Here is a 243793-nt window from a genome sequence, read left to right as displayed (position 1 = left end):
AATGAGATGACAGGCCCAAAACGCAGTTATCTGTGCCAAGCCCCACATCAGGAAACCAAGAGTCCATACCCAACCTAACTGCAGTCTCAGCCTCTTCTAGGAATATAATCTTAACCAGGAGTCTGGAATTTCCTAGCTGTACTAGTGAGGTAGTCTGATAGACCCCAGCCTTCCCTCAAAGGACAGTGAATTTTTCTGAAATAATCCTTTCGTTTATGACTTCATGCCCCACCTCCTTTCTGCCTTGAGAAGCTTCTTTCTGCATTTCTTCGGATCTCCTTTCTATTTGCCAAATGGAATGCTGCCCCAACGTTGAATAAAGCCAATGAGATCTTCCAAAACAGTCAGCTATATTTTAATGCCACGCTCGACTGTTTTGTATTCTTAATGCTTAGTAAAGTCCCGGTACACAGGATGCATCTACTAAACTAAACTAATAAATCACTGTGCCCACTCAAAGATCCGATGTACCTCTCCAAATGGATCCTCTGGATCATAGATCATTCTTTAGTTAACCTCAGAGTTAATTTAAATGAATCTTGTAAATTAAGTCCACCACTCAAAGACACAAAAAATGAAAAGCTTGCTACCGTAAAGATGTTATTTGCAATTCAAAGTGAGAAAAATATTTTATCCTTAGGTGGATTATCCTAGCAACTTTGGATGAGTATCTTTGTCAATCATTCATAAGGGGGACAAAATACTTTATCACGTCGATGTTTTCAATGGGGAAAAAAATCTCTAGAACTTGGAAAACAAATGTTTTTTGGCCAGTTACTTAAAAAAATTTTTTTCCGGGGCGCCTGAGTGGCTCAGTCGGTTAAGCGTCAGACTTCGGCTCATGATCTCACAGTTTGTGAGTTAAGTCCCTCCCCAGGTCTGTGCTGATAGCTCAGAGCCTGGAGCCCGATTTAGATTGTGTCTCCCTCTGTCTGCCCGCCCCCCCCCCCCCCCAGCTTGCACTCAGTCTCTCGCATTGTCTCAAAAATAAATAAACATTAAACAAAATTTTTTTCCTATCTTTAAACAATACTTAATACCATACAACTCTGAATTATGTTTGATTGGCTCGTTCACATGCGTTAAACGAAATCAAAGTTACACAGGCACGAAAGGCCGGCATCGCGTTCCGGCCCGCTCAGGTCTGGGCGGGAGGGGGCGCTGTTTTTCCTAGAAGGCCCAGGGCGGGCCCTTGCGCGCTCTGGACGAGGGAGGAGGCCCCACGCGGCGTTCACCCCCCCTTAAGCGCCTCAGCTTCTCTTCCAGGGCGAGCTCCCGCGCTCCGGTGTTCCCCGGCCACCCCTTCCCGACCCGGGAAGCACCGGGGAGCCCGCCTCCGCCGCCCGCTCCAGCTCCACGCCGGAGCCCCCCCTCCCGAGGTACCCCGTCAGCCTCCGTCCTTCCTCCTCACGCGCCCTGACAAGCCCCTCCCCCGAGCCGTTCCCACCCCTCCCCTCAGGGGCTCCCAAGCAGCCCTCCGGTACCCCTCGCCTGCGCCAGAGGTGCCCGGCGCGCTCGTCTCTCACGGCCCGAGCCGCCCCGCCCTTCCGCCGGAGCGCCCCTCCGCCCGCCCACCCGCTTCCCGTAGGCTCCGCGGGGCCCCGGCGCGCCCGCCTCCATCTGATTGGCTTAAGCGCCTGCCGCTCCAGGGTCCCGAGCCCGCCATTGGCGGGTTCCCCTCTCAGTCGCGTCACGCTGCCCGAGTGGATTACAGCCGAGTGCGGAGCGCGAGGAACCGCCAGGGTGTGTGTCGCAGCCGCTCGTCTTCGGCGGTTTGCTAGGCTCCTATTATGGCGGCGGCGGCTGCGGCGGTTGCGGAGGAGGCGAGCGTGACCGCAGCTGTTTCAGGTGCCGACAGCAATGGTGAGTCTCCTGAAGTCGAAGGAGAAGGTGTTGGAGCAGTGGGCCGAGAGAAGGACGCAGCCACGAAAGGAGCGGAGGCCGTTGGAGACAGCGAGGAGGACGGGGAGGATGTGTTCGAGGTGGAAAAGATACTGGACATGAAGACGGAGGGGGTACGTGGGCGCCGGGGGAGGCGAGGCTGGGCGTGCAGGGCTTGAAGTGCAGAAGCGGGGAGCGGTGGGAGTTGTGCAGAGGGTTGCCGCGCGGAAACGCGAAGCCCTCCCCGAATTCACAAGGTGGAAAAGCTTGTGCAGACCCACGACGTAGGCGGGGGAGAGGAACGTGACATCCAGAGCCGACGCAAGCGCGCGCACGTTGGGAGCCCTGCGCTGACGATCCTGGACGGACTCTTGGGCTGTCTGTGGCGGTGAGGGTACGTGGCAAGAAGTTTGGAAGGGTTGTGTGGCCAGAAGAGAGGAAGCAGTGTAGGGTGCGGTGTGTGAGTATCGAGGGGGCCGACCGTCGGATTTGTCACGGTCATCGGCGTTGAGGTAGCTGGTTGGGGCCACTGCTCGGTGCTGGAGAGGAGTGGCGCTGACATCGTGCCGCTTCTCACGGTCCGTTGTCCACGCCGTCGTTTCAGTGTTTTCCAAGGCCGTGATCGATTTTCCGCTCTCAGATCGTTCAGACCTTCTCGTGCTCAGAATCGCGTCCAGGAGGTGGCATTTAAAGGTCGCCAAAACCTGACCATTGTCTTTCCTCTCTTCTTGCATATTATGTGATTGCAGCCACACAGTAATACGTGAAATTCTTGATCACACTTGGCGCTTACTGTTCTCTTTCTCCTCAGTCTCTCAGGTCTTCCTCTCTCTCCCGGAGTCGGTTTGTCTGTGAAATCCTGGTTTGACCCTGGTCCCTGCAGAGTGAGGTGCTTCTTCATTTACGCCCTCGTAACACTTTGTTTAGACCTCTGTTTTAGCACTTAAAGCACCAATCTTTATGTATGTCTGCCTCTCCTGCTAGGTTTAGGCTCCTTCAATACAGGAAATACGGTTATTATTACTTTTTGTATCACTGGTACTCAATCCACTGCCTGTGGTGCGGTAAGTGCTTTGTGTATGTCACATTATTGAATGAGTGAATGAATCATGGACTGCAGGCTGGGGTGAAGGAGAGAGGGTGGAAGGATGCACAATAAGGAAACTAATAACTGATTTGTTTCAGTAGGTAAGTGGGAGATGACCAAAGGTCCCATATCGTAGTCGGATCGGTGCGTTCTTTTTATTGTCTGTTATTTTCTATTTGTCACGTGCTACTTTGTGTTAATTTTTTTGTCCATTCATTCAGCAAACTTTTTTTTTTTTTTTTTTTAAATCACATATTTTGTGCTAGGTGCAGTGTTAAGTTCTGAGGATATAGAGATGAATTGTAGCGTACACGGTTGCTTACACTGAAAAGTTCTGGCTATTGAGGATAAATAATTGAAGTCTAATGCCATTAATATTACTGTTAGTTGCAATACAGTAAACGTAGGAACTTTGTTTTGTATAGTTTTCCCAAATATGTTACAAAAGCGCCTTGATGAGAGTAGAGCCGGTCTTTTTAAAAATTTTTTAATGTTCATTTATATTGAGAGAGAGAGAGCGTGAACAGGGGAGGAGCAGAGAGACAGGGAGACACAGAATCTGAAGCAGGCTCCAGGCTCTGAGCTGTCAGCACAGCGCCTGTCGCAGGGTTCGAACCCACAAACCACAAGATTATGATCTGAGCTGAAGTCGGATGCTTAACCAACTGAGCCACCCAGATGCCCCAAGAGAATAGAGCCAGTCTTAAACTGTTTTTGTATCACCTTCATTTAATACAAGTGCTTGGCACATATAAGATATTTAGAAAAATCCGGGCACCTGGGTGGCTCAGTTGGTTAAGCATCCGACTCTTGATTTCAGTTCAGGTTGTCATCTCCTGTTTCCTGAGCCCTATGTAGGGCTCTGCACTGACAGTGGAGAGCCAGCTCTGGATTCTCTCTCTCCCTCTCTCTCTCTCTGCCCCTCCCCCCGCCTTAAACCAATTAAATAAACATTTAAAAAAAGATATTTAGAAAAATATTTGGTTAGGAGAGTAAAAGCTTTAGAATTAAGGTGATTCACCTATTTGGTGTAATATTTTTTAATGTATTTTATTTTAATTCCAGTATAGTTAAGTTCATACAGTATTTAATATATCTGGTCCCAAAGAATTGTAGGCACTATACCCAAAGTCTCATATTCTAGTCAAAAGTGGATGAAACTAAGAAGCTTAAGTGTTTAAGACATTAAGGGTACAATTGGGTGAGAATTCTAGTTTTCAGGGCCTTGTATTTTTAGATGCTCTTGCAAGTGAGTGATTTGTAAGATGAAAAGTATTAACTCAGCAGAACAGGACTGTGGCAGTTACTTTAGAAGTACTGCTGAGTGAGCCAGCCAGTTGAAAAACCAAAGGGTCCTGGTAGCAGTTTGTTTGGCCTTCTTATAATCTTGTCGTCTATGGTATTTCTGTTGTTCGTAAGCCACCAGACTGTGCTATCCTGATAGATAGACTAAGACCATCATTATGATGAGGGTTGGCTTGGAGGAACAGCATCAATGCTAAATTTATATATAAATTTATATATTGGCGTTTATATATTCTTTCAGTTTATTGCTAACTAATTTTTTGTATGTTTTCAGAAGAATTAAATGAATCTGACAACTCTTGGGTTTTACCTTCAATTTTGAATTGGAGTCATTTTTACATAATAAAAAACTGGCATTTTTTTAGTGCCAGTTTATGGGCATTTGATTTGATTTTGTAGTGTATAAGTAAATACTTTAGTTATACAATTTAGTGAATTATCACAAAGCCAACACCTGTGTAACCTCCACCCAAATGAGGAAATATTAGAGTGCCATCCCTAAAAACCTCTTTTGAATCCCCTTTTCGATCAGTACCCCCATCCTCACCCAGAATCATTGTCCTGAATTATTATATGATAATAGGTTTCGTGCTTTGCTTCGTAATTTTTCCATCTAAGGATGCATTCCTTGACACTGGAGTGTCATTTTACCTGTTTTTTTCTTTCTCTCTTTCTTTCTTTCTTTCCTTCTTTCTTTCTTTTCATACTTTCTTTTCATTTATTTATTGATTTATTAGTTTATTTATTTATTTTGAGAGAGAGTGTGTGCTGGAGGGGGAGAGAGAGAGAGAGAGAGAGAGAGAGAGAGAGAGAATCCCAAGCAGCTTCTGCACTGTCAGCACGTGGAGCCCAGTGCGGTGCTCGAACTCACCAACTGTGAGATCACGACCTGAGCCGAAATCAGTAGTCAGACACTGAACCAACTGAGCCACCCAGGTGCCCCTTTTTCTTTCATTTAAATGGAATCTCACAATATTTATTTTGTGTGTCTGGGTCTTTCCCTCAACAGTATCTTTGTGAGATTTAATCCATGTTGTGTGGAGCTGTATTTTATTTCATTTTCATTGCTGCACATTATTCGGGTGCATGTATATATTACAGCCTATCTTTTCTCCTACTGTTAAGGGGCATTTGGGTTGTTTCCAGGTTTTGGCTGTTATGAATAATGCTTCTGTGATGAACATGTCTCCTGATACATTGTGTACATGTTTCCCTTGGTTATAAACACTAAATGGAATTGTTCAGACTTAAGGGACACAGGTATCTTCAACGTTCAGTGGAAACTATTTTTGAAAGCGGTTGTACCAATTTACACTATTACTAATGGTTTATGAGATTCCCTTTTGTTTTGCATCCTATCAGCACTTGATATGGTCAGACTTTTTATTTCTAGCCAGTTCTGATGGGTTCATGGTGGTATTTCCTACTTTTAATTTGTGTTTTTCTGATCCTACATTAGTAATCAGTGTTGAAATCATTGAGCATCTTTTCATATACTTAATGGAGATTTAGTTATCCTTTTATGAAATCTCTTTCTACTGGGTTGTCTGTCTTTATTGATTTGTTGATACGTATTTTGATTCATACCTTTTGTTGGTGATGTGAGCAGATCTCTTTCCCTGCTATCTTTTGATGAACAGCTTATATAGTTAATGTAAGGAAACTTTGTCGTGATGTTGAGTGCTTTTTATGTTTGGTTTGAGAAATCTTTCTCTACCCTAGATATTCTCTATAATTTTTTTTCTAGGTGCTCTTTTGTTTTCCCTTTCAGATTTTATGTTTAACACTTCACTTAGAATTGATTTTGTGCATAGTGTAATGTGGGGGTCATGTTTCATTGAGCAGATCTTTCTTATTTTTCCTCTAACAATGCTTTATAGATTTTAGAATCAACTTGCCAATTTCCTTACATAAAAACTTGGGATTTTTATTGGAATCTGCATTGAATCTGTGGATAAATTTAGGATCAGTTTAATTTCTTTCAGTAATGTCTTATAGTTTTCTGTGTTGAGGTCTTAAACATCTTTTATTAAATATATTTTTAGGTAGGGGCACCTGGGTGGTTCAGTCGGTTAAGCATCCAACTTCGGCTCAGGTTGTGATCTCGTGGTCCGTGAGTTTGAGCCCCACATTGGGCTGTGTGCTGACAGCTCAGAGCCTGGAACCTGCTTCAGATTCTGTGTCTCCCTCTCTCTCTGGCCCTCCCCTGCTCATGCTGTGTCTCACTCTCTCTCTCAAAAATAAATAAACATTAAAAAAAATTTTTTTTAATATATTTTTAGGTATATTTGATATTTTTGATGCAATAATAGTCTTTTCAAAAATTCCATTGTGTTTGTTGCTCATATACAGAAATACATTTAATTTATGCATATGTGCCCTCAGTTGGTTAAAGAAATTCCCTTCTATTTTTAGTTACTAAATAATTTTATGAATGGGTGTTGAATTTCATTAAAATTTTTTTTCTGCATCTGTCAAGGTGATCACATAATTTTTCTCTTTTAAGTTTACTTATTTATTTTGAGAAAGAGACTGTGAGCAGGGGAGGGGCAGTGAGAGAGAGAGGGAGAGGGAGAGGGAGAGAATCCCAAGCAGGCTCCATGCTGTCAGTGCAGAGCCCAATGTGGGGCCTGAACCCACAAACTGAGATCATGACCTGAGCCCAAACCATGAGTCAGATGCTTAACCGACTAAGCCACCCAGGCTCCTCTCTAACATCTTGAGGTGGATACATAGCTAACTGTTTTTCAGCCTTTGTTTTTTTTCAAATTATATGCCTTTAGTACTATAAATTATCCTCTGATCTTAGTTTAGGTGCAACTCATAAATTATGTTTGTATACTATGTTTTCATTCAGGTAAAAATATTTTCCAATAGCTATAACTTATGTGTAAATACATTGCTTAATTTCTAAACATTTGAGAGTATTACTAATATTCCATGTGCTTAAAAAAATTTTAATTTTAACTGACATATATCTATATATTGTTTAACATTGAATATTTGCTTGATTAATTGGGTTATTTAAAATCTATAATATTGTTGCCAGCAAGCAAGGAAGCCATTACTTAGGAAGTTGAAGCTAGAAATATGGGAAACTAATTTGAGAATAATTTACATGCATGAGCTGTTCTCAGTTTCATATTCCTAATATTATTGATTATTGTAACATTTTTTATGACGTGTTCCTTGTCGACATTAAAGCAACACTAAAACAGACTAGATATTTTTACTTCTAATATTAACACATTTGGAATCCATTGAAATGCTTAATTACAGTTGCACTTTTTTTTTTTTTTTTTTTTTTTTTTTTAACATTTCATGCTTATAATACCCTGGGACCCATTGGCCTTGAGACTTTTTCTAAAAAAATTTTAACTAATTATCTAATGTATGCACTTTTGGAGGATAGGAGGACTGTCTTCTCCCTTTTTGGTTTGGCTCACTGAGTAAGCTAAAAGAAAACTTGGCTACCAAGAAAATAGGCTGTTTCGGGTGGGTGATGGGTATTGAGGAGGGCACCTTTTGGGATGAGCACTGGGTGTTGTATGGAAACCAATTTGACAGTAAATTTCATATATTAAAAAATAAATTAAAAAAAAAAGAAAATAGACTGTTTCTGGCATTTTGAAGATAAATTTATCATGAAATTTAATATATGGCAAAGCCCTGGGCAATATTTGGATCTACGGGATTTCTGTAAAAGAACATCTAGTTCATGGATTTAATCTGTTTTCTATACTGTTGTATCTCTAAGACTCAAAGTTCCTAACATATAGTGACTTTCAATAAATATTTGTTCAATGAACGAATGAAACAAAACTGCTGAAATAAAGATCAATAACAGTTATTAACAAATGAAATCTGGAGCTAGAATTGAGATGTGCTACTTAATACTTGAGAATGGTTGTTCATGCACTTACTCTCATTGACCAGGTTGAGCTTAATTGACAGCTAGCACTAAATTTATAACTGTGTTCAATGTAGAAGTAACTGTTTACTAGTTTTTTTACTGTTTTTTTTTTGTTTTTTTTTTTAGTCATCAGAAAAGTTGTAAGAATTATATGCAGCCTCACATATACCTTCGTGCATATCCCCCAGTTGTTAATACTGATTTTGTCATTTTCCTCTATTTATATACATTTTTTTCTGTCCCATTTGAAGGTAAATAAGGGTTTAAAAGCTACATTGAGTAGCAGATACTACTGTTTCTATGTACACATAAAAATAATGGGGCACAAGCATCGGTCCCTTCATCCTGTTATGTAACTGACCCATCAAACTATCAGTTTAGACTTAGTTATTATTTTAAGATTATGAGGCTTATCTTTAAAAGTTAAGTTGCACTTTTTTCCCATTATTTCTTAGTTTTCAATTCTACTAGTTTCCAATCCAAGACCGATGTTGGTCTTTCTACAGGTGGCAGAATGATTGAAAGGCAGTGTAGGTATGTTGAAGGGTAAAAGGAGAGGGACCAGCACTTGGCCTTCGGTTTGGAAAGTTTATTGCCTCGGTGGTTGTGTGAATAACATCAGGCAGGTGTTAAGTGTAAGATAGAATAGTGCTCTGCAGGTCAAGTGGAAAACTATTTCATCTTTTCTTGCTTCTCAGTGAGATTGGATATTGAGCAGAAAAGATAACCCAGAAATCTGGAGGAGCAAAAATTTGGAATATATGTGATAAAGACTTTTTTTAATGTTTACTTATTTTTGAGAGAGTGAGCATGAACGGGGGAGGGGCAGAAAGAGAAGGAGACAGAGGATCTGAAGCAGGCTCTCCACTGACAGCTGAAACCACAAACAGTATTCAAACTCACGAGCCCGTGAGATCGTAACCTGAGCTGAAATCAAGAGTCAGACCCTTACCCAGCTGACCCACCCAGGCACCCCAATGTATGATAAAGATTTGATAGCCATAAAACATTAAAAAGAAAAATTATTATAAATGAGTGAGAAAATGGGCAAACGACAATAGGTAATTTTTAAGTCTTGTTTATTGTAGTTTCACATACATGTTTCTCTATTTATGTATCTTAAAATTTGCCATCTTAATGTTTTTAAGGGCAAATGCATAGAGACAGAAGAGTCGTTAAGTACATTTGGGTAGATATGCAGCCATCACCACTGTCCATCTCTAGAACTTTCCAAATGAAACTGTCCCTGTTAAACAATAATCCTCCTCCCCTGAACCCCTGGTATCCACCATTCTGCTTTCTGTCTCGGTGAATCTGCTAATTCAGGTGCTTAATGTAAGTGGAACCATGCAATATTTGTCCTTCTGTTTCTGGCTTATTTCACCGACCATAGTATTTTCAGGGTTCATCCATCTTATAGAATGTGTCAGAATTTCCTTCGCTTTTAAGACTGCATAATGTTTCATTGTATGTGTATACCACGTTTTGTTTATCCATTTATCTGTTGAAGTACACTTGGGTTATTTCCATTTTTTGGCTGTTGTGGACCGTACACTACTGGACATGGTTGAATGAATACTTGTTTGAATTCCTGTTTTCAGTTCTTTTGGGTATATACCCAGCAGTGGAATTATCGGGCCATAAGGTAATTCTGTTTAACTTTTTGAAGAATTGCCAACTGTTTTCCACAGCAGCTGTAACACACAGCAGCTGTAACACTCCTACCACTAATGTCAGAAGGTTCTAATTTCTCCCCATTCTCACACACATTTGTTTTACATGTTTTTGCTTCTTTTAATATACCCATCTAGTAACTGCTGTGAAATAGTGTCTCATGGGTTTTATTTGCATTTCCCTAAGGACTAATGGTGATAAGCATCTTTTCATATGCTTATTGGCCATTTGTATATCTTGTTTAGAAAAATGTTTGGTCAAGTCCTTTCCCCTTTTTAAGTGGGTTGTTTGCCTTATTTTTCTGTTTCGTTTCTTAGTTTTTTGTTTGTCTTATTTTTGAATTATAGGAATTGTTTACATATTGTGGATATTAATCCTTTATCAGATGCGACTTGTAAATATTTTCTTCAGTTCTATAGGTTGCCTTTTCACTATGTTGATAATGTCCTTTGATGCACAAAAGTTTTTAATTTTGATGAACTCCTCTCACCTATTTTTGTTTTTGTTTTTGGAGTTAAATTCAAGAATGCATTGTCAAATCCAAGGTCCTGAAGATTTACCCCTGTGTTTTCTTCTAAAAATTTTATGGTTTCATTTCTTAAATTTAGGTCTGATTCATTTTGAGTTAATTTTTGTATATGGTATGAGGTAGGGTCCAGCTTCCTTTTTGGGGGGGGAAATCCAGTTGTTTCAGCACAATTTGTTTCCATATTGGACTTGACACCCTTATCAAAAATCAATAGGCCAGGGAGCCTAGGCGGCTCAGTTGGTTGGGCGTCCGACTTTGGCTCAGGTGATGATCTCACCGTCTGTGGGTTTGAGCCCCGCATTGGGCTCTGTGCTGACAGCTCAGAACCTGGAGTCTGCTTCGGATTCTATGTCTCCCTCTCTCTCTCTGCCCCTCCCCCGCTCAAGCTCTGTCTCTGTCTCTCTCAAAAATAAATAAACATTAAAAAATTTTTTTTTAGAAATCAATAGGCCATAAATGTATGGGTTCATTCTTGGATTTTTCTGTGTCTGTCCTGATGCCAGTACCATACTGTTTCGATCACTGCAGCTTCGTAGTAAGTTTGTAAGTCTTCTTACCTTGTTGGTTAAATTTATTCCTAAGTGTTTTATTCTTTTAGGTGCTGTTATAAATGGAATTGTTTTCTTAATTTCCTTTTTGGGAGGAGTTTGGGAAGATGGTGGAGTAGGAGGACCCAGAGCTCACCCCATCCCATATTTACAACTAGATAACGTCTACATCCGAGTTAGTAAACTGGAGAGCAATCTGAAGACTGGTGGAAGAAATTCCACAACTAAATATAGAGAAGAAGCTGCATCTGAAAGGTTAGGAAGGTCAAAAAGGCAGAGGGAGGCTGCCTGCAGGAGAGAGGGAGCCGCATTGCATGGAGAGAGCAGAGAAAGGGGCCCTCACACCAGGGACCTCACACGGGGGGAAACTAATCCCCATAACATTAAAAACCAGAGGAGCCGAGTTCTGTGAGTTTATAAAACCAGTGGGGCTTGGAACCTGGAACTTTAAAAGTCACCTGACTCGGCACTGCACTGGCCACTAGGGTGAGTGATAGCTAGGTGGCCACCCTTAAATAAGAGACAGCAACTTTTATGGAGAGGCAACATAAAAACAGCATGCATACAACACTGGGGGCATAGAGGAGACAGATCTGTTCATACTGATTTTGGACCATGTTGGGGGACTTCTTTGAAAACAAAGGAGCTGGCAGGTGCTGTTTTCTTCTCCACTCCCACCAGCATAAACTCAGAGCCACCTATAGGAGGCAGAGCTGCACAAACACTTGCTACCTAATGTGCTAGCAGTATGCCATGCCCATGATTTCTCCTGAGAACTCGCCCGCTCCAGGCCTGCTAACCTTGGTCCTGGACTCAGGATGAATTTTGTAAAAGCCACGCACGCTCACTCCAATACCCAGCATATTGCACCCAGCCACATGCTCCCACCCACTCTCGTGCACCAGGCCCACCCATACCCAGCTATCATCATGCACCATGCCAGCCTTTTAGCCCCTGCCACCTCCATGCACAGCTCCCAGCTGCTATAGCACTTCAAGGAATCCAGCATTGGACTAGTGGTCCAACCCAAAATTTGCTAACAACATCATCCTGCTCCCAAGCTCCCTGATGGGCATGCCCCCCTCAGAGCTGTCTTGCCTGGGTCCCACTAACACCAGAGAGCGGGCACAGCCCACAAAGGTAGAGAGTCAGTGCAGACAATTGCACTGAAAGGAAATGTGACTAAGATACAACAGCCAAGTATAAGCAACATACGATACTCTCTAAGTGCCAGGTTCTGGTGAACAGGGGACACTGCACTGCAGGGCACACCAGGACATCCTCTTCATAAAGTTACTACTTTCAAGAGTAGAAGGCATAGCTGACTTTCTTTTGTGTGTGTGTGTGTGTGTGTGTATGTATATATATAATGTAATTTATTGTCAAATTGGTTTCCTTATAACACCCAGTGCTCATCCCAACAGGTGCCCTCCTCAATGCCCATCACCCGCTTTCCCCTCTCCCCGACCCCCCATCAACCGTCAGTTTGTTCTCAGTATTTGAGTCTCTTATGGTTTTCCTCCTTACCTCTCTCTAACTTTTTTTCCCCTCTTCCCCTCCCCCATGGTCTTCTCTTAAGTTTCTCAGGATCCACATATGAGTGAAAATATATGGTATCTGTCTTTCTCTGACTGACTTATTTCACTTAGCATAATACTCTCCAGTTCCATCCATGTTGCTACAAATAGCCAGATTTCATTCTTTCTCATTGCCAAGTAGTATTTCATTGTATATATAAAATTGCTGACTTTCTTAACAGAAACAGAGAGGCAGACAAAATGAGGACATAGAAATTTATCCAAAATGAAAAAAACAGGACAAGGCTATGGTCAGAGATCTAAGCAAAACATATATGACATGCCTAATAGAGAATTTAAAGCAGTGATCATAAGTATACTCACTTGACTTGAGAAAAGAGTAGAAGACATGAGTGATACCCTTAACACAGAGATAAGGAATAACATAGCAAAGATAAAGGGCTTAAATAAACAAGTGAGAAACACACTTGATGAAATGAATAGCAGTATGGAAGAAGCAGAGAAACAAATTCATGACCTAGAAGACCGTAATGGAAAGTAACTAAGTTGAACAAAAGACAGAAGGAGAATTACACAAAACAAGAATAGACTTAGGGAGGCTCCTGTGTGGCTCATGTGGTTGAGTATCTGACTCGATTTTGGCTCAGATCATGATCCCAGGATTGTGGTATCAAGCCCCACATTGGGCTCTGTGCTGACCATGGATTCTCTCTCTCCTTCTGCTATTCTCCCCTGTTTACAATCTCTCTCTAAAAACATAATAAAATTAAATTTAAGAAAGAACAGCTTAATGGAGCACCTGGGTGGCTCAGTCAGTTAAGCGTCCGACTTTGGGTCAGGTCATGATCTTGCAGTTTGTGAGTTTGAGCCCCACATTGGGCTCTGTACTGGGAGCTCGGAGCCTGGAGCCTGTTTCAGATTCTGTGTCTCCCTCTCTTTCTGTTCCTCCCTCGCTCACACTCTGTCTCTGTCTCTCTCTCTCTCTCTCAAAAATAGGTAAAGACAAAAAAAAAAAAAAAAAAGAATAGCTTAGGGAACTCAGTGACACCATCAATCAATATTAATGTTATAGGAGTCTCAGAAGAAGAAGGGAGAGAAAAGGGGGCAGAGATTTTATTTAATGAAATAAAAGCTGAAAACTTCCCTAATCTGGGAAAAGAAACCGATATCCATATCCAGGAGGCACAGAGGACTTCCATCAAAATCAACAAAGCAGATTCATGCCAAGACATACTGTAATTAAATTTGCAAAATACAGTGATAAAGAAAAAATTTTTAAAGCAGCAACACACAAGTCAGTAACTTACAAAGGAAAGCCCATAAGGCTAGTGGGAGATTTTTCAGCAGAAACTTGGCAAGATGGTAGGGAGTGGCATGATGTATTCATTGTGGTGAATGGGAAAAATCTGCAGCCAAGAATACCCTGTCCAGCAAGGGTATCATTCAGAATAGAAGGAGAGTTTCCTGGGCAATAAATAAATAAATAAATAAATAATCACTAAACCAGCCCTGGAAGAACTGTTAAAGAGGACTCTTTGAAAAGATAGACCAAAAGTGACAGTATAGAGGTATGAAATACAGTAAAAATGAATATTTCTATAAAAAATCAGTCAAGGAACTCATACACAAAAGAAAGGATGTAAGATATACTAATATATACTTAACCTACAATGTGGGGAGTAGAGGAGAGAAAATGAGCTCAAACTTAAATGACCATCAATTTAATATAGACTGCTATATGTAAAAGAGGTTATATACAAATCTAATGGGAACCATGTCAAAAACCACTAATAAACATACAAAAGAGAAAGAAATCTAAATATATCAGTGAAGAAAATCAACAAAACATGAAAGAAAGAAAAGATCAGAGAAAATCTTCAGAAACAACCACAAAATTAGCAATAAAATGTCAATAAATACATATTTACCAATAGTTACTTTGAATGTAAATAGACCAAACACTCCAATCAAAAGACATGGGATGACAGAATAGATAAAAGACCAAGAGTCATCTATATGTTGCCTACAAGAGACTTGTTTTAAACCTAAAGACATCTGCAGATTGGAAGTGAGGGAATGAGGAAACATCTGTCATGCAAGGGGATATCAAGAGAAAGCTGGAGTAATGGTACTTAGGTTGGAAAAAATAGACTCGGGAATAAAGACTGTAACAAGAAACAAAGACACTATATAATGGGACAATTCAACAAGAAGATACAACAGTTGTAAATATTTATGCACCCAGCTTGGAAGCGCCCATACATAAAACAGTAACAAACATAAAGGAACGAACCAATAATAATAGAGTAATCGTAGTGGACTTTAACATCCCACATACATCAGTAGATCATCTAAACAGAAAATCAACAAGGAAACAATGGCTTTGATTGACACACTGGATCAGATGGATTTAACAGATAATTTCAGAATATTCCATCCTAAAAGAACAGAACACACATTCTTTTCAAGTGCACACAGAACATTCTCCAGAATAGATCACATCAGCTCACAAAACCAGGCTCAACAAATTCTAGATCGAAGTTATACCGTGAATCTTTTTGACCACAACACTATGAAACTGGAAGTCAGCCAGAAGAAAAAATCTAGAAAGACTACAAATACATGGAGGTTAAGTAACATACTACTAAACAATGAATAGGTGAACCAGGAAATAAAAAAAAAAAAAATTAAAAAGTACATGGAAACAAATGAAAATTGAAACATAACAGTCCAAAACCTCTGGGATGATGCAAAAGTAGTCCTAAGAGGGAAGTTTATAGCAATATGGGCCTACCTCAAGAAGCAAGAAAAATCTCAAATAAACAATTTAACCTTACGTCTAAAGAAGCTAGAAGAATAACAAAAAAGAAAGAAAGAAGAAAAAAAAACAGGAAGGAAATGATAAAGATTAGAGCAGAAATAAATGATACAGAAACTAAAAAGTAAAACCCAAAAGAACAGATCAATAAAACGAGGAGCTGGTTCTTTGGAAAAAGTAAAATTGATAAACTTCTAGCCAGAGATATCAAGAAAAAAAGAGAAAGGACTGAAATAAAAATCACAAATGAGATCAGAGAAGTAACAACTAACATGATAGTAATATAAATAATCATAAGAGAATATTAAGAAAAACTGTATGCCAACAAAATGGACACCCTAGAAAAAAATGGATAAATTCCTAGAAACATATAAACCACTAAAAAAGAAAGAAATAGAAATTTGAACAGTCCAATAGCCAGCAAAGAAATTGAGTTACTATTAAAAGTTTCCCAACAAATGAAAGTCTAGGACCTGGTGGCTTCATAGGAAAATTCTACTAAACATTTAAAGAGGAGTTAATACCTGTTCTTCTCAAAACTATTCCACAAAATTAAAAAGGAAGGAAAACCTCCAAATTCATTCTGTGAGGCCAGCATTACCCTGATCCCAAAACCAGATAGACACCACTAAAAAAGAGAACTACAGGCCTATATCCCTGATGAACACAGATACAAAAATTCTCAACAAAATACTAGGAAACCAGATCTAACAATACATTAAACAAATCATTCACTGTGGTCAAGTGGGATTTATTCCTGCGTTGCAAGGGTTGTTCCGTATTTGCAAATCAATCAACATGGTACATCACTTCAGTAAGAGAAAGGATAATGGGGCATCCAGGTGACTCAGTCAGTTGAGCATCTGACTCTTGATTTCAGCTCAGGTCATAATCTCATGATTTGTGGGATGAAGCCCCACAAAACTGTGCAGACAGCATGGAGCCTGCTTGAGATTCTTTCTCTCTCTCTCTCTTTCTCTCTCTCTCTGTCTCTCCCCCCCCCTCTCTCCCCCTTGCACATGCATGCATACTCTCTCTCAAAATAAACTTAAAAAAAAAAAAGAAAAGAACCTATAGGATCATTTTAATAGATGTAGAAAAAGCATTTGACAAAGTATAACATCTGTTCATGATAAAAACCCTCAACAAAGTAGGTTTAGAGGGAACATACTTCAATATGATAAAGGCCATATTTGGAAAACCCACAACTAACATTATCCTTAATGGGGAAAAACAGAGCTTCTTCCTAAGGTCATGAATAAGACAAGGATGTCCACTCTCACCACTTTTATTCAACATAGTACTGGAAGTCCTAGCCACAGCAATCAGACAATAAAAAGAAATGAAAGCCATCCAAATTGGTAAGGAAGTAGTAAAATTTCCACTATTTGCAGATAACATGATATTCTATACAGAAAACCCCCGAAGACTCCACCAAAAAACTGCTAGAACTGATAAACGAATTTGGTAAAGTCACAGGATACAAAATCAATGTACAGAAATCTGTTGCATTTCTGTACACCAGTAGTGAAGTGGCAGAAAGAGAAATTAAGAAAATGATCCCATTTACAGTTGCACCAAAAATGATAAAATTCCTTGGAATAAACCTAACCAAAGAGGTGAAAGACCTGTACTCTGAAAACTATAAAACTCTGATGAAAGAAATTGAAGACGACACAAAGAAGTGGAAAGACATTCCTGCTCATAGATTGGAAGAATAAATATTGTTAAAATGTCTGTACTACCCAAAGCAGTCTACACATTTAATGTAATCTCTGTCAAAATACCAATAGCATTTTTCATGGAACCTAGGACAGAAAATCCTAAAGTTTGTATGGAACCATAGAAGACCCCAAATAACCAAAGGAGTCTTGGGGGGAAAAAAAGGACGAAAAAAAGCAAGGCTAAAGGCCTCACAATTCTGGACTTCAAGTTATATTACAAAGCTGTAGTAGTCAGCAGTATGGTACTGGGACAAAAATAGACACATAGATCAATGGAATAGAAAACCCAGAAGTAAACCTACAATTATATGGTGATTAATCTTTGACAAAGCAGGAAAGAACCTCCAATGGGAAAAGGACAGTCTCTTAACTGTTACATGGTCAATTAATCTTTGACAAAGCAGGAAAGAATATCCATTGGGAAAAGGACAGTCTCTTCAACAAATGGGAAAATGGGGGGGGGGGGCGGCGGGGGAGAGGAAAACTGGAACACTTTCTTACACCATACAGGAAAAAAAAAAATCAAAATGAATTGAAGACCTAAATGTGATACCTGAAACCATAAAAATCTTAGAAGAGAGCACAGGTAGTAATTTCTCTGACATCGGCCATAGCAACTTTTTTCTAGATCTATCCCCTAAGGCAAGGGAAACAAAAGCAAAAAACTATTGGGACTACATCAAAATAAAAAGCTTCTGCACAGTGAAGGAACAATCAACAAAACTAAAAGGTAACCTACAGAATGGGAGAAGATATTTGCAAATGACATATCTAATAAAGGGTTACTATCCAAAATATATAAAGAACTTCTAAAACTCAACACCCAAAAACAATCCAGTTAAGAAATAAACAGAAGACACGAACAGACATTTTTGCAAAGAAGATACACAGATAGCCACAGACACATGAAAAGATGCCCGTCATCACTTATCATCAGGGAAATGAAAATCCAAACTACAATGAGATATCACATTACATCTATCAGAATGGCTAAAATCAATAACCCAAGAAACAACAGGTGTTGGCGAGGATGTAGAGAAAAAGGAACCCTCTTGTGTTGTTATCGGGAATGTAAACTGGTGTGACCACCATGGAAGACGGTATGGAGGTTCCTCAAAAAGTTAAAAATAGAACTACCTTATGGTCTAGTATACTACAGGGTGTTTATCCAAAGAGTACAAGAACACTAATTCAAAGGGATACATGCACCCTGTGTTTATAGCAGCATTGGATATAATAATCAAGAATGGAAGCAGCCCAGGTGTCCATCGATTGATGAATGAATAAAAATGTGATATATATATATACAATGGCATATTATTCAGCCATCGAAAAGAATGAGATCTTGCCATTTGCAATGACATAGATGGAGCTAGAGAGGATAATGCTAAGTGAAATAAGTCAGAGTCAAATACCGTATGATTTCGTTCGTGTGGAATTTAAGAAACAAAGCAAACAAGCAAAGGGCAAAAAGAGAGAGACTGAGACAAATCAAGAAACAGACAATTATAGAGAACAAACTGAAGGTTACCAGAGAGGTGGTAGGTGGGGGGACGGGTTAAATAGGTGAGGGGCATTAAGGAATGCCCTTGTCATGATGAACACAGGGTGATTATGGAAGTGTTGAACTACTGTATTGTATACCTGAAACTAATATTACACTGTATGTTTACTAACTGGAATTAAAATAAAAATTGAAGGCAAAAACAATTCCCTTTTTGGACTGTGCATTACATGTGTATAGAAACACAGCTGATGATTGTGTGTTATTCTTGTACTCTTCAAGCTGAATTCATTCATTAGATCTAGTCATTTTCTTGTGATTCTTTGGGAGTTTCTATATAGAGTGAATGTAGTTGTATTTCTTCCTTTCTAACTTGAATGCCTTTTACATCTTTTTATCTAATTGCTCTGGCTAGAACTTATGGTACAGTGTTAAATAACAGTGGTTAAAGTGGGCATATTGCAGGTAATTCTTGAAAGAAAAAATGTGAATGGGTTAATAGTAATTATGTAAGTGATCATAAAGCTGAAGTCAGCAGACTTTGGTAAATTGCCATATAGTAAATATTATACTTTGTAGGTTGAGAGGCAAAATTAGCTTTTAAAGTTAATGTTCATGGGGAAGGCATGACCTCATTATCCTAAAAATCCTTCCTTCTCTCAAAGACAGTGATCTTCTCTCTTGGGACCTCACTAGGATATGTTAACTGCATCCACCTTTGGATACTTATACATACTATCCTCACAGAGTTGGATAACTTTTCATATGCAGAAGCTGGTTAAGTGCCGTTGGGTGTTAATTTCAGCCGAATTACTTTTTAGCTGTGTAATCTTTACTAGTTACTTTTTCTAGAAGCTTCAGTTTCCTCCTCTATAAAGTGAGTAATAGTACTTCACAGTGTTGTTGTAAAGATTAAATGAGCTAATAAATGCCAAGATTTAGGCCATGCATGACAGATTGTAAAGCACTTGATTTGTATGTAATTATTCTTTTGTTTTCAACCATTTAAAAATGTAAAAACCATTCTTAGCTCACAGAATGACCAAACTAAAATAGGAGATAGGCCCTGCTATAGTTTGCAGAGATACACAGAGATGAGCTCTTTTATCTTGTGGAAATGTAAATTGGAACATCTTTTCTAGAAATATTTTTTTCTGGCAGTGTGTTTTAACAGTGTTAAATTTTTTTTTTTTTAATGTTTATTTATTTTTGGGAGAGAGAGACAATGTGAATGGGGGTAGGGCAGAGAGAGAGGGAGACACAGAATCTGAAGCAGGCTCCAGGCTCTGAGCTGTCAGCACAGAGTCTGACCTAAGGCTCAAACCCACAAACTGCAAGATCATGACCTGAGCCAAAGTTGCAGGCTCAACCAACTGAGCCACCCAGGTACCCCTCAACAGTGTTTAAATGGCTTTATTATTTGACCCAATTGATCTGTCTTTGGGGACTTCATTCTAGCAACCTGAGAGATGCACAAGCATGTAACAGCTTTGTTTAAAAAGAAATTGGAAACAAAACAACCTTTGGTTTCCAAAGGGAGAGGTTTTTTGTATTTTTTATTGTATTTAAAACAATCAGTAAAAATCATGCTTTTGAAAAATATTAAAACAAGAAGTGTTCCATATCTAAGTGAAAAAAGAAAGTAAAATCATAGTATTAGATAAGTATCTAAATGATACACTTAGTGTTCTAAGCAATATGTGTTTAATACGTAGTTATAATTACATACTTGTAAATACATTTGTAAATGTAAAGAGTGGGAAATAGGTCAAATCGTTATCAATACTCTATGGGTGGTTTTTGGGTTTTTTCCTGCTTTTTATTGATTTTCAAAGATTACACGTTGCTTATATAATCAGAGAAGGACCTCAATCTTCAATTTATGAAAAGTAGATCAGTAATGCTGTTTATGTATTTTAATTTTTAAAAATTGAGGTATAATTGACATATACCAGTAGTATTAGTGTTAGTTTCAGGTGTACAACATAATGATCCAATATTTTTATGCCCTGCAAAATCATCACAGTCTAGTTAACATCTGTTACCTTACATAGTTACAAACGTTTTCTTACGATGAGAACTTTTAAGATCTGCTTTCTTAGCAACTTTTAAGTATGTAGTACAGTATTAACTATGGTCACCATGCTGCACATTACATCCCCATGACTTGTTTTATGACTGGAAGTGCCTTTTGCCCCCTTCATCTGTATCTTCTACTCTTAACCCCTGCCTCTGGCAATCTCGTCTGTTGTCTTTATCTGTGAGCTTGGGTTTTCATTTTGTTTTGTTACCTTCCATACATAAGTGAGATTATGCAGTTTTGTCTTTCTCTGTCTGACTTATTTTATTTAGTATAATGTCCTTGAAGTCCAGACATGTTGCCAGGCGCAAGATTCCATTCTTTTTTTATGGCCGAATAATATTCCGTGTGTGTGTGTGTGTGTGTGCGCGCGCGCGCGTGTGCGCACGCACACATGTGCGTATACATAAGTGTGTGTATACACACACACACATGCACCACATTTTCTTCATTCATCTGTTGAGGACACTTGGGCTATTTCCACTTTTTGGCTGTTGAAGTGATGCTGCAGTGGACATGGGGGTACATATATCTTTTTAAGTTAGCGTTTTTGTTTTCTTCAGATAAATACCCAGAAATGGAATTGCTAGGTCATATGGTAGTTTGTGTTTTTTAAATTTTTTGAGGAACCTTTATACTGTTTTTGCATGGCGGCTAACCTAGTTTCCATTCTCACCAACATTGCACAGGGGGTTTCCTTTTTTCCTCATCCTTCCTAATACTTGTTATTTCTTTTTTATAATGAGATCTCATGGTGTTTTTGATTTGCATTTCTCTAATGATTAGTGGTGTTGAGCATCTTTTCATGTATTTGTTGGCCATCTGTACTCCACACACCCCCCCCCCCCTTGGCCATCTATATGTCTTCTTTGGAAAGATCTGCTGCCCAATTTTTAATCAGATTGTTTGAGGGTTTTTTGTTATTGAGTTGTTTGAGTTCTGTATATATTTTGGATATTAACCCTTTATCAGACATGTGATTTGCAAATATTTTCCGATTCAGTAGGTTGCTTTTTCATTTTATTAGTGGTTTCCTTTGTAGTGTAGAAGCTTTTTAGTTTGATATAGTCCCATTTGTTTATTTTTAGTTTTGGTGTGGCACTGTTTTTTCATTCTTTTTTTTTAAATTTCTTTAACATTTATTTATTTTTGAGAGAGAGAGAGAGACTGTGTGGGGGAGGAGCAGAGAGAGAGGGAGACACAGAATCCAAAGCAGGATCCAGGCTCTGAGCTGTCAGCACAGAGCCTGACACGGGGCCCAAACTCAGGAATGGCAAGATCATGACCTAGGTCAAAGTTGGACACGTAACCAGCTGAACCACCCAGGCGTCCCTGGTGTGGCACTGTTTTTTCTTAAACCCACTTGCTTCAAGAGATGAACATACTTTATGATGATGTTAATCTCCATTTCAAGTTCATTCATGCATTCTCAGGGTTTTATGTTTTTGGAAATTTAATCACTTATATTATCAAATTTAATGTCCTTTATTTGCCTGTTTTTAATTCTGTAACAGGGTAAAATCCTTTACAAAGTTCGATGGAAAGGGTACACATCAGATGATGATACTTGGGAGCCTGAGATTCATCTTGAGGACTGTAAAGAAGTTCTTCTCGAATTTAGGAAGAAAGTTGTGGAGAACAAAGCTAAGCCAGTCAAGAAGGATATTCAGGTATCAAATGTTAGTTCATATTTCTTTTTTTAGTATAATAAACTTATTACAAATTTTACTGGTATAAGGAATGTGCAGTAAAAATTTACAAATGGTAATAAAATATATAGTATTCCTATTATAAATTCTGTATAGCCACTTGATTCTCATAGAATGCTTATATTGATTTTTGCCAGACTCTTCTTTCTGTCGTCAACCTATGATCACCTTTGATGAACAAGTATAGTTTGTATGTGTTGATTAATATTTTCCTTCCAGTCAACAGTAAGGTGAAAGTGCGGGGTTAAAAACATGTCAGAACTTTATTTGTCCATGATTTGAGCATCTTGTTTTTATGTACCTTAAGAATATATTCTGTACTATTCATGTTAACTACTATACAGTGCATACTTTATATTTTGTCTGCATTATTAACACATTTCTTATGTCTGATTTTTATGCTAATTAAAATAAAATAAATCTTAGATCATTTTATAAAGCTATAAATTTTAATCTATTACAGATTATGCACAGAGCTGATTATCCAGGTCTTTTGTTTTTCTCTTCTATTCCCACTTTAGTTTTTAGCTACTTTATTGCTTTTTAGTGAGCTTTTTCTGATAGTAAGGATAAAGAGATCAGAGGAGCTTAGATAAATTAAAGTTCTGTAATCAGTTTGGAAAAAGATTTGTTGGTGGGCTAGAGTGGGATAATATTAAAACCGATGCAAAAGTTAGGGTAAGGGTTTTCTTCTGTGAATTTGTCCATTGTTTTATCCTTGGTCCTCTTTTTCCACAAATAATTGGCTTTATTTATGAATCTTACAAGACTTTCCCATTTTTCTTTCCCATGTAAATTTCATTCCAAGCTTCTATTTTATAAATTGAACCAACTCTTTCTCAACTTGCTTTTGCTTTTTTTCTTTTCCATTAGAAATTATTTTTTTTTAGAATATTGGCAGAGGTTCTCAAACTTAGAACTATATGGTGAAAAATTTTCACAAGAAATAGATTCTTACCTAGTTGAAGTCTTTATTTTAAGGACTGAATGTTGATCTTTTTTCCCTACAATTTGAGTTTCAACCACATTTTAAAAAAATACTTGCAGGGGTTCCTGGGTGGCTCAGATCATGATCTCACAGCTCGTGAGTTTGAGTCCTATATCAGTGCAGAGCCTGCTTTGAATCCTCTGTCCCCTTCTCTCTCAGCCCCTTCCCCCCTCTCAAAAATAAACATTTTAAAAAATTCTTAAAAAAAAGAAGAGTCACATGTTCTACTGACTGAGACAGCCAGGCACCCTAGTCTTGTCTTTTTATGAAGTGCTTCTGGGAAATTGAAAAACTTACGCCAATTCCACCATATTCTCACTGTCTCTGTAACCTTAGTGGCATTCATTTCTTACACACTGTAGGGAAAACATTTTGTAAATGTACCTATCTTTTCCCTCCCTTTCTACCCCCAAGTCATTTAGAAGAAAAGAATTTGGGGAAATGGGAGCTGAAAATACTGCATAGTGTTTGCATAGTGTTTTTGTGTCTATACATACAATCTTTTTTATTTTATTTTTTAACATTTATTTATTAGTGAGAGACAGAGTGTGAACAGGGGAGGGCCAGAGAGAGAGGGGGAGACACAGAATCTGAAGCAGGCTCCAGGCTTTGAGCTGTCAGCACAGAGCCTGACGCGGGGCTCAAACTCACACACCACAAGATCATGACCTGAGCCGAAGTCGGACGCTAAACCGACTGAGCCACCCAGGCGCCCCTATACATATTATATTTTTAAGGTGTGGTTTTGTTTGCTTATTCAGGGTTTTTGTTTGTTTTGTTTTTTTAGAATAGGAAACTTTATTTTCCATAGGAGGTATTTCAGATTATACAACACAAATCAAATCAGTTGGGGAAGTAAGATTTGTGTACAGTCTTGCTTATTCCGTATGTAACTGTGAAATATAACAGCAAATTTAAGGACACCTAGGATTCAGTCTTAAAAAAACTTTGCTTTTGGATTGATAACTACTTTTTTGACAGCCAATTCTGTACAGATAACTTTTTTGGTGTTTTTGGAAAATTTGAACTTCAGATCATGTAAAACATACCATTCATAAGGCTGTTATTACTCACTTCTGCTTTAGTTTAGGACCTTCAGTGGCACTAACGTTTTTTTCACTGTGTTTATCTGCTTTCATTTTAAAATGATGCTCAGTATCACAACCAAGACCTATTTGCTAAATCAGAGACATAAGTAATATACAACTTCAATTAATAATTTTAAGAAGTTGAGAAACTTGGGAAAAAAAAAAAATTACTACTAGATTTCATTCGTACTACTTTTCCAGTTACTATGTTAATGAGTATTTAAGTGTTTTTTATATCTTATAGAAACTGTCCTTAAATAATGACATATTTGAGGCAAATTCTGATAGTGATCAGCAAAGTGAGACAAAAGAAGATACTTCTCCAAAGAAGAAAAAGAAAAAATTGAGGCATAGAGAAGAGAAAAGCCCAGATGATCTGAAAAAGAAAAAAGCAAAGACTGGGAAACTAAAAGATAAATCCAAACCAGACCTGGAGAGCTCTTCTGAAAGTTTAGTTTTTGATCTAAGGACAAAGAAAAGAATTTCGGAAGCCAAAGAAGAAATAAAGGAATCCAAAAAGCCCAAAAAAGAGGACACAAAAGAAACTAAGGAATTAAAGAAAGTTAAAAAGGGTGAAGGAAGAGATTGCAAGGCTAAAATAAGAGAAGATTCCAAAGAAAACAGAAAAACAAAAAAAGAGAAATGTGTTGAATCTCAGTTGGAATCTGAATCAAGTGTACTTAATGACTCCCCTTCTCAAGAAGATGACAATGAAGATTTTCATTCTGACAACAGAGAAGAGAAACAGAAGATTAAAAGTGCGAAAGACAAAGCAGGGCAAGATGCAATTCAGGATGTTTTTGATAAACAGCCAGATGGCTCCGTGAGTGCCGATGAAGATGCTGATGTCAAAGCAAAGAGAAAAAGGAAAAAACTGAGAAAGACTGAGGAACTCAGAGAGAGCAAAACACTAGAAAACAGGAACCTTTTCCTAGAGAAGAAACCTATACATAAGAAGCAAAGGAGTCAGGACAGAGCCAGAAGCACCACAGAGTTAGATAAGCTGATACCTGCACCTGCCCAGACACAGAAGAGTTCAAGAGCAGGTGTGGAAGAGAGAGGCCTCAGGTCTACTGACTCAGCTGGGGAGGTAAGTACTTGGGGGGATCAGTTGAAGGGCAGTAAAAATCTTACAGAGTACAGAAATGCTCCTGTCAAGCTGGCACTTTTTTGAGTGTTCAAGAAACTTTACAAAAACAAAGTGGAAACGGTGTAACCAACCATAAGAATAGTTTTTCTGTGGTTAGGGAGTTCCTTAATGTGTGATTAGAATAAGTAGTTATAAATGATGAAGATCATCCAGCTTTTGGACCTCCCACACTGATCTCTTAGTCTTAAAATTTGCTTTCTTTTAGACTACGACTAGAAAATTGAGGACTAATTTGTGAACAAAACAAGGATTTTTTCAGGGCTACTCAGATGATGTGTCACATTGTGTAGTAAAACTGAAAATAAGCTTCATCAGCTCAGCTTTTCACACCTTACTTGGTATTTTTCCTATTGTCTTAAAAATATACTACTTTTTTACTTAAATAATAAGCACTAACATGATGAATTTTTTTTAATCTTACAAAAATATGTTTAATAGGAGTTTATCCCATTATTATAAAAATTATTTTCATATGGCTTTTCAAAATGGAAATATTTTCCACATTATTAAGGTATACATATATACAGTTCATGGGCTATGAAAAAGATCTTTTTTTTTTCCATCCATTATTCTGTGTTTGTGGATTTATCTTAAGGCAGTCATTTTAAAGGAAGAAAAAGCTAGGTATACAAAGATACTTATGGCAGTGTTAGCCTCAGTAAAACTCATACCAGTCTGTCTACCATACCATTTCCGTGAGGGAAATGATTAGGAAAATATTGCTGTATCAGCTTTGGGACTATTACCTATCCATGGAAATACTAATTATGAGGTCAATGTAGCAAAAATAGAAAAGGTTCAAAAAATGTTACAGTGAGGAAAGTTGTAAATATGAAACCAGTCATGTAAAAATATCTATGAGATGTAAATAAAGGAAAATGAACTTTAAACCACAAAATTATGCAAATTTACAATGATCAGAGGGGAGAATGTGGAGAAATAAAAATAGTCATGTTTGGTTAGTAGGAGTGTAGGAAGATTTTTTGGAATTTTCTTTATTTTTAATAATTAAAAAAAATAAGAGTGAGGTGTTGAGTTTTGAATTTGATATTTTTATAAATCATCAGAGTTGAGGGATAATCTTGATTGAAGAAGCAGTTGACATTCAAAAGGATATAATAATCCGTGGTCATGTGCCATAGCACCCAAAAGACAGTCACTGATGCCAGGAACCTGCGTTTTCCAATTTTCAGATATATAGTATCAGTTCCTTCTCTGTCCTTGTTTTGGATCTTACATATGTCTCTTTTAGGAGAAAGAGATTAAAAAAAATGAACCCAAAGAAAAATACCAGAAAAGGCAGGATTTGGACAAGGAAGAAAAAGGTCGTAAAGAGCCAAAGGGATTAAAGAGTGAGTGTGAATACTAACATTTTACCTTTTACCATTGCAGTCTTTTATACAAAAATTTAATTTACTGTGAAGACAGTCTCTCTTTTCTAACCTGCAGTGTCACAGAACTAGAAAATTTCATTCACTGGAGAATTTAGAACTTTATGCTACTTTTGTTTAAACAGTTACTTTATTATATGACAGTTCATATTTCTGTAATTTTTTTCTCTTCTGTTCACTTTTGTTTCTCCTTTTGATGGAGTACACTAGTACTTGATCTAGTACATTGTAAATCCGTTGTGGTGGAAAAGTAAAGGTCTCTTACAATGGATGCTAAATGAGACACTGTTAATACGTTAATTGTATTTAAGCGCTGAGTCATTTATATAAATATGATACTGAATATAAATTTTGTATCACATCAAGATACACCATAATTGAGAATCCATGACATGTCAGTACTAGAAGCAGGTACTTTATAAAGCATTCACCAAGCATTCACCATTATAGTATTTAAATAAACCCCACTGGATATTTTAGTTCATGTACCAAAAGTACTTGGAACACATGTTCTCATGAAGCAGTGATTTTCTAAAAGATGGGTAATTTCTTGTCCTCCCCCCCCCCCCCCCAAGTCTGTATATGGCTGAGGTAATACTCAAATTAGATTTTGGTTACAGCTTGGGTTGGGACTTAGCAGTAAGTTAGAGTATTATAGGAAGCTGGGAAGGACTACTTGTTTTGATGGATTTTGCATAAAGTAGTTATAACTTAGGGGTATCTATTCAAAGTACCATAGTTTTAAGCATGTATCATTCTTCAGAGTCGAGATTAGAGATTCAAAATATAGTACAGTTGGAACTAATTTTTTTCTTCCTCAGATACACTTGGAATATGTACTCTTAAACTGCTGTTCATTCCTTTTATAATGGTACTCACTAGGAGGCCAGTTTTCAACATCCCTGCTGATAAAATCTATCTGTCTCGTACCCTGAGTTTATAATGGAATTCTTCCTAGTTTTTTTCTATTCTGCCCTTTTTGGGGGTTATTGTCACATCTGTTGTTTTGCCACTCTTCTTTCCACTTTGTTTTTTTAATTTTTTTATGTTTCTTTGTTGTTGAGAGAGAGAGAGAGAGACAGAGTGCAAGCAGGGGAGGGGCAGACAGAGAGGCAGACACAGAATCCAAAGCAGGCTCCAGGCTCTGAGCTGTCAGCATAGAGCCCGATGTGGGGCTTGAAACGATGAACCGTGAGATCATGACCTGAGCCGAAGCCGGGGGCTTAGCTGACTGAGCCACACAGGCACCCCATCTTCTTTCCACTTTTATGTTTAGTTAAAAGCTAAGTAGATTTTTACAGACATCAGGTATAATTTTACCAGGTGCATGGTCAGTGTGCTGGCACCCTTCTGTTTCCCCCACTCTCCACCAAGAGCCATTTTTGTGCAAGGTTAGCTTTGGGATACAGTTGTAGGCAGTTGTTTTAGCAGAAGGACAGTGGTGTCCTGAGACTAGGATTATTCTGAGGCTCACTATCTTTAGTAGGCCTTTATCAAAACAGGCAGTAGTTCCGAACACCTAGTTTCACAGCCATTCACTTTAGACACCTTTCTAAATATTGAGCAGGCAATAGAAAGGCCAGTTGAAACAAGTTCACAGCTTTGATAGTAAATCTGATCATGCTTTATAACCAAGACAGATACTAGTAAAAATTTCAAATTCTTACTATTTCTTTAATACCTAGATTTTCTTTTGATTACAACAGAAATTTGTGAGTCCTATTTATTCTCAATTTTATTTTTTCACTAGCATTTAAGGAAATCAGAAATGCATTTGATTTATTTAAATTAACTCCAGAAGAAAAAAATGATTTTCCTGAGACTAATCGGAAAAGAGAAGAAATACCACTAGATTATAAAATCACAGAAGATCACAAAACCAAGGAAAACAAGCAGTTACTTAAAGAAAGGAGAAATACAAGAGATGAAACTGATACTTGGGCATATATAGCTGCAGAAGGTGATCAAGAGGTTCTGGATAGTATGAGCCAAGCAGATGAGAACTCTGGTAAGTATGTTTGTAATTATTTTGCAGTATTTTTTCAGGATAATGTACCATACTTCACTTTTCTAACTCCTCTCTCCCAGTATAATTCTGATCAGGAAGTAATGAAGTAGATTTTATTGACCCTTCCAAAGAAACACATTTTTATCTTGAAGACTTAAGTCATTCTGTGACTTCTGAATTGATTAAACAAGTATTTTCTGAGTTCCTATGCTTTGCTTTTAGCACATTTAGAAATTACAAAGATTTTTGGTTTTCTACATTACCTACTCTTGCCAAGCAGTCTGATTGTATATCTCATTAGATTTCTTTCAGAAAATTATCAAATACAGACTTATTTGTATTCTCCCCTTTTAACTTTGCAATAACACTTGCTAAAATAAAATTATATTATAAATGCTATCCTGGGGATGTTGGAATTGGCTGCCAAGGAGGGAGAATCATGGATAGAATTCAGAGTACAGTAGCTGTGGGGAAGAGCACAGCTCACACAGACACACACAGACACACACACATACGTATATAAAACTAGGACACAATAAACAAAAGAGATTAACCTGGTAAAACTCTATTATTTGTAAATCTTGAGAAACAATTGAAGAGAATTAAAAAAAAATTGTTTTTTAATGTTTCTTTGTTTTTGAGAGAGAGAAAGAATGCAAGGGGGGGAGGGGCAGAGAGAATCAAAGCAGGTTCCAGCTCCAAGCTGTTAGCACAGAGCCCAACACAAGGCTCGAACTCATGAACCAGGAGATCATTACCTGAGCTGAAGTCAGCTGCTTATCCAACTGAGCCACCCAGGCACCCCAAAGAGAATTTTTTAAGTATTTCAGCAGGCACCTGGGTGGCTCAGTCATATGAGCCACCAACTCTTGATCTCAGCCTCAGGTCGTGATCCCAGGGTCATGGGATTGAGCCTTACGTCAGGCTCCACGGTTAGCATGGATCTTGCTTAAGATTCTCTCTCTTCTTCTGCCCTTTGCATGTTCTTGCTCTTTCTCTCAAATAAAAATAAAAATAAAATATTTCCAGATGTATGGCAGGCTAGATAGTCTGGGTGACTCTCATAGTGCAATACAGCTGGATTCTGCATACTGTGTAAAACATACTTTGTGATACATTGCTGAGCTTGCAGGAAATTGGGACACCTTCTAGGAGGAGTAGACAAAGGGGACGAAAGAGGTTGCCCACAGGGCACATGCCAAATAGTGGCTTTGCTGTTGGGATATTAAACAATAAAGAACAGATAGTAGGTGTTGGTTTGCAAACTCCAGACTTCCCTGGGTGAAATCTGAATCCAGCCTGTCTGGGGAGTACAGGAAGTAACCAAAGAAAGAGGCCGGCCACTCCAGATTGATAGGTGGCAGATTTAATAAGCAAGGGACTTTACATATGAGACTTGCCTTCGTTTGCCACAAGTCGAGCAGATCAGTCTGTGCATGTGCACACACACAACACACACACATGCACCCCTCCCTGTGAATCTTAAAAGTTTACATAGAGGCTTTAACTGGATTCAGTCACATACTTAGTCCAGATAGTCTCAACAACACCTTAAACTCTCAAGGCTGTGTCCTTGAAATAGCTCCTAGTATGAAAATGGTGGGTGGAACCTTCTGAAGAAAAGCCTCTCGTTGCTTGTGTCAACCCAAAGTCATATCCTCTCAATGACCTCCTTCCAACAGTAGGGAACATCAGTAAAGCCATAGGTTGGTTCACTGAAAAGACTAATAGAATAGACAAGCTTCTACCAATGTTGACTAAAGAACGAAAATTGAAAAGAGAATGCATAAACAAACAATATTTCCAGTGAGAAAAGAGACATGATTGTAGATTGTGTACAGATTAAAAAGATAATTCTGTGAGCAGTTTTTTACCAATAGATTTGAAAATAGAGTGAAATGGGAAAATTCCTGGGAGAATATAGTTTAACAAAACTGACCCAAAAAGAAATACAAAAATTGAGTAGTTTTACAGCTATTAAAGAATGTGAGGGGCATGTGGGTGGCTCAGTCGGTTAGGCATCTGACTTCAGCTTAGGCCATGATCTTGTGGTTTGTGAGTTGAAGCCCCACGTGGGGCTCTGTGCTGACAGCTTCAGAGCCTGGACCCTGCTTTGAAGTCTGTCTGAATGTCTCTCTCTCTCTCTCTCTCTCTGCCCCACCCTTGCTTGTGTTCTGTCTCTGTCTCTCAAAAATGAATAAATGTTAAAAAAAAAAAAAAGAGTGTGAAATAGTAATTTAAAATAGCCTTAAAAATTTAACACTACAGGGCGCCTGGGTGGCTCAGTTGGTTGAGCGTCCGACTTTGGCTCAGGTCCTGGTCTCATGGTTCGTGGATTCAAGCCCAGCATCGGGCTCTGTGCTGACAGCTTGCTTGGAGCCTGGAGCAGGCTTCGGATTGTGTCTCCTGCCCCTCCCCCACTTGCTCTCTGTCTCTCAAAAGTAAATAAATGTAAAAAAAAAAAAAATTTTTTTTTTTAAAATTTAACACCAGGCACAGATAGTTTCAATACAAGAGCTTACCAAAATTATAAAAAAGTCTTCCTAAAATAAAGAATGCTAACTTGTTCCTTGGGCTCATTATACTTTCAGAACCATAACGAGAAAGAAACTTTGTAAGAAAGGAAAGTGACAGGTCAAGCTTACTCATGAACTCAGATGAAAGTATCCCAAACAAAACGTTAGGCAATTGAATCTAGCTGTATGTAAGAACATAACCTATTATAATATAACGTAACCTAATAGTTAGCAGTCCTTAGGAATTCAGTGAGTAAAGGAAAATTGATTCAGAAACATCCTCAATTTCTAAAAAACAAAACCTAACAAATTAATAAAAGGGAGCTTTCTCGGGGAACGGTCAAGATAGTGGAGCAGCATGGAAGTTTTTTGCATCTCTCGTCCCTGAAATGCAGCCAGATCAACACTAAACCCTCTTTCACGCCTAGAAAATTGATCTGAGGATTAACACAACAATCTGCACAACTTGAACCACAGAACTCAGCAGGTACACGGTGCAGAGAGGTGAACTGGGGTAGAGAGAAGCCGCAGAGGGGTAGGGATCTGTTTTTGCTTGCAGAGAGAGGACAGAGAAAGTAGGGAGAGTACGGGAAAAGCACTCCCCTTGAAAGAAGCTGGAGAGAAAAAGAGAGTAGAAATACCCATAAGGGAATTCCCAAGAAAGGAAGAAAAGAGAAAGGAAGCGAGTTTGGATAGCATTAAGACGCTATGAACAGGGGAGTATAGAGTCTGAAACTCCACAGCTCAATACCTGGCAGAGTTCTGGTGGGAAGGGTGCATCCTCAGGAGCAGAGAGCAAGGTCCTCAGGGTCCTTAGGGCACACAGGGAGAGACAGTGGTTCCCCTGCCGAGAGGACATTTGGTAGAGGCTGTGTGGCCTCCCCCCAGCAGGCAAAGGTCTCAGCAAACCCTGGAGAACAGCCACGTTTGCTGGTGTTGGAACAAGGATGTTAAGAGGGGGGTGAAGCCTGGTGCCAGATGTGTGTTGTTATAGACCCTAATCCCTGAAACACTGGTGCTACGCGATCATGTGAACTTTTTCTGGGGCAGGCTGGCACCTGGCCACAGTCTCCAGGCCTCTGCAACAGTGTGGTTGCATGAACATTCCTGGGGCTGGGCTGGCATTTATAATAATAATAATGTATTACAAACCTGTAATCATCAAAACAGTATGGTACTGGCACAAAAACACTCAGATCGATGGAACAGAATGGAGAACCCAGAAATGGACCCACAAACATATGGCCAACTAATCTTTGACAAAGCAGGAAAGAATATCCAGTGGAATAAAGACAGTCTCTTCAGCAATTGGTGTCAGGAAAACTGGACAGCGACATGCAGAAAAATGAACCTGGACCACTTTCTTACACCATACACAAAAATAAGCTCAAAATGGATGAAAGACCTAAACGTTAAGACAGAAATCCATCAAAATCCTCTAGGATTTTCGGCCACAGCAAGTTCTTTTTCAACACGTCTCCAGAGGCAAGGGAAACAAAAGCAAAAATGAACAATTGGGACCTCATCAAGATAAAAAGCTTCTGCACAGTGAAGATAACAATCAGTAAAACTAAAAGGCAACTGATGGAATGGAGAAGATATTTGCAAATGACATATCAGATAAAGGGTTAGTATCCAGAATCTATAAAGGACGTATTAAACTCAGCATCCAAAAAACAAATAATCCAGTCAAGAAATGAACCAAAGACATGAATGAACACTTTTCCAAAGAAGACATCCAGATGGCTAACAGACACATGAAAAAAATGCTCAACACCACTCATCATCAGGGAAATACAAATCAAAACCACGATGAGATACCACCTCAGCCCTCTCAGAATGGCTAACATTAACAACTCCGGCAACAAAAGATGTTGGCAAGGATGCGGAGAAAGAGGATCTCTTTTGCACTGCTGGTGGGAATGCAAACTGGTGCAGCCACTATGGAAAACAGTATGAAGCTTCCTTAAAAAGTTAAAACTACCCTACGACTCAGCAATTGCACTACTAGGTGTATATCCAAGGGATACAGGTGTGCTGTTCCATAGGGGCACATGCACCCCAGTGTTTATAGCAGCACTATCAACAATAGCCAAAGTATGGACAGAGCCTAAATGTCCATCGACAGATGAACGGATAAAGATGTGACGTATATATGTGGGGAGGGGGTGTATACATGTTTATACACGTGTGTATACATGTATATATGTGTGTGTGTATATATGTATACACACATACATATATACATACAATGGAGTATTACTCAGCAATCAAAAAGAATGAAATCTTGCCATCTGCAACTATGTGGATAGAACTAGAGGGTATTATGCTAAGCGAAATAAGTCAGAATAAGACAAATATCATATGACTTCACTCATATGAGGACTTTTAAGATATAAACCAGATGAACATAAGGAAAGGGAAGCAAAAATAATATAAAAACAAGGAGGAGGACAAAACATAAAAGACTCTTAAACACAGAGAACAACTAAGTGTTGCTGGAGGGGCTATGAGGGGGGATGGGCTAAATGGGGGAGGGGCATTAAGGAAGACACTTGTTGGGATGAGCACAGGGTATTACATGTAGGGGATGAATCACTGGTATCTACTTCTGAAATAATTACACTATATGCTAACTAACTTGGATGTAAATTAAAAATTAAAAGGGAGCTTTCTCAAGAACGTTAAACTTTTGGCAAACATCTGTCACTGCTTTTATTCCACATTATTCTAAGGTCTACCCAGTACAGTAAGAGAGTGAAAAACAAAAGATACAAGCCTTTGGGAAGGAGGCCTCCCCTCTCCCTTCCCCCAAAAAGCTGTTCATTATCAGATGTTATCATATATGTAGAAAACTCAAAAGAATCCACAAATTTCTAGAAATGTTAAATGTTTAACAGGTGATTGGATATAAGGCCAATATATAAAAATTACCTACAGTTCTGCATATATTTATTTCTTTAAATTTTTTTTTTACATTCATTCTTTTTTGAGAGACATAGTGAGACAGAGTGTGAGCAGGGGAGGGGCAGAGAGAGGAGACAGAATCCAAAGTAGGCTCCCAGCTCGAGCTGTCAGCACAGAGCCCAACGCCAGACTCGAACCCATGAACAGTGAGATCATGACCCGAGCTAAAGTCAGACACTCAACTGACAGAGCCACGCAGGCGCCCCGATGGCAAAACCATTTTTAAAAGAATGAAAGAGAATGACATTCAAATTATGGATCCTTAACATCACTGATGGTGGGGGGGGGGTACCAGGTGGGAGTGTTTAGGTCCTGGCATGGTTCTGTGCTCAAGGTAGTGCTGTGTTCACTGATGTTCACCTCCTAACACATTCTTTAGCGTTATTAAAAATAAATTTTTAAATTAAAACTAATAAAGTTTATTAAAAATAAAGAGAAAAAGTTAAAATTACCAGATGCTGAATCAAGATCCAGTACTTGGTAGGAATGAACATAGGATTTTGAACCAGTTTGCTACGTGAGAGACCAAAATCTGAGCTGAAGCATAACCTTTTCTTGTTACTTTGTAAGAGTCCTGTAAATTAGGCCATATTCTCTCAGCTGATATAAACCCTCCTGTGTCCTGCTTCCCAGATCTTTTTCGTGGTACCAGGGTGCTGTGCTAGAGTGAGGAGGTCCAGCTGTGGGCTCAGATACGTCACAGTACGAATATGGCTCTTGGCTTACTGATGTGTGTCTGAGCAGATCCAGAACCTCTTCAGCTTACCTGTAACATGTATCCCCTTACAGGTTATTGTGTATGGATTAAATGTGCTAATTCTTACTGAACGGTAGCTGCTTTTACTATTACTACTGCCATTCAGAAAGTGAGGTAAGGCAACTTTATGTGACTTACTCAGAGCCGTGCAGCTGACATGTGGAGCTGGGATGTAGAAAATCCAGGATGCGCAGCTCCTAAGGTGCTGTTGCTACAGTGGAATGCTCTTGGAGGTGCAGAGAGAAGTGTTGGCTTGAATCGAGAGCTTTGGAAGAATTTCCTTCATTTACTTGCATGTCTTTTACAAACTTCATCTCGATGGCAAGATTAACTGCCTAACGTTTGTAAAATTTGAGGAATTGGTTTTAGGTGAAAATACTTTAACTCTGACCATAAAATATTTATGCTTTTTACTTTCTAAAATAGCACAGTTGTTTTTTGGAGCCCTGAGTGGCTCAGTTGGTTAAGCATTTGACTTCGGCTCAGGTCATGATCTCGTAGTTCATGAGTTCGAGCCCAGCGTTGGGCTCTGTGCTGACAGCTCGGAGCCTGGAACATGGTGCCTGCTTCCGATTCTGTGTCTCCCTCTCTCTCTACCTCTCCCCCGCTCGCACTCTCTCTCTCAAAAATAAATATTAAAAATTCTTTTAATAAAAAACTTTAAAAAATAGCACAGTTGTTTTGAATTACTCCCTAATGGGTGATGTTCAAATCTTATTTGTTGCACGGCTGATAGTGGATCAACACGTCCTTTCCTAATGTTAATGAGCCCCTGGGTCAGACAGATGAGGGAGGAAACTAGCACTTGCTTTATGGGTAGGAGGGAGCACAGAGGGCTTTCAGGAGGAGAGTTTGGAGCTGAGCCTGAAGGATCAGTGGCTTTTATTTACATACAAGTTTGGTTTACACATTTAGAATGGCTTTACCTACATAAATGATTGGAGGAAATACATATCCAAGAAGAATGGCCAAAGATAGAAATGTTAAGAGATTTGGGATTCCTGGATGGCTCAGTTGGTTAAGAATCTGACTTCGGCTCAGGTCATGATCTCACACGTGTCTCGTGAGTTCGAGTCCTGCATCAGGCTCCATGCTGACAGCGCAGAGCCTGGAGCCTCCTTCAGATTCTGTGTCTCCCTCTCTCTGCCCCTCCCCTGCTCACACTCTGTCTGTCTCCAAAATAAAACGTTAAAAAATTTTTCAAAAGACACTACAAACTTAAGAAAATGGCATTGTTACAGGGAAAAAAAGTGTATTAATAAGCCTCTTCTGTGTTCCAGATGGCAGACAACAGATTTTGAGTTTGGGCATGGACTTGAAGTTGGAGTGGATGAAATTAGAAGACTTTCAAAAGCATCTTGATGGGGAAGATGAGAGTTTTACTACAGCAGATGCAATTCCGAGTAGTGAGTAGTGTGGGAATTTTGGAGATTCTTTTCATGAATCTAGATGTGTGAAGCCTAATTTATCTTAATTCTTTCATTGTAGATTTATTGAGGGATGCTGTGAAAAATGGGGATTACATTGCTGTGAAGGTTGCACTTAATTCAAATGAAGACTATAACCTGGACCAAGAGGTAATACATCTTAGTAAAATCTCATGAAATAAAGACGGAAAGTAGCGCTTTTCACATAATTCAGTTTTACTTCTCATATTTTAAAAATTATAAAAGTAAGGGGGCGCCTGGGTGGCCCAGTGGTTAAGCACCAACTTCGGCTCAGGTTGTGATCTCGCGGTTCATAAATTCAGGCCCCCGCTTTGAGCTCTGCTGACAGCTCAGAGCCTGGAGCCTGCTTCAGATTCTGTGTGTGTCTGTCTCTTTGCCCCTCCCCTGCTTGTTCGCTCGCTCGCTCTCTCTCTCAAAAACATTTAAAAAAATTTTTTTTTAAATTATAAAAGTAGGGGTGCCTGGGTGACTCAGTCAGTTGAGCATCTGACTCTTGTTCGGCTCCAGGTCATGAGATCGAGCCCTGAGTCGGGCTCTGCATGGGGCATAGAGCTTGCTTAAGATTCTCTCTCCCGGGGCGCCTGGGTGGCTCAGTCGGTTAAGCGTCCGACTTCGGCTCAGGTCACGATCTCACGGTCCGTGAGTTCGAGCCCCGCGTCGGGCTCTGGGCTGATGGCTCAGAGCCTGGAGCCTGCTTCCGATTCTGTGTCTCCCTCTCTCTCTGCCCCTCCCCCGTTCATGCTCTGTCTCTCTCTGTCTCAAAAATAAATAAACGTTTAAAAAAAATTAAAAAAAAAAAAAAGATTTTCTCTCCCTATATCATTCGTGCTCACTCTGTTTCTGTCTCTCTGTCTCTGTCTCTCTCTCTCAAAAAATAGAAAGATGCTCTCTTCCCCCTCCCCACCCCATATCCCTCTCCCTGGCTCGTGCTCTCTCTCTCTAAAATAAAATGTTATAAAAGTAATGTTCACTTTATAAACTGAAAGCACAGTAGAAATGTATAATGTAGAAAATTATAGACCTTGTAATTCCAACCCCTACAGTGACCATTTGGTTCAGCTGTGACCTGTCTGGTTTTGTTTGTGGTTCTGTCTGTGGTTGAACCTCTGCTGCTTGAGGGGCATACAATGACTCCTTGTGTCTGAGTCTTTTAAGCTTGGAGGATTTTTATTTTTATTTATTTATTCTTTTATTATTATTATTTTTTAATGTTTATTCATTTGAGAGAGAGACAGAGCATGAGCAGGGGAGGGGCAGAGAGAGGGAGACACAGAATCCAAAGCAGGCTCCAGGCTCTGAGCTGTCAGCACAGAGCCCGACATGGGGCTCGAACTCAAAAACTGTGAGGTCATGACCTGAGCTGAAGTCGGACGCTTAACCGACTGAGCCACCCAGGCTCCCCAGAGGATTTTTATTTTTAGATAGTCACATCTGTCAGTCCTTTCCTTTATGGCTTTTGTCTTACTTACAAGAGATTTTTATATTTTCTTCTTTAGTTTTCATGCTCTCATGGTGGATTTTTAGGTTTAATCTTTAGAGATTATGGTTCAAAAAAATTACTGGGATTTTGATTAAAATTGCATGAAATCTGGGGCACCTGGGTGGTGCAGTCAGTTAGGGATCCAACTCTTGATCTCAGCTCAGGTCATGATGTGGTTTGTGAGGTTGAGCCCCGCATTGGGCTCTGCTCTGATGGTGCCAAGCATGCTTGGGATTCTGTCTCTCCTTCTCTGTGCCCCTCCCTTGCTTGTGTGTGTGCGTTCTCTCTCAAAATGAATAATTAAACATTAAAAGCATTTTTTTAATTGTATGAACTCTATAGATAAACTTGGCTGAGAATTGACATTTTTTACATTTGAGTCCTCCAAATAAGAACGTGATAACTCTACATTCATCCAGCTCTTCATTTATTCCTAAAGCGGTTTTATGAGTTTTTTCCTTCATACGTTCTTGCACATTTAGTTTAGATGCTTTCCTACATATTTGATAATTTTTAAATTATCTTAGTGTGATCATTAGGATCTTTTTCCTCCCATATTTTGTCTTCTAACACGTTATTACAGGTGTTCGGTGAGGCTATTGATCTCTGTGTGTGTGTGGTCTCTGGTCACTTTGAAATTCTCTTACTTTAATAACTTTTAAATTATTCTCTGGGTAGAGAATATGATCATCTGCTGAAAAGTAACTGTTTTGTTTCCTTCGTGCACAGTAATATTTCTTTTTCTGGTCTTGTAAACTTGGTGACATTTTGCAGAAGAGTTCTGATGGAGGCCATCCTGTTCTGTCTCTCGTCTGAGGGTGGCTTTCCCCTGAGGCTGTGTGAAGATCCTTTTTCTGTTGTGCTGTTGTTGGTTTCTAGTGGACAGTAGACTTCCTTTTGTCTATCTGTTGAAGTTCTTATCAGGGATGGATGTTGGGTTTTATCTGGTGCTTTTTTCCCTACTTTCATTCTTATGTAGCTTGGTCTTCATTAATAAAAAGCCTAGCAGCTACAGGGAGCTTTACTAAGTTAGAAAAAAGGTTTTTTCCCTCTAATATGTTTTGTGGTAATAAGGTAATTTGCAGATGAGAGGAAGTGCACTACCTTATTTCAGGTAATTTTTCTTACATTTGTGTTCAGATTGCTTATGCAGGTGAATTCTGCTAAACTTTCAGATTGTAGCCAAATTAACTCACCTTGTTAGAACTTGGTTTTATCGAATGGCATTTAATAAATGGCTTGATTTTCCCATGTGTTTGTTTCAAATGATTGGAAATGTTTTGGCTTTTTATTTTTTGTCAACTTTATGTAATTTTATCTCTTTTTAAAGTATTTTAGGGGTGCCTTGGTGGCTCAGTCAGTTAAGCATCCAACTTCGGCTCAGGTCGTGATCTCGCGTTTGTGGGTTTGAGGCCCGTGTCAGTCTCTGTGCTGACAGCTTAGAGCCTGGAGCCTGCTTCGGATTCTGTGTCTCCCTCTCTCTCTTCCCCTCCCCAACTTGTGCTCTGTCTCCCCTCTCTGTCTCTCTCTCTCTGCCAAAAATAAACAAACATTAAAATTTTTTATAAAGTATTTTAATTTGTCTAGATTGTCATAGCCTCTTAGAAACCAATCATATCAGTGTCCTGTTTCCTGCTTCTGAATTTTCTTCTTCATCCCTTGAGCAATCAAACTGTCATTTCCCAACAGTTAGCTTTTGTAGAGGCCATTTGTCTAATCCAGACAGCATTCAGTTACCCTTGGACTTAGGTCACTTCTAGTGGTCATTTCTAGCCTCAGATCTTTGGCCAGCTAAGCAACTATCACGAATGTGAGTTTCACCTGTTTTACCTAGAACACAAGGAGGCTTTCGGACCTGAAATGTGCGATAAATAAATAAGTACCTTTGCCATTTTTATAGCATCAAGATGCACTATTCATCAGTATGTCGTGCAGAATGTTGACGGGCCTTTAGAACGTTAATACCTGGAAGTTGTAAAATTTTTTTGACATTTAAAGAAATTGTGAAGGTTATTAGTTTCTGATTATAATAAGGATATTTTAGTGAGGGGTGCCTGCCTGGCTCAGTCAGAAGACGGTGCGGTGCAACTCTTGATCTCAGTGTTGTGAGTTCAAGCCCCACATTGGGTGTAGAGATTAATTATTAAAAATAAATAAATAAACTTAAATAAAAATAAGGATATTTTAGTGAAAGACTTAGGTAGATGCTTAAATCAGTATACTTCAGCGATTTCACGTTGAAACATCCTAGGTGAAGAGACTTAGTTCTGGAATTTTTCTGATAGACATTGACATGTCTTTTCCTCAACAAAACCAATGAAGGATTCAAGCGGGATGACACTGGTGATGCTCGCCGCAGCCGGAGGGCAAGACGACCTGCTGAGGCTCCTCATCAGGAAAGGGGCTAAGGTGAATGGCAGACAGAAGAATGGGACCACCGCCCTCATTCACGCAGCCGAGAAGGTTGGGAACTCAAGAGCCCTCAGTTTCTTAGTCTGTAGGAATTCCTACCTGTGGACTAGGACGGTCTGTTTCTGTCCTGTCCTGAAATGTAACTCTCATATAGTCACAAAGCTTTAGAGTCTCATATTTCAGTTCATCTCAGACTTGTCGTGAATAGATTTTTGTTAATTAGTAGCTGTACTTTGTAATTGAATTTTCAAAATGTGATTTATGTAGTGGGAAGTGATTTATATTGAAAAAGGACCCTGGGGGCTCCTGGCTGGCTCAGTTGGTAGAGCATGCGAGTCTTGATCTCGGGGTCATGAGTTCAAGCCCCATGTTGGGCACAGAGTTTACTATAAAAAAAGAAAAAGTAAAAGGACCTCTGGTTAAGGTACTAATACTGGTTTCAATCTTAGATCTTTTAAAAATCTTTTCCGGTTGAGGGGCACCTGGGTGGCTGAGTCAGTTAAGTGTCCCACGTCAGGCTCTGTGCTGACAGCTCGGAGCCTGGAGCCTGCTTCAGATTCTGTGTCTCCCTCTCTCTCTGCCCCTCCCCCACTCACGGTGTCTGTCTGTCTCAGAGATAAATAAACATTTAAAAAAATTAAAAATCTTTTCCAGTTGAAATTAAATGTTCCTTTTGGTTCAGAATTTAATTAAAATATTGCCACATATTATCTTTTTAAAAGATTAATACACAGAGATTCATAGGTTGAAACCAGTGGTTCCGCTTGAGATTGAAGTTGCTGGCAAAGGGCGTGTGGCTCTGTGGAGCCTGAGCAGGAGGGCACAGTGAAGAACCGTGTTCACCAACCTGCTTGGGATAGAATCTGAGTATTTTTCCTGATGGCTAAAAATTTCAAATCATCAAAAAATATCTTCTAAAGAATTTTGGGAATTAAATTTGTGTTGTTTTTTTTTTTTAATAGAATTTCCTAACTACAGTGGCTATTCTTTTGGAAGCAGGAGCTTTTGTAAATGTCCAGCAGAGTAACGGTGAGACTGCTCTAATGAAGGTAAATACTTCACACGGGTCACCTACTCCCTCGCTCTTCACAGATGCCTCTGCCAGGCAGTCTGCTGGGGGCCAAGAATAGGATGGGGAACAGGACACAGGTGTGTAAGAGAAACCGTTTAGCAAAGAAGCAGTTAAAAGCTGGTGTGAACAATAATGTAATAGGAATAAGCACAGAGAGCTCTGGAATTACATGAAAGTTGGTACCAGGCCTAGCAGTGTGGATTCAAGGCCGGACAGGGCAGGGCTCAGTCAGTAGAGCATATGACTCTTGATCTCAGGGGTCATCAGTTTGACCCCCACGTTGGGTTTAGATTACTTTAAAAAAAGGAGGTAAGGAGCACCTGAGTGGCTCAGTCGGTTAAGCGTCTGACTTCAGGTCAGGTCATGAACTCATGTTTTGTGAGTTTGAGCCCCGTGTTGGGCTCTGTGCTGACAGCTCGGAGCCCGGAGCCTGCCTCAGATTCTGTGTCTCCCTCTCTCCCTGTTCCTCCCAGCTCCTGTTCTGTCCCTCTCCCTCTCCCTCTCCCTCTCTCTCAAAAATAAAGATTAGGGGTACCTGGGTGGCTCAGTCGGTTGAGCCTCCAACTTCGGCTCAGGTCATGATCTCACAGTTCATGAGTTCAAGCCCCACATTGGGCTCTGTGCTGACAGCTCAGAGCCTGGAGCCTGCTTCGGATTCTGTGTCTCCCTCTTTCTGTCTCTCAAAGATGAATAAATGTTTAAAAAAATTTTTTTTAAATAAATACATAAATAAAGATTTAAAAAAAAATTTTTTTTTTCTTTTTAAAAGAGGTGAGACACGGTGGATGTGATGGGTGGCTGAGCTGCATCCCACAGAATGATACATAAGCTGACAGGGATGAGCTGTGTGAGCGGAAACTGGAGTAAGATGTGTACTGACACCTGGGAGTGGGAAAGAGTACGATGTGCTTACATTATGGTTTTACGTGAGTGGAATCAGGTTTCTTCGTGTGTGTTTGCAGTTGTGGTTTGATGACTGTTTTGAATGGAAGGTTGCTGAAGCTTCCTGCATATCTCCCCCTTTAATTGCCCCTCTCTGTTTACAACAGTTTTGTATTTGCCTCTCCTGGGGCCTAGCCCAGTCTAGAATGTTCCTGTGGCAGTTCTGAGTTCCTGGCCTAAGATGCCGTTAGGACGTAACAGGTCCTGACATCACACCTCGTGTTAGTTCCCTGCACGGAGGGAGGCTCTGTCTTACTGCCCCCTTCCTAGATACAGGTTGATGCAAGCTCTTAATCCAAGTAGGTGTTTCTTGGCCGTACTGAGTTTCAGCTGCATTTCCTGAGTCGGTGAGAGCACAGGTACAGGCTCAAGTTACCACTGGGCCTGGGCCTCAGTGTGGTCTTGAATCTTTATACTCTCAAGGCCAGCATCACCTGTCCCCTCGGCCGAACTCCTTGTGCTGCTGTTTCACTTCTGGTTCGCGGAAATGCTTATTTTGTTCAGGAGCCCTACTTTTGAATTTTAATTTTCCTTTATGTGTTCCTGTTGCCATGTGTTTAGAGCAGAGGTGGCACCCCAAAGCATGAATTAAAACTTTGTCTTACCGCGAAATCACCGGATACATGCCGCACAGCAGATACTCGAGTAGTCAGGCGTGTGGAGGTGCGCACAGGGCAGTGAGCGCAGACACAGGAATTAGGATGACCTAATCCTGAGAGCGTTCAGGAGCCACTAAGCTGGAGAAACATAATCGGAAGAAAGGTGATTGTTTTTAATGTCCCCCTAGGTCAGTAGGGGGAAGGAATTGGATAAAAGACCAGGAGTTAGCAGACATATAGGGGACATTTTTTAAAGTAAGTGAAATAATAGTCTGTACCCAGGTAGTGACAGTGGAGATAGAAGTGGGTAGACCAGTGTTTTAAAGAGGTAGAATTCATGGGACTTGGTAATTGACGGCTATGCTTGTAATCCTGTTTGCTAATTTAGGGAACACAGACAGTATACAATGGGAGTGGGGTTGCATTTGAGCTGAAAATGCTCAGATGTTTCACATTGTGATCTTTTGCTCAGGAGAAGGGTGTGGGCTGTATATTCAGATTTGGGTTCATCTGTGTAGACAACATGATTGCAGCCCTAGGCTGAGAGTTGGGTCACCACTGAGATTTGGAAGGGAAAGAAGGGTCAGAGAAGGCAGCCACATAGGAAAGACCAGAGGAAGAGGAAGATCAGGAGGGAGAGGTATCCTGAGTGAGCCGGCCCGGAGCATCTGTGGGTCAGAGATGCCAAAGAACAATGGGCTGAGAAATTGGGAGAAAGGGAGAAATTGCCCTTGGGGGTTAGCACTGCAGAGGGTGTTGGCGCCCTCATCTGGGCAGAGTTTGTATTGGGTTTGAGGGATGTGGGATTGCAGGGGCTGGGAAGGTGGATGCTGGATGTAGCTGGCACTGAGGAGTTGGTCTGAAAAGGAGGAAGGCAGTGCCCAGAGGGGAAGAGGTCGAGGGATGGTTTCTTGTTTCTTCCCAGAGAGGAACTTAAGCATACGTAATAAACTGTTGTCTAAATTAGACTGCCTATAAATGTATTTAATTTTGTTTTTTATTTTTTTGGTTTGCTTTGGTTTTTGTTTGTGTTGGGTTTTGGGGGGCACCTATTGTTTAAGCTTTACTTAGATTTAGTATATTAAATTGGTTTTATTGAATTTGAGAATTAGAAGAAATGAACCTGGGGAAAGATTTTCAGAAATGTTTAAAACAAAATAAAAAACCTTTCATCTCAGAAATAATGTATAAACTTGATCATTACCAGAATGTGAGGGTGTGGAGAAACCACATTCTCACCCCCTAATGTTGGGCATATAACTGGTCCCAGCAGGGGCCTCTCACCCTTCCTGCTACTGACATTGTGGGCCAGATCACTTGTAGGATGTGTCACAGCATCCCTGACCTCTGCACCCACCCTCAGGTGTAACAACCAGAAATGTCTCCATACATTGCCTGAATTCCCCTGGGGGCAAAACCACCCCAGTGAGAACCACAGGGTTACATGCTTTTGAAGGGCGTTTGTCAGATCTGTCACTAGATGCATGCCCTTGGACCTAGCGATTACACGGCTTAGACACCTGCTCTGTAGAAATGCTGTCCCGCATGCTCAGTAGCATACGAGATGGCATTGTTCTTGTGGGAAAGCTTACCGGCTTGGCCCTGTTCCATGTACAATATATATTATATAGATTTTAATATTGAAACATATTGTCAAATTGGTGTCCGTACAACAGCCAGTGCTCATCCCAACAGGTGCCCTCCTCAGTGCCCATCAGCCCCGTTCCCCTCCCCCATCTGCATCAACCCTCAGTTTATTCTCAGTTTTTAAGAGTCTCTTATGGTTTGCCTCCTTCCCTCTCTGTAACTTTTTTTTTTACCCTTCCCCTTCCACATAAGAGTGAAAACATACGGTATCTTTCTCTGTATGACTTACTTCACTTAGCATAACACTCTCCAGTTCCATCCACGTTGCTACAAAAGGCCGTATTTCATTCTTTCTCATTGCCAAGTAGGATTCCATTGTATATCTGTGTACAATATATTATTTTAATTTCAGCCTCAGTGTCGTGAGGCAGAAGTACCGTTATCCCCTCTTGACAAGTGGAAACAGTGAGACTCAGAATTAAGGGATATACTTGAAGTCACAAAGCCGGTAAGTAAACAGAGACAGGAGAGAGCCTGGATGTAGGTCTTTTTACTCTAGAAATGGTCTTTGAACTGCATCCAGCTCCATCTTAGATTTGCTGGATTCAGATTTGTATCTGCGCTTAATTAGTCTCCTTTAAAGCAGCTTCTAGGAAAATCTTGAAATTACTTTGTGATGCTAAGAGAGCTCCCTTAGAGATTCCCAAGAGGATCTCACTTGTCTGGGTGCTAAGGTATCAGCTGCCAGGGCACAGGACTTGGTCTGAAGAGTGGAGCACACCAGAGCTTAGAAAGGCCTGCTGTTTGTTCTGTCTTGGGACAGAAGTACCTTTCTCAGACTTGCCCGTTTCCCCAGGAGTCAGGGAGGAGATTGAATGTAGCACAGATTTCGGTACTGTTCGCGGAGTAAAAGGAGCATATGCCACCTGTCGACGTCACAGTGTGTAACCGTGGGTGAGACCTGATAACCGTGTTCTCCCCGCCCCCCTCTGGCCTTCTGTCCTCTTCTTGAAGAACACCTGGGCTCACGTGTGGAGAAGGGGACAAACACTGATGGGTAGTTCTCTTATTTTGCAGTTAAGTGATTACGACTCCTTTTCTCCTGTCATAGGCCTGTAAAAGAGGAAATTCTGATATCGTACGACTTGTAATTGAATGTGGAGCTGACTGCAATATTTTGTCAAAGCACCAAAATAGCGCCCTGCATTTTGCGAAGCAGTGTAACAACGTGTTGGTGTACGACTTGCTGAAGAGTCACTTAGAGACGTAAGTGTGCGTGAATGTGCCGTGGCTCAGTCACAGAGTCGTCTTGGACACGTCGTCATTAGAGGTGTGGAACGGGAAAAGATTGTCGAGTGGAAGTCCTGCCAGGTTTCTGTTCTCAAAAGCTCATACGTTTAGTAAGTGCCATATGAGTTGTTTTTCCGCAAGTCCTTGAGGTCCTCAGACTTTTAAACTTAACGCAGTCTTACCTAGGAGTAACTCCTTAAAACCTTAATTATGCTTGTAATTTGGCTTACGGACCTTTTCTCAAAACTACGTAAGCTGTAGTGGTTGCTTTTTTAATAGACATAATTTTTAGAGCAGTTTTAAGTCACGGTGAAGTTGAGCCGAAAGCCCAGAGGTTCCTAAATACCCTCTGTTTCCACACATGCACAGCTTCCCCGCCAACTTCTGTCGCCAGAGTGGCGAATCCACTGAACCCAGTGAACCTGCATGGACTGTTCCCGTCCAAACTGCCTGGTTTACCTGAGGGTTCACCTTGGTGTTGTGCAGCTTGGGGTTTTAACACATTGTAATGACATGTACCCACCATTGGTGCCATTCAGAGTGCCACTGCCCTGAACATCCTGTGTCCTGCTTATCCCTTCCTACCCCCTGACCCCTGGCAACCACTCGTCTTTTTACTTTCTCTCTAGTTTTGCTTTTTCCAGAATGTCACGCAGTTGTAATCCTGGTGCTTGCCTTCTTCAGATGGCTTCTTTCTCATAGTAGTAGGCATCGAAGATCCTTCCACGCCTTTTTTTTAATGTTCGCTCGTTTGTTTGAACTCCGGGGTAGTTGACATACAGGGTCACACTGGCTTCGGGTGGACGGTGTAGTGACCCGGCAAACCCGGTGCTCCTCCGTGACGAGTGTACGCTTTTTCCCGGTCACCTGTTTCAGCCTTCCCCCTACCAGCCTCCCCTCTGGCCACCACACTTCGTTCTCTGTAGTTAAGAATGTGTTTTTTGGTTTGTGTCTTCATTTCTCCTTGGTTTTGTTTCTTCAGTTCCACACGAGTGAAATCGTATGGTATTTGTCTTTTTCTCTGACTGACTTCACTTAGCGTAATGCTCTCTAGCTCCACCCATGTGGCTGCAAGGGACAAGACATCGTTCTTTTTTAGGACTGAATAACGTTCCATTGTATATGTATTCCACATCTTTATTCTTCAGTCGATGGACCAAGAGTTGGGCCGCTTCCAAAATCTGACTGTTGTAAATAATGCTGTAAAAACATAGCCGCCTCCGTCCTCCGTGTCTGACGTCTCGATAGCACATTTCTTGTTTTACTGAATAGTGTCGCATTGTCTGGATATACCCCAGTTTATCCTTTCAAGATCATTCTTTTTCAAGCGAATTATTAGTATTATTTTTCTTTGTCAGAGAGAGGACAAGTGGGGAAGAGAGAGAGAATCTTAAGCAGGCTCCATGCTCAGCACGGAGCCCAACCCTGGGCTTGATTCCACAAGCCTGGTATTGTGACCCGAGCCAGAATCGAGAGTTAGATGCTCATCCAGCTGAGCCACCTAGACACCTCTTTTTAAGTGAATTCTAAATCATTTTATTCTAATTAAAAGTTCATGCAAGTCATTCGGTAGCTTTTTCACTTAACGATTATTTTGGCAACACGTAACAGAAACTTCACAAACAGTAGGTAACACGAGTAAGGTGTTTATTGTTCCTGTAACAGGAAGTCCGGGGGTAGGCAGCCTTCGGCGGGAATGGCCACTCTTCCCCTCTCTTCCTCCTCCACCGCCAGCCACGCTCAGGGTGTGCCTCGGATCTTCGTGCCTGCACGATAGTTACTCCAATTCCAGTATCAATATCCTAAGCAGCAAGTAGGTAAATTTCAGATGAGAGACAAAAAACAGAACGAAAGGGCGTGTGCGTGGTGAGTCTGCCGACATCGGCGGCCTCTGCCGGAAGCCTCCCCCAGCCGGTAACTTTTGTGTGTCTGTGATCCAGCACACCGGACTTCTCCTAAAACCAGAATGTCCTGGGCAAGCCAAATGAGTCGTTTAAAAATATTTTCTGAATTAGCACTTCTCAGTTCATTCGACTGCTTTCTAAACTAAGTACTATAACAAGGTGTGTGTGTGTGTGTGGCAGTTTTTGAATTTATTAATAGAATTCTCATTTTCATAGACAAATAAGTCCTGAGTGCTGTCCGTGTACCAGGAACTATTCAGAAGACTGGGAAGATGGAGACAGCAGTGAGAGAGAAAGATTTGCTCTCTTACGGCCTGAGTTTCCATGTGACAGCACAGACAGTAAGACACATACATAGTGTGTCAGGTGCCGAGTGCTAAAGAAAAGTGCAGGGAGGGAACGATGAGTAGGAAGTTAACGTTTTTTTTTTAAGTTGATTTGGGAAGGCCTCGCCGGTATTGAACAGTTTGATGATAAAGTGACTCATGGTTATTTTCTCCATCAATATTAACAAGTCTATTCTTTTTTGTTAGACTTTCAAGAGTAGCAGAAGAAACAATAAGGGACTACTTTGAGGCACGTCTTGCTCTGTTAGAACCAATCTTCCCAATAGCATGTCACCGTCTCTGTGAGGGGCCAGATTTTTCAACGGATTTCAATTATAAACCCCCACAGAACATACCAGAAGGTAAGCCTATGTTTTCTCTCCGTTTGAAAAGGGACACTTTAACTAATTTTTAAACAGTGTAGACCTCTTTCTGTGAACATAACTTGAACAGAGTCCCAATGTGTGTAATAATTCTGCAAAATGGTTAACAGCAGGGCTACTCTGGCAGAGAGAAACCCAGTTGGTACCTCCCATCCTAGGTGACCTGGAGGGACCCACAGAGCACTGTGTTAGCACTTGTTTAAAAAGTACGGAAGTTGGGGCAGCTCTTTCTGCCCACAGGTCCTGTCCCCGTACTTGAATAAAACCATTTCTCTCACACACACACACACACACACACACACACACACACACACAGTATGGAAGTTGGGTCTTAATAATTGTACTTGTTTGGTTTTTTCTTTTTTTAATGTTTATTTATTTTGAGAGAGAGTGCGTGCGTGCACAAGCAGGGGAGGGGCAGAGAGAGAGGGCGAGAGAATCCCAAGCAGGCCCCCTGCTGGCAGTGCAGAGCCCAGTGTGGGGCTTGAACCCATGAACTATGAGATCATAACCTGAGCCGAAATCAAGTCAGCACTTAACCAACTGAACCACCCACGCACCCCTAGTTATACGTTTGGTTTTTTTTAATTGAGTTTTATTAAAATTTAGTTAGCTTCAGGATTCTAAGCCCAGAGTGAATGTTTCTCCTGAATAAGCCAGTGTCTTGGCTCATCGTAAAGTTGAGTACCGAGGGATAGAAATTTCAGTTCTGCTTCCTAGGCTCTGCTTAACAGCTGCTTTGCAGGCAAGACCATGACCATGGCATGGCCTTCTCTGGGACACTGGGACACCACATATTTAGACGGAGATAACACTGTCTCTGCCTGAAAGTAGGAAGCTGGGCTTTTCCTTTTCTGTTAAAAAAATAAAAACATCCATTTAAAAAATATGTACTCAGGGGCACCTGCGTGGCTCAATCAGTTAAGCGTCCAACTCTGGTTTTGGCTTAGGTCATATCTTGTGGTTTCATGACTTAGAGCATTACGCCGGGCTCTGTGCTGACAGCACGGAGCCTGCTTAGGATTCTTTCTCACTCTCTCTCTGCCCCTCCCCCACTCATGCTAGGTCTCTCTCTCTCTCAAGATGAATAACTTAAAATTTTTTTAAATTAATAAAATAAATCGTAGGGATTCCTTAATGGAAATTTAATTAAAATATAGCCAGGAAAATTTCATACCACGAAAAGACATCTATTCATAACACCTGTGTTTAGTGACCTGGACGCTGAAGAATCATTCGTGGTTTCCACTGTCCAGACGGTTAGTTCGCATTGCTGGGTGGCGAGCACCAGGTCGGGGGTTGGGGTGCAGGGATGGGTGAGTTGAGCCCGGCGTCTCCCAGCATGCGTAACTCATGGGCTCCAGAGCACCAGGACTGCCTTAGGGTTACTGAGGGCTCTTTTCTGCACATGCACAACATCTGCAGCCAACAGAAATTTTCTGTTTCCAAAATCTCAAAGATGCCTTGATCTCAAAGATCTCAGACGGAAGATCCTGATAGGTTTTCCTGCCCCTCGCTAGCTCGTGAGAGATGCAGACTCTCAGGCCCCGCCCAGACCTGACCCTCAGTCAACACCCTGGTGAAGTCTCCATTTAGGAGCACACTCAGCCCTGAGAAACACTGACCTTGGGCTCTTGAGGAGACTGTAATTGTTCAGCACCTAGTTTGGCTGGAGAAAATGTTTATATCGATACCACAAAACAACTGCTGGCAAACTGATTAGAGTCCCCTGTGTCATTTTCTTCTGTGAAATTCAAGTATCTGTCAGAGGAGAGCAAATAAACACACCCCCCTTAGATCTCCTTTTGGTCAGAATAAACAGCACCTGAATGAAAGATTTTCGGATAGGATTTTCACTATTGACCACGTGTCCCCATTCGGGCCATTTTGAAGAGTTACACCACCCTCCTTTTCAGTGCAGACAGTAATAAATACTCAACTCTTTGATAGTGGGGCTGACGGGAAAAAGACTGTAGGCCTTCTCTTCTTTTGAACCTCAGCACTCAGGTGCGTGGGGGGTTGCATTTTAAAGCTAGAGAGCAAAACCAGGATGTCAGACCTTAAACACCTTGAAAGGAAAGGTAAGAGGGCCAGGGGCTCTGTGTGTTCTTCTTTCCCTGGGATCAGGACAGATGGTTCCTTTGGGTCTCTATTATGAAGTTTATAATTGTTCTGGACCATTGTTTTTTTGTCCTGAAAGTGGCTTACCAGAAGGGTCATGGAGTTCATACGCCTATTTTCTGTTATACTGGAAAGTATGGCTTAATGTTCAAAGAAATGAGTCATGCGGTACAGTTCGGATATTCAGTGAAAGCTTCAAACCTCATGTTCCTCCCCCTGCCTAGAATAAGTTTGGGTATTAACCGAAAAATTTGTAAAGGGCCAAATACCATGTGGAAGAAAATGGACAATCATTCAAACCCACACCCAGAAACAGCCACCACAGAAGTTTGCTTCCATGGACATTTGCATTCCATGGACATGAATATGTATTCAGCTGCAAATTATAAATACCGCTACTTTTTTAGACCAAAAACTGTTATGTAGAAAAGCATATTTTTAAAATTTTGATTCATGAGTTCTCAGTAGGGATTAGACAGAAAATCAAAGGGATCTGTGGTTTGAAAAGTGCTGGGAGGGACACCTGGGTGGCTCAGTTAAGCATCTGACTCTTGCTTTCGGTTCAGGTCATGAGCTCATGGTTCATGAGTTTGAGCCCCAGGTTGGGCACAGAGCCTTTGGAATTCTCTCTCCCCCTCTGTCTCTGCTCCTCCCCTGCTCACTCTGTCTCTCTCTCAAAATAAATAAACTTTTAAAAAATTTTTTCTAATGCCAAGTTTTGAAATCGGAGGGCTGATGATTTGGTGTGAATGGGCACTGGGTGGGGTGCTGCTCCACCCAGGTGCATTCCGGGGACCGCTTCCAACTTGTACGGGGTGCGTCTCCCTCTGAGCTGAAAGGTGGCCATGTTAGGAGTGGTATTAAAATCTGTGTTTACATCTCCCTTATTCAGGCTCTGGCATCCTGCTGTTTATTTTCCATGCAAACTTCTTGGGTAAAGAAGTAATTGCTCGGCTCTGTGGACCGTGTAGTGTGCAAGCTGTAGTGTTAAATGATAAATTTCAACTTCCGGTTTTTCTGGTAAGATTTTCTGTAGTTCGTTACTGAAAAACACATTCTTCTGATCCAGAAGCACAGATGACGTATAAATTGCTGTTTTGATAAAGTACGTTAATTGTAATTTAGTAAACCACTTGGAAATGAGGCAATAACCCATAATCACGAAGTAAAATTGTCCCACATTTTGTCAATAAAGTGTGGATTTCTAAATGTTTGATATATATGCCTTAAGTTACATTTACCACGTCTTAGAAATTCTTAAGGTAGAAGAAACATACTGATTTTAAAATACTCTGCCTTTTCCCACCGTTATAATTACAGACATTCGCTTAAAGAAAAATTTGGAAATCTTAAAAGTATTCTGTTCTTCAAATACCCAGAAACACAACCACTAGTATAACATGGGTGTACTTAGGCTGAGCTTTAGGCAACCATCATACTGTAATTTTGCTTTATAATAACAAATCTATTAGTGGCTATATACATTTTTTAACATAAAAAAATGGTCTTGAAGAATCTTTGTGTATGTTTCCTTTTCCACAGGTAGAATTCTTTCCTTAGGCTGAAGTCAGCAAAATTAACTGGTTATGAAGATTTTTAACACTCAGGCTCTATATGGCTGGATACATGCTAATCCTAAAGATTTATCTGAGTATTGTTTTTTTGCAGATAAATCTTAAGCTTTTTTGTCATTTGTATCTTTTTAATAAATCAAGGGGAAAGTAGTCACAGGAAATTGCTTTATATAAATTAAAATACAAAACTGGTATTCTCGTCTGGAAGGTTTTTGTTCTCTTAAGCTACAGTGATACTCTTAGATGTAGAAGTTTGAGGAAACACTGACTGTGGTCTTTCTCTCTAGGATAGCCATTTTGTTTACTCGTTCAGCCCTGCTACAGGCCTCAATAAACTCTTCATAAGGTTGACGGAAGCGCCTTCTGCCAAGGTGACAATCCTTTCCTCACATTTAGTGCAACTACTCACATTGCTATTCCAGCAGCAAGCCCAATGTGGGGCTCGGTCCCACGAACCGTGAGATCACGACCTGAGACGAAGTAGGTGCCCAACCAACAAAGCTACCCAGGTGTCCCTAAGCATCCAATGGTCGTGAGTTCACAAGCCCCACGTTGGGCTCCATGCTGGTTGTGAAGCCTACTTAAAGGGAAAAAAAAAAAAGAACATACAATGTGTTAGACATAATTGTGTGTCATAAATTGTGTGGAAAGATGAGAAGAATGCATCTCTCCAGTACGGAGCAGCCTGAGTTGTATTCTAGGCTGTTATTTAATGGCCATATGTATGTCTCATAGGCTGCTCACTACACATTTCTTTGTAAAATGAAGATGAACCAAAAAAGTCTATGTAATAAATGGTAGTTGTTTACTATAACTTTAAGCACTTGGGTTTATTACAAGTGATAACCTAACACTTGAATTGATAATTTGAGAACATTGCCAAATAAGAACTCTCAGCCGTGCGCGCACGCGCGCGCGCGTGTGTGTTTTCCCTCCTCTAAGAAAGGGGGACTCGGCAGAGGTGTTGGTGCTGCTACGTATGCCTCTGTTCTTTCGACAGGTGAAGTTGCTGATAGGCGCATACAGAGTGCAGCTGCAGTGACGGAACAGAGTCGGGACGGAGTCCTTTCCAGACCTGTTTTAGGACCCTGGCACAGCTAACACCTCCAGATTTGAAGTTTCATCTGTAAACCTCTTGCAGTTTTGGGCTGGGTATCTGTTACGGGCTGTGAGATGGGACGTGGCGGTTCTAATATATTCTGAAATAGAGATGTATTTGTGCCAGTGTTCTCAAATCTTGATGTTGTCTCCAGACTGCATACTTCGGTTTTTCCACAATGTGGAATGGTATATAGAATTATTTAAGAAAATTAAAAGTCTCTTTTCTAACTTGAAATTTTCTACTAGCCCTGGTGAATTTCTGCATTAAAAACAAGTCTGTGTATGCCAAGCAGTAAATAAGGGGCGAATTTGCTGGCCTCGAAGGATGACTTCTCTGACTTGGTAGGCAGGTTCGAGGGAGGCGGTGTGATGTCTAATCTGCAGTTGCCACAGGTCCTGAATTGGAGGTGACAACTTTGTATTTGCAGTTACCCTTTATTCCGGGAAAAGATAAAAGAAGATACAACTCATGAACTAACTTTTATCCTTGTTCTTAGAATCCATCAAGTAATTTTTAAAAAGCAGATCCTGTGCCCTCGTTACGAACGCTGGGAAGGCAGCCAAGGTTTGTCCGCCACACTGGGCCTCATGTGAAGAGCTGTCGTCTCTACAGATTCCCCACAGGTCTTAAATTCTTTTAAGAAATATTTGGCAAACTAGTAAGTCAAACCCCATCTGGACTACAGAGATGGATAAAATTATTTAGTTCCTGATTGGTTTTGTAATTGTTTGAATTACAATTTTAATGAAAATTTTTCAAAAGGTCACATATTTGACCACATTGTACAGATATTTGAGAGAGCCGTTTTTACTTTACAGTACTAAAACGGCCTTTTCCTACAGTTTTCTCAATAAAATACCACAATGTTGGTCTATTTTCTTTGTATCTCAAGTCTCAAGACTTCAAGGTGGATACTAATGTGTAATATTTTTAACTAAATGACAGCTGGGATTGGAATTTTTTCAGCTATATTGAATCATGCACTAGTACTGTATCTAGTACTTTCTAGAAAAATCACAAGACTGAGCAGCAGTGGATAGGTCAGGAACAGCAAGGGAGACAGTACCTTAATCTAATACACCCTAAGAGAAGTGGGTTTTTAAAGAAAATCTGTTCTCTCAAAATCATGCTGAAGATCTCCATCATCATCTTTATAAGCACACGTTATTACAAGGTGATGTACTGTTGATCCAAGAGGTAAGGCCAGGCTAGAAACCCAAGTAGAACGACGAGTAATTCCTTCAGTAGGAGTTTAGGCTCAGAAGGATGAAAGCTGTTAGAAGTCAGCAAGGAGAAAAAAAAAAAAAATCTTTAACAGATGAAACTTAATTATAGGGAAAGTGGCAAGTTATTTTGACAGAAGCAGGGTCAGGGAAGGAAGACAAAAGTTTGAGCTTACTTGGAGTAACCCCACCTTTGAGTTGTCCATCTCAGCTTTGTGCCAGATGTGCTAGTAAATTCTGTAAACAGTTGTGTCTACCAGGAATGGAAGGTACAGCCACACAACTTAGTACATTTTGCTCTAAATTACAGCTTTGTTGTTGTTCTTTTGAGAGAGAGGGAGGGGCCGAGAGATGGAGGGACACTCCCAAGCAGACACGGGGCTCAGACTCCCGAACGGTGAGATCATGACCTGAGCCGAGATCAAGAGCACATGCTTCACTGACTGAGTCCCCCCGGCGCCTCAGCCATAGCTTCTCTGGAGCCAAATGAAAAGCACACTTGTCCACTTTGGTTTCTTAAGGATGAAGGAGACTTGAATTGTCTTGAGACTCGCACTTGAGAGAGTGGTTTCTTGCTGGTTCTGTGATGAGGCAGCTAATAATTCCGTCAGATATTAATAATGCTGCTACTTTGATTATTCAAATAAAGTATGTACAAAGTGTGAGCCTTGGTTTCTCTGGAAAACAAAGCAATTCTCAAACGGCAGCTTAACCAAAAGGTTTACAGACCTGCTTAGGTACCGCAGGTCAAAACCAAAGCAATCTTCAAGTATATACAACACAGAATATATAACTAAACTTCATCATCTCGGCCGTGGGTGATATCACTAAGTACATCATCACTGAAAAGCACAGAGTCCACATTTTTACTTCAATTTTATCTTAGAAAAAATCACCCCTCAGCCTTTACTCTTTTCTGGTGCATATGGCAGTGAGGACATCCTAATTGGATGACTCAGTGAACTTTTCTATATCATTCGTATCTGGCCCACTCTAATAAGCATGGCTGTAGTGGAAAACACGTTATACGGGCTTTTCTCCGCAACGGTTAGTACCAAAGAGAAACCTCTAATACCTAATACTACGCAAATGTTGAACCACAGTTAGATAGTTTGCTTTCACTCCGAGAATAGGTCATTTTCGTACTTTTTCCAAGTCATTCCCAACTTAGTGAAATGTCAGGAGGTTGCAATTTGAAGCTCAGCTTTCCAAGTAAGAATGTTTTAGTGCTGGCAAGGCTTAGCACCAGGATGTTAACAGTGAAAGGACCTGATAAAGCATTTACTGTGCAAGACTATGGTCTTTTTAAAGCAAGGAGGATAATTGATTAGCAAAGACCAAGGAAAAGGAGGATACATACGCCAGAATTGTCAAAAAGTGACTTGTGAAATAATTCTGAAAATGTTAACATTTCATGCAGTTCATGTTTCATAGCCTAAATACTATATAAACTCCTAAAACTGTTGTAAACTTTTTAAACTTTATTGGCTAAGTAAACGCAGAGAACCACTCACAGGATCCATACGGCTTTCCTCTTTTCTGTGCAGACTTGCAGATAAATCTCCTTTCAGACCAAACTGGGATTTCTAGGCCTCACATCTACTTCCAAGTAAAGAAAAGTGTTACTAGTAAGCTAAATCTAATTACAGTGAGGAGGCACAAATAAGGACCAAATTAAAATCCAGAAATAGTCCTCTGCCGACATCCAGAGCCCCCAAGAACCCCAGCTGGAATCTAACCCTAACACTGCATATCAGTTTAACTTGGAAGAAATTAATTTTTCATTATTCTACAACACACTATTTCCCTCATACTCTCTACTTTCTTTGGGCTTAAATATATATATACATGGCTTTAGTAAAACATAATTTTTCTAACAGTGCCAAATTTCATGAGGAGCCCCTTATCTTGGGGACTGACCCCAAATTGCAGGCTAGAGGGGATGCCAAAAAAAATCCCTCTAACAGTTCCCATTTATAGCGAATTGAAAGGAGAGTTTGTCTGTCATTCTGTATTTGTAGGCTACTCCCACACTACTTTGCAACATCAGCCAGCAAGAACTCTTAAAACACCTGAATGAAAGTGGAAGTTTGCACCATTCCAGATATTTTAACCACGGAAAATTTGTCCACGAGGCATAATGTCAAGTGTTAACGATTATTCGTAAGTTGTTTATATGGAGTAATAAATTCACAAATGAAGTATCTGTTTTCTGGCTGTTTCTCCTCTGTCTTTAAAAGCATTTCTCCCACAAGATGACCTGGAAAAAAACACAAATTCTTTATTAGCAAACAGGAATTAATATCTATAGTGTATTTTCTATTAGAAAAAACAAAGAAAATGTAGTCCTCATGCCAGAGCAACACCAGCTGTTAGAAATGAAAATTCTCAGGCCTTATAAATCACAAACAGTGGGGTTTGTATTCTAATAAGCCTCCAGAGGGTTCTGCTATATACCTTGAAAACATGAGAACCACTGTTTCAAAGGATAACCTGAAGATAATCCAATTTTTAATAAAATTCCTGCATTTTGTTAACTTCCAAAACTTTAATAAAAGTTAATTATCTTCCTGAAATGAATCACTCCGTTTTTGCTGACTATAAAATCTGTAATAAAAAGCAGTTACTTCAAATAAAAACACTATTCATCTCTTACCAAAATTAACTTCAAAATCCTCCAGTTCCAATGACCAATCCACTTGACAAGCCTGTAAGATCCCTCTCCGCTGGCCACATAATGCCACAGCTTTGACCTGTGCCACAGTCGGCCTATGTATCTTAAGTTTTTTCCCCTTACCCATACATTCTGAGGTTATTTCGTCAAATTTTATTTAAGTAAAGGATTCACAAAGAAGTCTGAAAATTTAATACCAACAAAAGGTCTAAAGGATATTTACAAAGTAATTCTCTAATTTCAAAAGGGATTCTAATTTTGTAAATAGTAGAAACCACAATTTACCTGGATGGCTTTTATCATTCCCTCCCCACCCCCTGGATTCTCTACACTCAATGTGGGGCTGGAACTCACAACCCCAGAGATCAAGAGTCGCACGCTCTACTGACTGAGCAAGCCAGGCACCCCTACCTACAGAGCTCTTAAAGAATCTTGCTTTGCTGGATCCCAACCCTCAAGTTTACATTCAGTAGGTGGACCTGAGAATGTGCATTCTTGATCCCAGAGGAGAACGACACTGGTCTAAAGGGCCAGCTTTGAGAATTACTAACCAAAGTTAATTTCCTAGAGCTGAGTAAAAGAACACAAACCAGAGCTCTCACATTTTTGTATTCATGGGCATCAGATACTTTAAAAGGGGGAAGTTTCTCCAGGTTTCCTTATATGCCAGAGCCTCTGACACAATGTGTGCTCAGATCTCCTGGGATCTCGTTTCAATGGGTAGTCTGGTTGATGTGGTCAGCTGTGCGTTGAGATTCTGCACTGCCAAGAGAAGCCCTTAAGGCTGGTGCTGCTGGTCCCCGGGACAACCCTTGTAGCAAAAACAGAAGAGCTCCTTTATCGCCACCAGATAAAGTGGTTGGAAAAGAAATAACCTTAAAACAATACTTTCTGGAGGTATTAGGATGACATTTTACCGTCAACGGAATTCTGTCATAATAAGTCACAATGTAGGGGTGCCTGGGTGGCTCAGTCAGTTGAACGTCCAACTCTCGATCTCAGCTCGGGTCACGACCTCGCAGTCTGTGGGATCGAGCCCTGCATCGGGCTCTGCGTGGGTAGCATGGCCCCTGCTTGGGATTGTCTCTCAAATAAATAAATAAACTTAAAAAAATAATGCTTTTTTAAGTCACAATGTAAATGTTGCTATAAAATAGAAAATTTGCTACCTTTTAAAAGGGTAGAAAGAGCAGCAAGGGAGAAATGGAGCTGGTATCCCTAGTACTGATCTGAATTTATGATATTAAACCATTTCTGAGGGGCACCTGGGTGGCTCAGTCAGTTAAGCGTCCGACTTCAGCTCAGGTCACGATCTCACAGTTTGTGAGTTGGAGCCCTGCATCAGGCTCTGTGCTGACAGCTCAGAGCCTGGAGCCTGCTTTGGATTCTGTGTCTCCCTCTCTCTCTGCCTCTCCCCTGCTTGTGCTTTCTCTCTCAAAAATAAATAAACATTAAAAAAAATTTTTTTTTTTTTTTTTTTTTTTTTTTTAATAAAAAAATCCACCATTTCTGAGATTGCACACTTTCCGGGGCGCCTGAGTTGCTCAGTTAGTTGAGCGTCTGATTCTTGATTTTGGCTCAGGTCATGATCAGGATCAGGTCATGGGGTTCAGCCCTGAGACCCGCTCCACGCTCAGCATGCCTGATCTATTCTTTCTCTTTCTCTTTCTTTCTTTCTTTCTTTCTCTCTCTCTCTCTCCCCCCCCACCCCTGCCTCCTCCCCCACTTGTGCTCGCTCTCTAAAATAAAAATAAATAAGATTTTTAACAAAGATTTACACACTTTACAAGGAACATAAGACTAAAATTCTAGACTTAGGATCACTAAAACCCAGGAGGGAACTTTTTTCTTAGCAAATAAGACCTGTTTAATATTTTATCTCTACTCTTAGTTCAGTTTTACCTAAGGACAAGTCAGTATACCAACCAGTGAGGAAAGACGAGGGCAAATGTGGAGTTAAAAATAGCCTCTGACTGCTCAGATAAAAGGGCGGTGCCCCTGCAGATCCCGTAGGACCGCGGAGGAGCAGAGGGTTCAGCTTCTACTACAAACTACCCTTCACATCCGTTCCGGAGGTCCGCAGGCAGCACCAGGAAGTAGGACTAAGGAAACTAAGAAGCAAGGAACGTTGTTTTAACGGACATTGACTGACCTGAAAGGAAATCTGACACCAGCATTTCCTAGTCTCTGAACTTGATTCATGCCAGAAGCCGATATTCAGGCAGCTTCATCCATGTTTTCTTTCACCCTCCTAGAAATAAAAATCAAATTTGGCCAGTTTCAATGATCAATAAAAAGAAGTGTTAAATCATTTTCTTAAAGTTCTTAACCGTAATCGGTTCCCACTCAGTAAAGATCTTCCTTTGAATTAATTCACTTCCTCAAAGAACATCAACAGACTTAAAATTCAACTCAATTTTATGTTTTGGCATTAATCACTACTAAATCCTACACCTTGAGTTTCCAAGCCTGCTAATAATTTTAAAATATCGAGAGCCTATTTTGCTAAATCCTTCCTTTTTATTTCGGTAGGCAGGCCCTCTTGTTTGCATGGTTCATCCCTCAGCATACCACTGCCTGAAATTTTATAATCCAGAATCCTACACAGGATACTGATTCCTACTCTAATTTGCAACATTTTATTCTACTTGTACTTGGGCAAGGCACACAAATATACCTCTTGTGCTCCATCAGAAAAAGACTCAACCTACCCTAATAATCCCTTGAACCAACATTCTCCAAACACAGAGCATTAACCCCAGATTTTTCATTGGAATACAGTTTTAGATATATTATCTCATCCTTATAAAATGTATTTTATAACATACCTGAAATGTTATACACAATACTACACTATTACAGCTTAGAAATACACAAATTGGCACTCAATTTTTTTCAACTGTTAGGGTACATGACCCCAAAACACTGGAAATAACTACCCTAAATTAATATTGTTTTCAAAACCCATCTGGGTCTCAATTTCACCTGAAAACTGGATGGAATATGAAACTGCTCCCAAAATCTGCATGTAAAAAAATATGTACACAAAATTCTGCATATAAATTTAAGGGGATTCCAAATGATCCAGCAGGACCCCATGGTCCAAGTTATAAAACCTTAAATATTTTTTCAAACAACACATGCCACAAATCAACAAGAAATTATCTTTTATATATATTTCCACCTGCAAGTAGCATTCTACACATAATCTTAGGTAACTGTGAAGTCATTAAAGCATTCTTAAATTGGTTATATATATATATATATATATATATATATATATATATATATGCACTTCTATCATTGTATTTCCTTTAGTAAAATTAAGGCTGACAAGAAGAATGGAACCATAAACCAAACTGCACAACTGGGTTACTAATTTTTTTTTAATGCTCATTTATTTTTTAAAAAGAATCAGAGCACGAGCGGCGGAGGGGCAGAGAAAGAGAGGGAGACCCAGAATCTGAAGCAGGCTCCAGGCTCTGAGCTGTCAACACAGAGCCTGACATGGGGCTCGAACTCTTGAACCGTAAGACCATGACCTGAGCCGACGTTGGACGCTTAACCAACTGAGCCACTCCAGCTCTCCTGGATTACTAATTCTTAATGACACAAGGACTGCTAAAAATAACTGTCTCCTCAACTTCTCAAAAATGTGAACCTGCAATTTACAAAGCATTCATCACATATATTGAAACCTGGAAAGATAATCTCTAGAATGATCCAAGTTTAGTTGCCAATATCTAGTCTTTAAAAAGGTGGCTTAAGGGAGCCTGGGTGGCTCAATCAGTGGAGCATCCAATTCTTGGTTCTGGCTCAGGTCATGATCTCACAATTCATGGGTCTGAGTCCCACTGTCAGGCTCTGTGCTGACAGTGCAGACCCTGGCTTCTCAAGCCTTCTCTCTCTCTCTGCCCCTCCCCTGCTCACACTATCTCAAAATAAATAAAATAAAATTAATTAAGTTAAACTAAAAATAAAATAAATAAAATATAGAATTAATTCAATTAAAATAAAAAAATAAATAAAATGGTGGCTTAATATCTGAATTCAATATTCAAAATCACTAGCATTCTGTTTAAAGACGTGGTCTTACAAAGAAGTGACCAGGTTTATTGTACACTGGATTATAATCAACATCAATGAAAGAATCACAGTGAGCCAATGCACGTGTACATCCATTCCATGATACAGATACTTTGGATTTAAAATCTGCAAAGTCCTAGAAAGGTGACACACATAATTCCAATGCTGAAGAACAGTGTCTCTGTCAAAGCGATACTGTCAAATACTGGGGGGAGGAGAAGCAGCCAACAATCACATTAAAAGAAAAGGTCTCCTATAACTGAAATCTTAAGCATCACTGTAACAAGACACCGCTTTGGACGAAAGTGGTCTGTTTTTATTTAGGATAAAACTGGGTAAGAACTACATAGAAGTTCATGTTTGACTTGCCAAAACATGGATTAAGAGTGAAACATGGCTCTTCTGACCACACCCTAATACCTTTCATAGTCAGAAATGTAAGCATCCAATAATATCATGTATGCTTTTCTGATGATTTTTCTTAAAGAATAAAACATTAAAGATCTACAGAAGGCCCATTCTTAACAGTCAACTAGGTAACAATGACTCTCCCCTCTTTGAGTGAAAGAAGGTATCCTTTCCCACTGAGTACTCAACCCTACTCTCATCCACACATTACATGTAGTTTGCATTATTTAATATATAAGCTACAATAGAAGTAACGTTCTAAGAAAGGGATGTTTAAAATATAGGTTATACTTCAGCAAGCATGGATGCTGAGCGAGACTATTCAAATTACAACAAACTGTAAATACCCAAGACAGGACTTTAATGGCTCGTGTTGAAAACACCTTGCCAGAAATCAACCTAAAATTAGGTAATGATTTCCTCTGAAGTAGATTCCCATGGTATCAAACCCTAAAGGAGCCTGTGTTCCGAAGTGTGCAGGTACGGGGGAGAGGGAGACAGCCACGTTATCGAACATCACCATCAGAGACAGCTTGGATGGCATAGTGCTCACAACTGAATCTGACCCTTGGCCTTCATGACAAAGACACAGACCACAATACCAGTCACTGAAGCAATAAATAAGCCAAATGCTATTATTACAGGCAATTCACAACAGTGAAAATATGTAGCATATTCTTTACTAAGTAATTTTATTTGAATGTTAATAGATTCTCTTTAAGCAACAAAGAATATAACTTCAAAGAGTATAGGGAAATAGTGTGTGATTAAGTGAATAATCTACCAGAAAGATTAGGCCAAAAATCCAAAAGCCATCTCCCAAAGAAACTTGAGAAAATGCCCATGAAAACAGCAAATCTCTAAAATAATACTACTTACACAAATTCACTCTTTCTGATGGAATACAATTTCGACTGATGAACAAATGATGTAACTGAATAGTTTCAGTTAACTGAATTAATTGGAAGTCACAATGACAAAAAGTTTCTTAGCATTTTAGGGGCGCCTGGGCGTCCAACTCTTGATCTCAGCTCAGGTCATGATCTCACGATTCATGAGACTGAGCCCCACAACAAACTCTGTACTGTCGGCATGGAGCCTGCTTGGGATTCTCTCTGTGCCTCTCTCTCTCTCTCTCTCTCTCTCAAGATAAGTAAATAAACTTTTTAAGAAGTTTCTCAACATTTTAAATTCTCACCTCTTTTTGAGTTGAAAATTGGCAATAAAACATAGCAAACTGAGGGCTTTGATTTTTTTCATCAAACCCTGTTTCTTCTACCCAAATTAGCAGTGAGATATCATGATAAAAGCTCAATTATATAATTTCTATCTTCCAGCCAATATTTTACAAAAAGCAAAAATCCATAATATGAACATTCAATTCTGGATTCCCAACATCATCTGGCTTTCCAGAATTCTAATAAAGATCCCTATGGTTTTTTTACACAGATAGTGATGAAACCACACAACCTAGTTACAACAGTCCCCCCTTACCCACGGTTTCGCTTTTACCAGTTTTGGTTACCTACAGTCAGTGGTTGTCCGGAAGCAGACGGTCCTTTCCTAATGTTTTGTCAGGTCAACAGTAGCCTAATACTACTTCACCACACTTCATCTCATCACATAGGCACGTCACATCAGCAAGAGAAAGGTGACAGTACAGTAAGACATTTTGACAATTACTTAAGTTGTTCTATTTTATTAGTTATTGTTCTTAATCTCCCACTGTGCCTAACTTATAAATTAAGCCTTATCATAGTTACGTATATTAGGAAAAAACAGTTATCTGTAAGGTTTGGTAGTATCCACAGCTCCAGGCATCCACCTGGGTTCTTCAAAGTGTCTCCCTTATGCTCTGGTTTCTCTTCAGATCGCGTAAATCTTTCGCTTTTTACGAAGTGTCTCCCTTAGATAAAGTGGGGGGAAGGGCTACTGTACAAACAGTAATAAGGGTATGACACACAAAAACATACCCAAATGACCAAAAAGTGTGAAAAGTTACTCAACATCCGAAGTTACTAGGAAAGTGTAAATTAAAACTACACGGATATACCTCTACACATTCACTCTATGGCTAACACTAACACAACTTGACAATACTGAATGTTGGCAAGGATGCAATACGGAACAGGAATCACGCGCACTGACGTAAGACAGACACTTTGGAAAATTAGCAGTTTCTAAGAAACATACATATCCACGATACTCCGCAATCCCACTCCCAGATATTTCCTCCCAGAAAAATGAGAAGTCTGAATGACTTGAACAGGAATGTTCACAGCAGCTTTATTCATTACAACCCAAACTGGAATCTAACCCAAGAATATATCGGTAGCAGACTGGACAAACAAAATGTGGCATAGTCACTTCATGGTACGCTATGCAGCAATAAGATAGAACCAACTGCTGACACCTGCAACAACACAGATGAATCTCAAAAGCACTATGTTGAATGAAAGAAGCCAGAGGCAAAGGGTATACATTCTATGATTCCATTTACATGAAGTTCAAAAACAAGCAAAACTAATCTACTGTGATCAAAACAAAACAGTGGTTGCCCGTGATGCAGGATGTACCGACTGGAAAGGAGCTCCTAAGATACAGTTTATGAAAATTAAGGCTGTCAGGCCAAATAAAATTCACAAATTTAAATGACAGGCTATTCCAAATTTTTAAAAAGCATGATTTTAAGGTTTTTTTCCCCCAAAGATTTTATTTTTATAAGTAATCTCTACACCCAACGTGGGGTGCAAAATCATAACCCTGAGATCAACAGCCACACACTTCACCAACTGATCCAGCCAGGCACCACAGGATTTTAAATTTTTTTAAATTAATGAATCAGAAAAAAAACTATTTTAAAGTTCATATAGCAACTCAAAATTAATAAATAAGGGTATCTGGGTGGCTCACTTGGTTAAATGTCTGACTCTTGATTTCGGCTCAGGTCAGGGCTCATGGGTTCGAGCCCTGCATCAGGCTCTGCTGACAGTGTGGAGCCTGCTTGGGATTCTCTTTCTCCCTCTATCTGCCCCTTCTCCACTCACATTTGCTCTTGCTCTCAAAATCAAAAACAAAAACAAAAAAACAAAATACAGTAAGGTCTTGAGTAGATAAGAATCATCATTTAAATAATATTGAATCATATTAAATAATCATATTAAAGAATTAAGAATCATCATATTAAATAATATTGAAATCTAGAAAACATTTACAAAATAAAGATTTTTTTTCAGCTTTATTGAGGACAACTAGATATTTCAGGAAAATAATTTATTGATACACAGTCTTTTTCTCCAACAGTCATAACATTTACTGTAGTTATCAAAGAAATGTAAAATTCAGCAAAGACTCATATGAAATCTAATAAAGTACTTGATGATGACTTTTAGGGGTGCCTGGGTGGCTTAGTCGGTTAAGTGGCAGATTCTTGATTTCAGCTCAGGTCATGACCTCATGGTTCCTGGATTCCAGCCCCATGATGGGCTCTGCACAGACAGCAGGGAGCCTGCTTGGGATTCTGTCTCCCTCTCTCTCTGCCCCTCCCCAGCTCACATATGCACTCTCCCTGTCTCAAAAATTTATTTTTTTTTAACGTTTATTTACTTTTGAGACAGAGAGAGACAGAGCATGAATGGAGGAGGGTCAGAGGGAGGGAGACACAGAATCTGAAACAGGCTCCAGGCTCCGAGCTGTCAGCACAGAGCCCGACGCGGGGCTCGAACTCACAGACCGCGAGATCATGACCTGAGCCGAAGTTGGCCACTCAACCGACTGAGCCACCCAGGCGCCCCTCCCTGTCTCAAAAATTTTTTTTAAAAAAGTGAAAAATGTGATGACTTTTATCATACGTAATTAATGACTTCTAAGAAAAGTTACAACTCAGTTTCAAGGTCCCAGACCCATATATATTTTCAAGGCAATTGTCATGAGGTCAACAATGGCTTGTGACTGAAAGATACCACTGAAAATTTCCAAACTTAATTTTGTCCACAAATTCCTACAAAGGCGTTTCAATCAAAACAAAGGGGGGAGGGGCAGACGGAGGACGGTCCCTGGGCAGCTCAGTCCGTTAAGAGACCAACGTCAACTCAGGTCATCATCTTGTGGTTTGTGGGTTCAAGCCCCACATCAGGTTCTGCTGCTGACAGGTCACAGCTTGGACCTGCTTCAGATCTGTCTCCCTCTCTCTCTCTGCCCCTCCTCTACTCTGTCTCTCAAAAATAAACATTAAAATAATAAAAAAAATTTAAAAAGCATTATCCTCTTGTGATGACCTGAGATTTCTCAAGCACCTCTCCCCTAAAAAAGCCAAAGAAAACATATCCTTGATCATTGCATAATCAAGGTTAAGTTTTTTATGGTTTTTTTTTTTGTTTTTTTTTTTTTAAGTAATCTCTACACCCAACCTGGGGCTTGATCTCAAAACTCTGAGATCAAGAGTTGTATGCTCCACAGAGAAAGACAGATACCATATGGTTTCACTCTTATGTGGATCCTGAGAAACTTAACAGAAACCCATGGGGGAGGGGGAGGGGGAAAAAAAAAAAAAAGAGGTTAGAGTGGAAGAGAGCCAAAGCATAAGAGACTCTTAAAAACTGAGAACTGGGGCGCCTGGGTGGCTCAGTCGGTTGGGCTTCCGACTTCGGCTCAGGTCACGATCTCACGGTCCGTGGGTTCGAGCCCCGCGTCAGGCTCTGGGCTGATGGCTCAGAGCCTGGAGCCTGCTTCCGATTCTGTGTCTCCCTCTCTCTCTGCCCCTCCCCAGTTCATGCTGTGTCTCTCTCTGTCTCAAAAATAAATAAAACGTTAAAAAAAAAATTAAAAAAAAAAAACAAAAAACAAAACTGAGAACTGAGGGTTGATGGGGGGTGGGAGGGAGGGGAGGGTGGGTGATGGGTATTGAGGAGGGCACCTTTTGGGATGAGCACTGGGTGTTGTATGGAAACCAATTTGACAATAAACTTCACATATTGGGAAAAAAAAAAAAAAAAAAAAGAGTCATATGCTCTATAGACTGAGCCAGCCAGGCAAACCCAGGGTTAAGTTTTTAAAAACAAGTGGGAGTACAGTAATAAATTGCATTTTTAGTTCAAGATAGTTGTTACGAACTTACCCATATAGTTTCTTAGTTCTTTAAAAGTTGAATATTTCACATACATTACTGCACAAAGAACCTCAGTTTATTTAATGTATGAACCACATTCATTTATAACGAAATGGCACTGGAAATGAATTACCAAATGACATTCAACAGTTTTTATTTTTCACCATATACTTACATCCACATAAAATAACAATGTTACCTGCTTTGAAGATAACATGTGAGGGACACCTGGGTAGCTCAGTTGGTTAAGAACCCAACTTCAGGTCACTATCTTGCAGTTCCAAAGGTCAAGCCCCACATCAGGCTCTGCGCTGACAGCACACGGCCTGCTTGGATGGATCCGTCTCCCTCTCTCTCTGCCCCTCCCCAACTCATGTATGCACATGCACACTCTCTCTCTCAAAAATAAAATGGTATTGGGGCACCTGGGTGGCTCAGTCGGTTAAGCGTCCGACTTCAGCTCAGGTCACGTTCTCACGGTTTGTGGGTTCAAGCCCCCGCACTGGGCTCTGTGCTGACAGCTGGGAGCCTGGAGCCCGTTTCAGATTCTGTGTCTCCCTCTCTCTCTGCCCCTCCCCTGCTCCTGCTCTGTCTCTGTCTCTCAAAAATGAATAAATGTTAAAAAAAACTTTTTTTTTTTTTAGTAAAAAATAAAGTGGTATGTTCACATGCAGTGAATAGTATCACAATGTTATACTGGAGAGAAACTACTTAAACATCAAGTAAGTGTAATCTGCACTGTAATGTTTTATCTACTTAAATTCATCTAAATATAGGGTAGAGAACGGGTGCTAAACTAAACCAGTGGTGCCCCAAGATGAGGAACATCAGTCAGGTTTCTACTTTCATGTCAGTGCTCCAGCCAGCAACTCCTCCTCGTGGGAACACGATGCTGGTATCGTCAAAACCGCGTTTATACGAAAATACATTAAGGTGGTCACATGTTTTAATACCTTGTCTTGGACACAAGATAACCAACACATGTTCTAAAAAAGAGACTGTAAAGTCTAAAAACAGATGAGAGATATAAAAAAAATTTGGCGGGGGGGGGGGGTCACATTTTAAAAATGCACAAAATTTCCTGTTTGATTACCACTAGGTTTGAGAAATTGGGCTGCAGAAACACAACAGAAAACACAAAAAGCATAAAAACACATAATAGTCATAAATCTCACTTCTCATACTTTTTGTGTCTCTGCATCATTTGTAAATGCAACATACTCCCATCGATCAGCAAAAGCTCCAGATGCACACGGTCTTTCATCAGAGCCCACAAGGACTTCATGCCTCCCCTTGGCAAGGAGAAACAGGATCCGAATGGTGTGCGAAGCTCAGAACTCCCTGCAGTCCCTTTTTAAGACCATCTATGCTACGTTATTTCCCATTTTCAGTCACCATCAGGGCTTATTAAAACATTCCCAGGGGTGCCTGGATGGCTCAGTTTGTTAAGTGTCAGATTTGGGCTCAAGTCATCTCATGGTTGAGGAGTTTGAGTCCTCCATGGCTTTGTGCTGGTGGTGGGATCCTGTTTGACATTGATTCTCTTTCTGTTCCTCCCACTTGCACACACTCTCTCTAAATAAACTCTAAGAAGTGAAAAAAAAAAAAAAATTCCCAGTAATTTTGCATTCATTACACTCAATTATGAGACAAACCCTCTGTGGTATAAAATCTCATTTGGGTTCTGCCAATACCTTCCAGTATGATCTTGGAAATATTGCCGGTTCACTGATTCAACAAATTGCAATAAGCACCTACATATGAGAGTGCTTCTGCCTCAGGGAATTCACAATAGGTCCCCCTCAGGATCTTGGAGGGTCCAAGAATTGTCTATTAGATTAGAACCATTTACTTCTAACAAACAATGAGAATTTAACTGAAAATAGCCACGTACGAATAACCACCAGTACTCAGAACATGGAAGAACAGGCAGGCTTTTAAGCTGATTTCCCAGTAAAAAGTCTGGAATGGAAGGTACACAATATGGGGGGCACATTCCTACCGAGAAAAAAATAGAAAGTTGAAATAAATCTGTGGAGGTTTGCCCATTCTAAACTGCGTGTGTGATCATCTACTTATACACAAATGACTAAGAAACTCCAAATGATAACAAGGTTAAAAATCAGACAAGTTTTGGGGCACCTGGGTGGCTCAGTTGGTTCAGCGTCCAACTTCACCTCAGGTCATGATCTTGCGACCCGTGAATTTGAGCCCTGCGTCGGGCTCTGTGCTGACACCTCAGAGCCTGGAGCCTGCTTTAGATTCTGTCTCCCTCTCTCTCTCTCTCTCTCTCTCTCTCTCTCTGCCCCTCCCCTGCTCTCTCTCAAAAATAAAATAAACATTAAATTTTTTTTTCATTTTTTTTTTAACGTTTATTTTTGAGACAGAGCATGAACGGGGGAAGGTCAGAGAGAAAGGGAGACGCAGAATCTGAAACAGGCTCCAGGCTCTGAGCTGTCACCACAGAGCCAGACACGGGGCTTGAACTCACGGACTGTGAGAACATGACCTGAGCCGAAGTAAGACACTTAACCGACTGAGCCACCCAGGAGCCCCTAAATTTTTTTTTAAATCAGACAAGTTTCTCATTTCCCAAGAGCCATTTTCTTCCTTCATTTCAGTGGGTTCTATAGGCAACCTCCCTTTGTCTCAGAGGGCGTTGTTCGCCAAGCTTTGATCAACATATACCTTATGACCACTAATGCTACATCCATTTATTCTCTCTCTCTCCGTTTGCTCTCCCTCCTCTTCCTTATCTCTATATAATAATAATCTTTGGGGCACCTGGGTGGCTTGGTCAGTTAGGTGTTCAACTCTTTGATTTCAGCTCAGAACATGATCTCACGGTTCATAGGTTCAACCCCTGCATCTGGCTCCACGCTGACAGTGCAGAGCCTGCTTGGGATTCTCTCTCTCCCTCTCTCTCTCTCTGCCCCCGTCCCGGCTATCTCTCTCTCAAAATAAACTTAAAAAAAAAAAATCTTCGTAGACCAAGCCATTACTTTTCACCTCTCCTTACTGGTTTAATTCACTTGCCTGCTTTTATTCTGGCTCTCCTTCAGTTAAGTCTTCATGAGTAGCAAAATTCTTTTCTAAAACATAAACTAGATCATGTCACTGCCTGATCCAAGCCTTCATAATTATCTCGTCAAGAAAAAAAACCCCAAGGGGCACTTGGTTAGTTCAGTCAGCGGAGCACGCAACTCTTGATCTCAGGATTTTGAGTTTAAGCCCCATGATGAGTGTAGAGATTACTTAAAAATAAAATCTTTATGAAAGAAAAGGAGAGGAGAGAAAAGAAAAGAAAAGAAAAAAGAAAAGACCTCAACTATTTACTATGGCATACCCTGGTCTACATCCTGCCTACTCAGTGGGGCAGTATTATCCCCAGGGGGAGAAAATTAGTTGAAGGTGGGAGTAGGGGAAGGCAAAAATCCCTTTTCATGTGTAAAAGCATGGACAGAACATATATTTACAGGACATGAACAGCTGTGTTAAAATTTCATGGGGGCGGGGGGGAGAGAAAAAAGGGTTAAGAATCACCTTTGTCTTGTTCACTTAATTCGAGCCACATTCTCCTCTTCCTTGCCATAAATGATAATCCTCTCAGCTTGAACTGGATTCACCTTCAACACCTCCAACTTTGCAAGTCCCCTCTTCTGATCATTCAGGTATCAGCTATCTCCTTAGAGAAGCCTCCTCTGACCATCCTAAAATGGACAGGTCAGTTTCCCCAGACCAGCTGTATCCCCAGTGTTTATTAGGAGTCAGTCAGAAACTCTCTAGTATTGCCATAGTATCTGCTCAATGTATTTAGGAAATCTAATAACTACATGAGGTGGTGAAACAAAACAATGTTTATTTTCTAGTCATACCTTGGAGATAGAATACTTCAAATTTATGATGGATATTGAAGAATAAAGTGGAATAAATGATCTCTGACCAAGATTAGTTTTGGAAATGGCAAATTGCTCATTCAAGTCCTTGGGTAAACAATATATATACATAATTGTTTACAGTTACTATCTGAAGATACAATTTTTTTTAATTAAAAAAATTACTTTGGGGTCTGAGCTGGCTCAGTTGGTTAGAGCATGCGACTCTTGATCTTGGGATGGTGAGTTCAAGCCCATGTTTGGCTACAGAACTTACTTTAAAAAAGTAAATAAAGCACACAAAACAATCATTTCATTTTGCTATGAGTCTTCAAACTTATATAATCCACTGAATAACAAACCACAATTCTTTAGAAATGTACACAGATGTCTTTTTATTAATTCCAAGCAGAGCTAATCTAAAATACAGCTTACAGCCTCCATCCTTTTTGGTTTGTAAATGAAATACCTACTTCCCTCCAGTATTTCCAAATTAATGTAAGATTCGAAATTCAAAGTGAAATCATAATATGAATACCACAGATGGGAATTCTTCTAGAAGAGTTATGGTTCTTCCTATAACTGATTATTTAAGAAATGAAATTCAAGTTAGCTATCTGGGCACAGTAATGCCCATTTCCCCATCACTGGAGAACTGTAGAAATTTTTTAAATTAAAGACTTCAATTTGAATTGGAGTCAAATGCCCTTCTTTTCTCTATCACAATAAAATAACCCATTATTAAATTGTGTCAACTGTTCACCAAGTTTGATGTTCACCAAGTCCTTTAAAAATCTTACATATTGATAACTCTCTCGAAGATATTAATAGTTCATTTAATTAAACAGGCATCTACTTAATGTAATCTAATTTTTAAAGCACAAGACTTTAGGTCTCTAATTCCTGGAATTCTTATAAGCCAACTTGAGACTTTAAAGCTCTTCCAATTTCAATTACATAATTTCTATTCCAAAACGTCCACTATTACCTACAATAATCCCATCAGGTTATATTAACATGTGATCTTTACTGACTTTATGCATTTGGTTGGGGGCTGCAGGGAATAAAGCTAAGTTCTGTCTATAGTGAGGCAGGCAACATCTAAAAAAAACTCTATAAAAACATACATACACCACGACCGATTTAACTGGTAGAAATTTTATCCTGTATATACATTCACACGCATGCTTCATAACACATATCCTAAGACATATGTTAGGGCATATAAGGGAGAGGAGAAGGAAACATCCCTGGCCAAGAAAGATCTGGTATACACCTGACAATGACCTACCAACAGGTATAGGAACAAGGGATCTTTCTCTCTCACTTATGCATTTGGAACAATCCCCAAAACAGAATATTGTGAGGAAATAAGTAAATGGCAAATGTGTACAGTGTGCTTGCCTATGTACTAAGAATGTACACAAATATGCCTGAGTGCACAGAAACTTCTAGAAGGATACACAAGAAATTTATAACAATGATTATGCCTGGACAGAGAAGTCAGGTGACTTGCAAACACAGCATAGAAAAATTTACTTTTACTACAGACCAGTTTATACCTCCTCGTTTGTACAACAGATGGATATCATTCAAATAATTCAAAAATACATTAAGTAGTTTACGTGTCAATAGTATTTGAAGGTAAGTTCATGTATATTGGCTGTTAATGCTTTCTAAAGTACAATAGTGTGACAAGGATTATTTCCAGATCTCAAGTATTTAGATGATGGCTATAATACAGGGTTTACTTAAGTAACTTTCAACTTTGAGGAGTAAGACAACAGGCGTTAATCCCCCTCTGGTTTCCACATTTCCTTGTGCTGACCACTAACCAAATATGAAAAAATTAGGTAAATGTCCATTTCTGTAACAGACTGTTTTTGTAACTAATGAACACAACTGCAGTATTTATGGATTAAATGTAATCCAGTATGAGACTCCGTTCACCAAGCCCTTCCAAGTCTACCTAAGCAGCTCCATCTACATAGATGGTTAGAAGGTATCCCAGCCCCCAACCTATATAAATTTTGTACTGGTGAACTATTTGTCTCATACTTTATGAACTATTAACTTTTTTTGGTGACAATCAAAACTCATGAGCCAAGACCTTTTCCTAAGCATAATTTTTCATGCTGAAACCCTTACAAGGTGTCACAAGTACCTGAAGCCTTCCATCCTGACCTTGCTGCCCTATTCTTGGAAGCTGGCAGCACCAAAACTACCCACCATTTGGTTAAAATCAGTCATCCTTGCGTTCCTTCACATAACTGGCCCCCACATCCACTTAATCACCAAGCCCTGACGGTTTCATAATTAATTGAAGTCCTGACTTCTACTCTTCCTCTCCAATCCAAATACCATATAAAAACTCGTTTCCCTGCCTGCAGTCTATGTTACTACAAATACACCCTTCCTACAATAAAGTTAACTTTTTGGACAATATTAATCGTACCACCATCATTCTCTGACCAAAAGACTCCCAATATCTGATTAGTTTTCTACTCTCATTTTGGACTACCAGCTTCACGCACAGTTATCAGCTCCCAATCTTTGTTCATAATGGGCCTTCTCTGATAGCACCTGCTCCCAAAGACATGATGTAACTCATCTTGAAGATGATACTCAGGAGCTTGTACCTCCTCAAATCCTTGGACACACACATTAAGAATTCTCCCCCTTTTGTTGTGAACGGTCCTTTAAATCTCACACTCCTAAGCAACAACATTCTCTCATCCTATGCAAATCTTTCCCAGTTAGTTTTTATCTTCTACTCATTTCTCTTCTCCAAACTCTCTGTAACACTTCATTTTGGACAACAGGTCTCAAGTGTAGTATGTGAAGTCACCCAAATATACCCAGTACCACCACGGAGCTGAACACACAGCAAGCTATTTTTTTAAAATGGGTAATGAGATACGAGATAACCTACTGCATGTGATGCTCTAGGTCAATCACAACAAAATGCATTCTTTACTCACAACAAGAGACCAAGACTTATTTTATATTCCTGTGTGCTTTCTTGAATTTTTGTTTACTTTGGCCTGCCACCAACATCATGCAAATATAATGCAAGTCTCAAAGATGCTACCCCCTACTGATGTTTACCATCGTTTTGTTTTCCCTTAGGACTTTTCTTCAGTGTATTGTAATTCTCGCGCTGTATTCCAACCTCTGCCACTACTAGAGTTTGGAACTGGTCAACAAGAGGAGCACCTGCACCTACCCAGTCTTAAAAAAAGGTCCCCCACATTAAGGTTCTTAGTCTAAAATGTAGCGAATACTTAACAAATGGGGCTACCTACTGTAGAATCAGTCATCCATGATCTGTGACTTCTGTATACTAACCTAGGCTCTTTGCAGATATAACAATGACAGTAATCCTTTACAATGCATGCATGGGTCGTATCCACTTAAAATCATTCACTTCACTGCCGAAATACATGTTAGCATATATCCAAGTATGACAGCAACAACACATGTAAATTAAATTAGCATTTTAATACCTAAGTTATTTTTAACGATGTGATAAAATTCTAAAAAACTCATGGTAGTACTAGCACCTATGCTATTGTGTGTGCATATGCAAGCGCGATCTAAAAGAAAAAAACTAGCAAGGAACAAACAGAGAAAGAACAGTTACTGCCAAATTCTCAAGCGTTCGCTTAATGGTGATCCAGCCAAGAGCACATACAATCCACTGAAGTTCTAACGGGTACGGTTTTGCTACAGCTGTTCGCAACAGCAACAGCTCAGTTTGGAGCAGAAAAAAGCAGGACTGTACAGGGAAGTCTGGGATGAGGAGGAGAGCTAAATAAAGGCAGGATGATGGACATGGGAAATTAATGAAACGGTAAAGATACTGAATGCTGAGGAAAAAAATGTCTGAAAAAGTTATACAAATTAGTTCAAACAGCTAACTAATGGTCTTAAAAACCCATTCTCTTTTCACACTATTGAGCATAAGGATAGAAAACTTAACTATGGCTCAAGTAAATATTAAAATAGACTTCTATTTCACATAGAACATATTAGCTATATAGAAAAAAAAAACACATTACAACTCTGGCTACCTCAAGTTGACTCAACTTATTTGTCCTCCTTGTAGATGTTAGATAATATGTACCAGTGTAACATACTGATTTAAAGTCGTACCATAATGCAAACTGGAAAATTTTTAAATCATTCCTAAATATAGCACTTAGACATTTATTTCCCAACTTTTCATCAGTTCTGAGGTCAAAAAGAAATGGCAAAACAGGAAACTATTTTCTTCAGGTTCCCAGACTCAGTGGCATTCCCATTCTTCCTAACTTATACTAATTTGCATTTACTATAAAATATATGAAGGATAAAAACCCAAATGCAGGAACTCGGTAATGTCTACTATGTAACTACGAAAAATGTTAATTTATCTCCTCAGAAATAGTTCAAATCGCTGTAAAGGCAACTCAGAAAAGCAAGCAATGCCTCTTTTATAAATAATTTTAAAAATCCATACAATCCATCCAATTGAACAGTAATGGGGTGTTAAACTCCAAGAACATGATAAAGGAAGCAAGCACATGAAACAGGATGAGGCAGAAGGGAATTGGTAGCCTATAAGAAACCCTTTAGAGAACTGGAAACATTACCATTCTTAAATAGGATTAATAAAAGACCAAGTGAGAAAGTTTCTTCAAACTGTGTATCACATGCCTTTTCTCTCCCAACACTTGTACAAAAGCTTCTCATGCTCTTTTTGATGCAATACCCAGGTTATGTATCAAAGCCCCCAAGAGTCCTAGATGTTCCTCTCGTAACATCCAAGTTTTTTTACTGAAAGATTTCTCCTGGAAATCTTAACCACTCTGTCATTTTAAAGTCAATTACTAGAAAATACCACAGTAAGACCTTCAGTGTCTGTAGAAGTGTATCTGATGATTACATATACGAAGTGTATGTGGATAATCCCAACAACAGTAAGTTCAAGTTGCTGCACTTTAATAGGAGCCCTTCTATGTCCTGACAAGTTGCTCTTCACAGCCAACCTGTCCCCCTTTTGCTGCTTCTAATCTTCTCAACATACACTAAATGTAAGAAAAGATGCAAGACAAATATGTAAATTCTTAAAACCAGTCGCCTTCATTTTACATTCAATTAGGAAGAAAATGTTCTTTTTCTGGAGAGAAATATCAATAATATTTGGACATTTCAGGAAGGCTTTTATATTGACTTCCAGTTCCTCTGGTCTCCTTAATGCTTAGGATTTCACCACCCACAAAACACCATGTATTTGGTGTACCCGATATACAAAACTGTGGCATTTTTTAATTGAAAAAATTTTAAGAACCCTTGTTTCAATTTTTAAAAAATTTAAAATTTGCCTTCTTGCAAGTTTGCCTCATCCACTCACCAGCTTCAGAGTAAGAGGTCATTTCCATCCATCCATTTCAAATTACTCTCTTCACATTTCCTGTCTCCCTCCCTCACTTGGCTCTTAGTACTTTCTTTTTAGATATATTTTTATTTAGACATTTTTATTTAGGAAATATGTACATATTTTCCTAAATTCTATTAAACACTGGGCAATTCACTCACATTCTCTACTGGCTCTTCTTGCTCTGACCCTCAATACAATGATGGAATTGTCTAAGAATTTATCATTTCTTCTGATGATTTCTCTTGCCACCCACTAACTTCAAGCTCCAAGAAGGCGAGGGCCCGTTCTATTTTTTCACTATTGTAAGTCCAGGCTGAGACACAAATGCCCAGTAACTGTTTAGGGAATGAATAAGCAATCTGGGATTCTCATGCACACACTTTAACTAGTACTGAAAACTCCACATTACTCCCAGTCTTTCTTCTGGATTTTGCCTCAGACTGGTTCAAGATATACTGAGTGTCAAATGTTATGCTAGCTGGGAACCCTGATAAAAGATGAAAATGTAGGCACAACAAGCAAATAAGTAAATAGCATATACTGACAAAGTGACAGGAATGTAAATTCTGAGGAAAGGCTCTTTCTTAAGAGACCTATAAAAATATCTGGGGAGACAGAGGATCAACTTTAGTATTTAGTACACAAAGGGTGCAAGAGGGAAAACAGATCTTAGAGCCCTGTGGCCTCAGGGCGCCTGGCTGGCTCAGTTGGCAAAACGTGTGACTGTTGATCTTGGGGTTGTGGGTTTGAGCCTCATGTTGGGTGCAGAGACTGCTCAAAAAAATAAAAAATAAAAAAAAAAAATCTTAAAAAACAAACAAACCCAATGGCCTACAATATAGCTGGGTTTTAATTCAAATGGAAAGCTATTGCATTTGAAAAAGGAGACGACCATTATCTAACTCACATTTTAAAAGAATGCACTAGATACTATGTGGAAAATAAATTACAAGAGCAAAAGTAGAAGCAGGACAAGTTAGAGGGTAATGTAGTCACCTTCAGGAACAAATGATAGTGCCTTGAGAGAGAATACATTTACTGTAGAGTTTTAAAATCCCAACAATCCACCAAGGTACTCAAACCAAAATGTTATACAATCCAATACCTACCTCTCCCTCAAGCAGCTACACCTCCCCCACGCCCAATCCTAAACACACTTACCTTCTGTGTTTCAGTTAATGGTTTCACCACCATCACCTTATCATTCAAATTAGAAACTCCTAGATCACTCTTCGTCTCCCCGTCTCCCACTAACAGTCTGTTAAATTCACTCTACTTCTGAATTACTCCTGTCTGGAATCTGAACAATCATCACTAACATTAAAGATCCCTTCAAATATCATGTGAGGGGTAGGGACTGTGGGAGTAAACCAAGAATCTATGTGGTCTCTGCTTTGTTTCTGATCCGTAATTTTGTACCGAAAGTAACTGTTCTGACACCCAGTCACACAAAAGGCAAAGATCCAAACTCCTTAACTTGGGCCAATCAGTTTTATCTAATCTTTACTTCTTCCCTTCTCTATACTTACCTCCCTCCCCTAGACAACTCCTTGTAACTGCCCAGGATCTGTTTACTTATTAGCCCTTCCGACCACACCATTCCATCATCCCACAGCCCTCCCCGCCCTCTCCTTCCCCTCCAAAACCCCAAAACTGGCAAGTACTTACTCACCTTTATGACCTGCTCAAAAGTTATCATCTTAGTGAACTCCTCCCCGTCTTCCCAGCCTTGTTTCTAGATTATCAGAACATTTCCTATTCCCTTCCTTCCTACCAAGTGGTCTTACACTTTGCTTACCTATAACCATTAAACTCTAAATCCCAAGAGAGCAAGAACCATTCTTTTATTCATTTTTTTATATTCTCATGTAAACACCAGCTGGTGTCATTCATTCACTAAACAAACATTTAATAAGGACATACTATGAGGATAAAACACTAAATAATAAGGTCCTTACTCTGCTACAGCTGACTGACATCCTGGACAGAATGAAGTAAACAAATAACACAAAAACTTCACACAAAGATTTAAAGAGAAATCTTGTATGACAATAAAAACTTTTTTAGGGCTGAAAATTTCATGGAAAGAGTAGCCAATAGGCAAGTCCAAAAGAAAAGTAACAAAAGTGAAAGGAGTAAATGTAAACTTAATGTGTACAATTTATTTCTTGAAAACTGGTACTCAAAACTCCTTTCTTGCATTCCTGCATAAACACCAAGCAATTAGACTACAGGAAATCAATCTCATTAACATCTAATCAACTCACTAACACCTAATGTCTAATACATAAACTCTGAAGTTCAACTTCAAATTTTTCATTTTAAAAAGAAAAAAATAAGTGAACTGCATAATTACACCATGTAGGGAGATTCTGGGATTATATCCATATAAGGAAAAGAAAAATTTGACAAAGTTACTATTCTAGACCAGAACTGTCCAGAAGAAAAGTAATGCACACATTGTAAGAAATTTTAAGTTTCTAAGAAACACATTAAAGAGAAAAAAGCAACAGATGAAATTAGCTAAACAGTGTATTTTATTTAACTTAACATATCCAAAATATATTTCAACATATGGCCATATTAAATATTGATACTTTACATTTTCTTCATACCAAGTCGTTGCAATTCTGTACTTTACACATCTGTTTAAGTGGTAAATTTTCTCCAATGTTTATGTGTATTTAGATTTCATTATATTAAAGATGAAAAAATAGATTTGCTTACCCAAGGTGTTCCAAATATGCTAAACACTGTATTGATAAACTGAATTTAATTACAATAAAATTAGAAATCTTACAGTCTTACTAGTCCCATTCTAAAGATTCAGTAGTCCACATATGGCCACCACACTGAATAGCACAGCTCCAATAGAATTATGGCATCCACTTCATCCATCACAATGTTGTCTTTTACCAGCACAGACTAAATCAAACAGAATGTTGTCCCTTTGTCTCCTGAGACACACATTTTCTAGTCCTTTTATCTAAAATAGCTGTCACTTTCTCTACCCTTATGACTACACAAATTATTTCAACTCTATTTGGTCTCCCTGGAACACCAGTGCCACGGGAGCCGAGGGCCGCTCTCCTCTGTGCAGTTATCTGCAGTGCCCAGACTGCAAGAAACTGCCAACACAGCAATTGTACAAAACCAGTATAGAATGTTTTAAATGTTGCTATATTCTTTAACATGTACATATTTATATAATCTACTGGACAGAATGACTAGAAATTGCTTATGACAAGTCGTCTTCCACACTGTTTAAGTAACTGCACAATTCAAATTATGAGATCTATAATTTCAATCAACAAAAGAGCTCATCCATTTACAGATCTAAAAGATCATAATACGAACCTAACTACACCTTAGTTTACCTCAGCTCTATCAACTGTAGCACAAATACTGGGACATAAACTAAACTTACTCTTCCTAAAATATAAGCGTATTATATAGAAAGGTAGACATTAAGAATCCGAATACTTGTGCTTTCTCTATTATACTTCCTACCCCCCAAATTTGGAGCATGTCATCTTCCAAAAACTTGTGATCTCTTCTAACATTTTAAAGATTTAATGGCTCCAGATAAAGGTGAACGTACCTAAAGAAAGAAAAAAATTAGGTCTTTCGAATCTTCCTAATTAATCATGTGTAATTCTGAACAGCTGCAGCAACAGATCAAGCACAAAACTAAAGTTCTTATACCTGCCTACTAGGATAATAGGGGCTCTTAAATACAAGGTCATGTGTGCAGGGAGTTATAGGAGTTCTCCTTATCTGTGGTTTTGCTCTCCACAGTTTGTTACCCACAATCTGGAAGTAGATGACACTCCCGAGTATATGGTCAGAAGGTCACTAGTAGTTTAATGCTGCATCACAATGCCTAAACATTCGCCTCATTTTGTCTCATCACATAGGCATTTTATCATCTCACATCACCACAGACATGACTACAATATTCTGGGAGGCCACATTCACATAACTTTAATTACAGTATATTATTATAATTGTAGTTTTCATTAGTCATCACTGTTAATCTCTTACTGTACCTAACGTATAAATTAAACTTTGTCACAGATACGTATGTAAACAGGAAAAACCTTATTATTTATATAGGGTTTGGTACTATCTGTGCTCTCAGGCTTTCACTGGGGGTCTTGGAATAATCCCTCCATAGATAAGGGGACACTACCATATAGGGAAACTATAGTCTGAATCAGAAAACTTGAGTAATGCATAGATTAACAGTTTCCTTTTTCAAATTTTACTGTATTTTTCTGCATTTGTGTACCTAAAAATAAAGTTAAGCGTTGACTTCTGTAGAAACAGAATTCGCTGTAGTGTCCAAGTACTGCCACAGAAGTAAAAAAAATCACTTTCTGACTGGAGAAAATGAGTAATAAATAACAGGAAAACCAAATGTATAAGAAATCTATTCACATAAGTTTGTTTAGAAGTAAACAACGAAACAAAGTTTCACTCATTAGACTGCATGAAAATTCCTCATTTGGAAAACAGATTAAATAAGCCACCTTGGGGAAGAAACCTTGTAGTCTCTTAAGTCCTGGGTTTCCACAGAGCAAGAAATCTGACTTTTTAATAAAAAAGTGAGGGAGATGTGGGTTGGTGCAAAGTTGAAAGGGTAGCTAAGTTGTCTTCCTTGATGACAGATAATGTAACCTCTCAGAGTCACATTGCTTGGTCAATGTGGATTTCCTGGTAAAACTGAGAGGACATTATGCTAGGGCAGTATTTGGGAAGAACAGAGAGGCACCCAGGTGACATCTGAATTACAACTAGAAACAAGTCGCTATCCTTGTTTTCTACACACAGATATTCTTAGCAGACATACACCACAATGTTTTAGAAACTACCTGCTGAGACTTTTACAAGGCTACAAACCAGGTGATTGTTTCTTTGCACTAATATATTCAAAAAACTTTTTGAAGAAACTATAGTCAACAAGAGCAACTATATATGCTCTCATTATGGACTGATTTGATTGTTTTAACGTACTGCATAATTCTGAATAGACTTTGAATCATACATATACGTAGCGTAAGTCTTTGTAAGGTCTCACAATCCAGGCTGTAACTTTTTACCATAAAACTACTTAACAATTTCCATTTATTGAACTCCTTGTTCAGCATTATGTTCTAAAACGACTAATGAAAATTGAAGCTGCAAAGCAAGAGGGAATTACATTTAATAAATATACTCATGGTCTTAGAAAATACATTTATGACATCTTTATCTTTAATCTACAAAAGCAAAAAACCAGTTCACACAAGAGAAAGGTCAAACCATCATTTTAATCCATCAAAACGGTGTAATTCTATTCATATTTACCAAGATGGTAAGCAAAGACCCGGACAGTTCTAGAACTTTCACCTGTCAGGCACACCCATCTTCAAATACACTGGTACAAAACAGATTATTACATTGTTTCATTTCTCATACTGGTGTAAGTAACTTAAAGTCACTTGAGTAAAAAACTTTTACAAAATTTTCAAACTATACTTTTCTGCATTCCCTCTTCACTTGAATTAACTAGGCTTGTGACACAAAAATTAAATCCTAGTTCAAAAAAGGATAAATACATATCACGTGTTAGGATTTAGCAATCAATAGCCATGACCGTGCCTGCTTTTAAAAAATGGATTTGGGGGGCACCTGGGTGGCTCAGTAGGTTGAGTGTCCGACTTCGACTCAGGTCATGATCTCACAGTTCGTGAGTTCAAGCCCAGCGTTGGGCTCTGTGCTGACAGCTCAGAGCCTGGAGCCTGCTTCAGATTTTGTGTCTCCCTCTCTCTGCCCCTTCCCCACTCATGCTCTGTCTCTGTCTCTCAAAGATGAATAAATGTTAAAAAAAAAAAAAAAAAAAATTTTTTTTTTTAATGGCTTTTGTGTGGTACTCGTCAATTGGCAGAGAAAAGTTTGGGAGTGTTTGGATGGTCTCAATGACTGGCCAGGGATCCTAAACAGCAGGATAATGACCTACACCACCACCAACAAAAATCAACCAACCAAAAATGGTACAGTGATTCTTCTGAGTGATACTTGAACAGAGACTCTCAAAGTGGGGTCCCCAAACCCGACATCACTACCAGGGAACTTGTTAGAAATGTACATTACTTAGTCCTACCTGAGACCTGCTGAATGAGAAAACTGTGGGGTGGGCCCCAGAAAGCTGTTTTAATGAGCCGTCCAGACGACTCTAATGCACACTTAAGTGTGAGAACCACTACTCTGCAGGATGTGCATGACTTCTGTCCTTTAATGTAGAACAGGGACTTTGTTTCTCTACAGTTGTATCTCTCAGCCTTGGGAGCAGGTACAGCAAACAATAGGACCCCTCAATACATACTGGTAAAATAAACATATGGGTATAGTACAATTCTGAATGACATGGCTCCCCCATAAATTCCTTATGACTGAGAAAGTATCACTTTGTAGACACTCTGATTTTTATGTTCACTTTGCTTAACTGTGGACCCCTAATGTTTAAAATATTCTAACCATTTACATGTCCATGAACATGTAAATATTCTAACCAATTCTAAGAATGTGCATTATAAACTAAGCAATAACCACTGAGCGAGTTACTACTACCTCCAACACTTCTAAAAAGATCACAAATTAAAAGAGAATCACTATGTGTTAAATTGTTTGCTTTTTCTCATTACATAAGAACACCAGACATTTGTAAATCTAAGCAATGCATCATATTTGATACTGATTAATGTTATCTAATAATCTGAAAATACCCTGAGGAAAAACTTATTCTGGCAAAATGTACAATAAAACAATATAAATAACCTGTGGAAGATAAATTGTTCCAACAAGAATACAAAAATTAAAATGTATGTAATTCGTAGGCCAAACATGGCAAATAGCAATAGGATTGTATTTATATAGTTTCCTAAACCCCAAAACATACACAAACTCTCATTTGCATTCACCAAAGTCTGCTAAGTTGACATTTTGCATAATGAAGATGGAACAAGGAAGAGTATGTCTTAGAGATCCAGGCAGGGATGTAACACAAAACGTAACGGATTACTGTGGCTACTCCTTTAAGCTTTGACAGTACCTCATATACATACATATCCTACGTTAAATATCTGAAATGATGATTTCAGAACTAGAAACAAATTACAGATATCACTATCAGTTCCAAAGTCTTGAACATTACCAAAAACACACTTACACAGAGCATTTAAGAAACACAAGGTCCATTACATTACTACTCAATTAACGTCTATACGTTACTGTTCATGCAATGCAGGGCCCTCATTTTTAATGAATAAAAACCATTTCTTATTAACTATACTTAAAAAAAAAGTTGAAAATTCAAAAATCATATATTCAAACTAAATACACTTCTTAATTGTATCTAATCCTACTAACTAGTCTTAACTTTAAGACGGACGTACCTTACATGAAATTTGAATTATACTGTATAAGACAGAAGTGAAATTTTATGTACATGTACAAGCACAATACCATCTTTTAAAATCAACTTCTTTAATTCAGAAAGCAAACAGTAATTCTACCTTAGGGTTTTTATATAAACATAGTCAACGAACCCTAGTATTTGTTGCAAAGGAAGGAAGAGTTGGTCCTGGTAACAGTGATTCAAGCCATAAAACAATATCCTTGAAAGGTAACTTTTTTAACGTGCACTATGAATTCTGGCTAGCTCACTTTAAGAAATGCAGTATTCTCCATCTAGAAAATCTAGAAAATTCTCCATCTAGAAAATAAAATCCTCTTATTGAAAAGGAAAACTATACATCATAAAACAAAGTACATACCACTGATTCTACCAAGTAAATAAAAAAATAATCAAAGAATAAGTTTCAACCAAAAGGAAACCTTGGGAGATATTTATAACCTAAACGTGATTTTATAGAAAAAGGCAAGAAGTCAAGAAATATTCCCAAGATAACAGTGTTCTGGTTGGGCCTTTAAATATTCAGTCATGTAAGATTCAAACTTCAATCACCAATACTGCTATTCAGTAATCCAGTAAACAAAAGAAACTTCCAAATTGTTTTTTCTACACTTAGAAGTGCTTTTGACAAAAAAAAAAAAAAAAAAAAAAAAAAACCCACCTAATACAACATACAATGCAAAATACAGATCTTAATCAGATACTGTTTTTTTAAAAACTTAAGATTAGATACTATAAAAATAATGAAATTCTTTGCGATTTCCCCAGAGCGACATTCTATGAATTACCTGTCCACATTCACTCAGGAAGCTATGCATGCTTTATTTTACACAATTGTGAAAAACAATTATGTAAAGTAAGCATACTAAAATTGTTTCCTATTTTGAGAAACTTAGTTCTGAAGGATGCAGGAAAGGATGTAATGCTCTTGTGAAATATAAAACTACTCTCAGGGTGCCTGGGTGGCTCCATCAGTTAAGCGACTGGCTCTTGGTTTTGGCTCAAGTCATGATCTCAAGGTTCGTGAGTTCGAGCCCTGTGCTGGGCTCTGCATTGACGGCGCGAAGCCTACTTGGGATTCTCTCTCCCTCTCTCTCTGCCCCTGCTGCGTCTCTCTCAAAATAAATTAATAAACTTTAAAATAAACAAAATAAAACTACTCTCAATTTATTTGATCATGCTTTCTTTAGGATGAAATAAACCCACATGGGTCTATACAACTTTGATGGACTTGTTACTTACTTTGAAGTAGTTCCCACCTCTCCCCACTAAATAAAAGTTCATGTCTACAACTATCTATGAAGCAAGCACAGAAAAATACAACTGTCTAATCTAGGAGTTAGATATGTGGGTGTTCACCATCTTATTCTTGAAAGTATTAAGTCTGAGTTTTTACATCATTACTACCCTTTCATATTTCAGGAATTTATTTTAACATATTATTAGACATTATAACACAACAGCACACACAGAACATTTAAATACCACAACATTCCCCAGAAATTTTCCTTTACTTCTGCAAAATAACGTATTCCTTTGATTTTTGACTAGTTCCATTTCAAACCTTTTTTAAAAAGCTTAAACATAAATTTGATCACATTCTCTCACAAGGCATTTTCTTTCAATCACACCATGTATCTTTTTCTCATTCAGAATCTAGGTTGTAATTATCAACCAAATCCCCAAATAGTACTTAGTGACTATTAATCACTCACGCTGATATTCAGCAAATTACTACAGACTTCAAATATAAACACCAAGTTACTGAAATGTTCAAAGTATGTGTTTGCATAAAATGTAAAGATGTAATTTCAATTAGTATTTGAGAAACAAGATCAACATTTCATTACTGTCCTTATTGATATTTCTATTTCTATTAAATGGCAATTCTGGTGAAACCAGGTTACTTTTTCCCCAATATTACTGATACTATAGGGTTAAAAAGAAATATTTAATCTCTTTCATTGAATGATCGGTACTCATTTTAAATAGAAAAACTCAAAAATTCAAGGAATAACAAATTGAGCTTTATGAAATATGGGTGAACCGAAAGTTCTTTAAAAACTAGATCTGTCCAAGTTTGTTTATTTTAAAAACAAAAATGGGGAAATTCTGACAAAATAATTAGGAAAATGGGTATTCCTTTATTTTGTGCAAATTACATATTAATTGCCATGAGATCTAAATCCTACAGACTTCAAACTGAGTGTTTCAAATCATGACACAAAAAGAAACACAATATTGTGATATTATTATAATTCTAAGATGTTTCAAATTACCTTTTTATGCACAGAATTATGGTAACATGACAAATTCACACTTATTTTAAAAAGCTAATACTATTATTTATTTTTATATCTACTGCTTTTAAGAAAATGACATTTAAATATCTTTCCTGGTATGTATGCTAATTGACCAGAAAAAAATATTGACTGAACCAGCCACAAAGTTGTTTATACAAAAACACTAAAAACTGAATAACTAGAAGTTCCCAGATGCTCCACTTGACTGTCACTCAGAGGCTGACTGTTCCCAGGGTAAACTTGGTAAGCACTGGAACAAAGATTTTCTTGATGCAAGGAAAAAGCTGTGTAGAACTCAATTCTTGGAGCCAGAGTTGAGCCGGACACTAGAATGTTCAGAAGATTAGGACATCTCCTTGTGCACTGGCTTTCAAATGTTCTTGAATCAATGTTACAGAATTTCACAACCTTGGCCAAAAACAGCTTGGTATTAACATCAAAGGATCAAGCTTTTTCCACTCTTAATTAAGCTTTGAAGCAAAATACAGTGCTAGAAATTACCTAAAAATTGTATGAATAAAAATACAGGTGACTGGAAAAGTGTATTTAGGTGCTATAGATATCATTTAAAAATTATAATGTTAAAACGCCCTACACTGTACTGAATTAATAAAATAATTCCACTCCCTGCCAACTCATGTACATGGAAAATGTGATGAGAACAGTCTTTGACTATTATTTTATAATCTCCAAATCATGTTTTTAAAGATTTGCCAAAAACAAAAGCCTATGAATACCACAAATTTTAGAAAATTCCATCCATACTGCTGTGTCTAAAAAATAGAACGTGAAATAGTACACAAGAAAATTTTCACTGTTACAAAGGAATGCATCTCAGTTTTGCTTTATACCTAACTGCTTCTGTGCATGATTTTAAATTAACCAAATTTATTTCTTTCCAAAGTATGCCTTCCAGCATAAACATACACCATGCAAAAATGAATTAATATTTACATACTATTCATTTCAAAATAGCACATTATTCTTCATGAAAATGCTAAAAGTATGATACAGTAACACACTGAAATGTTATATGAGAAATAACTATGTTATGATCAATGGCTGATGCATTCGATTTGTGGTTTAAGGTGAATATAAAATTCCGTAAATGTAATTTTAAATTAGACATGGCTAACATACAAAATTTTAAATATAGCAAGGACTTTGTTTTAGAATAACAATTATAATGTGATTAAATCAGTTTTTCCCTAATACTGAAAATCAAACTTCAGGGATCTAACCCGATTCCAATGACCTTATTAGCCACATTCTCAATTTCCTGTTTTCCTTTTCGTTTTTTTGTTTTTTTCCCCAATCACCACTTGAACTGTTTCCCTTGGAAACAAACACAACTAGCCTGTCAGACAAGTTTTACTGGAGAGACTTACCCAACTATGGGAAGATATTTACAACACTGCAGAGTTAATCCACCTTTAGTACTTCTATAAAACAACATTCTCAAGAAATGCCTAATTTCTTCTAAATCACACCAAATCTTCATGGAACATCCAACCTAACATGATTGTAAGGAAATTTAAAGGGTAAGATCTAGATACTGACACCAAATAATAGCAGATTAGATGAAAAACAGACATTATTTTATAAGCAAAAGAGATTTGCCTCCAAACAGTGGTTTTTTTTCCAAGATTCAAAAGATTTATTTGAAAAAAATCAGCACAGGACAAAGATATCCTTAATATTCCTTCTCAGAATATTTGAATATTTAGAATCTATATGAAATGTAGACAGCAACTCTGATTTCACAGAAAGAACATCAATGGTTTATACAAATGTGAACTCCCATCCCCACCCCTCCCCGATATACTATTCTATCCACCCCTTATTGACATTAGCTTTCACTAAGCTTCTACCTTCAGTGCTACTTGCACAAACTAAAAAGCAGAAAATCATTTTCATTTTTAAGTGGCTGGAATTAATTAAAGCAACCAAAGTACTATTGTTACAGCAAAGTTTAGTAAAACTATGAGAGAATACTAATAACATTTGTAAATTATCCAAAATGATTTCTTTATTGAGATTAAGTAACTACATAGACTTCACAGTTCTATGGCATATTTATATTTAGCTAAAGTCACAAACACATTTTAACATTCACAATGATGAGCATCATCATCACCATTCTAATCTACAAAGCTTATGTATGAATAAAGAAAAATACAAAAACCTCAAGTTTTACAAAAGAAAAACTTTAAAGTCTACATACATTAACAATAAAACCATTTCTTCCAGGTAACAGGTAAAAGTGTAAAGGCATACCACGGAGGTTTTTTTTTCTCTAAGTAGCCAGGAATGAAAGAACGTTTAATATCTACGACGCTTATTAGGGCCTTCAAAGTTGCCCCCTTGGCTTCCTCTACCAAAACCACCAGGACCACCACTAACAGGACCTACACCACTCATTGGTGCTTGAGGGGTTTCAGAACCTGTTCTACTCCCCATAGGTGATCCCATCTGAGATGGCGGTCCTTGCGGAAATCTATCATTATGCTATAATACCACATAATAAACATGAAGTCCATTTGGAACACGCCAAATATTAAGTGACAAGAAAAATTGGCAAAATCCCAAGTGGTGGTGTCATGAAGTTCAGCAGAAAGTCCAGCAGAATCAGGATCACACATAGAAGGAAGAAAGGAGCAATTTAATTAGTTACTACGTCAAAAAAAAAGAAAAAAAAAATTAAATAAAGCATCTGAAGAGTTACATATTGCTAATGCTATGCCCCAATTTCATGAAAAAAGAATTGATTTTAAGAAGGGAATGCCATTTTAAACCTAATCAGTATTACAATATTGTTCTGATCTTTTTAATAAAAAAATAAGTTTATACTGCATACAACTGTGCTGTGCAAAAAAAATACTTTTTTTGAAAATCAAAGGAATAAAACTGGGGAGCAGCATCACACTGAAAAGGTATAAACATCCTAAAAATTTCAACAGCAGTGCTTTGAACATAGAAAGTACTAGTACAAACACACACAGAATTATTATTTCAATATTAAAACTTTTGATGTGTTTTTCTGGAAAGACTATCAATGGGAAAATATGGTTTTCTTAAAAACTGACAACTTATTAACATGTACTACTAATAGCACAATTAAATATCTGAATTCTTTGCTTTGGAAAACTTTACAAGAATAACCACATATGTTAATCTCAAAGATTGAACAGAACTCCCTACATGCAGTAGTAAAATGTCACTGTGAAAAAAATCAAGGGTGATATTTAAATAACAGTTACAATTTCAGAGGGAAGGGTGGAAAAACGGGCCAGTTAATACTACTTTAAGTTACTACTGATGATTATAAGCCACACAAAAACTTAACCGAAGCAAAGTTTTTACTAGCTTTCAGACATTTTACTGTAAAATAAAGCCTCCAGAGAAGGAAACAAATATACTAATTATGCGCCATCTGATCTCAGTAGATATTATGGCACTGCTTTTCTATCTCTCTATACACTCATTAAAATAAAAAACTGTTACCATGTCCAATTTTTCCAAAATGTTTAAAGATTTGCATTTAAAGTAAATAAATTTAAAAATGATGAAACACTGTATCCGTCAATCCTAAGACACACATTCACTTTTAATATCTCTGAAATCAGTATGGATTTACAGTCAATGGCATTTCTGAATTTAACTGGCAGTGCTTTTTCTTTCTTAGCAGCAATGGCGCCTTAACACATGTTGTGGTAGTTCCAAAATAAAACTGCCTTTCAAAGTATACACTCATTACCAATTTTCCTCTAAATGCTATTTAGAACAACCATGAACAAAAACCAAATGAAAAAATGTTTTGCCAATAGAAAACCTCATTTAAATAGTGACAGACTTTAAAGGAAATGAGAAGTTATTAGTCTTGCTACTGATACTCAAAATAAGAACTATTATTGAAAAATTTTGCTTTTATAATTACTTAACCCACACAAAGATATCTTCACACTCTCAAACCAACACATAAAACTGTATACTTTAAGTTTTATAACAAATATAATTAGTAATCCTGTAAGACTGCAAAATGTAATTTAAAATATATTTTACAACCTTAAAGTACCTTATTTTACAGTTAAATTCTCTGAAATGAATCATAAGTAATCTTGTTATTAAAAAATATTTACAGAAAACTGTGTTTTCACACATACTGGAGTTTTATTCCCCACCAAAGGTAAGGAGTCTACACACAGGAAAAAGAACACAATCTTAAAATCTTGACCTTTACATTGAATACTGGTAAGAGGTGGATACAAACTAAAAGCAATATAAAAATAACTATAATTAAAATGTATATTGGCCATATACTTAAGTACAAAAGCATACCATGATTGGTAATCCTAATTCTTGTGATACTTAAAAATTGCCTTTCACGTAAGTCAACATGTAACTGCACAAAATTACTTTTTCTTCAGTGGATATTGATCTTTACCGCCAAAATAAATGATGCCAAATTATGTTAAGTGTGAAGTTACCTTTGGGGCAGAAAAGTATATATTACTGAATATAATCAAAATAATGTTTATGATACATTACCACTGCTCCATTATCTGGCATCATTGGAGTTCCCATATTTGCAGCTCCTTCTGGTCCCATGGCAGGACCAGGACCCATTGGTGGGCCAGGTATAGTTCCTCTGTTGTTCATATTCATACCCATCATTGGAGGAGGACCTTGGTTACCAGCAGGTGCTGGGCTAAATGCATCTACGCAAAACAATCTATACTTAGAGCTGTCCTATCTTAGTTTAGTAAACATTAAAAATTTAACAATACTTATGCAAACTATATAGCAAGACTATTACCAAAATCATTTTCCTTCTTCGAGAATGGATGCTCAATTATCTACTCTGTAACAGTGCATTACCTACACTATAGAATTTTCATCCCCAAATCAAATGTACACAAAACAAGTGAAACAACTATTAATTATTTCAGGATATCTGCGACTGTCAAAGCTTGAAAGATTTTTTTAAAATGTGAGTATTACTTGCTATAGTCTGCTTTTTAACCAACTACTCCCTTACAATGGTGACTATACTCTACCAGTTTACATTAACAGCAAAGGATTAGCACTTTGGAAACTACGAATAAATATATAAAGTTCACTAAAACTAACCTCTTGACTTTTATGTAAGTTACTGAATATATCCCAAAACTATAGGAGGTACTGTTTTTTAACTTTATGTAGAAATAGGCAATCTAAACCAAAAAAAAAAAAAAAAAAAAAAGGCTCATCATGACAAAGCTTATTTTTAAAAAGCAACTGTAACCAAATATAAATATTAACAGCTATTTGAAATTTTTTTGACATGCTAAAATTCTGGAAATGGGGACAACTAGATATACTTCAAATTTTTTCATCAAAAAGATATCCACCTGGCCTCATGTTAATTGCAATAGTGGTGTAACACTATATTTATAATGGTTTCAAATACAACATTTTTAGGTATCTACTTTGAATTTTGTTATTTTTAAAGTACTCATACGTTTTTTCATCAAAAATTCGTAACAAAGACTGACTCTAACTTAAGAGTTTTCTTCTAGTACTTCGTTTGATAGGTCAATTTTATGACACTCAGAATTCAATTTCTCAAAAACACAATGTAACCAGAGTTGACATTTTCATTCAACCCACAACTCTACACAGTATCTTAATGCAGCTGAATTCTACAGATGACTGAGCCTAGGGAGCAGCTGTGAGAAAAAATTCTTACTCCCTACCAGTCCCTGGCAATATATGCTACTGACTCTTTCTCAACTCAATCCCCAGGAACCCAGCCACTGCATAGGGAAGATTATTTCCTTAATCCCAAAATGTTCCTGATGATAAATCTACACTACCTATCCAAGAATATTTCTATTCCCTCAGCAGAGCAATAAATAAAAATTTTTACGAGAATCCCACATCTTGGGCCACCTGGGTGGCTCAGTCAGTTAAGCATCCACTTCAGCTCAGGTCATGATCTCACAGTATGAGTTTGAGCCCCGCGTTGGGCTCTGTGCTGACAGCTCAGAGCCTGGAGCCTGCTTCGGATTCTGTGTCCCCCTCTCTCTCTGCCCCTCTCCCCCACTCTCTGTCTCTGAAAAATGAATAAACCTTAAAAATTTTTTTAATAAAATAAAATTTAATTTAAAAAAATATTTCCACAACATCTCTCACATGGAAATGAGGAAGAATGGAGACATTATCTGTAAGGAATCTTAACTTTCCCTAAAAGAACACATCAAGGGTTAGGTTTACTTCTCTTTTTAATAAAATGTTAACTGTTGTAAGATTCAAATATAGCTATACAACTATGGGCACAATAAAAAAATCAAAAATAACATTTTCAACTATCAATAATTAGAGTATTATTTCTAGTAATTAAGCTTTCTATCACACAGCTATATTAAACTAAATTTAAAGATCTAAGAAATGTTAGAATTATCTGGTCCCCTGAAAAGCAGTTTTATAATCTGTGATTTCCTTGGTAGATAAACTGGTGATACACCAGAAAGTCTATTTCCACATTCCATCAACGTAACTTGGTAGATTTGACAGTGACATTCAACTGAATGATAATGACTCATAAGTCAACCATTAGGATAAAGCCTCAGATTGAATAAAATGTAAAAAGGAGGAAATTAAATGGACTGGATTTTAGGAGAGTTGAGAAAGTGATCAATTGTAATATGGTTCTCTGGTAAAATAAAATGCCCTAAAAATTTTTAATTCTCTCAAATTCTTAATAAGGAATCTAAAAGTATATTCTCATTATTCTTCTGATAAAGTTGCTAATCAAGCAGTCAGAATGTTTTCAAGGCCTCTGCACATCAGAAATAATTCATTCGTTTCTGATGTTCACGGCAACCTAATAATTACAATGGTATTTCAAGGTACCTACAGTCCATAACCTCACACTTACAACTCTTAAAAGCACCTGGATTGTATTACACACCTTCTATGGTTTACTTTGAAAAAGACTTAAAATTGAACTTCTTGTACATTACTATATATTCAACTGTGCCTCTAGAATTTATGTACTAGAACGAAGCCTGAAGAACTTCTGTATTCTTTGTTCACTAATTATTTCATGTTTCCATCGCAACTAACATCACAATTAAGATCTTTATGAGTAAGGGCCATGTTTCATGCTTCCTTTGTATACCAGAAATGCTAAGTAACTTTTTACTGGCAGGTAAGAAAAGTGACCAAGTAAACAGCAATATACAATTTTAGATGATCTGACTACAAGCAGCAAAGAAACAGGCATGAGAAGTAGGGGGAAAAGGTTGATCACAGAAAAAGCTAATTCCAGATATTAGATGCTTTAAGGTTTTTTTACTCTCTACACCACATATTCTAAGTACAATCAGGATTTTCTCAGTGGGTGTATATATTATGCATATTAGAACATAACCTTCACATTATGTTAAGACTTTAATTTCATGACAGCTTCTATGGGACAATATGAAATGAATATATAAAAAGTTTATCTAACTTTTAAGCGTATAACATTTCAAACTTAAAAAGACCTACAAAAACATCCCACACTTACTTTCCCTTCACCTTGTTCACTTGATACAGTATCCCTCACTAGGAGAGATGTTAATGTAGGCACTTTCATAAAACCTTTACATCAACTCTAAAGTTATGCATTAGCCTAGATGTGTAAGACACATCTCATTTCCTTGACATGTCACAGATGCCTCCAAACAATGTACTTCTGTGCACAATACGTTAGGTTACGGCAAAATAAGTTAAACATTCAGTAAAATGAATAAAAAATAACTCCAAAGTTACACAAAAGGTTACCTTACCAATAGAAATTTATAAAATAGTCTCAAAAAGTTTAAAGAAACTACAAAGTCAGGAACTATCAATTTCTAAGGTAAAAAAGCCAATTTGAAAGCATGAAGTTTGATTTTTAAAAAATGCAACAACATAGCTGCATTACACCATGCAATGACTGAACAAGTTTCAGGTTGTATCAAAACCTGGTTACAGGTTTCTTTCATTAAATCTATTAAATATAATATACCCTTAGCCGTCAAGTAAACAAAATGAAAATGGTGTTTTTAGGCACACTGTTTTTAATGTACTTCTATTTTTTTCAACTTACTAAATATATGAGATTTCACTGTTACAAATGTTGGTTCCAAATTTTAGACTGTTACTGATATGTAGATACCACAAACAGCATGTACAGTTCCCCAAAGAATTACAAGTTACAGAAGACTTTTGCTTCAGATCCCTACCTCCCATGTTTATTGCTCCACGGGGACCCATATCACCCATTCTCATTTCCTGTTCTCTCTGTAAGTAAGCATAGTTGTCACAGTCAACCTATCGATCTTATGACTTTACATTTCCCATCTAAAATCAGAAAGAAAAGAATAAATTGGGACATCACTTTCCATTAAAAAAAAATTTAAAATTTTCCAACATCACTTACTTAATAAACCTGAAAAGAACTTCGGTCTCCCAGGTTCGATATGCCACAGTGCTTAGAGCATTCAGTTTATACTGCTAGATTATACTGTCAGATTACATAAAATCTACCACAGATGTTTTTAATGTTCTTAGTTCAACAGATCAATGGCTAGATTCCAAAAAAGAAAAATCTAGCATTAATAACCACCAGGACCCACTATTTCACTGAAGTCTTAAAACAGAAATGACCGTTAATCCTTTTATATGCAAATGTTTTCAAACATCCAACACAAACAGCTGTGGGCACTAAGCTTAAAGTTATAGACAATTTTCATTTTAGAAATACTGTAATACACACTTGCGTTTTTATTCAAATATCCAAGCATCGTTTTACCCAAGATATGACCTATACAGGCCATGAAAGTCTCCCAGCACACAATTATTAAAAATTCAACATAGCACTGCTTCCTTTATTTGGAAATCTAAATAAAAGTGTTCTTACACAGTTGCCAAATTCTGAAACAAAATGCTAAGGTTAATAGTGATACAAAGGTCATGCAAATTACAAAATGTTTTAAATTTCAGTAAAATTCAACTGCTTCTAAGAAACTTCATTTACTACCAGTAGTTACATAGAAGTAACTTCAATGAAATCTCTAGGTGAAATTACTCAACATACTGTGATGGAAATTTGCACTATTATTTAATGATCTTTTCAATTATCAAATCAGTGTTAAATGTAGCAATCATAAAACACATTCTGAGACAACTGTAGCAATGTCTAAATCTTTAAAAAGCACCCTTTTTATACTTTTAAAAGCAATTTTATTAAAATGTGCTTAAAATTCCACTTAGTAATACAAAATACCAGTGAAAGCACCTATAAAAGCTAGAAATAAAGAAAAGCTTACGGTAGACAAATGCCATTAAGCAGCAAATCAACTGCCCAGATGTAACCTAATAGATATGTCTCAAAACGTAACTTTGAATGAAACTGTTACAAGAAAAACATCACACAGCATCATAAAGAAATGTTTAGCATCATAAAGAAATGTTTTATCACCTTATTTAGAAAATGTAAATCCCAAATCTTTCTTTAGACTGTTTTTTTTTTTAAACTTTACAAAAAACAAATTTGTCTCTTCTCATAAAACTTCCGGCTAGTGATGGACACTACTGACTAGCAAAAGAGCTAGAGTATTTTATAGAATGGATTTCTGATGAAGTCATATGGAAAATACTATTTTATGATCACATAATACTATCATCAATAAATCAAACCAAGTTGTCTTTCCTCATCACTAAAACCTGATAAAATGTGGACTGGATATTCAGCATATCCAAACTATTCCAGGTATTAGTTATAGCAGATTCTTGTTACTGAAAAGCTGGTCCATTTCAGCACCACAGTAAAATACATGGATTTTTTTTTTGATCATGACATTTTTGGGGAATAAGGGATTAATAATTTGTATTTTTACTTTTGGATTTGCCTTAACTGTTAAAGATGAGAAGTGCAGCATCTAGCCACTAACATGGTAATTATGACAGTCTTACTGTTTGAGACTTCAATTTTCAAATCTCCCTTATAAATTCTGACATGCTAACTTGATGCCTGTGATTCACTGGTGGGGGCAAGGAGGGAGACAACTTTTTTACTATCTCCTTACAATTTCAGCTTTACCTATCACTTTCCAAAGTAACGTTTAGCTTTATTATTCACAAAGTACTTTTAAAAAATTGTTCTTAAATTATTCTATTCCATTTCCTTCATTAGCAGAATTCTGGAGAGACTATATAGGTTTTCAAAAAAGCTTTTATTAATTAAGTATTCTCCACACCCAGTGTGGGGCTCAAACTCATTACCTCAAGATCAAGAGCCACATGCTCTACTGACTAACCCAGGTGCCCCTAGATTTATGATTTTAAGTCAATTATTCAACAGTGGCCATAACATTCCCTGATGCTCTATTAGAAACTGATTCCAGTTCTATAATATCTTTCTTTAAATGAGATAATCAGAATGTCTTATGATAATCCATGCTAATGTAGCCTATCACTATGCTAAAACACCTATATATTATAGCATTTTCCACTAAACATACATATATTCCATACTTAGTATTGTTGACATTTCCTTAAAGAAAAGTACCAAGTACTATTTTATACAGCTTCACATGTAAGACTAAGAAAATGAGATGGTATAATTAGATGACAGATTATTTTTTAGCTATTTTAGAAAGAGCAAAAGAACTTTTCGGCTTCCTATAAGGTCATGTCTTAAGGTTACTGTTATTTTCTAAAAATTCACTGCTACTTATTTCTAGTAAAATGCAAGAATCACATTATATTTAAGGGTAGGTTAAACAATAAAATTAAGACAATACTTCTCATTATAACTTGATTTATCAAATGTCAGTGAGAAACACTTGAAATTCACTGTAACTATGTACCCATCCAAAAAGAAATACACAAGACCTTCACTTCCATGAATTCTAATATCTGAAGTTATAACTGGCGCATAATATAAACCAAATTTTGAAAGACTGCACTGTAACAAGATAATAAATCTATGATAAAAATTTGGTTTAATTAATTCAATTACTCTTCATAGCAACCCTGTAAGATAGGTCTACTGTTATCTGATTTTAAAGATCATAAAACTAAGGCACAGCACTGTCAAATAACTTACTCAAGTTTGAACTGACCTATGAAATTCTGCCAAAATAGAGTTTATAAAGTTTTCACCTTCACAAAGCAGCTTCATTTTTTTTTTCAAGGATTCCAACAAAGACTAAAAAAGGCAAGGTTTTTAATTTATTCTATGTTCATAAGAAGTTGTGCCTTTCTGGGGCACCTGGGTGGCTCAGTTGGTTGAGCGTCTGTTTAGCTCAGGTCATGATCTCGTGGTTCATGAGTTCGAGCCCTACGTACGGCTCTGTGCTGACAGCTCAGAGCCTGGAGCCTGCTTCGGATTCTGTGTCACCCTCTCTCTCTGCCCCTCCCCCGCTCATACTCAGTCTGTCTGTCTGTCTGTCTGTCTCTCTCTCTCTCTCAAAAATAAACATTAAAATTTTTAAAAGACATTATTTTTTTTAATTGTATGTATGTATTCCTGAGCCTGTCACTGAACTATGCTTATATTCACAGGTGACCACAAAAGTAAATAAAATATGACTAATTTCCAGAACCACATATCAAAGCAGCATTCCATTAAAACAGTGGATTCTCAAAGTGTGGTTGATGTGAGTACTGAGTCCGCAAGACTTTTTCAGGAAGCACACAAATTCAAAACTTTTCATACTAAACACTAGAACATACATGCTAACTAACTTGAATATAAATTAAAAAATTAAAATATATAATAAAAAATAATAAAAAAAATAAACACTAGAACATGGATATAAGACTCTTATCTAGTTGGGCTTTTCAGTCTATCAACTATTGTGTGGATGATGCAAAAGCAATGACAGGCAAAAATGTTGAGATTTTAGCACAAATTAAGGCACTTCAATTCAATTTTTACTAGTAACTATCATTGTATTCTTCACACACAAACTGCAGTTTTAAATTTTCAACTATGAGTACCTAGATGAAGCAGTTAAAATGAGTATTAAACCACCACATGCCTTTTTAATAATCTATGCAAGAAAACAAGATACATACATAAAGCATTTCTGCTTGCATTCTGAAATAGGGTGGTTCTTCTTCAAGAAAAACCATTCTTATGACTGGGATGCAAACTGAACAAGATGTCATCTGACAAACTATGGTTACTGACTTGTGTACAGGTATTCCTTGCTTTTTGAAAGTGTGCATGCATTACACCACTTAGCTTTTATGAGACACCTACATTTGTAGTGTTTCTGCTAACCAAACAGCATCCAAATATTTTCACTTTTATGGAAAAAAGGCAAAAAGTAAAAATAAAGTTCAGTGTGTTTTGCAGCAAGCAATTTCAGAGGCAGCACAAACCTAGAGCAGCAAGACTGGCACGACCAAGCTCTTTCTTTCCCTGGGAACTAGACTCAACATCTCAACACCAAGCCGCCTGTATCTGTGAACATCTGTGCTCTAACTTGACTTATTCTGTGCATCAGCTACCAAGATGTGTCCTAAGGTTTCAGAGAAGCCTAAGGGGTTATTTTTTGGGCCTGGAAACCCTCAAAACATTTTTTATATAAATATTAATGGTAACTGCTTCTTCATTTTATGCCATTTTGGCTTACAAAAGGTATCACAGGAATGCTATACTTTTGGACAGTGTTTGGTACACATTTTCTGACAAGATCAGTGGTTGATATTTTAAAAATGTGACTTGTTTTTTATTTTGTATAATAAAATACATTAAAATATGGAAGATTTGCATAACTCAGTAGGTCAATATTTTTGTAATGTTTGGTATATGACATTACAAAATCATGCATTGGTAAAAGATCCATTCAAAGTTTAAGGCAGCCCAACGGATTGTAATACAGTGAAAACTGTCAAGTTTCACTGTAATATTAAACAAAAATATCCACAATTATCTGTAAATGTTAAAATATACTCATCTCCATTTACTAATTTATCTAAGTGAAGCCAGATTTTCTTCATGCACTTCAACCAAAAGAGCATTTTGCAACAGATGGAATGCAAAAGCAAATATGGGAATCCAGCCATTTCCTATAAAGTCAAACATTGAATAAATTTATAAAAGAGTAAAACAATACCGCTCTTCCCACTACATTAAAGTGGAACTTCAAAAAGATCTGCAAAAATATAATATAAGGCAACTGTTCCCACTACAACCCATTTTCTGTCAAGTTTCTCTCTTAATTTCTAATATGGTAAACACTGACTGACATAACCTAAACAAAAGCTCTTAGGGGTCTTCAATAATTTTTAACAGTGTAAAAAGATATCAAAACCAAAGAGATTAAGAACCACTGCTTCTAAGTTCCGGTCAGTATTTGCTCATGAAAATTTAAGCAGCAGAAAATCTGCACTAATGTAAACTAAACATTATTTTATGTAAAATAGGATCTTTTCCTTTAATACTTAACACTCAGGATACCAACCTGTGAATTTAAAGATCTCGTAGTTTACTTTTTTTAGATAACCAAATTTAAAGAATTCACACAATACAAAAATAAGGCTAAAATAAATTATACTATATGCCTAAGGTTTAGAAAAGTGAGCTACAGAAATGACAACATAGTATCAACTGACACAACACTTTGCAATGAGTTGATAGAATATATTCATCTAACACTCATTAATCTAAATCCTTGTTAGAATGACAAGGATCATTATTCTTTAATCCGTAAACATCTTTCATGTACACTTCTGAAGAAACTTCTAGGGATTGACAAGGGATCACCATGTACCACTTAGGTTCAATGTCTTAATAGAGAAAATGCTAAAATTCTTGATGTAAAAATACTGATACAGAACATTTAAATCTACTAAATGATATATAATTTTAGAGAAGATTCTAAGTTTTGGGAAATAACAAGATTCGACCTTCTTATCATTAAACATTCCTAAATATAAATTTCATTTAGCACTTAGAAATCTATCTTTTCCTTCACTGGAGAAGTTTACACAAAAGAATAATAAGATTATTAGATATCTAGTTAAACTTTTAAGGAGAAATAAACTATTAGTATCTGAAATTTTCACTATATAACAAACACAACATATCTGGAAAAAAAACTGGAATAAAAATCAATTACATGAAATATTAAGAAATAGGTATAAAGAAAAATTACAAAAATAACCACTAGGTATCTTTGCCAAGAAATTATTCACTCCTTTAAAAAGTGTTACAATACTGTTAAAATAAAAATAATTTTAAACTAAAAAGGGAAGTAAGACATGTTTCCACTGATATAAATAATAGCACGCAAACTTTCCAACATAACCAACAGAGAATGCTTGGAAGACTTAAAATTTCTACTTCAAGTAATTAAAAACAAGAATTTCCCAAACATACTACTTACTCACTACTAGACAGAGAAGGGGGGATGTTTTTAAGTAACATGAGACAGTCTTTCAATAAATACAATTTATGGTGATTTTTTTTACCCTCAATTTGAATACATGCATTCCATGATATCTGCACCCCTGAATACTGGAGAAATGTTCTTCAGTTATGTGGTTGTTAAAATGATATTTTTACACCATATATCATTAGGGAATTGCAAATTAAGACAACAGTGAGATACCACATCAATCAGAATGGCCAAAATCCTAAACACTGACAACACAAAGCATGACAAGGATGTAGAGAAATAGGAATTCTAATGTATTGCTGATAGGGATTATAAATGGCATGTTTACTTTTCTAGAAGACAATTTAACAGTTTCTTACAAAACTAAACATACATACATACAATCCAGCAACCACAAACCTTGGTATTTACACAAAGATGAAAACTTATGACCGCACAAAAACCTGCACATGGATGTTAATAGCAACTAAATTTAGTCATAATTGCAAAAACTTGGAAGAAACCAACATGTCCTTATTAGGTGAATGGATCAACAAACTGCAGTACCTCCAGACAATGAAACATTACTTGGCACTGAAAATAAACAAGCTATTAAGCCACGAAAAGACACAGAGTAACCTAAAATGCCATTACCAAAAAACCAATATGAAAAGTCTATATATTACAATTCCAACTATATGACATTCTGAAAAAGTCAAAACTATAAAGACAGTAACAAAATCAGTGCTTGCCCAAGATAAGGAAGGAGGGAGGGATGAACAGGCAGAGGACAGAGGATTTTTAGGGCAGTGAAACTATCCTGTATAGTGTTAACAATGGGTACATGTCATATTTGCCAAAGGCCACAGACTGTGCAACACCAAGAGTAAACCCTATGGTCTTTGGGTGATAAGGATGTGTCAATTTGATAATGAAGGAGTCGGTAAGTTAGGGGAAGGAGGTATATGGGAAATCTATCTTCGGCTCAATTCTGCTATGAATTTAAAACTGCTCTAAAAAATAGTCTCTCATAAAAAAAATAAAAAATAAAATAAAATAAAATAAAATAAAATAAAATAAAATAAAATAAAATAAAATAATACAATAAAATAAAATACAGTAAAATAAAATACAATTAATTAATTAATTAATTAATAAAAAATAGTCTCTTAGAGGCACCTGGGTGACTTAGTCAGCTAAGCATCGACTCTTGATTTCAGCTCAGGTCATGATTTCACGATTCAAAGGATGGAGCCCTGCATCAGGCTCTTTCCCTCTGCCTCTCTCCCCAACTCGTTCTCTCTAAATAAATATTTAAAAACTAATAAAATAAAAACCATTAAAAAAATTTAATGTTTCTTTTTGAATAATCAATTCCATATATAAATTTATACTACAAATTTTTGTCATGAAATAAAACTTTGTTACTTGTTAAATTTCAAATCAGAAATAAAATGAAACAACAAATACAAAAAGGGGGGCTTACTCTTAGCTCACTGCATTTGTTAACCTCAAAACATACCTCTGAATCTAAATTCATTCAATGTATTTTTAAAGCCTGGTTCAGGAATCTTAAAAGATTATTCTGGTGCCACCTGTCAAATTCAAAACTTAACTGCTGCTTTTTAATAAATAGAGTGATTTTCTAACTGAAGATTAATTAAATCTAATTATAAATAATCCACCATATATCAAAAGACAGAAGAGAATAAATTTATATTTAAACAAATTTATATTCAGCTGAGAAGAGTTTTAATCACATATCCAAGGGATACTTTCAAAATTATTATCATCATCTTTTTTCACTTGTCATAGCAAACTCTAAAGACAGGCTTTTAAAGACTGAAACTGATTAGGAATATCTATTCTTCAAATTTAGTTATTTTATCCTAAACTCTTAAAGAAATCATCCATGATAGTATCAGCTACAACACAAACACAGTATTTTTAGTACTATCCTATTAAAGCTCACATAATACTGGTAATTGGTTTGCAACTCTTCACTCATAACCTCCTAACCAGTACATTTCCTTATCAAAGTCAAAACAACTAACATGACTGGCCAGACCAAGGTATGAAAGATGAAACAAAAGAACAAATATAAACTGTACAAGAAGCAATTCCAAGCTGGTCCCATCAACAGAAAAAAGCAGTGGAAGGTGCAAACAAAGCACAAGTGTTCCAATGTATAAAGAATTAAGTATATATTTAATGGGGAATCTTTCTGTGATGCTAGGTATTAAACAAATTATCTTAGTAGTTAGTATACCATAAGCTATGAAATTTTAACAAATTACATAGTTTTCTTAAGTAGACAACTCAAAACAACAGGTTCAATTATAGTAATTTTAAAAATATTTAAGTGGTAACTAAATAAAATTCAGGTATTTAAAACACAAATTTATAAGAAAAACTACTATTATAAGCATATCAATTGTTTAAAAGCAGAATTTAGGAAAACCAGTAACAGGACAAATGAAGAAGTTACCTTCTGAGAAACATGGTAAATTTACAACAAGAAAACAGGTTTTGAAACGTGGTGTACAATATAGTGCAGGATATCATAAGACAAAGTACAGGCAAACTTACCCATATACTTTTCAATTACTTGATATTTTAAACAGAAATAAATGCATTTCATCAGCAGAGAATGCTCACAAACCCAAGTTTCCTGCCACTAACAGTTAGATAATAACTATCCATAGACATTCACATTTATTTAGTCTAATTTGGTATAAAACTCTGATATTTCAGGTGACACAACAGAACTTCATGTCCTCAATATAAAGTAAAGAAGATACTAGATTGAGACTGACCTAAAAAAAAAAAAAACTTTTTTAAATCACCTTGTAGAACTTAAAGGGGGGTTTCTAAGTATTCCATTAAGAAGTCACAAAGCAGAAATAACAAGCTAAATTTTTATGTCTTCATAGAATCTTTTTAATTCAAATTATTTAATATGTAAAAATTCCTACTAGTTTTATTATACATATTTGACATCTCAAAAGTGTTTACTTTAGTTAAACACCTCTATTTACCAATCTTGACTTTCCTCTTCTCCAACCCCTCAAAAAAGGTAAACATTAAGCTAAAAGTCTTACCATTCTGAACCAAGTACGATTCAAAGAACTTACCATTTCAAATGAAAAGACATGAGGTATACCTACAACACAGTGGAATAATAAACCAATCATATCAGTTTAAAAGAAAAAAAAAAAAAACACTCAGGGGCGCCTAGGTGGCTCAGTTGGTTGAGCATCTGACTTTGGCTCAGGTCATGATCTCACAATTCGTGGGTTCAAGCGCTCCATCGAACACGCTGCTATCAATGCAGAGCCCACTTTGGAGCCTCTGTCCCCGTCCCCCACGCTGCCCTTTCCCCACTCCTGCTCACTCTCTCAATAATAAATTTTAAAAAAACATTAAAAAAAATACACCCAAATAAGTTCCACAACAGTGCTGAGGCTACTCAATGCACTCGACACTCCCTTTGCAATCTCTTTCTATACTCTCAAAACTTATTTTTAAAGTTTATTCAAGAGAGAGCACACACACGTACACACAGGGGAGGGGCAGAGAGAGAAGAGAGGAAGAGAATCCAAAGCAGACTCCATGATGTCAGTATGGAGCCAGACGCGGGGCTTGAATCCATGAACCATGAGCTCATAACCTGAACCAAAATCAAGAGTTAAGACACTTAACCGACTGAGCCACCCAGGTGCCCCTAGACTCTCAAAACTTTTTAGCTTTATCTCTGTGCACTCTATGCAGATACTCTGCACCTACAATACTCTAATCAAAGACACGGGGCACCTGGGTGGCTCAGTCAGTTGACCAACTTCGGCTCAGGTCATGATCTCACAGTTCTTGAGTTCAAGCCCCGCAGAGGGCTCTGTGCTGACAGCTCAGAGTCTGGAGCCTGCTTCAGATTGTGTGTCTCCCTCTCTGTCTCCATCCCCTCCCCCGCCCATGCTGTCTGTCTGTCTCTCTCTCTCTCTCTCAAAAATAAATAAAACATTAAATTTTTTTTAACAAAATAAATAAAATACTCAAAGACCTAATCCTCAACTTGATTCACTTCTGTATCCTCTATGGTACTCAGCACTTTGAACACAGTAAAAACAGTGACCAAATTTTCTTACTAAATGGAAACCTCTAAAATCCTTCTGTAAGTCTAACACTCTGATGGGATATCCAAGTGAGATCGATGAATAGTTAGGTGTACTGAAAACCAAACATCAAAAATTGTTATTTGACTGTTTTTTAAAAACTTACTCTTCATTATGGGATTCCATTATGAAGTCTACAAAAATACATCAATAGTCTTAACACCAATCGTTTCAAAACTACAGATGTTTAACATGAGACATTAGTATTCAATAAATACCAAAGTACAGTGGCCCATAAACAACACTGAAAACCATGTGACTAAGCTGCACTGGTATCTGAAAAATAAGACACCAAACTATTTAATTCTCTGTTTACATCGAAGTAACCACAATATGACAAATGCAACACTCTCAAACTCAAAAACTCAATGAAAGATCAATTAGTGGACAACAAAATCAGAAAATAATTAGAATGCAATGTGGTAAGTACTAAAAAAGAATCATTATTAAAAATGATACAGCTGAGGTGAGTAGTAACAGAAGGTTATGCATGCACTAAGTGTATGCAGACATTCTCCAGGAGAAAAAAAGAGATAAAGAAATTTTTCTGGATTATAAGCCTCTCTGAAACTCTAATGGAAGGTTAAGACAAAAAAAAGACACTAGTCATCTAATATGACATAAAAATAAGTACAATAAAGTATCCTCTGGTAAAGTTGGTATAGAGTTTAAGAGAGGCTCAGTAAGCATTTCCCTTTGGAGTCATTTGGAAGACTTTTAAATATGAATGATAAAACAGAAGAAGAAAAAACCATTATTTGTAATCATAATGTATGATTAAGATAACCATACATCCTGGTTTGCAAGAGACTGCCCATTTTATGCCTGCTGTAAAAAAAAGTAACTTTAAATAGTACCTATATTCAGTTGTCCTAGTTTGGTTGAAAATTCTTGAGGTTTTCCCCTACAAATGATTAGGTAATACTAAAACTATTAAAAAATCCTTTTGAGAAGTGATCAAAGATGTCAACAGCTGGTTAAAAGTGATACATTTCTTCAACCCAAATACCCCCAATCGTCAAAATTCTAACGATCACTTCCAAAGTATATATGAACATAACATACATAAACACATATTGATTTCTGTATTCACTGGACTACAAAAGCATAAGTCTAGTTCCAATTACGCTCCATCCCAAATATTGAGAAAAGTTCTTGTCTCACTGTAAGAAACACATTAAATTATTTTAGTAAATAAATGAAAACATTAACAATAAAAACACTGGTCACAACTAGAACATTATATGGGAGATCACTGCAACGTAAATGCTATAATTTTGATCATCATCATCATCATGCCCAAACCACTGTAACTGAGCTACTATTATAACAGCAATAGGTACTAACCTGCCCCCCTAGGTCACACCTAAATCTGACACCAAGCTCTACAGCAAATGATTCTTCTGTTATTTCCACAGAATAATGAAGATGCTATAAAAATCCCTTGTAAAATATGTCCTTTTTCTGAATGCTTCAGGTATTTAGACTTCTAAAAAATAATCTTCTTCTGCAATAAAATCAAATCATTTATTAGAGCTAAATAATTTATAGGAAGAGGAGTAATAGCCACGTGGAAACCACAAAATGGCAACTTCTCTCAAAAATTCACAGATCATTTCAGAAAATGTTATTTGTACCTACTTATTAGTAATTAATGATTATCATCAGTTCTCTCTGCCAACATCTATTAATGAAATTTTATTACTAGCTAGAGTTTCTGTTTTGAGTTTTGTACATGGCACATCAGAGAAAGCTGGGTTGTAAGTAAATCAGTTAAGAGAAACAATGCCCACTCAAGGAGGAGGAAAAAAGACTAACATAAAGAAGTGGCTGATTAAATAGGTCAAATTTGGCAATGCTGATCAAGAGAAGGGAACATTTGAAAGAACAATGCTTTACGTCTCTACTAAGAAAACATTTGAAAACTCTAAGATATCACCTGTGGGGCAATGATGCTTTATCAAACAGTTCCTCTAATAACTTTTGCTCTGATTTATAACCATGACTACCAATAAACCTTCAGGTCACTAATTTGGACTCTTCAGGGACTTTGATTCTAGGATAAAAGGTGCTCTGTTCAATGAGACTTCTATAAACACTGGAAAAAAGCATATTGATTAATAAATTTACTTTTAATTCACAAACTCTTTGAGTTTGGTTAACATGAGTCACTTTTTACAGATTCCTCCCAACTCCCAACAATCTGGACCTAGACCAGGGGTCGGCAAACTTTTTTGGTAAAGGGCCAGAATAGTATATATTTCAGGCTTTGCAGGCCAGAGAGGCTTGATATAGTCTCATACGGTTGTGTCACAACTAGTCAACTCTATCATCTTTGGGCAAAGCATCTATAAGCAAAACATAAACACAACAGGCAGTGTTCAGATTTGACCAGGCTTACCCTAGTCTGTCAACCCCCAGTCTAGATGAAATACTTAAAAAACAAAGTTTAAAAAGTTAATGTATGATCTGAGACAATACCTGTAGGTATTGTCCACATACAGGCTGAAAGCTCAACTTTCACACCAAAGTTGTCACACCAAAATCCCACAGAACACTATTCACATAGAATGTTGTGCTACTTACATTGTTAAGTGTATGAATCCTATTCCCCAAGTTGATTGACTCTGAGCCCTCCCTTCAACTCCCCAGGTCCCATAAAAAATTGAACTACTACTATTCTTATTTCAATATTTCGACTATGTCTCATTTCAACATATGGCTAATAGTCTATTTTTGCTAATGAAAATAAGCAAGCTGAAGAGCTTCTTAAGATGCAGATCCCATGGCTCCAACCCAGACCCACTGTATCAAAAATATGTAGTGGATTGGAACGCAGGCATTTTTCTTTAAGTTCCATAGATGTGCTGCAAAGGTTGAAAACTAGTGAATTTAGCCAAAACTGTGATCAACGGAGAATGCATTAGATTCTACTAGAATCACAAAATGATTCAATTTGTAGGTTGAAGACCTAAGACAAAAACCTACATTTTTAAAAAAGATCCCTGAGTGTTTATTATGCACTATTTGAAAAACACTACCATGGAAGAGGCATTATACCCTTAGCCTCTGGCTACATCTCTTTAATGCTTTTGGCCTAACATACTAGGTAGCTACAATGGAACAATTCTAACAAAAGACACATAACTGGATCAAATTACTGCCTTAGCATGTAATGTACATTTATTTTCAGGTTTATTATGTACATATGTTTAAATATCCAAGGCTATTCCCACCTACTCAAACAAAAATAAAAATTCTTCAAAATTCTTCAATATTCTTCATGTATGTATTTCAAAAATCTGAAGGGCTATTCTTTTATTCACTAAAAAACAAATATTAATATTTACCACACCAAAAAGAAACTTCTAATAAAAAAAAATACTTCTAAAGTCTTAAAACACTGCCCCAATTTACCTATACAAGGTAGTTTATAACTACTTGATACAACTACATACAACTACAGTAGCATGTACATGTTTTTATAATATCATTTTCTCAAGAAAGCCAAGTTTACTCTAAGAAACTTCATTAAAAAATATTCTAATTAAAACCTCCACTTTACTCCAAGGCAAACTGAATCCACAGAAAAAGACTGGTACACTGTAGTATTTAAATGTTTAAACTCCTAAGTCTAGGGGCACCTGAGTGGCTCAGTAAGTTAAGCATCTGACTTAAGCTCACGTCATAATCTCAAGGTTCTTGAGTTCCAGCCCCACAGGAGGCTCTCCGCTGTCAGCAAAGAGCCTACTTTGGATCCTCTGTCTCCCTCTCTCTCTGCCCCGCCCCCGACTCACACTTTCTCTCTCTCTCAAAAATAAACATTTTAAAATAAAAAATAAAAATAAAAAATAAACTACTTAATCTATAGTAAGTGGAGTAACCTCAAAAGCTATTAAATTGTGTAAGTAGAAAATCTCAATCTAGTAAGTACTATCTAGAAAATGGTTCAAATACACTCAGCTATAATAAAGATAAGCCTAAGTGTACTTAGGGCACAGCACAAAAATATATACATTGTTATGGTAGCCAAAAATATATTATGCTATAGAAATGAAAAGTAACATGTTTAATTTATGATTACCAGAGCTATTATCAAAGAGCTTGACTTCTAAGAAATAAGGTATGAAATTAAAATGGCAACCACTAGTTAACGAAGTTCTGACATATCTTTGAAACCCTTAAAAATATGTTCATATGTCATAAAATTATGATAAAGTTGAGGCTAACAAAGAAAAACATGACCAGACATGACTGTGTGTTTTCCCTGTTTTATTACTTAAAAAAAAATTATTATTCAAGGAACAAAATATGAATATCAGATTTCATACTTTAAAACCCATACTATTATTTGTGTTGGAATATATCTAATAGGAATATTAGAAAGAAATGAGTGGTGGCATCTTAAACCAAGTAAATCTACTTTATACTTTCACTCTTACTACTTGGGCAAGCTGAACACTTACCATTTGATTCCTCCCTTTAAACTGAACAGTGAAAAAAGAGAAAGCACATAAGAGGGCCTAATTTCAAAGCTTTTAAAAACAAAAACAAACATTAATTTAAAAATTTTTCCCAAAGACAGTTTTCAAAGTAAATGAAGAATAACTGATACAATTCAATGTTTTCTCTATTAACAAAGAATAGTCAAGACCAATAAAGAGCTTTTGTTAACATTTCTTTAGTGTTTCATTAGCTTATATTAACAAGCATTATGAAGCTAGGAACCAAATAAAACTGATACCAAAATGATGAAAAACTTGTCTATAATTTCTAGTCTCAAAAAAAAATCTAAAAATCCGACAGAGACTATATTTTCCCCTAAATATTTAATTCCATTGTTACATACTATTTTAAATACAGTTTCTCTTCAGAAAATTAAGAATCTAGTAATGCTGTGCTCTAACAAGAATATTAATTAAAAACAGAAACAAAAAACAAACAAAAAAAACCCAGCACCAACTCTCCAGCCCAGGGTTTAGCAAACATCTTCTGTACAGGGTGAAAGAGTAAATATCTTGGGTTTTGTGAGTCACAAATACTTTCTAACATTCTTTTAATTTTCTTATCCACCAACTCTTTAAAATGTAAACACCATTCTTAGCTCGGTGGCAGAGTGGTATGAAACTAGGCAGTGGTCCCAGGCTATAGTTTGCTGACTTCTACTCTAGCCAAATTAATCTCATGATGCTTCAAATATGCAATATATGCTTTAAGTGACTACTTGAAAACAAAGATATCTTAATGTTAAAATAGATCATCATCTACATTTTCTAAGAGCATAATCTTGTGAAACAATAATCTATTTTTGAAATGCCAAAAAATCCATCATGAGTATTTTAAATACTTTTCTTCTCAAAGTTCACTGGATATTTGTAAAATTTTACCCACCATTAAAATGAATTTTAAACATAACAAATGTTTTCAAATTAAAGAATCTACATATTCCAATTTTAAATTGTAGCCAACATTTCCAAATAATTTTTTAATAGAGAAAATTAAAATCTGCCCTTCATTAATTATACCTATATTAAATGCCACTGAACATATATTAAAAAGTGGTATGTATTTTAAAAATTGTGAAATAATTTCAAAGAAGAGTCTGCAATCAAGTTTATGATATAGCCAACTTAAAGTTTAACAGAATGCATTTTACTTTTTTCCTAAGTCACCTAAATGATTTACGTATATGACGTTATTACAAATAGCTACACGTGTGTTCCAAGAATTTAAAGTTTATGCCAGAAGAATAGTAAGAAAGATAATTCCGCCATCTTTAACCATAAGCAAGCACTTTAGGAAAAGAAATGTTCAGGTACATAAAGGGACAAGGAAGAATTTCCTAATCCTACACGTTATGAAATAGTTTCCCTAAGAAATGTTATCATAGGTGGTTTACATCTTGATAGTATTTGAAGATAAAAACATGTAATCACTAGTTTCCAAAACATGGACCTGCAAAATTTTAGTGTATGTGCTGCCAAAGCGAGCACGGGCCTGCAAAATTTTAATTCCACATACTCTCATGACATCATAAAATATCCTCGCATTGATAAATCCAACAGATTTATATTCACATGTAACAACCAAAAGACCAAATGCCACAGGTTAAAATATATCATAAGCAAATACTATGTATCCAAGGAAGAAAAAGAGAATTGCAAAATAATGCTAGAAATTACTCAAAAGAAAATTTATAATGCTTAAAACGCTCAACTAATTTGGTAATGGAATTCAGATATCAATTAAACCTTTAGTATGATTTATAAATAATAAGAAACTTTCCTAACTGAATTTAAATGCCGCGTAATTTTTAGTCAAAGGATACTGACGTGATGCAAGCTAAGATAAAAATTTCTTGTAGTTACACAAGTTAGGATGTATTTTTTTCTGTGCGTATCCTTCTTAATGAAAAAAGTTTAAAATTTTTCTAGGGACAGAAGAACAGGGACAGAGAAGGCCAGCAAAAAGAGTCATGACTTAATAATATTAAGGAATCATGGCTTTTGAACAGCTAGAGAAAAAAACACTAGTAAATATTTTTCAGAATAATGACTGTTAAAATGGCATTCATCTAAAGGTGAAGAATAAGACTGTTAGTTAACAATAAGAATATGTGCATTATAACATATTTGAAGTATTCGTGTTTGCCCTACCATTTTGCCTACCCAAAACAAAAACCTGAATTAGACCAAATCTTTGGAACTCCTGTTTATGAGAAACTCAGGGATAAAGAAACTTGTTAAACATCACTGCAAGGATAAATTCAACACCATATAGGATGTGAAATACTCTATACAACAAGGATCTGTTACTTAAAAAGATAAAAAAAAAATTTAAAGGGGGAAGAGAAAACCTACAGACTAAAAACACTAGATTTATCAGCCAATTTGAAGAAACCAATTGTAAACCAACAAAATAAATAAAATATATAAATTTTATTTATATTTTATAAAATATAAAATATATCTCTATGCTGATAGAGCAGAGCGTGCTTGAGATCTTTCCTCTCTACCCCTCTCTCTCTCTGTTCCTCCCCCACTCTCACACCTGTGTTCTTCCTTTCTCAAAATAAATAAACATTTAAAAAATAATGGTAATTCAGGAAAGTGGGTATACTTAAAGATGAAAAGACCAGCTATGTGTTGATAACTGTCATCGTTGGGTAATAAGCACATACTAGTGTACCTTTGTATATATTATTCTACATTTGTAAATATCTAAAATCATCTAATACAAAGAATTTTTAATACCAGTAAATGATGAAATCAAGTAGAGAATATAGATTTATCAAGAGTTCTAATTTAGTAGCATATATTAAAAAAAGATAAAGTAGAAAATTTTTAACATCCTTTTCATAAAACATTAATAGTATGTTCAGAAACTACTTTTAAGTTATTACCTGTAAGAAGTTAACAAAATCATTAGTTTAACATAAACACGAGAAATTCAGGAAGACTAAAAAATATATAAACCAATATCCAAAGAAATTAAATATACACTGTGCACCTAACAATATAAAATAATTTTAGTTAACTAGTACTTTACTTACATTCTCCATATAGTTTGGCTTAAAGCCCTCTTGCTGTCGCCTGAGTTCCTCCTGTTCTCTGTGTCGGATCATTTCTTCCTCACGGCGACGGTGCTCTTCCTCATGTCTGAAAGATTTTTAAATAAAAATTGCAACATGTAAGCCATTACCAGGAATTGTATTTCATGTAAAACAAAACCATTTATAAGTAACTTTAGGCAAAATCTGTGAATAATGATTGACTTACTAGATTTACCTTCCTTCTTCTAGTTTGCTCTAAGCCTTAATTAATCAACTAACCCAAAGAAATAAAAGTACCTAGGGTAAATCAAAAAACAGAGTAACAACATGTAACTAAGTTAGTTATGTGCTTATGGTCAAGAAATCAGGAGTCCAAAAGCTCAAACATGTACTCTCTTACTGTATATAAAGAGAAAGGGTGGGATCTATCACTGGCATAAAGGCACTCAGAACCAATCCCAATCTAAGCCACTGCAAAGAACAAAACTGCCTAGTCAAAAAATCTATCGTGTCTAAGGAATCCTTAACAAACTCTCTCTCCATTTTATCAACCCCCTGAAGAAAACCTCTAGGACAGGTGTGAGGTTACCATCTGTTTTTGTACATCAAGTTGTAAAAGACAATCATGTACTTAATGTCTACAGCTACCACTGGGTCAGAGCAGTGCTGAGTAGTTGAGACAGAAACCATATGACCTGCAAAGCCTAAAATATTTACCATTTAGTCCTTAGCTGTTTTCCAAGAAAAAGTTTGCCAACCTCAGTCCCAGAGGTATATTTAAGCATGTGAGAGAAAAAAATATTGAACTATAATATGTGTGCACAATTACTAGTAAATCAGCAATTACTTATGATTACAAGAAAAAAACCTACAAAATAACACTGAAGTTAACAGGCTCACATTATATTGGCTTTTATGTCAATGCAAATTCAAGTGTATATGCCTCCACCCAAAAACTAAAAAATAATTTAAATAGTGAAGACTATATAATACTGATGTCCTCTCATTAAGTCACATTTTCTAAATTGCTCATTTAAGTACCTTATTACACTAAGTGTAACAATCAAATTTCAAGATACTCTGTTGTTTGCTGTATAATGCTTCCTCCCCTAAACACAACTCCATGAACTAAAAGAAATGATATATCCCACAGACAGCACAAAAACCACTGGTTGAAGAATTTGTGTCAGACCACAGGTTAGTAACAAGACAATGTTTCTAAGAAATTTTAAGCAAAATCTAGACTATTTTGAGATTTTTGTCTAAGTCTCCAATATACATTTCCATTGTAAATTGAGTAGTCAAGTAAAATGGTTAATCCACTTCTTGGACGTTAACACACTCATAAATTTTACTATAAAGAAAACACTTTCATATTCACATAGCTGAAAATATATGCAGGTACAGGTAAAAATTTCCTATTCAATAGGGCGCTTGGGTGGCTCAGTTAAGTGTCTGACTTCAGCTCAGGTCGTGATTTCATAGTTTGTGAACCTTGTGTTGGGCTCTGTGCTGACAGCTCGGAGCCTGGAGCCTGCTTTGGAGGAGAGTCTTCCTCTCTTTCCGCCTCAGCCCTGCTTGCTCTCTGTCTCCCAAAAGTAAACATTAAAAAAAAAATTTTTTTTTAATTTCCTATTCAAAAACTCTAATACGTATGTTTTGAAATTCAGTTTTCCTGATTTCGAAAAGGGTTCATGCACGGTTATTATATAACTAGTAAGATCTGGGACAGAACCCAATAATCAACCACACTGGCATTTCCCCAGTAAGATGAACATTCATTTTGGTGAAAATAGTAAAGGTCTGATATGACCACAGACCTAAATACATGTCAGGTTTTGTCATCAAATAGGCTCTTATCAGATCCTGCCACAAAATGATACATTTTGGTTTTCAAAGTTCTTTGGTCTTCAGAATTGCAACAAAGACCTTGTTCAGGGATAATTTGTAAGATGTAATAGAATTTTAAATGTGCAAGTCCAGGGGCGCCTGGGTGACGCAGTCGGTTAAGCGTCCGACTTCAGCCAGGTCACGATCTCGCGGCCCGTGAGTTCGAGCCCCGCGTCAGGCTCTGGGCTGATGGCTCGGAGCCTGGAGCCTGTTTCCGATTCTGTGTCTCCCTCTCTCTCTGCCCCTCCCCCGTTCATGCTCTGTCTCTCTCTGTCCCAAAAATAAATAAAAAACGTTGAAAAAAAAATTAAAAAAAAAAAAAAATAAATGTGCAAGTCCATTTCCAGTAAACTAAAAAGAAATATTTGCACAAATGTGCAAGGATGTATGTACAGATACACACTGTACAGATATACACTGTGGCATTAATTAAAAGGAAAAGGTTGAAGACACAATCAACTATAAACGGGAAACAAGGATGGCCCATTGATGCCAAGGAACACACAACAACTGTTACAAAGGCAGATTTGCATTTACTGACACAAAACAAAGTCTAAGGTAAAGCTGCCAGAAAAAAAGCAAGTAAAAAAACAGCATCCGTATTACTGCTTCTAAAAATTATTTGTGTGAGAACAGAAGAAGGTAGAAAAAGTCTGTCACAGTGGGAATACTCTAGAGAACAGGACCACTAACTCTTTTATTTCATACATGTAATGTATCATTGAGTTTTGGGTGTTTTTTTTTAATTTTTTTTTCTGAGAGACAGAGAGAGACGGAGTGCAAGCAGAGGAGGGGCAGAGAGAGAGAGGGAGAATCCGAAGCAGGCTCCAGGCTCCGAGCTGTCAGCGGGGCTCAAATCCACGAACCGCGAGATCATGACCTGAGCTGAAGTCAGATGCTTGACCGACTGAGCCACCCAGGTGCCTCTGCCATAACATTTTAAAATTAAAACAAAATAAAGTATTTTAAACAAAATCTGTAATGTACTTCTGTCATTATTAAAGCAGGGTTTTTTTCCTGATATAATGTAAGAATAGATTTATAAACCAGGAGGAAAAATAAGGTAAAAAGGTATAATCACTTTAAACAGTTATTTTTCCCTCCTTTTCCTTTGTCTATAAATTCGAGAAGTTCTACTTAATTTTGAAATAAGTTCTGATACCACACCGGTAATTCCAAAATCTGAACATACGGACAATATTCAGAAATATTCCCTATTGTACATACGTTTGCTTTTAATTTTTTCTATTCCACAAGATGCTTTAATGAGTATCTTTACATGTACATTTAATGTCTCTTCAAGTGAAGGATAACTTCCTAGGTTACATTTACAAATGGAACTAATAAGTAAAAAAGGTGTGGCAAATTTTAACATCCTTCATGTTACACTTAATTGCAAAGTGATAAAACTTCAATTTTACAATTTAATTTGAACCCACTAATTATTCTCAGGCCTCACATATTTTTGTAGGGCTTTGAAAAATAGAAAGGATCTAGAAACTAAACGATGATATAAATAATGGATAAAAGTGTCCTGCTATTCTTTGTTCCTTTTTATTAGCACATGCCCTCCACACATATTGCAGGGCTAAGTAAGATCTTTGTGTTGAAATGACAGAAAAAAGGAAAACAGGTGGATGGATAGATGAGTGAGCAGAAGGGTGGTAAGAGAAGGAATGAAGAAATAAAAGAATAAATGCACTACTGAAGTGGTCAAGTCACAGTCTGAATAAGCTCATCAACACCTTGTCCTAGTCTTCCTTCTTCACTGCCACGGTCTCTGAAGAATTAAGTGACCCGTGAGAAACTTAATAATTTATTTGTAGCACTAAAAGGAAACCAGAAAATTGTATACCCTGGATAAATTATTTAATTTCTCTCAAAACATACTTTCTTATGCCATTCTGTCAATCTTCTAACTAAAGTGAAACAAAAAAGCAGAGTCCAAATTATCTGGCTTATTAATAATTAAAGCTGTCTTGTATGGTAGGAACCTCAGTCAGATGTATTTCTTCAGTTTAAGTGCCATAATTTTATTTGCTTTCCCTTGAAAGTACAGAAGATTTTTGACAATTATTAGTGAAAGTTCCAAGACACATTGTCCCCTTTCCTTTATATATGCTGCAAAACTGCTCAATTTTCAGACAACTTGCTCACATTTTTATTTTTTTTAATAGTGTTTATTTTTGAAAGACAGAGACAGAGTGCAAGTGAAGGAGGAGCAGAGACAGAGGGAGACACAGAATCCGAAGCAGGCTCCAGGCTCTGAGCTGTCAGCACAGAGCCCAATGTGGGGTTCGAACCCACAGATCGCAAGATCATGACCTGAGGCGAAGTCAGATGTTTAACGACTGAGCCACCCAGGCGCCCCTCTTTTTGTTTTTTTTGTTTGTTTGTTTGTTTTTTAAGAATTATTTTAAGGGCACACAAGAGATGGGGGGGCGGGGAGGAAGGGAAGGAGAGAGAGAGGATACCTCAAGCATGCCCCCACCCAGCATGGAGCCCCATCTAGACCCTGGGACCATAACCTGAGCCGAAACCAAGAGTTGGACTGAGTTACCTAGGCACCCCTGTTCACATTTCTTAAATCAAGATTCTTACAGATAATTTCAAAAGAAACTTCCTAGTCAAAATATAAAAAAAAGCCTTTCTAGTTGGCAGACATAGGGTTAAGATTGTTAACAGATTTATCCCTGCCTGTATCTGCTACAATACAGCTAAGTATCAAGACTACCCATAAGATCATCACATGTTGAATTACTCTTGCTGACAGTACACAGCTATCTGAATTTCAAATTGAATCTGATATACTCCAGCATAATAAATAAAATTAATGAGGGGCGACTGGCTGGCTCAGTCAGAAGAACATACAAGTCTTGACCTCAGGGTTGTGGATTCAAGCCTCACAATGGGTGCATACTGCTAAAATAATAAACTTAAAAAATATGTAAGATTAATGAAAAAACATTCAATTACAAATTACCACATACACAGAACACTCATCACATCAAGCAACCAACATTTCACCTAATGTGCAAATAGGTACCCTTTTAAAAATTACTACGTACTCCATAGTTTCTGCACTTCACTTTAATAATCTGATCACTCCAACTATCCGCCTCCCTATGCTTCTCTAAATTCCAAAGAGGCAAAACTCGTACTTGTGTCTTTTACTCCCAAGTATATCCCTAATACTTATGATCCTTTTTTTTTTTCTTATTTCTAATTTCAAATTAGAACAAAAAAGTTAACAAAACTTAACAAAAAAGTTGCAGAAACAGTACAGAATGTCTATCCCTCATGCCGCATCCCCTAATATTAACATCTTAACGCAAACATAGTACAACTATTAAAAGTAGAAATTAACATTAGTATATTACAATTAAACTACAGATTTTATTCAGATTTCACCAGTTTCCCTATTAATGCCCTTCTTCTGTTCTAGGATTCTTTCTAGAATCCATTACATTGTATTTAACTATTCTCTTTAGTCTACTTCACTTTCAGTCTTTCTTGGTCTTTCATGAACTTGGCATTTTTTTTCTTTTCCAGTGCCATGTAGGTTTCACTGCCCGGGCCTGGGACAGACAAGGGATCCTCACCCATGGCAGGGTGAGGAGGGGATGGAGATGAGGTTGATAATAAAATATGGTTTGTGGTAGAATCACGGGTTCTGTCTTTGCTGAAAAAGACCCAAGGGCCTGGTTAGCTGGTAACTGCAAAGTCTAATTTTTCTGTGGACTGCACATGCAGGTGCAGCAGGAAGCTTTTCCTGCTGGTTACACCTGCAGGAAGCAGCTGGGAGGTACGGAATCCAAAAGCTGGATGCATGGGGCACAGGGAGGAATAAGTCAGAGAAGCCAGTCTGTTAGCTACCATGTTCCACCTGCTTTTGTAAGTACAGGGCACCACCAGGCTGGAAGCTATCTGGGTGGGCTGAAAATGACCAGGCACAGCACAGGGCTGTAACTGTGGCTGAGACAGGTACTGCACTTCAGTAAATGCTGAAGGTGCTGAGCTGTTGACTAGGACTACAGGCCAGCATCTTGGGTCCATAGTGAGATGGGGGATGAGCAGTCTCACGGACGCTCACGGACTGCCTCGGGATTGCCTATGCTCTGGGCCATTATTATTGCCTCTGCAAAAACAGCTGCTGAACCCATGTAGTGCTGGGTTGTAAGCACTTGGGAGTCTGCATCTCTGTTTGACTTTATCAGCTGCCAAAAGGATGCCAGGGTGATTCTGTGCTCCAAGGCTCGTCCCCCGCTACGTGCTGAAGAGGTGAGATCCTGTATAAACAGTCACTCTGCTGGTATGCAGGTGATGTCAGAGTGGTCAGGTCCTCTGCTTTTTCTCCTCCATTTTTCTTCACGTAAAACTTTTCTTGGGCTGTAGGAAAAGCTACTGCCTCTTCCTGTAGGGCCACAAGCTTCTCCTGCAACTTCAGGATGTGTTCTGTGGTTCCATCTACTTTTTCTTCCTTCTCTCCTGCTCTTCCTTCAACCTGTTTCATCATCTTACACACCTCTCCTTCCTACTGCAAACCACACTCCTGGCTCCATCATGATGCGCTAGTACAATGCCCAGGCCATGGTACTAGAATCCTTGGGGCATTCCAGGAATGCAGAAATGGGATTGCTGGGGGCACCTGGGCCGTGGGAGCCTTGCTCTGTCACTGACTGCCAGACCTTGTACTGGACATGTGGGGCAGAAGGTCCTCAGGGGGTACCATGCCCAGCTGAGGCAAAAGCCCACCTATGTGCTGCCATGGTCAGGTGCGCAGCACTTGCCTCCCTGCCCTGCCAGCCTGGCAGCCAGAGGTCTACCATGTGCACAGGCCAGGGTCTCTAGCCTGAGCACTCAGCACACCTTCTTCCCCACCAGCCTCAAGGTGAATCTGACACTTCAAAAAAAAAAAAAAAAACTGATTATTTTGTACAATGTCCTTCAAGCTGGGCTCATGTTATATGCCCTCATGAAAATGTCCAATGCTAGAAATGTTTGGCAAAAAGAAACAAAAACAAAAAACAAAAAAACGCAAAAAAATGACAATGTATCCTTCTGAGTATATCGTATCAAGGAGTACCTGGTGTCAATGTCTCATTACAGGTGACATGAACCTTAATGTTTGCTGCTTCTCTGCTTTAAATTTACTATTTTTCCATTAGTACGTAATACAAAAGAGAAACGTAAACTGCGTTTCTCAAGTTTGGGCATAAATTTGAAACACCCATCAATAAATCTTGTTTGTAACAATTATTACTACATGGCATGCCCACTGATTTTCTCTCTCTCATTCCTTCCATACTGATTGTTGTTCTATTGTAAGGGAAAGCTGTCCATTGTCTGCCATTTATTTATTCATTCAATTGTTTACTTTTATCAGCATGAGCTTCTGGATATCTAATTTATTCTGCAGTTTAAAATGTAGTATTATCAGGGCTCCTGGGTGGCTCAGTTGGTGGAGCATCTGACCTCAGCTCAGGTCATGATCTCCCAGTTTGGCAGTTCAAGCCCCGCATCAGGCTCACTACTCAGTGCACTTTGGATCCTCTGTCCCTCTCTCTTGGCCCCTCCCCTACTGCACTTTCTCAAAAATAAATAAAATATTAAAAAAAAAAAAGTTCTATAAGAAAAATAAATTAATAAAATAACATCTAATACTACCATTTTTTATTTTGTTGTTGAAATTTTTCCAAGTTTGGCCATTTAGGAGCACCTTCATTGTGGCTCCTATGTATTTTCAACGTGTCTCATCTTTTATGAATATAGGTCTACTGCATTGTATTGGGTTTTGCTTTACTGCACATACAGTATTTTTTTATACAATTTTTTTTTCTTTTTTTTACAAACTAAGGGTGTGGCAACTCTGTAGGCTATTGGTGCCACTGTTCCAAAAGCACTTGTTCACTTTGTGTCTTTGTGTCATATTTTGGTAGGTAATTATCAAAATATTTCATTACTATATTTGTAAGGCTGATGTGTGATAATTTTTTTTTTTTAACGTTTATTTATTTTTGAGAGAGAGAGAGACAGAGCATGAACGGGGGAGGGGCAGAGACAGAGGGAGACACAGAACTGGAAGCAGGCTCCAGGCTCTGAGCCATCAGCCCAGAGCCTGACGCGGGGCTCGAACTCACGGACGGTGAGATCGTGACCTGAGCTGAAGTCAGACGCTTAACCGACTGAGCCACCCAGGCGCCCCATGATGTGTGATGATTTCTGATGTTGCTTACTACTGTAATTGTTGTGAGGCACCACAAACCACACCCACATCCGGACAGTAAACATGATCAATAAACACTGTATAATCTAACTGCTCCATCAACGAGCCATTCCCTCCTCTCTCTCCCCTCTCTTCTCTCTCTTTCTCCTTGGGCCTCCCTACTCCTTGAGACACAACAATATTGAAATTAGGCCAATGCCTAATCCTAGAATGGTATTTAAGTATTAAAGTGAAAGGAAGAGTTGCATGTCTCTTACTTTAAATCAAAAGCTAGAAATGATTAAGCTTCATGAGGAAGGCATGGTGAAAGCCAAGAGAGACCAAAAGCTAGGCTACTTGCACCAAACAGTTAGCAAAGTTGCGAATACAAAAGAAAAGTTCTTCAAAGAAATAAATCAAAAAGTGCTACTCCACCGGCACCTGGGTGGCTCAGCTGGCTGAGCGTCTGACTCTTGGTTTCGGCTCAGGTCATGAACTCATGGCTTCATGGGTTCAAGCTCCACACTGGGTTGTGCACTGACAGTGTGGAGCCAGCTTGGTAGTCTCTTTCCACCTCTCTCTCTGCCCCTCCCCAAATCGTGCTATCTATCTCTTAAAGAAACAAACAAAAAAGTGTTACTCCAGTGAACACAGGAATGATAAGAAAACAAAATAGCCTTGTTGCTGGAATGGAGGACTTTAAGTACATTACATAGAAGATCAAACCAGCCACAAGGTTCCCTATAGACTTAATCCAGAACAACGCCCTAATGCTATTCAATTCTATGCAGGTTGAAAAAGGTGAAGAAACTACAGGAAAAAAATTTATGAAGCTAGCAGAGATGTAGAAGCTGCCATCAAGTTATCCAGAAGATGTAGCTTAGATAATTAATGAAGGTGGCTACACTAAACAACAGATTTTCAATGTAGACAAAATAGGCTTATACTGAAAGAAGATGCAATCTAGGACTATCATGGCTATAGAAGGCTGTCTGTCTTGTTAGGGGCTAAGGCAGCTGGTGACCTGAAGGTGAAGCCAATGCTCACTGACCATTCTGAAAATTCTAGGGCCCTTAAGAATTATGCTCAACCTACTGTTCTATGCATTGCCCAACAAAGCCTGGATGATAGCACATCTTTTTATAATGTGGTTTACTGAGTATTTTAAGCCCACTGCTGAGATCTTCTGCTCAGAAAAAAAAAAAAAAAAAAAAGTCCTTTCAAAATATTGCTGCTCACTGACAATGCAACTAGTCACCCAAGAGCTCTGGTGGCAATATACAATGACTTTGATGTTTTCATGCCTGCTAACAACGTCCATTCTACAGCCCACAGACCAAGGAGCAATTCTGACTTTTAAGTCTTATTTTTTTAAAAATACATTTCACGGGACGCCTGCGTGGCTCAGTCGGTTAAGCGTCCGACTTCGGCTCAGGTCATGATCTCGCGGTCCGTGAGTTCGAGCCCCGCGTCGGGCTCTGTGTTGACAGCTCAGAGCCTGGAGCCTGTTTCAGAATCTGTGTCTCCCTCTCTCTCACCCTCCCCTGTTCATGCTCTGTCTCTCTCTGTCTCAAAAATAAATAAACGCTAAAAAAAAAAATTTTTTTTTTTTTTTTAAATACATTTCACAAAGCCAGAGCTGCCCTAGACAGTGATTCTTCTGATGGATCTGGGCAAAGTAAAATGAAAAACTTCTAGAAAGGATTTCACCATTCTAGGTGCCACTAAGAACATCTGTGCTTCAAAGGAAGAGGTCTATCAACATTAACAGGAGTTTGAAGAAGTTGACTCCAACCCAACCCTCATGGATGACTTTGAGTTGAGGGGCTCAAGACATCAGTGGAGGAAGTAAATGCAGATGTGGTGGAAAGAGCAAACGAACTAGAATTACAATTGAAGCCTGAAGTTGTGATTGAATTGCTGCAGTCCCATGACCAAACTTTAACAAATGAGAAGCTGCTTCTATGGATATGCAAAGAAATTAGTTTCTTGAGATGGGATCTACTACTAGTGAAGATGCTGTGAAAATTGTTGAATTGACAACAAAGAACTTAGCATATTTCATAAATGAAGCTGATAAAGCATCAGCAGGGTTTGTAAGGATTGGCTCCAATTTGAAGTAAGTTCTACTGTGGGTAAAATGCTATCAAATAGCATCGCATACGACAGAGAAATCATTTGTGAAGAGTCAAAAAAACTGCCACAGCCTCCCCAACCTTCAGCAAGCCCCTCATCAGTTAGTAGTCATCAACAGCAAGAAAAGATGTTACACCAACAAAAAGATTACAATTCACTGAAAGCTCAATGATGGTTAGCACTTTTTTTTTTTCATTTTTTTAAGTTTATTTATTTATTTTGGGGCACCTGGGTGGCTGAGTCAGTTAAGCATCTGACTTTGGCTCAGGTCATGATCTCGCAGTTTGTGAATTCAAGCCCTGTGTCACGCTCTCTGCTGACAGCTCAGAGCCTGGAGCCTGCTTCAGATTCTGTGTCTCCCCCTCTCTCTGTCCCTCCCCTGCTCATGCTCACTCTCTCAATAATAAATAAATGTAAAAAAAAAAAAATTCTTTTTAAGTTTATTTATTTTAAGAGAGAGCAAGCACAAGTGGGGGGGGGGGGGGGGAGGGTGGGCAGGGAGCGAGGGAGAGAAAGAATTCCAAGCAGGCTCCGTGCCATCAGCACAAAGCCCAGGGTGAGGCTCAAACCCGTGAAACGTGAGATCATGACCTGAGCCGAAATGAGGAGTCAGGCGCTTAACCGACTGAGCTCCACAGGCATCCTCCACTTTTTTTTATCAATAAAGTGTTTTTTCATTAAGGTGTGTACATTTTTTTAGACATAACGCTCTTGGCACACTTTATACACTTTGTACAGTGTATAGTGTAAATGTTAACTTTTATATGTACTGAGAAACCAAAAAATTAATCTGATACCTTTTATTGCAATATTCACTTTACTCCAGTGGTCTGATACCAAACTTGCAGTATCTCAGAGGTACAACTGTACTTTCTTATTCCCTGGCACAACATTCCAGGATCATCTCACACCTTCCAGTCCAGTAATCAACCACTTCTCCACAAAGCCTTGGTTCCATTTATTACAGAATGGTGTTTAGAAACTAAAATCTGGGCACGATGTGTGTTAACCACTTCTAGGTGGACAAGGATTATGAAATACATGTATGTATGTGAACCCACACATACACACACACATCTATATTTCTGTCTAAATTAAATACACTGAGTTCATACCAATACCTCTGATCCCAATTCAACACCCCAGGATTCATTTTAGTAGCCTTTCTCTTTCTCCAACAAGGAGAAAACCTGCATTTGATTATCTATATTTGTTCATCTGTTTACTCAAAAAAAAATACATATACATTCTTTCCATTAAAGACCTAATCAGGGGAGCCGGGTTGCTCAGTCGGTTAAGCGTCCAACTCTTGATTTCAGCTCAGGTCAGATCTCACGGTTCATGGGTTCAAGCCCCATGTCAGGTTCTGCACTGATAGCATGGAGCCTGCTTGGGATTCTCTCTCCTCTCTCTGCCCCTCCCCTGCTCTCTCTCTCAAAATAAATAAACAATTAAAAAAATTAAAAAGTCGTCTCAGAACTGCTAGCTCATATCCCTGTGAGAAACACATTAACTAGATTAAAATTTTGATGTACTGTTTTTCTTGCCATTGGCTTACACTGTCAAGACAGTGTTTTCCAAAGTTATTTAGGGTCCTTATTTCCTTCCCCAGCCCCTTTCAGAGTGATAATGTTATTCACTTGCAATACAACGATGTTCTTTTGTTTTAAGATTTTATTTTTAAGCAATCTCTACACCCAATGTGGGGCTCGAACTTATAACCCTGAGATCGAGAACTGCATGCTCCACCAACTAAGCCAGGCCCCCATTTGTTTTTCTTTTTATGCCCTTTTATGGGTTCTCCGACACTGGTTATTTTTTTAGCAGATGAAAGGTAGAGTACTAATTCTAAAAGTCTAGCTGTCAAGTATAAATATCAGGGAAAGATGGAGTCATAGTTTTATGTATGGGAGGGAAGGTTTCCTTTTCTTGTAAAAGTAGAAGAGACTAACATATTTACATAAAAAGAAGCAACAAGGAAGAAGTTGGCAAAAGGTCCCTTGTGTAAGGAAAACATGCAGGCCGTTTTATACAATAGTGGTTCTCAAGCTTTATGATGCATTAGAATCACCTGGAAGATTTTTAAGCACAGTTGGCTGGTCTCCACCCCTACCATTTCTGATTCACCAGTTGGGAGATGTGGAGGCTTGAAAACAGAATGCTGGGCACCTGGGTGGCTCAGGAGGTGGAGCGTCTGACTTTTGGTTTCAGCTCGGGTCAAGATCTCTCGGTTTGTGGGATCAAGCCCCACGTTGGGCTCTGTGCTGACGGAGCAGAGCCTGCTTAGCATTCTCTCCCTCTCTCTCTCTCTCTCTCTCTCTCTCTTTCTCTCTCTCTCTCTCCCTTCCCCTCCCTCCCTCTGCCACTCCCTCACTCCTTCTCTCTCAAAATAAATAACCATTAAAAAAAAAAATGCGAATGCTACCTGTCAAAATACCATAATTTCAGAATAAGTAGGTTAGAGTGAAATCAGAGTAGTTCCAAGACAGAAACATATATACATTGTTTTAATCAAGCACAAAGTTAGAAAAAATACATTAAAATATACTGAATACTATCTATCTCCAGACCATACTTGACATTTATTCAAGGTTTTCACCTTGTCTTTTATTTTTTATTTCCCATGATCACCTTACTTTCTACCACAAGCACTTACTACCTTTATAACACTTAAAAAACCAAACTTCAAGTGTGCTTAATGTATCATAGCTTTGAGGGGCACCTGGGTGGCTCGGTAGGTTAAGCGTCCGACTTCAGCTCAGGTCATGATCTCACAGTTCGTGAGTTCTAGCCCCATGTCAGGCTCTGTACTGACAACTCAGAGCCTGGAGCCTGCTTCAAATTCTGTGTCTCCCTCTCTCTCTGCCCCTCCCCTGCTCGCACTCTCTCTCTCAAAAAATAAACATTAAAAAAGAAAAAATTTTTTAAATATATCATAGCTTTGTTTATAACATTTCCTAATTACTATGATTTTCAACAACTCTTAAAAGTAACATTTATCTCATTATATTTCACAATTAAATATTTCTGGTATAAGAAAAGCTGTTAATTTTTATTTATACATCTTAGATCAACCAGTCTCCCAAACATCCTTATTTAACCTAAAATATTTTAAGTTGACCATCACAGTTGTCTATCGTGTAGTGAGATTTTTAAATGCCCATACCCCTTTTTAATCATGTATCCCACTTCCATAAATCTTTAAGCAAATTATCAGAAGCCCAAAACAAGAAAAACTAAAACTAAGAGCAGTTAATATATAGCCATCTCTAGAAAAAAATGATCCAGGAAATCATAACACATTCTTACAAATTATATGAAGCACCTAAGTCCCTTATGTACATTCACAGTGAATGCAAAGTGTCCATAACCAGCTAAGAAAAAAAAGGAAACATAAGAATAACAGAGAACTATGCTAGTTTATAGTCAAAATGGAAAATTTTGTTACTTTTCTGTATTTTCCAACTTGTACAATTTGTTTATAATAGGCAGTAGGAAATTTTATCAATAACACACACAACAAAAACTGGGTATGTTCACATATGTATTATGGTGATGTTCTTTTACCTCAGTTGTATTTGCTTCCGTTTTTGCAACTCTTGGTTTCTGAGTTCTTCCAATCGTCTGAGTTCTTCTTGACGCCTCATTAGATCTATAAAATAAACCACACATTAATATTTCTACCTTCTCTTTCTGTATTTTTAAATCAATAAACATATTACTGACAATATATTTAGTAACTTATTCATATTCACACACCTAGCTTCTCTTTTGTCTGTTATACCATCTTATAATGAAAGATTATATAAGCTGTATAATCAAATTACTATCTTTTCTGGACCTGTTTGTTTCTTCATAGGTATGAAAATAATAAAATTCATCCTTATGTTAATAAATTAAAATGGGTAGTAATTGTTTTAACATAAAGCCTAGAACATACTAAAAATGGAATAAATGGCAGACATATTTTCACGTACACTCGTAAACACATTAAAATTTTTTTCAGCAGTGAATATAAAGCACAAAAAGATGCTTTGGGAGACATGAACAGAGGACACATAAGACCAGAACACACAAACAGAATAAAGAGAGAAGATGCTGCTTAAAACCAAAAGAATATCCCTCCCAAAATACAATTAGTGTTAAGATTCCTCCTATGCAAAGTCAATTTCTTATAAAAACAAGCAATGAGAGAATTCTTTCTTATAAAGGGAATAAAGGCTGAATTCTGATATTAACAAGATCATTTTAATTTTAAACAAGATGAGCATTCCTGCTGTCATGAATCTTTGCTATATCAAGAACAGGGGTTCCAGAGTAGTACAAGATGAGAAAAAGTACATTTGTTTTACCCAAGTGCTAAAGAATCTTTGTTAATATCTTACCAAATTATTATGTATGCATACACACATGGATCAAAAAATATTAAAATACTCTGCATAGCACAATTACTGGTTGCTTTTATTTCCCTTTTCCCTTATCATGTTATCTGAAATTTCGAATGTGAACATAAATTATCTTGATTAAATGTTCCTTAACAAATCACTATTATTAAGAACATAACAGGGGTGCCTGGGTGGCTACATCAGTTATGTGTCCAACTCGGTTTCAGCTCAGGTCATGATCTCACGGTTTATGAGTGCAAGCCCCACATCAGGCTTTGTGCTGACTGTGCAGAGCTTGCTCGGGATTCTCTCTCCCTCTCTCCCTGCCCTTCCTGCATGTGTCTCTCTCAAAATAAATATGTAAACTTAAAAAGAAGAGAACATACCAAAATACTAACAGTCACAGTTAACATTCTATGAGTCAGTTACCCTAATATCATAACCATGACAAAGTAGGCATCATTAACCTTAACAAGATAATTATCCTTCCCATTTTTACAGACTGAAAACAGATCGAATTATGTATTAATTATGTCAATAAAAAAAGATTTGGACAGACGGGCCTGGCTGGCTCAGTCAGAAGATCATGCAACTCTTGATCTCGGGGTCATGAGTTCGAACCCCACGTGGGGTACACTGATTACTTAAAGAAAACTTAAAAAAAAAAAAACCATTCAGACTGATTATAAATGTACTGTAGTGACACAGGTAGTAGGGACCGGGTGATTCTGTCAGCATGCCAGTTGACAGAACACTTGGCTATCTTAAAAAGTCACCAAACACTACTACAATGATTTTGAACATTCAGGCCATTAGTTGTCATCCTTAACTGCTCATCAGAACTACTTAAGTACCTTTTAACCACAAAATCTCTTGGGAGGTAGATATCAATATATATATATTTTTTTTGAAGCTCCCTAGTTGACTCCACTGTACAACCACTGAGAACCATACAACTATCATATAATTACTTTACCTGGAGAAAGCTAGTAGACACCAAAAATACATATCTACCTCAATAAGCCAAAATGTGCACAGTGTCCTATTATCACTGATTATCCAAAAAAGTCTATTCAGTATATCGTATAATAATTTTAACATGAGTTTGTAGGCTAGCTTCTCTTAAATCATGGACATATTAGCACATATAATAAATGTAAAAATATGCATTTTCTTCCACGAAAAGGACTAAGACATTTGTTTTCCAACTAGATTTTCTCCTTTTAAGCTATGCCTGTTGAGAAAACTGCTTTACCCTCTCAGACAGTATTTCCTCATCTGCAACATTGGTAAAATAATTAGCTCAAAGAACCCAACACTAAAGTTCCTGAAATTTCACCAAAGCTTATATATTAAACACTGCCAGAGTAATATCCTTCTGGGGAAAAAAATTACAAAAAAAATAGCTAGAGTGTTTTTTCCTTTGATCCAGTAAATCACAGTAACAGGTATTTTCTTAAAAAAATATCCTGGGGCACATGGATGCCCAATGTCCAACTCTTTATTCTGGCTCAGGTCATGATATCACAATCATGAGATTGAGCCCTACATCAGGCTCCATGCTGACAGCTTGGAGCTGCTTGAGATTCTCTCTCTCTCCCTTCCTCTCTGTCACTCCCCTGCTCATGCTTCTCTATTAAAATAAATCAACATTAAAAAAAATAGGAATCCAAAGGCATCCATACACATAAAGACATCAGATGTAACACTACGTTTTTTTTTTTTTTAATGTTTCTATTCATTTTTGAGAGAGAGAGATAGAGAAAGAGAGAGAGCGCACGCGCGGGGTAGAAGGAGAGGGAGACAGAGGATCTGAAGTGGACTCTGCACTGACAGCAAAGAGCCAGATGTAGGGCCCAAACTCATGAGCCATGAGATCATGACCTAAACTGAAGAAGGAGGCTTAACCGACTGAGCCACCCAGGCGCCCCTGGAGCACTACTGATTACTAGACCAAATAACATTTGAAAATCCTTGCCTAATTTAATGATAAATAACATAAAATTACACCTATAATTTTAATATATCAAATACATGGGAATATAAGGAACTAAAGGAGAATACAGACAAATTTAAAATTTGATTTACTAGACTGTAGAAGTGTTTCTCAACTTAATATCCTTCATGAAAACTGAATGTATACTCTCTGATCTAACAAGTCTATTTTCTAGAAATACAAGCATTGAATCTACAGATTGTAAGGGCATATTTAGCCCCAAGGAAAAGCTGAAACACTGTATTGCACAACAAGATGCATCCTGAATACAAGATAGACCAGACAGAAAGCAGTAATAAGGTATAGTAAAATGTTAGTAACAGAATCTAAGTAGCGAACACCTTAAAATTCCTTCAACTCTATGTTCAAATTTTCTCGCAAAAAAAAAATAAAAAATAAAAAAAATAAAAAATAAATGGGGGGCGGGGGGGAACATATCCTAAATAAGCTACTGAACTTTACTTAAGAAGAAAGAATCAAGATGGAGTCACTTACGACAAGATGGGAAAAAACTCAGGCTTACCTCAGACTTCCCCACAGAAACATTCAGTGCTAGAAGACAATGAAACATACTATCAAGTACTTAAGAAAGGAAGACAGAAAAAGATCCATGAATTCGAAGCACCAGTTTAAAATGTTAAGGATCACAGAGTATTTTAGAACATGCAAGAACTCAAGGAATGTTGTTTCTATGAACCCTTCTTAAATCATGAGGATAAACATCAAATGATGAAAAGACAAGTCATGACTCCTCTATTTAATAGAGTTAAGATTAAAACACATGAACATTATCAAATTAAAGAACATTAACTTGAAATGAAAACACAGTATTGAAGAGATATGTGCACTTTGATGTGCACTGCAGCATTATGCACAAAAACAAATATACGGAAACAACCTATCTATCAATGAAAGAATGGATAAAGATGTGGTGTATACACACAACATACATCTATCTACACACCCTCATACACACAATATACATACACACACAATGGAATATTATTTCAGCCACAAGAAAATGAAACCCTACATTTCCAAGAACACAGATGGACCTTGAGGGCATTAAGCTCGGTAAAGTATGTCAAATAAAGACAAATGCTGCATGGTAGCATGGTAAAACTTACATGTGGAATCTAAAAAAAAAAATAAATAAATTAAAAAAAATCAAACTCTTAGAAACAAACATTAGAAAAGTGGCTTTCAAGGGGCTGGAAAGTAGAGTAACCAGGGAGAGTCTGGTAAAAGGATAAAAACGTTCTGCCCTTAAGAATAATAAAGCCTGAGGATTTAATGTGTAACATAGTGGCTATGTTTTAAATAATTACTGTGTACCTGAAAACTACTAAGAGTAAAACTTGAATGTTCTAAAACACCAGAAAAATAAACAAAATCAGCCTTTATACTGAAAAAGAAAAAATTAAGTTAAATAAATCCAAACAAATCAGATGCAAAATAAATAAAAGTTGAGAGGAAAAGAGAATGAAAGAGGAATAAAATATGCCTATTCCCTTGGTTTTCTTTCCTTCAGTTATCAGGAACCAAAAGATATTTATAAAGGCAATATACTTCTACTTGATTTACCAGTTTGATAGCACATATAAAGAATGAAAATATAATCATAAAAAACCAGTGGTGGAAGAGGAGAGAGTAATAACAAAATGCGCGCAGAGTTAAATTTCATCTGTTCAAAGTTTATAACTCTAGGAACAAAGATAACACAAAAATAACCATGAAGAAAATTCAGAAACTGCTCCTATGCTGATGATCATAAACAAATGGAGAAGGAAAAAAAAAAACCTGTAGTAAGTATAATGGGATTTGGATCTAGAAAACATTAAATAAACACCAGTAAAGTACCAAAGTACAACTATTAAAACGTATCAGTGTATCCAAGAAGAATTAAGATTCACAAAACTGGGGCGCTTCCGTGGCTCAGTTGGTTAAGCATCCAACTTTGGCTCAGGTCATGATCTCATGTCTCTTGAGTTTGAGCCCCGTGTTGGGCTCTGTGCTGACAGCTCAGAGCCTGGAGCCTCCTTTGGATTCTGTGTCTCCCTCTCTCTCTGCCCCTCCCCCACTTGCACACAAGCTCGCTCTCTCTCACTCTCTCTCTCAAAAATAAATGAACATTAAAAAAAAAAAGTCACAAAACTTTGCTAAGGTATATATACATAAACATTCACTGAGGCACTGCTTTTACCAACAACCTGGAAAGAGAACTACAGACAAATCAACAGAGGATGAGCTAAACTAATTATACCCACTTAATAGAATATGATGCAGCCATTTAAAAACTGAGACGGGGATACCTGGGTGGCTCAGATGGTTAAGGATCCAACTCTGTATTTTGACTCAGGTCATGAGCTCATGGTTCAGGAGATCAAGCCCCACATCGGGCTCTGCACTAACAGCTCTGAGCCTGCGTGGGATTCTCTCTCCCTCTCTCTGCCCCTCCCCCACTCATGCACAAGCATGCTTTCTCTCTCTCAAAATAAATACACTGAAAAATAATTTTTCTAATAAATTAAAAACAAAAAACCAAGATCTGGAAGTATGTACTACTGTAGAAAGTAAAATAACAAGGTACAGAGAAAGATAAATAGAAGACTCTTTGGTTATAAATAAATACACATACATATCTACTGACATATTCAAGTTTTCTTTTCATTAAGGGATATACAAAAGAAACTTAAAATACAGAAAAAACCTGTGATTCCTACAAGAAAGCAGAAGGGGGACAGGGGAGAAGACACATTTTCTGTACTAACTGGGTTTTCTATTTCCATGAAAGGTCAACCAGAGAGCCCTGTTTCTGTTTCTACACAGCCACAGAACACAGATTACCTAAAATCTCTCCACCACCCCAATACACCCTTGCAAATGCTGTATGAAATATAAAATTATATAATAAAAGAAAACTATAAATTAAAAACAGTTTTGACTAACAATGAAACAAACTAACACTGAAACAAATTACTGGCAGATATCCGCTGAAATAAATGTAAGATGTACTTCAGCAAAAGTAAAACCAGGAGTAATATAAACTAATCAATGTGCTTTTCTAATATTATAAACCAAAAATATTGTTAACAGGGGTTATAAAGAAACATACAAAAAACAATGAAAAAACAAAAGCTCAGGGAAATAACTGCAAAATTACTGTGCTTCAGAACTCAAACTGGAGGTGCCAGGGTGGCTCAGTTGGTTAAGCGTCCAACTGCAGCTCAGGTCATGATTTCACAGTCGAGTTCGAGCCCAGAGTTGGGCTCTGTGCTGACAGCTGAGCCTGAAGCCTGCTTTCAGATTCTGTGTCTCCTCCCCCTCTCTCTGCCCCTCCTCTGCTCTCATGTTCTGTCTCCCTCTCTCTCTAAAAAATAAACAAATAAATACATACATACATACATACATACATACATACAATGTCCTTAGAGATGAGGCAAATCTTCTAAAAGCTCAGAAGAGCTTTATGAGGCCTAAAGAAATATTGCTCTTTGTCAACACTATATCCTCAAATACCTCAGTGTCTTCTTCAACTGACATAAGTATGTGCTGAAGAAATGGCTGTTATAATACCATTTATCATCAGCAGCAACAAATAGCTTATAGTAGTATAAATGCTTCCATATTTAATCAGTTATGTGCTAAGATTATGGCATGACTGTAGACAGTGGCAAAGTGCCCAGCAGGCTCTGAGCAGAAAACAATTCATATTAGAGAGAAGTACTAGAGCAATCATGGAGCCCAAGAAACTAAATTTTTTAAAATCCCCCAGTTGATTCTCATGTGTAACCAAATTTTAAAACCATAAAACCACCAGACTAGATAAAACTGAAGGCCTCTCTTCCAGCTCTAGGCAGCAAATGATTCTGAAACCTCATCACATAAAACAATTTCAAATTTTCTGCTACATAAGAGACTTAATCTTTAAACATAGTACATGATAATAAATGAGTTCAATTTTCTGAAGAGTAAACTTACAGAACTGCTAAGTTTAGAATCCAAATGAAACCAGAAACGTCTGACTAGTTTCTATAGTTGTTGAGCTGGATTGTTTTTTAACTTATTTAATTAGCATCAGCACAGTTAGTGACTTCATACATGTTCAATAAACTTTTACTGAACAGAAAAAACAAACACTGGACTTTTAGTAATCGAAACTCTACCAAAAGGATTTAAAAAGATGAATGATGATCACATTTTCACCTTTTAAAGAAATACCAGCTCTAGTATAAAAAATACTTTAGAGGAGACAAAGATTAAATAACAGTCCAATAAGAAGGCAGAAATCTAGGTAGATATCTATAGTGCCTTGATCTCTGGAGGTAGTCAAAGAAGGTAAATGTTTACTAAATGCTTACTTTAAAAAACAAAAACAAACAAATTAAAGGCAAAATAGAAAGCAATCAGAGGTTTATTTTTAACAAATATAAAACTATGGGGCACACTGGTGTCTCAGTGTCCAATTTCAGCTCAGATCCTGATTTCACCGTTTGTGAGTTCAAGCCCTCTGCTGTCAGCACAGAGCCTACTTCTGGGATCCTAGGGATCCTCTGTCTCCCTCTCTCTCTCTGCCTCTCCCCCACACTCGCGTGTGCACGCACACGCTCTCTCTCTCAAAAATAAACATTAAAAAAAAATACAAAATTATTACAGATAGTTGAAAAAATGAGTGACAGGAATTACCAGAAGAATTTATTTGGAGAATTAAAGAAGGGGAAAGATAAACAGTAAAGATAGGCATAAAAAGAAACCTAGCAAGCGGAGAGGAAAGAAGTGGGCTTCTACATATATTCAAGCAGCCTGTCTTATGGTTAGGTATTCGACCAGTAACTATGAGAATAAACTATCACCCATTATGATTGTTCCTAAAAATTCAGTCAGCTCTAGGGGCGCCTGGGTGGCTCAGTCGGTTAAGCGGCCGACTTCGGCTCAGGTCATGATCTCGCGGTCAGTGAGTTCAAGCCCCGCATCGGGCTCTGTGCTGACAGCTCAGAGCCTGGAGCCTGTTTCAGATTCTGTGTCTCCCTCTCTCTGACCCTCCCCTGTTCATGCTCTGTCTCTCTCTGTCTCAAAAATAAATAAACGTTAAAAAAAAAAAAAATTAAAAAAAAAAAAAAATTTCAGTCAGCTCTAGGGGCACCTGGATGGCTCAACCCAGCTCTTGATCTCGGCTCAGGTCATAATCTCACGGTTTGTGAGATCGAGCTCCAAGTTGGGCTCTGCACTGACAGAACAGAGCCTGCTTGGGATTCTCTTTCCTGTGTCTCTGCCTCTACCCCACTCATGATTTCTCACTCTCAAAATAAATTTAAAAATAAAAGTACAAGTTTTTGTTCTAGGGGAGCATCATTGGCTCAGTTGGTTAAGCATCCAATGACTCTGGATTTTGGCTCAGGTCACAATCTCACAGTTCATGGGATTGAGCCCTACATCGGGCTCTGCACTAACAGCATGGAGCTTGCGTGGGATTCTCTCTTTCTGCCCCTCCACTGCTCATGCACATGTGTGAATGCTCTCCCTTTCTCTCTCAAAATAAATACACTTTTTTTCTTTTACATTTATTTTTGAGAGACAGAGTGAGACAGAGCACAAGCGGGGAGGGGCAGAGAGAGAAAGAGACACAGAATCTGAAGCAGAATCCAGGCTCTGAGCAAGCATTCAGCACAGAGCCCAAAGCAGGGCTCGAACCCATGAATCATGAGATCGTGACCTGAGCCGCAATTGGTCACTTAACCGACTAAGCCACCCAGGCGCCCCAATAAACTTTTTTTTTTTAATTTTTATTGGTACTCCACTTAGTTAACATATAGTGCTATATTAGTGTCAGGTGTACAACATTTGGTATGTGACTTTTGCCAAATCTACATACCAAGAATTACCCACTGTGCTTCTCTTTTTGCCAGCAGAGTCATCTATCTTCTACTGGCAAAATTTAACCACTTTAATAACATCCAAGAATACTACTTATGTAGACAAAACTTATTTTAGTAAGTTCTGTGGTTTGGTTTTGTTTTAATTTTTTAACGTTTATTTATTTTTGAGACAGAGAGAGGCAGAGCATGAACAGGGGAGGGGCAGAGAGAGAGGGAGACAAAGAATCCGAAACAGGCTCCAGGCTCCGAGCTGTCAGCACAGAGCCCGACATGGGGCTCGAACTCATGGACCGTGAGATCATGACCTGAGCCGAAGTGAGACGCTTAACCAACTGAGCCACCCAGGCACCCGTTTTTTTTTAAGGAAGTTCTCTTAGAAAAAGGAGATTTTTGTTTCCGATACAGTGAGTTCCAACTACCTTCTAACTCATAAACAGCAACTTAAATAGTATGTGCCTTAAGAAAAAAAAAATCATACTATATCTATATGAAACCCATTTTTACCTTGCCTCATTAGCATTAATTGGTGTTCATGCCTAGCTGCTTCCATTTCTGCTTCCAGTTTCTCTTTGGCTTCTCTGATGTTTCTATCAACCTGCTCACGCTGCTGCTTTTCCATTTCGTCAAGAGCCTTCCATCGAGATGCATACTCAAATTCAAATGTCCCAGGTTGAGCAAAACGTGGTGGCTGTTCTCTTTCCCTAAGAGTTTACATTTGAAAACATACAGAAATCTATGTTTAACAGGCAAAAAAAACAACAAATAAGAACAACAAGAACTACCATTTAGCAAGCAGTTACAATGTTCATGGCACTGTACTGGGCAAGTACGCTACATGAATTACCTCATGACAATATGGTAATTCATGTTTTAACAACCCTGAGTTTAAGAAACTGCCCAAGGATGCCCAACTAGTAAGCATAGAACCAAGATTCAAAACTAAGCAATCTGATACTACCTACAAGCTGCACTCCCCTAATTATCACCTTCAATAAGGCTTTCTGGTTTTCCCTCAACAATTTTATATAAGGCAACATGCAACACAGGAATCAAACACGCCCTAAATAAATTGTCTAGAATCAAAGTTGTTCTCTAAAAGTAACTTTTAGGGGTGCCTGGGTGGCTCAGTCAGTTGAGCGTCTGACTTCAGCTCAGGTCATGGTCTCACAGTTCATGAGTTCGAGCCCCACATCAGGCTCTGTGCTGACAGCTCAGAGCCTGGAGCCTGCTTCAGATTCTGTACCTCTCTCTTTTCCCCCCTTTCCCCGCTCATGCTCTGCCTGTCTTTCAAAAATAAGTAAATGTTAAAAAAAAAATTTTTTTTAAGTAACTTTTAGGCATAGTAATAAAAGCGAATAGTTTATTGAGTGTTATGTGCTAGATTAATTGGCTACACCAAAAAATAAAGGCCTAAACTTATTACAATTGTAGTTATTTAATACTTGTTTTTCCTTGTTAGACTATGAACTCAAAGAGGATGTGAAATGTCTGTTAAATGCTATACCTCAAATACCTGGCACGTTATCTGGCACACTGTATATATTTAGTATTTATTTCTTGAATGAATGCATAAAAGATGAGCAAATGACAAAAATAATTTAAAAAAAAAAGAATGACCTATGAATGTACCTGAAATTCAAAGAATTTTTTCAATTATTCTTGCCTATAATAGCTTCTATTAAAAAACATTGGTAAGGTGCCTGGGTTGCATAGTCAATGGAGTGTCCAACTCTTGATTTTGGCTCAGGTCACAATCTCATGGTTCTGCACTGTTAGTGCACAGCCTGCTTGGGATTCTCTCTCTCTCCATCCCTCCCTGTTCATGTGCACTCTCTCAAAATAGATAAACTTTTGAAAATAAATAAATAAAATTTAAAACATTGGTAAGAACATAATCCGTACCCCACCAATAAAGTATAGATGTCTCAACGACAAAAAATATACATTTCCTGCAATCCTAAATTTTAACTTTCATTTTAGGGTGGGGAGGGAAAGATGGGTAGGTAAGACAAATTTGGGAGATAAAGGGGGAGGTCGTCAGAGGTAAAGATGTAGTCACAAGAAACAGCTTCAAATATTTTTAGAGGCACATAAAATAAAACAAAGTTAACTATGATCTAGGTATTCTATACCTAAAAAATACTTTTTCTTTTTTAAACATGGACTGGGAAAGGGGAAAATTGGGGGAATCAACCATGCACTAATTTTTCTGAAAGAATTATTTATTATTCAGTAGTTCCTAGGTCACACTTGGACTATAATTGTAAATATTAAAAAATCTTAATTTTCTCCAGGGAAACACTACTGAAACAATATGGATTTGGGGAGTTAAACTAAATTTGAATCATGGCTCTTATGCTGTGAACATTCCCTTCTAAGTACAACTCTTTAGTAGTAAAACTGGAAATATAATGAGATCTTGTAAGGTTTGCTGGGTTAATTAAACCATTATATAAGCAAATTTTCCTATATGCATATAAACTCCACTTTTTGTAACACCCTTACAATTCCAGTTCTCTAAACCCTGAATCCAGAAAGTATGCTCTAGTTCAAATTTGTAATGGTAAACTATAACCAGAAAAAGTCAAGCATCTAGGAAATCAGTCTTTGGAAAAAAAACATATGAGAAATCAAATGGGTTCTGAATTATAACTGATCCTTCTCTCCTAAAATACGTTCTTTCCTTGCTTCAAGGACACACTGCTGGCTGATCCCCCTACACCAATGACTGTTCCCACTCCTGTCTTTGCTAATTCCTTCTGATATTCCAAACCTCTATATATTGGAGTATTCCAGGGCTCAATCCTTTGACACAGTTTTCTATCACACGTGGTAACTGCAGCCCAGAGAGCTCATCTAAATTCCAGATGCAAATCCAACTACTAACTTGACATCTCCACTTGGGTGTTCAAAACCATTTCAAACTTGACATGTCCAAAACAAAGTTCCTGAACTTCCTCCCCCCAAACTGCTCCTCCTACAGGATTCTACAGATCAATCATTAGCAATTTCCTTATTTCCAGTTACTTCAGCCAAAAACCATGTAATCATGCTTTTTAACTCTTTTTCTCCCACATCCATCAGCAAATTCCAAAGTCTATTTTCAAACTATATCTATCCAGAATCTGACCACTTTTCACCATCACCACTGTGAGCTCCTAACTCATTTATCTGCCCAATTCCACCCTTGGCAATCTATTCTTAAATCAATCGGTAGCCAAAAAGCTTCTGTTAAATTTAGGTTTAAGTCACTACTCTGCTCATTCCTTTCTCATACAATACAAAAAGCCCAATCAGCTCAGTACCCAGCAAGACACAACAATCTGCACTCCTCCCCAGGTTTTATCTCTACCTCATCTCTCCCTCCTTACTCACTATGCTCCAACTAAATGGGCCTCTCTACTGTTCCTAGAATCTCTCCAGAGTCTTCCTTCTTGGACTTTATAATTAACTATTTCCTGTGCTGAGATCACTATTCTCTATTCCATCCAGGTCTAATACCTACATAGCTAGCTTCCTCCCCACCCCTTCAAGCTGTTAATCAAACGTCACCCTCTCAGGTAGGCTCCCCAACCACCTATACAAAGAGCCACACCACTCTGCTCACAGCATCCACTTTCCCCTGTCTTCCTGCCGTATTTGTTCTACTAACTTTACTGTTTACCTTCCTTACCGCCCCAACACAGCCTGAATTTCTGGCCTATTTTGTTCACTGAAACATCTCCTGTACCAGGCATGTAATAAGCACTCATATTTCTCATTTAAATCAACCATAAAGAAAAACATTCAACTGCCCTATAATCAAAGAACACTAATTAAAGTAACATGAATAAAATACCATTTTGAACATCAGCTATCAAATCCTAAAATCATAACATCCATTTTTTTGTCATGATAAAGAAAAACACCTTTATACATACCAAAGAGTATAAATTGGTATGTTATTTCTGGAAAACCATTTGCCAGTATTAATTTTAAATATGCATACCCTTTGATCTAAGCTTTTAGACCATACATATACCTATACATCATATGTTAACCTTTAATACAGGTTTTGTAATTTTTGATTCCTTATTTCTTGTGTGACTCCACCGCAAGAAATGTCAGCACCAGGAGGGCAGAAACAGTTCAGAGTTGCACTGACTGCACCTAGAATAGTGTCTAGCACAAAAGCACTCCATTATTTGCTGAATTCATGCATGCTCATGTTTTATCTACCATAATGAACAAGTGATTGGTTAAAAATAATAAAATATATTCATACAGGCAACTTATGTAAAAGTATTTCTAACATATCGAGCAAAAAGCAACTAGTACAAGAATAATACACATTTTGAAAACTGGCTATTTTTCTTTTTTACCACTAGGAGTGCTTATCTTGTGCCACATTATCTAACTAAGATCTCCCCTGCTTTACCCCCACCAAAAGTCTCCCTTTAACCTGTAATGTAACTAAAGCATACTAATTTAAAAAATATTTTCATGGTATCTAAATTATATTGTGTCTCTGTCATAATTACTGATAGTATCCATCTAGCTACCTACTCCGGTCCCAGTTATAAAAGCAGACTTTCCTAAGTTAATGTTCTGCCCATTATATACAAGAAGAGCATTCCATGTAGACCAGGCCATTCTATTAACCAGATTATATGACTGAACAGAAAACCTTATAATCCAACAATACTTGATAATAAATGTCATGTAACATCCTTGAAAGCACATATCTAAAAATATCTTTATTAGTAAAATCTTACTTATGATATTGTTGAGTTTTCTGCATTAGCTTCTCTGGCAAGCCATCTTCATCATCAAACTGCTCCATAGGCTCCACAATGACTGGACGAGGGGTCCTGGATAGGTAAAAAGCATAAGAATTAATACAATGTCTAGAATTAACATCCTCCTAGAAATTCTTTATACTAATTCCAAGATACATGCGGCGCCTGGGTGGCTCAGTCAGTTGAGTGACCGACTTCAGCTCAAGTCATGATCTCACAGCTCATGAGTTTATGTCCCACGACAGCTCAGAGCCTGGAGCCTGCATCAGATTCTGTGTCTCCCGCTCTGCCCTTCCCCTGTTCATTCTCTCTCTCAAAAGTCATAAACAAACATTAAAAAATAATAATAATTCCAAGATACATACTTGGGAAATTTCTTGAGAAAAATGTCTCAGAAGTTACCATATATACTCTATTTTTTTTTTTTTTTTTTTTTTAATATTTATGAGAGAGAGAGAAAGACACAGAGCACAAGCAGGGGAGAGGCAGAAAGAGAGAATCCGAAGCAGGCTCCAGGCTCTGTGCTATCAGCACAAAGCCCAACACGGGGCTCGAACTCACAAACCGCGAGAGCAGGACCTGAGCCAAGGTGCTCCCACCCCCCCCATATACTCTTAAAATTAGTCAATAAACATTTGCTGCACCAGATACAAATGAACGTTAAAGTCAAACAAAAATGAACGCTTGTTTTTAGAGCACTGCCTATTCAAAATGACAGAGGAGTAAATCAACAACTGTGAACCTACATAACCACTGTAATTTTTACACAGCACGATGGAAAAGAATGAGCACCTGATTCATATTTTATGTATGTGGAATTATTATCCCCATATCCCACCATCCCAAACTCCCATATCCAACCACCTTCCAGCCTCCCTGCATCTAACCAGTCTTGTTCAGAAAAGTCTTTCTAAAACCTAAAATGACATCTAAAACACACTGGCCAAGCAGCCAAGCAAAAAGAGGAGAGAGCCAGAAGACACAACACATTCAAGGTAGAGGTTGGGGGAAAGAAGAGACAAGAGTGGATGATCAAAGATATAACTTGTAAACCCTCCTTCTTTACTACTTTCCTAAGTAAAACAAAAGGATGGGAAAGTTCACTGAGGAAGACAAAACAGGGAAAGGAAATAGAATGGATGATATGCTGACACCAAAATTTTCCTTGCTATTAACTTTGTAAGGATTTTATAGCCAAGAGCAAGATTTAAAAACTATACCACCAAAAGTACCCATGTGTGTTTGGTACAAACATTTTCTTGTAGCTTTGACTGGACTCATTTCTAAAATGATCCAACAGTATTTTTACCATTTTTTCCAAATTAGCAAATACCAGGACTGATTTGTTTTCAATGATAACTGAATGCACTGGATTCATTTTTGTGAAAGTGGATTTGATGGCCTGTCCAAGGAATGGATTACAGATCATCAGCTGGCTGAGAAGCACCCTAAGGATTTATAGATCCTGTCAAACTGTTGGTGATGACATCATCATTGGCACACCTGAAATGTTGTCACTGCTACCATCACAGTCCCCTACATGTCATCTCTAATAATACCTCTGGAGGGCCTGGCTGCCTAATCCAGTAGAGAAGAGGCTTTGGTTCTTCCTGCTCCTGCCTCCCAATTATCACACTCAAAATATAGCATATTCATGTGACAGGATTGAACCATCATCTGTACATGAAAATCCACATCAATCTTTCTTATGATCAGTGCCTTCTACTGATAACAGAGCACCTCCTCTGGTACTTGCAGATGTTTTTGTTGATTATGTTCACCTTTTGGAACTATGTAGGCCTAACCACAAATAAAAAATCTTTGCCTAAGTCTAAAAAAAAAAAGAAAGAAAGAAATTTTGTTCCTATCAGTCTCTTACCATGTAAGTAACAGTAAAATCTATACTGCCTTCAGAAAAAAACAAATCACTTAACTTTTGCAGCTTTAACATAAGAACTAAGAAGTAAAAGGGCTTTCTGGATTCTAAAAGCTTCCCTTTACAAATAAAGATCCTGAGAGTAACAAAGACTTCAAATTCTAAACTGTTATTAAAAACGATTATTAAAAATGATTCCTGGGGAGCACCAAGCTGGCTCAGTTGGTGGAGCATGCAACTCTGGTTCCAGGTTGTGAGTTTTGAGCCCTACACTGGGTGTAGAGATTACTTAAAATCTTTATTTAAAAAAATTATTCCGGGACTAATGAAGACATTTTAGACAGAATAAGAAATAGAAGCAAGCGCGGAATACCTTGGGGTGACAATGAGATTATAAAAACCGCAGATAAATTAAGTGGGAACCCAAAAGAAAAGAGCCTTACAGGCCTCAATTTTAAGGGTGAGACCTCATATCTAACATCTAAAAGCAGAAGTGTAATAAAGAACGAGTGGGGGGCCTGGGTGGCTCAGTTAGTTAAGCGTCCAACTTCAGCTCAGGTCACGATCTCGCGGTTCGTGAGTTTGAGCCACATGTCGGGCTCTGTGCTGACCACTCAAGAGCCTGGAGCCTGCTTCAGAATCTGTGTCTCCCCTCTCTCTGCCCCTCCCCTGCTCACACTCTGTCTCCCTCTCTGTCTCTAACAAATAAATAAAATGAGTAAATACAGGGGCACCTAGGTGGCTGTTTGTTAAATGTCTGACTTAATCTCAGCCCAGGTCTTGACTTCAGGGTTGTGGGTTCAAGTCCCACACTGGCCTCCACACTGAAGCTACTTTAAAAAAAAAAAAAAAAAAAAAAAAAAAGAATGAGTAAATACAGCTTCATAGATCATATGCAAGCCAACGAGGTATGAGAAAGCAGCTTAGAGTTCCTGAGCCCCTGGGAGGATGTGTTACTTCTAAGAGGACCCAAAGAGGCCCAGGGACAAATGAACAAAATGCACTATATGGACCACTTACCCACTGGAAGCCACTGCAGGACCACACACACCAGAAAAATAATGCGGCCGGGTAAGACTACATCTGAGCAAGGCCAACAAAGAAAGAAAACTCACACTCCCCCTATTTCAATACCAGAAGGCCTCTACCATCCAAAAGAAAAATCAGAAAAGGAGACTCAAGAAGGAAAACGTACTAAGCAAATCATCACGCTCAGAACATGACAGAATTACTCAGAAATGACAAAATTAATTTTATGAAGTCAAGGAAATGATGAACAAAATTAGAGAATATAATGACATCTCTACTATACTCCGAAATAATGCTGAGTTTGTAACAAAAATTTTTCAATTTTCAACATACAAATATGGGCCACCAGACACAAGACATCAGAGTGAATACAGCTCTCTGAGACAGAACTTAACCAATACATACAAATGTTATATATTTATACCTACACCTAGGATTCCATTTCTAAAGAGATACATGAATAAGTGAGCAAAGATCAGTCAGTCACAACCACGTTCATCACATTACATAAAACAAAAAGACCATATGTAGTGTTCAAAAAACGTCCTTAAGAGACTCTTACTTTTGTTCATTGGGCTGTATGTTAAAATGTGAACATTTATGGTTTCACTGTATGCACCACCGCCTGTAAAAATTCCTTTTGTCCATTATCTCACACATCTTATTTATTTCACTTTGATCTTTCTGTGTTAAAAAAAAAAAAAAGGATTGTGTTGTTTTGTTTTTGAAAATATTTATTCTTGGGATAGAGACCACGAGCAGGGGAGGTGCAGATAGAGAAGGGGACACAGGATCTGAAGTAGGCTTGGCGCTGACAACTAAGAGCCCACTGCAAGGGTCGAACTCAAGGATGGGGAGATCATGACCTGGGCCAAAGTCAGACGCTCAACTGACTGAGTCACCCAGGCACCCCAAAAGTTTTTAAAACCTAACATAAGTTCTGTTTATAGGTATAATTACTAAATTTACTCTTTTTAGTAGTGTAGAAAAATATTTCATAGGTATAAAGACTAAAAGGAAACAAATCAGTGATCAACCATTAATGCTCAATCTGGAGGTTCTTATGTGTAGAGTTTCTTCTTCTCCTCACTCTGCTCTAAACTAATCCATCACTGGTTTAGCTATAATACTGATAATTGTCCAGAGTACGTTTTATAGAAGTCAGTGAGTCCTGTGAAATCCTACCATTTGGAAAGGACCTCTGATTATGTTTCATGAACATCTCTTCAGATTTTCCTTTCTGCTAGATACATATAATTTTACACAGAATAATTCACCTGTCCATGTTTTCTTCAGACATCATTTATCATTCAATATAAAATGGCACCATTTCAGATGTATGCATGCACCATAATTTTTAACCATACTTATTGGTGGACATTCAAGGTTTCTATGTTTTCTGAAATGAAACAGAATGATTAACATAATTGTGACTGGGGCACCTGGGGGGCTCAGTCAGTCAAGCATCCTACTCCTGGTTTCAACTCAGGTCATGATTTCATGGTTTTGTGAGTTCGAGGCATCGGGCTCTGCGCTGGCAGTGCTTAGAATTCTCCCTTTCCCTCTCTCTGTCCCTCCCCCACTCACCCTGTCTCTGTCTCTCTCAAAATAAATAAACTTAGAAAAAATATATATTTGTGACTGATCTTTCCTCACTTGTTCAGGTATCTCTTTAGAAGCAGAATGGTGAGAACAAGGTATTATATATATTACTAAAAACATGATGACTTAAAAGATGACGCAACCTTTTGTGTATGCAATTAAAAAAAGGATTATGTAAGGACAATTTGGTTCACTACTAAATTCTTACACACATACAGCATTTTTGCAGGGTTTTGTCAATTTTAGTCTTTAATATAGCTGAGAATTGAAGAGTAATGATAAACAATTCTTAGGATGATAAAATAAGTTTTATGACAGAGGAAAAATAAAATCACTAGGACCTATATGATCTCAGATTACAAAATAACCCAATGGACCCATATGGTAAATTTTATGGGGAAAAAAAGTTTATTTAATATTCTTTTTGTTCTTCTGAAAACCTCTAATAAATAATAAAATATCAACCTTTATAAATACTTCTCAAAAACGAAAGTATAAAACTAAAACTGGACCCAAATGACACCAACGGTGTAAAAGTTATAGGTGCTTTTCCGGAAAGGTAAATAAATAGTAATTCATACTTCCACCATCAGCAGGTATGGCTAGATACCTCTTGTGTTTCCAATTTATATAAGCAAAAGCAATATTACAGTATTGTTTTTATTAAAGTATTTCTTCTGAATCTAAAAGAACCCCATTTAACGGAAAGATGTGATGAAGCAAATAAAATGATGGAAAAGTAATCCCTGGAAAGTAGGAATATAAGATAGGAAAGGTATGAAAAAATTAATGTATTAATCCCTTATCTGCTTAAAGAGTTAACAAAATAGGCCTGAAACAGCTATCCCACCATGCTAACAGATAAGGCTGATTTTCTGTGCCAAAACTGTGCAAACAATGTGGTTTATGTTGAACACAAACCATCTAAGCTTTTTTCCTTCATGAAGTCCTAAATTCTGGTATTTTGCCAGGTAAGTGGGAACTTAAAAAACCAACCACCCTCCACCCCACTCCTTATATATGGACATGGCTACTAGGATCAGTTAAACTTCACCTGGTAGTTAACACTTCATTCTATTGTCTCAACTAGTTGCTGGCAGAATTAAGCCAAGTACTTTTCCAACTCAACTGGAAAAGGACTCTTGGAAAGCTTATACCTAGTTTCCTCCAAACTTTACCTGGTGTGCATTTTTCCATTACTGATTTTGCTCTGTATTCTTTTCCTGTAATAAATCTTAGACGTAAAACTATACGCTAGGCCTGAGTCCAACTAGTGAATCATGAAACCAAGGAGACTTCCAAGATACACCTGTAAGCACACTTATCAAATATAACTTTTGCTGACATACTCACATTTTTATTTCCAGTCTTTTTTTTCTGATCAGTTTCTTAACACAAACTTGGATCGTAGTATACATCTAGTCTTGTCTTGCGTCCCTTTTTTTTTTTACTTGCTACATTGTTTTATTTATAGAAAATAAATACACATTTTTTTTAAATAGGTTCCACGCCCAACAGAGGGCTCGAACTCATGACCCCGAGATCAAGAGCCACATGCTCTATGGACTGAGCCAGTCATGCACCCCTATATATATTTATCTACATGAATTTAAGTTTTTGAGCAGTAGTTAGCACAGATGCATAGCCAAAGGCCCTGCCATAAACAGATGTGGAGTTTGCAATGTGTTTATAGTTTTGTTTGTATCATTAATGAGATATAACTCACATACCATAAAATTCACCATTTTAAAGTGTACAGTTCAATGGGTTTTAGTATGTGTAACCATCACCATGATCTAATACCAGAATACTTTTATCGCCCCCAAAAAAACCCCAAATTCATTAGCTATGAATTCCCTATTTCCCTGAACCTCTAGTCTACTCTCTTCTCTGTGGTATATACTCCCTTTAAAAAAATTTTTCAGGGAACCTGGCTGGCTCAGTCAATAGAGCATGTGATTCTTCTTCTCAAGGTCATGAGTTCAAGCCCCACACTGGGCACAGAGATTACTTAAAAAATAATAAAGGAATTTTTTTCATGAGTTACATTTCCTGATGTCATGAAATATTCTTGAAAAAATACACACTAATCCACTATAAATATGATATACTTACTCAATTCTCTATTAAGAAATTTAGATGTAGCCAATCATGATAAACCAGATATAAAGCGATACACCAAAGTTTTGAGTCAAATACTTAAAATATACCTCTATTATAACAGTAAAACAACCTTAAGGTTTTTATACTCAGTAACTAAATACCTCCAAGTGACCAATTTCCATCAGCACCAGGAGTCATAAAACACTCACGTGACTTCACTTTCACTCACTGGGTATTTTTAAACCTTTGCCAATACATAAAATTAAAAAAAAAAAAAAAAAAAATAGGGGCACCTGGTGCCTCAATCATCTGACTATTGATTTCAGCTCAGGTCATGATCTCATGAGTTCCATTAGAAGGCTTAACTAACAACAAAGTTCCTGAGCAAGGAAGAGTCTCTAAAAAAAATAAATCACTCCACCTATAGCACAATATGAAAAGAAAGGATGAGGCGCCTGGGTGGCTCAACCGGTTAAGTATCCAACTTTGGCTCAGGTCATGATCTCATAGTCGGGCCCCATGTTGGGCTCTGTGCTGATAGCTCTGAGGCTGGAGCCTGCTTCAGATTCTGTGTCTCCCTCTCTCTCTGCCCCTCCCCCACTCCTGCTCTCTCAAAAAATGAATAAATGTTAAAAAATTTTTTGAAAAAAGGGATGTGGCATCAGGCTAAAATTCACCATTTATTCGTTGTGCAATCTTACACAAATTATTTAACATCTCTGGGTCAGTTTTCTCATCTGAAAAATACAAAATCCAACATGCTTATGTTTATGATCATGATTATGAAACAGAATGGATAATACAATGTCAACACTTGCCCATTCCCTCAAAATTGTTTTTAAGTTATTCTAAAAGCTACCTGTAAGACATGGTTAATTGTTTTCCAATGCCTGGCTGTAACTTTTAAAAAATACCAATTAATCAAAGCTTGCAATGGAAAAAATACTAATCACATGCCTTGAGTATTTTTAGTTCCTTCCTTCCTTCATTAAATAATTGATTAGCTGGGGTACCTGGGTGGCTCAATCAGTTAAGCACATGAATTTTGATTTCTGCTCAGGTCATCATCTCAGTTCATGGGTTTGAGCCCCATAACAGGCTCCATGCTGACAATGCAAAGACTGCTTACAATTCTCTCTCTGCCCCTCCCATGCACCCACTTGATCGCGCTCTCTCTCTCGAAATAAACAAAAAAACTTTAAAAAATTATTATTATTAGCTTAATTTGTAGCCAGGAATTATTAAAATACAGGTGCTAGAAGAGTATCGTGGTAGATGAAGTAAGTCAGAGAAAGACAAATACCATAGCATTTCATTCATGTGGAATTTAAGAAACAAGAAAAAAAAGAAAAACCAAAAAACAATCTTAACAACAGAAAGCAGGGGAAGTGGGTGAAATAGGTGAAGGGAATTAAGAGTACACTCATCTTGCTGAACACTGAGTAATATACAGAATTGTTGAATCACTGTATTGTATGTACACATGAAACCAATATAAAACTATATATTAACTGTACTGCAATTAAAATTAAATTAAAAAAAAACACAGGTGCTAGGATTATACTGAACAAGACCAAGTCCCTGCCCTCAATGGAACTTGGCATTCTCCTGCAGAGAAAGACCTACAAATTAAAACAGTAAATGCTATGACAAAAAATAAATTGGAGAGTATCAGTTGATACTGCAGAGGGGATGAATAAATGAAGATAAAACAGCTTCTCTAAGATGTTTCTTAGCAAAATATGAATAAAGTGGAACAAGGAGAGCAAGCATTCTCTAAACAGAGTGTAAGACCAAAATCTCTGAGAACTGGCAGTGCTGTAAAACATATGTAACACGAATTACAGCTTTAGCATGAACACCTGACAGTCCCAAACAAATTGAAAAACGCTTTACGTATCACCAAACTATGCTCCATGGGGCAGAGATGTTTTACACTGACCTTGTGTCCAATTCCCCAAACCTTAAAACATTTGAATACTCCCAACCAATAGTAAAGTAAATGGATACTTTATCTCTAACAGAGATAAAGGAATCAATGCAGCAATCAACTAGGGAACTTTTCTACCAAATCCAGTCTAAACACTAAGGATGAACATCAAGAACACCACCCTGGGCAAATTGAAAGCAAAGGCATGTTAATACGGCAACAGGTTGAATGACTATTATAATTACTTACGAATATTTTTAAGTAAATGGATACACCATTCACGGACTAGAAAAAAGTCAGTATTATGAAGATGTCAAAATGTTCCTCAGAATGACCTGAACACTCAACACGATTCTAATCAAAAGCCCAGAAGAACTTTTTTCAATTGACAAGGTGATTTTAAAATCAGTAAAGATGCAGGGGGTGCCTGGGTGGCTCAGTCAGTTAAGCGTCCGACTTCAGCTCAGGTCATGATCTCACAGTTCGTGAGTTTGGCCCCACAGCCAGTTTGGGATTCTCTCTCTCTGCTCCTCCCTCACTCATGCTCTCTCCTGCTTGCTCTCAAAATAAACTTTAAAAAATATATAAATAAATAAAATAAAATCAATAAAGATAATCTGAAACTAAAGTAACATTGTACATTAATTACACTCAAATTGGGAAATAAATAAAATCAGTAAGGCTATACCAAAAAAAAACAAAACACAAAAACAAAAACAAAAACACAACACCCAGAACAATTAAAAAAAGCAAAACAAAACAATTCAGTTGGCTGATACTACTTGATTTCAAACCTTAGCATAGTGTGGGGTGCCTGGTGGCTCAGTCAGTAAAGCATGCAAATGCTGATCTCAGTGTTTTAAGTTCGAGCCCCACACTGGGTAGAGATCACTAAAAAATCAAATCTTTCTTTTTTTTCTTTTTAAAGTTTATTTATTTATATTGAGAGAGACAGAGACAGTACCTGAGCAGGGGAGGGGCAGAGAGAGAGAGGGAAAGAGAGAATTCCAAGCAGGATCCATGCTGTCAGCAGAGCCCGATGTGGGGCTCAAACTCACGAACTGTGAGATCATGACCTGAGCCGAAACCAAAAGTTGGACACTTAAGCAACTGAGCCACCCAGGCACCCCTTAAAAATAAAAGCTTAAAAAAAAAAGAGTGAAAGACAGTACTAGTGTAAAAGACACACCAATTGGTGAAATGAAAGAGTGCAGATTTTCTTCCCCTCGATTTTTGATAAAGACAAATGGTAAAAAAGGAGAAATCATAATCTTTACAATTACTGGTGCTGCAACAAATGGCACTTATATGGAAAAAAAAAATCTACTATCTCACAGCATACTCAAAATGGATCACAGGTATAAATAAAAAAGCTAGGGATGCCGGGGTGGCTCAATCAGTTGAGCGTGAAACTCTTGATCTCAGCTTGGATCTTGATCTCAAGGTCATGCGTTCAAGCCCCACGTTGGGGTCCACGCTGGGCATGAAGCCTACTTTAAAAAAAAAAAAGAAAAACAAAGAAGAAAAAAAGCTATAAAATGTCTTAAGAAAGGACAAGAAAAGCTTTGCTACCTTAGGAAGGGAAAAAATTTTCATACAAGGATCCAAAAAACATAAATCATAAAAGAAAAAAATGTAAATTATACTTCACTGCTGCTTTCTGAAGAACACTAAGAAAATTAAAAAGCAAGCCACATACTAGGAGAAATAGTCCTAAAACAGACCTGTATCCAGATGTTTTAATTCGATAAGGCAAACCACCCAATTAAAAAATAGACAGGGACACCTGGGTGGCTCAATTAAGCATCTGACTCTTGATTTCAGCTGAGGTCATGATCTCACGGTCTGTTGAGATCAAGCCCCAGGTCAAGCTCCACGATGACCATATGGAGCCTGCTTGCAATTCTCTCTCCCTCTATCTCTCTGCCCCTCTGCCACTTGTGCTCTCTCTCTCTCCAAAATAAATATTTTTTAAAAATAAAAACTAAATTTAAAAAATAGGCAAAAAATTTCAAGATACTTCACAAGAGATATAAAAATAGACAAAAAGCAAATGAAAAGATGCTAATCATTAGCTGTTTGGAAAATAAAATTTAAACTCACCAGGAGACACTCCTATACTAGACTATCCAAAAGACTAAAACTATCAAGTGTTGGTGAAAGTATGGAGCAACTAGAACTCTCTCACTCATTGCTTGTAGGAATGTAAAATGATACAACCATTTTGAAAAACAATTTGGCAGTTTCTTATGAAGTTGAAAATTCAGCCATTTATCCCTAATTACCCAAGCCACATGAAAGTATAATGTTCACAAGAAGCCTGTACAGAAATGTTCATGGTAGCTTTATTCACAATGGCTAATAGTTGAGAGCATCCTGAACATTCACCCACCCTTAGGTCACTGGGCAAACTGTAATTATGTCCATATGGTGGAATGAAACTCTGCCATAAAAGTGAGCAAAATACTAATACAATGATATGGATGGAATCTCATTAACATTATGCTAAGCAAAAGATATGAGACACAAAAGAGTACAGATTATTTCACTTATATGAAATAACCAGAAAAGACAAAAGACAAACTAATTTATAAGAGCAGAAAGACCAATAGCTATCTAGGACAGGGTTAAGGGGTAGAAAGAAACTGCAAAAGGGCATAAAGGAACTCGTCAGGATGATGAAAATGTTCTAGATCTTGATTGTGGTGCTAGGTTACATACATCTGTTAAACTCCTTGAGTTCTATGTTTAAAATTGGGAACATTTTAATTCATGCAAATTATGCCTTAAAAAAACCTGAGTAAAATGTAATTCATCCATTCATTATTTAAATATAAAATTTTACTTTGCATATAACATTCAGTAAACTGAATAAAAATCGTAGTACAAATCATTTCTAAGCTTCAAGTATGAATCAATACACTGAAGTCTGAAGTATAATGCTTGATCTCACACAAAAATTCCTGTTTATATTCACTATATACTTATTCAACACCTACTTACCATACGACAAGACAGTATGAACTGTATAAAGAAAGACAGAAGTTCAGCACAGAGAGAGAAGCCCATATGTAACTGCACAGGATGATGAGATGTTTAAAACTTACGTTGTTAGCAAGAATGCCCCATCACCACATCTTTCCAGAGCCTTTCGTGCAGGAGGTTTTGCTGCAAATTCTACAAAACCTTTTCCTGTAGCTCTACCACGATCATCCACAACCACAACGGCTTTCTCTACTGGACCAAACTGGGAAAATGCTTGCTCTAGAAGCTCATTGGAAACAACCGGCGAGAGGTTCTTGACAGTTAGGGCTGCTCCATGTGTAGCAAAACGAATTCGGAGAGGTCTGCTCTTCAAAATGGTGCCATCCAGCTCTGCTTTTGCAATTTCAGCCAGTGTTCTGGATTCCTTTTTAGGAGGAAAAATCACTTTTTAAAGATGATAGTAATAACACAAATACTTTTAAATAGTGGTTTCTAGGGAGAAGAGCTGGGTAGCTTTTGGAAATGGCTGATAGGGTCACTTTGTTTTTGTGTCTTTCAATTTTGGTATCACATGCATTTTATTAAGTGTTCAAAAAATAACTGTAAACATTTTATTTAGAAAATCCCAACCCCAATGTCCCAAGTCATCAAAGATGGTCTACTCACACACAAATTACCAGCTATTAAATATTCACAGCAGTATCTTTTTTAAATCTCTTACATATATTAAAAGAAAATCATAATTACTTTTTGAGACCAAGCACCGGTTACTAGAAGCTATTACTGAACAGAATAATTTTCAGTATATACTGTTTTTTGATATTTATATCTTTTATTAAAACAACCCACCTCTCCAATGCTACACAAATCCCCTTTCCTCTTTCATTTTTTACATTACCTATGAAAACCACTATTAGATGTTGTTAACCAGGTCTCCTGAAATACTTTCATGGGCTACACATTTCTCCATTATATTGAGAGAAGCAAACACATACATTCATGGGCTGTAAGAGTTATCTCCATTATACAGAAAATCAAGTGCACACCCGTTTATGAACTAGAAAATATGTTCAATGCTGAAACCACAAGAGAACTTCCTTCTTGAAGAATTCAAAGTTGGTATAGAATACAGACATCTAAACATAATCAACAAACAAGTTTAATATAAGTATGTTCTTTTCCTTTGTGTTGTGAGAACTCTACAGTGAGAATTTAAACAGGTTTTATATGCATTTGTAGTAAGAGTAAAAATGTACTGTCTTATGAAAAAAGTCTTAAGGTCACACCAGATCTTTATTTAATACCTAAAATACAACAACTTTAAATTACTACAACTTACACAAAAATCTATAGAACTAATTTTACAAAGACAAGTCTAACCTTTTTTTTTAATGTGTATTTATTTTTGAGAGAAAGAGCACGAGCAGAAGAGGGGCAGAGAGAGGACAAAGGATCCAAAGCAAGCTCTGTGCTGACAGCAGAGAGCCCGACACAGGGCTCAAACTCACCAACTGTGAGATCATGACCTGAGCCGAAGTCAGATGCTTAAATAACTGAGCCTCGGGGTGCCCCAACAAATCTAACCTTTTTACAGATACTCAAAATGGCTACTTTTTAAAAATGTTTTTATTTATTTTTGAGACAAAGAGAGACAGAGCATGAGCAAGGGAGGGGCAGAGAGACAGGGAGACACAGAATCTGAAGCAGGCTCCAGGCTCTGAGCTGTCAGCACAGAGCCTGACGCAGGGCTCGAATGCATGGATTGTGAGATCATGACCTGAGCCGAAGTTGGATGCTCAACCGACTGAGCCACCCAGGTGCCCCTCAAAATGGCTATTTTTAAAAAATTACTCTCAGAAATTTTTAATTAAAATGACTCTTAACATAGTTATACCAGCAAACATTTAATAAATATCTAACAGGGGATAGGCGCTTTGCACCTAATCTGTCATATGACCCAACAACTCTTAAGAGGTAGATTTTAAGAATGAAGTCTTGAATTAAAATGCTGTTAGGTATGGAGTGCCTGGGTAGCTCAGTCAGTTAAGTACCTGACTTCTGAAGCTCAGTTCACAATATCACAGTTTGTGAGTTGGAGCCCCGCGTCAGGCTCTGTGCTGACAGTGCAGAGCGTGCTTCAGATCCTCTGTCTCCCCCTCTCTCTGCCCTTTCTCTGCTCACTCTCTCTCAAAAATAAACAAATATTAAAAATAATAATAATAATGCTGTTAAGTTTAATTGGGAATGGGAAGGGACAGGAGGAAATTTCAAGAGATGATAACGTTCTCTATCCTGATAGTTTGAATTAAACAAATGTTATTTATCTAAAATCACCAAATTGTACACTGAAAATTTGTTCATTTTGCTGTATGCAGATGTCAAATACCTCAAAAATAATATTGGACTCTAGTTACTAGTAAGCATGCTTGATGGGAGCCTGGGTGGCTCAGTCGGTTGAGCATCCGACTTCAGCTCAGGTCATGATCTCACGGTTCGTGAGTTCGAGCTCCGCATCAGGCTCTGTGCTGACAGCTCAGAGACTGGAGCCTGCTTCAGATTCTGTGTCCCCTGCCCCGTCTCTCTCTGCCCCACCCCTGCTTGTGATCTTTCAAAAATGAATAAACATTAAAAAAAAATTTTAATAATAAGCATGCTGGAGTGTTTAAGAGTCAAGAACTGATGGATGAAAAGGTGGATAGATATGTGAAAAACACATTATAAGAAAACTTAATTATGAATCTAGATGGTGGATCTATGGATGTTCATTTCTATGTATCCAAAATTTTTCATAATAAAATGTTAGGGGTAGAAGGATAAAGAGAACTTGGTGAGGACTTTCTAAAAGTGAAAAGTGCTTCCAGAGGATGTCTCCTCTTCAGATTCAGTCAAGTATAATCACAATGTCATATATTTTGTTTTTCCACAGAGGAAGCAGAAAATCCCCAATTTTTATGTTAAATCAAGTAATTTTTTTTACAGTTGGCAATGAATTCAATGTTTAATACTTTTGAGCCAAATGAAATGTTTATGCTGTCAGGAATTTTCAATGCCATGATCCTTCTTCAAAGTTTATACTCTTCATGGTTTTAAATAATTCCACACCGGAGTTTCTCAACTTTAGCACTATTGACATTATGGGCAAGACAATTCTTTGGGGGGGGCGGGGGGGGTCTGTGCATTACAGGAGACTTAATAAGCCAAAAGAAACAACCCCCACTTCTGACAATGAAAGATGTCTCCAGACATCGTCAAATGTCCCCTGGGAAGCAGAACCACTCCATGTAAGAACCACTGCTGTTGGGGCACCCAGGTAGCTCAGCTGATTAAGCTTCAGGTCTTCATCTCAGGGTGGTAAATTCAAGCCCTGCATTGGGCTCCATGCTGGGTACAGAGCCTACTAAAAAAAGGGGGGGTTGCAATGCCTGGGTGGCTCAATCAGTTAAGCCTCCGCTTAACTCTTGGTTTCAACTCAGGTCATGATCTCACTGTTTCTAAGGTTTGTGAGATGGAAGGACAAAGAGCCTCCTTGGGATTCTCTCCCTTTCAGTAGGCCCCTCCCCCATGGCATGCACGTGCTCAAAAACCACTGTTGTAAATCTGTACTGAAGTATCTGTAAAATCAATTAAAATTATGTGTTTGAAATGAAACCAAATATTTGTTTACTTCATGACTCAGAATAATGATAACGAGGTAACTTTTACTAAGCAGGTAGTATATTCCAGCTCTTCATTATTTTATATATATTCACAAATATGTATGCATTATCTTCTACTGGTCTCATCAACAATCTTATAAAGTGGGTTATTACTATCCCCACTTCACTTATGGGTAAACAGGCCTAGAAAGGTTGAAACAACTTGCCAAAAAATCTGGCCATTTGCAGCAACATGGATGGAACTGGAGGGTATTATGCTAAGTGAAATCAGTTGGTCAGAGACAGACATATACCATATGTTTTCACTCTTATGTGGTTCCTGAGAAACTTATAAGACCATGGGGAGGGGAAGGGGAAAAAAAAAAGTCACAGAGAGGGAGGGAGGCAAACCATAAGAGACTCTTAAATACTGAGAACAAACTGAGGGTTGATGGGGGATGAAGGAAAGGGGAAAGTGGGTGATGGGCACTGAGGAGGGCACTTGTGAGGATGAGCACTGGGTGTTGTATGGAAACCAATTTGACAATAAATTATATTTAATAAAAACAAACAAAAGAAATAACTTGCCAAAGATCTATACAAAATTCATAATCTCTACCAAATACATCATAAATCCCTCCTTTCAGCTAGTGTTCCAGCATTACTCTGTATAAAAAGTACAAGTACAGGTTCTTAACTAAAAATAATACAAAAAGTATCAAGAAACTACGTGACTATCCCAAGTTACAGATTGCTTGTAATATGGTCAAATGATGTACACTGGATCCTTTCCAAAGGCTCATTCCAAAGCACCTGACATTTTTCTCATTGTTCAACTAATAGTTAAAAGTTCCCACTGTAATAGTACTAATCCACTGAGATAAATTGGAAACAGCGTTCAAGTCAATCAATAGAAAGTTGATCGGGTAAATGGCAGTCCATTCATACTGTGAAATACAATATGGTCATTAAAAATCAATCTCATGACATAAAAGATATCAGATATATTAAATGAAAACCTCAAAACAAAACAGAGTATATAGTATGGTTTGATTTTTTATGGAAAAATGAAAGATTAACAGTGATTACATTTAATGTGTTAGGGGACAATCTTTCACTAAAATTAAAACTGTAGTAAGAAAACTTCCCTGAACTAAAAGAGCATTTGAAATTATATGCTAGACAGGCCTACTAAGGAGATTGTGCAACATCTTCTCTAATGTTTGACATTCCATAAGAAACACACAGCATTTCATACTTAGAAACAAAGAGCACGAGGGGAAAGGGTTTAATCCGCGATGACTATATTAAATTCAGTTGATTTTTAACTCTTTAATTACAACAGTGGTTCTCAAACCTTAGCAAACATAAGAATAACATGGAGGGCTAGCTAAAACCCAAGATTGAGGGCCCCAACCCACAATTTCTGATTCAGTAGATCCTGGGTGGGCCTGAGAATTTGCATTTCCAACAAATACCCAGTTAACTGATGAGGTGAGGCAATTTTTAGATGGGGTAGTCAGCACTGCTAGCATGAATAGTAGGGAATATAAGTGGCCTTCTGCTTACACTGGGAGGTACCTGAATCTGTTGGACAGGGAACACACGTCTATAAATCACCACTCCAGAAGTCTGGTTTACTAAAGTTAAAAGTAGAGGGAAGAAAAAGATAAAAGCAGAAACTGAGTTCAGATCAAACTAATACCAGTTGTAACAACATTAAACTAGCTGTAAAATGCACCACAGGGGCACCTGGCTGGCTCAGTCTGAGTAGTGAGCGGCTCTGGAGTTCGTGAGTTCAAGCCCCACTCTGAGTATAGAGATTACTTACATATATACATATATAAATAATCTTTTAAAAAAAAAAAAATGCACTACAACTTTTCAGTTAATTTATCCAATCTAAATTGTCAGTAACAAGCCAAAACCTAAAAAGAAGCTTTTAGGTCTAAAATTCCACAAAATGTATCCAAAATAAACAGTCTATTTCAACCCTAAAGTACCACAGGCTCACATCATAATACGGCTTTATGATCTTATGAGGAAATGCCACTTAAATTCTTTTTCCCAACCATATTAGCAATGCTGACCCTGTAACAGCTCAAAAATGTTGTCTCACCTTACCAATTAACTGGAAAACGACAACTAACAGTGTAAGAAAATTTATTTGCATTTAGTATTTCCAGGGGCATCTGGGTGGCTCAGTCAGTTAAGCCTCCAATTTCAGCTCAGGTCATGATCTCTAGGTTCTTGAGTTCCAGCCCCACATGGGGCTCTGTGCTGATGGCTCAGAGCCTGGAGCCTGCTTCGGATTCTGTGTCCTCCCTCTCTCTCTGCCCCTCCCCCTCTCGGGCTCTGTCTCTCTCTCTCTCTCTCAAAAAATAAACATTAAAAAAATTGTTTTGGGGTACCTGGGTGACTCAGTTGGTTAAATGTTCGACTCCAGCTCAGGTCATGATCTTACAGTTTGTGGATTCAAGCCCCGCATCGGGCTCTGTGCTGACAGCTCAGAGCCTGGAGCCTGCTTTGGATTCTGTGTCTCCCTCTCTCTTTGCCCCTCCCCCATTCTCTCTCTCTCTCAAAAATAAACATTAAAATTTTTTAATTGTTTTTTAAATCAAAATATAATCTAAAAATATATATCAGATAAAATTACGCCACTATTTAGAGCCACTACACCACCACTACACACAACAGCCACTATATCATTACTTACGTTCAGATCAGGTATACACTATGTTGTTTTCCTAAGCAGAAAGATACATAACTCAGAAATATTTAAAGCTTTTAAATTTACCTGTTTATCATAGAGCTCAGATTAAACAGTAAAGGTATCCATAAAGTCAAATCTTTTAAGCTAAATTCTAATTTCCTACTGGCAAATTTTTAACATTCCTACACCAAAAAATAACATGACAGGTTTAGAGGAGCATATCCCAAAGGAGCAGACAACAGCAGCCCCTCTCACCTCCCCATTTCATAATCCCATTAAGACTTTTTTTAAAAAAGAAACTAGGGGCGCCTGGGTGGCTCAGTCGGTTGAGCGTCCAACTTCGGCTCAGGTCACGATCTCGCGGTCCGTGAGTTCTAGCCCCGCGTTGGGCTCTGGGCTGACAGCTCAGAGCTTGGAGCCTGCTTCCGATTCTGTGTCTCCCTCTCTCTGCCCCTCCCCCATTCATGCTCTGTCTCTCTCAGTCTCAAAAATAAATCAACATTAAAAATAAAAAAAAAAAAAGAAACTAATAGCAATGAGTTGTGCTGTCCAACACAGTAGCCACCAACCACAGGTGGCTATTTAAATTTAAAAGTAAGTAAAATTTAAAGTTCAAATCCTCAGGCACAAGTGCTACATTTCAAGTGCTCAAGAGTCACATATGGCTAGTAGCTACTACACCGGACAGCACATATACATAGCATTTTCCATCACTACAGAAAGTTCTATTGGCAGGGCTAATAATACACTAAAGGAGAAAGGATTCTTAGTAGCTTTAAAGACAGGAAGGAAAAAGATTTTTCCATGTTAAGATATTTACTATTGACTTATTTTTAAGTGCAAGGCTCCCAAAACAAAGGGAAATGGAGTCCTCCCATTCTTCCTCCCGAATGTAAACTTTAGAACAGACCAACAAGGTGCCAGAAGCTAAAGACTATGAAAATGTTAAATAACATCCTTTTGGAAAGTTTACTAAAAGTTGCCTAAACTCACTTCTTTTAAAATAACTTTTGGATTTATATTAAAAATAACTTTACCAAATGACAGGCTGTTTCCCTACTGTCCTAAAGGTAATGATTTATAATTTTATGTTTAAAACGCACTGATTATTTAACTTGAATTTCAAGGACATTTTCAGGTCTCATTAATATTCCATGAAGATTTACCCTTCTCTTGAAGCCATTTAAGATTTTAGATGTTCAAATGTTCTCCCTAAAAAAAATACAATGTCACAAAATTACAATCAATTCTGTCTACATATTAAAATTTTGCCTGGGTCAATCATGAAGAGAACGCAATTTTGAAAGTTCCAAAAAGAAGCTTCCACAAACTGCAAAGCACATAAAATTTGAGGGTCAAACTAGAAAGGCAACACATGCAGAAAAAGTACTTGTGTAAAAATGTCTCCAACGAAGTTATTTTCTTGGGGAAAACATCTAGCATCTAAATATGAATTACAATGAAGCTGTGTAAGTGACACTGATTCACCACAAAGCACTCAGGAAAACTGAACAGATATTTGCCCTGTTAAGAAGAGTATACCCTCGCTGTTTGATGAATTTTTTTGTTCGATGTAAGGGAGGCACAATTTTTGCATGATACTGGAAAACTTTTTAAGATCTGGACTAAAAAAAAGGCAAAATGTGTACTCTTCCAGCAACAAAACATGCCCATAAAATGTAAAATACATTTATATATGATTTTATATGTATAATTCATCCCCCCCCCCAACAACGTAGAAACTTCCAGAATGTTTGGGAGAGGAAGCGTATTACATTAGCTATCCAATAACCCAACACCATCCAGATACTGCAGCGTTTCTGAACTAGGCGGTTTAAGGTGTGCTGCGCTAAGCGGGGTGAGAAACGATACGGTTTACCTTTAAACGCTTCCGAGTCTGGCTGAAAGCAGGGAGATCGTTGGGAAAACGTTTTTTTTTTAAGAAGCGAGGCCGCTGGCTGCTCTTCCAAGCCCCGCGAAATTTCTGGTGAGACCGGAGCTTCCCTTCCAAATTCCCATCTCAGGCCCTCACGACACAGTTTCGCCGGCAGAAGTCTCACCCCGAAACACGGCGGCCCCCTCCCCTGCCGCCGGCGGGAAGCGGGCGGCGGGAACCCCTAGGCGGGGGAGCCGCGGCCGCGCGCACAGCCGAAAACGTGGGCGACGGCCACCGCGGAGGGCCGGGGAGCCCGGGCCCGCAACGCCGCGCCGGGGGGAGGCCGGGACGACGGGCGCCGCGACGTTCACGGGCCACAGGAAGGGCCGAGGCGTCCGGCGTGGAGGCTGCCTGCGGCGCCCCGCTCCCTTCACGCCCCCTTCCCCCGACAACGCTGCGGCCGGGGCCCGACACTCACCAAACGGATGAAGCCGAAGCCACGGTCCCGATTGATGAAGACCTCGCTGGGCTCGCCGTAGCGCTCGAAGAGCCGCTTGAAGTCCTCCTCCGTGATGTCTGTGGGCAAGTTCCCCACGAAGAGGCGGCAGCGCTGCGTGTACGTCTTCTCGCCCGGCTTGAGGAAGCTCTTGATGTCGATGGTGAAGCCCATCTCCTCGTCGGGGTGGTCCTCCGGGGGCACCGGGGCCGGTGGCGCCGGCTCCCCAGCCAGCGCGAGCGCCATGGCGGCCGTCGGCTCGCTCTCGCCTGCCGCAGACTCCAGAGCGCGAAGGCGGGCCGGGTTTTTCTCAATGCGTACTTGCTTCAGGTTTCCTCTTAACATCATCTTAGTGAGTTCACTTATGCCGGACAGAATTCTAGATCTAGAGCTGTATCACTATATATACCTACAGAAACGGAATAGGGAAGCACAAAGTCAGAGAAGACACCCGGGTCGCCGCGCCGGCTGCCCTACCCCGAAGGACTCACGCCCGGGGCGGTTGCACGTTCAAAATGGCGCCGCCACAAGCCGCAGTTACAAGAAGAGACGCCGGCCGCAAGTCCCGCCCCACCGCAAAGGCCGGCGCCGGAGCTGACGCGCCTGCGCAGTATCGGCGCTAACCGGCCCGGTAGCCGGCGTGCGCCGGAGCGCGGCGTTACTAGAGCTGCGGGTTCAAGCCACCTCCCAGGCTGGCAGAAACGCGGTTTCCTGACCTAAGTTAGTTAGCCGAGTGTCGGACTGCGTCGGGTGGAAATCTGTGCGGTGTGTGCAGCAGTGTGTGAAAACACGGTGATTGGGGAACATCCATATTTTAAATATCCTGCTCAATTTTCAGTGACTATGAAAAAAATGAAAGTTTGCGGATTGTATGCGTAGCCTTGAATAAGATGTTTCCCACCAATTGAAACACGTAAAAACACATTTCTTTCAGCCCGTTTCGACAGCAAGCTTTTTATTATATTTACTGAGACTATAAAATAATTGTGTATTGATTATTCACCTCAGAGAAGGACTCCATGAAATTGCTTATGAAATTCTGAACCCTTACGGACCACATTCTGTGAGAAGGGTCAACATTTTCTATAAGGGACCAGACTGCAAATATTTTAAGATTTGTGAGCCATACAGCGTGTGCCAAACTACTCGATTCTGCCCAGTACCTCTCCTGGCACACGGGCAGGTACTGTTCAGTGAGTGTTAAAAAGAAATGAATTCACACTCTGAAAAACATTTCAGTAGTTTCTCATGAAACTAAACATATACTTCCTTTAGGGTTGCCTGGTTGGCCCAGTCCCTGAAGCGGTGATTTCAGCCCAGGTCATGATCTCCATGATAGCAGGGTGGTGAGTTCTAGCAGGCATGGAGCCGGCTTAAGATTCTCTCTCTCTCTCTCTCTCTCTCTCTCTCTCTCTCTCTCTCTCCCCCTTCTCTCTCTCTCTCTCTCTCCCCCCCATCCCTTCCCTTCACTCTTTCTCTCAAATAAACAAAATCTTAAAAACAACAGCAAACAAACAAAAAACAAGAAAAAACAAGAAAAAAGACACCTGGGTGGCCCAGTTGGTTAAGCCTCCAACTTGGGTTCAGGTCATGATCTCAAGGTTCATGGGTTGGAGCCCCACATCCATCTCTGCGTTGACAGCTCAGAGCCTGGAGCCTGCTTCGGATTCTATCTCTCCCTATCGCTCTCTGACCCTCCCCCGCTTGTGTGCGTGCTCGCGCGTGCTCTCTCTCTCTCTCTCTCTCTCAAAAATAAACATTAAAAAAAAAAAAAAAAAACATATGCTTACTTTAGAAAAGCAATCCTACTCCTAACCATCCAAATGAAGTGAAAATTTGCATTCACACAAAAAAACTGTATGCAAGTGTTTATAGGGGCTTTATTTGTAATTAGTAAAAACTGGAAACAATCCAAATGTCCAACTAGTGATAGGTAAACAATGGTACACTCGCCTAATAGAATATACTCACCAATACAAGGAATGAACTATAGAATATATATCAGTGGTTGCCAAGAGTGTGGAGGGGTGAGGGGTTAACTGCACAGAGACACGGGGAAATTTTTGGAATGTTGAAACTATTGAGGTGGTGGCTACACAACTGTATTTACCAAAACCTGGTAAACTGTGCACTAAAAGGCTCAGCATTACTGTATATAAATTATACTTTAAACAAAAAATTTCAAACTATCCAAAGAAATAAAAATAAAATACCATCAAGACTAATCTCTATTTACCTTAGTTGCCACCCAAATTCTAATCATCCACACTCTAATCCCCGTATAGCTCTGTAAATTCCTGAGTCTAACCCAATTCCCCGCAGCCCTCTCAGTTGCTCCAAAGCCTTCTGTTGAGTGCTTGGAATCTCACTCCAAGTCATCAGCAAAATCCTCAATCTTTCATTTTTTTCTCTAAATATCTTCATCTTCCTGCTTTAACTGGAACATGGTTTTCCTCTGAGGACTGTTTCCCTAACAGCCAAGAAGGCTCCCTAGAAGGGGATGGGTTTTTTTCCTCTATTTATGGGTCACCAGACTTGAGGATGGGATACATTTTCCATGACCCCTTGCAAGTTGGAGAACATTTTCCCTCTCCTTTAACAAAAAACCTAGCTCCAAAAAGCTCGTGACCACATAAGCATGAGTTTATGCTCCCTCTCCCACTCTCCCTCTTCTTCACTCTCCCCTCTCCCTGTAATAGCTTTCTCACCACTCTAAATTTACAACCACAAATGTCAGGTAAGACCTCAGCCCCTAGTTATTTCTCTCACCTAACAATTTCAGACTATTTTCTCTCTCCTCAAACCAACACTCCTCCCTACCTCTACCCTCCCTACCCATCCCTCCTATTACAAGAATGAATTGCCAATGATCCCCTTAAGGCCAACCCACTGGATAGCATCTTCTTTCCAAGCACTTTGCTTCTGCAGTTATCTAGTCAGTCACTTGATCTGTATTGAACTATTTCCATTTGCAAAACAAAACAAACTGTTGAAATAACTATCACCTTAAAAATAAAAAAGGAAAGGGGCATCTGAGTGGCTCGGCCAGTTAAGCGTCTGACTCTTGATTTAGGCTCCAGTCATGAGCTCACAGTTCCTGGGATTGAGCCCTGTGTAAGGCTCCGTGCTGGATTCTCTCTTTCTGCCCCTCTCCCAGCTCATACTCTCTCTCTCTCTCTCCCCCTCTCTCTCTCTCTCAAAATAAATAAACTTTAAAAAAAATAAATGTTTAAAAAATAAGTAATAAAAAAATCCTTTTTAGACCCATGTTGTTCTCTAGCTGTTTCTTTACTAGGAAGGAAGGAAGGAAGGAAGGAAGGAAGGAAGGAAGGAAGGAAGGAAGGAAAGAAGGAAGGGAGGAAGGAAGGAAGGAAGGAAACCCAAGAACTGTTTGTATTTTCTGTCTCCATTTGCTCATCATTTTATTTTTCCTTAAACCACATTAATTGGATGTCTATCCCCACATTCCATTCCTCTGAAACCTCTCTTGACACAATGGGCAACAGCCTCTACTTTATCAGATGCAATAGTTAAATCTCAGACTTTTCAGCAGCATTTGACATTGTAGATCCGTGCCCGAGTTCCACCATGGGAAATACCTACTTGACAGTTATTGTGCATAGTAAATGAATTATGGTCTAATCTTTGGAAAATATTCTGACCCCATAAATGTTATTATTATTGGCCACTTTTCTTCTACCTTCTTGAAACACAATTCTGTCTTCTGTACAATCATATTCTTCTGGTATTCTTTCTTATACTTCACTGGCCACTCCTCAGTCATTATGTCTTTCTTAGGAATCTTCATTTCAATTGTTGAAGAACACAGGTCTGAGTCCTTCTCTCTTCTTTAGCTACCCTCATTCCCTAGTCAGACCATCCACATCAAGGTACCTCAGAAGCATTAAAGCAGGTTTTTTAAACCTGAACACTATTTACATTTTGGACCAAATAATTATTTGATGTGCAGCAGCATCACTGGCTTCTACCAACTAGATGCCAGGCAAAATCTGCCAGGCATTATTCTAATTGCTTTGCACTTATTAACTGACTAATTTTCATAACGATCTTTGAAGGTAGATATTATTGTCATTTTTTTAGACTTTATTTTTTAGAGAAGTTTTAGATTCACAGCAAAATTAAGAGGAAGGTACAGAGATTTCCCATATATTCCTAGCTCCTACATATGCACAGTCTTCTCCATTATCAGCCTAACGGACAATAATAGCACCTCTGTTACAGTTGGTGAACCTCCATTGACACATCGTGATCACACAGAGTCCAATGGGGCTCACATGGTGGTGTACATTCTGCGGGTCTGGAAAAATTTATGATGACATGTATCCACCATTATAGTATTGTACAGAGTACTTTCAATGCCCTAACACTCCTCTGTGGGGACACCTGGGTAGCTTAGTCAGTCAAGCATCTGACCCTTGATTTCAGCTCAGGTCGTGATCTCACAGTCATGAGATCTAACCCTGACATTGGGCTCAGCGCTGGGTGTGGAGCCTACTTGAGATTCTCTCCCTCCCGCTCCCTCTGCCCCTTCCCTGCTCTCTTAAAAAAAAAAAAAAAGTAAAAAGTAAAACTCTGTGCTCCACCTACATCCCTCTCCCCATCCAACCTCTGGCAACCACTGATCTTTTTATTGTCTCTATAGTTTTGTCTTTTCTAGAAGTCATATAGTTGGAATCATACAGTGTGTAGCCTTTGTAGACTGCCTTCTTTCGCTTAGTAATATGCATTTAGGGTTCCTCTATGTATTTTCATGGCTAAATAGCTCATTTCTTTGTAGTATGGAATAATATTCCATTATCTGATATTCCATTATCCATTCCAATATACCACAGTTGATTTATCCATTCACTTACTAAAGGACATCTTGGTTGTCACCAAGTTTGGCGATTATGAATGAAGCTGCCATAGATATGTGTGCAGGTTTTTGTATGGATATAAGTTTTCAACATTTTTGGGTAAATACCTAGCAGTGAGATAGCTGGATCATGTTAACAGTATGTTTAATGTTTGAGAAACTGCCAAACTGTCTTCCGAAGTGGCTATACTTTGCATTTCCACCAGCAGTGAATGAGTGATCCTGTTTCTCCACATCTTTACTAGCATTGGTGATGTCAGTGTTCTAGATTCTGACAATTCTGCTCAGGGTGTAGTGGTATCTCCCTCTTGTTTTAGTTTGCATTTCCCGGATAATATCCATATGGAGCATCTTTTCTTTTTTAAGTTTATTTATTTATTTTTGAGAGAGAAAAAGAGTGTGAGTGAGAGAGGGGGAGAGAATCCCAAGCAGGCTCCTCACTGTAAGCGCAGAGCCTGAAATGGGGCTCAAACCCACAAACTGTAAGACCATGACCTGAGCCAAAATCAAGAGTCAGATGCCTGACTGGGCCACCCAAGTGCCCATGCAGCATCTTTTTGTCTGCTCACTGGCCATCAATAGATCTTTTCTGAGGTGTCTGTTAAAGCCATGGGCTCATTTCTCAATCAGGTTGTTTCCTTATTGTTGAGTTTTAAAAGTTATCTGTATACATTGGATAACAGTCCTTTATCAGATGTCTTTGGCAAATATTTTCTGGCAACCTATGGCTTGTCTTTTTATTCTCATGACAGCGTCTTTTGCAGAGTAGAAATTTAAAAAAAAATTTTTTTTAGGTTTATTTATTTATTTTAGAGAGACAGAGAGAGTGAGCAGGAGAGGGGCATAGAGAGATGGGGAGAGAGAATCCCAAGCAGGCTCCACACTGTCAGTGTGAAACCCGATGTGGGGCTCGAACTCACGAACCATGAGATCATGATCTGAGCTGAAACCAAGAGTCGGATGCTTAACCGACTGAGCCACCCAGGTGCCCCATAATTTTTAATTTTAATGAATTTAATCATAAATTCTTCTTTCTTTCATAAATTATGCCTTTGGTTTGGTGTTGTATCTAAAAAGTCATCACCAAACTAAAAGCCATTTAAATTTTCTTCAGGGGCACATGGGTGGCTCAGTTAAGTGTCAGACCTCGGCTCAGGTCATGATCTCATGGCTCCTGAGTTTGAGCCCCGCGTCAGGCTCTGTGCTGACAGCTCAGAGCCTAGAGCCTGCTTCAAATTCTGTCTCCCTCTCATCTCTGCTCCTCCCCCGCTCTCTCTCTCTCAAAAATAAACATTAAACATTTTTTTTTAATGTTCTTCCATTTTTCTTCCACGGTTTTTATAATTTTGTGTTTTAATTTAGGTCTGTGATCCATTTTGAGTTAATTTCTGTGAAGAGTGAGTGTAAGGTTTTTGTGTGTAGATTCTCTCCTTTGTAGAAATATGTGGATGTCCAGTTGTTCAGCACCATTTTTTGAAAAGACAATCTTTGTTCCATAGTATGTATTACCTTTGTCCTTTGCCCAAGACCAGTTGAATTGTTTTTATGATGGTCTATTTCTGGGCTCTCTATTGTTTCATTGATTTGTCTATTCTTTCTCCAGTACAGTATTTTTTTGATTAATGTAACTTTATAGTAAGTCTTGAAATTGGGTAGCATTAGTTCTCCAACTTTATTCTTTTCCTTCAATATAGTGTTGCCTATTCTGGGTCTTTTGCTTCTCCATGTATACTTAAGAATCCGTTTGTCTGTATCAAAAATAAAATGTGTTGGCATTTTGATTGGGATTGCATTGAATCTGTGGAACAAATTGGGAAGAACTGACATCTTGACAATATTAAGTCTTACTATCCATGAACATGAAATAATTCTCCATTTATTTAGCTTTTCTTTGATTTCACTTATCAGAGATTTGTGGTTTTCTTCATATAGATCTTGTAATTTGTTATATCTGAGTATTCCATGTTTTCAGGCACTGACGTAAATGATATTGTATTTTTAATTTCAAATTCCACTTGGTCATCGCTGGTATATTAAAAAAAGTAATTGACTTTTAAAATCATTTTTGTGTCCTGCAACCTTGCTATACTCATGTCATCTGCAAACAAAGACAGTTTTCTTCTTTCCCAATCTCTATGCCTTGTTTCTCCTTTTTCTGTCTTACTGCATATCTAGGACTTCTAGAACAATGTTGAATGGCAGTGGAGAGAGAGGATATCCTTTCTTTGTTCCTCATCTCAGCAGGAAACACTTGGGTTTCTTACCATAAAGCATGATGCTAGCTATAGGTTTCTTGTAGATATTCTTCACCAAGTTGAGGAGGTTACCATCTATTGCTAGTTTACTGAGAATTTTTTTAAAAAAATGAATGTTGGACTTTGTCAAATACCTTTTCTGCATCTATTAATAAGACCATGTGATTTTATTCTTAAGCCTGTTGATGTGATGAATTACATTAATTGATTTTTGAATGTTGAACCAGGCTTGCATACCTGAGATAAACCCACTTGCTTCTGATGTACCGTTCTCTTTACACATCGTTGGGTTCAATTTGATAATATTTTGTCAAGGATGTTTTTATCTATGTTCCTGTGAGATATTGGTTTGTAGTGTTTTTTTTTTTTCCTTGCAATGTATTTGTCTAGTTTGGTATTAAGGTAACGTGAGCCTCATAGAATGAATTAGGAAGAATTCCTTCTGCTTCTACTCTCTGAAAGAGATTATAGAGAATTGGTATAATTTCTTTCTTACCTGTTTAGTAGACTTCACCGGTGAACCCAACTGGGACTAGTGCTTTATTTTTTGGAAGATTATTAATTATACTAGCTTGGGTAGGTCAGTCAGTGGAGTCTCCAACTCTTGATTTCAGCTCAGGTCATGATCCCAAGGTCATGGGATTGAGCCCCACATTGGGCTCCGTGTTTAGCATGGAGCATGCTTAAGATTCTCTCGCTCCCTCTCCCTTTGCCCTTCCCTTGCTCATGCTCTTTCTCTCTCACTCAAAAAAAAAAAAACAAAAAAAAAACCAGGCCTATTCAGATCGCCTATTAGTTTTTGTGTGATTTTTGGCAGACTGTTCCTTTGCAGGAATTAGTTCATTTTATCTAGGCTATCGGGGTCTGTGTGGCTCAGTTGGTTGAGCATCCCACTTCAGCTCAGGTCATGATCTTGCGATTTGTGAGTTCCAGCTCTGCATCAGGCTCACTGCTGTCAGAGCAGAGCCTGCTTCAGATCTTCTGTCCCCTCCACCTCTGCCCCTCCCCTGCTCTCTCAAAAAAAAAAAAAAAAAAAAAAAAATCTAAAAAAAAAAACCACCTAGGGGCACCTGGGTGGCTCATTCAGTTAAGTATCCAAATCTTTGACTCTTGGTCTTGGCTCAGGTCATGATCTCATGGTTTTATAAGTTCGAAGCCCATGTTGGGCTCTGTGCTGACAGTGCAGAGCCTGCTTGGGATTTTCTCTCTCTCTCTCTGCCCCTGCCTTACTTGCACTGTCTTTGTCTCTCTCAAAATAAATGAGTTTAAAAAAAAACCTAGGCTATCGAATATGTGGGCATAGAAGGGTTAATGGTATATCTTCATTATCTTTTTAATATCCATGGGATCTGTAATGATGTCCCCTCCTTCATTTCTGGTATTAGTAATTTGTGTCCTTTCTCTTTCTTCCTAGTTAGCCTGGCTAGAGGCTTATTGATTTCACTGAGCTTTTCAATGAACTAACTTTTGGTTTTATTGATTTCCTATAATATCTTCTTTTCAATTTAAGGTGGCTCAGTCGGTTGAGTGTCTGACTTTGGCTCAGGTCATGATCTCACAGTCCATGGGTTCAAGCCCCACTTTGGGCTTTGTGCTGACAGCTCAGTCTGGAGCCTACTTCAGATTCTGTGTTTTCCTCTCTCTCTCTCAAAAATAAATAAACATTAAAAAATATTTTTTAAAATATCTACTTTTCATTTTAATTGATTTCTACTGTAGTTCTTATTTCTTTTCTTCTGCTTACTTTGATTTTTTTTAATGTTTCTTTTGCCGGGGGGTTGGGGAGGAATGTGAGTGGGGGAAGGGCAGAGAGAGAGGGAGACACAGAATCTGAAACTGGCTCCAGGCTCCGAGCTGTCAGCACAGAGCCCAACACTGGGCTCGAACTCACAAGCTGTGACCTCATGACCTGAGCCAAAGTCAGACGCTCAACTGACTGAGCCACCCAGGTGCCCCTCTTCTGCTTACTTTGGATTTAATTTGCTTTTCTCTTTCCAGTTTTCTAACATGGAAACCTAGATTATAGATTAGACTTTATTTTTTAATTTATGCATTCAAGGCTATAAATTTTTCTCTAAACAGTTTTTGCTGCATCCTAGAAATTTCGATAAGTTGCATTTTCATTCCCCTTCAAAATATTTTTAAATTTCTCTTGAGATTTCTTCTTTCACTCATGTGTTATTCAATCTCCATGTATTGTAGGATTTTCCAGTTATCTTCCTGTTATTGATTTCTATGTTAATTCCACTGTGATCTGAGAGAACACATATAATTTTTATTCTTTTAAATTTGTTAAGGTATTTTTTATGACTGAGAATGTGATCATTCGTGGTGCGTTCACCATGTGATCACCATAAGATCTTCAGAAGAATGTGTATTCTGCTATTGTCTGGTGAAGTAGTCTATTGATGTCAATTATATCCAGTTGAAAGATGGTAGAGTTCAACTGTGTCCTTACTGATTTTCTGCCTGCTGGATCTGTCCATTTCTGATAAAGGTGTTGAAATTTCCAACTGTCATTGTGGATTCATCTATTTCTCCCTGCAACTGTATCCATCATGAATTTTGATACTCTGTTGTTAGGCACATTAAAAGTTAAAGATTATTATGTCTTCTAGGAAAATTGACCCTTTTACAATTATGGAATGCCAAGGAAAAATGGGAAAGATGGCAGAGTAGTAAGATCCTGAGGTTACCTCCTCCCATGAATCCACCATGGTTGTGAGTACACAAAGAGAAACTCTTTCTGAGAATGACCTGAAGACTAGCAGAACAGTTTTTCCACAGCTGAAGATATAAACAAAAAGCCACAGGGTAGGATGGGCAAAGACACTGTCTAATCAGGAACCAAACCCCTAGCATGGCAACCCATAAGCAAGAGGTATGTCACCTGCAAAGAGGTATTCCCTAAGGAGTAAGAATTCAAACTTCACATTGGGCAACCCCTGCCCTGGGGGATCTGAGCCAGGTAGATTAGCTCCCATAACGTCTGTCTATGAAAATGAGTGGGGCTTACCTCCAGGAGAGCCAGAGGGCTAGCGGAAACAAAACAGTACTCTTAAAGGCCTTGCACACAATTTCACTCACTTTGAGGCCCAACAAAGAGGTACCGGTGTGAAAAGAGCCTGGGCCAAAAGTGAAAATTTATTGACTGATTTAGAGCATGTGCCAGAGGGGCAGGGATCTATAGAAACTTTCTCTGGGCATGGAAGGACTGATGAGTGTCATTTTTTGGCCCTCTTTCAGCCTAGTTGCCCTAATGCTGATAAGCACCAGTTCTGACCATCTACATCTAAGTTGCTAGCACTACTCACGCCTCCAAAAGGAGTTTTTGCCCTTCAAAACCCAGCAGGCAGCCTCATCAGGGAACATTACCCCTCCAAGTAACTCCTGACCCAATGAACGAGGGCCACCTCAGCCCAACAGCACATCCTCAACAGTCAGGGGCGGGGGTGGGGGAAAATCCCACCTACCAGCATGTCCACAACACCTGTAGCCATGTGTTGGAAGTGAGACACTCGGTGTAGGCTAACCCAGCCACCAGCCAGCACACCCACACCACTCATGACCAGGTCTCACAGCCCACCAGTACACCTGCAGTAGTCATGACCCAATCAATCACAACAGTAAGGCACATGCAGCCCATACAGGGAACACCACTGGAGTACCTGGTTCTTGTAACCAGAGAGAAATTGTACCTTCTACATAAGGCCACTACCTTTAAGACCACAAGACGTAGCTGACCTACCTAATACATAAAGACAAACACAGAGAGTCAGATAAAACGAGGAGACAGAGAAATATGTTCCAAACAGAAGAACAAGACAAAACCTCAGAAAAAGAAAAAAAAAAAAAAGAGAGAGATAAGCAATCTACCTGATAAAGAGTTCAAAGTAATGGGGATAAAGATGCTTACCGACCTTGGGAGAAGAATGGATGAACTCAGTGAGAACTTTAGCAAAGAGATAGAAAACATAAAACAAACTAATCAGAGCTGAAGAATACAATAAGTTAAATTAAAAATACACTAGAGGAGTCAATAGTAGATTAGAGGATACAGAAGAATGAATCAGTAATCTAAAGACAGGGTAGTGGAAATCATTCAAGTGGAACAACAAAAAGAAAAAGGAATTTCTTAAATTAGGGTAGGTTAAGGGACTTCTATGACAACATCAAGGATACTAACATTTGCATTACAGGGGTCCAAGAAAGAGAAGAGAGAGAAAGAGACGGAAAACTTATTTGAAGAAATAATAGCTGAAAACTTCCCTAACTTGGAGAAGGAAACAGACATCCAGATTCAGAAGCCATCAAGAACCCCAAACAAAATGAACACCAAAAGATCTATGCCAAGATACATAATAATTAAAGTCACAAAAATTAAAGAGAGAATCCTAAGAGCAGCAAGAGAAAAGCAACTAGTTACATAGAAGGGATCACCCATAAAACTGTCAGCTGATTTTTCAGCAGAAAATTTGCAGGCCAGAAGGGAGTGACATGATATATTCAAAATGCCAAACAGAAAAAAAATCCCTACAGTCAAAAATATTTTACCCAGCAAGATCATCATTCAGAATTGAAGAAATAAAGGGTTTCCCAGACAAATACAAGTTAAAGGAGTTCATCACTGCTAAACTGGTCTTAGAAGAAATATTAAATGATTGTTTTAAGTCAAAAAGAAAAGGCCATACCACCAGAAGTAAGAAAATTATGAAAGAAAAAATTTCACTGGTAAAAGCAAACACATAGTGAATGTAGTAATCTTTTATAAAGCTAGTATGAAGGCTAAGAGACAAATGTAGTAAAAACAACCATATCTGCAATAATTAGTTAAGGGATGCACAAAACTGTAAGATGTGAAACTTGATGTCAAATACAGAAAATGTGAGGGAAGTAAAATTGTGCTTTTAGAATGTGTTTGACCTTAAATGACCATTAACAAAACAGATTGCTATAAACAAAGGATGTTGGGGCGCCTGGTGGCTCAGTCAGTTAAGCATCTTGACTCTTGTTTTTGGCTCAAGTCATGACCTTATGGTTTGTGTGTTTGAGCCCCACATCAGGCTCTGTGCTGTCAGTGCAGGGCCTGCTTGAGCGTCTCTCTCCTCTGCCCTCTCCCCCTGTTCACAGATTCTCACTCTATCTCTCAAAAATAAATAAACATTAAAAAAAAAATTTTATGTTTATTAATTTTTGACAGAGAGAGAGAGAGAGACAGAACATGAGCAGGGGAGGGGCAGAGAGAGAGGGAGACACAGAATCCGAAGCAGGCTCTAGGCTCTGAGCTGTCAGCACAGAGTCCGACACAGGGCTCAAACTCACAGACCGCGAGATCATGACCTGAGCCAAAATCAGACGCTCAACCGACTGAGCCACCTAGGTGCCCCAACAAACATTTTTTTAAAGGGTGCTATTTGCAAACATCATGGTAACCACAAATCAAAAACCTATAATAGAAACACAAAAAATAAAGAGAATCCAAGTATAACAATAAAAAAGTCATCACATCACTAAGAAAGACAGCAAGAATAGAGAAGAACTACAAAAACAACCAGAAAACAAAAAAAACAACTATCAGTAATTACTTTCAATATAAATGTACTAAATCCTCCAATGAAAACACATAGGGTGATTACATGAATAAAAAAAAAAAGAAAAAGAAAAAAGAAAAAAAACCACTCGTGTATGCTACCTAAAAGAGATTTACTTCAGGCACACACATAAGAGACTGAAAGTAAAGACATAGAAAAAGATATTCCAGGCAAGCAGAAATGAAAAAATAAAGCTGGGAACCCCTACTTACACAAAATAGACTTTAAAAAAATAATATGACAATGGGGTTCCTGGGTGGCTCAGTCTGTATGGCGGTTGACTTCAGCTCAGGTCATGATCTCACGGTTTGTGAGTTCAAGCCCAGTGTTGGGCTCTGTGCTGACTACCTGGAACCTGAGGCCTGCTTCGAATTCTGTGTCTCCCCTTCTCTCTGCCCCTCCCATGCTCATGCTCTGTCTCTCTCTGTTTCTCAATAATAAATGTTAAAAAATTTTTTTTAATAAAAAAATACTATAACAAGAGACAAAGAAGGGCAATGCATAATGATAAAGCAATTAATCCACTAAGAGAATATAACAATTGTAAATATCTATAAACCCAACATAAATGCAGGGGCGCCTGGGTGGCTCAGTCAGCTGAGCGTCCGACTTCGGCTCAGGTCATGATCTCACAGTCCGTGAGTTCGAGCCCCGCATTGGGCTCTGTGCTGACAGCTCAGAGCCTGGAGTCTGCTTTGGATTCTGTGTCTCCCTCTCTCTGACCCTCCCCCGTTCATGCTCTTTCTCTGTCTCAAAAATAAATAAATATTAAAAAAAAAAAAAAACAACATAAATGCACCTAAATATATAAAACAAACATTAACAGACATAAAAGTAGAAATCAACAGTAATAATAGTAGGGAACTTTAACAGGCCACCTACATCAATGGATCAGCCAGACAGAAAAATCAGTATGGAAACAATGTCTTTGAACATTAGGCCATATGGACTTAATATATATAGAACATTCCACCCCAAACCAGCAATATACACATTCTTTTGAAGTAGACAAGCAACATTCCACAGGATAGACCTACATGTTAGCCACAAAACCAATCTCAATAAATTTACGGAGACTGAAGGGCACTTAGGTGGGTCAGTTGGTTGGACTTAGTTGGGCGAACTCTTGATTTCAGCTCAGGTCATGATCCCAGGTTTGTGGTATCAAGCCCCACATGAGGCTCCACACTGAGTATGGGAGCCTGCTTGAGATTCTCTCTCTCTCTCCCTCTCCCCTGCTTGTGCTCCCTCTGTCTCAAAAAAAATTTTTGTAAGAAGATTGAAATCATATCAAGCATCTTCACTGACTAAAGTAATAAGAAGGTAGGAAAAAAAATGGAAAAAAACCACAAACATTTAGAGGCTAAAGAACATGCTACTAAACAACCAATGGGGCAACAAATAAATCAAAGAGGAAATCAAAAAATATATGGAGGCATACAAAAATTGAAACACATTCCAAAATCTTTGGGATACAGCAAACAAACAAAAATCTCTGGGATGCAGCAAAAGCAGTTCTAAGAGGAAAGTTTATTGCAATACAGGTCTACCTCAGGAAACAAGAGAAACTCAAATAAACAATGTACCCTTACACCTATAGTAACTACAAAAAGAACAACAAAGCCCAAAGTAGGAGGAAGTATATAATGAAGATCACAGCAGAAATAAGTGATATAGAGACTGAAAATAAAAAAAGAAAAGATCAAGGATATTAAGAACTGATTCTTTAAAAAAAAAAAAAAAGAACTGATTCTTTGAAGAGATAAACGAAATTGATAAACTTTTAGCCAAACTCATCAAGAGAAAAAGATAAAGGGCCCAAATAAATATAATGAAAATATAATGAAATAGAAATATAACAAAAGAGGAGCAGTTACAACCAAGACCATGAAAATACAAAAGATTATAAGAGGCCACTACAAAAAATTATATGCCAACAAATTGGGCAGTATAGAAAAAATGGACAAACTTCCACAAACATACATTCTTCTAAGACAGAATCAGGAAGAAATACAAAATTTGAACAGACTGATTACTAGTAGTGAAATTGAATCAGTAATCAAAAAACTCCATAAACAAAAGTCCAGGACCAAATGGCTTCATAGGTTAATTCTACCAATTTTTTTTTTTTTTTTTTTTTTTTTGAGAGAGAGTGTGCAAACAGGGGAGGGACAGAGAGAGCAAGGGGGACAGAGGTTCCAACGTGGGCTCCACTGTAACAGCAGCAAGTCCGACTTGGGGCTCAAATCCACAAATCATGAGATCACCACCCAAGTGAAAGTCGGACGCTCAACCAACTGAGCACCCAAGTGCCCCAATATTTATTATTTTTTAATTTTTTCAAAGTTTTTATCTATTTATTTTGAGAGAGCAGGGGAGTGGCAGAGAGAGAAGGAGAGAGAGAATCCCGAGCAGTGGGAGTGCAGAGCCTGACATGGGGCTCAAGCCCACTAACTACACGATCATGAGCTATGCTGAAACCAAGAGTCAGATGCTTAACCGACTGAGCGTCCCCTAACAAACATTTAAAAAATAGTTGATATCTATCCTTCTCAAACTATTCCAAAAAACTGAAGAGGAAGGAATGCCTCCAAATTCATTCTACAAGTCTAGCCTTACCCTAATACCAAAAGAAGATAAAGACACTACAAAAAAGAAAATTACAGGCCAATATACCTGATGAATACAAATGCAAAAATCCTCAACTAAATATCGGCAAACCAAATTCAACAATACATGAAAAGAAACCATTCAGCATATCAAGTGGAATTTATTCAAGGGATGAAAGGATGTTTCAGTATCAGAAAATCAATCAATATGGGGTGCCTGGCTGGCACACTTATAAGAGCATGTGACTCTTGATCTTGGGGTTGTGGATTTAAGCCCCATGTTGGATGTAGAGGTTCCTTAAAAAATAAAATCTTTAGGGACACCTGGATGGCTCAGTTGGTTATGCGTCTGTCTCTTGATTTGGGCTTAGGTCATGATCTCACAGTTTGTGAGTTCGAGCCTTGCACTGGGCTCTTTGCTGACAGTGCAGAGCCTGCTTAGGAATCTCGCTCTCCCTCTCTCTCTGCTCTCACCTCCTAGTGCTTGCTCTCTCTCTTTCTCAAAATAAATAAACTTAAAAACAAATTTTTAAAAGGCAATCCCAGCATCAAAAATTATAAAATACATAGGAGTAAACTTAATGAGACAAAAGATTTGTACATTGAAAACTACAAAACACTGTTGCTTTGAAACAACTACACTGAAAAAAAAAAAAAAAAAAAAAGAAACAACTACACTGGTTGGTTTGGTTACAAGACAAATTAGGAAAAAATATGTCCCACTTCATATTCAGAAGGTAAAATGAAATAGGGATGTATTGTGTTGTTATATACATATAATTAAAAATCCATTTCCAAATTAAATTTAAGGCCTATAGAGAATGGAAGGTGATGAAACACAGTATATAAATCAGGTACGTGTGAAACATGGCTATGGCATCTGTAGAACACAAAAATTCAGCAGTGGCAGGTAGGATTTTGTTGTCACCAGCAGCAGCAAAAACAGAAGCACACATATGCTGAATTCAGTTGGAAGGAATCCATTTCCCAGGCGCAGTGTTTCTCAAAGTGTGATCTGGCAACAGCCTGCACCAACCAGAATCCCCTAAAATACGGTAAAAGTGAAGGTTCCAGAGCCACATGTCAGACATTTGCAGTTTAAATAAGCTCCCAAGGTCTTAGGTTCTCTAAAATTTAAGAACACTTCTCCAAATCTCTGAAAACAATTGTTTTTTCTGAGAAAGCCATGGGAAATACTTGTCTGTACCAGCAAACTAAGGATGGTAACTTATTTAATGTTCTGAGATTATATCGTCTAAAAACATTATATTTTTCACTTTAATATTTTAGGCTTTGATGAAAAAATATCAAAGATATAAACTCACTTATTGTTTAGTAAAGAAAAGGTGTTTTCTTGGAATGCAACAGTTCTTCCTACCAAAAAAACAAAAACAAAAACAAAAACCAAAAACCAAAAAAAAAGACCCGGATATAACAAATGTATCCCTTGTCCTAGTATTCCTTTCCTAAATCAACTCAATTTCACTAAAGGCCTGGTTTTTTGTTTTGTTTTGTTTTCTGACAAACAAAATGTAGAATGAAGGTGGGAATAATGAACACCTGTACAAACTGTTGCTTCCTAACTTCTGTGTTTTCCATGTCTTGGCTCTCTGAATATGCACTAAGTTAGGGTCTCACAGGTCCTCCCACTCTGCACTAAGTCAGCTGATCACCCCTTCTAAGGCACCTTGGCCATTCTTTGCATCAGATGACATAGTATTTGTCTTTAAACTTTTCATATACCTCCCTAGGCTAATTCCTTTTACAGTAATGACTGCTTTTTTTAAAGTTTATTATTTTTTATTTTATGAATTAAAAAATATTTTTTAACATTTATTCATTTTTGAGAGACAGAGACAGAGCAGAGGGTGAGGGTGAGGGGCAGAGAGAGAGAGGGAGACACAGAATCTGAAGCAGGCTCCAGGCTCTTCAGCACAGAGCCCAATGCGGGGCTAGAACCCACGAACCATGAGATCGTGACCTGAAGTTGGACACTCAACCGAGTCACCCAGGTACACCATACCTTCTTATGTTTTAAATGTCCATGGGATCTCAAGGATTCTTTTTTTTTTTTTTTTTTTAAGTAATCTCCAGACCCAACATGGGGCTCAAACTCATGACCCCAAGATCAAGGATTCCACACTCCACTGAGCCAGCTAGTTGTCTTTCCACTGATTCTTGATATTGGTTATTTTTACTTTTTAAAAATTATTTATTTTGAAAAAGAAAGAGTGTTTGCACACACATGAGCAGAGGATGGGCAGAGAGAGACAGAGAGGGAATCCCAGGAATGCTCCATGTTGTCAGCTCAGAGCTCGTCTCGATCTCACAAAACATGAGATCATGACCTCAGCCAAAACCAAGTCGGATGCCTAATCAAGTGAACCACCCAGGTGCCCCTATTAATTTGGTTTTTATTAATTTGTAGGCACATGAATTATTAAAGTCTTTTTTTTAAGTAAGCTTAAAATGTGGGGCTTGAACTCATGACCCTGAGATCAAGAGTCACATGCTCTAGCAACTGAGCCAGTGAGGTGTCCCATGAAAGTCTTTTAGTATCTACATGTGTGAGATGAGTCTGATTTCCCAGGTTTTAGGTCTCCCTTGCTTTATTTATCTGTAGAAGCAAACCGGATTATCTGCTCTTCATTCTAGATGCGACTTCCAGAACGCTCTAGATTTAAAATCACTGTTGCTTTAAAAAAAAAAAAATCATTTACAAGCTTTTGAAAACCTTTTATTGTCCTCAATATTACACCACTATTTTCCTAACCTAATTTTCTAAACACAAAGACTTGGGTACTTGGCTTAGATTCTTCTTTCAGCCATAGTTATATTCTCAAATTCTTAATCTCATCCTAGCACGGGCATACTTTATAATTCAAAATTATAGAACACTATTCCATTTCTACAATTTTGTACTTCATGTTGTTTTTGTCTACAACTTTTCCCTATTATCTGCCACTCATGATTGCAGCTACCAATACATGATGTGCCAAGGAGTTGCAGTTTTAAAATAAAAGCAATGGGGAACTTCAAAGCTTTGAAACAGAAGAGTGACATGACCTGAAATTATAAAGCATTACTCTTTATTGACGTCTTTACTTCAATGACTTATCCACTTTTCCATCCTATGTAGCAAATTTTACCTTGTATATATAAAATAGCTATTAGCGGCTCTTACTGGCTTTCAGCACTGAGATGGGGCAGGGGTGGGTCTAGGAATCACAGGAAGAAAATGGCAAAATGTAAGAATCTTAAAGACAAAATCTGAAAAAATTTACAAAAATATTTTCACTTGCCTTCTGTGAAATGAGAAAACCAATAGATTGCCATTTCTTTTCTTTTTTTTTTAAGTTTACTTATTTTGAGAGAGACAGAGACAGCACAAGTAGGAAAGGGCAGATAGAGAGGGGGAGGAGGAAATCCTAAGCAAACTCATGAACTGGGAGTTCATAACCTGAGCTGAAACCAAGAGTCAGACGCTTCACCAACTGAGCCACCCAAGTGCCCCTGCCACTTCTTATGGACTGTTATTCTGACTTGTCTTTACTAATTTTTGATATTAAATTAGTGGCAGGAGATAATATTTCCTAATGCCTGTTCTCAATGAAATTAAAAAGATGAAAACAAATGCTGGGTATAGTCCAGATCACTGCTGACAAATTCTTCTGTAGGGAAAGTAGGAGATGGTAACAAGACTTGAACTGTTTTCTTCCTTCCTTTTATAGTGAGAACATACTCATCTTATAAAAAAACAAAACAAAACAAAACAAAACAAAACAAAACTTGGGGCACATGGATGGCTCAGTTGGTTAAGCATCTGGCTTCGGCTCAGGTCATGATCTCATGGTTCTTAAGATCACGCCCTGTGTCCAGCTCTGCACTGATGGTGCGGAACCTGTTTGGGATTCTCTCTCTCCCCCTGTCTCTCCCTCCCCACCCCCTCTCTCTCAAAATAAATAAATAAACTTAAAAAAACAAAAACTTGATAAGGCAGAAAAAAATCATTCCCCTGCCTGGAGATGTTTGTTTTTATTATGTTCTGAATTTAGTTTTAGTTGAATTTAGTTGAATTTAGTTGATTTTTTCCCTCAACATTTTATGAATATTATGAAAAATTTTACACAGCAAAAAGTTGAATGAGAAATTTACAGTAAATATGGAAAAACCCAGCCTCTAATTTTTTTTTTTTTTTTTTTAAGATTTTGAAAGAGAGAGAGAGAGAGAGCTGAAGGGGCAGAGAGGGAGGGAGCAGGAATCCCAAGCAGACTCCACACCATCAGTGTGAGTCCCATACAGGGCTCAAACTCACGAACCATGAGATCATGACCTGAACCGAAATCAAGAGTTGGACGCTTAACTGACTGAGCCATGCAGGCACCCAAGCATCTACGTCTTTTGAATTTTTTTAATGTTTATTATTATTTTTTTGAGAGAGAGAGAACACATATGCACACATGTGAGCAGAGGAAGGGCAGGGAGAGAGGGAGAAAGAGAATCCCAAGCAGGTTCTGTGCTATTGGCACAGCCTGATGCAGGGCTCCAACTCATGATCACAAAATTATGACTTGAGCCAAAATCAAGAGTCAGACACTCACCAATTAAGCCATCCAGGCTCCCCTGAATTTTTCACATTTAATTCATTACTACATCAAGAGCTTATGGTGCCTCATAGTATGGTGAAAAAATAAATAAGAATAAATAAACAAACAAACAAATAAATAAATAAAATAAGAATTTAAAGGACAGGATTTAATTTTGTTTTCTCAATGGATAAATTTGATGTTTTTGCAAATTATCCTAAGTAGCCACTGGTTGATTTAATTAGTTTGCTCAGATACCACTGATACCAAGCGTCTATCGAATATAACCATATAATGTCATTCAATTAGCGGTAAGTTTTAGTGAAATAATGGGCACATTAAACATTTGGAAAGGAACTTCAAATCCTGTGTTATATTCTCTAGAGTATTCTCTTAGGCCTTTAAGAGTAAATTGGATTTTTGGTAACGTCCCAAAGCCTCATTCAGATCCAACTCTGAAAGACTGAAATGGTCGAGCTGTCAAAAAACAAAATGGTTATAATACATTAATGATAATGATTTTTGTGGGTCCTCTAATAATAGTTTTAAGCACTGGCATCAGTGACAGTCTCCAAGTACTCCTAGTGTCACCCACCAAAAAGAATACACCTAGTTCTGCTCTAGTCATTGTTCATTTGTCATTCTGTTTCAAAGCTTTGAGACAAAGCCCAGTATATGTAAGAATTTAATATATGATAAAGTCGGTATCCGAAATCAGATATAAAGGGAGAATTACTAAATATATAGTAATGGGAGCACTGATCATTTGAAAAAGTGGACAGCCTTAATTTTCATTAGTGTGTTTCTCAAATTTCAAGCATGTAGTCTGAAGAAAAAAAAAATTGCCACAAAACCTAAAGGTTAACTTAATATATTTTTAATATTTCTTATATTTGTACTAACATAAAAATAGGTATACACTCTTTATTCTTATACTTCTCACACAAGAATAAAATCTAAAATATTTATAAATTAAATTAAAGTAAATAAAATGCAAAGTAATCACCTTAATATGAAGTAACAAATAATGCCATTTTGCCCAAATAATAAAACAATGTTTTGCCCAAAAGAAAGAAATCGCAGGTATTTGGTTTAATAGCAAAAAGCTGCAGTTTCGAATTCCATTCTACTCTCAAACTGTTTCTAAATGTTTTTACTTTAATAATAATGAGAATGTTCACATAGTATCTTGTTCAAACTACTACTGATAAATCTAAGCCTTTCTCTCCTTTTTTTCAAAGTAATCAGAACAGAAAATTAACCAAACCTGTCAAATGTTAGCCCTCAAATGCCAATTTTAAAAAGTGTGAATTGATAGAATGAAAAAGTAACAATTGCCTTTATTGAAACCCGCATTACTATTGAATCCAATTAGCTTTAGAATTTGAAACAGAAACATTCTTTACTATTTGCTATTATACTTATTGCTAATGAACTGTTGAAAGTTATAGGAGCTTCACAACAACAAATGGTACTGTTAGGGTTACAGATCTTTTCTGAATAAATGTATGACCTTGTTATGTCAAAACCACATCAGGTATATTATGTGTACAACAAGAGCACACCATCATTTTTCTCATTCTTATGTAATCCATGTACTGCAGCTTCCACAGTTTTATTTTTTCTCAAATCAGATTTTAATTTTGAATACTTAACACTATTATTAATGTGCATTTCACTTTCCTCGTGTTTGCTAAGAATATGTGATAAATGCTGCCAATCTTTGCATCCATTCTCATTCTTCAATTGATTTTTTCCTTCCCCAAAGAGTTTGCAATACAAACAAAACACAGAATCTTTTGAAGTTGAATAAAGTAACCAGGATCTAGCGGTTTTGTCACCATTTGGAAGAATTCGTGTATAATAAGTTTCTGAAAACTTCCTCCCTGTATTGTCTTTTGGAAAGTTAAAATTTCTTACTTGAGGTGGATCGTTTTCAACAAGAATGTCCCGTTGTTTAATATTTAAAACACGGGGCCATGTACCTGGGTCTGCAGAAAGTACAACCGATATAATGGAGTCTTCTGATTTTTTCTCTTCCAGTTGCTCTTGAAATTTATCAGCTATGGTTATAGAAGGTAAATTCACATCCTGTTTGATCAGTGATGTATCATCTGTCCTACATTCTGCCAAGACCTGTAGCTCTGAAGTCTTTTCCTTTTTTTCTGGTATTCCCTCTTTTTTTTCTAAAAGAGTATTCAATGATCCATATAATTTCCTTTCATTTTCTTCTCTAATAGCATTCCTTTTTCTGTTTTCTGATGCTGATAAATTTTTTGATTTTGTTTCCATCATCTGGGAGAAACAGATTACAATTTTATGTTAGAATTGTTAAGATTAATGCATATGCCAATGCTCAATAAGCACATGAAAAGTTGCTCATTTGTCATCAAAGAAATATAAATCAAAACCACCACATCCCACTTCACATCCACTAGGGTGACTATAATAAAAGATATGTGATATAATGGCAAGTGTTGGCAAAGATGTGGAAAAATTGAAACCTTCCTAAGGTGATAGTGCAAATGTAAAATGGTACAGGTACCTTGGAAAACAGCCTGGCAATTTTTGAAAAGTTGAAGAGTTACCATATGACCCACCAACGCCAGAGTGAAAATGCAGGTCTACACTATTTGTACAAAGTGTTCACAGCAATGTTATTATTCATAACAGACAAAACGTAGAAATAATTCAAATGTCCATTACTGATGGATAAACAAATGTGGGAAAGGGTGTCTGGGTGGCTCAAGAGTTAAGCATCCGACTTTGGCTCAGGTCATGATCTTGAGGTTTGAGTTTGAGCCCTGTGTTGGGCTATGTACTGACAGCTAAGAGCCTGGAGCCTGCTTCGGATTCTGTGTCTCCCCGCTTCTGTCCCTCCCATGCTCATGCTCATGCTCATGCTCTGTCTCTCAATAATAAACGTTAAAAAAAAATTTTTTTTATATGTGGGTATTATCCATACAATTAAACAGTATTTGGCAATAAAAACAAGTGAAGTTATATGCTACAACCTGGATGAAACTTGGACACAGTACGATACGTGAAAGCCAGCCACAAAGTATCATATTGTATGATTCCATTTAATAAAGACATAGAACTGATTTTAGAGTCCATAAAATAAAATTTTAAAAAATCAAAATAACAAAGATGTATATAATGTGAATGCATCCTATTGGCTATACTATTTTTCTACAAAGCACAATTGAACACTGAGTTCAAGTTTAAAAAACTTATAAGAATTTTGTTTTGATTTAATCCTGAAAGCAATATTGGCGGCACTGAAGTAAAAAAAGCAGGAGCAACATAACCAAGTTTGTACTTAGACTGCTCTGATGGTATTATCATTTCTAACTGTAAGGAAGATGAAATGGTACAGAGACAGCCAGGAAACTGTGGTAGTCATTCTGGAAAAGATGATGGTGGCTTCGTGTAGGATTATAGGAATAGAGATAGGATAGGGTTGAGAGATATTTAGGAAGTAGAATCTGGATTATTGGTAACTGAGTGACTCTGGAGGTTAAGGAAGGAGGAGTAAAGAATAGCCCTAAGTTTCTGCCTAGGCACTGACTGAATGGTGAGATAAGGATATGGGAAAGAGAATGAAAGCAGGTTTGGAGTTTCAGCTTTAGACATGGAATATGAGGTATTTGTGGAACATTAAAATGGAGATTACAGATGGATAGAATAGTCTGAAATTGAAAGAAATATCTACACACAAAACAACCTTCAAAAAAAAAAAGAGGAAAAAATATCATCTACAGATATATTTTAGAAATCATCGAAATATATTAATTAAAACTATGGGATCAAAGGGGCACCTGAGTGGCTAAGTTGGTTAAGTGTCTCACACTTGGTAAGATCAAGCCCCACTTCTCTCAAAAAAAACATAAAAACAAGAAAGATCTTACATTTCCCATAAAAATGATTTGGTACCAGTTGATGGAGGATCTTGACTTCACCTCGTTCCATGGACACAACAAGAGAACAACTACATCTACACAACGAACTCTGAAAATGACCTAAAGACCGCAGCTAATCACAGAGATAAGTCCACACTGACGAGATGTGCTTGGGAACCAAATAAATACCTGGTGTAACTAACCACAAACAAGAGGGACAACACAAGCATGGAGAAAAGAGAGGCTCAGACCCCACACTGTGCACTCTTGACACCGAGGATCTGAGTCACTATAACGTGTGGCCTTGAAAACCAGCAGGGCTTAACTCCAAAACCTTTAGAAATCAATGGAGCTTAGCTGAACCACTGTAAGACTAGGCTCCTTTACTTGCACCCCATTTTCTCTCCCTCCTGTCAGCTGGGAAAGGCTCCTCCCAGAGGAGGGGGCTGTGGTGGTCCTTGTGACAGGGCTTGCCAACCCCCTCTCCACTCACTGCACCCTCTTGGGGTGACTGGGTGAGGGTGTGCTTCCATGTCCTGACCCCCTGTATTCCTGCCATGTTGTGTCTGGCTCATCCCTGCCTGAATAAAGTAATGCCTCTGCCTTAAAAAAAAAAAGAAAGAAAAAAGAAAGAAAAATTCAGTAGGGCTTAAGCCTTGGGAGCTTCAAAAACCAGTGGGTTTAATGCTGGGATAGCAAGAAGATGATAGGAAATGAAGTCCACCCCCTTAAAGGAGTCTATATACTAAAAAACTTGACCTGAGACACACCAGAGAAGCAGCGGTTTGAAAAGCATCTGAGGAATACATGAAGATTTACTGACTCCTCTTGGAAAGTGTGCCAGAATAATCTGCAGATTACTCTCGGAAAAGTGCTGATGGGTAGCATTCCCCACCGCCCCCAGCCTAGATAACTGGTTGCTTGCAAAAGTTAACGCTAACACTCTCCCTCTAACTTGCTAGCACCGTCTGCCCTGCCCCAGCCAGGACTGGCACCACTCTAAAGTGATTCCTGCCCTAGGGAAGCGGGAGAAATAACACGCCTACAGTTTCTGCAACTGGGATCCTTACCTGGCTGCACAGGGAGCAAGCCCTGCCCTGCAGTTGTGACAGAAAGGCTAACTGCAAATTGCTAGGCTGAATGCCACCCCACCCACAAATGAGCCCATAACAACTATGACAGGCTTCTCAATGGCATCAGAAGCAAACCCTCCCCATTGGGCCCATAGGAAACAAAGTAGGTCATTACAGATGGTTGGGCCAAAGGCAATCGCAGCTCTGTCACAACAGGAGGGCACACACAGCCCACACAAGGGACACCTGGAGCACCTGGTTCTGGTGGCCAGAAAAGACTGTGCTACAGGGCACCACAGGACCTCTTCTATATAAGGCCACTACTTTCAAGACGAGATGTAGCTGACCTTCGTAATACATAGAAACAAACACAGAAAATTAGACAAAATAAGGAGATAGAAGAACATGGCCCAAGTGAAAGAACAGGACAAAATCACAATTAAAAAGCTAAATAAAATGTAGATAACCAATACGCCTGATGAAGAATTCATGAATGGTCATAAAGATACTCACTAGACTTGAGATAAGAGTGGATGAACTCAGTAAGCACTTCAACAAAGAGAGAATATAAAAAAGAATGGACTCAGAGCTGAAGAATTTAGTAATTGCAATAGAGGGAATCAATAGGAGATGAGAGGAAGTAGAGCAGATCAGTGATCTGGAAGACAAAGTAATGGAAATCATTCAAGCTAAACAGCAAAAAGAGAAAGGAATAATAAAAAATGAAAAAAAAATTTAAGGGAATTCTGCAACATTATTAAGGGTAATGACATTTGCAATATAGGGATGCCAGAAAGGGGAGTGGGTGAGCGAAAACTTATTTCAAGAAATAATAGCTGAAAACATCCCTAATCTGGGGGAAGGAAGCACCGAGAGCCCTCAGGTCTAGGAAGCACCAAGAGCCCCTTACAAGATGAATTCAAAAAGGGCCAGATATTGGGGCGCCTGGGTGGCTTGGTCGGTTAAGCGTCTGACTTCGGCTCAGGTCATGATCTCACGGTCCGTGAGTTCGAGCCCCGCGTCGGGCTCTGTGCTGACAGCTCAGAGCCTGCAGCCTGTTTCAGATTCTGTGTCTCCCTCTCTCTCTGCCCCTCCCCTGTTCATGCTCTGTCTCTCTCTGTCTCAAAAATAAATAAGCGTTAAAAAAAAAAAAAAATTCAAAAAGGGCCACACCAAGACACATCATAATCGAAATGGCAAAAAGTAATGATAAATACGGAACTTTTAAAACAACAAAACAGTTACATACAAGGGAAACCCCATAATGCTACCAGCTGATTTTTCAGCAGAAACATTGCAGACCAAAAGAGTGACAAGATATATTCAAAGTGCTGATGGGGCGCCTGGGTGGCGCAGTCGGTTAAGCGTCCGACTTCAGCCAGGTCACGATCTCGCGGTCTGTGAGTTCGAGCCCCGCGTCGGGCTCTGGGCTGATGGCTCGGAGCCTGGAGCCTGTTTCCGATTCTGTGTCTCCCTCTCTCTCTGCCCCTCTCCCGTTCATGCTCTGTCTCTCTCTGTCCCAAAAATAAATAAATAAAAAAAAAAAAAAAAAAAAAAAAAAAAAGATATATTCAAAGTGCTGAAAGAAGAAATCTATAACCAAGAAGACTTTATGCAGCAAGACTATCATTCAGAATACAAGAAACAGTTCCAGACAAACAAAAGTTAGAGTTCATCACCACTAAACCAGCCTTGTAAGAAATGTTAAAGGGAATTCTTTAACTGGAAAAAAAAGGCCATAAATGGAAGAAAATTATGAAAAGAAAAATTTCACATGTAAAAGCAAACATACAGTAAAGGCAGTAGGATTAATCACTATGAAGCCAGTATGGAGATTAAAACACAAAAGTAGGAAATCTATTAGATCTACAAAAATTTATCTAGGAATACACAAAATAAAAGGATATAAAATATGACACAGACATAAAACGTGAAGAAGGTAGTAAAAATGTAGTGCATTCGGAATGTGTTTGAAATAAAGCAACCATCAACTTAACAGACTGCTATACACATAAGATGTCATATATGAACCCAATGGCAACCACAACTCAAAACCATCCATACACAATAAAAAAGAAAGGAATCCAAGCATAACATGAAAGAAATCCATCAAACCACAAGGAAAGAGAGCAAGAGAGGATGTAACAATTGTAAATATCTATGCACCAAACATAGGAGCACCTAAATATTTAAAGCAAATGTTAACAGACATAAAGGAGAAATTGCCAGTAACACAGTAATAGAGGGGACATTAACACCCCACTTGCATCAATGGATATATCATCCAGACTGCAAATCAACATGAAACTGTGGCTTTGAATGACACATTAGACCAGATGGATCAAACAGGTATATATAGAACATTTTATCCCAAACCAGCAGAATACACATTCAAGTGCACATGGAACATTCTCCAGGACAGATCATATGTTAGGCCACAAAATAAGTCTCAGTAAATTTAAGAAGAATCAAATCGTATGAAGCATCTTTCCTGACAACAACAGTATGAAACTACAAGTCAATTATAAGAAAAAAATGGGAAAAAACAGAAACACATGAAGGCTAAACAACATGCTACTAATCAATGGATCAATGAAGAAATCAGAGGAAATTAAAAAAAATACATGGAGACAAAATGCCAGTAGTCCAATATCTTTGAGATACAGCAAAAACAGTTCTAAGAGGGAAGTTTACAGCAATACAGGTCTATTTCAAGAAACAAGCCAAATCTAAAACAATTTAACCATATACATAAAAGAGCTAGAGAAAGAACAGTGAACTGAAAGCTAATAAAATAATAAAGATGAGAGTACAAATAAATTTAAATAAGGATTGGAAAAACAATAGGAAAAAAAAAAAACAAAACAATGGGTGGCTCAGTCAGTTGAGCATCTGACTCTTGATTTTGGCTCAGATCATGATGCCAGGGTCATGGAATAAAGCCCTGTGCTGGGCTCCACTCTGGGCATGGAGCCTGCTTGAGATTCATTCTTTCCCTCTCTCTCTCTCTCTCACCCCCCTGGCCCCTCTACCCCCTTGTACGTGCTCTCTCCAAAAAAACAAAACAAACAAACAAAAAAAGAATAATGAAACCAGGAGCTGGTTCTGTGAAAGATAAACAGAATTGATAAAGCATTAGCTACTCATTAAAAAAAAAATACTCAAAATCAGAAATGGGAAGAAATAATGACACTATAGTAATACAAAAGATTATAAGGAGATACAATAATAAAAAATTAAATGCTGACAAACGGACAACATAAAAGATACAGGTAAATTCCAGAAACATATATAATCTTCCAAAACTGAATCAGGAAGAAATAGAAAATTTGAACAGACTGATAATAACCAGTACTGAAATTGAATCAACAATCAAAAAACTCTCAGACTCACTTCACAGGTGAATTCCACCAAGCATTTATGTTAATACCTATTCTTTTCAAGCTATTCTAAACCACAGAAGAGGAAGGAAGACTAGCTTGGAACAATCAATTGATTTCAATACTCATTTGAGATGCGACAGCTCAGTGACTGACAAAAACGGAACTAAATGAGATTCTAAGATAAATCTGGTTAATGTAAGCTAACAGGGAAAAGCTATTGTATACTTAATCATTTAAAATGCATTGAAAATAATTACCTGTTTATATTCATTAACACAACTTTGGCAGCAAAATCTTGTCTGCTGACCTTCAATCATCAGGACATGGTTTCCAGCACTTTTACTAGGCAAGTACTCTCCACACTGTTCACAGCAATTCATTATTAGACCATTGGCTAACCTGTACTTATTAAAGCACTGGTTACTGCACAGTTTATGTACTACATTATTAACGCTGACTTCATGACGAATCTAAAAGAAAAGCCAGAATTTATTAAATAAATGAGCCAGATTAGCACAGTAAGCAAGGAGATAACTAGTTTCTTCAAAAGAAACAATCTCTAATAATTTCTCAGTGGAAGAAATATTCAGGGAAAAGAGTAAAAATTACATTTTGTTATTCTTTCATTTTTATCTTTGATCTTACACTAAAGTAAGATTCATGGAACAAAAAGCTATAAGGTCAGTAATAACTTCCCCAGAGACACCTAAAAACTAGAGGAAACAAACTGTTTAGAAGATTTTGATACGACCTAATTAAAAGAAATGGATTGGTAATTTTTGTTATTATAAACTTCACTGCCCTAGAAAATTCATGGAAGGTGCTAAAAGAATCAGTATTACTATATTCAGGATGGTGTCTGTATATGCATAAATAAGATGGTTCTCGCTTTGCTCAGCTTGGCGGTAACTGAGATAAAATCATGCCCTCAATTTGCATGGCTCCAGGAACACCAAATTCAGTTGCCAAGGCGTTTGTTACGTAAAGACTGCCTGTATGCATGTTTCTTCTTTAGGCAACTGGAAAGATGGCAATACCACTTAAGAAACGTGAAGTTTTCAACACACTTACACTCCACTCGGTCTACATATTCTTGTACCAGGATTGGTTGCTTCCTTCATGTCCTGAAACTACACTTTATTATTTAGAGTGGCTAGTAAGAACAAAATGCACCATTACTTTGTTTAGGAGTATATCCACTTCCATGGAAATAGCTGTGTACTTTCCATAGCATGCAAATGGGATATTTGTTCACAAAACAGTTCTAACATATCCTCATCCTTTCCTTTAACTTCATTGTGTAGATCCAGGACGTGCGTATTATGTACATGGCAGAACATATAATAACACTTAAAATTATCCTTGTTAACCTACATAGTAGCTTAAACATGATATAAAAATCCAGACCTCTGTTAGTTTACTACAGATTATACATCTTGATTTATTAACTCTTTTTCTAAGATTCTGGTTGTCTTCACAGGGAGGCAAAGATGTACGACAAAATTCTTGGGAGGATTCTTTTGACTCAACTTGAACAGTAGTAGCTTTTTTTGTAGGTGCATCTCTGAAACACAAGGGACAGATGAAACTTAAGAATATTACATTTTAATAAAAGTCAAATATATGAACAAGAAATGACATTTTTCATTTTCTCATGATTTAATCCTAGGAATCAACTGTAATTTTTGGATCTAGCAAAACCCACCTTTGGTTTCACTGTCAAGAGTTCCTAAATAGTACAGCAAGAGATGATTTAGAGGTAAAAACATTTTGTAGCACAAGAACCTTCTCACAGGTTATTATGATTTTTGAAGGACTCAAAAAAGGTGGTAGCAACTTGGTAGAACGAAGGTAAAAGATGGGAAGGAGCAAGGCAAAGTCAGTGGCAGAGAGAGGGTCAATTTTTACATTTTCCTTTCCTGCCAAGAGTAAGGACAGCACAGATGAACTCACAGCTCTGACACACTCTAGGATAACTCAAGCTCAATAAACTTGAAGATATCTCTGCAACAACTGTATCCATGAATCTATACAGCTCTCAATTACATTCAACACACATCTATACTGCCAGTATTCAATTATATGGAGCCAGGTTGAAAAGTACAGCTTACTTTTTACATATTACATTGCGTTTCTTTGGAGTGCGCTTATGAGAGAAGGAAGAAAGGCAGGTGGTAGAACAAAAGAGGTGAGCTGATCCTTTTCGTTGATAAGCTGTCTGTCCCTTCTGTAAAGGTTTTTTGCAGTGTGCACAAGTGATTTTAGCTGGTTTAGTAAGTTGCTGTTGGACTGAAGACTGGAAAATCTGCTTAGGAAGGGAGGCCACTGGTGATAAAGAATCCACCCCTGGCTGTTTCTGATTACGGGGAAATGATGCTGACTGGGAGATCCAAGAATCTTAAAAATAAAACATACAAGAAAAAGTCATGGAACAATTCAAAATTCACATCAGAAAAATATTTTAAAATTTTCATTTTGCAAGTTTAACAGAATAGTGAGGCAGCCCTATAAGCAAATGGTCAGAGCCAGGCAACCCTGTGGCACAATCCCAGGGGAACTATCCACTTTGAATTCTTTTTTCATTTCATTTTATTTATTTAATTTACATTCAAGTTAGTTAGCATATAGTGCAATAATGACTTCAGGAGTAGATACCAGTGATTCATCACCTATGTATAACACCCAGTGCTCATATCAACAAGTGCCTTCCTTAATGCCCCTTACCCATTTAGCCTGTCCCCCGTCCCGGAGGCAACCCCTCCAGCAGCCCTCAGTTTGTTCTCTGTAGTTAAAAGTCTCTTATGTTTTGTTCCCTTCCTTGTTTTTATATTATTTTTGCTTCCCTTACCTTATGTTAAGCTGTTTTGTATCTTAAATTCTTCATATGAGTGAAGTAATATGAGATTTGTCTTTCCCTAATTTCGCTTAGGATAATACCCTCTATTCCATCCACATAGTTGCAAATGGCAAGATTTCATTCTTTTTGATTGCTGGGTAATACTCCATTGTATATATACCACACCTTCTTTATCCATTCATCCATCGATGGACATTTGGGCTCTTTCCATACTGTGGCTATTGTCGATAGCGCCGCTATAAACATTGGGGTGCATGTGCCCCTTTGAAACAGCACACCTGTATCCCTTGGATAAATACCTAGTAGTATAATTGCTGGGTCATAGGGTAGTTCTGTTTTTAATTTTTTGAGGAACCTCCATACTGTTTTCCAGACAGGCTGCACCAGTTTGCATTCCCATCAGCAGTGCAAAAGAGGTCCTCTTTCTTTTTTTTTTTTTTTTTTTTTAATTTTTTTTTTTTCAACGTTTATTTATTTTTGGGACAGAGAGAGACAGGGCATGAACGGGGGAGGGGCAGAGAGAGAGGGAGACACAGAATCGGAAACAGGCTCCAGGCTCCGAGCCATCAGCCCAGAGCCTGACGCGGGGCTCGAACTCACGGACCGCGAGATCGTGACCTGGCTGAAGTCGGACGCTTAACCGACTGCGCCACCCAGGCGCCCCAAGAGGTCCTCTTTCTATGCATCCTCACCAACATCTGCTGTTGTCTGAGTTGTTACTGTTAGCCATTCTGACAGGTATGAGATGGTATCTCATTGTGGTATTAATTTGTATTTCCCTGATGATGAGTGATGTTCAGCATCTTTTCAAGTGTCTGTTAGCCATCTGAATGTCTTCTTTGGAGACGTGTCTATTCATGTTTTTGTCCATTTCTTCGTTGGATTATTTGCTTTTTGGGTGTTGAGTTTGGTAAGTTCTTTATAAATTTTGGATACTAACCCTTTATCTGATATGTCATTTGCAAATATCTTCTCCCATTCTGTTGGCTGCCTTTTAGTTTTGCTAATTGTTTCATTCGCTGTGCAGAAGCTTTTTATTTTGATTAGGTCCCAATAGTTCATGTTTGCTTTTGTTTCCCTTGCCTCCGGAGACGTGTTGAGCAAGAAGTTACTGCAGCCAAGGTCAAAGAGGTTTTTGCCTGCTTTCTCCTCTAGGATTTTGATGGTTTCCTGTCTTATGTTTAGGTCTTTCATCCATTTTGAATATGTTTGTATATGGTGTAAGAAAGTGGTCTGGGCTCATTTTTCTGCATGTCGCTGTCCAGTTTTCTGAGCACCACTGGCTGAAGACACTGTCTTTAGTGGACATTCTTTCCTGCTTTGTCAAAGATTAGTTGCCCATACGTTTGTGGATCCATTTCTGGGTTCTCTATTCTGTTTCATTGATCTGAGTATCTGTTTTTGTGCCATTTGTTTATTTTAGAGAGAGAGTAAGCAGGGGAGGGCCAGAGAGGGGGACACAGAATCCAAAGCAGGCTCTAGGCTCCGAGCTATCAGCACAGACCCTGATGCAGGGCTCGAACTCACAAGCTGTGAGATCATGACCTGAGCCGAAGTCAGAAGCTTAACCAACTGAGCCATCCAGATGCCCCTATCCACTTTGTATTTGAACGATACTCTATTGTGCCCAAACTGTAAATGGTGGCCCTTGAATTGTGCAATGCGGTAGTTATCAATTCTTAAGGACCCTAGGTTCAAAATGCATTTCCTGACTTACTAGATGGTGCAAGTACATTAAATTGTTTTGCTTTTCTCAACTACAAACTGGAAATGATATCTAACTCATCAGAGTGTTATGAAGACTAAATGAGATAATGCATATAGTAAAGCAGTATGTTTGGTACACAGGGCATTTGCAAAAAAAATATTTAGCCACTTTTTTGTCTCAAAGAGGAAAGTATTAATATATTACAAAATAAAGCAAATATGCAAATCAAAGATAAGTACAGAATCTGGTATGTGATGTACATTTTCATAACCACTTCCTCCCTAATACGAAAAATATAAAGCATAGAAAAGAAAAAATTTTACAGTGACCACTCATATGCCCACCAAGTCTATTCTCTCCTCTTTTACTATTTTTGCTTTATCAACATCTATTCATCCCTCTAAACAATGTGTTTTGTGTATTTCAAGCAAATGCAGAACATCATTATACTCCCCTCTAAAATACTTCTTATTCATTTTATTTTAGAAAGCGAGAGCAAAAGCAGAAGAGAGGGACAGAGGGTGGGGAGCAGGGAGAGAGAGAGACAGAATCTTAAGCAGGCTTCATGCTCAGCACAGAGCCCAATGTGGGGCTCGATTCCACGACCATGAGACCACTGACATAAGCCAAAATTAAGTCGGATGCTCAGCTGACTGGGCCACCCAGGCACCACTATTTATTTTAAATTTCATTTATTCATTTTAAGTAAGCTCTACACCCAATGTGGGGCTTGAACTCATGATCTCAATATCAACAGCTGCATGCTCTACCAACTACACCAGCCAGGCACCCTTCCAAAATACTTTTTAAAGCAACTCTTTCTACAGTTTCTTCTCAGCCTTCTAAATATTATTTCATAATCATTAATATAGGTGATGGATTATTCTGCAAAGTCTCAGTTTTCCTAACTTCACACACGGACTCCTCCATCATATATTATTGCTAGCTTCAAAATGGTACAATATTATGTACAGGTAGTAATGTTTCTCAAACTTTAACATTCACGAGATCACCTAAGAATCTTGTTTAAACAGAGACTCTAAGGGTGCCTGGCTGGCTCAGTCAGTAAAGCATACAACTCTTGACCTCGAGGCTGGGAGTTTGGGCCCCACAATAGGTGTAGAGATTACTTAAAAGTCAAATATTTAAAAATATATACATACATACATGCATATAGATTCTAAATCAACAGGTTTAGGGAAGGGCCTGAGGTTCTGCATTTCTTTCTTTTTTTTAGTGTTTATTTTTGAGAGAGAGAGAGAGAGAGAGAGAGCACGTGCACACACGCAAGCTCAGGGGAGGAGCAGAGAGAGGGAGACAGAAGATCTGAAGTAGGCTCTGTGCGGACAGCAGAGAGCCTGATGCAAGGCTTGAACTCACAAACCGTGAGATTATGACCTGAGTCGAAGTCGGATGCCTAAATGACTGAGCCACCCAGGTGCCCCAAGGTTCTGCCTTTCTAACTAACTCTTGCATGATGATGAAGCTTTGAGGCCCTAGAGTACTGAATTATTCTGTCACCTCTCTTCAAAAATAGCTTTGGTCATTAACAAGAGGTCTATGGCCCCCCTCCACCTATCACATCCTCAAAGGCCTTTCAAAGTACTACTAACATTAACAACTATACTTTCAGTTTTAAATTACCCACCTACTGCTTCTAATTTTCTTTGTCCTATTTCAAGATACCTTTATCTTACAAGCAAAAGTAGAATGGAACAAGTAACAAAAGCAACTCTCTCAGACCATAGGATGACATGCTGGCAAATACAGAATATAGTACAATGAACTTTTTTTTTTATCACCTAGTACTCAGAAGTTTCATTACTACTCAATTTTCCTACTCTGAACCATTCCAAAGAAAACAAAAATTACATATTCATCTATATAACAAATATAGGTTGTGTATCATCTTCTTCTGGGATCAAACTTCCCTGTGTATCATCTAGATACCAAACTAGATTTAATAAATGACAGAAACAAAGGATAGGAACCATTACAAGATTTGTTATTACCATTAATATGGGAGAAATAAGAACCCCAAAGAAAAAATACTGGTTTTTGTAATTTTGAGGAGTTATCCATACTTAAGGGAAGCATATTTATATACAACTATGGAATGTGGGACATCAATGTATGCTCAGGACAATAATTAGATTCTGAAATTTCTTTTTCACTTTAGCTTTGGTGCATAAAGCAAATGCTTCCTTTGTTAATACCACAACTATTTGTTTTCTGGAAATTTCAGAGTTTCTTATTTCATCAAATTTTTATTTTATTTCATTTTATTTTTGGTATTCGTGTCTACAGGTTAAACTTAACCTCTCAATCAAATTCTTCCATATCCTACCCTAAGTATGTTTTAAGAAAAGGGGCCAAGCAGATTATTTGGTACAAATCCCTCATTATATGCAAGGAAAATTAAGACCTAGAAGTTACATTACTTATCCAAAAATCTAATAAATATTAGACATACTATTGACTTTCAGGTGTTCTTCATTTCTTCCTGCATCTAAACTCTTCTGCCTAAAAAATATTTTAGTATTTCTTTAGTGTTGGTCTGCTAGTGAAAAGTTCTTTTGGTGTCTCAGTGGGGTTTGTTTGTTTTTGCATGTTAAAGAATAACATGTATGCATAAAGTTTATAAATCTTAAGTGTGGAGCTCAATTAAATTTTTTATAATGAATATACTTGCATGACTACCATCCAGAAGCCTGGTCTTTTCTCACTAAATAATTTCCTGCCTTTCCCACAAGCCATCCGTATTATGACCTCAAAGATTAGTTTTCTCTTTTTTTTTTTGAAATTCACATACATAAAATCATACAGTATGTACTCTTTTGTGCCTGATTACCTTAACTCAACATCTTGTCTGTAAATTTCATTCACACTGAATATATAGTTCATTATTTTGCACTGCTGTTGAAAATTCCATTATGTGGCTAGTACTATTTATCTGCCCTATTTTTTTTAAGTTGTATTTATTTAAGTAATCTCTACACCCGTTGTGGGGTTCAAACTCACGACCCCAAGATCCCAAGCTGCTTGCTCTTCCAACTGATCCAGACAGGCGCCCCATCCATCCGATTGTTGATGGACATTTGGATTGCTTCCAATTTTGACTATGATTTCTACATATGTCTTCTAATAGTTTCTTAATGTATTTATCCTGCTTGGGATTTGGATTTGTAAATGTTCTTTAATTTGTAAGTTAATGCTTTCTCTCCATTTTAGAAAATTCTCAGTTGTACCTCTTCTGTCTTGTTTCTTTCCAGAACATTAAATACATGTCCTCTTCATCAAGTGTCATACATCTTTTACATTCTTTTCTGGATTTCCACCCTTTTGACTTCTCTGATTCATTCTGGATGATTTTCTCTGAGATTTCTTCCAGTTCACTTACAACTCTTCAGCTTTGCCCAGCCTGCAGTTAAAATGATTAGTTCCTTAGAATCTTTGTCTGATAATCCTATTATCTGGATCTCCAAACCTTGCTTCTATTGTCTGTTTTCCTCTTGATTTCTGGCGTATGGCCTTGGATCTTCATGCTGCTGATTGCTTTTCATTCTGTTTGTATGAAAAACTGAAGGGCACCTAGTTGGCTCAGCTGGTTGAGCATCTGACTTTGGCTCTGGTCATGATCTCACAGTTTCTGAGTTTGAGCCCCACATCAGGCTCACTGCTGTCAGCGCAGAGCCCACTTCAGATCTTCTGTCCCTCACTGACTTGTACTCTCTCAAAAATAAACAAATAAAAAACTGAAAAAAATTTGAAGCTCTGGATTAGGTCAGCATCCCAAACTAAAGGTTGGAAAGGTTGTGTTTGTTGGTTTGGGGTTTTTTTGTTTGTTTTTAAAAAATGTTTTAAAGTTTATTTTGAGATAGACAGAGACCATGCGAGTTGGGGAGAAGTGGGGGGGGGGGGGGAGACAGAGAGAGAGAGAGAGAGAGAGAGAGAGAGAGAGAGAGAGAACCCCAGCCAGGCTCTGTGCTGCTAGCACCAAGCCTAATATAGGGCTCGAATTCACAAAACAGAGAAATCATGATCTGAGCCCAAACCAAGAGTCAGATGCTTAAGCAATTGAGCCACCCAGGTGCCCCATGTTTGTTTTTTACCAGTATCCCTCTTTGCGGGCCTCTGTGAATCTACTGAAAGTTCCACTTAGATTTTCAGCCTTTCTCTGCAGTTTTGTCTGGAACTGAACACACACCCACAAGAGAAAAGCAGCCACAAGTAACAGATTACTTCTCAGAGGCTCCTTCTCTTAGATCTTAGAGCCCTCATTTTCCCACTATATTTATATAAGCAGAAATATAATGCCCTAAAATCAGAATAATGGCCAGAAATGTTTATAATGCAATAAAAAATAAAACAGATGCAAGAGCAATTTCTACATTATAGGTATTTTCTGTGATGAGATTTTTGCTGTTTATATAAAGATAGGTGATGAATATATAACTTTCACTGAAATAGAGCCAACACTAAAAGTTAATGTAAGGATTAAATGATTCAAAGGTCCAGTCAATGGACAATAATCTTATTTTTATAAGATGAAATGCAAAATTTTATGTGTACTTTATGCAAAGCCATAATTTTGTATGATGAAATTTGAACCTATAAGCCCTGGATTTTTATGTAACTCAACTCCAAAAATCTTCATCTTGCTCTTATTTTTTTTCTTTTTCCTTTTTTGGAAATCCTTCAATTTTTAGACGTAGAACGCACAGCTAAACTAAATAAGACACTCTGGAGAAGCTCTAAGTAACAAAAATTATAATAATAATGTAATTGGTGCCATCTTCTTCTAGAAGTCCGGTAGAAATTAGTTTTACTAATGCTAATAGCAAGCAAAAGCAAAAACAAAACCTAGGGCCAATACTAAAATTAGACAACTATTACTATGCTTGCTATATTCAAGTTAAAGAGGAAAAATAGCAACAATGACAAAAAGACTGTCCTTTTCACAGTTGACTTAACACTTAAGAAAGCTTCAAACATTTACAAATTTTTTTAATTTATTATTTTTTTAAAGTAATCTCTACGCCCAACGTGGTGTTTGAACTCACAACCCCTAGGTCAAGAGTTGTACACTCCAACAACTGAGCCATCCAGAAAACCCCAGCTTCAAACATCACTCTTCACTTGACAACTTGGTAAACATTCTTTTTAGAATTCTACACTGTTATTATTTAAAGGATATAGTTCTGTCACTTTTGTCCCCAAAAACAGAATTTTAGAGAGCTCAGGAACACTGTAAATTCATCCACCCTTCATAAACAATAGAAATTTGTTGTCATATATCATAAACAGTTTAAACATATGTAGTTAAGAACATCTCCATTTAGATGAATGAGTGTCAATTGAGCCATGTAATGTTTTCTTTGTTGTATTTTAAAATCACTGATACTTTGAATGATAAGAAAATATAAAAATGTAAAATACATTTTGAATTAGTGAGATAAAGGGATGACAAGCCAAGAGTAATCAAAACCACTTCCAAATAACATTTGCAAGTCTCAATTATAGCCACAATTTCAGTGGAATGATGGTATAGCATCTAACTACAGGATGCTTTTTATATTATCAGTCTATGCTATGCTTTTAAGTTGAAAAGCATCTTACTTATCCACATTTACCAACAAATACACAACTTAAACTTATTCAGAAGGTGAAAAATGGCCAAGGTTGAAACATAAAAAAATACATGGCAAGGTTTCTGGTTTTAACTGCACTTAAGAGCTTATATATACATAAGATGGAATTCATGCTTACACAAATAGCTATTTAAAATTTAATAAATAATTCTAAAACAAAATGTAAATAAAAGAAATACACAGATCCAAAAGGATGATTTTCAATGGACATGAATATTTCAAGTCTTCAACATCTTCAATTGTTTCATCAAAGAGATCACAAGTTTTCATGATATGATTTCTCAGGTTTAATTCTTATTCAATAAACAAAAGATGTACATAATAATAAATAGATGCAAACATAAATTCATAAAAAGCATGCAAATATATTTTTTAAAATTCAATGATGTGTAAATTAAGATGACACCACCTTTTAATGATCAGTTCAGCAAACATTAACACTCCTACCCCCGAGCTTACAATATGGAGAAAAAATGTATGCTGTAAGAAAAGTAATACCATTTTTTGGTGGGGGCAATTTTACATTAACCATCAAAACCTTTAAAAATACATTGATGAGGAGGCACCTGGGTGGCTCAGTCAGTTAATCGTCTGACACTTGACTTCAGCTCAGGTGATAATCTGAGGTTGTGGGCTCCACGCTGGGAAAGGAGCCTGCTTAAGATTCTCTCTCCCACTTTGGCCCCTCCCCCATACATGTGCTCTCTTTCGCTCTCAAAAAACCCAACTAAAATTATTAAACTAAATGAAAAATAAAAATATGTTGACACTTTGACTTAACAATTCCACCTACAGAAACTTTTCTAAAGAAGTGTGTCAACTTACAGAGATATTCATGAAAAACCTGTTTACAATTGCAAAGACTAGAAACAACTTCAAATAACAAATGATTATATAAACATAAAAAAGATAATTATATCTGACAAGAACTAATAATGATGAAATGTCAAATGCCCCCCTACCCTAACCCCAGGTCAAGAACAAAGCAAGGCTCTATACTCTCACCATTTCTATTCAACACTGTATTAGAAAAAGAAATAATAGGGGATCTGTGAGGCCAAACTATTTCCATAATAATACTAAGATTATTTGCATTTTTCACTGTTGGCATTTACAATAATGGTAACAAAAGCAGCGATGGGTATAACTGCTGGCAGTGGAACTGAACTGTATTTCTTCACTACCACATATCTGAGAAAAGAAAAAGTATCACCTTCACTTATTTATGGTTGTTATTCCAACACCAAATGGTCAATACAATTCTAATACTAACCAGGAGTTAGCATCAGACCCCAAAGGTTTAAATGGCATAGCCCCCAACAAGATTGCCAGTCATTTCAGATGCCACCCATACTTCCGCCCAACTGGCTATAAATCAAGGAGGTTCCTGATTTATTTATCCTCTCGGGTTTGATAATTTGCTAGAATGACTCATAGAACTCAGAGGAGCTCTATACTTAAAATCAGTTTTTTTTCCCCCAAGTTTTATTTATTTTTGAGAAAGAGGGAGGGAGAGAGAGAGAGAGAGAGAGAGAGAGAGAATCCCAGGCAGACTCTGTGCTGTCAGCGTAGAGCCCAATGCAGGGCTCGAACCCACAAACAGTGAGATCATGACCTAGGCTGAAATCCAGAGTCAGAGGCTTAACGGATTAAGCCACCCAGGTGCCCCACAATCACAGTTTTAATATAAAGGATACAAATCAGGAGCAATCAAATGAGATAAAGAAGGGTAAAGTTTGGAAGGTCCCAAATGCAGAGCTTCTGTGCCTACTCTCTCTGGAATCAGGTGTGTTACCTACCTGGCACATTGATAAGCTCAACAACCAGGAAGCTGCATTGAGTTTCAGTGTCTAGCTTTTATTGGTGTTTCATTGCATAGGTATGACTGACAGACTTCTTCACTGCATGTGACTGAACTCAATCTCTAGCCTTCCTCTCCTCCCTCAAGGCTGGACTGGCTAAAACCTCCAACACTCTAATCACATGATGGGTCTTTCTGATGACCCTCTCTCAGCCTTTCTCTGATCAAAGTCTTAGCCCAAACAAATTCAGATGTGATCCAAAGGGCTCGTAAATAGAAAAGACAATCCCAATCCTTGGGAAATTCCAAGGACTTAGTCTCTGTCCTAAGACCTAAGGACAAAGGCCAGTGTTATTATTTATTAAACAGATATCCACGATGAAATAATAAAAATTAGTATCGATTTTACTAGATTTCAGCCTTTGACTACATCTTAATATTCTGTGTGATGAACAGGGAAGCATGCCTAAAACACTTCTGTTTCATACCAAAATACAATGGTTGTCTGAAGGCAAAGTGGAAAAGCACTTATAAAATAGTTACATTGCAAGCTAAACTAGGCTTTTTTCACGAAATACCATTTTTACTTAAAAGAATAACTAACAAACTGATTACTGACATTTTCTTGAAAACAAATCAAGAAAAATTCACTTCAAGAAAAATGACAGTATTTGTTGCTAAGAGAAAATTTGAGCTTTCAAGTGAAAATCAACATCTTTGAAAACCTGTATCCACCACTGTCACCTTGACAGCTTTCTAAAGTGTCAACATTTAAAATAACACATCAACATCTAGAAGTTCAATGAATGGATATTTTCAAAATATATATATTTTTTATTTGACCAAAGCACAATGTAACCGAATCATACAAAGGTAAAAGATCCATCCACAGATCAATGAATCTTAATGTAATAAGTATGAAAACTTCGTTATATGATTTCAGATTCCACATTGTTAAGAACCTGTAAGAAACTGCCACTTATCAAGTTTTGGGACTGTTATCAAAAAACCCATAACTATCCATAATTCTCTAAAAAGATCACTAAAACAGTACTCCCTCCTACAACCAAATACCTATGTGAGGCCAGATTTTTTTATACTTCAAACAAAACAAGATATTGCAACAGATTCAATGTAGAAATAGATGCGAGGAGATACCATACACTTCACTGTCTTCTATTAAGCCAGACTTTAAAGAGATTTGCAGAAGTGTGAAAAAATGGCACTGTTCACTAAATTTTTAAAATAGTTTTCATTAAAAATTATATTTTGTCATATAATATGTAATTATTGTTAAATACTTAAGAAAATTTCTTACACATTAATTTCTAATAACATAATTGATATAAATTAAAAAATCTTGGGGTCCCCGATTATTTTTGAGAGTGAAACTGAGCCCAAAATGTTTGAGAACTGTCCTGTAGAAATAATAAACAATGTAGACAAAGAAATTTAGTGGACAGTTTCAACAATAAAAAATGGGATACTATACAAATGCTAATAAAAAGGTAGAGGAATGTGTTATCTCAGACAAAAATCTTATACACATGGAAAATTCTATTTTTAAAATGATGTGAAAATTTAGATTAAGTAAACCAACAGAAACACAAAATTATATATAATGTGCTCTAAATTATATATATATATATTTTTTAATGTTTATTTATTTTTGAGACAGAGAGAGACAGAGCATGAACAGGGGAGGGGCAGAGAGAGAGGGAGACACAGAATCTGAAACTGGCTCCAGGCTCTGAGCTGTCAGCACAGAGCCCGACGCGGGGCTCGAACTCACGCACCATGAGGTCATGACCTGAGCTTAAGTTGGACGCTTAACCGACTGAGCCACCCAGGCGCCCCTAAATTATATTTTTTTAAAACCATGGAGGCAAAAGACTGAAAACAAAATTTTAGCAGTAGTCCTTGCTAGTTGGTAGGATAAGGTGACAGATACTTTATTTCTAGCCATAATTTCTTACAAATATTCTATAATAATCATGTAGTATTCTCATAACCAGAGAAAAAGATTAATTTAAAAAAAGAAAAAAAATTCTGGCATTCCATTAAAAGCAGTAAATGAGGCTCTTAAATCTAGTTCCTTTTCAGTCCTTTCCTAAACTTCTAAGTTGGTCAATAGCTTAAAGCACTAAAATGACCAAAAACCAATACCAAAACAAAAATTTTAACTCTCAAACAAACACCACACTAAATCATGACAAAGCTGCCAAAAAGATCTGCTAAGTTTTAAATAATTCTCATTATATTTTAACTTTATCAGAAAAAGACTGCCCATATAAGCTTTAAAAATGTAGGCCTCTATGCATGCCTCGGTGGCTCTGTGGGTTGAGTGTCCAACTCCCGATTTCAACTCAGGTCATGATCTCAGGGTCATGGGTATGAGCCCTGCACTGGGCTTTGTGCTGATTGTCCAGCCTGCTTAAGATTCTCTCCACCCGCCCCCCCGCCCCACCCTTCTCCCACATGCTCACCTGCTCCCTCTCAAAAATAAATAAATAAATAAATAGACAAAAAAATTAAAAAACTATATAGAGTTTTTAAAATAACTTTTAAAATAAAGGCATAATCTGCTGATTTAAAAACAAAAATAAAGAGACAAGCAGTCCAAAAGTAAACATTTGAAATGCAAAAATTGAAATTTCAAGTTATGTTATTACAAGTTAAATAAAATTAAATTATTACATATTACTTTATTTCTTCAATTCACTATCCATTTTTTAATTCTATGATTTGAAACTAGGGGCACGTGGATGGCTCAGTCAGTTAAGCAGCTGACTTCGGCTCAGGTCATGATCTCGCGGTTCATGGGTTCAGGCCCCACATCAGGCTCTGTGCTGACAGCTCAGAGCCTGAGGCCAGCTTTGGATTCTGTGTCTTCCTCTCTCTCTGCCCCTCCCCCGCTCATGCTCAGTCTGTCTCTCTCAAAAATGAATGTTAAAAAAAAATTAAAAAAAAAAAAAAGAAACTAGGTAGGTGGTTGTAGTAATTATGGAGGTTTTCAATTAAAACACTTCAGATGTAAATCGCAGTGGGTAAAACAGATTTAATTTCTGAAAAATCAGGGACCAAGTAGATTGCAAGTAAAATATTCTATCTTAATATGAAAGTCAAGAAAAAAAAGTATTTCATGTATAGATCAATAAAATCACTTACTGCTTACCAGGACTATGATGAGTTGTAAATCCTCCATTCTGAAATTCACCTCCTGCCACATTCATTCTACCAGGATTAAAAGGTCCTACTGCAGTCTTGGTCTGTGAAGTCAAAGATGGGGCGTATGTTTGTATATTAACACCAAAATTACTTGACTGAAGTCCTTTAGCGACATCTCCCAAGTTGGTATTCTACAGTGATGTTATACGTGTAATCATTAAGTTCATATCTCGCCCAGCATTCAGAGCTTATACCTGTTTCTAAGGTTGTAACATTAGCAATAGGAATTTCAGAGTCGATTCTGTAGTGATAACATTATTACCCATTCCTGCATTTACCTTACTTCTTGAAAGACTGGAAGTGGAGAAATTCAAATCTTTGGTTCTATTTTTAGTTCCAGGAAGTCCCCATTCAATATAATTGGAAGAATTTTTCTTGTCTTCTCCATTTGTTTCTATGTCCTCTTCATCATCGATAATAATCGTCTCACTTATATTTCCCTTCTGAGAAGCTGAATCTCTTGAGGAAGGAAGAATTATGGAATAATTTCCTTGTAGACTTTCATTTCTTGATGAAGCAAATATAAAATTTCTTTGATCAGTTACTGCTGGAGCAGAAGTTGAAGGAGGTTGTATAGATTCAATAAATACAACATCATCATCATCATCATCATCATCATCATCATCATCATCATCTTCCACTGATGAGTTTCTAGATCTATTGACTAAAGAACTAGTTGGGCCACCAAATGAATTTCCAACATCCATGAGGCTAGCTGCCATGGCTTTACTCTTTAATAAAACAGGAGTCTGTTCAGCCAAGTCTAATCCTCTCACTGAACGTTTATCCATGCCAAAGAACCTGTAACAGAGGAAAGTAAATAACAAAAGTTCTAGTATATTATGATCATTGTGTTTTATTGCAATGAAATTTTAAATTCTGGTGAGTTTTATCCAACCCTCAAGGAAAATATTGTTACTCATTTTGTTTTTCCTCTCTCATTAACCATTTAATGCCTACCTCAGAGTTTGATGGAAATTAATCATCCAATTTGTAGTAGTCCTTAAAAAAATGCACTCATAGTACTCAATTTAACTTACCCTTTACAATGAAAAAAAAAATCTAAGTCTTCTTTTGAAATAGGAAATAGTAACAAAATCATTCTATCAAATACCAATCACCCAGGATCCAAATACAATCACTATACTATACTTTTGTCTACTAAAGTGACTATCATCTAATCCTTATTGCTCTAGCGTCTTTGTCACTGTTTTTCAAATTCTCCGCTTCTAACATAACTTTGATTAAATCTTCCTTATCCTTGTCCAGAAATTGCCAGACATTATGCTACGGGTTTTTCATGTAAAATTCTGAAAACAGCTCCATAATATAGGTATAACTTAATCTACTTTACAAATCAGGAAAGGAAAACCAACTAAATTGTTCTAGGTAAGACTGAGTAGAACTTAAACCCCAGGCCCTAACTCTAGGCCTCAAATTCTTAGCATTCATTTATATTCAACAAATACTTCTGTGAACCTGCTCTGCACTAGGGTATGACAAAGGAAAGGATCCAGCAGACAGACATAATTGAAGAATCTGGAAAAGTAAATAACCGATGAAGCAAGGATCTTAAAAGTAGACAGGAGATATGTGCACAGGTGGTAATGGAACTGATTATGAGTAAAAAAATCACCTCTATCTGAAAGACAAGGAAAAGCTAAGTATAACTGGAATATTTGTAAGTACATAGAAATGATAAATGAAAAGCTGAGGTAAGTTTATATATGACAGCCTCAATGTTCTTAGAATTTCAAGAATAAAGAACATGGGAACTGTATGGGTATTAAATTATTAAGAAAACTCATTTCATATGGCAGTCTTCATTCCATTTTAAACAACTCATACTGAAATATGCTGCATAACATTTCTCTTCAAAAATTTTCCCAACTAATTTTAATTGATAATAAAGTCATGCAATAAGTAAAGTTTATTCTTAGTATGTGTTATATCTTTAAATATTAACTCAGTTAATGCTTATAAAAGTGAAGTGAAACTATTCTTTTTCCCATTTTACCCATTAGGAAATGAAGACTCAGAAGATACGTAATCAGCATAGCCTGTTCAAATGTCCAAAGGATAGAGTTAGGATTGAAATCTAAGAAATCTGACTCTAGAATCGATTTCATAGCCAGTATATTATATGCAATTAATGTATAAAGCAATTTTTAGAAATTACTTATCTTTTATTAAGATGAAAATCAACATTCAGAAAGTCTATTTTAAAGAAAAGATAACAAATCTAAGAGACCACTTTAAAAGGGTTATAAAAACCACAAAAGTTGGGATCATGATTAACATTCATCCAGTAAACTGGTTACATGGTTGATTTTCAAAGGAAAGAGGCAATAATTTAGCCTAAACTGAATTATGACATATAAGAGCTGTTATACATGAATTCTCTTAGTCCTTTGTATCTATATTTGAATAAACCTACAACAGAGAAGAACAACTTCTGGAAAAGGGCTATTGCTGACGCCACAGTATCCTCTGGTGACATGTCTTAATCTTTTCAAAGAAAATAAAAGAAAGACCATTCTTCATGCTTTGCTCACTGCAGTCCTCCATCTCTGAAAAAAGATTTAAGTATTCATCTACTCTCAAATCACAGATTATAAAAAAGTTAAACTACTGCTAAAACTCACTGTGCATATAATTTGACCAAATACTTTAATTTCAGAAACAGAAGACTACAGAAAAGTTTTGACTACTTCTATAATATCCAAAAACAGAAAAAGTTACACTTCAGCAATTAGTTGTGTGGCACTGAGCAAATTACTTCACCTCATTAAGTTTTCTAAACTATAAACTGTAAATGGGGATAATATACAATTCCAAGGTTTTTATTCAGATAACTGGACATGTAAGTCCCTGGCGTCTGCTTGGATCATATTAAAGAAAGTAAAAAAAGTTAAATCCCTCTCCTATGAGAAGGTATTCAGGCAAATACTTTGCTTACATCCTGGGATTTCAACAAGTGTCTGATCTTAAACATTTAGCTAGTCTCCTTTGGTATCTTAATCATCTACAACTGATAACCAATGTTTAACATATTTTCATTTTGATACAATGAAAATTAATGTAATCTCAAGTAATGGAAAAGGAAAGGAAAATCTGCACAGAGAAATTTGATAAAAGATTATAACACCACCATGCAAAAAAGTTAGGCTGCAGACCAAATAAGAATGTTAAATGCAGACTATCTCTAGATAATTGGTAACAACTTTGTAAAATTAACAGGGTATTTAATTAGGGGTAAAGATAAGACTTATTAAAACAAAGACAAGAGTGTTTTGCCCTTTTGTATTTACCTTTAGTGACATCTCAGTTGTTTTTATTTCCTGAAGGAAATTAAAAATTTGTGGCAAAATATATATAACATAAAACTTGCCATTTTAACCATTTTTAAGCATACATGGTCAGTTTTTAAAATATGCTTTTTAAAAGTTGCAAAAGTTTTTGTTATATTCTTATCAGTTGAGTGATTTAATAGCCATTCAATTTTCAATGTTTACATACAATTACACAAAATTTACATTATTACAAAGAATCTGTCAGTGGTTTAAAGCTAAAATAGAAACGTTGAGATGTTAATATGACCAAGATTAGCACATATAAGAAAGGTAAACTAACTTGCTCTATGAATCTACAAAAATTAAAATCAACAGTAAAGTATTTAAAAATAATTATTGGGGTGCTTAGCTAGCTGTCACTAGAGCATGCGACTCTTGATCTCAAGGTTGTGAGTGTGAGCCCCATGGTGGGTATAGAAATTACTTAAAAATAAAATCTTAGGGAAAAAAAAAAAATCACACCATAAAAAAATTATGGTTTCAAAGGTTCATTTTTTTGGCCATCTATATTCTGTAGGCTCTATAAAAGATAATTAGGACGTAGGTTACAAAACCGGTTAAGATTTTTTTTTTTAATGTTTATTTATTTTTGAGAGAGAGAGAGACAGAGCATGAGAATAGGAGGGGCAAAGAGAGAGGGAGACAGAATCTGAAGCAGGATCCAGGCTCTGAGCTGCCATACAGAGCCTGACGTGGGGCTCGAACTTGTGAACCACAAGATCATGACCTGAGTCAAAGTTGGATGCTCAACCAACCAAGCCACCCAGGCGCCCCACAAAAACCGTTGTTAATCATTAATTAGTCCTAGAACATGTCCTACTGCATCTTTGTGGACTTATATTGTCACAGAACAGGTCTTACTATACAAATATTTATACATTTACATAAAAAGAATCTCAACTCGAAAGCCAACTCATGTTTAGTGAGTATCTGCTATAAGCATTCCCATTTGAGATCAGAAACAAAATAAAGGTGTGCTATGATTCTGGAGGTATAAAAATGTAATCAGATAGGATAAAGAAGACTCAAATGAACAACTACAACAAATAGCAAGAGAATTAGTAAAGTGTCCAAGTACAAAATTACTACCTACAAATCAATAGCCTGGTAGGGATTCAGTCGGTAGATTAATCACACACAACTAACTTCACTCCTTTCTAAAACCCCCATAAACAATGGTAAGGTTCCTACACACAAGGAAAGGAAGAACAAGAAAAAAAGCAACAAGATTTTGTAAGCTGAAGAGCAAATGGATGAGTAACTACCTCGGTGGATCTGAGACAGCCAAACTAAAATAGTGATGGAACAAGCTAAGAGAAACTTCCTGATTATGCCATAGAATCTTCAAAAGGCTCAGAAACCAGGAGGTGCAGATATCTCTGGAACAGGGGATAGGGGAGCTAAAATGAGGTTGGGAGATCCTAGAACTATTGTCTCCCTCCATGTTGACAATGACAGGTTCTTCCCTACCCTGGCACAAGGTTCTAGACTTTTACTCTTTGGATAGAACAGAAGATTTTTGTCTGGGGTTCACCAAGCATGGATGAATGGTTCAATATCATGCATACGAAATGTTTCCTCCCACTTGATTCCCACAGAGGTGGCATCCAGACCTTTATCTTTCAGGACCTGACTCTTGCCTGGAAGACTTCTTTCTCAGGAACACTCACCTATGTTTTAAAAACAAAAATTGTTTTAAGTTTATTTCTTTTGAGAGAAGAGCACAAGCAGGGGAAGGGCAGAGAGAGAGGAGGACTGAGGATCCGAAGCAGGCTATGTGCTGACAGCAGAGCCTGATGCGGGGCTCAAACTCATGACGACCTCAGCTGAAGTCAGACGCTAAACCGACTGACCCACACAGGTGCATCAGAAACACTCTTCTCTATGAAATTAGGAACCAACAAAAACAGGAAAAGACCTAAAGATAATGACTCTAGAGATTCTCCATCAATTGGCCAAAAGAACCATTCTACAGTGAAGTTCCCAAATTGAAAGCCCAACCACACTTTTCTGATTTGCTTTCTAGTTCTGAATTCTTAATCACAAGTAGACCAGTCAAGAATTATGAAATATCTGAGGAAAGCTTCTAATAGGAATAGTTAAAAGAGAAAAAAAAAGAACGATAGATAAATGCAGGAAAAACAAACGTAAAATGAAAAACTACAAAATTATCAGTACTCTATCTGGGTGATGAGTAAAGATCATAGAAAATTAACTTTTTTTTGTGGTTTCTATGTCTAACGTGGGGCTTGAACTTACAACCTCTAGATCAACAGTTGCATACTCTACCAACTAAGCCAACAGGTACCCCCTAAATTAACATTTCTAACATAATAAAGAGCCTGCAGATATTAAAAGCTTAGCAGAAAGGAAAAACTTACGGGAAGCTTGGGTGGCTCAGTCAGTTAAACATCTGACTTCAGCTCAGGTCATGATCTTGTGGTTCATGAGTTCAAGCCCCACGTGGAGCTCTGCACCATTAGCATGTGTGCACGTGCACTCTCTCTCAAAAATAAATAAATATTTTAAAAATAAAACAAAAGTAAGGGGAAACTTAGTTTTAAGTTGAAAGATAATCCTGAGGAAATCTCACGTAATAAAAAAAACAAAAACACAAAAACCTAGAGGATAAGAATTACAGTTACCATTAACAGTATGTATGTGTATATGTGTGTGTCCCAAAACTTATGGACCAGGCACTTTACCTATTTTTATAGTCAATTAAATCTTAACAGCAATCTTGGGAAGATATACATAATTTACTCATTTATAAAATGCCCATAATAAATGTTCATTTATTTACCCTTATTTAGTTTGCACTTTCCAAATATATAAGATAGCAGAAATTTGTTGTTAATGTTTTTAAATTTTATTTACTTTTTAAGTATTCCCTTTAAAAAAATTTTTTTTCATGTTTATTTATTTTTGAGACAGAGCATGAGCATAGGAGGGGCAGAGAGAGAGGGAGACACAGAATCAAAAGCAGGATCCAGGCTCTGAGCTGTCAGCACAGAGGCCGACATGGGACTCGAACTCATGAACTGTGAGATCACGACCTGAGCTGAAGTCAGACGCTCAACTGACTGAGCCACTCAGGCACCCCACTTTTTTTTTTTTTTTAATATATGAAATTTATTGTCAAATTGGTTTCCATACAACACCCAGTGCTCATCCCAAAAGATGCCCTCTTCAATACCCATCACCTCCCCTCCCCTCCCTCCCACCCCCCATCAACCCTCAGTTTGTTCTCAGTTTTTAAGAGTCTCTTATGCTTTGGCTCTCTCCCACTCTAACCTCTTTTTTTTTTTTCCTTCCCCTCCCCCATGGGTTTCTGTTAAGTTTCTCAGGATCCACGTAAGAGTGAAAACATATGGTATCTGTCTTTCTCTGTATGACTTATTTCACTTAGCATCACACTCTCCAGTTATATCCATGTTGCTACAAAGGGCCATATTTCATTCTTTCTCATCGCCACGTAGTACTCCATTGTGTATATAAACCACAATTTCTTTATCCATTCATCAGTTGATGGACATTTAGGCTCTTTCCACAATTTGGCTATTGTTGAGAGTGCTGCTATAAACATTGGGGTACAAGTGCCAGGCACCCCACTTTTTAAGTAATTTCTATGACCAACATGGGGCTTGAACTCATGACCCTGAGATCAAGAGTCAAATATGCCTCACTGACTGAGCCTGCCAGGCACCCCAAGATAGCAGCAATTTTAACTCCAATCTGGCTGGCACTAAAGCCTAGTTCTTTATACTACATCATGCTGCAAATACCTAGGAATACTCTGAGAAAAATGGCTTTTCTAAGTGATAATAACTGAGTCAGTGACTTGTTACCCTGCCAAACTCACCCCTCACTGGTTCCCTTTTTCTATGAATACCCAGCAGAGCTCTAGAACCGTGCCTACATCCCATCACCTCACAAAACTCCAGGGAATGTGAAATATCACCACGCAGGGATTATAGAAAAATTACTGAATTAAAACAATATCCATTCCTAAAAGCTAGACAGCAGTCTACATCCTGACACAGTGTCCTCGATCTAACTAACTAAAAAGGTGTACTGTGAAGAATAATAGCATTAAGTGCAAAGACAAGACTGGTAAGGAGAACAAGGCCAAAGAGAAGGCAGGAGTACTACCATGTGAGTTATTCTAATCACAAGTTTCATTTCAATCGCCAACTGTAAGGTGTTGGAACAGCTTTAAAGAACAAAATAGGCAGGACCTAAAACTGTACTGAATCCCAGATAATAGATGTGGAATCAGTGATTCTTTGTTTATAGTCCTCATCTTTAGGGGCGACTGGGTGGCTCAGGTCATGATCTTGGGGTTCGCCAATTCGAGCCTCATGTCAAGCTCTCTGCTGTCAGCACAGAGCCCACTTGGGATCCTGTCTCCCCTTTTCTGTCCCTCTACCGTTTGCGCACGCGTGCACGCACACACTCTCTCTCTCTCAAAACTAAACATTAAAAAATCATCATCTTCAGACTCCTAATAAAATTACTGATTCAGGAAAGGATTGGTGTTAAAAAACAATTAACTGACAGAGAATTGGGCATTTTATTGCACCAAAATGAAACATTACATAGATTACTTCCTGATACAAAGAAAAATACATTAACATCATAATGGAGAGATCCAGCTGTCACTACCAATTCGTGGTCAATCTCAGAACTAAAAGTAGTGTGACAACTAGATTATGTACCTCCTGATGTGATGCTGGCTGGAGGACTATCAGGGCACTTAAATAGAAAGCTTTCTCAGATGTAAGACAAACATACAAAAAATACTCTCTTCATCAACCTTAAAAGAACAGAAAATTCAGAGTATTTTTCTTTCTTTTTTTAATGTTTATTTTTGAGAGAGAGAGCACCAGTGGGGGAGGGACAGAGAGAGTGAGGGGGACAGAGGATCCCAAGCAGGCTGTGTGCTGACAGGCTGACAAGCAGCAACCCCGATGGAGGGCTTGAACACACAAACCACCAGATCATGACCTGAGCCAAAGTCAGAGGCTCAATTACTGAGCCACCCAGGTGCCCCTAGCTCTTTCTTAATCCAACAGCAAAGAAAAAAAATATTTTTATCCACTGAGAAGGTGGGGAAAAAAAGTTACACCCAAAGCATTTAAAGTGAAACCTACTTTAAATCCTATCCAGTGGTGTAAGTATCAGCATACATTCCCAGTGCTTTCCCAGGGATTACCCTGACTTGGCTCTGGGGACAGGGTCCATCTAAGCAACTAGCTCTCTGCCATCAAGATAACAGAAAGATAAATCGACTAACTATTGCACTAAGTGCATTTAAATTAAAAAGCAGGGTAAAATTACTCACAAATGGTATGTCTTCTTCCTTAATTTCTGCCAAAGCCGAACCAGACTGGCCTGAAGGTGATTCCTGATCCTAGAATGACAGGAGAGAGAGCTGCGAAACTATTTCATTACAGCCCATCTGGACGTAGCACCAACTCCTAACCACCAGAGGGAGGAAGCAAACGGTAAGAAGTCAAGGAGTTTCCGTGCTCTTCTTCCCTCCCCCAACCCAGAGCGGTGGAGAAGCGAGGTTTAAAAAAAACGCACAACAACTACTATAGGGATCTAAACGACGAGATGTAGCTAAATCTCGTTCTTCAAATTACAGAACGGGAGGTGGAGAACAAGCCTGCTCGAAGGGAAGGGGAGGGCGGGGTTGGTGGAAGGCAAAAGGTTCCCTCGACGCCAGCAAGAGAAGTGTATTCTTTCCTAAATTTGCCCACCCAGCGCTATCCCGGTCAATCGGGACACCAGTTCGGAGGTAAGGAGCGGCTCACGTCACCGCCGGGTGAAATCTCCTACATTTGCCCCAAGCAGTTGCTCTGACTCGGAGCCTTTGCAGTCCCTGTCCGCCATTAGAACTCGCCCAAATTAGACAAGACGAGAAACTCCAGGGAACAGAAGAGCGACGGAGGGGACCCGGTGGGGGAAGAGGCAGCACCCTCGCCCCGAAAAACTTGGGGACCTCGGGCTGCCGCGGAGACAGTGGGAGCGCAGCCCCGAGAGCGGGAGAACGAACTGAGGTGCCCCTCCCCCCACCTTTCTACCTCCTCCGCCCCCCGCCCCCCGCAATAAAGAAAAGGAAAAATACCCCGCGACCTCCCACCGCCCCGGCCGGGAAAACCCCCGCCTCCCGAGCGACCCCCGCCTCTGGCGTCCTCCTCACCCAGCCCTCCCGGCCTCGCCCTCACTCTCGCAGCCCTTCGGGCCGCACGCGAAGACGCCTGTGACGAGAGCAGAGCCCGGAGCAGACCCCGAGGCCCCGACGCGGCAGCGGCAACTGCGGCCGCGCCGCGGGGTATTAATCCCGGGTCGGGGGGAGGCTCACGCATCTCCTCCTCCCGAGGCTGCGCTGCACCCAGCCACCCCTACTACCGGCGAATCTGGACTGCAAAGACAGCGGGGATAAGCCTCACCCGGTTCTGGCTGCGGCTCCGAGGAACGAACCCCCACTCCCCTGACCCACCCCCAGTCCCACCCCGCCATCGGCCACACGCACAACTCCGCTCGGTCCAGTCCCGGGTTTAGCGCTGGTGAGGAGGAGGAGGCGGAGGAGACGGAGGAGGCGGCGGTGCGGCCGAGCCCGGAGAGGCCCCGCCCTCCGCACCCTCATTGGCCGGCCGGAAAGGCGGGCCGCGGCGCCTCGGGCACGTCCATTGGCCACATCTGCCTTCCTTCAGGACCCCCCTCGGGGGGGTGGTCCGAAGGGCTGTCCGTCAGGCGCAGGCCACACCCCCCGGCGTCGCCGTTCCACTCCCCCCCCTCCGCCCGCTCCCGGCCCTCGGCCGCGTCCCCTCCCCTCCTTACCCCCGCCTCCCACTCCGCCCCCACCCCCGGGTCCGTCAGGGTCAGGCAGCCCGAGTTTCGCCGCCCGCTGCACCGGCCGCGGGCTCCGGCCCTGGGCGCCCGGGGTGCCCTCCAGGGCCCGGGACGGCCCGCGAGTCTGAGGCCGTGGCCGCCTGCCCTGGCTCGGGCCTGGGCGCCCAGGCTGCTGCAGCCGCTCCCAACGACCCTGCCCGAGGAGAGACGCGGCCTCGATGTCCCCAACGCCCTCCCTGTCCAGTTCCTGAAGCCCCCCGAGAGGGGCGAGCCCGGGCACGGGCTGGAGCGATTGAAAGTGGGAGGTCGGGGCAGCGGGTGAAGGGGGTTCCCGAGCGTGCCGCGGGGAGTGGGAGCGCCTCCACCCTCGCCTCACCCCCGTGGGGAATAGTCCCCCCACCTCCCGTCATGGCTGCAGGAGGAGACGACGTCCTCCATTTTGTCGGGACTGCTGTGGGAACTTGGGACCAGTTCAAAACCAGACCCCGTGGGGCTGGGAAACTTGTTCCCGCGAAGCCCCAACTGGGCTCCGCCATTCGGCCGGGGGGACGGCCCCTGATGCCGGCGTCTGCGTCTGAGGGGCCCTGGGGGACGGGCGCCACGGTGGAGGGACCCAGACGCCGCTCCCCGCCTCCATCAACCAAGATGGAGGAAGCTGCGGGCTCCCCTGGAGCCGGGCTCCCGCCTGTTGGAAGGGCCGGAGCCTCCCCTCGGTGCGTCCCTCGCCGCTGCCGTCGTCCTCCTCCGCGGCCCCTTTCGGTCGCCCTCCCCCAGCCTCTACCCGGCCTCCCCACTGCCTTCCACCATCTGCTGGTCCTCAACGGTCGATGGGGTCTCCACTCCACCGCCTGCTCCATCGCTTCGCCCGACCGGGGCCGGCCTGGCTGCGGGGAGCCGGGCGACGGTGCGCAGCGTGGCGGCGCGCCCCGGGGCGGGTGTGCCCGGAGAAGCCACATCGACGCTGGGGCTTCTCTTTTGTTCATCGTCTACACCTACGTCTTCGGCGCACGTCAGGGTGCCGTGCGACATCCAAGATTCCATGTAAAGATGAAAGCGGGGCCTCTTTCGTCTCACCCTAGCGGTTGTTCGTGGGATTACAACTGACGGTGTTTACAAGTTGGTAAAAAACCATTACAGATGACACAAACGGATTTTAAAAACCGATTGAACCCCCTCAGTACTTTTTCTGGGATATGGTAAAGACACAGGCCTATTGAGTGACAGACACAAATCATCTAAGGCAAAAGCACGGTCATAGATGGACGAGAGTCTTTATGTGTAGTGCTAGATTGCATGGACATCCCTAATGTCACCGAGATTTTTATGTTTTAACTCCTCAAGTATTGTTTGGAAATAAATGAAGCAACAAAATGTATTACCAACATTTCAATAACTGTGCAAATTATAACCATCCCTATCCTGTTTAAGCACGTGGTAAAGGCAAGCCAGAGAGGTACGTTGGATTAACAGGGTAGAGTTGTATAGACAATTTAAAGTAAGGTCTGTGTCAGAGACGTTAGATACTAGATTCAGTAGTCACACGTCACGTACTTCTGGAGGCATTATCTTGCTCACAATTCTCTGGCACTGATACTGTTCAAAGATGAAAAAATGATAATATTTGTTTCTCTATAATGACAAGAGTGAGAGGTCCATAGATTCTTTCCTTGATATGCTGCCGTGATTTCAAGGAATGTTGAATTAGAACAACAAAAGTCGACATTGGTGATAATATTTACTTCAATACATTTAAAGTATTTTCTGAATAACTTTTCATTATTAAAGGTGGACACAATGATTCCTATACAGACCACAAGAGCAAACCAAAGAGGCTCTATGATAAATTACATCGAGCTTCCAAGGACAGAAGAGTTGCATTCAAATTCTTATTTGTCTGCTACTAATTACAAACCCATGACTATCCTCACTTCCACCTCACTTGCTATTTTGTAATTAAATAATGCAGGATGTTGTAAGGTCCAAATAAAAAAAAAATTGTGACACTGATAAATAACGACAAGGCAATGCTGTTTATTATGGATCTTTTGATAATTAAAGACTGACTGCCCATGGAAAGGCGGAGAGACATTGTGATTAAGAGTACACTTTCTGCAGCCAGATCACCTGCCTTTGACTATCATCAGCTAGCTAGGTACTTAAACTCTCTCATTCTTAGTAGCTGCTATATTGGACAGCATAGATAAGAAATATTTCCACCATTACATAAAGTTCTATAGTAAATCACTGCATATATTTTGCATATAATCACTGCATATATAAAGTTCTATAGTAAATCACTGCAATATTAAATATTGGGAGAGTGGGGGAAAAGACAGAAAAATCAATCGGCCATCTTAAGCTTCCAATCTTTGTTCCTTCTTTCCTAGTCTTCCTTATTTTATTGCCTAAAATATATTTTTGTTTTGTTGGTGGTGGCTTAGCAGGATAAGCATTTATTCCCTCAGTCACTTTTCTCATCTATCCTTCACCCCACAAGTGTTTTGATCCAATATTCTATGAAATACTTGGATCATGATTTTTTGTTGTTGTTGTTGATCATGATTTTAGAATTATATACTAAGCCACTTTCCAGGAGTAAATTTTGGTTTCAAGTATATTTTCTCAAAGCTTCTTCGTTTTATGTACTGATTCCAAGCATTAAATCTCTTCTTCTTCTTTTTTCAAATGTTTATCTATTTTTGAGAGAGAGAGCTAGTGGGGACAGGGGATAGGGAGGGACAGAGAAAGAGAGGGAAACAGGATTCCAAAGTGGACTCTGTGTTGACAGCAGACAGCCTGATGAGGGACCTGAACTCACGAACAATGAGATCATGACCTGAGCCAAAGTCAAAAGCTTAACCGACTGAGTCACCCAGGCACCCCAAATCTTTTCTTTTATATTACAATAATATACATTAATTTTACATTAAAGATATTTTTGTTTCATCAAAGTATTGTTATGAAGAATTTTTTTTCTTTTTTCTAATGTTTATTTATTTTGAGAGAGAGCCAACCATCAGGTGGGAGTGGGGGAGGGGCAGAGAGAGAAGAGAGAGAAAATCCCAAGCAGGGATGCAGGGCTCAATCTCACCAACCATGAGATCATGACCTGAGTTGAAATCAAGAGTTAGTCTCTTAATCAACTGAGCCACCCAGGTACCCCAGAGAATTTTTTTCTTGATGTACCACTGAGCCACTTGGGAATTAATAATAATAAAAGCTAAAATTTATCAATTTCTTACAATGTTATAGGTGTCATTCTAACTGCAATATGTGTGATAATTCATTAAATCACAAGGAAATGCTCTAAAGTATTTTTATTAATCCATATTTTAATATTACCCACATTTAAAAGATGATGAAACTGAGACTGAGAGAGTTTAAGTAACTTGCCCATGATCGTACAGCTACCTGGTGACAAAGTTAAGATCAAACAGGCAATCTGGCTCTAGGGAATATATTCTCAGTCACAATGTTTGCCTTTCCATGAGCAGTATGTCAAAAGATCAATATTTAGTAACATTGCTTTGTTGTTCTTATTAAGCAGTTATTAAACAGAGACAAAAGACCCAAGTGGTCACATATGATAACAGAATTAAGGTTACGCAAATTCTGTTTATTTTTTTACAATGACTGTGTTATTATCACTTATTTATAACCTGTTGTTTAAATGAAGTAATATGTAGTTCCCCAAAGGGTTGCAGACCTGAACGGCACATGAAGCAAGCTTTAAAGGTTTAGAATTATTATAAACTCACTCTTAAAACAAAGATGTATAAATAAGTTGATGTGTATTATAGGGTAATAGTGGTATTGGGAGTTTTCCGAATTAACCTGTATGTAAAATAACCTGTATGTAAAACCTGAAATAACCTGTATGTAAAATGTTTGTTAAATGAAAAGCAATAAAAACATGTTAATTTGAATTTACATGTTTATTATTAATACTCAACAGTACCTGCAGTAATTATTTTGTACCGAGACCAACAAAAGAGATCATTTTAAGAATATTTTACGGGGCGCCTGGGTGGCTCAGTCGGTTAGGCGTCCGACTTTGGCTCGGGTCACGATCTCGTGGTCCGTGAGTTCGAGCCCCGCATCGGGCTCTGTGCTGACCGCTCAGAGCCTGGAGCCTGTTTCAGATTCTGTGTCTCCCTCTCTCTCTGACCCTCCCCCGTTCATGCTCTGTCTCTCTCTGTCTCAAAAATAAATAAACGTTAAAAAAAAAAATTAAAAAAAAAAAAAAAAAAAGAATATTTTACCACTGATATTATTTAAAATTGCCTGACCATAGTGATAATAAAATGCAGACTAATTCTTAGATTTTATCATTGTCTTTAAATTCCCTACAGGGGGCGCCTGGGTGGCGCAGTCGGTTAAGCGTCCGACTTCAGCCAGGTCACGATCTCGCGGTCCGTGAGTTCGAGCCCCGCGTCAGGCTCTGGGCTGATGGCTCGGAGCCTGGAGCCTGTTTCCGATTCTGTGTCTCCCTCTCTCTCTGCCCCTCCCCCGTTCATGCTCTGTCTCTCTCTGTCCAAAAATAAATAAAAAACATTGAAAAAAAATAAAAAAAATAAAATAAAATAAAAAATAAATTCCCTACAGACACTGCAACTCCCAGCTGAAAACTCCCACTGCTGGGTACCTGGGTGGCTCAGTCAGCTAAGTGTCCAACTCTTGATTTCAGCTCAGGCCATGATCTAATGGTTCATGAGTTTGAGCCCTGAGTTGGGCTCCATGCTGACTGTGGAGCCTGCTTGGGATTCTCTCTCACTCCCTCTCTTTCTGCCCTTCCCCTTCTTGCACATGCTCTCTGTCTCTCAAAATAAATAAGCTTTAAAAATTTTCTAACAAGGGGAGCCTGGGTGGCTCAGTCGGTTGGGCGTCCAACTTCAGCTCAGGTCATGATCTCATGGTCCGTGAGTTCAAGCCCCGCGTCGGGCTCTGTGCTGACAGCTCAGAGCCTGGAGTCTGCTTCGGATTCTATGTCTCCCTCTCTCTCTGACCCTCCCCTGTTCATGCTCTGTCTCTCTGTCTCAAAAATAAATAAACATTAAAAAAAAAATTTCTAACAAAAAATTCCCACTGCTGCCTACCCCTCCATGGCATGATATAAGACGTATATAATTGTATACATTTGTGTATATGCATTTTATATAGTTATGTATATACATATAAGTAAAATAATGGGCACATTATATACAGTCAAGTAAGAAGGTACAACTGTCATATACATACATGTGCCTTCACTATAGCACTTTCAGTTGTTTGAAGGCTGCCCTCCCCAAAAGATATGTTCATCCAGAACCTGCAGAAGTAATCTTATTTGGAAAAAAAGGTCTCTGTACATATACTTAAGGATCTTAAAACAGAACGCACAAAGGAAAAGTCCATGTGAAGACAGAAGCAAAGATTGGAGCTATGCTGCCACAATATAAGGAATGCCTGAGAAACCAGAAGCCGGAAGAGGCAAGAAATAATTCTTGAATTTTGGAGGGAACTCCAAAACTAGAGTTTTGGAGGGAGCATGGCCCTGCTGACAGCTTGATTTCAGAATTCTGGCTTCTAGAACTGTGAAAGAATAAAAGTATGTAGTTTTAAGCCACTAAGTTTGTAGCAATTTGTTATGGTAGCTCTTAAAAACTAATATATATCTACAATATAGCTATAAAGCAAAACAAGGAAATGAAGTAAGACTTAGATAAATCAATGAACAGTTATTATTTGAGGATTTTAACATACCCACTCTCAAAACCTGATACATCGAGGAAATTAAAAAATATGATGAGATAAAAAAAAAGGATCTGACTAACCCAGTTAATGTGTATATGAAGAATTAGCAAAGAGAAAATAGATATTTTTTACATTAAAAATATTTACAACAATAGATCAGATTTGGCCCTAAAGTATCCCTAATGAATTCTAAAAATCAATATCATAGATACCATATTCTCCAACCGTAATCTAATAATATTTAGGATTAATAACAAAATTAATAAGCCCTAGATATTTGAATACTAAATAAATGATTATTAAATACTATTGGGGTAAAAGGAAATTATCAAGAAAATGAAGAAATACTTAAGAATGAAATGGTTGTAAGAATACAAAATGTTAGGGGCGCCTGGGTGTTTTAGTCGGTTGAGCATCCGACTTCAGCTCAGGTCATGATCTCACAATCTGTGAGTCTGAGCCCCATGTTGGGCTCTGTGCTGACAGCTCAGAGCCTGGAGCCTGCTTTGGATTCTGTGTCTCCCTCTCTCTCTGCCCCTCCCCTGCTCATGCTCTGTCTCTCTCTCTGTCAAAAATAAATAAACATTAAAAAAAAATTTTTTTTTTTAGAATACAAAATGTTAAAATATATGAGAAAACCCGAAGCAAATATAAAGGGAAGTTGTAACTTAAAATGTATTTATCGGGAAATTTTTCCTCTTCAAAATCTTCCAGCCTTCACACAGTCAAATTCCAAAGCCATTTGCACATTTTTAGGAATTTATAACAGCGTCACCCCCCTTCCAGGCGCCAAAATCTTGTTTCGTTTATCTTTTCTTTAGTTTGCTAATTTATGAACTATCCTTATTAATATCTTCCTTTTTATTTATTTGCATTTTCTCTGTTGACCTTTTCTACTTACTTATTTAAATGTTTCACCGATTACTCCTAGTAGAAATTTGGACTTTGAGGACACTATTGGTAAGGGATGAGAAAAAAGTTAGAAACATGTTAATGCAATCACTACAGGGAAAAACGTATTTTATATATATTTCTACTGGCAGAAATATATATTTCTCTGATACAACATAAGAGAAGAATTGGCAAAACAGGCAAAATCACATACAATTTATATTTTATTTTATTTTTTTCCTTTTAATTATTTTTTAAATTTAAATCCAAGTTAGTAAACATATAGCACTAATAATGATTTCAGGAATAGAATTTAGTGATTCATCACTTACAGATAACACTCAGTGCTCATTCCAACAAGTGCCCTCTTTAATGCCCATAGACCATTTAGCCCATCTACCCGACACCCTGCCAGCAGCCCTCCTTTTTTTCTCCATATTTAAAGGTCTCTTATAGTTTGTCTCTCTCTCTCTCTGTTTTTATCTTACTTTTGTTTCCCTTCCCCTATGTTCATCTGTTTTGTTTCTAAAAATTCACATATGAGTGAAATCATATGATATTTGTCTTTCTCTGACTTATTTTGCTTACCATAATACATCTAGTTCCATCCACATTGTTGCAAATGAAATAGTTCTATTTTTAATTTTTTGAGGACCCTCTTTACTGTTTTCCAGAGGGACTGCACCAGTTCCCATTCCCCCCAGTAGTGCAAAAGGATTCCTCTTTCTCTGCATCCTCGCCAACATCTGTTGCTGACTGAGTTGTTAATTTTAGCCATTCTGAGAGGGGTGAGGTGGTATCTCGTGGTTTTGATTTGTATTTCCCTGATGATGAGTGATGTTGAGGCTCTTCTCATGTGTCGGTTGGCCATCTGGATGTCATCTTTGGAGAAGTGTCTATTCATGTCTTTTGCCCATTTCTTCACTGGATTCTTTCATTTTTGGGTGTTGAGTTTGATAAGTTCTTTATACATTTTGGATACTAACCCTTATCTAATATGAAATTTGCAAATATCTTCTCCAATTCTGTTGATTGCCTTTTAGTTTTGCTGATTGTTTCCTTCACTGTGCAGAAACTTTTTGTCTTGAGGAGGTCCTAATAGTTCATTTTTGCTTTTGTTTCCCTTGCCTCTGGAGATGTGTTGAATAAGAAGTTACTGTGGCTTGGCAAAAAAAATAAATAAATAAACAGACACTCAGATCAATGGAACAGAATAGAGAACCCAGAAATGGACCCACTAACATATGGCCAACTAATCTTTGACAAAGCAGGCAAGAATATCCAATGGAATAAAGACAGTCTCTTCAGCAAGTGGTGCTGGGAAAACTGGACAGCGACATGCAGAAGAATGAACCTGGACCACTTTCTTACACCATACACAAAAATCATCTCAAAGTGGATGAAAGACCTAAATGTAAGACAGGAAGCCATCAAAATCCTAGAGGAGAAAGCAGGCAAAGACCTCTCTGATCTTGGCCGCAGCAACTTCTTATTCACCACGTCTCCAAAGGTAAGGGAAACAAAAGCAAAAATGAACTACTAGGACCTCATCAAAATAAAAAGATTTTTCACAGCAAAGGAAATAATCAGCAAAACTAAAAGGCAACCGACGGAATGGGAGAAGATATTCGCAAATAACATATCAGATAAAGGATTAGTATCCAAAATCTATAAAGAACTTATCAAACTCAACACCCAGGGAAATACAAATCAAAACCACAATGAGATACAACCTCACCCCTCTCAGAATGGCTAACATTAACAACTCAGGCAACAACAGATGTTGGCAAGGATGAAGAGAAAGAGGATCTCTTTTTGCACTGCTGGTGGGAATGCAAACTGGTGCAGCCACTCTAGAGAACAGTATGGAGGTTCTTCAAAAAATTAAAAATAGAACTACTCTATGACCCAGCAATCGCACTACTAGGTATTTATCCAAGGGATACAGGTATGCTGTTTAGAAGGAACACATACACCCCAATGTTTATAGCAGCACTACCAACAATAGCCAAAGTATGAAAAGAACCCAAATGTCCATCGATGAATGAATGGATAAAGAAGATGTGGTGTATATATACAATGGAGTATTACTCTGGAATCAAAAAGAATGAAATCTTGTCATTTGCAACTACATGATGGAACTGGAGGGTATTATGCTAAGCAAAATTAGTCAGAGAAAGACAAATATTATATGACCTCACTCATATGAGGACTTTAAGACACAGAACAGATGAACATAAGGGAAGGGAAGCAAGAATAATATAAAAACAGGGAGGGGACAAAACATAAGAGACTCTTAAATATGGAGAACAAACAGAGGGTTATTGGAGAGATTGTGGGAGGGGGAACGGGCTAAATGGGTAAGGGGCCTTAAGGAATCTACTCCTGAAATCATTGTTGCATTATATGCTAACTAATTTGGATGTAGAATAAAATAAAACAAAATAAAATAAAATAAAATAAAATAAAATGTTATCGTACTAGTATAACAATGGTTGAAAAATTCCCATCTTATTTATATTTTTTGGCAATGCAAAACTTATTTGGGGAGGTTTCAAAGAGAAAAACAATGTCTAGCATCAGTTTCATTCACTGAATTTGATTGCATTTTGGATATGAAATTTCCTTTCACACTTTTTTCCATCTCAAGAGATTGTGACTCAGTTTTTCTCCCAGTTTATATAGCTGGAGAACTCTGGAGAACCAGGCATGACTGTGGTCTGAAACACTTTGGTGCAGCACAGTTAAGAAAGCTGTGCTGAAATGAGAAATAGATGCAAAACAATGATGTCATATCAGTGTTCAAATATGCCTAATAAAACATGTACAATATTAAAAAAAAGAAAGAAGAAGTTGCCACAGCCAAGGTTAGAGAGGTTGTTGCCTGTTTTCACCTCTAGGATTTTGATGGCTTCCTCTCTTATGTTTAGGTATTTCATCCATTTTGAGATTATTTTTGTATGTTGTGTAAGAAAGTGGTCCAGGTTCATTTTTCTGCATGTCACTGTCAGGTTTTCCCAGTACCACTTGCTGAAGAGACTGTCTTTTTTCCATTGGATATTCTTGCCTGCTTTGTCAAAGATTAGTTGGCCATAGGTTTGTGGGTCCATTTCTGGGTTCCATTGATCTAGTGTCTGTTTTTGTGCTAGTCCAATACTGTCTCAATGATTATAGCTTTGTTATACAGCTTGAAGTCTGGAATTGTGATGCCTCCAGCTTTGGTTTTCGTTTCAGGATTGCTTTAGTTATTTGGGGTCTTTTCTGATTCCATACAAATTTTAGGATTGTTGTTCTAGCTCTGTGAAGAATGCTGGTGTTATTTTGATAGGGATTGCATTGAATATGTAGATTGCTTTGGGTAGTATTGACATTTTAATAATATTTGTTCTTCCAATCCTTGAGGATGTAAGGTTTTTCCGTTTTGTTGTGTCTTCTTCAATTTCTTTCATAACCTTTGTCTAGTTTTCAGTGTATAAGTTTTTCACCTCTTTGGTTAGGTTTATTCTTAGGTATTTTATGGTTTTTGGTGCAATTGTAAATGGGATTGGTTCCTTGATATTTCTTTCTGCTGCTTCATTATTGGTGTATAGAAATGCAACCGATTTTTGTGTGTTGATTTTATGTCCTGCAACTTTGCTGAATTCATGTATCCATTCCAGCAGTTTTTGGGTGGAATCTTTTGGGTTTTCCACATAGAATATCATCTTGTTTGCAAAGAGTGAAAGTTTGACTTCCTCCTTGCCAATTTGTGCCTTTTATTTCTTGCTGTTGTCTGATTCCTGAGGCTAGGACTGCCAACACTATATTGAATAACAGTGGTGAAGAGTGGACATCCCTCTTGTGTTCCTAACTTAGGGGGAAAGCTCTCAGGTTTTTTTTTTTTTTGAGGATGATGTTAGCTGTGGGTCTTTCATATATAGCCTTTATGATCTTGAGGTATGTTCCTCTATCCCTACTTTCTTGAGGATTTTTACCAAGAAAGGATGCTGTATTTTGTCAGATGCTTTTTCTGCATCTATTGAGAGGATCATGTGATTCTTATCCTTTCTTTTATTAATGTGATGTATCACGTTGATTGACTTGCAGATATTGAACCAGCCCTGCATCCCAGGAATAAATCCCACTTTATCATGGTGAATAATTCTTTTCATGTATTGTTGGATCCGGATTGTGAGCATCTTGTTGAGAATTTTTGCATCCATGTTTGTCAGGGAAGTTGGTATGTTGTTCTCCTTTTTAGTGGGATCTTTGTCTGGTTTTAGAATCAATGTAACGCTAGCCTCATAGAATGAGTTTAGAAGTTTTCCTTCCGTTTCTATTTTTTGGAACAGCTTCAAAAGAATAGGTCTTAACTCTTCCTTAAATGTTTGGTAGAATTCCCCCTGGAAAGCCATCTGCCCTGGACATTACTTTGTTGGGAGATTTTTGATTACTGATTCAATATCTTTCCTGATTAGGGGTCTGATCAAGTTTTCTGTTTCTTCCTGTTTAAGTCTGTTTAAGTCTGGTAGTTTACATGTTTTTAGGAATTTTTCCATTTCTTCCAGATTGCCCAATTTATTGGCATATAATTCCTCATAATATTCTTTTATTATTTGTATTTCTGCATTGTTGTTATGTCTCCTCTTTCTTTTATTTTTTATTTATTTTTAATTTTTTATTTAGTTTTACATTTATTTATTTTTGAGAGACAGAGAGAGACAGAACACAAGAAGGGGAGGGGCAGAGAGAGACGGACACAGAATCTGACGCAGGCTCCAGGCTCTGAGCTGACAGCACAGAGCCCAACGCGGGGCTCGAACTCACAAACTGTGAGATCATGACCTGAACCGAAGTCAGACGCTCAACCAGCTGAACCACCCAGGCGCCCCTGTCTCCTCTTTCATTCGTGATTTTTATTTATTTCTGTCCTTTCCTTTTTCTTTTTGATCAATCTGGCTATGGGTTTATAAATTTTGTCAATTCTTTCAAAGAATTAGCTCCTGGTTTTATTGATTGGTTCTACTGTTGTTTTTTTTTTATTTCGATATCATTGATTTCTGCTCTAATCTTTATTACTTCCCTTCTTCTGCTGGTTTTTGGTTTTATTTGCTGTTCTTGTTCCAGCTCTTTTAGTCGTAAGGTTAGTTTGTGTAATTGTGTATTGTGTATTTGTGTATCTTTAGGAAGGCCTGAATTGCTATATACTTCCCTCTTATGACTACCTTTGTTGCATCCCTGAGGTATTGGACTGTCGTGTTTTCATTTTCATTGGCTTCCATGTACTTTTTAATTTCGTCTTTAATTTCTTGGTTAAGCCATTCATTCTTCAGTAGGATGTTCTTTAATCTCCAAGTATCCATGGTCTTTCCAAATTTTTTCTCATGGTAGATTTGAGTTTCATAGTGTTGTGTTTTGAAAAGATGCAAGGTATGATCTTGATCTTTTTGTACTTGTTGAGGGCTGATTTGTGACCCAGTTTGTGATATATTCTGGAGAATTTTCCATGTGCACCGAAGAAGAATGTGCATCCTGCTGCTTTAGGGGGAAATGTTCTGAATACATCTGTTAAGCCCATCCAGTCCAGTGTATTATTCAAAGCCACCGTTTCCTTGTTGATTTTCTGCTTAGATGATCTGTCCATTCCTGTCAGTGGGGTTTTGAAGTCCCCTACTATTATTATGGCATTATTATCAATGAGTTTCCTTATGTTTGTGATTAATTGATTTATGTATTTGTGTGCTCAATGTTGGGGACAGAAATATTTACAGTTGTTAGAAATTCTTGGGAGATAGACCCCTTAATTATGATATAATGCCCTATTTCATCTCTTGTTACAGTCTTTATTTTAAAGTCTAGTTTGTCTGATATAAGTATGGCTACTCCAGCTTTCTTTTGATGACCGTTAGCATGATAGATGGTTCTCTATCCCCTTACTTTCAATATGCAGGTGTCTTTAGATCTAAAATGAGTCTCTTGTAAGCAACATATAGATGGGTCTTCTTTTCTTATCCATTCTGATACCCTGTGTCTTTTGATTGGAGCATTTAGTCCATTTACATTTAGAGTGAGTGCTGAAAGATATGAATTTATTGCCATTGTGTTGCCTGTAGAGACGGAGTTTCTGGTGGTATTCTCTGGTCTTTTCTAGTCTTTGTTTCTCTTGGTCTTTTTTGTTTTGTTTTGTCTTTTCTGCACTCAAAGTGTCCCCCTTAAAATTTCTTGCAGGGGTGGTTTAGTAGTCACATCTTTAGTTTTTGTTTATCTGGGAAACGCTTTATCTCTCCTTCTAGTTTGAATGACAGCTTTGCTGGATAAAGAATTCTTGGCTTCATATTTTTCCAGTTCAGCATGTTAAATATATCCTACCACACTTTCTGGCCTGTCAAGTTTCTGTGGATAGGTCTGCTGTGAACGTGATCTGTCTTCTCATATAGGTTAAGGACTTTTTTTTCTTTTGTTGCTTTAATAATTCTTTCCTTGTCTGTGTGTTTTGTGAATTTGACTATGATATGCCTTGGTAATGGTCGATTTTTGTTGTATCTAATGGGAGTTCTCTGTGCTTGTTAGATCTTGATGTCTGTGTTCTTCCCCAGATTAGGAAAGTTTTCTGCTATAATTTGTTCACATAAACCTTCTGCCCCCTTCTCACGTTCTTCATCTTCTGGGACTTCTATGATTCAGATGTTATTCCTTTTTTTTTTTTTTTTTTTTTACTGTTTATTTATTTATTTTTGAGAGAGAAAGAGAGGACACAAATGGGGAAGGGCAGAGAGAGAGAGAGAGAGGGAGATACTGAATCTGAAGCAGGCTCCAGGCTTTGAGCCATCAGCACAGAGCTCAATGTGGGCTCAAACCCATCACCTGTGAGGCTCATGACCTGATCTGAAGTTGGACGCTTAACTGAGCCACTTAGGCACCCCAGATGTTACTCCTTTTTAATAAGTCACTGAGTTCTCTAAGTCTTGTATTGTGATCTTTGGCCTTTGTTTCCTCTTCATAATTCTCCATAAATTTATCTTCTATATCGCTGATTCACTGCTCTACTTCATCCATCCTTGCCGTCATGACAACCATTCAAGATTACATCTCAGTTACAACATTTTTAATTTCAGCATGACTAGATTTTATTTCTTTTATCTCTGAAGAAAGGGATTCTCTGGTGTCTCCTATGCTTTTTTTTTTTTTAACTCCAGCTAGTATTCTTATTATCATGGTTTGAAATTCTAGTTCAGACATCTTATTTATATCTGTGTTGATTAAGGCCCTGGCTGTCATTTCTTCCTGTTAATTCTTTTGGGGTGAATTCCTTCATTTTATCATTTTGGAGGAAGAGAAACATTATTAAAATAAAAAATTAAAATTAAAAAATTAAAAACAAAACAAAAAAATCAAATAAAGGAAATTAGATCCTAGGTGTGTTTCAGTCTGTTTGTTGGAAAAAGCTTGATAGAATAGATTAAAAAGGGAAATGAAAGAAAAAAAAGGTAAGAAAAAATTTTTAAATTAAAAAAATTTTATAGTAAAATAGAATTAAATAAAATAAAGAAAATGAAATAGAATAAAAATTTTTATGAAATAAAAAATAAAGTGAAAAAATATAAAATTTTCTCTTTCTGTATCAAAGAAAGAGAAAGAAAACAAAGAATAAAGAAAACAATTTAAGCAAAAACAGAATCAAAGAAAACAAGGAAATAAATGAATCAACAAACACAATGAAGCCTGGATGAAGTTACATCCAGTTTCCCCTAGAACTGAAACTATGTAGCACTCTATAGTCTGTACACTAAGCAGGTAGAGTGAGTTGTGCTGGTCTTCTGGAGAATGTGCTTTGGAGAGTACAATTGGGCCGGGCTTAGTGTAATGGCTCTGCTCACCACTAGGTGGCACTGCTTAGCTTACTGGGCTGGATTAGTGTGCCTGCGTGTATGCACGTGCGTGCATGTGTGGCAGAGGTGGAAATGGCTTCACCCAGCACCCTAGTCTCTGACACAGGAACGACAGTCTCTCACTGACTGGTGATCAAGCACCCCTTTTTAGTTTCATGCCTCTGTCCACACCTGACCTCTACCCTGTCCATGTCCAAGCTGCCTGCCTATCAGGCAGCACCTCCTTCCAGAGTTTTATCTCAGATGGAGCTGTGTTTCAAACCCCACACTTCAGAAACCTCCACGACTTGGACCCATGCCGACTCTTGCGGGAGGGTCTCACTGAGCAATAGCCAGGTGCCAGCTTGCCCCAGAAAATATTCATGTGATCGTGCAGTGGCAGAGGTTCAGAGATTATGGCAAATCACAACACACAGTCCCCACCAGGTTTAGCCATGCTTTGGCATCTTTGTTTCAATACCAGCAAATATGGCTGCTCTCTGGGATCCACTGGGACCTTTCCCTGTGAGGAGCCCTTATGGTCTCTACCAAATGCACTCCATGCAGGGGAATCACTTCTCCCCATGTCGCACATGGAACCCTCAGACTCTGCTGCCTACTCCTGGGGATTCACCCTCCTTCCTTACCAGAGCACCTCCAGGCACTCAGCTTCAAACCTTCAGACTCTGTGCTCCATTGTTTATAGAATCCTGGTGGTATTGAAACTTTCTCCTTTCTCCTTGTCAGTGGTTTTGGGGAACAGATTTCTTATTCAGTCCCCTGAGAGTGTTTTCACTCTTACTCTCTCTTTCTCTCTAGCTACTTTCAGGGGGAATGTTTTTCTTGCAACATCCCTATGTGCCTCACTCTCCCCCTTTCTCCTTCTCTTTATGTTCTCTCTCTGCAAAAATGGCACCTTACCCTCTGTGGCTTTTCTCTCCCCCAGTTCACCTCTCCACACCATGTACCTGCCCAGTGCCCATGTGGCTCAAGTTATGCAGATTGTTGCATTAATCCTGAGATCAATTTCCTAGGTGTTCAAAATAGTTTGGTGTTGATCTAGGTGTGTTTCAAAATTTACATTTAAAAATAGAAATTCACTTCTAGGAATCTGTCTTGGAGATATACTAACAAAATACTGACACACTGATGCACAAGATTGTGGCTTTATTTCTAATAGCAAACAATAAAGGAAACCAAATATCAATAAATTGGGAACCAGTTCTTAGAATTATGTTATATCTATGCACACTGTCCTCCACCCCCTTCATTTTTCACATTTAACCTTTTGGAAGCCAGACATTAAAGACAGATATTGGGGTGCCTGGGTGGCTCAGTCGGTTAAGCATCTGACTTCGGCTCAGGTCATGATCTCGCGGTCTGTGAGTTCTAGCCCCGCGTTGGGCTCTGTGCTGACAGCTCAGAGCCTGGAGCCTGTTTCATATTCTGTGTCTCCCTCTCTCTCTGACCCTCCCCCATTCATGCTCTGTCTCTCTCTGTCTCAAAAATAAAAAATAAACAGTAAAAAAAAGTATAAAAAAAAAGACTGAGCTATTAAAAAACAACCACATATGTGAGAAAAATTAGACAGTGACCATGTATGCCCACGGGAAGGCTCAGAAAAAAATGTGAAAAGACCTTAAGCATTTTAACTGACCTCAAGTTGATTCTTGGCACACAGACTACAAAAATTATAAACAGGGGTATGTGGGTGGCTCAGTTGGTTAAGCGTCCAACTTCAGTTCAGATTGTGATCTCATGGTTTGCGAGTTCAAGCCCTGCATCATCTCTTTGTTGTCAGCTCAGAGCCCACTTCAGATCCTGTGCCTCCCTCTCTCTGCCCCTTCTCTGCTCCCTCCCCTCTCAAAAATAAACAAAAACATTAAAAAAATTAAAAACTACAGTTGCAATAACAAAGCCCAGTAAACCCTGACAAAGGGGGAGAATCTGATCCCCAAAATTATCACATAGTCAGATTGAAATGTCCAGCATACTACAAAACATCACAAAGCACACAAGAAAGAGGAAAATACAGACCAAAGGAAAAAAAATTAATCAATATTAACTGCTGATATAATGGCTGCTATAGTAGACAAAACTTTAAAACAATCATATTAAAGATGATCATGGGGCGCCTGGGTGGCTCAGTTGGTTAAGCATCCGACTTTGGCTCAGGTCATGACCTCACGGTTTGTGGTTTTGAGCCCCGCGTTGGGCTCTGTGCTGACAGCTCGGAGCCTGGAGCCTGCTTCAGATTCTGTGTCTCCTTCTCTCTCTGCCCCTCCCCTGCTCATACTCTGTCTCTCTCTCTCTGTCTCTCAAAAATTAATAAACATTTAAAAGATAATAATAATAATAAAATAAATTCCAGTTAGTTAAAATACAGTATAATATTAGTGTCAGGTGTAAAATATAATGAGTTAACAATTCCATCATCTGTTGCTCATCACAACTACACTCCTTAATCCGCATCACCAATTTTCCATTCTGGTAAACACAAGTTTGTTCTCTATAGTTAAGAGTCTCTTTCTTGGTTTGCCTGTCTGTTCTTTTCCCCTTTGTTCCTTTATTTTTTCTTTTGTTTCCCTTATATCAGGAGACATATCTAGAAAGAAGTTGTTACAGCCAATGTCAATGGGGTTACTGCCTATGTTCTCCTCTAGGATTTTGATGGTTTCAGGTCTCAGATTTTATTTTTGGGTGTGGTATAAGAAAGTGGTCCAGGGCCATTCTTTTGAATGTTGCTCTTGAGTGTCCCAACACATTTGTTGAAGAGACTATCTTTTTCCCATTGGATATTCTCTGTAGCTTCGAAGATTAGTTGACCAGGTGAGATCATGACCTGAGCTGAAGTCAGACATTTAGCCAACTGAGCCACCCAGGTACACCTTTAACTAACTAGAATTTAAGTAAAAATTTAAAAAGCATAATTTAGGAGACTAATGCATTTTACACGATTATTAGTTTACATTTGGAGCACACAATGTAAAAAGATGTAATTTTGTGACAACAACTGAAAGGGGTGGGGATGATGCTGTAGAGGAGTAGTTTTTGTGTTACTAAAGTTAAGCTAGTATAAATTCAACTTAGAGTATTATAACTTTAGAATTGATGTAAGCCTCATGATAACCCCAAAGAAAATAACTATGGAATACATACACATCAATGAGAAAGAAAGTTAAACATTAAACATTTTACTACATATATTAATTAAACAAAAAAGAAAGCACTAACACAGAAAATGAGGGACAAAAATGCTAAAGGGAAAATAGGAAACAAATAGTACAATTTAGTACTTTTTTAATCAGTATTATCAATATTTATCAGTATTATCAGAATTTAGTTCTTCTTTATCAGTTATTTTTTTTTCAATGGCGATTCTTTTTTTTTCAAATTTATTTATTATTTGAGAGAGAGAGAGCACACACAAGTGGGGGAGAGGCAAAGAGAGAAGGGACAGAGAGAATTCCAAGGAGGCTTCACACTGTCAGGGCGCCTGTATCAGTAATTACTTTAAATATAAATGTAAACTCTTCACTCAAAAGGCAGAGATTGGCAGAATGGAAAAGAACACATGATCCAAGTATATGCTTTCTACAACAGACTTACTTTAGGTTCAAAGACATAAATGGTTGAAGGTAAAAGGATGGAAAAATATATTCCATGAAGATGGTAACCCAAAGAGAGAAAGAGTGGCTAAACTAATTTTAGTCAAAATAGACTGTAAATCAAAAGTTTATAGGAGACAAAGAAGAATGTTATATATAAATATGAGGTTCAATACGGCACCAAGATTCAACAATTATCAACATTTATGCACTCAATGACAGTCCATCAAAATATATAAAGTAAAAACTGACAAAATTGAAAAAAGAAATAGTTCCACAATAATAGTGGAACCTGTTCACACTAATGTGTAGAACAACCAGACCAAAGATAAATATAGAAATGTGATATCTTGGAGACATTGTGGGTTCAGGTTCAGACCAGTAAAATAAAGCAAATATTGCAATAAAATGAGTCAAATTAAGTTTTTGGCTTACCAGTGCATACAAAAGTTGTATTTACATTATTCTGTAGACTATTAATTGTGCAATAGAATTATGCCCGCCAAAATTTGCATACTTAATTTCAAAACACTTTATTGCTAAGGGTGCCTGGGTGTCTTAGTCGGTTAAGTGTCCAACCTTAGCTCAGGTCATGGTCTCATGGTTTGTGAGTTTGAGCCCTGCATTGGGCTCTCTGCTGTCAGCATCCTTCGGATCCTTCGGATCCTCCTTTTCCCCCTTTCTCTGCCACTCCCCCACTCATATTCTCTCTGTCTCTCAAGAATAAATAAACATAAAAAATACTTTATTTCTAGGAAATGCTCACTTTTATCTGAGCTTTCAGCAGGTTGTAATCTTTTTGCCGGTGGAGGGTCCCACCTTGATGTTGACGGCTGCTGACTGATCAGGGTGGTGGATGCTGAAAGCTGGGTTGTCTGTGGCAATTTCTTAAAATAAGACAACATTGAAGTTTGTCACATCAGTAGACTCTTTCTTTCATGAACGATTTCTCCATAGCATGTGATGCTGTTTGATAGCATTTTCCCACAGTTTCTTTCAAAACTGGAGTCAATCCTCTCAAACTCTGTTGCTGCTTTATCAACTAAGCTTATGTAATACTCTAAATTCTTTGTTGTCATTTCAACAATTTTCATCAGGAGTAGATTCCATCTCAAGGAACACTTTCTTTGCTCATCCATAAGAAGCAACCACTCCATATGTTCAAGTTTTATCATGAAATTGCAGCAATGCATCTCCAGGGTCCACTTGTAATTCTAGTTCTCTGGCTGTTTCCACCACATCTGCCTTTACTTCCTCCACCGAAGTCTTGAAACCTTCAACTCAGAGTCATCCATAAGGGTTGAAATCAACTTCTCCCAGCTCCTTTTAATGTTGATAGTTTGACCTCTTCCCATGAATCACAAACGTTCTTAATGGCATTTAGAATGATGCATCTTTTCCCGGTTTTCAATTCACCTTACCAAGATCCACCAGAGGAATCCCTGTCTATGGCAGCTATGGCCTTACCATATATATTTTTGGAATAAGACTTGAAAGTCAAAACTACTCCTTGATCCACAGACTCCAGAATGGATGCTGAGAGTCAAAATTACTTCTTGATCCGTGGGCTGCAGTATGGATGTTTTGTCAGCAGGCATGAAGACACTCATCTTGTTGTGTGTCTCCGTCAGAGCTCTTAGGTGACCAAGTGCATTGTCAGTGAGCAGTGGTATTTTGAAAGGAATCTTTTTTTTGAGCGTTAAGTCTCAATAGTTGGCTTAAAATGTGTAGTAAACCACGTTGTAAACAGATGTGCTGTCATCCAAGCTTTGTTGTTCCATCTACAGAGCAGAGGCAGAGTAGATTTAGCGTAATTCTTAAGGGCCTTACAATTTTCAGGAGGGTCAAAGAGCATTGGCTTCAACTTAAAGGCGCCAGCTGCATTAACCCCCTGACAAGACAGTCAGCCTAAACTTTAAAGCTCTTAAGTCAGAAAATGCTACATGGCATCTTCTTCCAGTAGAGGTCTGTTTTGTCTAAAATGAAAATCTGTTGTTTAGCGTAACCACCTTCATCAATTATTTTAACTGGGCCTTCTGAATACATTGCTGCAGCTTCTGCATCAGCACTTACTGCTTTACCTTATACATTTATGTTACAGAGACGGCTTCTTTCCTTAAACCTGAGGAGCCAATCTCTGTTGGCTTCAACTTTTCATCTGCAGCTTCCTCACCTCTCTCAGCCTTCACAGAATTGGACACAGGGCTTCCTCTGAGTTAGGCTTTGGCTTAAGGGAATGTTGTGGCTGATTTGATCTTCTATTCAGACCACTGAAGGTTCTCCATATTAGCCTCATGGTTTAGCTTTCTTACCATTCACGTGTTCCTAGAGTAGTACTTTTAACTTCCTTCAACAACTTTTCCTTTGCATTCACAACCTGGCTAACCATTTGGCACAAGAGCCAGCTTCCAGCCTACTTTGGCTTTCGACATGCCTTCTTCAGTGAGCTTAATAATTTCTAGCTTTTGATTTAAAGTGAGAGACACGAGGGTACCTGGGTGGCTCAGTCGGTTGAGCGTCCGACTTCAGCTCACGTCACGATCTCGCGGTCAGCGAGTTCGAGCCCCGCGTCGGGCTCTGGGCTGATGGCTCGGAGCCTGGGGCCTGCTTCCGATTCTGTGTCTCCCTCTCTCTCTGTCCCTCCCCCATTCATGCTCTGTCTCTCTCTGTCTCAAAAATAAATAAACGTTTAAAAAAAATAAAAAAAGAAATGAGAGCCAGGACACAGTGATGCAAGACATCTTGCGTAGACATCTGCACCAAGTATGGCACCAACAAGGTGCTCCTGAGGTGTACCATGTTGTCTAAGGCAAGGGGGACCAAGTCCCCAAGTCCAAGGCTTGACATAGAACAGGTCAAACTCCCTGTGTTGGGTAGAGGTGGAACTTTGTCTATAATCAATATGTGTGGTTTTGCCCAGCACATTCAATGAGACCTGATGTCTAAAATATTCAAAGAGAAAAGGGCGGGGGGGGTGGGGGGTGGGCGGTGGTTGCTGAGTGGCTCAGTTGGTTAAGCGTCTGACTCTTCATTTTGGCTCAGGTAATGATCTCATGGTTCGTGAATTCAAACCCCTCATTGTGGTTCATTGTGGAGTTTGAACCTCTGCACTGTCAATGTAGAGTCTGCTTAGGATTCTCTCTCTCCCTCTCTCTCAGCTTTCCCCTGTTTGCACTCTCTCTCTCACACAAAATAAATAAATAAACTTAAGATGAAAGAAAAAAAGAAAGAGAAGCGGGAATCATATAAAATGCTCGATTAAAACCACACAGAACAGAAAAGGAGTTGGAACAAACAAGGGCAACAAATAGAAAACAATAACAAATAGAGTAGATATCAACCCAAATACGTCAATAATCACTTTGAATGTCAATGGTCTAATTTGTACCAATTAAAAGAGAGACCGTCAAAGTGGATTAGAAAACAAAACTGTACTGCATGTTGTGTGCAAAAAACTCACTTTAAATGTAAAAGTAAATATAGATTAAAAGGATATGGGGTGCCTGCTGGCTCAGTCAGTAGAGCAGGAGACTCTTGATCTTGGGGTCTTGAGTTCAAGCCCTGCGTTGGGCACAGAGCTTACTTTAAAAACAGTTATGCTGTACTTTTTCACTTGTGATGAGCACCAGGTGTTGTGTGGAAGTGTTGACTCATTATACTGTACAACTGAAACTAATGTTACACTGTATGTTAACTAACCGGAATTTAAATAAAGATTTAAAAAAAGTAAATGGATAGAGAAAAATATATCATTCTAACACCAATCAAAATAAAGTGAGAATAGCTGTATTAATTTCAGACAGGGCAGACTTCAATGCAAAAAGTTATCAGAGATAAAGAAGAGGATTACATATTCATAAAGGAGTCAATTCTTTTTTTTTTAATGTTTATTTATTTTTGAGAGAGAGAGTGAGGGGGGAGGTGAAGAGAGAGAGGGGGACAGAGGATCCAAAGTGGGCTTTGCGCTGACAGCACAGAGCCTGATGTGGGGCTCAAATGCAAGGACTGTGAGATCATAACCTGAGCTGAAGTCAGATCCTTAACTGACTGAGCCATCCAGGTGACCTAAGGAGTCAATTCTGTGAGACGACTTAACGGTCCTCTGCATGTATGTGCCTGAGAGCAGAGCACCAAACCATGAGGCAAAAACTGATAGAACTGCAAAAAGAAATAGATAAATCCAGTATCATGGTTGGAGATTTCAACACCCCTCTGTCAGAAATGGATAGATCCAGCCGCAGAAAATCTCTAAGGACGTAGTTGAACTCAACAACACCATCACTCAATCAGAAATCAATAGTCTACTTCATCCCACCATAGCAGAATCCACATTCTTCTCAAGCTCACACGAATCACTCACCAGGATAGATCATGTTCTGCATCATAAAACATACCTTAACAAATTTAAAAGAATAGAAATTATACAATGTTTTGTCTCAGACCCCAGTAGAATAAGCTAAAATTAAATATTGGAAAGAGAACTGGAAAATTAAAAACTGCATGGAGAGTAAACAACACATTTCTAAACACATGGGTCAACGAAGAAATCTCAAGAGAAACAAAATGTTTTGAAATAAAGGAAAGTACAACTTATGAAAATTAGTGGATATAGTGAAAATATACTTAGAAGGAAATTTATAGCACTGAATTCATATGTTAAAAAGAAATAAGACCTAAAATTATTTATCTAAGAGGTGCCTGAGGGGCTCAGTCAGTTAAGCATCTGACTCTTGATGTGGGCTCAAGTCATGATCTAGCGGTTTGTGGGATCGAGCCCCACATTAGGATCTGCACTGACAGCACAGAGCCTGCTTGGGGTTCTCTCTCTCCCTCTCTCTCTGCCCATCTCCTTCTCTCCCTCTCTCTGTCAAAATAAATTTAAAAACTTAAAAATAATAAAATAAAATTAATTATCCAAGTTTCCACCTTAGGAAACTAGGAAAAAAGGCAAATTAAATCCAGAGTAAGCAGGAAAAAAAAACAACAACAATCTGAGCAGAAATCATTTAAGTTGAAAACAAGAAATCAATGAAATTAAAAGCTGGTTAAGAGCTGGTTCTTTGAAAAGTTCAGTCAAATTGATAAGCCTCTAGCCAGGCAACCTAAGAAAAAAATAGAGGACACAGATTAATAACATCAGAAATGAAACAGGGTGGAGCACATGGGTGGCCCAGTGGGTTAAGCATCTGACTCTTGGTTTCAGCTCAGGTCATGACCTCAGTTTCGTGAATTTGAGCCCCACATCTGGCTCTGTGCTAACAACGTGGAGCCTGCTTGGGATTCGCTCTCTCTCCTTCTCGCTCTGCTTCTCCTCTGCTTGCACTGTCTCTGTCTCTCTCAAAATAAATAAATAAACTTTAAAAAAATAAATGAAACAGGGAACATCATTACAGTTCTTCTGGACATCAAAAGGATAACGAAGGAATACTATTAACAACTCTATGCCTACACTTTTGATAACCTAGCTGAAATGGATTAATTCCTTGAAAAGTACAGTCTGCGAAAACTCATGCAAGAATAGGCAATTTGAATACTGTGAAAAAAATAGTAAGTAAATGTATATTTTTATATATATATATATATACATATATATGTATATATATATGTACATATATATACCAACTTTAAATACTACTCACTAACTGTAGTAGACTGAACTATGTCTCCCAAAGATATCAGTCCCTGAAATATGAATGTTTCTTATACGGCAAAGAGTTGCAAATGTGATTAAATTAAGGATCTTGAGTTAGGGAAAGTATGGGACAATCAGTGTTGGCCCTAAACACATTCACACATATTCTTCTAAGAGGGATCCTTATAAGACTTGACACACAGAAGAGAAGAAAGCAATGTGACCACAGAAGTAAATATTGGAATGGTATCACTACAAGTTAACATATGTGGTAGCCATCAGAAGTTATAAGTGTGGTAAGGAATGTATTTTTTTCTAGAGCCTCCATAGGGAGAACAGCCCCACTAACACCTTGCTTTGGACCAGTTAACCTGATTTTGGACTTTTGTCCTTCAGCACAGTGAAAGAATACATTTCTTTCCTTGCTAATATTTAAAAAAAATTTTTTTTTTTCAACGTTTTTTTTTATTTATTTTTGGGACAGAGAGAGACAGAGCATGAACGGGAGAGGGGCAGAGAGAGAGGGAGACACAGAATCGGAAACAGGCTCCAGGCTCCGAGCCATCAGCCCAGAGCCTGACGCGGGGCTCGAACTCACGGACCGCGAGATCGTGACCTGGCTGAAGTCGGACGCTTAACCGACTGCGCCACCCAGGCGCCCCTCCTTGCTAATATTTTAATGTTTATTTATTGATTTTGAGAGAGACAGAGTGTGCGCATGCGGGTGGGGGAAGGGCAGAGAGAGAGCGAGACAGAGAATCCCAAACAGGCTCCATGTTGTTAGTGCACAGCCTGACTCGGGGCTTGATCTCAGGAACTGTGAGATCATGACCTGAACCGAAATCAAGAGTGGGATGCTTGGAGTGCCTGTGTGGCTTAGTAGGTTAAGCATCCAACTACAGCTCAGGTCATGATCTCAAGGCTCCTGAGTTTGAGCCCCACCTTGGGGTCTGTGCTGACAGCTCAGAACCTAGAGCCTGCTTTGGATTCTGTGTCTCCCTCTCTCTCTCTCTCTCTCTGTCACTGCCCCTCCCTTGCTTATGCTCTGTCTCTCTCTATCCTTCGAAATAAATAAACATTTAAAAACAATTTTTAAAAAAGTGAGATGCTTAATCAACTGAACCCCCCAGATGCCCCTTCTTGCTATTTTTAATGCAATTATTGTATTCCCTAGTTTCTGAAGGCTAGAAATGCAGGTATGGCTTAGCTGGGTCCTCTGTTTCAGAACCTCACAAGGCTACAATTAAGATATTGGCCAGGCTATATTCTCACCCGTAAGCTTGAATGGGGAAGAATCTGCTTCAAAAATCATTCAGGTGTTTACAGAATTCATTTCATTGAGGCTGTGTGACTGAGTGCCCCAGCTTTTTGATGGCGGTCAGCTTAGAAGCTGACTGAAAATCCTGGATGTTGTCCACAGTTTCTTGCCATGTAGGCATCTTCAAGATGGCCACTTACTTCATTGAGCCAGCAAAGAGTATCTCTCTCCAATCTGCTGAAAGGGATCCTTACATAATGTAACCTAATCGAGAGAATAACGTCCCATCTCCTTTGCCATATTCCATTGGTAAGAATTGAGTCAGAGTTTCCCCCACATAGATGATCCATAGGTATATGATAAAAGAATGAGTGACTGACTTTGAAGACCTGTGACTTCCAATCCAGCTCCTGGAGGGGAGGAAAAGGGTCCTGGGCCAAACCTTTTGAAGGTCAACAACCAAGCTTTAAATCTGCAAGAACCCTTGAAGAGCATGTAGTCCAACCTACCCTCAACCCCCACAATTAGGCTGGCAGAAGGGAAACATGATCTGGAGAGGTTAAGTCATTGCCCAAGTTAGTCACTGGTATAGGCGGGCCAGAAGCCCCGGTGTATACAGCTCCCAAGTCCAATTTTCATTAAGCCCCTACAGGATGCCAGGTACTGAGCCCAGTGTGAGTGACACAGATAAGTAGAATGTGGACCCAGCAGTACCTTTGTATCTCCTTGAGAACAGGATCCAGCACATCTCTGTGGCTGGGGAAGAATGGGCAGCTCAGGCAGAAAGAACTCTCTGAGTTAGTGATTCTTAAATTACAGAGGGCATCAGAATCACCAGGGTAACATCTTTAAAATTCATTCACTGCCAAATCACTGGCCTTGGCTCTTCAAGCTCTTGAAAACTGTCATGGTCATGAAAGACAAAAAAGGCTAAGGGGCTTTCACAAGTTGAAGGAGACAAGAGACATGGCAAATCAATACAATACTTGCTTCCAGACCAGATCCCCACTGGGGGCAGGGAAAGGGAGAATTGCCATAATGGAAAATATTAAGACAATTAATAAAATTTGGATTCTAGGAATCGTATTCTAACAGTGGAATTTGATACTTCATATATATATATATATATATATATATAAATTTATACATATATATGCATACATACATATGCATACACATATGCATACATATATGTGTATATATATGTGTATATTTATATGTATATTTACATATACATATAAATATATACATATTTATATATAAATATATACATATTTATATATACATATGTACATATTTATATATAAATATATACATATTAATATATAAATATATACATATTTATATATAAATATGTATATATTTAAATATTTTATGCATATTTTAACAGACTGATTTATTAGCTGAATAAATCATGAAAATCATGATAGCACAAGATTGTACACTTTTTAGTGTATATTTGAATGTTGAGAAAATTTCTTTTTTGATCAATATTTTTTAATATATTTTTAAGTCTTTGTTTTAATTCCAGTTAGTTAACATACAGTATTATATTAATTTCAGGTGTACAATATAGTGATTTGACAATTCCAAATATTACTCAGTGCTCGTCATGGTAAGTGTCCTCTTAATCCCCTTCACCTATTTCACCCATTCCCATCCCCTTCCCTTCAGATAACCATCAGTTTGTTCTCTATAGTTAAGAGTCTGTTTTTGCGGGGGGGCACCTGGATGGCTCAGTCGCTTGAGCAACTGACTCTTGGTTTCAAAATCAGGTTATGATCTCATGGTTTGTGAGCTTGAGCCCCACCTTGGGCTCTGCTCTGGCAGCATGGAGTCTGTTAGGGATTCTCTCTCCCTCTCTCTCTGCCCCTCTCTGCTCACTGTCTCTCACTCTCTCAAAATGAATAAATAAAACAAATCTGGTGTTCAGTTTGTCCCTTTTTGTCTTTTGTCGTTTGCTTCTTAAATTCCACAAATAAGTGAAATCATATGGTATTTGTCTTTCTCTGACGTATTTCACTTAGCATTATACCCCCTAGATCCATCCATGTTGTTGCAAATGGAAAGACATCATTCTTCTTTATGGCTGAGTAATATTCCATTGTATGCATATATTACATCTTCTTTATCCATTCATCTATCAATAGACACTTGGGTTGCTTTCATAATTTGGCTATTGTAAATAATGGTGTAATAACCATAGGGGTGCATATATCTTTTTGAATGAGTGTTTTGTATTCTTTGTGTAAATATCCAGTAGTGGAATTACTGGATCATTTGGTAATTCTATTTTAAATAATTTTATGTTTTATTTTAATTCCTCTTAGTTAATATTTAGTGTTATATTTTTCAGGTGTATTATATATAGCAATTCGTTTCCATAACCACCTTGTGCTCATCATGACTATTCTCAATTTTTTGAAGAACCTCCATAACATTTCCTACAGTGGCTGCACAAGTTTACCTTCCCACTAACAGTGCACAAGGGTTCCTTTTTCTCCACATACTTGCCAACATTTGTTATTTCTCGCTTTTTTGATTTTAGCTATTCTGACAGGTGTGAGGTGATATCTCCTTGTGGTTTTGATCTGCATTTCCTTGATGATGAGTGATGTTGAACACCTTTTCATGTGTCTATTGGCCATCTGTATGTCTTCAATACCTCACTTATATTTATGAAAGAGAATACCTGTATAATTTAATACATGCTGAAGCATTTAAGGACAAAGCAGCATTATGTCTGCAACTAAATCAAATCATTCTGGAAAAAAAAAAAACACAAGTATGTGCGTATAAAGAAAGAAAGCGACAAAGCAGATGATGCAAAATGTTAGCAATCAGTGAATCTGAGTAGAAAAGTTAAGCAGGAAATTTTTGTGTGAATACAACTCTTTATAGTTTGAAATTATTTCAAAATAAAGGACATTATCTTAAGCGGCATATCAGTGCCACATCAGTTCCAACCTCAGGAAGAAATGGAGACTACAGGTATTAGCCTGACTACTGGAAGGGGTTCTTGACTAAAAGCCAGCCACATGGGCAGTATGTGATTGATCACTAATAAAAACTATGGACACCAAAAGCTTGATGAGTTTCCCTGGTTGACAATACTTTGTGCACACCTCATGGCCAGGGAAAGGTAATACTAATCATGTTTCTATATGGAGAGAACAACCAGAAGATTTGCATTTGGACCCTTCCCAGACTCTGCTCAATATGTCTCTTCCCTTGGTGGTTTTTCACTTATATCCTTTCCCTGTAATAATCTATGAATATAATAACTCTCTGTGAATTCTGTGAATCCTTCAGCAAATTATTGAAACTGAGGGTGGTTTTGGGAACCCCCTGAACTTACATTTGGTTTCAGAAGTGAGGACAGTTCTTGTGGGAATTGTTTCCTCAGACCTTGCAATTTGACTTTCTCCTTACCACAGGAGATTGGAATAACAAGGGATTAGCTAGTTAAAAGTGAAGAGAATGCTAGAAAACACAGGAATATCAGATGTCACGAGTAGTTACCACCTTCAGGACTAAGATAGAGTGCCCATGAAAGATACCTCTACCCACCCTGCCAGACCTTATTGGGTGGAGTGTGACAATAACTCACAGAATGGCAGAGAATGCACTATGGTGGTGCGGAGGTGGAATTTTCTGGAAATCTTTTTCCTGGAACTTAACTAGAATTCCCAGTGTTGTGGAAGTGCAATTTACAGGAGTCCTCTCTCTGAACTTGCTGAGATTCAATCTTCAGAGTGCTGGGGAAAGTTAAAAAATTTTTTTTAATGTTTATTTTTGACACACACACACACACACACACACACAGAGTATGAGAGGGGAAGGGGCAGAAAGAGGGAGACACAAAATCTGAAGCAGGCTCCAGGCCCTGAGCTGTCAGCACAGAGCCTGACATGGGGCTCAAACTCAAACCTCGAGATCATGAGGTGAGCCGAAGTTGGACGCTCAACCCACTGACCCAAGGGGAAAGTTTTTAACAGGGATCTGTCTTACCAGGGTAATTCCTACAAAATCTCCTAAGAGGATGAATTCCAAAGGAAGCTACATCCCTCATTGTTGGAAGCCTCACACTCACAGGAATACCTTTCCTAACAGGTTTTACTCTAAAGACCTAATCATTGAGACCACCAACACATGGTATGCCAATGCCTAAGCCCTACTAATAACTCTCATCACCACATCTCTAACAGCTACCGAATCATATTAGTATCTGAATCATATTCTTCTCACTTCTAGGACAGCCTCGTTTCAATTCCTTAATTTTAATCAATGAAAATAATCCCCTCCTAATCAACTCTATCCAACGTCTTTTAATCGGAAGTATTTTTGCGGAGTACCTAATTACTTACAATATCCTCCCAACAATTCCACAGATAACTATGCCTAATTATCTGAAATTAACTGCCCTTGCCATGACTATTATAGGTTTCATTCTGGCATTAGAAATAAACCTTGCAACTAAAAGCCTAAAATTTAAATATCCTTCAAACCTCTTCAAATTCTCTAATCTTCTAGGATACTTCCCAGTCATGTGCACCGCCTCCCCCCAATAGCAAACCTAACTATAAGCCAAAAATCTGCATCAGTGCTACTAGATATAATCTGATCAGAAAATGTATTACCAAAATCCATCTCCTACTTTCCTATAAAAACATCACCTGCTGCATCTGGCCAAAAAGGATTAATTAAACTATACTTCCTTTCTTTTATGATCATCCTAATTCTTGGCCCATTCCTACTTAATTTCCACGAGTAACCTCCATAATTACTAACATACCAGTAAGCAAGGATCAACCAGTGACAATAACTAATCAGGTTCCATAGCTATATAAAGCTGTGATTCCTATAGCTTCTTCACTAAAAAATCCTGAATCACCTGTATCATAAATAACTCAATCACCTGCACCATTAAACTTAAATACAGCCTCAACCTCTTTCAAAATATAACAAGCCGTTAACAATTCTGCTAATACCCCTGTAATAAATATTCCTAACACAGTCTTATCAGATGCTCAAACATCAGGGTATGGTCCAGTAGCCATAGCCGTAGTATAACCGAACACCACAAGCATACCCCCCAAATAAAAAGACCATTAAGCCTAATAAAGAACCCCCCAATTTAATACAATTCCACAACCAATACCACCAGCCACAATCAAACCAAATCCACCATAAACTGGAGAAGGCTTTGAAGAAAAACTGACAGACCTAATCACAAAAATAGTGCTTAAATAAATACAACGTACGTTACCATTACTCCCACATGGAATCTAACCATGATGAATGATATGAAAAACCATCGTTGTATTTCAACTATAAGAACTTAATGCCCAACATCTGAAAATATCACCCACTCATCAAAATCATCAATGAATCATTCATCGACCTCCCAGCTCCATCCAGCATTTCAGCATGATGAAATTTCTGCCTGATCCTACAGTTTCTGACAGGCCTATTCCTAGCCATGCA

At 38.1% G+C, this 243793-nt stretch overlaps 3 protein-coding genes, 1 long non-coding RNA gene and 1 pseudogene across 13 annotated transcripts; 2 read left to right on the top strand and 3 right to left on the bottom strand.

Annotated features, from left to right (window-relative positions):
* Window positions 1-1691: 1691 nt before the first annotated feature.
* On the top strand, window positions 1692-54772 carry MPHOSPH8 (M-phase phosphoprotein 8). 2 transcript variants are annotated; one of them, XM_019436452.2, is made up of 14 exons: window positions 1692-2015; window positions 22116-22271; window positions 24631-25476; window positions 26789-26888; window positions 28678-28935; window positions 36456-36581; window positions 36664-36752; window positions 40426-40566; window positions 41478-41564; window positions 45827-45981; window positions 48443-48597; window positions 51632-51759; window positions 52601-52684; window positions 53314-54772. In XM_019436452.2, the coding sequence occupies exons 1-14, from the start codon at window positions 1791-1793 to the stop codon at window positions 53353-53355; spliced, it is 2592 nt and encodes an 863-aa protein (XP_019291997.2). In that variant the 5' UTR covers window positions 1692-1790; the 3' UTR covers window positions 53356-54772. The 2 variants fall into 2 exon arrangements, with proteins under 2 accessions (XP_019291997.2, XP_019291998.2); XM_019436453.2 differs by lacking the exon at window positions 41478-41564.
* Window positions 54773-55014: 242 nt separating this feature from the next.
* Window positions 55015-56839, top strand: LOC128776529 (uncharacterized). Its single transcript, XR_008421645.1, has 2 exons — window positions 55015-55780; window positions 55957-56839. It is a non-coding gene; the product is annotated as an uncharacterized LOC128776529 (long non-coding RNA).
* Window positions 56782-160131, bottom strand: PSPC1 (paraspeckle component 1). Of its 2 annotated transcripts, XR_002076559.2 has the most exons (10): window positions 159586-160131; window positions 151006-151307; window positions 139335-139430; window positions 135085-135281; window positions 125891-125975; window positions 112093-112198; window positions 94222-94279; window positions 90518-90687; window positions 59465-59563; window positions 56782-56898 (listed from the first exon to the last, which is right to left on the bottom strand). XR_002076559.2 is itself a non-coding variant. In XM_019436456.2 (9 exons), the coding sequence occupies exons 1-9, from the start codon at window positions 159949-159951 to the stop codon at window positions 88292-88294; spliced, it is 1566 nt and encodes a 521-aa protein (XP_019292001.1). In that variant the 5' UTR covers window positions 159952-160130; the 3' UTR covers window positions 87600-88291. The 2 variants fall into 2 exon arrangements, 1 of the variants encoding a protein (XP_019292001.1); XM_019436456.2 differs by lacking the exons at window positions 56782-56898; window positions 59465-59563 and adding an exon at window positions 87600-88477 and having other exon boundaries at window positions 159586-160130.
* Window positions 115285-120307, bottom strand: LOC109259109 (G protein pathway suppressor 2-like; annotated as a pseudogene).
* A 20250-nt stretch (window positions 160132-180381) lies between the features above and the next one.
* On the bottom strand, window positions 180382-213258 carry ZMYM5 (zinc finger MYM-type containing 5). 8 transcript variants are annotated; one of them, XM_053901138.1, is made up of 8 exons: window positions 213018-213106; window positions 211821-211889; window positions 203402-203924; window positions 203071-203164; window positions 189990-190275; window positions 189286-189442; window positions 188136-188348; window positions 180382-181815 (listed from the first exon to the last, which is right to left on the bottom strand). In XM_053901138.1, exons 3-8 carry the CDS (start codon window positions 203912-203914, stop codon window positions 181063-181065), a joined length of 2016 nt encoding a protein of 671 aa, XP_053757113.1. In that variant the 5' UTR covers window positions 203915-203924; window positions 211821-211889; window positions 213018-213106; the 3' UTR covers window positions 180382-181062. The 8 variants fall into 8 exon arrangements, with proteins under 8 accessions (XP_053757113.1, XP_053757109.1, XP_053757112.1 ...); XM_053901134.1 differs by lacking the exon at window positions 213018-213106 and adding an exon at window positions 212935-212992; XM_053901137.1 differs by lacking the exon at window positions 213018-213106 and adding an exon at window positions 212685-212858.
* Between the last annotated feature and the right edge of the window lie 30535 nt (window positions 213259-243793).

The sequence above is a fragment of the Panthera pardus genome, unplaced genomic scaffold (genome assembly GCF_024362965.1).
Source record: "Panthera pardus isolate Hobbes unplaced genomic scaffold, ASM2436296v1 HiC_scaffold_1, whole genome shotgun sequence".
NCBI classification, from domain to species: domain Eukaryota; kingdom Metazoa; phylum Chordata; class Mammalia; order Carnivora; family Felidae; genus Panthera; species Panthera pardus.
Note: the sequence above shows the minus strand (reverse complement) of the source record. Positions and strands in the feature narration are given on the sequence as shown.

Excerpts from the sequence above, each read along its gene's own strand:
- MPHOSPH8 (XM_019436452.2), top strand. The coding sequence starts at position 1,791 with ATGGCGGCGGCGGCTGCGGCGGTTGCGGAGGAGGCGAGCGTGACCGCA. Across the intron at positions 2,016-22,115 it reads TGGACATGAAGACGGAGGGG|GGTAAAATCCTTTACAAAGT; the intron begins GTACGTGGGCGC and ends ATTCTGTAACAG. Across the intron at positions 40,567-41,477 it reads TCATTCACGCAGCCGAGAAG|AATTTCCTAACTACAGTGGC; the intron begins GTTGGGAACTCA and ends TTTTTTTAATAG.
- PSPC1 (XM_019436456.2), bottom strand. The coding sequence starts at position 159,951 with ATGATGTTAAGAGGAAACCTGAAGCAAGTACGCATTGAGAAAAACCCG. Across the intron at positions 151,308-159,585 it reads GCTTCGGCTTCATCCGTTTG|GAATCCAGAACACTGGCTGA; the intron begins GTGAGTGTCGGG and ends CCTCCTAAAAAG. Across the intron at positions 94,280-112,092 it reads AGCCAAACTATATGGAGAAT|AGAGAACAGGAAATGAGAAT; the intron begins GTAAGTAAAGTA and ends GCTTACTTACAG.
- ZMYM5 (XM_053901138.1), bottom strand. The coding sequence starts at position 203,914 with ATGGATAAACGTTCAGTGAGAGGATTAGACTTGGCTGAACAGACTCCT. Across the intron at positions 190,276-203,070 it reads TACAACTCATCATAGTCCTG|ATTCTTGGATCTCCCAGTCA; the intron begins GTAAGCAGTAAG and ends TTTATTTTTAAG. Across the intron at positions 181,816-188,135 it reads GTGTTAATGAATATAAACAG|ATGATGGAAACAAAATCAAA; the intron begins GTAATTATTTTC and ends TGTTTCTCCCAG.